The sequence below is a fragment of the Dendrobates tinctorius genome, unplaced genomic scaffold (assembly GCF_039654945.1).
Source record: "Dendrobates tinctorius isolate UK_male_01 unplaced genomic scaffold, ASM3965494v1 ptg000367l, whole genome shotgun sequence".
NCBI lineage: Eukaryota > Metazoa > Chordata > Amphibia > Anura > Dendrobatidae > Dendrobates > Dendrobates tinctorius.
Genome location: NW_027362033.1, coordinates 2,342,623 through 2,595,309, shown reverse-complemented (window position 1 = coordinate 2,595,309; position 252,687 = coordinate 2,342,623). Strand labels below are relative to the sequence as shown.

Genomic DNA, 252,687 nt, shown 5'->3' with positions numbered 1-252,687 from the left:
ATACCTGGATAAGAATGAAGTGATTAAACAGAGTCAGCATGGGTTTGTAACTAATAAGTCATGTCAGACTAACTTAATTTCCTTCTATGACGGTATCACTGATTGGGTGGATCAAGGAAATGCTGTAGATATAGTATATCTTGACTTCAGCAAAGCATTTGACAAAGTCTCTCATACAATCCTTATTGAAAAAATGATTAAGTATGGAATGGACAAGGCAACTGTTAGGTGGATTCATAACTGGCTTAGTGATCGGACCCAAAGAGTGGTCGTAAATGGCTGCACATCCAGTTGGAAGAATGTCTCAAGTGGGGTACCACAGGGCTCTGTCCTGGGCCCTGTATTGTTCAACATCTTTATCAACGATTTAGATGAAGGAATTGAGGGTAAACTGATTAAATTTGCTGATGACACAAAGCTAGGAGGGATAGCTAATACTAGAGAAGAGAGAGAGAGGATTCAAAAAGATTTAAATAAACTGGAGAAGTGGGCAGCAACTAACAGAATGGTTTTTAACAGGGAGAAATGCAAAGTACTACATCTGGGCAATAAAAATGGAAAAAGCATATATAGAATGGGAGGAATAGGGCTAAGTGACAGCACATGTGAAAAAGACTTGGGTATACTAATAGATCACAGACTGAATATGAGTCAACAGTGTGATGCAGCAGCAAAAAAGGCAAATGCAATTCTAGGATGTATTAACAGAAGCATACAGTCTAGATCACGTGAAGTCATTATTTCCCTCTACTCCTCTTTGGTCAGACCTCATCTGGAATATTGTGTCCAGTTTTGGGCACCACATTTTAAAAAAGACATCAACAAACTGGAGCAAGTTCAGAAAAGAGCGACCAGAATGGTGACCGGTCTGCAAACCCTGTCTTATGAGGAAAGGTTGCAGGATTTGGGAATGTTTAGTTTGCAAAAGAGAAGACTGAGAGGAGACTTAATAGCTGTCTACAAATATCTAAAGGGCTGTCACATTGTAGAAGGATCAACTTTATTCTCATTTGCACAAGGAAAGACTAGAAGCAATGGGATGAAACTGAATGGGAGGAGACACAGATTAGATATTAGAAAAAACTTTTTGACAGTTAGAGTGATCAATGAGTGGAACAGGCTGCCACGAGAAGTGGTGAGTTCTCCTTCAATGGAAGTCTTCAAACAGAGGCTGGACAGACATCTGACTGGGATGATTTAGCGAATCCTGCTTTGAGCAGGGGGTTGGACCAGATGGCCCAGGAGGTCCCTTCCAACTCTACGATTCTATGATTCTATGACTAAGGGTGAAAGATGGCTACAACCTAGGGCTGGCGCACTAAGGGAAATCATCAGAGACTTGTGTACCTTTGTTTGTTACGTATTGTGGTTAGTCATGTGCAAGTTCTGTGTCCAGTAATTACTCTATGTAATGCTGTTTGTAATGTAATAATGCTGTTCTTACTGTTTTGTTTGAAATGCTGTTGTAACGCTGCTGTGATACCATAATTTCCCTCGGGATCAATAAAGTGTATCATATCGTATATTGGTTTTGAGGCCTTATAAGTATCATTAATTTAAGTTATTTAAACTGTGGAAACCCCCCACTAGTGACCCCATTTTGGAAACTAGACGCCCCCAAGGCACTTATCTAGATGTGTGGTGAGCACTTTGAACCCCCAAGTACTTCATAGAGGTTTTTAATGCCTGGGCGTGAAAAGAAAAAAATCATATTTTTTCCACAAACATGATCTTTTAGTCCCCAATTTTTTTATTTTCCCAAGGGTAACATGAGAAAAAGTTGTTGTCCAATTTGTCCTGAGTACGCTGACACCCCATATGTGGGAGAAAACTACTGTATGGACACACGTCGGGGCTCGGAAGGGAAGTAGTGACGTTTTGGAATGCAGACTTTGATGGAATGGTCTGCGGGTGTCATGTGCGTTTGGAGAGCCCCTAATGTGCCTAAACTGTGGAAACCTCCCACAAGTGACCCCATTTTGGAAAGTAGACCCCCCCAAGGGGTCTTATTTAGATGTGTGGTCAGCACTTTGAACCCCCCAAGTGTTTCACAGAAGTTTATAACATAGAGCCATAAAAATAAAAAAAATTTTTTTCCACAAAAAATATATTTTTGCCCCCAATTTTTTTATTTTCCCAAGGGTAACAGGAGAAATTTGACCTCAAAAGTTGTTGTGCAATTTGTCCTGAGTACGCCGATACCCCATATGTGGGGGTAAACCACTGTTTGGGTGCATGGCAGAGCTTGGAAGGGAAGGAGCAGCATTTGACTTTTTCAACGCAGAATTGGCTGGAGTTGAGATCAGACGCCATGTTGCATTTGGAGAGCCCCTGATGTGCCCAAACAGTGGAAACCCCCAATTCTAACTCCAACCCGAACCCCAACACACCCCTAACCCTAATCTCAGCCCTAACCCTAACGGGAAAATGGAAATACATTTTTTTTAATTTTATTATTTTTCCCTAAGGGGGTGATAACGGGGGGTTTGATTTACTATTTATGGCGGTTTTTATGTTTGGCAGCTGTCACACGCTAAAAGACGCTTTTTATTGTAAAAAGTTTCTGCATCACCACATTTTGAGAGCTATAATTTTTCCATATTTTGACCCACCGAGTCATGTGAGGTCTTATTTTTTGCGGGACGAGTTGACGTTTTTATTGGTACAATTTTCGGGCACGTGACATTTTTTGATCGCTTTTTATTCCAATTTTTGGGACGCAGAATGAACAAAACCAGCAATTTCATGAATTTCTTTTGGGGGGTGCGTTTACACCGTTCCGCGTGCGGTAAAATTGATAAAGCGGTTTTATTCTTCGGGTCAATACGGTTACAGCGATACCTCATTTAGGTCTTTTTTTATGTTTTGTCGGTTTTATGCAATGAAAACAATTTTATATAAAAAATAATTATTTTTGCATCGCTTTATTCTGCGAGCTATGACTTTTTTATTTTTTCATTGCTGACGCTGTTCACTAAAGGGGTTAACTAGTGGGACAGTTTAATAGGGCGGGTTGTTACGGACGCGGCGATACTAAATATGTGTATGTTTAATTTTTTTTTTTTTTACAAAAAAATGAATTTACTAGGGTTTAGATTTTTTTTTCATTTAGGAATTATTTATAAATTATTTTTACACTTTTTTCTTACTTTACTACATTGTCCCAGGTGCGGACATCACTGTATAGTATCAGATCGCTGATCTGACAGTTTGCACAGCACTCTGTCAGATCAGCGATCTGACAGGCGCTGCACAGGCTTCCTCAGTGCCTGCTGTCAGTAGTCACTGAGGAAGCCGCCCCCCTGCAGGACCCCGCGGCCATATTGGATCCGGGGGCCTGCAGGGAGGGAGGAGACCCTCGGAGCAGTGAGAGCACATTGTGAAGTTCCCTGCGCAATGCTTCCCTATGCCCCCCATGTTTGATCGCAGTGTGCCAGGGGTTAATGTGTCACATAGTGCCGGGTGTCAGCTGTGATAAACAGCTGACACCAGGCCGCGATCAGCGGCGCCCCCCCCGGAGCGCCACTGATTGCTATGACGCACTATCCCGCTAAAGGGAATTAAATCCTAGGTCACATGGACGGAATAGTACGTCGGATGGCAGAAAGGGGTTAAGATGTATTTATTCTGGCACTTACAGTATTTGTTTTTTGCTTTTCTTTATTGCTGCATATAAATGTTGAACTCAATAAGTTGTAATTTGAAAAGAAAAAAAAAAGGAAGAAACTCAAAAACATAAAATCAGATGATTCAAGGTTTAAAAAAAATATATAAACTTGATAGGTCCCAAGTTGAATCCCTGTACAAATATAAACAAGAACACGAGTAACACGCACGCATTTTTTCACAGTTTTAAAACATACGTTTTTTTCGCAATTGCGCATCAAAATTTTGAATTTGATTTCTTCAAAACAAAATATAAAGAAACATAGTCATATGACATATCAAATGAAAGCCGGTACCGTTCTGAGAAAAATGATGCCTCTCCCACCTCTTTATCTTAATTCTAGCCAGAGATATGATAAAAAAAAAAAGCCATACTAGGCCAAAATTCGCACTTTTTCAAAGCTTTAGAAGTTTGTAAAAGATTAACTCATGAAGAAAAAAGTAAAAACTTTTCATTTGTAATTAACTAAAGTTGTACTTCATAAAAAAAAATCAAAAAAAAATCTAAAGACGTCAGGTAAAAAAAAAACATGGATTTTTGTGATAATTCACCGTAAAATCCTTTTCTCCGAGACGCTCATTGGGGGACACAGGTACTGTGGGTGTGTGCTACTGCTGGCTGGAGGCCGACACTAAGTGAAAAAAAGAGGTTAGCTCCTCCTCCGCCGTATACACCCTCGCCCCGATTGCGGGCGAAAACCAGTTTGGTGCAAAAGCAGTAGGAGATCAAACAAAAATCAGACATCAACCTTAATGCAGGTAACAACATGTCTAGAAAATAACCACCCTAATTTCATATAGAAAGCATATTAATTAAATAAACAGAAGCCAACTTGGCTATCAGGGTGGGTGCTGTGTCCCCCAATGAGCATCTCGGAGAAAAGGATTTTACGGTGAGTTATCACAAAAATCCATGTTTCTCTTTCGTCTCATTGGGGGACACAGGTACTGTGGGACGTCCTAAAGCAGTCCCTGGGTGGGAAGTTGACTCACCGATCCAAGCTACATGTACCTCTTGTCTAAAGGTGCGCCACCGCTGCTTGGAGAATCCTTCTACCCAGGCTCGCATCCGCCGAAGCCTGAGTGTGGACATTGTAATGTTTAGTAAACGTGTGCAGGCTTGACCAGGTTGCTGCCTTGCAAACCTGTTCCGCCGAAGCCTGGTGTCGAAGTGCCCAAGAGGCGCCCACTGCCCGAGTAGAGTGTGCTCTGATCCCTGCTGGAATCGGCGCGCCTCTGACGCGGTAGGACTCCTGAATATCCAAACAAATCCATCTGGCTATGGTCGATTTTGAGGCGAGTCCCTTCCTGCGACCCTTAGGGAGCACGAACAGCGCGACTGACGAAAGGGTGCCATCCGCGACACGTACCTCCTGAGAGCTCTCACTAGGTTCAACGTATGAAGAGCCTTCTCCACATGGTGCACCGGGGCTGGACAGAAAGAGGGCAAGACAATGTCCTCATTAATATGAAACGAGGAAACGACCTTTGGTAAAAAAGCAGGAGCTGGTCTAAGAACCACCTTATCTTTGTAAAAGGTCAGGAACGGGGCTCGGCAAGATAACGCTGCCAGCTCCGAGACCCTCCTGATTGATGTTATGGCTACCAGAAACACCACCTTCCAGGAAAGGTATGACAAAGAGACATCCTGTAGCGGCTCAATTGGAGCTTCCTGCAGAACACTTAGGACCAGGTTAAAGTCCCAGGCGTCCATAGTTGCCTTATAGGGAGGTACCAAGTAGGAGACCCCCTGGATGAAAGTCTTAAACTGCAAGTTGGTAGCAATCCTGCGATGAAAAAGGACGGATAAAGCCGATATCTGTCTCCTGAGAGAACTGGGGGCCAAGCCTGAGCCTAAACCAGACTGGAGAAAAGCCAAGATATTAGGGATGGACAATCTCAGTGGCGAACAACCGTTGCCCCGACACCATGCAAAGAAAACCTTCCAGGAGTGGTAGTAAACTCGTGCAAAGGTAGGCTTTCGGGCGCTAACCATCATAGCAACCACCTTGCGCCTGAACCCCGCCTGCGTCAGAATCCAGGATTCAACGGCCAAGCCGTCAATCACAGGGCCACTGAGTTCGGGTGGCAGATCGGCCCTTGAGAAAGTAGATCTGGGTGCTCTGGCATGTCGACGAGCAGCTGCACTAGATCTGTGTACCACGCCCGACGAGGCCAGTCTGGGGCCAGCAGAATCACTGGCACCCCTTCTGCCTTGATCTTCTTGATGACCCTCGGAAGTAGAGGCAGCGGGGGAAATAGGTATGGGAGGCTAAACTGATTCCATGGCAGAACCAGCGCATCCACTGCGATTGACTGTGGGTCCCGGGACCGCGCGACGAACACGGACACCTTGGCGTTCACCCTGGACGCCATCAGATCCACATCCGGTGTTCCCCACCGTTGTCAAATCTGCTGAAAAACCTCTGGGTGAAGTGACCATTCCCCGGACGCAAGCCCCTGCCGACTGAGGAAGTCTGCCGCCCAGTTTTCTACCCCAGGGATGTGGACCGCCGATATCAGCGAGCGGTTCCTCTCGGCCCAGCGAAGCACGTGCCCTACTTCGCGCATGGTTGCCCTGCTGCGGGTGCCCCCTGGTGATTTATGTAAGCCAACGCCGTGGCATTGTCCGACTGAATCCGGACGGGGACCCTGCTAGGTGATGGAATCGATGCAGAGTCAGCCGGATCGCCCGTATCTCCAACAAGTTGATCGGGAGGCGTGCCTCCTGCGGCGACCACCGTCCCTGGGTCGTGTAGTGGCGAAAAACCGCTCCCCAGCCGAGAAGGCTGGAGTCGGTTGTGACCACCAGCCACTGATCTGGGGGAAAGGGTTTCCCCTGAAGGGAGGAACTGATTGTCCACCACTCTAGTGACTGTCTGACCTGAGAGGACAACCGGCACCGATGATCGAGCGTGAATGGGTTCTTGTCCCAGGCTGACAAGAGGGCGTGCTGCAGGGGACGAAGATGAAACTGGGCAAACCGGATCGCTTCCATCGCTGCCACCATTTCCCCCAGAACCCTCATGCCGAAACGAATGATGTGAGGGACTGGTTAGCACAGTACTCGCACCCCCTGCCGGAGGGCTAGGGCCTTGTCTCGAGGGAGACTTACCAACCCTCGGCAAGTGTCAAAAGTCATCCCTAAAAAGGAAATTCTCTGAGCTGGAACAAGGGATGACTTCTTTACATTGACCAACCACCCTAAGCGGGCAAGAGTATCTAGCATAATGCTGACACTTTCCTCGCATGCCTGCCTTGAAGGGGCCTTGACCAAGAAGTCGTCTAAGTAGGGGAATACTAACATGCCCCGGGAGTGCAGGATGGCCATGGGGACTGCCATGACCTTTGTGAACACTCTGGGGGCAGAGGCTAGCCCGAAGGGCAGCGCTGCAAACTGAAAATGTAGACCGTTGATGACGAAGAGTAGAAACCTTTGATGCGGAGGGAAAATGGGGATATGTAGATAGGCGTCCTGGATATCGATAGAGGCCAAGTACTCTCCCTGCCCCATTGCCGATATGACTGGAGAAATTTAATCTGGAGAGGTCTGATCCTGATAAATCTGTTCAGGAGCTTTTTGGGGACTGCAAACAGGTTGGAATAGAAGCCCTGCGTCTTCTCGTTTTCCGGTACTGGAATGATAACTCCGTTGTGGCTTCTAGTAGAGCCTTTGCCCGGGTATCCACTTTGGGAAGACGGGAAAGAAAAAATCGTCTTGGGGGGTACCTGACAAATTCTTGTACCCTGTGGACACCAGCTCTCTCACCCATGTGACGACTGCAAAATTGAGCCAGGCGTGGTGAAACCGGAGTAGGCGGCCGCCTACCCTGCTGGTGCCGCCTGACAAGTGCCCCGAGTCATTTGGCTGAAGATCTTTGGGACCTGGATCCTCTCGACCTGGCCTGGTTAGTACGCATCCTCCCCAATGGGTTGGCTCTATATGAGACCTGTCGGTCCCTATTGTGATTGGGTCGCCCTGATGCGGCGGAATTAGCCGCTGTCGTCCACCCGGGGTTGCGAAAGGCCCGAAAACGCGCCTGCAACTGGTGACGAAACGGCGGTTTGGCCTTTTGCTGAGGAAGAAAGCCGCTCTTGCCTCCTGTGGAGTCGATGAGCTGATCTAACCTCACTCCGAACACGTGGCCACACTGGTATGGTAGCGCTGTGAAGGACTTTTTTGAGGCTGAATCGGCCCACCATGTCCTTAACCATAGCGCTCTCCTAATGGAGATTGCATTTGCGGCTGCAAGTGCCGTGCAGTTGGCCACATTTAAAGATGCATTAATCAAGTAGTCCCCGCCATGGCTATCTGATTTGGGATTTCTGATACTTCTGCTGGTAGGTCTAGGTCCTGCAAGGCTCTATTCAAAGTTTCTGACCAAGAAATCATGGCCTTGGCTACCCACGTTGCTGCGAACGAGGGAGAGAGCGCGGATCCTGATGCCCCAAACACTGAGCGAGCCAAGTTCTCTATGAGACGATCAGTGGGATGCTTAATAGAAGAACCACTAGGCACAGATAGTAAAGTTTTTGTAGCCAAGCGCGACACCGGTGGATCCACCGTTGGGGATTCCGTCTACTTTTTACGGAGATCCGGGGGAAAAGGGTACTTCGCCTCGAGTGCCCTCTGACCCGAGAACCGCCTGTCTGGCCGTTCTCTGTGTCTTTGTACTATGTCCTCAAATTAAGGGTGAGTTCAAAATACCCTATGGAGACGCTTGACACGCTTAAATGACACCTTATGGCCCGCAGCCAGAGTGGAATCATCCTCAATCCCCAGAGTCTGGTTGACGGCTTCTGAGACTGTCAACCGTTTCCTGACCACCTGGCGTATCTAGGTCAAGGGGTATATCGTAGTCCGAGCCTTGCTCGCTATCGACTGCTGGCGACAGGGAGCGAAAAGCAGAGCTCACAGATGCCGAGGCACCGGATGGACCTTGAGAAGCCGTGTGAGTTCATTTCCCATGCGCCTGCCTGGAGTGAGAGCGGCCCCTACAGGCCGGAGGCTCCTGAGGTAGGGGACCCCTCTAAGACAGGAGAGCCACTGTCCCTGCCCCTATCTGGGGCCCAAAGGGACTCGATGGCTCTCGTGACGCCATAGATTGCGACAGTGATAATGCCCACTTCGGGGGACTTGGTACACTGGGCTCGGTCGCAGGGGAGGGCTCCTGAGCACGTTCGGACTCGCAGGCTTCGCATACCTGCTTGGTCTGCGCCCGCGGAAAAGCCGACTGACAGGAGATGCCTGCAGCGTATAGGAACGTATGTCTTAGATTTTCCTGACATGTTGTACCTGTCAAGTCTCCGTGCTGACTATAAACCGCCGGGGGAGGGCACTCTTTGCTCCTGATAGGGTGGCCTCTCCGTGGGGCTGGGGGGCAGCACTTACCCCAGTCCTGTGTCCCCAGCGTGCGAGGCGTCGCTTTAACTTGCGCGCCAGTACTGCAGGCTGGCCCCCGGAAGAAAAAGGATTCTGGGGGCGGTTTTTTCTTTGCGGCCTAGTTCCAGCCTAAAGCCAGGACCTAAATTTCCTCCGGCGTCTGCCCAGGCCACGGGGGGGTGGGGCCACCATGACGCGATGCCGGGGGGCGGGGCCTTCGCGGTCTAGCGCCGGCTGAAGCCACGGCCTCGATTTATTCCCCCATCCGCCCTGGGGGGGGGCGAGTGGAACCGCCGGACCTCAAGAATCACGCCGGAACCGGATCCCCGGACGCTACAGGAGCCCTCCCTGCCATTCACCTCCGTACCTCAGGTAGAGGGGAGGGGGGCCCTATTCGATAAGGACGGTGCAGGCACCCTAGCTCCATCTAACCAATTGCAGGGGTGAGGAGAGGAACCGTCCGCCACCTTGCCTCCCGGAGTCCTGAGCATTGGTGGGGCAGCGGGGGCCGCACGGACTACGCGTGTGCCTCTGTGCAGCCTAGGGCTTCAATACCCTAGGGTGGACAGGGCTAAGTCCGGCATCATGTCCCACGGTGCGGGAGAGGATACATGGAGGGACACTCACACGTGCTCGCCCGTTGTTGGTTTGGGGAGATCGGACCCCTTCCATAAGGTCCGTTGCACGTATCTCCCCTCCGTGGTCTGACAATATCCCTCGTGGTGGGAGAGGATATGTGGAGGGACACTCGCACGTGCTCGTCCGTTGCTGGTTTGGGGAGATCGGACCCTTTCATAAGATCCGTCGCCCCTGTCTCATCTTCATTGTGAAAAAATGGAACATCCGGAAAAAAATCCCCGATGCGGGAGAGGATACGTGGAGGGACACTTGCGCGTGCTCGCCCCCGTTGCTGGTTGGGGAGATCGGACCCCTTCCATAAGGTCCATCGCCCCTATCTTATCTTCATGGGGAAAATGAAAAAAAAAATCAGTCTTGAGACAGACCGACGTGTGCCTCCAACAGACACTAAGCAAAAAACTGGTTTCCACCCGCAATCGGGGCGAGGGTGTATACGGTGGAGGAGCTAACCTTTTTCACTTAGTGTCAGCCTCCAGGCGGCAGTAGCATACACCCACAGTACCTGTGTCCCCCAATGAGATGAAGGAGAAATATTCATATTTGGATCACTTGATATGGAATGACCCAACAGCAGCAGGTGGAATCGTGATTCACCTGCGCTGTTAACATGTTAAATGCCGCTGTCAAGCTCTGACAGCGGCATTTAACATGCATGCGCAGGCAGTGCGTCATTACCTCCTCCCATCGGCGCCCGTGCGACATGACCGCGGGTCGCCGATGGGTTGGCATGACAACCTTGGGACTGCAGGAGATCCCTGTGGTTGTCATTGCTGGATAGCTATGAGCGCCGCCTGGTGGTCAGCGCTCATAGCAAGTGAGCATATCTGCTATATAGAGCGGGGCTATGTAGCACAGGTGATTGGATGATTGCAGCTTTTCACCTCCCATGGAAACTATTGAAGCAAGTAGAAAAAAAAAAAGTTTTTAAAAATATTTTAAAAATATAAAAATTTAAATCACCCGTTTCACCCCAGTCAAAATAAAAAAAATTTAAAAATACACATATTTGGTATCGCCGTGTTCAGAATCGCCCGATCTATCTAAAAAAAAAAAATCCAATTGGTAAATGGCGTAGTGAGAAAAAAGTCAAAACGCCAGAATCACATTTGGTTTGGTCGCCATGAAAATGCAGTAACGGGCGATGAAAAGATCACAATGGTGTCAATAACACCGTCGTCTCAGCAAACAACGCGCCGACCCGAACAATGGAGACGCTGCGGGGCTCGGAGAACGGAGACATTTTGGGTTTTTTTCTTTACAAAGTTTGGATAAAGAAGAGCCGGAAAAATGGACAGAAAAATGAATGAGATATGGGACCGGGAAGAGGGGGAGCGAAAAACGGGGAAGAAAGGCGGAAATACCCCCCGGCCCTCGAGGGGTTAACGACATAAACTAGAAGAGTGAAAACCATTTTCGCCAAAGTTCAGTTTTTTCATAAATAAACAGAAGTGAAAGAGAAGAAACGTCACCGGCACCAGAGGCCGATGTGTGAGGAGCCGGCGGAGACAGGCGCTAAACGGTTAACAACCGCGGCCAAACACCGGCACCCGTGACCCTCGGCTGCTCCCGGAGCTGCGCGGGGGGCGGGGTGACGTCCAGACGCATGACCGGAAGTGGTGGCGGCATACACTTCCGGGGCACGGCAGCTGTCACCATGGCGGCGCTCAGGCTGGTGGTGCAGGCAGGACAGGTATGGCGGGCGCTGTGTGCGCGGGGTGACAGCGGAGTCTTGTCGTTACAGAGACGCTTCCCCCGGTGCAGAGCTCCGCTCCTCAGATCCTTGTCCTCCGCGTCCCCCGCGCTGCACGGCCAGGTGAGGAGGAGGAGACACGGGAGAGGGAGGCGGGGCCTGGAGTCACGTGTCTGCTGTGGAGTCACATGACTGTGTTCTGCAGGGGGAGGCCGTGAAGTCGGAGGGGGCGTTCCATGTCACCATGATCCCAGGAGATGGAGTGGGGCCAGAGCTCATGCACTCCGTGAAGGAAGTGTTCAAGGTGAGCAGCCGCCTGCCGGGAACTCTGCGCGTTCTCCACGCCACTCCAGCTCTGCACGCTTTCTCCACGCCGCTCCAGCTCTGCACGCTTTCTCCACGCCGCTCCAGCTCTGCACGCTTTCTCCACGCCGCTCCAGCTCTGCACGCTTTCTCCACGCCGCTCCAGCTCTGCACGCTTTCTCCACGCCGCTCCAGCTCTGCACGCTTTCTCCACGCCGCTCCAGCTCTGCACGCTTTCTCCACGCCGCTCCAGCTCTGCACGCTTTCTCCACACCATCCCTTTCCATAGCAATCTCTCGCTCTTTCCATGGCGTCCAGCTCTGTGAACTCTCACTCACTCTCTGCATAGTGCCCCAGCTCTGCGCAATCGCTCTCTTTCCACGGCGCCCCAGTTCTGCACCATCTCTCTTGCTCTTTCCACGGCGCCCCAGCTCTGCACCTTCTCTCGCTCGCTGTCTTTCCATAGCGCCCCAGCTCTTCGCCTTCTCTCACTCGCTCTCTTTCCATAGCGCCCCAGCTCTTCGCCTTCTCTCACTCGCTCTCTTTCCACGGCGCCCCAGTTCTGCACCATCTCTCTCGCTCTCTTTCCATAGCGCCCCAGCTCTTCGCCTTCTCTCACTCGCTCTCTTTCCATAGCGCCCCAGCTCTTCGCCTTCTCTCACTCGCTCTCTTTCCACGGCGCCCCAGTTCTGCACCTTCTCTCGCTCGCTGTCTTTCCATAGCGCCCCAGCTCTGCACCTTCTCTCGCTCGCTGTCTTTCCATAGCGCCCCAGCTCTGCACCATCTCTCTCGCTCTCTTTCCATAGCGCCCCAGCTCTTCGCCTTCTCTCACTCGCTCTCTTTCCACGGCGCCCCAGTTCTGCACCATCTCTCTCGCTCTCTTTCCATAGCGCCCCAGCTCTGCACCTTCTCTCGCTCGCTGTCTTTCCATAGCGCCCCAGCTCTGCACCATCTCTCTCGCTCTCTTTCCATAGCGCCCCAGCTCTTCGCCTTCTCTCACTCGCTCTCTTTCCACGGCGCCCCAGTTCTGCACCATCTCTCTCGCTCTTTCCACGGCGCACCAGATCTTCGCCTTCTCTCGCTCGCTCTTTCCACGGCGCCCCAGCTCTGCGCCATCTCTCGCTCGCTGTCTTTCCATAGCGCCCCAGTTCTGCACCATCTCTCTCGCTCTTTCCACGGCGCCCCAGCTCTGCACCTTCTCTCGCTCGCTGTCTTTCCATAGCGCCCCAGCTCTGCACCATCTCTCTCGCTCTCTTTCCATAGCGCCCCAGCTCTTCGCCTTCTCTCACTCGCTCTCTTTCCACGGCGCCCCAGTTCTGCACCATCTCTCTCGCTCTTTCCACGGCGCCCCAGCTCTGCACCTTCTCTCGCTCGCTGTCTTTGCATAGCGCCCCAGCTCTGCACCATCTCTCTCGCTCTCTTTCCATAGCGCCCCAGCTCTTCGCCTTCTCTCACTCGCTCTCTTTCCACGGCGCCCCAGTTCTGCACCATCTCTCTCGCTCTTTCCACGGCGCACCAGATCTTCGCCTTCTCTCGCTCGCTCTTTCCACGGCGCCCCAGCTCTGCGCCATCTCTCTCGCTCTTTCCACGGCACACCAGATCTTCGCTTTCTCTCGCTCGCTCTTTCCAAGGCCACGCTGCGCTCTTTACTTCGTTGCCCAGTTCTGCGCTCTTCCCCTGTTTTCCGCCCCTCCTGTCTCTTCTCCCCTGGAGGCCCCCTCCGGCTTTGCTCCCAGCCTCACTCCTGTCTGTGTCCTGCAGGCGGCAGACGTCCCAGTGGAGTTTGATGAGTATCACCTGAGCGAGGTGCAGAACATGGCGTCTCCGGAGAAGCTGGACGAGGTTCTGGCCTCCATGCGCGCGAACAAGGTCGCCATTAAGGGTAATGAGATTGTCTGCGGTTAGGATCATCCAGAAGTGAAGTTTGCAGGACTAGGGGGCGGAAGGTGACTACGAGGGGGGGGTCAGTGGCTCTGTGCTGCCCCCTCCAGGGGCAATCTGTCCTCCTTCTTATGGACCCCGGGGGTCTCTTTAATATACGTTATTTCCCCTCTACAGGGAAGATCCACACTCCCATGGAGTATAAAGGAGAGCTGGCCTCTTACGAGATGAGGCTCAGGTATGTCTGGCCGGGGGAAAGGGAACTGCGTGCAGTGACGGTCCGGTGTGATAGGCACCGCTCTGCCACTAGGTGGCGCCTCTGTACTGCCTGGGAGGGGTGGGACTTACAGTGAGTGTCTGGACGGGATTCTAAGGTCTCTGCTCCCGGTCGTGGTGCGGGGGTCATCCTCCAGAGGGCACACTGACTTTGTCTCCCATCTCAGGAGGAAGCTGGATCTGTTTGCCAATGTGGTTCATGTGAGCAGTTTGCCCGGGTACAAGACGCGACACAACAACCTGGACCTGGTGATCATCCGGGAGCAGACGGAGGGCGAGTACAGCTCCCTGGAGCATGAGGTGGGTGACGAGAGGGCGGCGGGTGCAGAGCGGTGACCCAGTGCAGAGCACTGACCCCCATCATTCCCTGCAGAGCGTCAGCGGCGTCATCGAGTGTCTGAAGATCATAACTCGCGAGAACTCCAACAGGATCGCCAAGTTCGCCTTTGATTATGCCACTAAGAAAGGTCGTTCTAAGGTCACAGCTGTGCACAAGGCCAATATAATGTAAGTGGTGCCAGGAGGGTCTGCGGGGTCCGGAGGTGAGCCAGAGACCCGCTCTGTCATGCAAGCACAGCCTTAGTAATGGTGATGAAGCGTGCAGGCACAGTGGAGCAGTCAGTGATCAAACGTTACTGTGTGACTTGGAGAATATGCCACTGAACGTTCACACGGCCCCCAGCGTCTGTAACACCGGTGAACGAGTCCAAGGGCGCCACACTCGGTTCTCTGAGGCCAGCGAGAAGTAAGAGTGATCCTCTGTAGAAATCACAAAATCTTTCAGGGAGACACAGCGGGAGTCTAGTAATGAGTCCGACAGTCCCCGGGTTCATAGGTCGTACTGTAGCACCGGGTTCTCATAGCTGCACTGTAAAATCCTAAAATAGCGCTACCTGGCCGGCCCCCGTCACTTCTCCGGGCCATGATAGTCACCCGATAGACTACGCTACATGGGATACGATAGCTGCAGGGCATTATGGGCGCAGCCACGTCTCATCATTAGCGGTCTGTGAAGTGGCCCCTGGCATTTCTTCTTATTTTGCCATCCTATCAGATCAAAACTTGTTTGAATTTGTCGAGACCTGAAAATTTCAAGGAATTGTATTTAGTTGGTTCACAGCAGATCGATCTGCTCAGCTCTAATGGAAAGCAGAAGAGTGCCGTAGATGTGTGTGTGTGCCGTGTATAGAGAGCAGGAGAGAGCCGTAGATGTGTGTATGTGCCGTGTATAGAAGGCAGGCGAGATCCGTAGATGTGTGTATGTGCCGTGTATAGAGAGCAGGAGAGAGCCGTAGATGTGTGTATGTGCCGTGTATAGAAGGCAGGCGAGAGCCGTAGATGTGTGTATGTGCCGTGTATAGAAGGCAGGCGAGAGCCGTAGATGTGTGTATGTGCCGTGTATAGAGAGCAGGAGAGAGCCGTAGATGTGTGTATGTGCCGTGTATAGAGAGCAGGAGAGAGCCGTAGATGTGTGTGTGTGCCGTGTATAGAGAGCAGGAGAGAGCCGTAGATGTGTGTATGTGCCGTGTATAGAGAGCAGGAGAGAGCCGTAGATGTGTGTATGTGCCGTCTATAGAGAGCAGGAGAGAGCCGTAGATGTGTGTATGTGCCGTGTATAGAAGGCAGGCGAGAGCCGTAGATGTGTGTATGTGCCGTGTATAGAGAGCAGGAGAGAGCCGTAGATGTGTGTATGTGCCGTGTATAGAAGGCAGGCGAGAGCCGTAGATGTGTGTATGTGCCGTGTATAGAGAGCAGGAGAGAGCCGTAGATGTGTGTATGTGCCGTCTATAGAGAGCAGAAGAGTGCCATAGATGTGCGTATGTGCCGTGTATAGAGAGCAGGAGAGAGCCGTAGATGTGTGTATGTGCCGTGTATAGAAGGCAGGCGAGAGCCGTAGATGTGTGTATGTGCCGTGTATAGAGAGCAGGAGAGAGCCGTAGATGTGTGTATGTGCCGTCTATAGAGAGCAGAAGAGTGCCATAGATGTGCGTATGTGCCGTGTATAGAGAGCAGGAGAGAGCCGTAGATGTGTGTATGTGCCGTGTATAGAAGGCAGGAGAGAGCCGTAGATGTGTGTATGTGCCGTGTATAGAGAGCAGGAGAGAGCCGTAGATGTGTGTATGTGCCGTGTATAGAGAGCAGGAGAGAGCCGTAGATGTGTGTATGTGCCATGTATAGAGAGCAGGCGAGAGCCATAGATGTGTGTATGTGCCGTCTATAGAGAGCAGACGAGAGCCGTAGATGTGTGTATGTGCCGTGTATAGAGAGCAGGAGAGAGCCGTAGATGTGTGTATGTGCCCTGTATAGAGAGCAGGAGAGAGCCGTAGATGTGTGTATGTGCCGTCTATAGAAGGCAGGAGAGAGCCGTAGATGTGTGTATGTGCTGTGTATAGAGAGCAGGAGAGAGCCGTAGATGTGTGTATGTGCTGTGTATAGAGAGCAGGAGAGAGCCGTAGATGTGTGTGTGTGCCGTCTATAGAAGGCAGGAGAGAGCCGTAGATGTGTGTATGTGCTGTGTATTGAGAGCAGAAGAGAGCCGTAGATGTGTGTATGTGCCGTCTATAGAAGGCAGGAGAGAGCCGTAGATGTGTGTATGTGCCGTCTATAGAGAGCAGGAGAGAGCCGTAGATGTGTGTATGTGCCCTGTATAGAGAGCAGGCGAGAGCCGTAGATGTATGTGCCGTGTATAGAGAGCAGGAGAGAGCCGTAGATGTATGTGCCGTGTATAGAGAGCAGGAGAGAGCCGTAGATGTGTGTATGTGCCCTGTATAGAGAGCAGGCGAGAGCCGTAGATGTATGTGCCGTCTATAGAGACCAGGCGAGAGCAGTAGATGTGTGTATGTGCCCTGTATAGAGAGCAGGCGAGAGCCGTAGATGTGTGTATGTGCCGTCTATAGAAGGCAGAAGAGAGCCGTAGATGTGTGTATGTGCCGTCTATAGAAGGCAGAAGAGAGCCGTAGATGTGTGTATGTGCCGTGTATAGAGAGCAGGTGAGAGACGTAGATGTGCGCATTGCCGTCTATAGAAACCAGACAAGATCGGTGCATGTGCCGACTATAGAGAGCAAGCGAGGGCTGTATATGTGCGCATGTTTTAACTTGCCTATCTGCCGTTCTGCAGGAAATTGGGGGACGGCCTGTTCCTTCAGTGCTGTAAGGAGGTGGCGGAATTATATCCCAGGATCCAGTTTGAGACAATGATCATTGACAACTGCTGCATGCAGGTAAGCATGTAACTGGGGGACCACCGATCCTCCACGCATCCCTCCGTCCCTCTACACGTCGCTCCATGCTGGTGTGACGGAGAAAAGCCCCTGTGTTGCCCAGTGGAGTGAGAAGGCCTCTGGTGTGTGGGCAGGCTCTGAGGGCCTCTGCCTCCAGTGTGTGGGAGGCTCTGAGGGCCTCTGCCTCCGATGTGTATGAGGCTCTGAGGGGCTCGGCCTCCGGTGTGTGGGCAGGCTCTGAGGGCCTCTGCCTCCGGTGTGTGGGAGGCTCTGAGGGGCTCGGCCTCCGGTGTGTGGGCAGGCTCTGAGGGCCTCTGCCTCTGGTGTGTGGGCAGGCTCTGAGGGGCTCGGCCTCTGGTGTGTGGGCAGACTCTGAGGGGCTCGGCCTCTGGTGTGTGGGCAGGCTCTGAGGGGCTCGGCCTCTGGTGTGTGGGCAGGCTCTGAGGGGCTCGGCCTCTGGTGTGTGGGCAGGCTCTGAGGGGCTCGGCCTCTGGTGTGTGGGCAGGCTCTGAGGGGCTCGGCCTCTGGTGTGTGGGCAGACTGAGGGGCTCGGCCTCTGGTGTGTGGGCAGGCTCTGAGGGGCTCGGCCTCTGGTGTGTGGGCAGGCTCTGAGGGGCTCGGCCTCTGGTGTGTGGGCAGGCTCTGAGGGGCTCGGCCTCTGGTGTGTGGGCAGGCTCTGAGGGGCTCGGCCTCTGGTGTGTGGGCAGGCTCTGAGGGGCTCGGCCTCTGGTGTGTGGGCAGGCTCTGAGGGGCTCGGCCTCCGGTGTGTGGGCAGGCTCTGAGGGGCTCGGCCTCTGGTGTGTGGGCAGACTCTGAGGGGCTCGGCCTCTGGTGTGTGGGCAGGCTCTGAGGGGCTCGGCCTCTGGTGAGTGGGCAGGCTCTGAGGGGCTTGGCCTCTGGTGTGTGGGCAGGCTCTGAGGGGCTCGGCCTCCGGTGTGTGGGAAGGCTCTGAGGGGCTCGGCCTCCGGTGTGTGGGAAGGCTCTGAGGGGGCTCGGCCTCCGGTGTATGGGCTGGCTCTGAGGGGGCTCGGCCTCCGGTGTGTGGGCTGGCTCTGAGGGGGCTCGGCTTCCGGTGTGTGGGCAGGCTCTGAGGGGGCTCGGCCTCCGGTGTGTGGGCAGGCTCTGAGGGGGCTCGGCCTCCGGTGTGTGGGCAGGCTCTGAGGGGGCTCGGCCTCCGGTGTGTGGGCAGGCTCTGAGGGGGCTCGGCCTCCGGTGTGTGGGCAGGCTCTGAGGGGGCTCGGCCTCCGGTGTGTGGGCAGGCTCTGAGGGGGCACGGCCTCCGGTGTGTGGGCAGGCTCTCAGGGGGCTTGGCCTCCGGGGTTTGGCGGGCAGCTGGAGCTGCGGTGGTGGGTGGCCTGGGCTTACTTTAGCAGGCAGCTGTTTTGCGGTGTACAGTCACTCTCCTGCCTCTCCTTCCCGCAGCTGGTACAGAACCCTTACCAGTTCGATGTGCTCGTGATGCCAAACTTATATGGTAACATCATTGACAACCTGGCGGCAGGGCTGGTCGGTGGAGCCGGCGTGGTCCCGGGGGAGAGTTACAGTGCGGAGCACGCCGTGTTTGAGACAGTAAGTCTGACGTCTCGCCCCATTTTGACGTTCTGTATTGTTGTCTTTATTGACCCCTGCCTGCTTCTTTTTGCAGGGCGCCCGTCATCCTTTTGCCCAGGCTGTAGGCAGAAACATTGCCAATCCGACTGCCATGCTGCTGACCGCGACCAACATGCTGCGCCACCTCAAGTAAGTGACCTCTGTGTGCCAGGGGGTTATCGACCTTCGCAGCCTGGACGGGTCCTCAGTGTCACGTCTCTTCTCTTCCAGCCTCGAGCATCACTCCAATCTGATCTCCGATGCCGTGAAGAAGGTTATAAAGCAGGGAAAGGTGAGGAGCGAGGCGGCGTGTAACGCTACCTGACTCCATATAACGCGGAGTACTGACTCCTCCCTACAAACCACACCCACAATGCACTGCACTGACTCTGCCCTACAGCTCAGCCCCATAATGCACTGCACTGACTCCTCCCTACAAAGGATCCCCACAATGTACTGCATCGACTCTGCCCTGCAGCTCAGCCCCATAATGCACTGCACTGACTCTGCCCTACAGCTCAGCCCCATAATGCACTGCACTGACTCTGCCCTACAGCTCAGCCCCCATAATGCACTGCCCTGGCTCCACTCTACAGCTCAGCCCCCATAATGCACTGCACTGACTGCTCCCTACAAAGAATCCCCACAATGCACTGCATCGACTCTGCCCTGCAGCTCAGACCCATAATGCACAACACTGACTCTGCCCTGCAGCGCAGCCCCATAATGCACTGCACTGACTCTGCCTTACAGCTCAGCCCCATAATGCACTGCACTGACTCTGCCTTACAGCTCAGCCCCATAATGCACTGCACTGACTCTGCCCTACAGCTCAGCCCCATAATGCACTGCACTGACTCTGCCCTACAGCTCAGCCCCATAATGCACTGCACTGACTCTGCCCTACAGCTCAGCCCCATAATGCACTGCACTGACTGCCCTACAGCTCAGCCCCATAATGCACTGCACTGACTTCCCTGCAGCTTTGCCCCATAATGCACTGCACTGACTCTGCCCTACAGCTCAGCCCCCATAATGCACTGCACTGACTCCTCCCCTACAAAGAATCCCCACAATGGACTGCACCGACTCTGCCCTGCAGCTCAGACCCATAATGCACTACACTGACTCTGCCCTGCAGCTCAGCCCCATAATGCACTGCACTGACTCCGCCCTACAGCGCAGCCCCATAATGCACTGCACTGACTCCGCCCTGCAACTTAGCCCCATAATGCACTTCGCTGACTCCGCCCTACAGCTCAGCCCCATAATGCACTGTACTGACTCCACCCTACAGCTCAGCTCCATAATGCACTGCACCGACTCCGCCCTACAGCTCAGTCCCATAATGCACTGCACTGACTCCGCCCTACAGCACAGCCCCATAATGCACTGCACTGACTCCGCCCTACAGCACAGCCCCATAATGCACTGCACTGACTCCACCCTGCAACTTAGCCCCATAATGCACTGCACTGACTCCACCCTACAGCTACCCCCCCTTAATGCACTGCACTGACTTCGCCCTACAGCTGAGCCCCATAATGCACTGCACTGACTGCCCTACAGCTCAGTCCCATAATGCACTGCAGTGACTTGTCTCTACAGTTGTACTCCCATAATGCACTGCTCTTTTCTGGAAATATTATATCTCCCACATGTCCCCCAGTAGATATCCCTGTGCTTACAGTGAGCATGCAGGTGTTGTCAGAGCCTGCGAGGGGGGTCTGGTCAGCGTCTCAGCCTTATATGGAGGTCAATCGTCCTGATCTAGGGGCGGAGCTGCACTTATGTATAACACAAGCTACTAACAGTCTGCACGGGGTGCCGCACATCACTAGGGCCTTGTTTACCCACAGTGCTTTGCTGGTTCTGCTCAATAATGTTGTCGGCTGACCATCCCTGCAGTTAACCTTACTACTCGCCTCTGCTCCTGCCCCTTCTTTCCTTTTCGTCTCTGCTCCTGCCTGTCATGATCACGTGTGTCGGGACGCAGTTGATACCGCAAGGCGGACCCATAACACACATGACCCTGGATACACCGCCTCCAGTGGGGCGCATTTAAATAATAACACGTGCAGGTGGATACGCCGCCTCCACCTGGCGAATTTAGGTATTACACGTTATACATACAATAATCAAATAATAACGGGGAACCTGGGAAACTTTAACAATGGTGGGCCCTGCGATAGGGAATGGGGACATGGAGACCACCTAAGCTCCCCTGAGCCAGTGTCCCTGCACTCCTTACATTCCCTAAACAGGCTCCGCACCTGTCGCCGCACGCGTACCTTAACGCCCTTGCTCACCCTGACCCTAAACCCTCACTAGGGAATAGGTCGGTGCGGAGACTAATCCCACCACTGCACTAATAACACACATGAGGAAAGAGACAATACAGGGGAAACACCACTTAGCTTTTTGACAGTTAGAGTGATCAATGAGTGGAACAGGCTGCCACGAGAAGTGGTGAGTTCTCCTTCAATGGAAGTCTTCAAACAGAGGCTGGACAGACATCTGACTGGGATGATTTAGCGAATCCTGCTTTGAGCAGGGGGTTGGACCAGATGGCCCAGGAGGTCCCTTCCAACTCTACGATTCTATGATTCTACTCTCGCTGGTCACCTCCACACGACCAGGAGGGCGGCTTCTTCGATGGTATAGAAGATTTGGCGTAAACCCCGCGGACTATCACACCAGTCAGCCCACCACAGGGGCGTACCCCTTCACCTCGGGGAATACCAGGCAGCTCCGTGGGGCACCATTCCTCCCACCTGCCTGGGTGCGCCCGCCTGCATGAACCAGTCCTGCTCCCCAGCAGCGACTCTAGGGGGCTTTTAGCCAGACCGCAGCCGCCATTTTTTTTTTTTTTTTTGATTTTCTGGTTAGCTGAGCAGAAGCCCCAGACCCTGATAACTGCTGCTGCAGCGGCTCTAACACACCATGCCGCTCCCCACACCTCAGTGAGGCCCAGCAGCAATTACTCAGCGGTCTCCACATGGCCAAAGCTCACCAGAGAAAAAAAAAACTGTTTGGCCTGTGATAATGTCATGGTCACGTGTGTCGGGACGCAGATGATACCGCAAGGCGGACCCATAACACACATGACCCTGGATACACCGCCTCCAGCGGGGCGCATTTAAATAATAACACGTGCAGGTGGATACGCCGCCTCCACCTGGCGAATTTAGGTATTACACGTTATACATACAATAATCAAATAATAACGGGGGAACCTGGGAAACTTTAACAATGGTGGGCCCTGCGATAGGGAATGGGGACATGGAGACCACCTAAGCTCCCCTGAGCCAGTGTCCCTGCACTCCTTACATTCCCTAAACAGGCTCCGCACCTGTCGCCGCACGCGTACCTTAACGCCCTTGCTCACCCTGACCCTAAACCCTCACTAGGGAATGGGTCGGTGCGGAGACTAATCCCACCACTGCACTAATAACACACATGAGGAAAGAGACAATACAGGGGAAACACCACTTAGCTTTGCTCTGTTGCGTGCGCTCCTAGCAACAGAGCCCTCCACCTGAGTGCATCTTCTCCTCCACCCGGATCCATCACCATAACAGGATCCTTCACCTTAGTGCAGCCTTGGAGCAGAGTCCAACACCAGTTACAGCTGCTTAGAACCAGAGTCCCAAGGATGAGTTCAGCTGCTGACACGAAGTCGAGCATGCTTGAGTCCAGCTCAGCGGCCAAGTCCCACATGGTGAGTGCCACTCTCCATAGTCGCCACTCCACCAGCCAATGCAGACACTTCCCGCTGACACCATCACTGCGACTCCACCACGCCATGCGAGCCCTTCGTCCAGACACCATAGCTGCAACAAGTCCCCCCTGGCTAAGCTGCGCAGGACTCCTCACCAGCTCCATCCTTCATCCAGGCTCTCCAAAAACAGTGAACACAAACTCACAATATCACAGGCAGTGAGTGAACCCCCTGAGCACACCTTTATAGGGTGTCACACCTGATCCATAATTAAGTGCAAAAAACCCTAAAGTGCAATACCACTCACCACCACCGGGGACAGTCAAGACACCTTGGAACTTTCCAAAGTAAAAAAAGTTCACTTTGTGCTTTTAATACCGCCAGATCCAACACTGGATCATGACACTGCCCCTTCTTTCCTCTCGTCTCTGCTCCTGCCCCTTCTTTCCTCTCGTCTCTGCCACTGCCCCTGCTTTCCTCTCGTCTCTGCTCCTGCCCCTGCTTTCCTCTCGTCTCTGCCACTGCCCCTGCTTTCCTCTCGTCTCTGCCACTGCCCCTGCTTTCCTCTTGACTCTGCCACTGCCCCTGCTTTCCTCTCGACTCTGCCACTGCCCCTGCTTTCCTCTCGACTCTGCCACTGCCCCTGCTTTCCTCTCGACTCTGCCACTGCCCCTGCTTTCCTCTCGACTCTGCCACTGCCCCTGCTTTCCTCTCGACTCTGCTCCTGCCCCTGCTTTCCTCTCGACTCTGCTCCTGCCCCTGCTTTCCTCTCGACTCTGCTCCTGCCCCTGCTTTCCTCTCGACTCTGCTCCTGCCCCTGCTTTCCTCTCGACTCTGCTCCTGCCTCCTCTCACCTGCACCTCTGCCCTGTCTCTTGCTTACTCCGTACACTTGCGGTGGCATATTTTGGTGCTTCATAGAGCGAAAACAGATAAATTTATCTTTTCCATATGTCATAAAAGAAGCAAAGTGTGACAGAGTAAGGATATAGATTAGGTGGGGTAGACGATGTATAACTGCATTAGACAAAGTCTGAGGAAGACGACGCATTACTGTACAGGATGCCGGTGAAAACGACGCATTATGGTACAGGAGGTGGGGGGAAAGACTACGTCCGACTGTGGAGGAGGCGGGGGAAAGACTACGTCCGACTGTGGAGGAGGCGGGGGAAAGACTACGTCCGACTGTGGAGGAGGCGGGGGAAAGAATACGTCCGACTGTGGGGGAGGCGGGGGAAAGACTACGTCCGACTGTGGGGGAGGCGGGGGAAAGACTACGTCCGACTGTGGGGGAGGCGGGGGAAAGACTACGTCCGACTGTGCGGGAGGCGGGGGAAAGACTATGTCCGACTGTGCGGGAGGCGGGGGAAAGACTATGTCCGACTGTGCGGGAGGCGGGGGAAAGACTATGTCCGACTGTGCGGGAGGAGGGGGAAAGACTACGTCCGACTGTGCGGGTGGCGGGGGAAAGACTACGTCCGACTTTGTGGGAGGCGGGGGAAAGACTACGTCTGACTGTGCGGGAGGCGAGGGAAAGACTACGTCCCATTGGGCAGGAGGCGGGCCAATACGACTACATATAAAACTGCTCTGTACAAATAATTCCCGCTTGCTTTCTGCTTCACTTTCATCTTTCATATTTTTTTTTTCCATTTGCTATTTTTATTCTTTTCCTTTGTTGTTTGCTGCCACCTCATCTTCTAGGTCCGAACACGAGACATGGGAGGCTACTCCACCACCACCGACTTCATCAAGGCCGTAATAGACAATTTGCATGCTCGCCACGTGTACTAGACGCTGACCGTGTATTATAATATACGCCTGGCTCTTCCTCACCCTCCTCCTGTCATGTCTGCGGGGAATGAAATGTACATAATTATAGTTATTACCTTGCGCTCTTGGACGAGTATTAAACTTGCGGTGAGCTCAGAGTCACACGTGTACATTATTGTGCGAAACGTCTACAAACAGCAGTGAAGCTCCTGCGTCTCACGGTATAGCGGTATACTCCACCCTGTACAGACTGCTCCAGCTCTGATATAACCTCAGCGTACCACGGTATACACATTGTACAGACTTCTGTGTCTGTGATTGGCTGCAAGCTTATACCAAAGTTCATGCTAATAATTTGTCATATTGGTGCATATGACAATGCAAAGAGCAACAGCCATGGCCAAGAAGTAAAAGGTTTGTGTGCTGACCTCCGTGTCAAGGCAAAAGATACTTGCGAATGCTGTTAGCCTGCTCATGATGAAGAGCGCACTGTCCACTACCATCCTGAATGATGGGCCATCCACATGAAGAGCGCAGTGTCCGCTACCATCCTGAATGTTGGGCCGTCCATATGAAGAGCGCAGTGTCCACTACCATCCTGAATGGTGGGCCATCCACATGAAGAGCGCAGTGTCCACTACCATCCTGAATGATGGGCCGTCCATATGAAGAGTGCAGTGTCCACTACCATCCTGAATGGTGGGCCATCCACATGAAGAGCGCAGTGACCGCTACCATCCTGAATGATGGGCCGTCCACATGAAGAGCGCAGTGTCCACTGCCATCCTGAATGATGGGCCATCCACATGAAGAGCGCAGTGTCCACTGCCATCCTGAATGATGGGCCATCCACATGAAGAGCACAGTGTCCACTGGCATCCTGAATGATGGGCCGTCCATATGAAGAGCGCAGTGTCCACTACCATCCTGAATGATGGGCCGCCCACATGAAGAGCGCAGTGTCCACTACCATCCTGAATGATGGGCCATCCACATGAAGAGCGCAGTGTCCGCTACCATCCTGAATGATGGGCCATCCACATGAAGAGCGCAGTGTCCGCTACCATCCTAAATGATGGGCCATCCACATGAAGAGCGCAGTGTCCGCTACCATCCTGAATGATGGGCCATCCACATGAAGAGCGCAGTGTCCACTACCATCCTGAATGATGGGCCATCCACATGAAGAGCGCAGTGTCCGCTACCATCCTGAATGATGGGCCATCCACATGAAGAGCACAGTGTCCACTGGCATCCTGAATGATGGGCCGTCCATATGAAGAGCGCAGTGTCCACTACCATCCTGAATGATGGGCCGCCCACATGAAGAGCGCAGTGTCCACTACCATCCTGAATGATGGGCCATCCACATGAAGAGCGCAGTGTCCGCTACCATCCTGAATGATGGGCCATCCACATGAAGAGCGCAGTGTCCGCTACCATCCTAAATGATGGGCCATCCACATGAAGAGCGCAGTGTCCGCTACCATCCTGAATGATGGGCCATCCACATGAAGAGCGCAGTGTCCGCTACCATCCTGAATGATGGGCCATCCACATGAAGAGCGCAGTGTCCGCTACCATCCTGAATGATGGGCCATCCACATGAAGAGCGCAGTGTCCGCTACCATCCTGAATGATGGGCCATCCACATGAAGAGCGCAGTGTCCGCTACCATCCTGAATGATGGGCCATCCACATGAAGAGCGCAGTGTCCGCTACCATCCTGAATGATGGGCCATCCACGTGAATAGCGCAGTGTCCGCTACCATCCTGAATGATGGGCCATCCACATGAAGAGCGCAGTGTCCGCTACCATCCTGAATGATGGGCCATCCACATGAAGAGCGCAGTGTCCACTACCATCCTGAATGATGGGCCGCCCACATGAAGAGCGCAGTGTCCACTGCCATCCTGAATGATGGGCCGTCCACATGAAGAGAGCAGTGTCCGCTACTATCCTGACTGATGGGCCGCCCACATGAAGAGCGCAGTGTCCACTGCCATCCTGAATGATGGGCCGTCCACATGAAGAGCGCAGTGTCCTCTGTCATGCTGTGTTACAGGGAGGCCTGTCATCTGTAAGAGTATGTTGTCTTCTGTAGCCCTGAAGAATGGGGCTCCCTCCATCGCCCACCATCATCCTTCAGTGTCCTCTTTCATCCTGAAGAATGATGTGACCTCCAAGATGACGGAAGACCCTGCACTATTCGGGACAATGAAGACCGGTGTGTTCATGATCCAGAAATCCTCAACCCACCAGGACTCCTAGAGCTGAACTCCTGTACAATCTAAGTATCTGGGAGAGAAGAGTTCTAGTGCTGGAGATGATGAAGAACATGACGGCCAGTCCTGCCTTTATGGTAGAGCGACCAGACATGAGCCATTCTTCAGTAACCGTCATAACCGTGTACTGTTAAGATTATCAGAAGGATTTTCAGCCTATGTGACCACGTTCCGGATATAGCAACGCTTTGGAAGGAACTTATTTTTGCTGCGTCCAAAACGCTGTGCTCTATTGAATGCAAGTAAATCCGCATGTGTAGATTTACCGCGTTCAATACATTGTATTGATGTAATTTCTGTTGCGGTGACAAGCGTCTCCGCAATAGAAATTGACATGCTGCGGTCCTGAAAGAGGCGCCGCATGTCAGTTTCCGTGGGTGATTTTCAGGTGCAAAATCCCATCCACTATGCTGTAACATCAGCCCGCTGGAGGTTTGATGCTACATAAATACGCAGTGAACGTGCCCCAAGACCTTGAGTTGAGGAAATTGGTCTTGAAGGGCAAATGTAGCAGTTGGAGATGGCTAATCACCGCTTATCATCTGTTCTCTATTATCCCTATAAAAAAAACCCAGCAAGCTAGCAGTTGAAACTGAGAAAATAGTCAGAGCAAAGGAAAAGAGCAGCGTAGAGTACAGTGCAATGATGAAATGCTATAGACCACCAAATTCACGACCAGTCTGGTCTCCATCACGTATCAAAGGAGAGAACGTTACTGCACCGTACACCACCATGAGACCATCAACAAAGGAAAAATAGGAAAATGCCCACATTCGGGTGTGCTTAACGGCCAGCGTCACCCTCACCCAGAACATGTAAATCACTTGCTATTGATCTGTACAGGAGAAGTCCTAGAAGACTGGAGAAGCAAATGTATCTATCTTCTAAAAAAGGAAAGAAGATGGAGCCAGAAAATTACAGGCCAGTGAGCCTTACTTCTATACCAGGAGAGATCTGTGAACAAATTATTTAACAGCATGTATGTAAGTACTTGGATAAGAATACAATAAGTAACCAGAGCCAGCATGGGTTTGTAGCAAACAAGTCATGCCAGGCTAATCTAATTTCATAGAATCGTAGAGTTGGAAGGGACCTCCGGGGCCATCTGGTCCAACCCCCTGCTCAAAGCAGGATTCGCTAAATCATCCCAAACAGATGTCTGTCCAGCCTCTCTTTGAAGACTTCTATTGAAGGAGAACTCACCACCTCTCGTGGCAGCCTGTTCCACTCATTGATCACTTCTAGGATGGAAACACTGACTGGGTGGATCAGGGAAATGTGGTAAATATATTAAATGCTTTGCTGAAGTCGAGATAAACTAAAGTATCTCACACAATCCTTATTGAGAAAATTACCAAGTATAGGATTTATAAGACTACGGTTTAGGTGGATTCATAACTGGCTAAGTGATCATACTCAAAGACTGGAAATAAATGGTTGCATATCCAATTGGAAAAGTATTTCAAGTGGGGTACTACAAGGCTCTGTCCTGGCCCCAGTGTTGTTCAACATTTTTTATAAATTATCTAGATAAGGGACTGAAGGTAAACTGATCAAATTTGCAGACAATGCAGCGCTATGAGGGATAGCTAACACTAGAGAAGACATAGAATGGATTCAGAAGGATCTAGATAAGCTTGAACAAAGGGCAGCGATTAATAGAATGATATTTAACAGGGAGAAATGCAGATTCTACATCTGGACAAGAAAAACAAAGTACATCTACAGAATGGGAGAAATAGATCTAAGCAACAGCACGTGTTAAGAAGACTTGGGTATATTAATAGATCACAGACTGCACATGAGTAAACAGTGTGATGCAGCAGAAAAAAAGGCAAATACAGTTCTAGGATGTATTAAGAGCAGTATACAGTCTATATCACATGAAGTCATTATTGCCCTCTACTCCTCCTTGGTCAGGCCTCATCTGGAATATTGTGTCTTGTTCTGGGCACCACATTTTAAAAAAAACATTGAAAAACTGGAGCAAGTTCAGAGAAGAGCGACCAGGATGGTGAGCTGACTGCAAAGTGTGTCCTACGAGGAAAGGTTAAAGGATCTGGGAATGTTTAGCTGCAAAAAAGAAGACTAAGAGGAGACTTAATAGCCGTCTACAAATATCTGAAGGGCTGTCACAGTGTAGAGGGATCATTATTCTAATTTGCACGTGGAAACACGAGAAGCAATGGGATGAAACTGAAAACGAGAAGACATAGATTAGATATTAAGGAAAACAGGCTTCCATGAGAGATGGTGAGCTCTTCAATGGAAGTCTTCACATAGAGGCTGGACAGATATCTGTCTGAGATGGTTTAGTGACTCCTGAATTTAGCAGGGGGCTGGACACGACCCTTCCAACTCTTAACATTCTAGAATTTTATGTATGTCTGAGCTGTGGAGGCCATTGTGCAGTGCAGACCTTGGTCCGAGCTGTTAAAACATGAGGGGAATATACACAACATCAGGCAGCTGGGGAAGTGCCCTAATTAACAATGCTGGGAGGTGTTAAATAGAGTTGAGCGAATTTTTCCAAATTCGGTTCTGATTGTGATCGGCTGCGAATATTGTATTTGCCGAAAAAAGTCGAACATTATTTCAGTCAATGGAAGCAGAAATTACCAAATGTGTTCGGAATCAATCGTCAAACATAAATTTGGCACTAATAGAGTACCAATATGGCACGAACATCTCAAATTCACATTCGACTAATGATTCCGAACATATTCGCTCAACTCTAGTGTTAAATAGTGAGTGTATCTCTGCAGCATAATGCAGGCTGTAATGATGGCAGTTCCTTCGTTCTCAGCAGGTGTGAGTGTTGGTAAATTTCTGAGACCTGCTCACCTGTAATGAGCTATGGTATTTGACTGCCCCGGTGGTGGCACTACTGCCATCATCATTCTATGAGCTAATAGGGAGTAATCTGTGCTTATCAACCACTTCAGGAACGAAGGATAATGCAGAACCAAGACGTGGCGTGACCGCATCTGTGACGTCGGCTCCTCCCCTCTCATAGGTTGTGGACAATTCATTTTCCCAAGAGGCACATGAGAGGCTTTGACCGTTGTGGAGGCAGAGCTTAATTTTATTTTTTTATTCAATTTTTTTCACTTAATATTAGAAAGAATTATGTTGACTACTATTGTTAATACAGGTCGCTCTGGAGCTGATTGTATTCTGTGATCTTACCCCTTAACACAGTATGATGTTTCCACACAGCCCACCTTACACAGTATGATGTCCCCACACAGCCCACCTTACACATTATGATGTCCCCACACAGCCCTCCTTACACAGTATGATGTCCCCACACAGCCCACCTTACACAGTACGATGTCCCCACACAGCCCACCTTACACAGTATGATGTCCCCACACAGCCCTCCTTACACAATATGATGTCCCCACACAGCCCTCCTTACACAGTATGATGTTCCCACACAGCCCTCCTTACACAGTATGATGTCCCCACACAGCCCTCCTTACACAGTATGATGTCCCCACACAGCCCTCCTTACACAGTATGATGTCCCCATACAGCCCTCCTTACACAGTATGATGTCCCCACACAGCCCTCCTTACACAGTATGATGTCCCCACACAGCCTTCCTTACACAGTATGATGTCCCCACACAGCCTTCCTTACACAGTATGATGTCCCCACACAGCCCTCCTTACACAGTATGATGTCCCCATACAGCCCTCCTTACACAGTATGATGTCCCCACACAGCCCTCCTTACACAGTATGATGTCCCCACACAGCCCTCCTTACACAATATGATGTCCCCACACAGCTCCCCCCTTACACAGTATGATGTCCCCACATAGCCTTCCTTACACAGTATGATGTTTCCACACAGCCCTCCTTACACAATATGATGTCCCCACACAGCCCTCCTTCCACAGTATGATGTCCCCAAACAGCTTTCCTTACACAGTATGATGTCCCCACACAGCCCTCCTTACACAGTATGATGTTTCCACACAGCACTCCTTACACAATATGATGTCCCCACACAGCCCTCCTTACACAATATGATGTCCCCACACAGCCTTCCTTACACAATATGATGTCCCCACACAGCCTTCCTTACACAGTATTATGTCCCCACACAGCCCACCTTACACAGTATGATGTCACCACACAGCCCTCCTTACACAGTATGATGTTTCCACACAGCCCTCACACAGTATGATGTCCCCACACAGCCCTCCTTACACAGTATGATGTCCCCACACAGCCCTCCTTACACAGTATGATGTCCCCACGCTGCCCACCTTACACAGTATGATGTCCCCACGCAGCCCACCTTACACAGTATGATGTCCCCACACAGGCCTCCTTACACAGTATGATGTCCCCACACAGCCCTCCTTACACAGTATGATGTCCCCACACAGCCCTCCTTACACAGTATGATGTCCCCACACAGCCCACCTTACACAGTATGATGTCCCCACACAGCCCTCCTTACACAGTATGATGTTTCCACACAGCCCACCTTACACAGTATGATGTCCCTACACAACCCTCCTTACACAGTATGATGTCCCCACACAGCCCACCTTACACAGTATGATGTCCCCACACAGCCCACCTTACACAGTATGATGTCCCCACACAGCCCTCCTTACACAGTATGATGTTTCCACACAGCCCACCTTACACAGTATGATGTCCCCACACAGCCCTCCTTACACAGTATGATGTCCCCACACAGCCCACCTTACACAGTATGATGTCCCCACACAGCCCACCTTACACAGTATGATGTCCCCACACAGCTCCCCCTCCTTACACAGTATGATGTCCCTACACGGCTCCCCCTCCTTACACAGTATGATGTCTCCACACAGCCCTCCTTACACAGTATGATGCCCTCACACAGCTCCTCCTTACAAAGTATGATGCCCTCACACAGCCCCCCTTACACAGTATGATGCCCTCACACAGCCCTCCTTACACAGTATGATGTCCCTACACAGTATGATGTCCCCACACAGCCCTCCTTACACAGTATGATGTCCCCACACAGCCCTCCTTACACAGTATGATGTCCCCACACAGCCCACCTTACACAATATGATGTCCTCACACAGCCCCCTCCTTACACAGTATGATGCCCCCACACAGCCCTCCTTACACAGTATGATGTCCCCACACAGCCCCCTCCTTACACAGTATGATGCCCCCACACAGCCCACCTTACACAGTATGATGTCCCTACACAGCCCTCCTTACACAGTATGATGTCCCCATACAGCCCCCCTTTCACAGTATGATGTCCCCACGCAGCCCACCTTACACAGTATGATGTCCCCACGCAGCCCACCTTACACAGTATGATGTCCCCACACAGGCCTCCTTACACAGTATGATGTCCCCACACAGCCCTCCTTACACAGTATGATGTCCCCACACAGCCCTCCTTACACAGTATGATGTCCCCACACAGCCCTCCTTACACAGTATGATGTCCCCACACAGCCCACCTTACACAGTATGATGTCCCCACACAGCCCTCCTTACACAGTATGATGTTTCCACACAGCCCACCTTACACAGTATTATGTCCCTACACAACCCTCCTTACACAGTATGATGTCCCCACACAGCCCACCTTACACAGTATGATGTCCCCACACAGCCCACCTTACACAGTATGATGTCCCCACACAGCCCTCCTTACACAGTATGATGTTTCCACACAGCCCACCTTACACAGTATGATGTCCCCACACTGCCCTCCTTACACAGTATGATGTCCCCACACAGCCCACCTTACGCAGTGTGATGTCCCCACACAGCCCACCTTACACAGTATGATGTCCCCACACAGCTCCCCCTCCTTACACAGTATGATGTCCCTACACAGCTCCCCCTCCTTACACAGTATGATGTCTCCACACAGCCCTCCTTACACAGTATGATGCCCTCACACAGCTCCTCCTTACAAAGTATGATGCCCTCACACAGCCCCCCTTGCACAGTATGATGCCCTCACACAGCCCTCCTTACACAGTATGATGTCCCTACACAGTATGATGTCCCCACACAGCCCTCCTTACACAGTATGATGTCCCCACACAGCCCTCCTTACACAGTATGATGTCCCCACACAACCCACCTTACACAATATGATGTCCTCACACAGCCCCCTCCATACACAGTATGATGCCCCCACACAGCCCTCCTTACACAGTATGATGTCCCCACACAGCCCCCTCCTTACACAGTATGATGCCCCCACACAGCCTTCCTTACACAGTATGATGTCCCCACACAGCTCCCCCCTTACACAGTATGATGTCCCCACACAGCCCTCCTTACACAGTATGATGTCCCCACACAGCCCTCCTTACACATTATTATGTCCCCACACAGCCCTCCTTACACATTATTATGTCCCCACACAGCCCTCCTTACACAATATGATGTCCCCACACAGCCTTCCTTACACAGTATGATGTCCCCACACAGCCTTCCTTACACAGTATGATGTCCCCACACAGCCTTCCTTACACAGTATGATGTCCCCACACAGCACTCCTTACACAATATGATGTCCCCACACAGCCCTCCTTACACAGTATGATGTTTCCACACAGCCCTCCTTACACATTATTATGTCCCCACACAGCCCACCTTACACAGTATGATGTCCCCACACAGCCCACCTTACACAGTATGATGTTTCCACACAGCCCCCCTTTCACAGTATGATGTCCCTACACAGCCCTCCTTACACAGTATGATGTCCCCATACAGCCCTCCTTACACAGTATGATGTCCCCACACAGCCCTCCTTACACAGTATGATGTCCCCACACAGCCCTCCTTACACAATATGATGTCCCCACACAGCTCCCCCCTTACACAGTATGATGTCCCCACACAGCCCTCCTTACACAGTATGATGTCCCCATACAGCCCTCCTTACACAGTATGATGTCCCCACACAGCCCTCCTTACACAGTATGATGTCCCCACACAGCTCCCCCCTTACACAGTATGATGTCCCCACACAGCCTTCCTTACACAGTATGATGTTTCCACACAGCCCTCCTTACACAATATGATGTCCCCACACAGCCCTCCTTACACAATATGATGTCCCCACACAGCCTTCCTTACACAGTATGATGTCCCCACACAGCTTTCCTTACACAGTATGATGTCCCCACACAGCCCTCCTTACACAGTATGATGTTTCCACACAGCACTCCTTACACAATATGATGTCCCCACACAGCCCTCCTTACACAATATGATGTCCCCACACAGCCTTCCTTACACAATATGATGTCCCCACACAGCCTTCCTTACACAGTATTATGTCCCCACACAGCCCACCTTACACAGTATGATGTCACCACACAGCCCTCCTTACACAGTATGATGTTTCCACACAGCCCTCACACAGTATGATGTCCCCACACAGCCCTCCTTACACAGTATGATGTCCCCACACAGCCCTCCTTACACAGTATGATGTCCCCACGCAGCCCACCTTACACAGTATGATGTCCCCACGCAGCCCACCTTACACAGTATGATGTCCCCACACAGGCCTCCTTACACAGTATGATGTCCCCACACAGCCCTACTTACACAGTATGATGTCCCCACACAGCCCTCCTTACACAGTATGATGTCCCCACACAGCCCACCTTACACAGTATGATGTCCCCACACAGCCCTCCTTACACAGTATGATGTTTCCACACAGCCCACCTTACACAGTATGATGTCCCTACACAACCCTCCTTACACAGTATGATGTCCCCACACAGCCCACCTTACACAGTATGATGTCCCCACACAGCCCACCTTACACAGTATGATGTCCCCACACAGCCCTCCTTACACAGTATGATGTTTCCACACAGCCCACCTTACACAGTATGATGTCCCCACACAGCCCTCCTTACACAGTATGATGTCCCCACACAGCCCACCTTACACAGTATGATGTCCCCACACAGCCCACCTTACACAGTATGATGTCCCCACACAGCTCCCCCTCCTTACACAGTATGATGTCCCTACACAGCTCCCCCTCCTTACACAGTATGATGTCTCCACACAGCCCTCCTTACACAGTATGATGCCCTCACACAGCTCCTCCTTACAAAGTATGATGCCCTCACACAGCCCCCCTTACACAGTATGATGCCCTCACACAGCCCTCCTTACACAGTATGATGTCCCTACACAGTATGATGTCCCCACACAGCCCTCCTTACACAGTATGATGTCCCCACACAGCCCTCCTTACACTCTACCAGGGGAAGAGTCTTGAGGAGATCATTTGCATATTCCCAGTGCCTTCTGGGATAAGTGAAGAGTGTCCGCGAGCTCAACGATCACTGGGTTTTGGCCGTTGCAGCTGAAAAGAGGAAATCGGAAAACCAGGGGAAGAGTCTTGAGGAGATCATTTGCATATTCCCAGTGCCTTCTGGGATAAGTGAAGAGTCTCCGCGAGCTCAACGATCACTGGGTTTTGGCCGTTGCAGCTGAAAAGAAGAAATCGGAAAACCAGGGGAAGAGTCTTGAGGAGATCATTTGCATATTCCCAGTGCCTTCTGGGATAAGTGAAGAGTCTCCGCGAGCTCAACGATCACTGGGTTTTGGCCGTTGCAGCTGAAAAGAGGAAATCGGAAAACCAGGGGAAGAGTCTTGAGGAGATCATTTGCATATTCCCAGTGCCTTCTGGGATAAGTGAAGAGTCTCCGCGAGCTCAACGATCACTGGGTTTTGGCCGTTGCAGCTGAAAAGAGGAAATCGGAAAACCAGGGGAAGAGTCTTGAGGAGATCACTTGCATATTCCCAGTGCCTTCTGGGATAAGTGAAGAGTCTCCGCGAGCTCAACGATCACTGGGTTTTGGCCGTTGCAGCTGAAAAGAGGAAATTGGAAAAACCGCGCGCCGATAGGCGCGCGAAATTTGGCTCATCTTTCATCGTTTTTAAGAAATCTCAAGATGGAAGAGGCCAGGAGCCATTTGGTGAGCTGCATTTCTTGCTACATGTTCACAGATTTACCAGTGGAAAAGCCAAACTTCACATGCCACAAATGCAAGCTTGTGTCCCTGTTGGAGGAAAAGTTGCAAAATCTCGAAGAGAGGTTAGCTACGTTGAAGATCATTAAGGAAGGTGAAGAGTTCTTGGACAGAGCAGAATTATCTCTTCATGTTACAGAAAGAGAAGAAATTCGAAGTGCACCTGAAGAAACAGAGGAATGGAGACATGTGACCCAGAGAAGCAGGAGGATCAGGAGGCAGTCAGCACCCATACTGCTCAGGAACCAGTACCAGGCTCTCACGCAGGAAAACGATGAAGAAATACATCAGGATAAGACTTTGCCAACAAACAGCAACCTTGTACGCCTTCAGAGTCCTCCTGGATGGAGAAAGAAAAATGTTGTGAAGAAGAAACGGAGAGTGGTGGTCATGGGGGATTCCCTGCTGAGAGGAACAGAGGCCGCTATCTGCAGACCGGATATAACTACAAGAGAAATGTGCTGTCTTCCAGGTGCAAAAATTAAAGATGTGTCTGACAGGATATCAGGACTCTTCAGACCTACAGATGACTACCCATTCCTGCTACTACATGTGGGGACAAATGACACCGCAAGAAACGACCTGGAAATCATCTGCAGAGACTTTGAAGACTTAGGCAAGAAAGTGAAAGAACTGGGAGCGCAGGTGGTCTTCTCTTCCATCCTCCCAGTGGATGGCCATGGAACAAGGAGGTGGAATAAGATTCTGCAGGTGAACAACTGGCTACGTCGATGGTGCCGTCAGCAACGATTTGGATTTCTGGATCACGGAGTGAACTACTTATACGATGGACTACTTGCTAGAGATGGGGTGCACCTTACGAAGACTGGAAAGCATGTATTTGGAAGTCGCCTTGCTACACTTGTAAGGAGAGCTTTAAACTAGAACAACATGGGAAGGGAAGCAAAAGACCAGAAAAAGCCATACACCTGACAAATGCTATTGAGAACTCTGCTATTAGAAGTGGAAAGGAAGAACAAAGACGAAAGAATCTAATTACTAAAAATATTGGAGAAAGAGAAACCAATCACAAACTAAAATGTTTCTATACTAATGCACAAAGCATGGGCAACAAACAAGGAGAATTGGAACTACTAACACAGGAACAGAAATATGATGTAATTGGAATCACTGAAACTTGGTGGGACAATACACATGATTGGAATACAAGACTAGAAGGATACAACTTATTTGCAAGAAACAGACTTGATAAACGAGGAGGGGGTGTCGCATTGTATGTTCGAAACGCGTATATCTGCACAGAGATTGAAGCTTCAGAGACTGGGAGTTCTGTGGAAACTGTTTGGGTAAGAATACAAGGACAGAACAATGGAAAGGACACCATTGTAGGCATTTACTACAGGCCGCCTGTGCAAGCCGAAGATATAGATGAACTCTTTATGCATCAGATGGCCAAGTTCTCCAAAAAATATGACATAGTTGTCATGGGAGATTTCAACTATCCAGACATTTGTTGGGAATCTCTCTCAGGCAAAACTAACAGGTCAAGGAAATTCTTATCCTCTCTTGCTGACAACTTTATCTTCCAAAAGGTAAGGGAGAAAACAAGGGGAACTGCTACCTTGGATCTAATCCTTATAAACAGGGAGGAAATGGTTGAGGAGGTAAAAGTGGCTGGGACCCTAGGAGGTAGCGACCATGCTATTTTAGAATTTTGGATTACTAGAGGTGGAAGACCTGTGAAGACTCAGACGTCAAGGTTAGATTTCAGAAAGGCAGATTTTAAGGGATTCAGAAAGAGAATTGGAGGGATCCATTGGCTGGATATCCTTAAAGACAAAAATGTCCAGGAAGGATGGGAAATCTTGAAAAATGAAATTCTCAAAGCACAGTTGTTAACAATTCCGAAAAGAGGGAAGAATAGGAAGCATTTAAGGAAACCAGGATGGATGAACACAGAACTTAAGCACATGCTAAAAAGGAAGAAAAAAATGTTTATAAAATGGAAAGAGGGAGGCATATCTAAAGAAGAATATAATGCTGTCTGCAGAACCTGCAGGGCACAAATCAGATTAGCTAAAGCTGAAAATGAACTGAGGCTTGCAAGAGATGTCAAACGCAATAATAAAGGATTTTGGGGATATGTCAAAAGTAAAAGAAAAGTCAAAGATGCTATAGGATTTTTACAGGATGAAAATGATGAAATGGTAAGACAGGATGTTGAGAAGGCTGAACTTTTAAATTCCTATTTTGCATCTGTTTTCTCTCAGAAAGGAAATGCAACATCAACTGTTATTCACTGTCCTATTAAGGGAATAGAAGAATCCAGGATATCTATAAACAGAAAGATAGTGAGGAAACACTTAGCTAACCTAAATGAATTCAAGTCTCCAGGTCCAGATGAATTACACCCCAGAGTACTGAAGGAGATAGCAGAAGAAATTTTTGAACCCCTCTCCATAATCTTTGAAAATTCTTGGAGAACAGGAGAAGTGCCAGAAGACTGGAGAAGAGCAAATGTTGTTCCTATCTTCAAAAAGGGGAAGAAGGTGGACCCAGGCAACTATAGGCCGGTGAGTCTGACTTCTATACCAGGAAAGATCTTTGAACAAATTATTAAACAACATGTATGTCAATACCTGGATAAGAATGAAGTGATTAAACAGAGTCAGCATGGGTTTCTAACTAATAAGTCATGTCAGACTAACTTAATTTCCTTCTATGACGGTATCACTGATTGGGTGGATCAAGGAAATGCTGTAGATATAGTATATCTTGACTTCAGCAAAGCATTTGACAAAGTCTCTCATACAATCCTTATTGAAAAAATGACTAAGTATGGAATGGACAAGGCAACTGTTAGGTGGATTCATAACTGGCTTAGTGATCGGACCCAAAGAGTGGTCGTAAATGGCTGCACATCCAGTTGGAAGAATGTCTCAAGTGGGGTACCACAGGGCTCTGTCCTGGGCCCTGTATTGTTCAACATCTTTATCAACGATTTAGATGAAGGAATTGAGGGTAAACTGATTAAATTTGCTGATGACACAAAGCTAGGAGGGATAGCTAATACTAGAGAAGAGAGAGAGAGGATTCAAAAAGATTTAAATAAACTGGAGAAGTGGGCAGCAACTAACAGAATGGTTTTTAACAGGGAGAAATGCAAAGTACTACATCTGGGCAATAAAAATGAAAAAAGCATATATAGAATGGGAGGAATAGGGCTAAGTGACAGCACATGTGAAAAAGACTTGGGTATACTAATAGATCACAGACTGAATATGAGTCAACAGTGTGATGCAGCAGCAAAAAAGGCAAATGCAATTCTAGGATGTATTAACAGAAGCATACATTCTAGATCACGTGAAGTCATTATTTCCCTCTACTCCTCTTTGGTCAGACCTCATCTGGAATATTGTGTCCAGTTTTGGGCACCACATTTTAAAAAAGACATCAACAAACTGGAGCAAGTTCAGAAAAGAGCGACCAGAATGGTGACCGGTCTGCAAACCCTGTCTTATGAGGAAAGGTTGCAGGATTTGGGAATGTTTAGTTTGCAAAAGAGAAGACTGAGAGGAGACTTAATAGCTGTCTACAAATATCTAAAGGGCTGTCACATTGTAGAAGGATCAACTTTATTCTCATTTGCACAAGGAAAGACTAGAAGCAATGGGATGAAACTGAATGGGAAGAGACACAGATTAGATATTAGAAAAAACTTTTTGACAGTTAGAGTGATCAATGAGTGGAACAGGCTGCCACGAGAAGTGGTGAGTTCTCCTTCAATGGAAGTCTTCAAACAGAGGCTGGACAGACATCTGACTGGGATGATTTAGCGAATCCTGCTTTGAGCAGGGGGTTGGACCAGATGGCCCAGGAGGTCCCTTCCAACTCTACGATTCTATGATTCTATGATTCTATGATTCAGTATGATGTCCCCACACAGCCCACCTTACACAATATGATGTCCTCACACAGCCCCCTCCTTACACAGTATGATGCCCCCACACAGCCCTCCTTACACAGTATGATGTCCCCACACAGCCCCCTCCTTACACAGTATGATGCCCCCACACAGCCCTCCTTACACTGTATGATGTCCCCACACAGCTCCCTCCTTCCACAGTATGATGTCCCCACACAGCTCCCCCCTTACACAGTATGATGTCCCCACACAGCTCCCCCCTTACACAGTATGATGTCCCCACACAGCCTTCCTTACACAGTATGATGTCCTCACACAGTTCCCCCTCCTTACACAGTATGATGTCCTCACACAGTTCCCCCCCCTTACACAGTATGATGTCCTCACACAGCCCTCCTTCCTTACACAGTATGATGTCCCCACACAGCTCCCCCCTTACACAGTATGATGTCCCCACACAGCTCCCCCCTTACACAGTATGATGTCCCCACACAGCTCCCCCCTTACACAGTATGATGCCCTCACACTGCTCCCACCTTACACAGTATGATGTCCCCACACAGCCCACCTTACACAGTATGATGTCCCCACACAGCCCTCCTTACACAGTATGATGTCCCCATACAGCCCTCCTTACACAGTATGATGTCCCCACACAGCCCTCCTTACACAGTATGATGTCCCCACACAGCCCACCTTACACAGTATGATGTCCCCACACAGCCCTCCTTACACAGTATGATGTCCCCACACAGCTCGCCCCTTACACAGTATGATGTCCCCACACAGCTCCCCCCTTACACAGTATGATGTCCTCACACAGATCCCCCCCCTTACACAGTATGATGTCCTCACACAGCTCTCCCTCCTTACACAGTATGATGTCCCCACACAGCCCTCCTTACACAGTATGATGTCCTCACACAGTTCCCCCTCCTTACACAGTATGATGTCCTCACACAGTTCCCCCTCCTTACACAGTATGATGTCCTCACACAGTTCCCCCCTTACACAGTATGATGTCCTCACACAGCTCCCCCCTTACGCAGTATGATGTCCCCACACAGCTCCCCCCTTACACAGTATGATGTCCCCACACAGCCCACCTTACACAGTATGATGTCCCCACACAGCCCTCCTTACACAGTATGATGTCCTCACACAGCTCCCCCCTTACACAGTATGATGTCCTCACACAGCTCCCCCCTTACACAGTATGATGTCCTCACACAGCTCCCCCCTTACACAGTATGATGTCCCCACACAGCTCCCCCCTTACACAGTATGATGTCCTCACACAGCCCTCCCTCCTTACACAGTATGATGTCCTCACACAGCTCCCCCCTTACACAGTATGATGTCCCCACACAGCTCCCCCCTTACACAGTATGATGTCCCCACACAGCTCCCCCCTTACACAGTATGATGTCCCCACACAGCCCACCTTACACAGTATGATGTCCCCACACAGCCCTCCTTACACAGTATGATGTCCCCACACAGCTCCCCCCTTACACAGTATGATGTCCCCACACAGCCCTCCTTACACAGTATGATGTCCCCATGTCGGGGTCGTAAACGACAATAAATCCTCATTCACCAGTCATTCCAAATCATTGTGCGAGCGCAAAACATCTGGTACCAATTAAGAATGACTCAGACACGCAGCTGATTCAGTCTTAGCTAATGTCCCGCATCCACATCTGTCAGGAGCAGTACAACAACTGGCTTTATTTACAAATACACAATACTATATTGAGTGTTAGGGGAAGGCGTGCATTAGGCGAGGTTTATGCAGTATACATCTAGTGTCCAGTCTCTCTCTGATTCGTCAAAAAGTCTCCCGATGGTTACTTCTTCTTCACATTCCTGAGTTATCTTTTTTTAGGAGAAATGAAACTTAACTTAACTCTTTAGACACTGAATTTAAGTGAAAGTGAACACTGGCAGCCATCTTTAATAGTTACATTTGCATTAGCAAGCAATTAGGAAAAACTTATTGTTTCACAGTATAAAAGTATAAAAGTTATATAAGAAAATATATTTTCACCTTGACAATCCCCCCTAAACACTAAGTTTTTCCCTTAATGAAAGATCCTTCGAGACTGTCCATGCGATGGGAAAAGGGGAGGTGGATTTCTTCATCCAGACACCTCAGAAGCTCTCCCCTAGCGAGAGGCCTCCAGGCAGCTGAACCCTTCACTAACCTCACATGGAGTTCTCCCGCTGTCCCTAAACTAAGTCTCTTAACATCATCTGAGAATGGGGGGTTTTGTCTACTCTCTTGAGGGGAATATACTTAGGGATCTCCCCTAGATCAGTACCATCGTACTCTGGTGGGTCTACTTCTTGATTGAGGAAGGTGCCAGTCGGAGTTGCTTTGGCAATAACCTTTTTATACAAGGGAATAACACAACAAAGAGTTATCGATCCAATTACAAGGAGGGCAATTAGTACTATACAAGCTTGTTGAAGGAATCCCTTGAGTCCACCCAACCAGCCGGAAAAGAAAGATGTGTCTACTCCAGCATTAGTTTTCAATTCTGCTGCTAACCCAGTTATCTTTTTAAGGGCTATCATGGTTTTTCCATTCACTCCAGAGTTCTGAGGGATATAGGTACAACACTCCTCTCCCACCATCCCACAAACTCCTCCTTTCTCAGCTAATATCATATCAAGGGCTAGTCGATTTTGGAGTGTCATTCTAGTGTTAGGGCCCAATTCTTCAACTATACCTTGGAAGGCATCTTGGCTGAAATTGACAAACCTTTGTTCACTGTAATATATGTAATTGATCCATTCAACATTTTTATTAATCTGCACCTGTGGGATTATAGAAGCAAAGCCAGCATAGATCTGGTTCTGGGCTTTAAATTGGTCAGGCACCCCCCTTGGCACTCCAATAGCATCGATATATACTAGTGGATCTTCTTCATAACTCATATGGAGCTGATCGAGGCTTCTCCTTTTCCTGGTAGGTTCATCAGGTATCTTTGGATCCCAGGGTAGAATCTTGAACTGCATAGCTAGTTTAACAAGGGTGCATTGGCCTGTCCAGGCATTTGGCAACCTAGGACGGAGCTTACCATCTCCACATAACCAATAAATGTCATACATATATTGTGTATGTTTGATTAACAAGTCAGTATCTAGAGAACTATTCTCTTTGCAGAAACCTGTCTCGAAGATCCCTACTGGTGTACCTGTGGTGTCGTGGGAATTATAGCAGGTGTAATTGTCAGCTAATACAGTTACTTCTCCTGGGACCTTTAGTTTGGGTTCCTTATGAATTAGTGGGACGTAATCTGGGCAATCAGTGGGCTTCAAACCTTTCAACAAATTCATGACACAGGCAGTGGTGTTGTCATCAGGGAAAAGCAATGCATGTGTGTATAGGTGTGTATTCGCAGCAGCACAAGCAATACATCCTACAGAGATATTCTGGACTTTTACATTGTACCTCACCCATTCTAACCACAAATTTTTCCTTGGGGCTGTTTGTGTTTCTATGGAGAAAACCTCTTGCCAACTGAGACCTGGAATGGGGATCACTTCATTAACTACATTTTGCAAACGCTCACCTGGGCCTATTTTAGGTGTACTGGTAACGGGGGCCTTGGTTGGTCTGAAGCTAATACCCTGAAGCCGTATATGGCCTAAATACGCATAAGGTCCAGCACTAAATACATAATTATAATGCCTTCCTAGTACGAACGTCTGCAGATCAGCAGATTGAGGGCTTTCAAGATTTAGGAGAAGGGGGTGACAGCTTCTACCCCATTTACAGCCCCTAAATGGTTGCAGAAGGGCTGTTAGATGCATTCTCTCACGAAGACTCCTACCCGTCCCATCCTTGGGGAACATGGCTTCGCTAGGTTTATATCCCCAATCATTCCCCGTACTCCAGGCAGCATCTGTCCAATAATGACAATAATAACACACATATAGAACTGGATGATCCCCTCTACCACCCGTTCAGTCTCAAGGCACTTGACTACATCACAGAAATCAAATCGCCAGATATTCACCGGGGCTGTCAGGTTTACCCAGAGAATAAAGGGACCAGAATTCTTATTTACAATAGGGGCCGAAGAGGTAGGGGCGAGGATGGCCCCCAGTCCCAAGGTCAAAAACAACAGCAACATTTCCCTTCAGTCACTACTGTGACTAAACACTGGTTCGGTCTCTACAGTGTGAAGCATGAATCCAGGTGCTCTTTCCTTCAAGTTTTACTGCAGTGGGGGTGACCAGGATCACCGTGTGGGGTCCTTCAAATCTCGGCTGGAGACAATCTCTGCGCACAAACTTTTTCACATACACCAGGTCTCCTGGCACAAAGTCATGGACCACGTCACCTGTGGATTCTGGAAGAGAAGCAGAAACTGTAGAGTGGGTGTTAGACAGTTCCTTAGACAATGCAATCACAAATTGTACAACTTTATCATTTGTCTCAGACAACTGTTGTGGCCTAATGTCTCCTATTTTAGGTGGAGCACCAAAAAGAATCTCAAAGGGAGTCAGGCCGTGTTTTCCCTGTGGGGTGTGTCTGATATGGTATAGGACCACGGGGAGCAAATCTGGCCATGGGAGTGGGTGGTCCTGGCTCATTTTAAGCAACTGGGTCTTAATTGTGGAGTTCATTCTCTCAACTTTGGCTGAACTGGAGGGGTGATAGGGGGTGTGCAGACCCAAATCTGTCCCTAACATGTGCCACAATTCCTCGTAGACATTGGCAGTGAAGGCTGGGCCTTGATCTGATTCAACAACTTCGGGAATTCCAAATCTGCACGAAATTTCAGTGATGAGCTTCTTAGCTGTAGTTTTGGCAGTCATGTTGGTCACTGAGTAGGCTTCGGGCCATCCTGAGAACATATCCACAGCCACTAGGACGTACTCATACTTTCCTGACTTGGGCATCTGAATATGATCAACCTGGATTCTCTGCCAAGGGTAGTCTGGTTTGGCAAGATGCTGAAGTGGAACCTTGGCGGTGGCTGTTGGGTTACAGATGGCACAGACTGGGCAGGCTCTTGAGTAGGCTGTGACAGTGGTAGAGATTCCTGGGGCCCAGTAGAGCTTCTTGATACAGGCCAGAGCTTGGTTCTTTCCTCGATGAGTTGAACCATGAGCCCATGCTGCAACGGCTGGATACATTCTTTTGGGTAGACAGGGTTTCCCATCCACCTTATAGAGTCTAGGAAATTGGTATTGTCCGGCAGAACTACGATTCCCATGAATGGCTCCTGCAGCTTCCCACTGCTTCTTTTCTTCTTTAGAGATCAACTTTTGTTCTTCCCACAATCTCTCTTCAGGTGGTCGGGCTGGCTTCCAGACAGATCCGGTGGCAGGGTATTCCATTTCCATGTCTTCTATCAACTCCCTCTTCTTTCTTCGGGCTTCGGACTTCTCAAAGTCTCGTTCTTCTTCGGCTTGGGTAGCTTCTTTGGTTGCCTGTTCTCTTGTTTGTGCTCTGGTAAGCACAGGCATCACAGGTGTATCAGTGCCTTCCCAACAGGGTTTTTCTGGTGCTGTTTCTTCTTCTTCCCACTTTGCTGAGACATTCTTTATGGCAGCAGCTTTGGCAGCTTGATCTGCTAAATGGTTTCCTCTAGTCTCCTTCGAATTGACTTTCCCGTGAGCTTTGACCTTGATCACCGCAATTTGTACAGGTAGCTCCAATGCCTTCATCAGGGCTTTAATCCTTAGTGCATGTTTAACAGGGGTTCCTGTAGCCGTAATGAACCCTCGGGACTTCCACAGGAATCCAAAATCGTGACAGATTCCATAGCCGTATCTTGAGTCAGTGTAGACATTGGCCGTCTTCCCTTCTGCTAGATAACATGCTTGTTGTAGGGCCACAAGTTCGGCTTCTTGAGCCGAAAGGTGAGGTGGCAAGGCTTCAGCCAGAAGGACTTCTGTTTCAGTGGTGACCGCATATCCAGTGTGGAACTTGCCATAAGAGTCTGCAAATCGAGATCCATCAGTCCATAGTTGCAAATCAGGGTTGAGAAGTTCTTGAGTTACCACATTTTGTGGTGCAGAGGCTTCTTGTTCCAGTGCTTTTACACAGTCATGCGGGTCATCAGGTGACCTCCCGTCTGGTAAGTCCTTATACCCGTCAGGGAACTCCCCCCTAGAATGTGGAAGCAAAGTGGCTGGGTTGATGGTAGTACATTTCTGGAAGGTGATGTTGGAGGGCAGAAGTAGAGAGCACTGAAGTCTGAGATGTCTTTGGCTCGTTAGATGCTTAGGAGATGTTTGTTGGAGGACAGCAGAGAGATCATGTCCAGCTTGAATGACCAAGTCATGACCAAGTGCTATGTCAGCAGACTTATCCAGAAGAACATGGGCTGCATGCACAGCCTTGAGGCAGGAAGAGCAGTTCTGGCAACAGGGTCTAGCCTGGCTGAGTAGTAGGCCAGAGGACGGAAACGATCAGCATGTTTCTGTGCCAGCACACCAGAGGCATGTCCTTCAAATTCTGAAACAAAGAGATGAAACGGCTGAGTGTAGTCAGGGAGACCCAGAGCAGGGGCGCTGACAACAGCTTCCTTGAGAGCCAGGAAACAGTCCTTTTGCTGAGCATAGATATACGGATTTTCAGCATGATCCCAGTCCGGTCCTCCAGTCTTGAGGCAATCATACAAAGGTTGCATGAGTCTTGAAGCATCCGGAATCCACTGTCTGCAGTAGGTAATGAGTCCTAAGAAAGACTGCATAGCAGAGTATGTCTTTGGATAAGGGATATCCTCAATTGCATGTTTTCTGTCTTCGGTGAGGTGTCTCGAGCCTTGAGAGATGCAGTGTCCGAGGAAGACGACTTTCTCTTTGCACCACTGGACCTTGGCCTTTGAGACTTTGCAGTTGGCAGAATGAAGAAAAAGGAGCAAGGACTCAGAAGCAGCAAACAGATTCTCTTCAGTTCCACAGAGGAGTAGGTCATCAACATACTGGAGAAGCGTGACATGAAGATTCTGTAACACCCACGGATCCAGGGTCATCTTCATAGCATGAGTGAACTGGTTAGGGGAGTTCTGGGCACCCTGTGGTGTCCTGGTCCAGGTCAGCTGAGATCCTTGAAACGTGAAGGCAAATAAAAACTGTGAGTCTTCATGAAGCGGGACACTGAAGAAAGCATTAGCCAGGTCAATAACGGTGAAGAGTGTTGCTGAAGTAGGCACTTGAGAAAGCAAGGTGTTTGGGTTGGGTACCACAGGAGTTTCCAAGATGGTGGCTGAATTGACTGCTCTGAGGTCCTGTACAAGTCTGTACTTCGGAGGGTCTCCAGGAGCTGTCTTCTTCTTCACTGGAAACAGGGGTGTGTTACAGGGTGAAACACATCTGATTAGCACTCCAGAATGTAAGAGGGAGGTAATCTGAACTCCAAGGCTCCGCTCTTGGGCAGCCTTAAGCGGATACTGAGGTAGTCTGGGGTATGGGTGCCCAGGTTTGAGGTGGACTTTTACTGGAGGCACTTTGAGCAGACCCACATCCTCAGGTCCAGTTGACCACAGAGTGGTAGGTAGATTGGGCAAATCCGGGGAAGGTGTCGTTTGCAGAGTCATCATCATCAGAGGGAAAGCCTTAAGGACACAACGATCTTCAGTGCCTTGTTGTGAGGCAGGATCTTGTAATTGCAATTCCATCCCTTGATCACCGAAGATGATGGTAGCGTGAAGCCTTTGAAGGAGGTCAGCTCCTAGAAGGTTGACGGGGCAGGTTTCAGACACCAGAAATTTGGCAAAGACACCAGAGAATGGGCCAGCTGGGACGGGAACAGTGAGTGGTGAAGAGGTTTGTTGACCTTCAACCCCAATACATGTGAGGAAATCTGAAGACAGGGAGATTGTAGGAGGCAGCTGAGATGAAGAGATAACAGAGGTGGCCGCCCCAGTGTCCACTAAGAACTTGAGAGGTTGATTGTCCACTTCCAGGGTCACTGTACCACAAGACGAGGAAGTACAGGTGGCGGGAAAAGTGGGCACCGGTTGGCCTGAACTTCATGAGTGTGGAGGAGGAAGAGGTCTCTGAGGGTGCCCCCTGCGAGGACAACTTCTTCTCATATGACCAGGGCTGGCACACCCCCAACACAGAGGTCTCCCTTGGTCATCACGAACTGGTCTGTCCCTGTAGTTTTGGCCCTGGGACCCTCTCGGCCTCAAGCGTGGTGATCCATACCGATCCTGAGCCTGATACACCATAACAGGTACTTCTGAGGCTTCTGCCATATACATGGCTGGTTTCTTCTTGCCTTTGTCCTTCTGTGCTTCCTTCTCTGCTTCCTTTTCTGCTTCTTTTTCTTCCCTTTGAAGCATTTTCTGATAACTCTTCACAACAGTGAGGGCCTGTTTTAGGGGACCATCAGGTAATTCGGGACGAAGCTTCATGACCTTATCCTTCAGTGGATCTTCCAGACCATCAATAAAAGCACGGACCAACAAGGCTGCCTGCGTCTTCACATGAGTTGAATAACCCAAGTCTTCAAACTGCATAGTTAGTCTGGCAGCGTATTTCTCCACAGCTTCACCAGATTCTTGTTGTATATCCTGTATTGATCCTGCTTCGTCACAGAGACGATCCTGGGCCCACTTTGTGAGTTGAGCGATAAACTCCTTTCCAGACTTGAACTTGTTGAGAGGTCCTGCTTTAGTGGGGTCCAATTCCTTCATGATGGTGGGGAGAAAATATTCGGAGGCTTTGATTGAGGTGATGCCTGATAGATCAGACCATGTAGCCCCGTAGATGCTCCTAGTCTGTTCCAGTTTCCTTACATACTGCATGGGAAATTTGTCCGGGTCAGGTAACTTGTTAACAATAGCATCAATTTGTACCGGAGTGAAGGGTTTGTATTTCAGCTTCAGCCCTTCTTCTTCTTCGTCATGTGTCACTGCCTCATCCTTCGGGGCAGTTGGGGGTGCTGTGGGTATTACCTCATCCAGGGGCTTTATACCTGTGTGCATCAGTGGTATCATGTATTCAGCTACCAAGGGCATGATGCCCTCTAATCCGGATTCATGGTAACAGACGATCCTAACTTCTTGTAAATCGAGATCTGGGGTTGATTGGAGACAATTCTTGATGACTTCAACGTGTTCCTTCATACAGGGGCCCAGTGGGTATCCAAAGAGTCCTGAAGATATCAATGGTATAGCCAAAGTTCTACGAGGAAGTGTATCTCTCCCTAGCCGTCCTGCAAAGATAAGCACTGTCTGTAAGGCGGTCTGCAATATTGTACGGCAATGCTCGGGTGTCCTGTAATCATATATAGGGCCTGCAGTGTGTAACACTATATCACAGGGCAAATTCCCTCCCTGGGTGGACATAGCGTCTCCTGGATGCAAGGGGCCATAATTGGTAAGGTAGGCCTGACACTCTTGGGTTATGGCTGGGCCTCCCTTTTTAGCTATCTGTTGGGCCAAACCACCTCTATGCGACAGGGTAGAGTTAGCTGGGTTCACTATGGCTCCTACCTGGTGGGTAACTATGTCCCCATACCCCACTGAGAAAAGAACCTGGGAGCCCTGAGGTGTGATGTAATAGCGTGAATGACAGGGGAACCAGATTTCAGGGTCATGGGGCAACCTAGAGGATTTGTTGAGAGGGGTAGGTAGTGGGCTCCTTCCGGGCCGGGGGGATTCGAACGGACCTAATAGCAGTGGCGGGGCAGGGGGAATTGTAGCAACCTGATTGTCAGAATCTTCTGATCCCTCATCATCTCCGATAGCTTGGCGCCTCATACGCATTACGGACCGGAAAGCCGTACTGCCGGTCAGGGCATCAAGAGTGAAGGGACCTTGACCAGGTGTATTTACAAATATCACAGTGGGTTGCACCGGGAGACTAGGCCCAGAGGCCGGAACAGAAACAGGAACATTAGAGGTGGGAACAGCATCGGTCGGTGCCGGAGGTTTCTCAGGAAGTGGTGGTCCCTGATAGTACTCGCCGGAAAGTGTTACCAGCGGACATAGTGGCTGGGGAGGAATTCCGGGTGCACCAAGATGGCTGCCGGTGGAGGCGTGGCATGCCCCACTTCCGTCCATGGTCTGGGCGGAACCCCAAGGACGGCCCGCCCCACACACACGGCAGGTTTCCACCCAGGTTGGATTCTGCACGCCACAAACAGGACACACCCACGCTTCTGGAGAGCTCGTCTTGTCGCCATTATAGGGCGGTGGTTGGGACTGCATTTTCATCATCAGTGGCACGGCGGCCATTTTACAATCTATAAGATCACAGTTCAAAGGCATTTTATAACCAAACACAGGTTCCGCATTGTCTGATCCTCCTTCCCCATCAATCTCTTTCCATCCTTCATTCTTCAAGCCTCGCGCAACTCGCAGATGAGCTTGTGCTTGTTCTAACAATCCTTTATCTTTCAACATGCCTCGTTTGTTCTCTATGAGATTATGCCACATAGCCGGCTGTAATCTCCCTGACGAGGGCAATCCTACATGCTTATACAATCTCTCAACATTCTTGACTGCCTTCTTGCCTTCCCGTGACGCTACTATTGCCTTGACCTCCACAGCATCCTCATCTAACTTGTGGGGCACAGACTTCTTCTGCTTTAAGATACGCAGCATGACTCTTACAGAATACTATGGTTCTCTGCAGAAAAACCACTGGTAGCGATATCAACACTGATGTTCCACAGTACGGAGCCTCACGTTCGACGTACTAGGAAAAGAGCCTCGCGCTCAATACTTCCTTTCCCTAACCTTGAACAGCAGTGATTAACAGATTATCCTGCCACGATATTCCAACAGTCGGGAGGCGGTCTCCTAGTGAGAGCCCTCCACAGAAATACAGGTGGTCCCTTCTCGGGACGTCTTAATTACCTAGCTGGTACAATATCACAGAGGCTGCGTCTCCTATCCCTTCCTCTAGGTTGCCCCACAATCTGCAACTAGCTCAATTTATCACTCCACTTCACTACTAGACAATAGTCACGGGTAGGGTGGTTAAATGGAGTACAATGACCGGTGGAGGAGGTGTGGTGTACACGAGGACGCGCAGAATGCGACGTCTCTCAGTTGCTGGTTCAGAGCGTGGCACAGGATCGCACTCAGTCTCACCACTCGACCGGTCACCCCTCAGACCCAAGGAGACCACAGACAAACCAATAACGGCTGAGACACTAGCAAGTGTGACACATACAGTGTATATGATCTCACTTACCGTGTTTTGGAGGGTGATCAGTCCTCGAGGTCAGCCACTACAGGTATCATCCACAGACATCCAGGCATGGGTCCAGAGGAGCCTCGGATCACTGTCCACGCCCCACGTTGGGCGCCAAATTGTCGGGGTCGTAAACGACAATAAATCCTCATTCACCAGTCATTCCAAATCATTGTGCGAGCGCAAAACATCTGGTACCAATTAAGAATGACTCAGACACGCAGCTGATTCAGTCTTAGCTAATGTCCCGCATCCACACCTGTCAGGAGCAGTACAACAACTGGCTTTATTTACAAATACACAATACTATATTGAGTGTTAGGGGAAGGCGTGCATTAGGCGGGGTTTATGCAGTATACATCTAGTGTCCAGTCTCTCTCTGATTCGTCAAAAAGTCTCCCGATGGTTACTTCTTCTTCACATTCCTGAGTTATTTTTTTTTAGGAGAAATGAAACTTAACTCTTTAGACACTGAATTTAAGTGAAAGTGAACACTGGCAGCCATCTTTAATACAGTTACATTTGCATTAGCAAGCAATTAGGAAAACTTATTGTTTCACAGTATAAAAGTATAAAAGTTATATAAGAAAATATATTTTCACCTTGACACCCACACAGCTCCCCCCTTACATAGTATGATGTCCACACACAGCTCCTCCCTTACACAGTATGATGTCCTCACACAGTTCCCCCTCCTTACACAGTATGATGTCCCCACACAGCTCCCCCCTTACACAGTATGATGTCCCCACACAGCCCACCTTACACAGTATGATGTCCCCACACAGCCCTCCTTACACAGTATGATGTCCCCACACAGCCCACCTTACACAGTATGATGTCCCCACACAGCTCCCCCCTTACACAGTATGATGTCCCCACACAGCTCCCTCCTTACACAGTATGATGTCCCCACACAGCTCCCTTCTTACACAGTATGATGTCCCCACACAGCTCCCCCCTTACACAGTATGATGTCCCCACACAGCTCCCCCCTTACACAGTATGATGTCCCCACACAGCTCCCTCCTTACACATTATGATGTCCTCACACAGTTCCCCCTTCTTACACAGTATGATGTCCCCACATAGCCCCCCTTACACAGTATGATGTCCTCACACAGCTCCCCCCTTACACAGTATGATGTCCACACAGCCCTCCCTCCTTACACAGTATGATGTCCCCACACAGCTCCCCCCTTACACAATATGATGTCCCCACACAGCCCTCCTTACACAGTATGATGTCCCCACACAGCCCCCTCCTTACACAGTATGATGTCCACACAGCCCCCTCCTTACACAGTATGATGTCCCCACACAGCCCTCCTTACACAGTATGATGTCCTCACACAGCCCCCTCCTTACACAGTATGATGTCCCCACACAGCTCCCCCCTTCCACAGTATGATGTCCCAATACTGCCCCCTTACACAGTATGATGTCCCCACACAGCTCCCCCCTTACACAGTATGATGTCCACACAGCCCCCTCCTTACACAGTATGATGTCCACACACAGCCCTCCTTAAACAGTATGATGTCCCCACACAGCCCCCTCCTTACACAGTATGATGTCCACACAGCCCCCTCCTTACACAGTATGATGTCCCCACACAGCCCTCCTTACACAGTATGATGTCCTCACACAGCCCCCTCCTTACACAGTATGATGTCCCCACACAGCCCCCTCCTTACACAGTATGATGTCCACACAGCCCCCTCCTTACACAGTATGATGTCCCCACACAGCCCTCCTTACATAGTATGATGTCCCCACACAGCTCCCTCCTTTCACAGTATGATGCCCTCACACAGCTCCCCCCTTACACAGTATGATATCCCCACACAGCTCCCCCCTTACACAGTATGATGTCCCCACACAGCACCCCCCTTACATAGTATGATGTCCACACACAGCCCTCCTTAAACAGTATGATGTCCCCACACAGCCCCCTCCTTACACAGTATGATGTCCACACAGCCCCCTCCTTACACAGTATGATGTCCCCACACAGCCCTCCTTACACAGTATGATGTCCTCACACAGCCCCCTCCTTACACAGTATGATGTCCCCACACAGCCCCCTCCTTACACAGTATGATGTCCACACAGCCCCCTCCTTACACAGTATGATGTCCCCACACAGCCCTCCTTACATAGTATGATGTCCCCACACAGCTCCCTCCTTACACAGTATGATGCCCTCACACAGCTCCCCCCTTACACAGTATGATGTCCCCACACAGCTCCCCCCTTACACAGTATGATGTCCCCACACAGCACCCCCCTTACATAGTATGATGTCCACACACAGCTCCCCCCTTACACAGTATGATGTCCCCACACAGCTCCCCCCTTACACAGCATGATGTCCCCACACAGCTCCCCCCTTACACAGTATGATGTCCTCACACAGCACCCTCCTTACACAGTATGATGTCCCCACACAGCTCCCCCTCCTTACACAGTATGATGTCCTCACACAGTTCCCCCTCCTTACACAGTATGATGTCCTCACACAGTTCCCCCCCCCTTACACAGTATGATGTCCTCTCACAGCTCCCCCCTTACACAGTATGATGTCCCCACACAGCCCCCTCCTTACACAGTATGATGTCCTCACACAGTTCCCCCTCCTTACACAGTATGATGTCCCCACACAGCCCCCTCCTTACACAGTATGATGTCCCCACACAGCTCCCCCTCCTTACACAGTATGATGTCCTCACACAGCTCCCCCTCCTTACATAGTATGATGTCCCCACACAGCTCCCCCTCCTTACACAGTATGATGTCCCCACACAGCTCCCCCTCCTTACATAGTATGATGTCCCCACACAGCTCCCCCCTTACACAGTATGATGTCCCAATACTGCCCCCTTACACAGTATGATGTCCCCACACAGCTCCCCCCTTACACAGTATGATGTCCACACAGCCCCCTCCTTACACAGTATGATGTCCACACACAGCCCTCCTTAAACAGTATGATGTCCCCACACAGCCCCCTCCTTACACAGTATGATGTCCACACAGCCCCCTCCTTACACAGTATGATGTCCCCACACAGCCCTCCTTACACAGTATGATGTCCTCACACAGCCCCCTCCTTACACAGTATGATGTCCCCACACAGCCCCCTCCTTACACAGTATGATGTCCACACAGCCCCCTCCTTACACAGTATGATGTCCCCACACAGCCCTCCTTACATAGTATGATGTCCCCACACAGCTCCCTCCTTTCACAGTATGATGCCCTCACACAGCTCCCCCCTTACACAGTATGATGTCCCCACACAGCTCCCCCCTTACACAGTATGATGTCCCCACACAGCACCCCCCTTACATAGTATGATGTCCACACACAGCTCCCTCCTTACACAGTATGATGCCCTCACACAGCTCCCCCCTTACACAGTATGATGTCCCCACACAGCTCCCCCCTTACACAGTATGATGTCCCCACACAGCACCCCCCTTACATAGTATGATGTCCACACACAGCTCCCCCCTTACACAGTATGATGTCCCCACACAGCTCCCCCCTTACACAGCATGATGTCCCCACACAGCTCCCCCCTTACACAGTATGATGTCCCCACACAGCTCCCTCCTTACACAGTATGATGTCCCCACACAGCTCCCCCTCCTTACACAGTATGATGTCCTCACACAGTTCCCCCTCCTTACACAGTATGATGTCCTCACACAGTTCCCCCCCCCTTACACAGTATGATGTCCTCTCACAGCTCCCCCCTTACACAGTATGATGTCCCCACACAGCCCCCTCCTTACACAGTATGATGTCCTCACACAGTTCCCCCTCCTTACACAGTATGATGTCCCCACACAGCCCCCTCCTTACACAGTATGATGTCCCCACCCAGCTCCCCCTCCTTACACAGTATGATGTCCTCACACAGCTCCCCCTTACACAGTATGATGTCCCCACACAGCCCCCTCCTTACACAGTATGATGTCCCCACACAGCCTTCCTTACACAGTATGATGTCCCCACACAGCCTTCCTTACATAGTATGATGTCCACACACAGCTCCCCCCTTACACAGTATGATGTCCCCACACAGCTCCCCCCTTACACAGTATGATGTCCCCAAACAGCCCCCTCCTTACACAGTATGATGTCCCCACACAGCCTTCCTTACACAGTATGATGTCCCCACAAAGCCTTCCTTACATAGTATGATGTCCACACACAGCTCCCCCCTTACACAGTATGATGTCTCCACACAGCTCCCCCCTTACATAGTATGATGTCCCCACACAGCCCCCTCCTTACACAGTATGATGTCCCCACACAGCCCCCTCCTTACACAGTATGATGTCCCCACACAGCCCCCTCCTTACACAGTATGATGTCCCCACACAGCTCCCCCCTTACACAGTATGATGTCCCCACACAGCCCCCTCCTTACACAGTATGATGTCCCCACACAGCTCCCTCTCCTTACACAGTATGATGTCCTCACGCAGTTCCCCCCCCCTTACACAGTATGATGTCCACACACAGCTTCCCCCTTACACAGTATGATGTCCCCACACAGCTCTCCCCTTACACAGTATGATGTCCCCACACAGCCTTCCTTACACAGTATGATGTCCTCACACAGTTCCCCCTTCTTACACAGTATGATGTCCTCACACAGTTCCCCCCCCTTACACAGTATGATGTCCTCACACAGCTCCCCCCTTACACAGTATGATGTCCCCACACAGCTCCCTTCTTCCACAGTATGATGTCCCCACACAGCTCCCCCTCCTTACACAATATGATGTCCCCATACTGCCCCCTTACACAGTATGATGTCCTCACACAGTTCCCCCTCCTTACACAGTATGATGTCCTCACACAGCCCCCTCCTTGCACAGTATGATGTCCCCACACAGCTCCCCCCTTACACAGTATGATGTCCCCACACAGCTCCCCCCTTACACAGTATAATGTCCCCACACAGCACCCTCCTTACACAGTATGATGTCCCCACACAGCTCCCCCCTTAAACAGTATGATGTCCCCACACAGCTCCCCCCTTACACAGTATGATGTCCCCACACAGCTCCCTCCTTACACAGTATGATGTCCTCAAGAGTTCCCCCTCCTTACACAGTATGATGTCCTCACACAGTTCCCCCCTTACACAGTATGATGTCCTCACACAGTTCCCCCCTTACACAGTATGATGTCCTCACACAGCCCCCTCCTTGCACAGTATGATGTCCCCACACAGCTCCCCCCTTGCACAGTATGATGTCCTCACACAGCCCCCCTTACACAGTATGATGTCCCCACACAGCCCACCTTACACAGTATGATGTCCCCATACAGCCCTCCTTACACAGTATGATGTCCCCACACAGCTCCCCCCTTACACAGTATGATGTCCCCACACAGCCTTCCTTACACAGTATGATGTCCTCACACAGTTCCCCCTCCTTACACAGTTTGATGTCCTCACACAGCTCCCCCCTTAAACAGTATGATGTCCCCACACAGCCCTCCTTACACAGTATGATGTCCTCACACAGTTCCCCCCTTACACAGTATGATGTCCTCACACAGCCCCCTCCTTACACAGTATGATGTCCTCACACAGCTCCCCCCTTACACAGTATGATGTCCCCACACAGCTCCTCCTCCTTACACAGTATGATGCCCCCACACAGCTCCCCCTCCTTACACAGTATGATGTCCTCACACAGCTCCCCCCTTACACAGTATGATGTCCCCACACAGCTCCCCCCTTACACAGTATGATGTCCTCACACAGCCCCCCTTACACAGTATGATGTCCCCACACAGCCCTCCTTACACAGTATGATGTCCCCATACAGCCCTCCTTACACAGTATGATGTCCCCATACAGCCCTCCTTACACAGTATGATGTCCCCACACAGCCCTCCTTACACAGTATGATGTCCCCACACAGCCCTCCTTACACAATATGATGTCCCCACACAGCTCCCCCCTTACACAGTATGATGTCCCCACACAGCCCTCCTTACACAGTATGATGTCCCCATACAGCCCTCCTTACACAGTATGATGTCCCCACACAGCCCTCCTTACACAGTATGATGTCCCCACACAGCCCTCCTTACACAATATGATGTCCCCACACAGCTCCCCCCTTACACAGTATGATGTCCCCACATAGCCTTCCTTACACAGTATGATGTTTCCACACAGCCCTCCTTACACAATATGATGTCCCCACACAGCCTTCCTTACACAGTATGATGTCCCCACACAGCTTTCCTTACACAGTATGATGTCCCCACACAGCCCTCCTTACACAGTATGATGTTTCCACACAGCACTCCTTACACAATATGATGTCCCCACACAGCCCTCCTTACACAATATGATGTCCCCACACAGCCTTCCTTACACAATATGATGTCCCCACACAGCCTTCCTTACACAGTATTATGTCCCCACACAGCCCACCTTACACAGTATGATGTCACCACACAGCCCTCCTTACACAGTATGATGTTTCCACACAGCCCTCACACAGTATGATGTCCCCACACAGCCCTCCTTACACAGTATGATGTCCCCACACAGCCCTCCTTACACAGTATGATGTCCCCACGCAGCCCACCTTACACAGTATGATGTCCCCACGCAGCCCACCTTACACAGTATGATGTCCCCACACAGGCCTCCTTACACAGTATGATGTCCCCACACAGCCCTCCTTACCAGTATGATGTCCCCACACAGCCCTCCTTACACAGTATGATGTCCCCACACAGCCCACCTTACACAGTATAATGTCCCCACACAGCCCTCCTTACACAGTATGATGTTTCCACACAGCCCACCTTACACAGTATGATGTCCCTACACAACCCTCCTTACACAGTATGATGTCCCCACACAGCCCACCTTACACAGTATGATGTCCCCACACAGCCCACCTTACACAGTATGATGTCCCCACACAGCCCTCCTTACACAGTATGATGTTTCCACACAGCCCACCTTACACAGTATGATGTCCCCACACAGCCCTCCTTACACAGTATGATGTCCCCACACAGCCCACCTTACACAGTATGATGTCCCCACACAGCTCCCCCTCCTTACACAGTATGATGTCCCTACACAGCTCCCCCTCCTTACACAGTATGATGTCTCCACACAGCCCTCCTTACACAGTATGATGCCCTCACACAGCTCCTCCTTACAAAGTATGATGCCCTCACACAGCCCCCCTTACACAGTATGATGCCCTCACACAGCCCTCCTTACACAGTATGATGTCCCTACACAGTATGATGTTCCCACACAGCCCTCCTTACACAGTATGATGTCCCCACACAGCCCTCCTTACACAGTATGATGTCCCCACACAGCCCACCTTACACAATATGATGTCCTCACACAGCCCCCTCCTTACACAGTATGATGCCCCCACACAGCCCTCCTTACACAGTATGATGTCCCCACACAGCCCCCTCCTTACACAGTATGATGCCCCCACACAGCCTTCCTTACACAGTATGATGTCCCCACACAGCTCCCCCCTTACACAGTATGATGTCCCCACACAGCCCTCCTTACACAGTATGATGTCCCCACACAGCCCTCCTTACACATTATTATGTCCCCACACAGCCCTCCTTACACATTATTATGTCCCCACACAGCCCTCCTTACACAATATGATGTCCCCACACAGCCTTCCTTACACAGTATGATGTCCCCACACAGCCTTCCTTACACAGTATGATGTCCCCACACAGCACTCCTTACACAATATGATGTCCCCACACAGCCCTCCTTACACAGTATGATGTCCCCACACAGCTCCCCCCTTACACAGTATGATGTCCCCACACAGCCCTCCTTACACAGTATGATGTTTCCACACAGCCCTCCTTACTCATTATTATGTCCCCACACAGCCCACCTTACACAGTATGATGTCCCCACACAGCCCACCTTACACAGTATGATGTCCCCACACAGCCCTCCTTACACAGTATGATGTCCCCACACAGCCCTCCTTACACAATATGATGTCCCCACACAGCTCCCCCCTTACACAGTATGATGTCCCCACACAGCCCTCCTTACACAGTATGATGTCCCCATACAGCCCTCCTTACACAGTATGATGTCCCCACACAGCCCTCCTTACACAGTATGATGTCCCCACACAGCTCCCCCCTTACACAGTATGATGTCCCCACACAGCCTTCCTTACACAGTATGATGTTTCCACACAGCCCTCCTTACACAATATGATGTCTCCACACAGCCCTCCTTACACAATATGATGTCCCCACACAGCCTTTCTTACACAGTATGATGTCCCCACACAGCTTTCCTTACACAGTATGATGTCCCCACACAGCCCTCCTTACACAGTATGATGTTTCCACACAGCACTCCTTACACAATATGATGTCCCCACACAGCCCTCCTTACACAATATGATGTCCCCACACAGCCTTCCTTACACAATATGATGTCCCCACACAGCCTTCCTTACACAGTATTATGTCCCCACACAGCCCACCTTACACAGTATGATGTCACCACACAGCCCTCCTTACACAGTATGATGTTTCCACACAGCCCTCACACAGTATGATGTCCCCACACAGCCCTCCTTACACAGTATGATGTCCCCACACAGCCCTCCTTACACAGTATGATGTCCCCATGCAGCCCACCTTACACAGTATGATGTCCCCACGCAGCCCACCTTACACAGTATGATGTCCCCACACAGGCCTCCTTACACAGTATGATGTCCCCACACAGCCCTACTTACACAGTATGATGTCCCCACACAGCCCTCCTTACACAGTATGATGTCCCCACACAGCCCACCTTACACAGTATGATGTCCCCACACAGCCCTCCTTACACAGTATGATGTTTCCACACAGCCCACCTTACACAGTATGATGTCCCTACACAACCCTCCTTACACAGTATGATGTCCCCACACAGCCCACCTTACACAGTATGATGTCCCCACACAGCCCACCTTACACAGTATGATGTCCCCACACAGCCCTCCTTACACAGTATGATGTTTCCACACAGCCCACCTTACACAGTATGATGTCCCCACACAGCCCACCTTACACACTATGATGTCCCCACACAGCTCCCCCTCCTTACACAGTATGATGTCCCTACACAGCTCCCCCTCCTTACACAGTATGATGTCTCCACACAGCCCTCCTTACACAGTATGATGCCCTCACACAGCTCCTCCTTACAAAGTATGATGCCCTCACACAGCCCCTCTTACACAGTATGATGCCCTCACACAGCCCTCCTTACACAGTATGATGTCCCTACACAGTATGATGTCCCCACACAGCCCTCCTTACACAGTATGATGTCCCCACACAGCCCTCCTTACACAGTATGATGTCCCCACACAGCCCACCTTACACAATATGATGTCCTCACACAGCCCCCTCCTTACACAGTATGATGCCCCCACACAGCCCTCCTTACACAGTATGATGTCCCCACACAGCCCCCTCCTTACACAGTATGATGCCCCCACACAGCCCTCCTTACACTGTATGATGTCCCCACACAGCTCCCTCCTTCCACAGTATGATGTCCCCACACAGCTCCCCCCTTACACAGTATGATGTCCCCACACAGCTCCCCCCTTACACAATATGATGTCCCCACACAGCCTTCCTTACACAGTATGATGTCCCCACACAGCCTTCCTTACACAGTATGATGTCCCCACACAGCACTCCTTACACAATATGATGTCCCCACACAGCCCTCCTTACACAGTATGATGTCCCCACACAGCTCCCCCCTTACACAGCATGATGTCCCCACACAGCCCTCCTTACACAGTATGATGTTTCCACACAGCCCTCCTTACTCATTATTATGTCCCCACACAGCCCACCTTACACAGTATGATGTCCCCACACAGCCCACCTTACACAGTATGATGTCCCCACACAGCCCTCCTTACACAGTATGATGTCCCCACACAGCCCTCCTTACACAATATGATGTCCCCACACAGCTCCCCCCTTACACAGTATGATGTCCCCACACAGCCCTCCTTACACAGTATGATGTCCCCATACAGCCCTCCTTACACAGTATGATGTCCCCACACAGCCCTCCTTACACAGTATGATGTCCCCACACAGCTCCCCCCTTACACAGTATGATGTCCCCACACAGCCTTCCTTACACAGTATGATGTTTCCACACAGCCCTCCTTACACAATATGATGTCTCCACACAGCCCTCCTTACACAATATGATGTCCCCACACAGCCTTCCTTACACAGTATGATGTCCCCACACAGCTTTCCTTACACAGTATGATGTCCCCACACAGCCCTCCTTACACAGTATGATGTTTCCACACAGCACTCCTTACACAATATGATGTCCCCACACAGCCCTCCTTACACAATATGATGTCCCCACACAGCCTTCCTTACACAATATGATGTCCCCACACAGCCTTCCTTACACAGTATTATGTCCCCACACAGCCCACCTTACACAGTATGATGTCACCACACAGCCCTCCTTACACAGTATGATGTTTCCACACAGCCCTCACACAGTATGATGTCCCCACACAGTATGATGTCCCCACACAGCCCTCCTTACACAGTATGATGTCCCCACACAGCCCTCCTTACACAGTATGATGTCCCCACGCAGCCCACCTTACACAGTATGATGTCCCCACGCAGCCACCATACACAGTATGATGTCCCCACACAGGCCTCCTTACACAGTATGATGTCCCCACACAGCCCTACTTACACAGTATGATGTCCCCACACAGCCCTCCTTACACAGTATGATGTCCCCACACAGCCCACCTTACACAGTATGATGTCCCCACACAGCCCTCCTTACACAGTATGATGTTTCCACACAGCCCACCTTACACAGTATGATGTCCCTACACAACCCTCCTTACACAGTATGATGTCCCCACACAGCCCACCTTACACAGTATGATGTCCCCACACAGCCCACCTTACACAGTATGATGTCCCCACACAGCCCTCCTTACACAGTATGATGTTTCCACACAGCCCACCTTACACTGTATGATGTCCCCACACAGCCCTCCTTACACAGTATGATGTCCCCACACAGCCCACCTTACACAGTATGATGTCCCCACACAGCCCACCTTACACAGTATGATGTCCCCACACAGCTCCCCCTCCTTACACAGTATGATGTCCCTACACAGCTCCCCCTCCTTACACAGTATGATGTCTCCACACAGCCCTCCTTACACAGTATGATGCCCTCACACAGCTCCTCCTTACAAAGTATGATGCCCTCACACAGCCCCCCTTACACAGTATGATGCCCTCACACAGCCCTCCTTACACAGTATGATGTCCCTACACAGTATGATGTTCCCACACAGCCCTCCTTACACAGTATGATGTCCCCACACAGCCCTCTGTGACGAACAGCCCACCGCCGTTCGTCCACTTACGGGCGACACTAACGGGAGTCCCGCTGCCACCAAAACGCGACGGACAGCGGACCCTGTGTCACCACTATGTCACAGTCCCACCACTGACACGGGTGTATCAGCGGACGGAGGGGCGTGACACAATGCCGGCACACGGCTATCACAGGCGCAGTGGGGCTTATCTTAGTTATCCCAACACTGGCACCATGTGACCAAAAATATCCAGCAAGCTAATCTCGCTCTACAATTTGCCGCAGGGGGAGTTTAATTTGGATGCCCCACCACTGCTATCAATCTTCCAAGTACTGCGGGGATTTATGTATATCCCACTTTCTCAGTTCCACTTTGGAACTCGCAGCTCTCCGGCGCCCCCCTTACCCTCAGGTCAGTCAGGGAACTGCACCTAGGATAATTAGTCGCCGGACGGGCTGCCTGTTGTGAACCGGCCATTAGGCTTCTGCAGTAAGGGAATTATCAATGCTGTGGCTGAAGCCCCTTACTCAGCAATATAAGACCCTTCTAGACTGCCAGCAAGCCGTAATAGCCGTACACAACGCGCTGCCACCAGTCACGGTTACTTAATTCACCGTGTTAAATTAAGAGGGTCCGTGGCAAACCCCTTGAATTAGTAGCGATTATCTATCAAAGGCGTATAGTTCGAGTCTTAGAGCATGGAGACAGATCTAAATAATTTCATTTATTTTCCGAAAGAGGACAGTGATTACAGATAAAAGTTGCTATAAAATTGAGACATAAAATATGTACAGTACAGGTATAAAATAAAAGTGGAGAAAACAAAGAGATTACACTCACAGTTCCATATTGTTCCTTAGGCAGACCATGCGGCTTTAAGGGGGGAGGAGCCACACGTCTCCATTCATCTGGAGTTCTTGTCAGCACGGACTCTGCAGCTGTTCTGAGCTGGTTCTGCCAGGGAATGCCTTATAGACTTTCCTATGTGACATCACAGAGAGGTGCATTCTGGGTTGATCCCACCTCTCTTATCCAAGTTATGTTTTGGCTACAAAACTTAGATTAGCTATAACTTTATGGGAGAAGCTGGTATGGACTCATCAGTGGTATCATGTTTCCCAGCGTAATGAGCCCATCAAGAAAACATCAAACATCTATGCGATATGACCGTCCATTTGGGCGCAAATCATATCTCAGGTTCTGGACATCCGAGAGTTTTGCAACAGGCACCACAGCGAAGCTGGGTCTGCTCGGATCGCAGAAATATGATTTTTATATTTCTGCTGGGTATGGTTTTCGCGGGACAATCCCTTATTGTTTTATTCAAACTCCTGGTTTCAAACAAAGAGTTTAGTTCCCGCACTTTTTTTTCTCTTTCAGCTGAGAGAAGCCAAATGGTGTGAGGAAGATGGTCTAGCTAATTAACATTCCTGCTCTTCCAGAGGAAGTGGCAGGGTTGATAAAACCTGGGGGGAAGGAATTCCTATTACTGACAGTTTACAATGTCCTAGGATGGAGGATTTGTTAGCACATTGCAACAGAAAACATATCTTGCCGACATTGTACATCACACCCTCCTTACACAGTATGATGTCCCCACACAGCCCACCTTACACAATATGATGTCCTCACACAGCCCCCTCCTTACACAGTATGATGCCCCCACACAGCCCTCCTTACACAGTATGATGTCCCCACACAGCCCCCTCGTTACACAGTATGATGCCCCCACACAGCCCTCCTTACACTGTATGATGTCCCCACACAGCTCCCTCCTTCCACAGTATGATGTCCCCACACAGCTCCCCCCTTACACAGTATGATGTCCCCACACAGCTCCCCCCTTACACAGTATGATGTCCCCACACAGCCTTCCTTACACAGTATGATGTCCTCACACAGTTCCCCCTCCTTACACAGTATGATGTCCTCACACAGTTCCCCCCCCTTACACAGTATGATGTCCTCACACAGCCCTCCTTCCTTACACAGTATGATGTCCCCACACAGCTCCCCCCTTACACAGTATGATGTCCCCACACAGCTCCCCCCTTACACAGTATGATGCCCTCACACTGCTCCCACCTTACACAGTATGATGTCCCCACACAGCCCACCTTACACAGTATGATGTCCCCACACAGCCCTCCTTACACAGTATGATGTCCCCACACAGCCCTCCTTACACCGTATGATGTCCCCATACAGCCCTCCTTACACAGTATGATGTCCCCACACAGCCCTCCTTACACAGTATGATGTCCCCACACAGCCCACCTTACACAGTATGATGTCCCCACACAGCCCTCCTTACACAGTATGATGTCCCCACACAGCTCGCCCCTTACACAGTATGATGTCCCCACACAGCTCCCCCCTTACACAGTATGATGTCCTCACACAGATCCCCCCCCCTTACACAGTATGATGTCCTCACACAGCTCTCCCTCCTTACACAGTATGATGTCCCCACACAGCCCTCCTTACACAGTATGATGTCCTCACACAGTTCCCCCTCCTTACACAGTATGATGTCCTCACACACTTCCCCCTCCTTACACAGTATGATGTCCTCACACAGTTCCCCCCTTACACAGTATGATGTCCTCACACAGCTCCCCCCTTACACAGTATGATGTCCCCACACAGCCCTCCTTACACAGTATGATGTCCCCACACAGCCCTCCTTACACATTATTATGTCCCCACACAGCCCTCCTTACACAATATGATGTCCCCACACAGCCTTCCTTACACAGTATGATGTCCCCACACAGCCTTCCTTACACAGTATGATGTCCCCACACAGCACTCCTTACACAATATGATGTCCCCACACAGCCCTCCTTACACAGTATGATGTCCCCACACAGCTCCCCCCTTACACAGTATGATGTCCCCACACAGCCCTCCTTACACAGTATGATGTTTCCACACAGCCCTCCTTACTCATTATTATGTCCCCACACAGCCCACCTTACACAGTATGAGGTCCCCACACAGCCCACCTTACACAGTATGATGTCCCCACACAGCCCTCCTTACACAGTATGATGTCCCCACGCAGCCCTCCTTACACAATATGATGTCCCCACACAGCTCCCCCCTTACACAGTATGATGTCCCCACACAGCCCTCCTTACACAGTATGATGTCCCCATACAGCCCTCCTTACACAGTATGATGTCCCCACACAGCCCTCCTTACACAGTATGATGTCCCCACACAGCTCCCCCCTTACACAGTATGATGTCCCCACACAGCCTTCCTTACACAGTATGATGTTTCCACACAGCCTTCCTTACACAGTATGATGTCCCCACACAGCACTCCTTACACAATATGATGTCCCCACACAGCCCTCCTTACACAGTATGATGTCCCCACACAGCTCCCCCCTTACACAGTATGATGTCCCCACACAGCCCTCCTTACACAGTATGATGTTTCCACACAGCCCTCCTTACTCATTATTATGTCCCCACACAGCCCACCTTACACAGTATGATGTCCCCACACAGCCCACCTTACACAGTATGATGTCCCCACACAGCCCTCCTTACACAGTATGATGTCCCCACGCAGCCCTCCTTACACAATATGATGTCCCCACACAGCTCCCCCCTTACACAGTATGATGTCCCCACACAGCCCTCCTTACACAGTATGATGTCCCCATACAGCCCACCTTACACAGTATGATGTCCCCACACAGCCCTCCTTACACAGTATGATGTCCCCACACAGCTCCCCCCTTACACAGTATGATGTCCCCACACAGCCTTCCTTACACAGTATGATGTTTCCACACAGCCCTCCTTACACAATATGATGTCTCCACACAGCCCTCCTTACACAATATGATGTCCCCACACAGCCTTCCTTACACAGTATGATGTCCCCACACAGCTTTCCTTACACAGTATGATGTCCCCACACAGCCCTCCTTACACAGTATGATGTTTCCACACAGCACTCCTTACACAATATGATGTCCCCACACAGCCCTCCTTACACAATATGATGTCCCCACACAGCCTTCCTTACACAATATGATGTCCCCACACAGCCTTCCTTACACAGTATTATGTCCCCACACAGCCCACCTTACACAGTATGATGTCACCACACAGCCCTCCTTACACAGTATGATGTTTCCACACAGCCCTCACACAGTATGATGTCCCCACACAGCCCTCCTTACACAGTATGATGTCCCCACACAGCCCACCTTACACAGTATGATGTCCCCACGCAGCCCACCTTACACAGTATGATGTCCCCACGCAGCCCACCTTACACAGTATGATGTCCCCACACAGGCCTCCTTACACAGTATGATGTCCCCACACAGCCCTACTTACACAGTATGATGTCCCCACACAGCCCTCCTTACACAGTATGATGTCCCCACACAGCCCACCTTACACAGTATGATGTCCCCACACAGCCCTCCTTACACAGTATGATGTTTCCACACAGCCCACCTTACACAGTATGATGTCCCTACACAACCCTCCTTACACAGTATGATGTCCCCACACAGCCCACCTTACACAGTATGATGTCCCCACACAGCCCACCTTACACAGTATGATGTCCCCACACAGCCCTCCTTACACAGTATGATGTTTCCACACAGCCCACCTTACACAGTATGATGTCCCCACACAGCTCCCCCTCCTTACACAGTATGATGTCCCTACACAGCTCCCCCTCCTTACACAGTATGATGTCTCCACACAGCCCTCCTTACACAGTATGATGCCCTCACACAGCTCCTCCTTACAAAGTATGATGCCCTCACACAGCCCCCCTTACACAGTATGATGTCCCCACACAGCCCTCCTTACACAGTATGATGTCCCCACACAGCCCACCTTACACAGTATGATGTCCCCACACAGCCCACCTTACACAGTACGATGTCCCCACACAGCTCCCCCTCCTTACACAGTATGATGTCCCTACACAGCTCCCCCTCCTTACACAGTATGATGTCTCCACACAGCCCTCCTTACACAGTATGATGCCCTCACACAGCTCCTCCTTACAAAGTATGATGCCCTCACACAGCCCCCCTTACACAGTATGATGCCCTCACACAGCCCTCCTTACACAGTATGATGTCCCTACACAGTATGATGTCCCCACACAGCCCTCCTTACACAGTATGATGTCCTCACACAGCCCCCCTTACACAGTATGATGCCCTCACACAGCCCTCCTTACACAGTATGATGTCCCTACACAGTATGATGTCCCCACACAGCCCTCCTTACACAGTATGATGTCCCCACACAGCCCTCCTTACACAGTATGATGTCCCCACACAGCCCACCTTACACAATATGATGTCCTCACACAGCCCCCTCCTTACACAGTATGATGCCCCCACACAGCCCTCCTTACACAGTATGATGTCCCCACACAGCCCCCTCCTTACACAGTATGATGCCCCCACACAGCCCTCCTTACACTGTATGATGTCCCCACACAGCTCCCTCCTTCCACAGTATGATGTCCCCACACAGCTCCCCCCTTACACAGTATGATGTCCCCACACAGCTCCCCCCTTACACAGTATGATGTCCCCACACAGCCTTCCTTACACAGTATGATGTCCTCACACAGTTCCCCCTCCTTACACAGTATGATGTCCTCACACAGTTCCCCCCCCTTACACAGTATGATGTCCTCACACAGCCCTCCTTCCTTACACAGTATGATGTCCCCACACAGCTCCCCCCTTACACAGTATGATGTCCCCACACAGCTCCCCCCTTACACAGTATGATGTCCCCACACAGCTCCCCCCTTTCACAGTATGATGCCCTCACACTGCTCCCACCTTACACAGTATGATGTCCCCACACAGCCCACCTTACACAGTATGATGTCCCCACACAGCCCTCCTTACACAGTATGATGTCCCCACACAGCCCACCTTACACAGTATGATGTCCCCACACAGCTCCCCCTCCTTACACAGTATGATGTCCCTACACAGCTCCCCCTCCTTACACAGTATGATGTCTCCACACAGCCCTCCTTACACAGTATGATGCCCTCACACAGCTCCTCCTTACAAAGTATGATGCCCTCACACAGCCCCCCTTACACAGTATGATGCCCTCACACAGCCCTCCTTACACAGTATGATGTCCCTACACAGTATGATGTCCCCACACAGCCCTCCTTACACAGTATGATGTCCTCACACAGCCCCCCTTACACAGTATGATGCCCTCACACAGCCCTCCTTACACAGTATGATGTCCCTACACAGTATGATGTCCCCACACAGCCCTCCTTACACAGTATGATGTCCCCACACAGCCCTCCTTACACAGTATGATGTCCCCACACAGCCCACCTTACACAATATGATGTCCTCACACAGCCCCCTCCTTACACAGTATGATGCCCCCACACAGCCCTCCTTACACAGTATGATGTCCCCACACAGCCCCCTCCTTACACAGTATGATGCCCCCACACAGCCCTCCTTACACTGTATGATGTCCCCACACAGCTCCCTCCTTCCACAGTATGATGTCCCCACACAGCTCCCCCCTTACACAGTATGATGTCCCCACACAGCTCCCCCCTTACACAGTATGATGTCCCCACACAGCCTTCCTTACACAGTATGATGTCCTCACACAGTTCCCCCTCCTTACACAGTATGATGTCCTCACACAGTTCCCCCCCCTTACACAGTATGATGTCCTCACACAGCCCTCCTTCCTTACACAGTATGATGTCCCCACACAGCTCCCCCCTTACACAGTATGATGTCCCCACACAGCTCCCCCCTTACACAGTATGATGTCCCCACACAGCTCCCCCCTTTCACAGTATGATGCCCTCACACTGCTCCCACCTTACACAGTATGATGTCCCCACACAGCCCACCTTACACAGTATGATGTCCCCACACAGCCCTCCTTACACAGTATGATGTCCCCACACAGCCCTCCTTACACAGTATGATGTCCCCATACAGCCCTCCTTACACAGTATGATGTCCCCACACAGCCCTCCTTACACAGTATGATGTCCCCACACAGCCCACCTTACACAGTATGATGTCCCCACACAGCCCTCCTTACACAGTATGATGTCCCCACACAGCTCCCCCCTTACACAGTATGATGTCCTCACACAGATCCCCCCCCTTACACAGTATGATGTCCTCACACAGCTCTCCCTCCTTACACAGTATGATGTCCCCACACAGCCCTCCTTACACAGTATGATGTCCTCACACAGTTCCCCCTCCTTACACAGTATGATGTCCTCACACAGTTCCCCCTCCTTACACAGTATGATGTCCTCACACAGTTCCCCCCTTACACAGTATGATGTCCTCACACAGCTCCCCCCTTACACAGTATGATGTCCCCACACAGCTCCCCCCTTACACAGTATGATGTCCCCACACAGCCCACCTTACACAGTATGATGTCCCCACACAGCCCTCCTTACACAGTATGATGTCCTCACACAGCTCCCCCCTTACACAGTATGATGTCCTCACACAGCTCCCCCCTTACACAGTATGATGTCCTCACACAGCTCCCCCCTTACACAGTATGATGTCCCCACACAGCTCCCCCCTTACACAGTATGATGTCCTCACACAGCCCTCCCTCCTTACACAGTATGATGTCCTCACACAGCTCCCCCCTTACACAGTATGATGTCCCCACACAGCTCCCCCCTTACACAGTATGATGTCCCCACACAGCCCACCTTACACAGTATGATGTCCCCACACAGCCCTCCTTACACAGTATGATGTCCCCACACAGCTCCCCCCTTACATAGTATGATGTCCACACACAGCTCCCCCCTTACACAGTATGATGTCCTCACACAGTTCCCCCTCCTTACACAGTATGATGTCCCCACACAGCTCCCCCCTTACACAGTATGATGTCCCCACACAGCCCACCTTACACAGTATGATGTCCCCACACAGCCCTCCTTACACAGTATGATGTCCCCACTCAGCCCACCTTACACAGTATGATGTCCCCACACAGCTCCCCCCTTACACAGTATGATGTCCCCACACAGCTCCCTCCTTACACAGTATGATGTCCCCACACAGCTGCTCCCTTCTTACACAGTATGATGTCCCCACACAGCTCCCCCCTTACACAGTATGATGTCCCCACACAGCTCCCCCCTTACACAGTATGATGTCCCCACACAGCTCCCTCCTTACACATTATGATGTCCTCACACAGTTCCCCCTTCTTACACAGTATGATGTCCCCACATAGCCCCCCTTACACAGTATGATGTCCTCACACAGCTCCCCCCTTACACAGTATGATGTCCACACAGCCCTCCCTCCTTACACAGTATGATGTCCCCACACAGCTCCCCCCTTACACAATATGATGTCCCCACACAGCCCTCCTTACACAGTATGATGTCCCCACACAGCCCCCTCCTTACACAGTATGATGTCCACACAGCCCCCTCCTTACACAGTATGATGTCCCCACACAGCCCTCCTTACACAGTATGATGTCCTCACACAGCCCCCTCCTTACACAGTATGATGTCCCCACACAGCTCCCCCCTTCCACAGTATGATGTCCCAATACTGCCCCCTTACACAGCATGATGTCCCCACACAGCTCCCCCCTTACACAGTATGATGTCCACACAGCCCCCTCCTTACACAGTATGATGTCCACACACAGCCCTCCTTAAACAGTATGATGTCCCCACACAGCCCCCTCCTTACACAGTATGATGTCCACACAGCCCCCTCCTTACACAGTATGATGTCCCCACACAGCCCTCCTTACACAGTATGATGTCCTCACACAGCCCCCTCCTTACACAGTATGATGTCCCCACACAGCCCCCTCCTTACACAGTATGATGTCCACACAGCCCCCTCCTTACACAGTATGATGTCCCCACACAGCCCTCCTTACATAGTATGATGTCCCCACACAGCTCCCTCCTTACACAGTATGATGCCCTCACACAGCTCCCCCCTTACACAGTATGATGTCCCCACACAGCTCCCCCCTTACACAGTATGATGTCCCCACACAGCCCCCTCCTTACACAGTATGATGTCCCCACACAGCCCCCTCCTTACACAGTATGATGTCCACACAGCCCCCTCCTTACACAGTATGATGTCCCCACACAGCCCTCCTTACATAGTATGATGTCCCCACACAGCTCCCTCCTTCCACAGTATGATGTCCCCACACAGCCCCCTTACACAGTATGATGTCCCCACACAGCTCCCCCCCTTACACAGTATGATACCCTCACACAGCTCCCCCCTTACACAGTATGATAGTATGATGTCCCCACACAGCTCCCTCCTTCCACAGTATGATGTCCCCACACAGCCCTCCTTACATAGTATGATGTCCCCACACAGCTCCCTCCTTCCACAGTATGATGTCCCCACACAGCCCCCTTATACAGTATGATGTCTCCACACAGCCCTCCTTACACAGTATGATGTCTCCACACAGCCCTCCTTACACAGTATGATGTCCCCACACAGCCCCCCCCTTTCACAGTATGATGCCCTCACACAGCTCCCCCCTTACACAGTATGATGTCCCCACACAGCCCCCTCCTTACACAGTATGATGTCCCCATACTGCCCCCTTACACAGTATGATGTCCACACAGCCCTACTTACACAGTATGATGTCCCCACACAGCTCCCTCCTTACATAGTATGATGTCCACACACAGCCCTCCTTACACAGTATGATGTCCCCACACAGCTCCCTCCTTACATAGTATGATGTCCACACACAGCTCCCCCCTTACACAGTATGATGTCCCCACACAGCACCCCCCTTACATAGTATGATGTCCACACACAGCTCCCCCCTTACACAGTATGATGTCCCCACACAGCTCCCCCCTTACACAGTATGATGTCCCAACACAGCTCCCCCCTTACACAGTATGATGTCCCCACACAGCTCCCTCCTTACACAGTATGATGTCCCCACACAGCTCCCCCTCCTTACACAGTATGATGTCCTCACACAGTTCCCACTCCTTACACAGTATGATGTCCTCACACAGTTCCCCCCCCCTTACACAGTATGATGTCCTCTCACAGCTCCCCCCTTACACAGTATGATGTCCCCACACAGCCCCCTCCTTACACAGTATGATGTCCTCACACAGTTCCCCCTCCTTACACAGTATGATGTCCCCACACAGCCCCCTCCTTACACAGTATGATGTCCTCACACAGCTCCCCCCTTACACAGTATGATGTCCCCACACAGCCCCCTCCTTACACAGTATGATGTCCCCACACAGCTCCCCCTCCTTACACAGTATGATGTCCTCACACAGCTCCCCCCTTACACAGTATGATGTCCCCACACAGCCCCCTCCTTACACAGTATGATGTCCCCACACAGCCTTCCTTACACAGTATGATGTCCCCACACAGCCTTCCTTATATAGTATGATGTCCACACACAGCTCCCCCCTTACACAGTATGATGTCCCCACACAGCTCCCCCCTTACACAGTATGATGTCCCCACACAGCCCCCTCCTTACACAGTATGATGTCCCCACACAGCCTTCCTTACACAGTATGATGTCCCCACACAGCCTTCCTTACATAGTATGATGTCCACACACAGCTCCCCCCTTACACAGTATGATGTCCCCACACAGCTCCCCCCTTACATAGTATGATGTCCCCACACAGCCCCCTCCTTACACAGTATGATGTCCCCACACAGCCCCCTCCTTACACAGTATGATGTCCCCACACAGCCCCCTCCTTACATAGTATGATGTCCTCACACAGCTCCCCCCTTACACAGTATGATGTCCCCACACAGCCCCCTCCTTACACAGTATGATGTCCCCACACAGCTCCCCCTCCTTACACAGTATGATGTCCTCACACAGTTCCCCCTCCTTACACAGTATGATGTCCTCACACAGTTCCCCCCCCTTACACAGTATGATGTCCATACACAGCTTCCCCCTTACACAGTATGATGTCCCCACACAGCTCCCTCCTTACATAGTATGATGTCCACACACAGCCCTCCTTACACAGTATGATGTCCCCACACAGCTCCCTCCTTACATAGTATGATGTCCACACACAGCTCCCCCCTTACACAGTATGATGTCCCCACACAGCACCCCCCTTACATAGTATGATGTCCACACACAGCTCCCCCCTTACACAGTATGATGTCCCCACACAGCTCCCCCCTTACACAGTATGATGTCCCCACAAAGCTCCCCCCTTACACAGTATGATGTCCCCACACAGCTCCCTCCTTACACAGTATGATGTCCCCACACAGCTCCCCCTCCTTACACAGTATGATGTCCTCACACAGTTCCCCCTCCTTACACAGTATGATGTCCTCACACAGTTCCCCCCCCTTACACAGTATGATGTCCTCTCACAGCTCCCCCCTTACACAGTATGATGTCCCCACACAGCCCCCTCCTTACACAGTATGATGTCCTCACACAGTTCCCCCTCCTTACACAGTATGATGTCCCCACACAGCCCCCTCCTTACACAGTATGATGTCCTCACACAGCTCCCCCCTTACACAGTATGATGTCCCCACACAGCCCCCTCCTTACACAGTATGATGTCCCCACACAGCTCCCCCTCCTTACACAGTATGATGTCCTCACACAGCTCCCCCCTTACACAGTATGATGTCCCCACACAGCCCCCTCCTTACACAGTATGATGTCCCCACACAGCCTTCCTTACACAGTATGATGTCCCCACACAGCCTTCCTTACATAGTATGATGTCCACACACAGCTCCCCCCTTACACAGTATGATGTCCCCACACAGCTCCCCCCTTACACAGTATGATGTCCCCACACAGCCCCCTCCTTACACAGTATGATGTCCCCACACAGCCTTCCTTACACAGTATGATGTCCCCACACAACCTTCCTTACATAGTATGATGTCCACACACAGCTCCCCCCTTATACAGTATGATGTCCCCACACAGCTCCCCCCTTACATAGTATGATGTCCCCACACAGCCCCCTCCTTACACAGTATGATGTCCCCACACAGCCCCCTCCTTACACAGTATGATGTCCCCACACAGCCCCCTCCTTACACAGTATGATGTCCTCACACAGCTCCCCCCTTACACAGTATGATGTCCCCACACAGCCCCCTCCTTACACAGTATGATGTCCCCACACAGCTCCCCCTCCTTACACAGTATGATGTCCTCACACAGTTCCCCCTCCTTACACAGTATGATGTCCTCACACAGTTCCCCCCCCTTAAACAGTATGATGTCCACACACAGCTTCCCCCTTACACAGTATGATGTCCCCACACAGCTCTCCCCTTACACAGTATGATGTCCCCACACAGCCTTCCTTACACAGTATGATGTCCTCACACAGTTCCCCCTCCTTACACAGTATGATGTCCTCCCACAGTTCCCCCCGTTACACAGTATGATGTCCTCACACAGCTCCCCCCTTACACAGTATGATGTCCCCACACAGCTCCCTTCTTCCACAGTATGATGTCCCCACACAGCTCCCCCTCCTTACACAGTATGATGTCCCCATACTGCCCCCTTACACAGTATGATGTCCTCACACAGTTCCCCCTCCTTACACAGTATGATGTCCTCACACAGCCCCCTCCTTACACAGTATGATGTCCCCACACAGCTCCCCCCTTACACAGTATGATGTCCCCACACAGCTCCCCCCTTACACAGTATGATGTCCCCACACAGCACCCTCCTTACACAGTATGATGTCCCCACACAGCTCCCCCCTTACACAGTATGATGTCCCCACACAGCTCCCTCCTTACACAGTATGATGTCCTCACACAGTTCCCCCTCCTTACACAGTATGATGTCCTCACACAGTTCCCCCCTTACACAGTATGATGTCTTCACACAGTTCCCCCCTTACACAGTATGATGTCCTCACACAGCCCCCTCCTTACACAGTATGATGTCCCCACACAGCTCCCCCCTTACATAGTATGATGTCCTCACACAGCCCCCTCCTTACACAGTATGATGTCCCCACACAGCTCCCCCCTTACACAATATGATGTCCTCACACAGCCCCCCTTACACAGTATGATGTCCCCACACAGCCCACCTTACACAGTATGATGTCCCCATACAGCCCTCCTTACACAGTATGATGTCCCCACACAGCTCCCCCCTTACACAGTATGATGTCCCCACACAGCCTTCCTTACACAGTATGATGTCCTCACACAGTTCCCCCTCCTTACACAGTATGATGTCCTCACACAGCTCCCCCCTTAAACAGTATGATGTCCCCACACAGCCCTCCTTACACAGTATGATGTCCTCACACAGTTCCCCCCCTTACACAGTATGATGTCCTCACACAGCCCCCTCCTTACACAGTATGATGTCCTCACACAGCTCCCCCCTTACACAGTATGATGTCCCCACACAGCTCCTCCTCCTTACACAGTATGATGCCCCCACACAGCTCCCCCTCCTTACACAGTATGATGTCCTCACACAGCTCCCCCCTTACACAGTATGATGTCCCCACACAGCTCCCCCCTTACACAGTATGATGTCCTCACACAGCCCCCCTTACACAGTATGATTTCCCCACACAGCCCACCTTACACAGTATGATGTCCCCATACAGCCCTCCTTACACAGTATGATGTCCCCACACAGCTCCCCCCTTACACAGTATGATGTCCCCACACAGCCTTCCTTACACAGTATGATGTCCTCACACAGTTCCCCCTCCTTACACAGTATGATGTCCTCACACAGCCCCCTCCTTACACAGTATGATGTCCTCACACAGCCCTCCTTACACAGTATGATGTCCTCACACAGCCCTCCTTACACAGTATGATGTCCTCACACAGTTCCCCCCTTACACAGTATGATGTCCTCACACAGCCCCCTCCTTACACAGTATGATGCCCTCACACAGCTCCCCCCTTACACAGTATGATGTCCTCACACAGCCCCCTCCTTACACAGTATGATGCCCTCACACAGCTCCCCCCTTACACAGTATGATGTCCTCACACAGCCCCCTCCTTACACAGTATGATGTCCTCACACAGTTCCCCCTCCTTACACAGTATGATGTCCTCACACAGCCCTCCTTACACAGTATGATGTCCCCACACAGCCCTCCTTACACAGTATGATGTCCTCACACAGTTCCCCCCTTACACAGTATGATGTCCTCACACAGCCCCCTCCTTACACAGTATGATGCCCTCACACAGCTCCCCCTTCTTACACAGTATGATGTCCTCACACAGCCCCCTCCTTACACAGTATGATGCCCTCACACAGCTCCCCCCTTACACAGTATGATGTCCTCACACAGCCCCCTCCTTACACAGTATGATGCCCTCACACAGCTCCCCCCTTACACAGTATGATGTCCTCACACAGCTCCCCCCTTACACAGTATGATGTCCCCACACAGTTCCCCCTCCTTACACAGTATGATGTCCACACACAGCTCCCCCCTTACACAGTATGATGTCCCCACACAGCTCCCCCTCCTTACACAGTATGATGTCCTCACACAGTTCCCCCCTTACACAGTATGATGTCCTCACACAGCTCCCCCCTTACACAGTATGATGTCCACACACAGCTCCCCCCTTACACAGTATGATGTCCCCACACAGTATGATGTCCTCACACAGCCCTCCTTACACAGTATGATGTCCTCACACAGTTCCCCCCTTACACAGTATGATGTCCTCACACAGCTCCCCCTCCTTACACAGTATGATGTCCTCACACAGTTCCCCCTCCTTACACAGTATGATGTCCACACACAGCTCCCCCCTTACACAGTATGATGTCCCCACACAGTTCCCCCCCTTACACAGTATGATGTCCTCACACAGCTCCCCCTTACACAGTATGATGTCCCCACACAGTTCCCCCTCCTTACACAGTATGATGTCCACACACAGCTCCCTCCTTACACAGTATGATGTCCCCACACAGCTCCCCCTCCTTACACAGTATGATGTCCACACACAGTTCCCCCTCCTTACACAGTATGATGTCCACACACAGTTCCCCCTCCTTACACAGTATGATGTCCACACACAGCTCCCTCCTTACACAGTATGATGTCCCCACACAGCTCCCCCTCCTTACACAGTATGATGTCCACACACAGTTCCCCCTCCTTACACAGTATGATGTCCCCACACAGTTCCCCCCCTTACACAGTATGATGTCCTCACACAGCTCCCCCTTACACAGTATGATGTCCCCACACAGTTCCCCCTCCTTACACAGTATGATGTCCACACACAGCTCCCTCCTTACACAGTATGATGTCCACACACAGCTCCCTCCTTACACAGTATGATGTCCTCACACAGTTCCTCCCCCTTACACAGTATGATGTCCACACACAGCTCCCCCCTTACACAGTATGATGTCCCCACACAGTATGATGTCCTCACACAGCCCTCCTTACACAGTATGATGTCCTCACACAGTTCCCCCCTTACACAGTATGATGTCCTCACACAGCTCCCCCTCCTTACACAGTATGATGTCCTCACACAGTTCCCCCTCCTTACACAGTATGATGTCCACACACAGCTCCCCCCTTACACAGTATGATGTCCCCACACAGCTCCCCCTATTTACACAGTATGATGCCCCCACACAGCCCCCTCCTTACACAGTATGATGTCCCCACACAGCCCCCTCCTTACACAGTATGATGTCCCCACACAGCTCCCCCCTTACACAGTATGATGTCCCCACACAGCTCCCCCTCCTTACACAGTATGATGCCCCCACACAGCCCCCTCCTTACACAGCATGATGTCCCCACACAGCCCTCCTTACACAGTATGATGCCCCCACACAGCACTCCTTACACAGTATGATGTCCCCACACAGCTCCCCCCTTACACAGTATGATGTCCCCACACAGCCCCCTCCTTACACAGTATGATGTCCTCACACAGCTCCCCCCTTACACAGTATGATGTCCCCACACAGCTCCCCCTCCTTACACAGTATGATGTCCTCACACAGCTCCCCCCTTACACAGTATGATGTCCCCACACAGCTCCCCCTCCTTACACAGTATAATGTCCCCACACAGCCCCCTCCTTACACAGTATAATGTCCCCACACAGCTCCCCCTCCTTACACAGTATGATGTCCCCACACAGCCCCCTCCTTACACAGTATGATGTCCCCACACAGCTCCCCCCTTACACAGTATGATGTCCCCACACAGCCCCCTCCTTACACAGTATGATGTCCTCACACAGCTCCCCCCTTACACAGTATGATGTCCCCACACAGCTCCCCCTCCTTACACAGTATGATGTCCTCACACAGTTCCCCCTCCTTACACAGTATAATGTCCCCACACAGCCCCCTCCTTACACAGTATGATGTCCCCACACAGCTCCCCCCTTACACAGTATGATGTCCCCACACAGCTCCCCCCTTACACAGTATGATGTCCCCATACTGCCCCCTTACGTAATTTTATGCTCCCCCAAAGTACTGTCAATTAAAACCACCAAAGCTCCTCACCCCATTCCTCCGCTGCTCTGGTTTGTTCTGTGCACTGAAGCACGGTGTCGTGATGTCGTGACATCATCTAGCCTCTTTTGCTCTCAGACCCACGGCCTCAGTCATGGAAGAGCGAGCTGACCGCTCCCTATTTCATCATTATGTTCACCAGTGTCTGTACCCTGCGGATCCAGATATCCGTGAACATGAGAGACCGAGCGCGGGCGACCACATGGTGCGGGTCCCCACTGTATCTGACCCTCTGCCCCAACTTGCACCAAAACAGCCAAAGGGCTGCATTTTGCCCAGGTATGATGTCCGCACATAAACCAGGAGGCTCCGCAGGTGCCCAATGCTCGGGTAAGCACAAGGCCAGAAAGACTCACAAGCTTCAATGAAACTGATGTGGACGCAGCCGAGTGCTGGGAGCATTGCAGATCCTCTGACAAAGATGTCACCAGTCTCCTCACCACAACACTCACTGTGATGTCACCGTTCCTAGATCAGACCTATCGCAATGAAGACAAGGTGAAGTCCTGTAGTCACCGACACAAAGACCCACTCACATATTACTGACATGCACTTCACCATTCGAGGAGCGTATATCGGTGTGCACTATAACCCCACGAAGGTAAATACCATGTGACAGCTGCCCATCATTGGCTCCGGCAGGATCGTAACGCTGTCGTCCTGCTACTTATATGGAACGTTACTGACCTCCAGTGGTCAGTGTGAGGCACTGCATGCTGCCATCTTACCATGTAACTCACCCATCTGTAAAGATCCTTTTATTGCTTGCAGGTGCGTACAACAGATATGGGAGGATACGCCACATCCCTGGACTACACACATGCCGTGATCGCCAACCTCAACTCGTAGTGCGACCACAGATGCTTCCTTGCTGCCACAGTCCTATCCTGCTTCTGTTATGTATGACGTGTGCACGCCTCCAGTATACAGCCAGCTCTGTGTCACCATTGTGTAGTTTTCCCCCATCACTGCTGTGCAGCTTCTGGCTCCTACACTGCTCATGCACATCAGATAGAGCTGCAGGATTAGTGTAATGTAATGGACTGAAGGTACCGCTATGGGTACCACACAGGTATATACTGTATTGAAGGCACAACTTTAAGGCTGTGTTCACATGTTGCGTTTTATTTTTTCTGCAGTCAAAAGAGCAGGTTTTGCTTCATTTTTGTTGTGTGTTTTTTGCAGCGTTTTTGTCTGTACATTTGTCTCTTGTGAATCCTGATTAAGTTAAGTGAAAAAAAATATATATGATTCTACGCCATCAGGTTTAGCACACAAAAAAGCAGCAAAAACTGATACCTTTGGTTTTTTCAGCATTTTTTGCATCACCCATTGTTTTCAATGGGTGAAAAACGCTGAAAGAAGTGATATGCTGAATTCTGCAAAAAAACAAGGTTTTGCACAAAATGCTGAGGCCAAAAAATCCAAGCTGTATGCATGAGATTTCTAATATCTCATACACTTTGCTGGTACTGTAAAAACGCAGCTGAAAATTTGCATTAAAAAAAGTGAACATAGCCTAAGACAGGTGCATCCAAAATATAATTTACTGAATGTACCACTATAGGTACAGGCTGTGCAGAATATATTGTACCTGTATGGGCACACACCCAAAGAATATACCACATGGAGAGCACGATGGTGAGCAAAGGACATCTAAAATATATTATACCAAAGGCACCGCTATGGGCACGGGCTGTGCAGAATATATTTTGCCAGAATGGACACACATCCCATGAATATACCGCATTGAGAGCACAGTGGTGAGCAAAGGACATCTAAAATGTATTACACCAAAGGCACCGCTATGGGCACAGGCTGTGCAGAATATATAGTACTAGTATGGACACACACTCCATGAATATACCGCATTGAGAGCACTACTGTGAGCAAAGGACAGCTAAAATATATTGTACCAAAGGCACCGCTATGGGCACAGGCTGTGCAGCATATGTTGCACTGAAAGTACCGCTATGGGCAATGAAAACTAAAATTAGTATGTAAGAAAGAATCTCCTATGTGCAAAGTGTGATGCAGCTTTATCTGATGTGTATTATCTCTATAAATAAAGTCTTGTGTGACCCCTGCAGTGACCTGAAAAATGTAAATTCACATAATAATGTGAGAGAGCTTCCATCACTGCCTGTGTTGTGAGATTGGGTTTCATTGGTCTTCACCTACCCCAAGGCTGAATAGTTATCAAGTTTAAAGGGGAGGTAATTCTATTTCCAGTCTGTCCCTCAAGACAGCACACTGGAGGTTGTCTTCCTTGATCTTTGCAGGGCCAGGATCACAGATTACAAGGCTTCTCCACCCTCCAGTGTCTTTCAAATCACTACAGAAGGATGAATGCAAGCGGTCTATACCAGCCACTAGAAACTCATCTGCAAGATAAAACAAGGAAGGGGAAATAAGGGGGCTGTCCTGAGGGAGTATCTGGAAATCAAATTCCCCTTTTGCAGTCCATCCCTCAGGATAGCGCACAGGAGCAATACCAAATAGCACCAGGAAAAGGTACAGAAGCCCAATAGCAGTGATGGCGAACCTTTTAGTGACCGAGTGCCCAAACTGCAGTCCGAAACCCACTTATTTTTCGCAAAGTGTCAACACGGCAATTTAACCTGAATACTGAGGTTTTAGATTAGAAAGACAACTCGTACATTAGCGTGCTATAGAAACTATAGCAAAGATCTTGTAAGCGCTGCACTCCAAGCCTAAGATACCAGCCACCAATTGTAGTGAAGGTCTGTTGAGAATGGAGAGGATTTTTATTCAAAAGTAAAATTGCAAAGTTGCTTGTTTTTACAATCTCTGTAATTATAACCCTTTATCAAGATGAGAACAAACCCTTTAAAGGAAATCTGTCACCCACTTTTGGCGGGCAATTTAAATGAGGTCAGTCTGGTCCGATGGGCGGTTTTTCCGATCTTTGCCGCCTCCCCATCCTTGGCCGCCGTCCGCATTTTTTCATGAATAGGAGTAGATGTCCGCCATTTTTCACGCGTGGGCTAAGCATTCTTGGCTCGCGCACGCGCAGTATGCGTTGCCCACCTGCGGGCAAAGCCGAAAAGCCTGACTGCGCATGCGCCGGTTAACTAGGCCCCGGAACACAGCAAAATACTTCCGGGGCTTAGTTAATCGGCGCATGCGCAGTCAGGCTTTTCGGCTTTGCCCGCAGTTGGGCAAAGCATACTGCACGTGCGTGAGCCAAGAATGCTTAGCGCACGCGCGAAAAATGGCAGACATCTACTCCTATTCATGAAAAAACTGCGGAGGGCGGCCAAAGATGGGGAGGCAGTAAAGATCGGAAACACCACCCATCGGACCGGACCGACCTCATTTAAATTGCCTCCAAAAGTAGGTGACTGATTCCCTTTAAGGCAGGGATATCAAACTCAAATACACAGAGGACCAAAGTTAAAAGCTGCAGAAAGTTGCAGGCCGACTTTTATATTTGTTAAAATGTCTACAATTGAAGTTTTTCCTTATTAAATAAAACAAATATATAGTGGAATAATATAATATGTTATGTAACAGCAGTAAAAAGCAGATCGCTCAATGGCCTAATTTATATCTGTAATAACAAAGGATGAAAAAACCTTGAATAAAACAGATAATAGTGATGAGCGAGTATACTCATTGCTCGAGTGGCCTCCGAGTATTTGGGCGTGCTCGGAGATTTAGTTTCTGTCGATGCAGCTGCATGATGTGCGACTGCTGGACGGCCTGAATACATGTGAGGAATGCCTGTTTGTTAGGGAATCCCCACATGTACTCAGGCTGGCCAGCAGCATGCCAAAATACTCTGAGATCACCCAAGCATGCTCGGGGAAACCTGAGCAATGAGTATACTCGCTCATCACTAATAATAAAGTATGATGCAAACAAAAGTGCTTCCAAACACAGTATGATACCCCCACAGTGAACTCCTGCACACGCACAGTATAATGACCCTACTGTGCCCCCTCCCACAGTTCTCCCAACAAAGAATGGTGACCCCATCACAGTATGATTCTGTTACCTCCACACAGCCCTCCATACAGTATAACAGGCACATAAACTCCATACAGTACAATGGATCCACATAGATCTCCATAAAGTATAATGTCCTCCACATAGTCCTGCATAGTGCTCCATGCAGTGTAATGGCCCCATACGATGCTCTATACTATAAAATGGCCCCACACAGTGCTCGATACTGTATAATGGCCCCACACAGTGCTCGATACTGTATAATGGCCCCACACAATCCACTATACAGTGCAATGGCCCCACACGATGCTCCATACAGTATAATGGCCCAACGTGATGCTCCATACTGTATAATTGTCTGCATGGCTCCTTATCCCCATCTTGTCTGCATGGCTCCTTATCCCCATCCTTGTATGCATGGCTCCTTATCCCTATCCTTGTCTGCATGGCTCCTTATCCCCATCCTTGTCTGCATGGCTCCTTTTCCCTATCCTTGTATGCATGGCTCCTTATCCCCATCCTTGTATGAATGGCTCCTTATCCCTATCCTTGTCTGCATGGCTCTTTATCCCCATCCTTGTCTGCATGGCTCCTTATCCCTATCCTTGTCTGCATGGCTCCTTATCCCTATCCTTGTATGCATGGCTCCTTATCCCCATCCTTGTCTGCATGGCTCCTTATCCCCATCCTTGTCTGCATGGCTCCTTATCCCTATCCTTGTCTGCATGGCTCCTTATCCCTATCCTTGTATGCATGGCTCCTTATCCCCATCCTTGTCTGCATGGCTCCTTATCCCTATCCTTGTATGCATGGCTCCTTATCCCCATCCTTGTCTGCATGGCTCCTTATCCCTATCCTTGTCTGCATGGCTCCTTATCCCCATCCTTGTATACATGGCTCCTTATCCCCATCCTTGTCTGCATGGCTCCTTATCCCCATCCTTGTATACATGGCTCCTTATCCCTATCGTCTGCATGGCTCCTTATCCCCATGCTTGTGTACATGGCTCCTTATCCCCATGCTTGTATACATGGCTCCTTATCCTTGTCTGCATGGCTCCTTATCCCCATGCTTGTATACATGGCTCCTTATCCCCATGCTTGTCTGCATGGCTCCTTATCCCCATGCTTGTATACATGGCTCCTTATCCCCATCCTTGTATGCATGGCTCCTTATCTCCATCCTTGTCTGCATGGCTCCTTATTCCCATCCTTGTATGAATGGCTCCTTATCCCCATCCTTGTATGAATGGCTCCTTATCCCCATCCTTGTATGCATGGCTCCTTATCTCCATCCTTGTCTGTATGGCTCCTTATTCCCATCCTTGTATGAATGGCTCCTTATCCCCATCCTTGTATGAATGGCTCCTTATCCCCATCCTTGTATACATGGCTCCTTATCCCCATCCTTGTCTGCATGGCTCCTTATCCCCATCCTTGTATACATGGCTCCTTATCCCCATCCTTGTATACATGGCTCCTTATCCCTATCCTTGTCTGTATGGCTCCTTATTCCCATCCTTGTATGAATGGCCCCTTATCCCCATCCTTGTATGAATGGCTTCTTATCCCCATCCTTGTATACATGGCTCCTTATCCCTATCCTTGTCTGCATGGCTCCTTATCCCCATCCTTGTATACATGGCTCCTTATCCCTATCCTTGTCTGCATGGCTCCTTATCCCCATCCTTGTATACATGGCTCCTTATCCCTATCCTTGTCTGCGTGGCTCCTTATCCCTACTTACCTTCCCTGCGCACCCTCGCAGCATCTTGTTCCTGTGCCAGTAGCATCAGCGGCCGAGCGATCACGTGTCCCCCTTAATTCAGGTAATGAATATTCACCTCTCTCCAAGCCTATGGGAATGGAGAGGTGAATATTCATTACCTTAATGAGCGGGCACCTGTGATAGCCCGGCAGCTGCTGCTGTAACTGTCTCGCTATAAGAGAAGTGAATATTCACTGCCAGTGTAGTGAATATTCATTTCTCTTTAGCAGCGGGCACAGGCTTTAGCCGCAGCAGCTGGCTCCTGCCTCATGTGACCTGATGGGACAGTGCGCGTGCAGAGGAGAGTGGCCACAGTGCTAGTGATGAATGAGATGGCGAGGGGGCTGAGAAGAGTGGTGGCGGCACTAGTCCTATGGAGATGGCGCGCTTGCCCACCGGGAGGGTTCTGTGTGCCCCAGGTTCGCTGCCACTGCCCTATAGGATCAAAGTCCTGGGCAAGAACTAGGCTAAATAAAGTAACCGTTCTGTAAGATCAGAAGATAACAGATAATTGGAGCAATTTCCCAGGCACCTGAAACCCTATCATGAGTATCTCCAGATTCCCTGTTTAAGAACAATATGCCCAGTTTTGGATCCTGTAAGATGGCCGTCGGACAAGTCCTCGAGGAGAGATATGTATCACCAAGGTTGGTAGTCTCAGTGATGTAAGCCTGGTATTGCAGGCTCCAGCACATATAGTGCTGAGATAGTTAATAGGCCGTGTCCAGGGTGGCGTTTTTGAGCAGTCAGATGAGTGGGACTGGCAGCTCACATCACCACCCGATTTGTGGTACAGCAGTTAAAAAGGAGACCAGTTATCACATCCAGTGTGTGTGCAGACCTCCAGTGGTGTTTGTCTTTGCTAAAGTGCTGCACAATAACCTGAGCGGGCAAACCCGCATTACTGTATGGATCATATACTTTTCAGTTTGTACCGGAAAAGGCTGTTTTTGTTTTGTTATCCTGAGCGGTTTATGGAGTTTAATAAACCAGCCTGGACATTTACTGAAACCGCTTTCCGTGCCAATCTCCATCTGCTGCCGAGTAGAAGCCTTACATTTGGTCTAAAAGTGCAGACAAGAGTCCCAATAAGCACGGGCACGCATCCCGAGAGGCACGTGCGACTACCGTGACCGTGAGGAAACCACAAGTCTTCGGTAAAAGCGACTGCAGGAGTGAAAGCAGACAACATGGAAGAGCCTGCAAAGCAACTGATGCAGACTAATCTGCAGCAGCAGATTCACCATAGACAGCAGATGGAACTCCTAAGCCAAGACGATCCGTGACAGGGCAACAACCTCACCCCCAAGTCGGTGACAATTTACACATGAGGAAAATGGTAAGGAGAGACTTTCCAAGGATAACCCCGGGTGATTATGTTGAGGCGTTCTTCGCGGTGTTTGAAAGGTTCTTCCATCATATCTAATGAGGGAACCACACAGAAGGGCTATTATGACCTGACCTTGCAGGACGCAAAAGAGTATGCCAAGTTGAAAACAGATCTTGGCACCCTTAGGAGTGACTATGACTGTCGGGGTGCTATGGGTTCACCACTGGGCCTATTAAGGTAACAAACCTCCCTGGTTCCAAATGTTCATCCTACACCTTGTTCAAAAGTGGTTGCAACCTGAATCATCATCCCCAGTGCAGATGGTGGAGAGGGTCGTCATTGACGGGTTCATACACTCCCTTTGCGAGGCTGGTGCAGTCCTGGGTTTCCCAGGAAGCTCTCCGGAATGCTATTGACCTGTTGGAAAGGGGGGAAACAAGGGGTCTTTAAAGGGTTGTCTACTACTAGGACAAACCCTTCTTGATCAATATGGCGCCGATAAAATAAAAAGGCCTATACTCACCTCCCATGACAGTGCCGTTCCTGCAGTGTCGGCATTTGCAGTCACAGGGCTTGCATGCGGTTGTTGTGATGCCTGCGCCCAATCAATGCCCGGCGTACCTGTTGCCACCGTCGGACAAATTCAACATGAAGAGGAAGTCCGGGCAGCAGCTGATCTCAATTCGACAGAAGGCGGTGACAGTGACGCCAGCCCTGATTGAGCGCTGGTGTCTCAACAACAGTATGGGAGCCCCGGGAATGCTGACACCGCGGGAACGGCACCAGTGCGGGAGGTGAATGTAAACTATTATTTTATGGGGACCAGGCAAAGGGTACGATAAGCAGTTGTCCAAGTAGTGGACAACTTCTATAACATCTCCATACTGGAATTCCCAAAGGGGGCTAACACCCAAAAGAAGGCAACTAGAGCCACATCTGCGGGTGTCCAAGAGCCCAGGAAGCATCTGAGTTGCCAAAGTCTCCATCTAATACAGTGATTTCTTGGACGTGTAACTCCCCAGGGCACATAGCCTCATGTTGCTCCACGACAACAGAGCAAATGGACTGCAACGTAGATCGGCACTGCTCACATTTTACAAGGGGCCGCAGGCATGTTCATGTCATTGAACTGGTCAGTGACTGGTCTATTGGACTCAGGGAGTTTGGTAACCTTGGTAAGGACCACATGTCCTCCTCGGTTGGTTCCTGGGATGGTGGTGGGAGTCTAGTGTATCCATGGGGATGATAAATTTACCCTGTGGCCCGGGTGGTCGTAGACAAACTGGCACCCGGGCCCATGACGTTGGAGTCGTCCAAGACCTATTACACCCTATAATAATAGTGCAGGACTTTGCTTTACTCTGGGACTTGTGGGGTACAGCAGGGTTGCCTGGTTGCTTGGACAACAGCCAGGTTGCTCCTAAAGAAACCTCGTTGCAGGAGGCAGCTGATGGTTTTCCATTTTGTGTGCTTGTTGGCGTTGATTATGAGGCAACATTCCCGGAGGCCAATATCCCTGAGCTGGAGGTGTCCAGGGGAAACTTTGGAACTGCCCAACTCAGGGACTTAAAGGGGTTGTCCACTAATAGGACAGCCCATTCTTAAACTAAATGTTCTTCCTCGATAAAATAAAAAAGCATATACTCGCCTCCCATGCCGACTCCATTCCAGCGGTGTCGGCACTCACGCTCCCGGGGCTGTGATGCGGTGGAATGACACGTGATGCTTGGCACCCAATCAGCGATGGCGTCACTGTCTCTGCCTTCTGACAAACTGAACATGAAGGGGAAGTCCGGGCTCCAGCTGATTCATGACTTCATGTTCAGTACGTATGAAGGCGCAGACTCCAGCGCTTATTGGGTGCCGGCATCACGTGTCACAACACCGCATCACAGCCCCGGGGAGAGCGAGTGCCGACACAGCAGGAACGGAGCCAACACTGGTGGTATCGGCTTTATTATTTTATCGGGGCCGAACATTTAGTTTTAAGATGTCCTAGGAGTGGAAAACCCCTTTAGAGGGGTTGTTCGGTCCAAATCGATAATTCTGCAGTCACTGTGTGACTGCAGACTTATGAATCCCCACAGTACAGCTCTATGCACTGCGGGAATACTCCTGTTTGAAAGCCGCGACCGGAGGATATGTATGAGTTTAGGGTTGATCACAGTTGCCATCAAGCCCGAAGGTTAGTAATGGAGAATTATGAAAAAAGGACTCCAAAAATACATTTTTAACACATAATATTAAATCCCTAGGTCTTGCCTCACGATGTGCCCTTAGATACGACTCTAAATCAAATGAAAAAACTGGAGAAAACAAGCGTCCATAGATGTTTTATTAATAGAAGACACATATGTGAGCTACAGGACATGTATAGATAAATTAGATGGTCTAAGGGTTAATTAGCCTGAGACCATAAAGAAAGCAGACCAGCGGCCATGACTGATGAGAAGCCAATTGGAACAATAGTATCAGAGCAAGTATAGTGCCTATCACACATAAAGTGGGAGTAGTGTATGATCATATGCAAAAGATGTAAAAATATCAAAAAGTTAATCACAGCCTATTGCACTTTGCCCCTAAAAATAAGCTGCTGACATTGTGGTGGAGGACGCAGTCACAGCTGGCGTAAGATCGTCACAGTCAATGTAAAATGTATATAGTTGCTGCAAAATGAACCGTAGTGGCCCGTAATCATATTCACTGTAGCTGCGGGCGCCACCACATGGGTCAGAAAGTGTTATTCTTGGACATGCTAGTGTCCAAGGCGGTTGTACAGAAAACCTGCTCTGGATGTTGTGTTTGAAACAGATTGCAGTATGATAGTGTTGCAGTCTGTTCCATTCTGGATCCAGGTTTTCCAGGTGGCTGAAAGCCTCAGGTTTCTGTGATAGTGATGAAATTTCGTTGATATAACTCACTTTTATTTGTAAAAAAAAAATGGAAATTAGGTGAAAATTTGGAAAATTTTGCAATTTTCCAACTTTGAATTTTCAAACCCTTAAATCACAGAGATACGGCACACAAAAAACTTAATAAGTAACATTTCCCACATGTTTACTTTACATCAGCACAATTTTGGTTAGGAAGTTATAAGGGTTAAAAATTGACCAGCGATTTCTCATTCCTACAACACCATTTTATTTTTACGGGCCACATCACATTTGAAGTCACTTTGAGGGGTCTATATGACAGAAAATACCCAAAAGTGACACCATTCTAAAAACTGCACCCCTCAAGGTGCTCAAAACCACATTCAAGACGTTTATTAACCCTTCAGGGGCTTCACAGGAATTTTGGGAATGTTTAAAAAAAAAATAAAAAATGAACATTTAACTTTTTTTCACAAAAAATTTACTTCACATCCAATTTTTTTAAAAAATTTTCCCCAAGGGTAACAGGAGAAATTGAACTGCAAAAGTTATTGTGCAATTTGTCCTGAGTACGCTGATACCCCGTATGTGGGGGTAAACTACTGTTTGGGCGCATGGCAGAGCTCGGAAGGGAAGGAGTGCCAGATTTTACTGCTATGATTTGCAGGTGCCATGACCTGCTGGGAGAGCCCATGAGGTGTCAGAACAGCAGAGCCCCCCATAAGTGACCCCATTTTACAAACTACACCTCTCAGTGAATTCATCTAGGGGTGCAGTGATCATATTGACACCACGGGTGTGTGACAGAATTTTATACCATTGGGCAGCCATGTGGAGAGACTCGGGAGGAACGGAGCGCTATTTGCCTATTGAAGTGAATGGGTCTGGGCACATGTCAGAGTGTTTCCATGACCGTGTGTCCATGGGCAAAACATGTTGACATGTCCATTTTTTAATGTCAGCACGTGCATACACGTAACAAATGGCTGTCAACCATGTGACAGGCATTGGCGCCAGGGAAGAAGCGTTACAGTAAGCGCTGTTCCCCGGCGCCGGGTGCTGAACATGGCTCTCGTCACTCTCCCCTGCTCTGCCGGCAGTCGGTGCGAACAAGGGAGAATGATGAGTTAAGCCCCCGTCACACACAGTGAGATCGCAGCTGAGTCACAAGTTTTGCGACGCAACGACCTCAGCAGCGATCTCGCTACGTTTGATAGGTAGCAGCGACCAGGCCCCTGCTGAGAGATCGCTGGTCGTGTTGGAATGCCCTGGGTAGCATGCATCGGTATGTTTGACACCTTTTACTAACGACCTCGTCAGCGACTCAGAAGCAAAACACATGGCGTGACATTGTTACAAAGGTCGCTACGGATCGCCGGTGCGTCGTTGGGAAGATCTGACTGTTTGACAGCTCACCAGCGACCACATAGCGATGCAGCAACGATCCTTATCAGGTCGTATCGCTGTAATGTGTGACGGGGCTCTTACATTTAATTGATGAGACAGCAGGCGGCAGCTGATGGGACTATTACTCTCATCAGCCTACCCCTGCTGCTGAGCTGTGATGAGATCTCCACTAGCACCGTGAGCGCTCAGTGACCGGGGGTGACGTCATAGAGGCTACCTTCAGTCACTGGGCTCCGTTCCCAGCCGGGCTCCGGTGAGATCCCTGCTAGCACCATGAGCGCTCACTGCCGCTCAGCCCAGCCAGAAGCGGAGCCCAGTGACTGAAGGTAACCTCTATGACGTCACCCCTGGTCACGGACGCTGCGTTCCCAGCAGCTGTTCATTCACCAGTCGTTCTCAGCTGGGGCGGTCGCATCTTAGCACCGTCCAGGATAAAAAACTAATTATCCCCCAGACATGGATTATGGCGTGAGTCAGAACGACGGACAGGTATGGTACAGGAGATCGAGGGCTGCGCTGGAATTAGGCGATGAAGCAAGTAATTATTAAAGGAGTCTGTGTCATTTTTTCAATTCAAAGGACTTTATTCTTGGTGTCTGTTTTTACACAATGTGGCTATTGGATTAGTAATGGAGGGGTGTCTTATAGACGTCTCTCCATTACTAAGCCGTGGGCTTGATGTCACCTGATAATACAAAGGTGACATCAACCCCACAAATATGAACCCCACTTGTCACAGCTACAGGGCAAGTGTGACGAGCCGAGCAAAACGCCAGATTTGGTGCATCTAAGGCTACTTTCACACTAGCGCTTATTTGCGCTGCGTGCGCAGTCCAAACGCATACAAAATACACATTAAGCGTTTTGCATGCGTTTGCTTATTTTATGCGCATGCATTTTAACCAGTTTGTAGCCATGTGATTTTAAACGCTGGCGTGCGCATGTACGCACACGATGTGCCACGCTAAAAACCGCTAGTGTGAAACCAGCCTAATAATGTGGCATTGCTGAGCGGCTGCTATTTTTAGGCTGGTGTGGCCAATATTCATGGCTCCTACCAGCCCTTAGCTTTGAGCTTAAGGGTATGTGCACACGGTGCAGATTTTGCTGCGGCTCCGCAGGCATAAATGGGACTTCAAAACCGCAGTGCACATGCTGATTTTTCCACGGTTTTAAATCTGCAGCATGTCAATTCTTTCTGCGGATGCCGCAGCAGTTTGACACCTGTTCCATTGTCCAGGCATCAAACCGCAGGGGAAAACCGCTGGCAAATCCGCACTCAGCCTTGGGACCCCCTCTATTCTTGACAAGCCTTGCTGAAGTTTGCAGCCCCCAGCTGTGAGAATTGCCCGGCTGGTTATAGAAAATACAGGGGAAGCCATGCCGTTTTTTTCATTCATTCATTTAAAGCACAGGCGGTGGCTAATGACTACCCCCATCAGCCTCTCCTGCTGTTATTAGCAGCAGGGGTAGGCTGATGAGAGTAATAGTCCCATCAGCCGCTGCCTGCCATCTCTTATTCTCCCCGACTCACTCCGATCGCCGGTAGAGCAGGGGAGAATGAGTCGTGTTCAGCACCCGGCACCGGGGAACAGCGCTTACTGTAACGCTTCTTCCCTGGCGCCCATCCTTGTACTGATGCGGCACACACATCACGTGTGCCCCAAGTATTACACACACGGACATTGACATCTCTGGTACCGGAAATATCAGGATGTGTGAAGGAGGCATTATAGCGGGTTTTTGTATCAGGTTTTTATGTTTGGCAGCGGTCATACGCTTCTTATGGCAAAAAATAGTTTTTGCATCACCACATTCTGAGACTTTTTTCCATATTTTGGCCCACAGAGTCATGTGAGGTCTTGTTTTTTGCGGGACAAGATGATGTTTTTATTGGTACCATTTTCGGACACATGACATTTTTTGATCGCTTTCTATTCCGATTTTTGGGAGGCAGAATGAACAAAAACCAGGAATTGGTAAAATTGATAAAGCGGTTTTATTCTTCGGGTCAGTACGATTACTGCGATACCTCATTTATATCTTTTTGTGTTTTGGGGCTTTCATATAATAAAAACTATTTTAGAGAAAATATATAATTTTTGCATCGCTTTATTCTGCGAGCTATAACTTTTATTTTTCCGCTGAGGACGCTGTGTGGCGGCTCGTTTTCAGCGGTACCATGTTTATTTATATGTCTTTTTGCCCTTTTTGTTCGCCAGTATGAGAAAGCATTGTTTGCCTCTTTTTTACGGTGTTCACTGAAAGGGTTTAGTGGGACAGTTTTTATAGGTCGGGTCGTTACGGACGCAGCGATACCAAATGTCTACTTTTGTTTAGATTTTATTTCATGATAGAGTATATTGATTTTTTTTCTTACAAGTTTTTATTACTTTATTCCTCCTTTTACACTGTCCCACTATGGGACACTCACTTTTTGCAGGCCAATGGCTTCTGTAGCTTGCAGATGAAGCAGCGTCCCCGTGCCATGGAAGCGGTCAGTGCTGCACTGACACAGGGAGACTCGCCGATCATGTACTACACGCTGCGCACGATCAGTAAGTTTCCTAGCCCTGGATTGTCAGGACGACACCAACGATCGGGACCCCGTGTGGTCTCCGATTCAAAGGCAGAGGGGCGCATCCCCCATGTGCATTGCAGATCACGATGACGCTACATTCCATCCGTGGGCAGATAGGTCACATGGACAGAACATTCCGTCTGATATCAGAAAGGGGTTAAAGGGAGACCCCTCCAGATCGGAGGCCACAAGTGAGAGTATTCCATGTGGATTCAGCATAAACCTCTTTGGCACATCAAAATTGTCAGGCAAGCTGCACCTGAAGGTGCAGAGTAACTGACCATGAGGCATCTCGGGAGGGCCGATCTCTTTAGGAGAGCATCTCCCCTCTAAGGACAGGACACTGGTGGGTGAGGGCTTGGCCATCTGCCCTTGATGTAGGTGCCATGGCTTTGGTTGCCAGCGCCGCTCCATGCGTGTAGCCACCATGTGTCACCATCACACCTCTGACCGTTAACGAGACAGTCTGTAACTAACGAGAGCGACACAGGAGACCGCCGCGTCAGAAGATTATATACAAAGTTTAATGACGTGGTTCATGGTGTGAACAGATGGCGGACCCTCGTCACCGCCGCAGACACTGTACAGAAACGTAAAAATAGAACTCTGATATGTAGAGCAGGGCGCACAATGCCCCACCCACTCCATAGCTCCGCCCAGTCCATGGCTCCTCCCCTCAGCTGTCCTCCTCCCGTACTTTGGCTTTCTTTTTCTTGTGCTCGGAGGTTGGCGTCTCCTCGGAGATGGAGACTTTCTTCTTTTTGGCTGGAGTCTGCTCCTCCTCGATCCCGTTCTCAGAGACGTCTCCCTCAGACTTACGTTTCTTCTTTTTCTTCTTGCTTGGCTCTTCCTCCTGGAAGAAATGACGTGTGAGCCTGGCAGCGCCCGGTGGGACTTGTAGTGCCCCACTGCATACAGATCCCAGCCTTACCTCACTCTCCTGGACGGCAGCCTCGTCTTCCTCCTCGGCAGCAGCGGCCAGAGCCTCGAGTCGCCGCTTCTCGCGTCTTTTCTTCTTCCGTTCTTTCTTATCCAGCTTACGCTTGATCTCAGACACCACTTCAGAGGCCTGGAAGAGACGGAGGTCGGTGAGCCTCCCCGCCAACCAGAATCATCCCTGCCCCCATTGGCACTGGTCGGATCAGGCTCATTAAATCAGTATTTCCCTCCAGCAGTAGTCAGGAGAAGAAGCCTCATCACCTCCAACCATCAGACCTGCCCCGATGTGTCGGCCTCCCTCTCACCCCCGATGTGTCGGCCTCCCGCCATCCTCACGCCCCCCCCTTCCTCCCCCAATCCTGATGTACTGACCTCCTGTTGCGCCTCCTTCATCACCTCCAGATTCTTACGGGGGGCCTCCCCTGTCTCATAGAAGGCCAGCCGCTCCTCCACCTGCTCCCGCAGCTTATCTCCGAACACAGGCGTCGGGATTTCTGAAAGAAGACGACAACCGTGAGGAAAGAAATACCAAAGCTTATCCAGCCGAGGGGTTTACTCCAGTCCCACCCAGAGCTGCACCGAGCCGCTAATTATGCTCGGCCGTCCATGACACAAGGTGCAGCTTTGGATGGACTGGAGGACAAGGCTTCGCTCAGAGAAAGGATGTCAGCATTCACCGGAGTGATATCCTGTTGACGAAAAATATTGAACATCACAGCGAAGCCCGGAAGGCAGTCGGAGAGTGTGGGGCTCACCTGAGAAGCAGTCTATCCTGCGATACCAGGGGGGCCTCACCTGAGAAGCAGTCTATCCTGCGATACCAGGGGGGCCTCACCTGAGAAGCAGTCTATCCTGCGATACCAGGGGGGCCTCACCTGAGAAGCAGTCTATCCTGCGATACCAGGGGGGCCTCACCTGAGAAGCAGTGTATCCTGCGATACCAGGGGGGCCTCACCTGAGAAGCAGTGTATCCTGCGATACCAGGGGGGCCTCACCTGAGAAGCAGTGTATCCTGCGATACCAGGGGGGCCTCACCTGAGAAGCAGTGTATCCTGCGATACCAGGGGGGCCTCACCTGAGAAGCAGTGTATCCTGCGATACCAGGGGGGCCTCACCTGAGAAGCAGTCTATCCTGCGATACCAGGGGGGCCTCACCTGAGAAGCAGTCTATCCTGCGATACCAGGGGGGCCTCACCTGAGAAGCAGTCTATCCTGCGATACCAGGGGGGCCTCACCTGAGAAGCAGTCTATCCTGAGATACCGGGGGGCCTCACCTGAGAAGCAGTCTATCCTGCGATACCAGGGGGGCCTCACACCTGAGAAGCAGTCTATCCTGCGATACCAGGGGGGCCTCACACCTGAGAAGCAGTCTATCCTGCGATACCAGGGGGGCCTCACACCTGAGAAGCAGTGTATCCTGCGATACCAGGGGGGCCTCACACCTGAGAAGCAGTCTATCCTGCGATACAAGGGGGGCCTCACACCTGAGAAGCAGTCTATCCTGCGATACCGGGGGGGCCTCACCTGAGAAGCAGTGTATCCTGCGATACCGGGGGGGCCTCACCTGAGAAGCAGTGTATCCTGTGATATCGGGGGGGGGGGGCCTCACCTGAGAAGCAGTCTATCCGGGAGGCGATGGTGCACTTGTTGGCCAGGTAGCGGGAGATTCGCCCCTTGTTCTTGGCAGCCGCTCGCCCGATGAAGGTGGAGTGGAAGATCAGGCCGTATTTCGGGGTGTTGCCCCTCGTCTTTAAAGCCCTAAGAGGCGATTACTGAAATTTGGTAATTGTACGAAAACAACCCCCAGCATGCTCAGTCCATCCCCCTCTAGTCTACAGGATTCACCCACAGCCCTCATAGCTGACCTGAGCAACAAATGATGGGGGTGGTTGTTCAGACTACGGGGTGGCGGTCATCACTCACGCTGACGCATGTCAGACACCAACGCCCGTCACTGCCATCACCACAACCGCCCGGCAGCTGTACCTGAAGAGCGCCTTCTCTGCCCCCAGGATCTGCACCGTGGACGCCGGGTACTTGGCCAGATTCGTCAGACTTCCTGCATGAGAAATCAAGCGGGCACCGACCTGTGGAGAAGTGAGGAGTGTGAGGGTAGGACGGGGCAGAGCGCCACAGAGAAGTGGAGTGTGAGCGGAAGATGGGCCAGAGCGAAACAGAGGAAAAGTGGAGTGTGAGTGTAGGACAGGGCAGAGAGCCATGGAGGAGTGAGGGTAGGATGGGGCAGAGCGCCACAGAGAAGTGGAATGTGAAGGTAGGATGGTGCAGAGTGCCACGAAGTGGAGAGTTAGGGTAGGATGGGGCAGAGCGCCACAGAGAAGTGGAATGTGAAGGTAGAATGGGGTAGAGCGCCACAGAGAAGTGGAGAGTGAGGGTAGGATGGGGCAGAGCGCCACGGAGGAAAAGTGGAGTGTGAGGGTAGGATAGGGCAGAGAGCCATGGAGAAGTGAGAATGGGGCAGAGCGCCACAGAGAAGTGGAGTGTGAAGGTGGGATGGGGCAGAGCGCCACAGAGAAGTGGAATGTGAAGGTAGGATGGGGCAGAGCGCCACAGAGAAGTGGAGAGTGAGGGTAGGATGGGGCAGAGCGCCACAGAGAAGTGGAGAGTGAGGGTAGGATGGGGCAGAGCGCCACAGAGAAGTGGAGAGTGAGGGTAGGATGGGGCAGAGCGCCAAAGAGAAGTGGAGAGTGAGGGTAGGATGGGGCAGAGCGCCACAGAGAAGTGGAGAGTGAGGGTAGGATGGGGCAGAGCGCCACAGAGAAGTGGAGAGTGAGGGTAGGATGGGGCAGAGCGCCACAGAGAAGTGGAGCGTGAGGGTAGGATGGGGCAGAGCGCCACAGAGAAGTGGAGAGTGAGGGTAGGATGGGGCAGAGCGCCACGGAGGAAAAGTGGAGTGTGAGGGTAGGATAGGGCAGAGAACCATGGAGAAGTGAGGAGAATGGGGCAGAGCGCCACAGAGAAGTGGAGTGTGAGGGTAGGACAGGGCAGAGAACCATGGAGAAGTGAGGAGGATGGGGCAGAGCGCCACAGAGAAGTGGAGAGTGAGGGTAGGATGGGGCAGAGCGCCACAGAGAAGTGGAGTGTGAAGGTAGGATGGGGCAGAGCGCCACAGAGAAGTGAGGAGTGTGAGCAGAAGATGGGCCAGAGCGCCATGGAGGAAAAGTGGAGTGTGAGGGTAGGACAGGGCAGAGAACCATGGAGAAGTGAGGAGAATGGGGCAGAGCGCCACAGAGAAGTGGAGAGTGAGGGTAGGATGGGGCAGAGCGCCACAGAGAAGTGAGGAGTGTGAGCAGAAGATGGGCCAGAGCGCCATGGAGGAAAAGTGGAGTGTGAGGGTAGGATAGGGCAGAGAACCATGGAGAAGTGAGGAGGATGGGGCAGAGCGCCACAGAGAAGTGGAGCGTGAGGGAAAGATGGCCTAGAGCGCCAAAAAGGATAAGTGGAGTGAGGGTAGGATGGGGCAGAGCACTTCATAGGTGAGCTGTAAGCAGAGACACGGATCAGCAGTGTGGGGTTTCAGCACCAGTCTCAGTGGATTGACAGATCACTGACATCACTTCCGTGGGGTCTTCACCCTTACAGCGACACTCACCACTTCTCCGATGAGGGCGGACAGGCTGGGGGCCACCTGGTTCATCTTGGATCGCAGATATTCCTGCAGGCTCTTGCGATATTCAGACAGGGAGATGACGCGGCTGGAGAAGCTCTCGATGTTGATGAGGTCGATGGGGGAGATATCCATACCTGAGAAGACAACCCATTAGTGACCAACGCCCCGACACCACGTCACCCAGCCCCCACCACTAGCACCTACCCATGGAGGAGCGTGAGGCCTCCAGGATGGCCTGAGCCTTGGCGCTGTCCATGACGATCTCCTCCATGGCCTCCAGCTTCTCCTCACTCAGCTCCTTGCGGTTCCCAATGAACTTGGCGGTGCGGCAGTACGTGTAGTTGTCGGACACAATCTTTATCAGCTCCGGGAAGTGATATCCGTACCATTCCCTGTGGAGGAAGTGGAGTCAGCACACACTCCGGACACAGCAGAGCTGCAGCTTTGGATGTGACTAGAGGATGTATCCCCGATAACAGTACAGCGCCCGCACGCTGCGGCTTGTGGTGCAGACGGAGACGTTCATCTTCCTCCTCTTTCTATACAGACGGTGGAAGGAGCCGCCGCCTGTGGTAAGCATTGGGAGGTGCAGCCCGTACATCCCCAGCGTCACCCCGGCCTCACCTGACCCTCATGGAGAAGGTGTTGATATCCTTGTCCAGCTGGTCCAGGAGACTGATGGACTGGATGATCATGTTGTCCACCCGGTTGACATTGAACTTCACCTTGGCTCTGGAGTAACTGTGACCCAAACCGAGCTGAGCCTTAGAGGCCGACTGTGCGGTCAGACCCTTCACCAGGGAGTGGAAGTGAAGACGGATTCCTGCAGAGAGAAGCCATGGGTCATACAACTTCATAATGGGGAACGAGGGGGGTCCCAGGAGGTCAAACAGGAAAATGGGTCATACTACCTCAATGGGGAACGAGGGGGGTCGCAGGAGGTCAAACAGGAGAATGAGTCATACAATCTCACAGGTAAGGGCTGCAAAGAAGGGGCTCAGGAAATGAAATTTTATACCTCCTAACAGGGTAAGCGGGGGAGGGGGGGGGGGTCAGATAGGAGCAAGAATGGGCCATACCACCTCATGGCAGGAGGCCTGCACCGTCACCAGCCTCCTTTGGACATACAAGTAATCAAGAATCTTCCGCTCACCATCTCTTAATTGCTAATATGTCCGAAGGCGCCGACAGAGACCGTGGTGATGGGGTGCACAACTGCACGTGAGTCCCGATAAAAAGAGTGGCGACACCGCTGCATGGCACGGGAGGGTTGTCCTAATAGACGACAACCACTAAGGGCGTCAACCAGTTCTAACGGGTCACACTACGGGAAGAGGAGCATCGGAAGGGAACAAGAGGTGAGGAGGCAGAAGAATCGCAGGCAGCCAGTAATCTACAGTAATGGAAGATGCCATCGGTGCCCATGTGCAGTCATGTCTGGAGGTCACCATGCTCCTGCCTCACCCCGAATGATCTCGGCCACCACGCCGCCGGTCTGGCAAGTGATCTTCAGCTCCTCTGGGATGGCGGCTCCGATCTTGACATCCCCCACACCCAGCAGCGCCTTCTTCTTCTTCCCCGGCACGTTGGTCTCCAGGAAGAGTTTGAGATCCTCATGGAGGAGACCTGGAGGGACAAAGTAGAAACCTGTCACACAGTCCGGCGACGCCGCCAGTGCCGGGCCCCCAGCCCCCGCCACGCAGTCCGGCGACGCCGCCAGTGCCGGGCCCCCAGCCCCCGCCACGCAGTCCGGCAACGCCGCCAGTGCCGGGCCCCCAGCCCCCGCCACGCAGTCCGGCAACGCCGCCAGTGCCGGGCCCCCAGCCCCCGCAGTCCGGCAACGCCGCCAGTGCCGGGCCCCCAGCCCCCGCCACGCAGTCCGGCAATGCCGCCAGTGCCGGGCCCCCAACCCCCGCCACGCAGTCCGGCAACGCCGCCAGTGCCGGGCCCCCAACCCCCGCCACGCAGTCCGGCAACGCCGCCAGTGCCGGGCCCCCAACCCCCGCCACGCAGTCCGGCAACGCCGCCAGTGCCGGGCCCACAACACCCGCCACGCAGTCCGGCAACGCCGCCAGTACCGGACCCGCAGCCCCCACCACACAGTCCGGCGACGCCACCAGTGCTGGGCGCGCAGCCCCCGCCACATCACAGGTTGGTGAGGACGAGCTCAGTAACTTTCTGATGACATCACTGATCTCAGTGGATTGACAGATTGTTAGTGACATCATCGCCCGTCCATCGCTCCTCCCCCGCAGTTACCTTCAGAGATGGCGTTGATGTTCTCCAGCGCGCTCTGGGCGGATCTGAAGGGTGAGAAGGCCACCAGCTTCACGATGGTGTTGAACTTGCCCACGTTCAGAACTGACTCCTCCACCTGCGGCAGCAGCATGCCGATCTCCTCCACCTCCCGCACCGCGAACAGGGCGTAGCCCGCGGCATGCTCGAACAGCACATGGAGCAGAACCTGCAGGAGAGAAGCGTTAGCAAACAGCACCACGAGGCTGAGCTGCCAGAGTCTCAGGATTGGGGGGGCCTCCAGTATAAAGCACCACTGAGCTCAACGGCCGGGGGCTCCAGCATACGGCACCACTGAGCTCAGCGGCCGAGGGCTCAGGATGGGGGGCTCCAGTATACAGCACCACTGAGCTCAACGGCCGGGGGCTCCAGCATACGGCACCACTGAGCTCAGCGGCCGAGGGCTCAGGATGGGGGGCTCCGGTATACAGCACCACTGAGCTCAGCGGCCGGGCCCTCAGGATGGGGGGCTCCGGTATACAGCACCACTGAGCTCAGCGGCCGGGCCCTCAGGATGGGGGGCTCCGGTATACAGCACCACTGAGCTCAGCGGCCGGGGCCTCAGGATGGGGGGCTCCGGTATACAGCACCACTGAGCTCAGCGGCCGGGGCCTCAGGATGGGGGGCTCCGGTATACAGCACCACTGAGCTCAGCGGCCGGGCCCTCAGGATGGGGGGCTCCGGTATACAGCACCACTGAGCTCAGCGGCCGGGCCCTCAGGATGGGGGGCTCCGGTATACAGCACCACTGAGCTCAGCGGCCGGGCCCTCAGGATGGGGGGCTCCGGTATACAGCACCACTGAGCTCAGCGGCCGGGCCCTCAGGATGGGGGGCTCCGGTATACAGCACCACTGAGCTCAGCGGCCGGGCCCTCAGGATGGGGGGCTCCGGTATACAGCACCACTGAGCTCAGCGGCCGGGCCCTCAGGATGGGGGGCTCCGGTATACAGCACCACTGAGCTCAGCGGCCGGGCCCTCAGGATGGGGGGCTCCGGTATACAGCACCACTGAGCTCAGCGGCCGGGCCCTCAGGATGGGGGGCTCCGGTATACAGCACCACTGAGCTCAGCGGCCGGGCCCTCAGGATGGGGGGCTCCGGTATACAGCACCACTGAGCTCAGCGGCCGGGCCCTCAGGATGGGGGGCTTCGGTATACAGCACCACTGAGCTCAGCGGCCGGGCCCTCAGGATGGGGGGCTCCGGTATACAGCACCACTGAGCTCAGCGGCCGGGGCCTCAGGATGGGGGGCTCCGGTATACAGCACCACTGAGCTCAGCGGCCGGGCCCTCAGGATGGGGGGCTCCGGTATACAGCACCACTGAGCTCAGCGGCCGGGCCCTCAGGATGGGGGGCTCCGGTATACAGCACCACTGAGCTCAGCGGCCGGGCCCTCAGGATGGGGGGCTCCGGTATACAGCACCACTGAGCTCAGCGGCCGGGCCCTCAGGATGGGGGGCTTCGGTATACAGCACCACTGAGCTCAGCGGCCGGGCCCTCAGGATGGGGGGCTCCGGTATACAGCACCACTGAGCTCAGCGGCCGGGGCCTCAGGATGGGGGGCTCCGGTATACAGCACCACTGAGCTCAGCGGCCGGGCCCTCAGGATGGGGGGCTCCGGTATACAGCACCACTGAGCTCAGCGGCCGGGCCCTCAGGATGGGTGGCTCCGGTATACAGCACCACTGAGCTCAGCGGCCGGGCCCTCAGGATGGGGGGCTCCGGTATACAGCACCACTGAGCTCAGCGGCCGGGCCCTCAGGATGGGGGGCTCCGGTATACAGCACCACTGAGCTCAGCGGCCGGGGCCTCAGGATGGGGGGCTGCGGTATACAGCACCACTGAGCTCAGCGGCCGGGCCCTCAGGATGGGGGGCTCCGGTATACAGCACCACTGAGCTCAGCGGCCGGGCCCTCAGGATGGGGGGCTCCGGTATACAGCACCACTGAGCTCAGCGGCCGGGCCCTCAGGATGGGGGGCTCCGGTATACAGGCTCCCCGAGGTCAGACCTCTACTTGCCGGCAGTGGGCGCAGTATCTAGCTCCGCGGGCTGAGCCGCCACATGCCGCACGGTGACGGGACACGTGGTGCTGGGCACATGGCGCCTCCCCATACGCGGACACCAGACGCCGCAGTCCCAGCCCGCTCTCTCCATTATACTCCCCGCTCCCGCCTCTCCCGGGCCCCGCTCTCACCATCTTGCTCCTACCGCGCCGCCGCTCAGAAAGAGACTAAACCGCGCGACCAGCACATCCGGACCAAACGTTCTGAATCCCCGCCTCCCATACAGGAGCCAATCACAGAGGAGATAATATAGAATGAGTATAAGAGCAACCAATCACAACCCGGAATATGCCGTCGCTCTCCCACCACAGGAAGTCACGGGACAGAGCGGCCGGAAGAGGCGGCAGGCTACTGGACTCTATGGTTAGTGGAGGACCGCGGACCGAGCACGTGGAGGACACGTGATATCTATACCGACCTCACTGCTCCCCCTATATGTATATATACTAGCGGAAGAGCCCGGTGCTGCCCGAGCATAGTAACTATGTTTAGTTATAGCAAATTATAATTATCCTCCATCCCATAGTCCAGTGCCCATATACGCATCATACATATCCTTCATCCCATAGTCCCATGCCCATATAGAATCATAGAATCGTAGAGTTGGAAGGGACCTCCTGGGCCATCTGGTCCATCCCCCTGCTCAAAGCAGGAATCACTAAATCATCCCAGTTAGATGTCTGTCCAGCCTCTGTTTGAAGACTTCCATTGAAGGAGAACTCACCACTTCTCGTGGCAGCCTGTTCCACTCATTGATCACTCTAACTGTCAAAAAGTTTTTTCTAATATCTAATCTGTGTCTCCTCCCATTCAGTTTCATCCCATTGCTTCTAGTCTTTCCTTGTGCAAATGAGAATAAAGTTGATCCTTCTACAATGTGACAGCCCTTTAGATATTTGTAGACAGCTATTAAGTCTCCTCTCAGTCTTCTCTTTTGCAAACTAAACATTCCCAAATCCTGCAACCTTTCCTCATAAGACAGGGTTTGCAGACCGGTCACCATTCTGGTCGCTCTTTTCTGAACTTGCTCCAGTTTGTTGATGTCTTTTTTAAAATGTGGTGCCCAAAACTGGACACAATATTCCAGATGAGGTCTGACCAAAGAGGAGTAGAGGGAAATAATGACTTCACGTGATCTAGACTGTATGCTTCTGTTAATACATCCTAGAATTGCATTTGCCTTTTTTGCTGCTGCATCACACTGTTGACTCATATCCAGTCTGTGATCTATTAGTATACCCAAGTCTTTTTCACATGTGCTGTCACTTAGCCCTATTCCTCCCATTCTATATATGCTTTTTCCATTTTTATTGCCCAGATGTAGTACTTTGCATTTCTCCCTGTTAAAAACCATTCTGTTAGTTGCTGCCCACTTCTCCAGTTTATTTAAATCTTTTTGAATCCTCTCTCTCTCTTCTCTAGTATTAGCTATCCCTCCTAGCTTTGTGTCATCAGCAAATTTAATCAGTTTACCCTCAATTCCTTCATCTAAATCGTTGATAAAGATGTTGAACAATACAGGGCCCAGGACAGAGCCCTGTGGTACCCCACTTGAGACATTCTTCCAACTGGATGTGCAGCCATTTACGACCACTCTTTGGGTCCGATCACTAAGCCAGTTATGAATCCACCTAACAGTTGCCTTGTCCATTCCATACTTAATCATTTTTTCAATAAGGATTGTATGAGAGACTTTGTCAAATGCTTTGCTGAAGTCAAGATATACTATATCTACAGCATTTCCTTGATCCACCCAATCAGTGATACCGTCATAGAAGGAAATTAAGTTAGTCTGACATGACTTATTAGTTACAAACCCATGCTGACTCTGTTTAATCACTTCATTCTTATCCAGGTATTGACATACATGTTGTTTAATAATTTGTTCAAAGATCTTTCCTGGTATAGAAGTCAGACTCACCGGCCTATAGTTACCTGGGTCCACCTTCTTCCCCTTTTTGAAGATAGGAACAACATTTGCTCTTCTCCAGTCTTCTGGCACTTCTCCTGTTCTCCAAGAATTTTCAAAGATTATGGAGAGGGGTTCAAAAATTTCTTCTGCTATCTCCTTCAGTACTCTGGGGTGTAATTCATCTGGACCTGGAGACTTGAATTCATTTAGGCTAGCTAAGTGTTTCCTCACTATCTTTCTGTTTATAGATATCCTGGATTCTTCTATTCCCTTAATAGGACAGTGAATAACAGTTGATGTTACATTTCCTTTCTGAGAGAAAACAGATGCAAAATGAGAAGGCTGAACTTTTAAATTCCTAACATCCTGTCTTACCATTTCATCATTTTCATCCTGTAAAAATCCTATGGCATCTTTGACTTTTCTTTTACTTTTGACATATCCCCAAAATCCTTTATTATTGCTTTTGACATCTCTTGCAAGCCTCAATTCATTTTCAGCTTTAGCTTAGCTGATTTGTGCCCTGCAGGTTCTGCAGACAGCATTATATTCTTCTTTAGATATGCCTCCCTCTTTCCATTTTATAAACATTTTTTTCTTCCTTTTTAGCATGTGCTTAAGTTCTGTGGTCATCCATCCTGGTTTCCTTAAATGCTTCCTATTCTTCCCTCTTTTCGGAATTGTTAACAACTGTGCTTTGAGAATTTCATTTTTCAAGATTTCCCATCCTTCCTGGACATTTTTGTCTTTAAGGATATCCAGCCATTGGATCCCTCCAATTCTCTTTCTGAATCCCTTAAAATCTGCCTTTCTGAAATCTAACCTTGACGTCTGAGTCTTCACAGGTCTTCCGCCTCTAGTTATCCAAATTACTAAAATAGCATGGTCGCTACCTCCTAGGGTCCCAGCCACTTTTACCTCCTCAACCATTTCCTCCCTGTTTATAAGGATTAGATCCAAGGTAGCAGTTCCCCTTGTTCTCTCCCTTACCTTTTGGAAGTTAAAGTTGTCAGCAAGAGAGGATAAGAATTTCCTTGACCTGTTAGTTTTGCCTGAGAGAGATTCCCAACAAATGTCTGGATAGTTGAAATCTCCCATGACAACTATGTCATATTTTTTGGAGAACTTGGCCATTTGATGCATAAAGAGTTCATCCATATCTTCAGCTTGCACAGGCGGCCTGTAGTAAATGCCTACAATGGTGTCCTTTCCATTGTTCTGTCCTTGTATTCTTACCCAAACAGTTTCCACAGAACTCCCAGTCTCTGAAGCTTCAATCTCTGTGCAGATATACGCGTTTCTAACATACAATGCGACACCCCCTCCTCGTTTATCAAGTCTGTTTCTTGCAAATAAGTTGTATCCTTCTAGTCTTGTATTCCAATCGTGTATTGTCCCACCAAGTTTCAGTGATTCCAATGACATCATATTTCTTTTCCTGTGTTAGTAGTTCCAATTCTCCTTGTTTGTTGCCCATGCTTTGTGCATTAGTATAGAAACATTTTAGTTTGTGATTGGTTTCTCTTTCTCCAATATTTTTATTAATTAGATTCTTTCGTCTTTGTTCTTCCTTTCCACTTCTAATAGCAGAGTTCTCAATAGCATTTGTCAGGTGTATGGCTTTTTCTGGTCTTTTGCTTCCCTTCCCATGTTGTTCTAGTTTAAAGCTCTCCTTACAAGTGTAGCAAGGCGACTTCCAAATACATGCTTACCAGTCTTCGTAAGGTGCACCCCATCTCTAGCAAGTGGTCCATCGTATAAGTAGTTCACTCCGTGATCCAGAAATCCAAATCGTTGCTGACGGCACCATCGACGTAGCCAGTTGTTCACCTGCAGAATCTTATTCCACCTCCTTGTTCCATGGCCATCCACTGGGAGGATGGAAGAGAAGACCACCTGCGCTCCCAGTTCTTTCACTTTCTTGCCTAAGTCTTCAAAGTCTCTGCAGATGGTTTCCAGGTCGTTTCTTGCAGTGTCATTTGTCCCCACATGTAGTAGCAGGAATGGGTAGTCATCACACATCCTCCATCCCATAGTCCCGTCCCCATATACCCATCACACATCCTCCATCCCATAGTCCCATGCCCATATACCCATCATACATATCCTCCATCCCATAGTCCAGTGCCCATATACCCATCACACATCCTCCATCCCATAGTCCCGTGCTCATATACCCATCACACATCCTCCATCCCATAGTCCCATGCCCATATACCATCATACATATTCGCCATCCCATAGTCCTGTGCCCATATACCCATCACATATCCTCCATCCCATAGTCCAGTGCCCATATACCCATCACACATCCTCCATCCCATAGTCCCGTGCCCATATACCCATCATACATATCCACCATCCCATAGTCCCGTGCCCATATACCCATCACATATCCTCCATCCCATAGTCCAGTGCCCATATACCCATCATACATCCTCCATGCCATAGTCCAGTGCCCATATACCCATCCCATAGTCGAGTGCCCATATACCCATCACATATCCTCCATCCCATAGTCCTGTGCCCATATACCCATCACATATCCTCCATCCCATAGTCCAGTGCCCATATACCCATCACATATCCTCCATCCCATAGTCCAGTGCCCATATACCCATCATACATATCCTCCATCCCATAGTCCAGTGCCCATATACCCATCATACATATCCTCCATCCCATAGTCCAGTGCCCATATACCCATCATACATATCCTCCATCCCATAGTCCAGTGCCCATATACCCGTCATACATATCCTCCATCCCACAGTCCCGTGCCCATATACCTGTCATACATATTCGCCATCCCATAGTCCCGTGCCCATATACCCGTCACACATCCTCCATCCCACAGTCCCGGGCCCATATACCTGTCATACACATCCTCCATCCCCCAGTCCCATGCCCATATACCCATCATACATATCCACCATCCTATAGTCCCGTGCCCATATACCCATCATACATATTTGCCATCCCATAGTCCCGTGCCCATATACCCGTGATACATATCCTCCATCCCATAGTCCTGTGCCCATATACCCATCACACATCCTCTGTTATGAATGAGTCACCGTAGGAGGCAAAAGCAGAAATACAAGCTAAGGCCAGAAAACCAGAGAAGTTGGCAACTATCAGATTGCAGACCCCTGAACCTATCAACACAACTAGCAGTAGCCGTGGGGGGTTCCTACGATGCCCTAGACCCCTCGATCACAGCCGGAGAATTACATAGGCCTAAAGAAAGAAAGGGGAAATCTAAACTGCCCCAGAGCAGACCCCAAAGCAATAGGCAGCCCCCATCATATAATGACGGTGAAGCAAGATGAAAATACTAACACAGAAAGATAGATTGAGCAAAGACGGGGCCCAAAACTACCTAGATAGGAAAGGACAGGAAGGCTGCTGTCTGCAATCTGCCAAAACCCTATCAAAGACATAAGCCAACAAGCTGATATGAAAAAGGCCCTGAAGCAGCTAGGCTTAGAATCATAGAATCGTAGAGTTGGAAGGGACCTCCTGGGCCATCTGGTCCAACCCCCTGCTCAAAGTAGGATTCGCTAAATCATCCCAGTCAGATGTCTGTCCAGCCTCTGTTTGAAGACTTCCATTGAAGGAGAACTCACCACTTCTCGTGGCAGCCTGTTCCACTCATTGATCACTCTAACTGTCAAAAAGTTTTTTCTAATATCTAATCTGTGTCTCCTCCCATTCAGTTTCATCCCATTGCTTCTAGTCTTTCCTTGTGCAAATGAGAATAAAGTTGATCCTTCTACAATGTGACAGCCCTTTAGATATTTGTAGACAGCTATTAAGTCTCCTCTCAGTCTTCTCTTTTGCAAACTAAACATTCCCAAATCCTGCAACCTTTCCTCATAAGACAGGGTTTGCAGACCGGTCACCATTCTGGTCGCTCTTTTCTGAACTTGCTCCAGTTTGTTGATGTCTTTTTTAAAATGTGGTGCCCAAAACTGGACACAATATTCCAGATGAGGTCTGACCAAAGAGGAGTAGAGGGAAATAATGACTTCACGTGATCTAGACTGTATGCTTCTGTTAATACATCCTAGAATTGCATTTGCCTTTTTTGCTGCTGCATCACACTGTTGACTCATATTCAGTCTGTGATCTATTAGTATACCCAAGTCTTTTTCACATGTGCTGTCACTTAGCCCTATTCCTCCCATTCTGTATATGCTTTTTTCATTTTTATTGCCCAGATGTAGTACTTTGCATTTCTCCCTGTTAAAAACCATTCTGTTAGTTGCTGCCCACTTCTCCAGTTTATTTATATCTTTTTGAATCCTCTCTCTCTCTTCTCTAGTATTAGCTATCCCTCCTAGCTTTGTGTCATCAGCAAATTTAATCAGTTTACCCTCAATTCCTTCATCTAAATCATTGATAAAGATGTTGAACAATACAGGGCCCAGGACAGAGCCCTGTGGTACCCCACTTGAGACATTCTTCCAACTGGATGTGCAGCCATTTACGACCACTCTTTGGGTCCGATCACTAAGCCAGTTATGAATCCACCTAACAGTTGCCTTGTCCATTCCATACTTAGTCATTTTTTCAATAAGGATTGTATGAGAGACTTTGTCAAATGCTTTGCTGAAGTCAAGATATACTATATCTACAGCATTTCCTTGATCCACCCAATCAGTGATACCGTCATAGAAGGAAATTAAGTTAGTCTGACATGACTTATTAGTTACAAACCCATGCTGACTCTGCTTAATCACTTCATTCTTATCCAGGTATTGACATACATGTTGTTTAATAATTTGTTCAAAGATCTTTCCTGGTATAGAAGTCAGACTCACCGGCCTATAGTTGCCTGGGTCCACCTTCTTCCCCTTTTTGAAGATAGGAGCAACATTTGCTCTTCTCCAGTCCTCTGGCACTTCTCCTGTTCTCCAAGAATTTTCAAAGATTATGGAGAGGGGTTCAAAAATTTCTTCTGCTATCTCCTTCAGTACTCTGGGGTGTAATTCATCTGGACCTGGAGACTTGAATTCATTTAGGTTAGCTAAGTGTTTCCTCACTATCTTTCTGTTTATAGATATCCTGGATTCTTCTATTCCCTTAATAGGACTGTGAATAGCAGTTGATGTTACATTTCCTTTCTGAGAGAAAACAGATGCAAAATAGGAATTTAAAAGTTCAGCCTTCTCAACATCCTGTCTTACCATTTCATCATTTTCATCCTGTAAAAATCCTATAGCATCTTTGACTTTTCTTTTACTTTTGACATATCCCCAAAATCCTTTATTATTGCTTTTGACATCTCTTGCAAGCCTCAATTCATTTTCAGCTTTAGCTAATCTGATTTGTGCCCTGCAGGTTCTGCAGACAGCATTATATTCTTCTTTAGATATGCCTCCCTCTTTCCATTTTATAAACATCTTTTTTTTCTTTTTTAGCATGTGCTTAAGTTCTGTGTTCATCCATCCTGGTTTCCTTAAATGCTTCCTATTCTTCCCTCTTTTCGGAATTGTTAACAACTGTGCTTTGAGAATTTCATTTTTCAAGATTTCCCATCCCTCCTGGACATTTTTGTCTTTAAGGATATCCAGCCATTGGATCCCTCCAATTCTCTTTCTGAATCCCTTAAAATCTGCCTTTCTGAAATCTAGCCTTGACGTCAGAGTCTTCACAGGTCTTCCGCCTCTAGTTATCCAAAATTCTAAAATAGCATGGTCGCTACCTCCTAGGGTCCCAGCCACTTTTACCTCCTCAACCATTTCCTCCCTGTTTATAAGGATTAGATCCAAGGTAGCAGTTCCCCTTGTTTTCTCCCCTACCTTTTGGAAGATAAAGTTGTCAGCAAGAGAGGATAAGAATTTCCTTGACCTGTTAGTTTTGCCTGAGAGAGATTCCCAACAAATGTCTGGATAGTTGAAATCTCCCATGACAACTATGTCATATTTTTTGGAGAACTTGGCCATTTGATGCATAAAGAGTTCATCCATATCTTCAGGCCGCCTGTGCAAGCTGTAGTAAATGCCTACAATGGTGTCCTTTCCATTGTTCTGTCCTTGTATTCTTACCCAAACAGTTTCCACAGAACTCCCAGTCTCTGAAGCTTCAATCTCTGTGCAGATATACGTGTTTCTAACATACAATGTGACACCCCCTCCTCGTTTATCAAGTCTGTTTCTTGCAAATAAGTTGTATCCTTCTAGTCTTGTATTCCAATCATGTGTATTGTCCCACCAAGTTTCGGTGATTCCAATGACATCATATTTCTTTTCCTGTGTTAGTAGTTCCAATTCTCCTTGTTTGTTGCCCATGCTTTGTGCATTAGTATAGAAACATTTTAGTTTGTGATTGGTTTCTCTTTCTCCAATATTTTTATTAATTAGATTCTTTCGTCTTTGTTCTTCCTTTCCACTTCTAATAGCAGAGTTCTCAATAGCATTTGTCAGGTGTATGGCTTTTTCTGGTCTTTTGCTTCCCTTCCCATGTTGTTCTAGTTTAAAGCTCTCCTTACAAGTGTAGCAAGGCGACTTCCAAATACCTGCTTTCCAGTCTTCGTAAGGTGCACCCCATCTCTAGCAAGTAGTCCATCGTATAAGTAGTTCACTCCGTGATCCAGAAATCCAAATCGTTGCTGACAGCACCATCGACGTAGCCAGTTGTTCACCTGCAGAATCTTATTCCACCTCCTTGTTCCATGGCCATCCACTGGGAGGATGGAAGAGAAGACCACCTGCGCTCCCAGTTCTTTCACTTTCTTGCCTAAGTCTTCAAAGTCTCTGCAGATGGTTTCCAGGTCGTTTCTTGCGGTGTCATTTGTCCCCACATGTAGTAGCAGGAATGGGTAGTCATCTGTAGGTCTGAAGAGTCCTGATATCCTGTCAGACACATCTTTAATTTTTGCACCTGGAAGACAGCACATTTCTCTTGAAGTTATATCCGGTCTGCAGATAGCGGCCTCTGTTCCTCTCAACAGGGAATCCCCCATGACCACCACTCTCCGTTTTTTCTTCACAACATTATTCTTTCTCCATCCAGGAGGACTCTGAAGGCGTACAAGGTTGCTGTTTGTTGGCAAAGTCTTATCCTGATGTATTTCTTCATCGTTTTCCTGCGTGAGAGCCTGGTACTGGTTCCTGAGCAGTATGGGTGCTGACTGCCTCCTGATCCTCCTGCTTCTCTGGGTCACATGTCTCCATTCCTCTGTTTCTTCAGGTGCACTTCGAATTTCTTCTCTTCCTGTAACATGAAGAGATAATTCTGCTCTGTCCAAGAACTCTTCACCTTCCTTAATGGTCTTCAACGTAGCTAACCTCTCTTCGAGATTTTGCAACTTTTCCTCCAACAGGGACACAAGCTTGCATTTGTGGCATGTGAAGTTTGGCTTTTCCACTGGTAAATCTGTGAACATGTAGCAAGAAATGCAGCTCACCAAATGGCTCCTGGCCTCTTCCATCTTCCATCCGGCGCGCAGTTTTTCCGATTTCCTCTTTTCAGCTGCAACGGCCAAAACCCAGTGATCGTTGAGCTCGCGGAGACTCTTCACTTATCCCAGAAGGCACTGGGAATATGCAAATGATCTCCTCAAGACTCTTCCCCTGGCTTCAAAAACTAAATCAGCACTCAGGTATTTTCAGAAGACAGAGCTAAATGAATTCAGCACACCCCAGCAGGGAATGGCAGAAATCCAGAAAAACAAAGCAAAACAAAGTCAAAGCAACAAAGCAAAAGGCCGAGCAGCAAACTTAGCTTTAGAGGAGCAGGAATTCAGACTGGTCTCCAAGGATCCCACAGAGAAATCACCCGCAGGGCAGAAGGGCGTCGGCAGCCTTATATCCAGTCAGTAACTCCACTCAGCCAGTCATCATCATCAGCCTCAGGTGTTTGATAATCAGGCTCACTACCTTTCTTTACCAGAAGAGGGAGTTCCTCGGGCCTCAGTAATGAAGGGGAAAATGAACTCACAACAATCCTCCATCCCACAGTCCCGTGCCCATATACCCATCACACATCCTCCATCCCATAGTCCCGTGCCCATATACCCATCACACATCCTCCATCCCATAGTCCCATGCCCATATACCCATCACACATCCTCCATCCCATAGTCCTATGCCCATATACCCATCACACATCCTCCATCCCACAGTCCCGGGCCCATATACCCATCATACATATCCTCCATCCCATAGTCCCGTGCCCATATACCCATCATACATATCCTCCATCCCACAGTCCCGTGCCCATATACCCGTCATACATCCTCCATCCCATGCCCATATACCCATCACACATCCTCCATCCCATAGTCCTATGCCCATATACCCATCACACATCCTCCATCCCACAGTCCCGTGCCCATATACCCATCATACATATCCTCCATCCCATAGTCCCGTGCCCATATACACGTCATACATATCCTCCATCCCACAGTCCCATGCCCATATACCCATCATACATATCCTCCATCCCACAGTCCCGTGCCCATATACACGTCATACATATCCTCCATCTCATAGTCCCATGCCCATATACCCGTCATACATATACTCCATCCGACCGTCCCATGCCCATATACCTGTGACACATCCTCCATCCCACAGTCCCATGCCCATATACCCATCACACATCCTCCATCCCACAGTCCCGTGCCCATTTACCCATCACACATCCTCCATCCCACAGTCCCGTGCCCATATACCCGTCATACATCCTCCATCCCATAGTCCCATGCCCATATACCCGTCATACATATCCACCATCCCATAGTCCCATGCCCATATACCCATCACACATCCTCCATCCCATAGTCCCGTGCCCATATACCCATCATACATATCCTCCATCCCACAGTCCAGTGCCCATATACCCATCACACATCCTCCATCCCATAGTCCAGTACCCATATACCCATCACACATCCTCCATCCCATAGTCCAGTGCCCATATACCCATCACACATCCTCCATCCCATAGTCCAGTACCCATATACCCATCACACATCCTCCATCCCATAGTCCAGTGCCCATTTACCCATCATACATATCCTCCATCCCATAGTCCCATGTCCATCATACATATCCTCCATCCCATATACCCATCACACATCCTCCATCCCATAGTCCAGTACCCATATAGCCATCATACATATCCTCCATCCCATAGTCCCATGTCCATATACCCGTCATACATCCTCCATCCCATAGTCCCATGCCCATATACCCATCATACATATCCTCCATCCCATAGTCCCGTGCCCATATACCCATCACATATCCTCCATCCCATGGTCCAGTGGCCATATACCCGTCATACATCCTCCATCCCACAGTCCTGTGCCCATATACTCGTCATACATCATCCATCCCATAGTCCAGTGGCCATATACCCGTCACACATCCTCCATCCCATAGTCTCATGCCCATATACCCATCACAGATCCTCCATCCCATAGTCCCATGACCATATACCCATCATACATATCCTCCATCCCATAGTCCCGTGCCCATACACCCATCATACATATCCTCCATCCCATAGTCCCGTGCCCATATACCCATCACACATCCTCCATCCCATAGTCCCAGTGCCCATATACCCATCATACATATCCTCCATCCCATAGTCCCATGCCCATATACCTGTCACACATCCTCCATCCCACAGTCCCGTGCACATATACCCATCACACATCCTCCATCCCACAGTCCCGTGCCCATATACCCGTCATACATATCCTCCATCCCATAGTCCCATGCCCATATACCCATCACACATCCTCCATCCCACAGTCCCGTGCCCATATACCCGTCATACATATACTCCATCCGACCGTCCCATCCCATGCCCATATACCCGTGACACATCCTCCATCCCACAGTCCCATGCCCATATACCCATCACACATCCTCCATCCCACAGTCCCGTGCCCATATACCCGTCATACATCCTCCATCCCATAGTCCCATGCCCATATACCCGTCACACATCCTCCATCCCATAGTCCCATGCCCAAATACCCATCACACATCCTCTATCCCACAGTCCCATGCCCATATACCCGTCATACATCCTCCATCCCATAGTCCCATGCCCATATACCCATCATACATATGCTCCATCCCATAGTCCCATGCCCATATACCCATCACACATACTCCATCCCATAGTCCCTTGCCCATATACCCATCATACATATCCTCCATCCCACAGTCCAGTGCCCATATACCCATCACACATCCTCCATCCTATAGTCCAGTACTCATATACCCATCACACATCCTCCATCCCATAGTCCCATGTCCATATACCCGTCATACATCCTCCATCCCATAGTCCCGTGCCCATATGCCCATCATACATATCCTCCATCCCACAGTCCAGTGCCCATATACCCATCACACATCCTCCATCCCATAGTCCAGTACCCATATAGCCATCATACATATCCTCCATCCCATAGTCCCATGTCCATATACCCATCATACATCCTCCATCCCATAGTCCCGTGCCCATATACCCATCATACATATCCTCCATCCCATAGTCCCGTGCCCATATACCATCACATATCCTCCATCCCATGGTCCTGTGCCCATATACCCATCACATATCCTCCATCCCATAGTCCCGTGCCCATATACCCATCATACATCCTCCATCCCATAGTTCAGTGCCCATATACCCATCATACATCCTCCATCCCACAGTCCTGTGCCCATATACTCGTCATACATCATCCATCCCATAGTCCAGTGGCCATATACCCGTCATACATCCTCCATCCCATAGTCCAGTGCCCATATACCCATCACACATCCTCCATCCCACAGTCCCGTGCCCATATACCCGTCATACATCCTCCATCCCATAGTCCAGTGCCCATATACCGTCATATATCCTCCATCCCATACTCCAGTGCCCATATACCCTTCACACATCCTCCATCCCATAGTCCCATGCCCATATACCCATCATACATATCCTTCATCCCACAGTCCAGTGCCCATATACCCATCACACATCCTCCATCCTATAGTCCCGTGCCCATATACCCATCATACATATCCTCCATCCCACAGTCCAGTGCCCATATACCCATCACACATCCTCCATCCCATAGTCCAGTGCCCATATACCCATCATACATATCCGCCATCCCACAGTCCAGTGCCCATATACACGTCATACATCCTCCGTCCCATACCCATTATACATATCCTCCATCCCATAGTCCCGTGCCCATATACCCATCATACATATCCTCCATCCCATAGTCCCGTGCCCATATACCCATCATACATATCCTCCATCCCACAGTCCAGTGCCCATATACCCGTCATACATCCGTCCCATGCCCATATACTCGTCATACATCCTCCATCCCATAGTCCCATGCCCATATACCCATCACACATCCTCCATCCCATAGTCCAGTGCCCATATACCCATTATACATATCCACGATCCCTTAGGCCCGTGCCCATATACCCATCATACATATCGTCCATCCCATAGTCCAGTGCCCGTATACCCATCACACATCCATCCCATAGTCCAGTGCCCATATACCCATCATACATCCTCCATCCCATAGTCCCGTGCCCATATACCCATCATACATATCCTCCATCCCATAGTCCAGTGCCCATATACCCATCATACATCCTCCATCCCATAGTCCCGTGCCCATATACCCATCATACATATCCTCCATCCCACAGTCCAGTGCCCATATACCCGTCATACATCCTCCGTCCCATACCCATTATACATATCCTCCATCCCATAGTCCCGTGCCCATATACCCATCATACATATCCGCCATCCCATAGTCCCGTGCCCATATACCCATCATACATATCCTCATCCCATAGTCCCGTGCCCATACACATATCCTCCATCCCATAGTCAAGTGCCCATATACCCATCACACATCCTCCATCTCATAGTCCCGTGCCCATATACCCATCACACATCCTCCATCCCATAGTCAACTATTATGACATCATAGCGAGCAGAGGGGCTTGCAACCTATGATGACATCAGCGTCACCTTTGCAACCATTATGACATCATAATGAGAGGCGGGGCCTGGTCAACCACCTGCTTCGGGGACTGGAGGAGTATGCGGTGGCGTACTTGGACGACATCGCCATCTTCAGTTCCACCTGGGAGGAACACCTTCAGCACTTCCAGGAGGTGCTGAAGCGTCTTCACCAGGCAGGCCTGACTATCAAGCCGGGAAAGTGCCAGATGGGCATGAGCGAGGTCCACTGCCTGGGACACCGGGTAGGTGGGGGTTCCATGAGTCCGGAGCCAGAAAAGATGGACGCAATCGCGTCCTGGCCCACCCCCAGGACCAGGAAACAGGTGAAGTCCTTCTTGGGCACTGCAGGGTACTATAGGCGGCTCGTGCAGGACTATAGCGCACTTGAAAAACCCTTGACCGACCTCACCAAGCAGAGGCTACCCCAAACAGTCAACTGGACAGATGACTGTGAGGCGGCCTTCCAAGCTTTAAAAACAGCCCTGTGCAACTCTCCAGTGTTGAGAGCAGTCGACAGCAGTTGCCCGTTTCTGGTACAGACCGACGCCAGCGAGTTTGGCCTCGGTGCTGTGCTCAGCCAGTTCGACTCGGGGAACCAGGAGTACCCCGTGTTATACCTGAGCCGGAAACTTTTGCCGAGGGAAGTGGTATACTCCACCATCGAGAAGGAGTGTCTGGCCATGGTGTGGGCACTGCAACGTTTGCAGCCCTACCTGTACGGGAGCACCTTTACGGTTGTAACTGACCACAACCCTCTGAGCTGGTTGCACACAGTGTCCGGAACCAATGGAAGGGTGCTCCGCTGGAGCCTTTCCCTTCAACAGTATGACTTTACTGTACAACACAAAAAGGGCAGTGAACATGATAATGCCGATGGGTTGTCTCGCCGAGGCGAACCCGCTGAGGTGCGCATGGCCGATTACCGTCAGGTAATGCCTCCGTAGCGCCCTCTAAAATGTGGAGGTGTAATGTAAAATGTCTGTAAGGTATGACTTCTAGAATCTTCCCTTCCTCCACACACAGCTATCTGCCTGCAGCTGTGAAACCTGAAACTTCAGTGTGAGATTCTTCTCTCGTAGCCTTCTCCTCCCCCTCCCTGCACAGCAAAGTGGCAGGATTCCTTTTGTTCTCAAACATGCGGCCGAATGAATGAAAATTATGGGAAATATTAAACTAAGCTAGCACAGGGCCAGGTCGCGGCGGAAAAATGAAACGGACAATTCTGTGATCTGAGTGGACCCAGCTTCGCTACGGTAGCTCTTGCGAAGTTCTCGGACCTCCAGAAACTGAGATATGGATTGCTCCCAAACGGAGTGTCTTAATTACGGCATGTTTGATGTTGTCTTATTGGGTTTGATAAACTACAAACAATGATACCCTTGGTGAGTTTATACGAGCTTCCCTCGTTAAGATATGGTTATTATAAGTTTTTAGATAAATTGCAACTTAGAGAGAAGGGGGGTTGGACCTCACCAGACCGCCCATTTCATGAGGTCACAAACCCAAAGGGATTAGGTATTCCCTCCCAAAATTCAGTCAGTTTGAGCTACAGATTGCATGCTGACAAGACCTACCCGATGTCTTGGGATGTCTGGCTGCTGCCCATCCCCTGAGCCACATGGGATTGCCTAATACCAACTAAGCACATGTAAGTGTAATTTCTGTCTCTTCATCCATGTTATTTTTGTATATTTGCATTGTGCATATTTAATGTCTCAACTTTGTAACAACTTTTATCTGTGTAATCACTGCCCGCATTTTTGGGAATAAATGATAAAATTATCAGTTTGTCTCCATGCTCTAAGAAACGAACTATGCGCCTTTTTTAGATAATCGCTACTAATTTGGGGGTTTGCCACAGACCCTCTTAATTAACTCTTTGATTAAGTGAATTGTGGCTGGTGGCAGCGTGGTGTGTGCGGTTGGTTAGGCTAGCTGGAAGTACGGAAGGGTCTTGTATTGCTGAATGAGTGGTTGAGGCCAAAGCATTGATAATTCCCTTACTGCAGTAGTCTAATTGCCCGTGCACAACAAGCAGCCCATCTGGCAACCAATTATCGTAGGTGCAGTTCCCTGACTGACCTGAGGGTAAGGGGGGCGCCGGAGAGCTGCGAGTTCCAAAGTGGAACGGAGAAAGTGGGATATACATAAATCCCCGCAGTTCTTGGAAGGTTGTTAGCAGTGGTGGGGCATCCAAAACTCCCCCCTGCGGTAAATTGTAGAGCGAGATTAGCTTGCTGTTTATTTTTGTCACATGGTGCCAATGGCGGGATAACTAAGATAAGCCCCCACTGTGCCTGTGATAGCCGTGTGCCGCATCCCTTCGTCCGCTGATACACCAGGGTTGGTGGTGGGATCGCGACATATTGGTGGCACAGGGTGCGCTCGTCGTCACAATTTGGTGGCAGAGCGGTGGGATAATCCTAGAGCATTAGTGATTTGGTTTGAGCAATCATTCCTCTCACTAAAGACCTGCACGGTTCCTGCGGGAATCCTGCATCATAGGTTTTGGAGAACAGACTCAGTGGTTACTAGTCCTGAGACATTTTTGTGTACTTGCGAGTTTTCCCTCCCTTTTCTTCGTGTTTTTTTTTCCTATCTTTTATTTGGCAACCATGGCGGCCAAAGGAGAACCTTGGTACAAACAGCAGAAAAAGGAAGTTCTTGCTGGGTTATGCACGTACCGAGGCCTTGACGCCGCGAACAAAAACAGAGCCCAACTGATCGTGGCTCTGGTGCAGCTGGACAACAACCAGAGCCCAGCGGGCGCAGAAGCTGGCCCAAGTGACAATGGGGCTGCAGCAGAGGCTCCACTCCCAGGGCCGCCATCAGGGCATGACAGCCCTTACATGTGTATGGGGCCCGGTGATTAGGGGGGCCCGAGCACACTGGCAGCCTGGTCCGCGCTAGGGCCCCCCTAAATTTTATTCAGGTTTCTCCAGCTTAATTTATAATCAAAACCCAGCGCCTGCTGCCCCCCCCGCACCATAGTCCAGCCAGCGCCACAATCTCCCCCCTTCACAATGGTCCAGGCCAGCCACAGCGCTGACATCACACACTGCTCTGCGTCTGCTCCACTTCCTCATTCCCAGAGCAGAGGAGCTGCAGTGTACCACCACGTGGGACTGGGAGGCTGTGGGAGCAGTTGGACTTGCAGAAGATAGTGGACGGCGAGGCGCAGACCAACGGCAGGCAGAGCCATGAGGCAGGGTAAGTAGTCTGTGTCTCAGTCTGTCTCTCTCTGACGTCTCCGGTGGTGTGGGCCCGGGTTCATAATGGATGGGGTGGGAGTGGGGCTGTGGGGGACAAATCTCCAGCGTCCATAGGCATGCCGCATGTTGAATGAGTCCTACATGCCTGGTCCAGACACAGGAGAGGGCTCTGCAGCTGCTACCTGACTCGCACAGCTCTGCTACATGCCTGCCAGGCATGTTCCAGAGCTGTGTGTGTCAGGTAGCAGCTGCAGAGCCCTCTCCATAATGGGACAGGCATGTAGCAGAGCTGTGTTTGTCAGGTAGCAGCTGCAGAGCCCTCTCCATAATGTGACAGGCATGTAGCAGAGCTGTGTTTTTGTCAGGTAGCAGCTGCAGAGCCCTCTCTGTATAGGCCAGGCATGTAGCAGAACTGTGGGTCGGGTAGCAGCTGCAGAGCCCTCTCTGTATAGGCGAGGCATGTAGCAGAGCTGTGTGTCGGGTAGCAGCTGCAGAGCCCTCTCCATAATGGGACAGGCATGTAGCAGAGCTGTGTTTGTCAGGTAGCAGCTGCAGAGCCATCTCTGTATAGGCCAGGCATGTAGCAGAGCTGTGTGTGTCAGGTAGCAGCTGCATTGCCCTCTCCATAATGGGACAGGCATGTAGCAGAACTGTGTTTGTCAGGTAGCAGCTGCAGAGCCATCTCTGTATAGGCCAGGCATGTAGTAGGGTTGTGTGTGTCAAGTAGCAGCTGCAGAGCCCTCTCCATAATGGGACAGGCATGTTGCAGAGCTGTGTTTGTCAGTAGCAGCTGCAGAGCCCTCTCTGTATAGGCCAGGCATGTAGCAGAGCTGTGTGTGTCAGGTAGCAGCTGCATTGCCCTCTCCATAATGGGACAGGCATGTAGCAGAGCTGTGTTTGTCAGGTAGCAGCTGCAGAGCCCTCTCTGTATAGGCCAGGCTTGCCAGACTGTCTCCATCTGCAGCTCAGCCATTATCCTATCCTTTTAGCCAGCACAGACTGTGGCCAAAAGTATTGACACCCCTGCAATTCTGTCACATAATACTCAGTTTCTCCCTGAAAATGATTGGAAACACAAATTCTTTGGTATTATTATCTTCATTTAATTTGTCTTAGATGAAAAAAACACAAAAAGAATTGTCCTAAAGCCAAATTGGATATAATTCCACACCAAACATAAAAAAGAGGGTGGACAAAAGTATTGGCACTGTTGGAAAAATCATGTGATGCTTCTCTAATTTGTGTAATTAGCAGCACCTGTAACTTACCTGTGGCACCTAACAGGTGTTGGCAATAACTAAATCACACTTGCAGCCAGTTGACATGGATTAAAGTTGACTCAACCTCTGTCCTGTGTCCTTGTGTGTACCACATTGAGCATGGAGAAAAGAAAGAAGACCAAAGAACTGTCTGAGGACTTGAGAAACCAAATTGTGAGGAAGCATGAGCAATCTCAAGGCTACAAGTCCATCTCCAAAGACCTGAATGTTCCTGTGTCTACCGTGCGCAGTGTCATCAAGAAGTGTAAAGCCCATGGCACTGTGGCTAACCTCCCTAGATGTGGACGGAAAAGAAAAATTCACAAGAGATTTCAACGCAAGATTGTGCGGATGTTGGATAAAGAACCTCGACTAACATCCAAACAAGTTCAAGCTGCCCTGCAGTCTGACGGTACAACAGTGTCAACCTGTACTATCCGTCGGCGCCTGAATGAAAAGGGACTGTATGGTAGGAGACCCAGGAAGACTCCACTTCTTACCCCGAGACATAAAAAAGCCAGGCTGGAGATTGCCAAAACTTACCTGAAAAAGCCTAAAACGTTTTGGAAGAATGTTCTCTGGTCAGATGAGACAAAAGTAGAGCTTTTAGGGCAAAGGCATCAACATAGAGTTTACAGGAGAAACAAAGAGGCATTCAAAGAAAAGAACACGGTCCCTACAGTCAAACATGGTGGAGGTTCCCTGATGTTTTGGGGTTGCTTTGCTGCCTCTGGCACTGGACTGCTTGACCGTGTGCATGGCATTATGAAGTCAGAAGACTACCAACAAATTTTGCAGCATAATGTAGGGCCCAGTGTGAGAAAGCTGGGTCTCCCTCAGAGGTCATGGGTCTTCCAGCAGGACAATGACCCAAAACACACTTCAAAAAGCACTAGAAAATGGTTTGAGAGAAAGCACTGGAGACTTCTAAGGTGGCCAGCAATGAGTCCAGACCTGAATCCCATAGAACACCTGTGGAGAGATCTAAAAATGGCAGTTTGGAGAAGGCACCCTTCAAATATCAGGGACCTGGAGCAGTTTGCCAAAGAAGAATGGTCTAAAATTCCAGCAGAGCATTGTAAGAAACTCATTGATGGTTACAGGGCTGTGGAGTCGGAGTCGTGGAGTCGGAGTCGGTGCTCATTTTGGTGGAGTCGGAGTCGGAGTTGGAGTCGGTATAAAATGGAGCGACTCCGACTCCTAAAATATATAATAAGTTGGGTACAGTAATTCAATGCAGGATGTGCTGAATATTTTTTTATAGGAGTTTGGGAAAGTTATGAAATGTCCTATAAATGGCTGTTATATTCCTGATCTAAGGCTACATTCACACACAGCGTTTTTCCAGTGTTTTTTGAGGATACGTTTTTCAGCTGCAAAAGTTGATCATCTTTTTAAAAAACTGCATCACCTGAAAGGTTTTTGAGCTCATAGATAATGTTTTCAATAGCAAAAGCAGATTAGAAATCTGCTCTATCTATCCATTTATCCATATCTGTCTATCCATATCGTATCTGTACCAAAAAGAATGAAAACCGGGTAGTACACCAATATATATTCTGTTCTATCTAAAAATCTTGATTATTGGATCATAAAAATGATTAAATGTCTGAGGTTCACATTGTACTACAATAAATTTTTTACTTAAATATAAGCAATATGTGTGGGAGTCGGAGTCGTGGAGTCGGAGTCGGTGTAAGGGAAATTGAGGAGTCGGAGTCGCAGGTTTGGCTTACCGACTCCACAGCCCTGGATGGTTACCGGAAGCGGTTGGTCGCAGTTATTTTGGCTAAAGGTTGTGCAACCAAGTATTAGGCTGAGGGTGCCAATACTTTTGTCTGGCCCATTTTTGGAGTTTTGTGTAAAATGATCAATGTTTTGCTTTTTGCTTCATTCTCTTTTGTGTTTTTTCATTTAAGACAAATTAAATGAAGATAATACCAAAGAATTTGTGTTTGCAATCATTTTCAGGAAGAAACTATTATCTGACAGAATTGCAGGGGTGTCAATACTTTTGGCCATGACTGTATATACTGCACAGTACCGATCCTCCTGTATATATACACTGCACAGTACCACTCCTCCTGTATATATACACTGCACAGTACCACTCCTCCTGTATATACACTGTACAGTACCACTCCTCCTGTATGTATACACTGCACAGTACCACTCCTCCTGTATATATACACTGCACAGTACCACTCCTCCTGTATATACACTGTACAGTACCACTCCTCCTGTATATATACACTGCACAGTACCACTCCTCCTGTATATATACACTGCACAGTCCCGCTCCTCCTGTATATACACTGTACAGTACCACTCCTCCTGTATGTATACACTGCACAGTACCACTCCTCCTGTATATATATACTGGACAGTACCGCTCCTCCTGTATATATATACTGGACAGTACCACTCCTCCTGTATATATACACTGCACAGTACCACTCCTCCTGTATATATACACTGCACAGTACCGCTCCTCCTGTATATATACACTGCACAGTACCACTCCTCCTGTATATATACACTGCACAGTACCACTCCTCCTGTATATATACACTGCACAGTACCACTCCTCCTGTATATATACACTGCACAGTACAACTCCTCCTGTATATATATACTGGACAGTACCGCTCCTCCTGTATATACACTGCACAGTACCACTCATCCTGTATATATACACTGCACAGTACCGCTCCTCCTGTATATATACACTGCACAGTACCGCTCCTCCTGTATATATACACTGCACAGTACCACTCCTCCTGTATATATACACTGCACAGTACCGCACCTCCTGTATATATACACTGCACAGTACCGCTCCTGTGTGTATATATATATATATACACTGCACAGTACCACTTCTCCTGTATATATACACTGCACAGTACCACTCCTGTATATATACACTGCACAGTACCACTCCTCCTGTGTATATACACTGCACAGTACCGCTCCTCCTGTATATATACACTGCACAGTACCTCTCCTCCTGTATATATACACTGCACAGTACCACTCCTGTATATATACACTGCACAGTACCACTCCTGTATATATACACTGCACAGTACCACTCCTCCTGTATATATACACTGCACAGTACCACTCCTCCTGTATATATACACTGCACAGTACCGCTCCTCCTGTATATATACACTGCACAGTACCACTCCTCCTGTATATATACACTGCACAGTACCGCTCCTCCTGTATATATACACTGCACAGTACCGCTCCTCCTGTATATATACACTGCACAGTACCACTCCTGTATATATACACTGCACAGTACCACTCCTGTATATATACACTGCACAGTACCACTCCTCCTGTATATATACACTGCACAGTACCACTCCTCCTGTATATATACACTGCACAGTACCCCTCCTCCTGTATATATACACTGCACAGTACCACTCCTCCTGTATATATACACTGCACAGTACCACTCCTCCTGTATATATACACTGCACAGTACCACTCCTCCTGTATATATACACTGCACAGTACCACTCCTCCTGTATATATACACTGCACAGTACCACTCCTCCTGTATATATACACTGCACAGTACCACTCCTCCTGTATATATACACTGCACAGTACCGCTCCTCCTGTATATATACACTGCACAGTACCACTCCTCCTGTATATATACACTGCACAGTACCACTCCTCCTGTATATATACACTGCACAGTACCACTCCTCCTGTATATATACACTGCACAGTACCGCTCCTCCTGTATATATACACTGCACAGTACCACTCCTCCTGTATATATACACTGCACAGTACCACTCCTCCTGTATATATACACTGCACAGTACCGCTCCTCCTGTATATATACACTGCACAGTACCCCTCCTCCTGTATATATACACTGCACAGTACCACTCCTCCTGTATATATATACACGGCACAGTAACACTCCTCCTGTATATATACACTGCACAGTACCACTCCTCCTGTATATATACACTGCACAGTACCGCTCCTCCTGTATATATACACTGCACAGTACCACTCCTCCTGTATATATACACTGCACAGTACCACTCCTCCTGTATATATACACTGCACAGTACCCCTCCTCCTGTATATATACACTGCACAGTACCACTCCTCCTGTATATATACACTGCACAGTACCACTCCTCCTGTATATATACACTGCACAGTACCCCTCCTCCTGTATATATACACTGCACAGTACCCCTCCTCCTGTATATATACACTGCACAGTACCACTCCTCCTGTATATATATACACGGCACAGTAACACTCCTCCTGTATATATACACTGCACAGTACCCCTCCTCCTGTATATATACACTGCACAGTACCACTCCTCCTGTATATATATACACGGCACAGTACCACTCCTCCTGTATATATACACTGCACAGCACCACTCCTCCTGTATATATACACTGCACAGTACCGCTCCTCCTGTATATATACACTGCACAGTACCACTCCTCCTGTATATATACACTGCACAGTACCCCTCCTCCTGTATATATACACTGCACAGTACCACTCCTCCTGTATATATACACTGCACAGTACCCCTCCTCCTGTATATATACACTGCACAGTACCCCTCCTCCTGTATATATACACTGCACAGTACCCCTCCTCCTGTATATATACACTGCACAGTACCACTCCTCCTGTATATATACACTGCACAGTACCCCTCCTCCTGTATATATACACTGCACAGTACCACTCCTCCTGTATATATACACTGCACAGTACCACTCCTCCTGTATATATATACACGGCACAGTACCACTCCTCCTGTATATATACACTGCACAGCACCACTCCTCCTGTATATATACACTGCACAGTACCGCTCCTCCTGTATATATACACTGCACAGTAACACTCCTCCTGTATATATACACTGCACAGTACCCCTCCTCCTGTATATATACACTGCACAGTACCCCTCCTCCTGTATATATACACTGCACAGTACCACTCCTCCTGTATATATACACTGCACAGTACCACTCCTCCTGTATATATATACACGGCACAGTACCACTCCTCCTGTATATATACACTGCACAGCACCACTCCTCCTGTATATATACACTGCACAGTACCGCTCCTCCTGTATATATACACTGCACAGTAACACTCCTCCTGTATATATACACTGCACAGTACCCCTCCTCCTGTATATATACACTGCACAGTACCCCTCCTCCTGTATATATACACTGCACAGTACCACTCCTCCTGTATATATATACACGGCACAGTAACACTCCTCCTGTATATATGCACTGCACAGTACCACTCCTCCTGTATATATACACTGCACAGTACCGCTCCTCCTGTATATATACACTGCACAGTACCGCTCCTCCTGTATATATACACTGCACAGTACCACTCCTCCTGTATATATACACTGCACAGTACCACTCCTCCTGTATATATACACTGCACAGTACCCCTCCTCCTGTATATATACACTGCACAGTACCACTCCTCCTGTATATATACACTGCACAGTACCCCTCCTCCTGTATATATACACTGCACAGTACCACTCCTCCTGTATATATACACTGCACAGTACCACTCCTCCTGTATATATACACTGCACAGTACCCCTCCTCCTGTATATATACACTGCACAGTACCCCTCCTCCTGTATATATACACTGCACAGTACCCCTCCTCCTGTATATATACACTGCACAGTACCACTCCTCCTGTATATATACACTGCACAGTACCCCTCCTCCTGTATATATACACTGCACAGTACCACTCCTCCTGTATATATACACTGCACAGTACCACTCCTCCTGTATATATACACTGCACAGTACCCCTCCTCCTGTATATATACACTGCACAGTACCACTCCTCCTGTCTATATACACTGCACAGCACCACTCCTCCTGTATATATACACCGCACAGTACCGCTCCTCCTGTATATATACACTGCACAGTACCACTCCTGTATATATACACTGCACAGTACCACTCCTGTATATATACACTGCACAGTACCACTCCTGTATATATACACTGCACAGTACCGCTCCTCCTGTCCTCGGTATATGGGAGGTGTCGGTGACTCAGCAGGAAGTGCTGTAAAGTTGTTGGATGGGAAAGTATCAGAGGAGCAGAGACCTCCAGAGACCGCAGGCCACAGAGACAGGGATTTCAGAGTGTTGGGACGTGACTGCTGAGGTGAGACCGCTGCTGACTTTCCTCCTGTCATTCCCATGTTTTCAGGATGAGTCGGTGACGTGTGACTGCCCCCCCCACCACAGGGCTCTCAGAGCAGCCGGGGGCCCCATGGTGGTGAGTGACAGTGGGGCCCTGTATCTGTGTCTGCGATGTACTGAGATCACTGATCGTCTCTGGTGTCACCGCACAGAAGAAGACGAATCCTGACTAATAAGTCACAGCGTGATTTGTCTGGTTATATGGCCGCTCTTCTCCTCAGTGTGATATAGTAATATATATAGTAATATGGCCGCCCTTCTCCTCAGTGTGATATAGTAATATATATAGTAATATGGCCGCCCTTCTCCTCAGTGTGATATAGTAATATGGCCGCCCTTCTCCTCAGTGTGATATAGTAATATATATAGTAATATGGCCGCCCTTCTCCTCAGTGTGATATAGTAATATGGCCGCCCTTCTCCTCAGTGTGATATAGTAATATATATAGTAATATGGCCGCTCTTCTCCTCAGTGTGATATAGTAATATATATAGTAATATGGCCGCCCCTCTCCTCAGTGTGATATAGTAATATATATAGTAATATGGCCGCCCTTCTCCTCAGTGTGATATAGTAATATATATAGTAATATGGCCGCCCTTCTCCTCAGTGTGATATAGTAATATAGCCGCCCTTCTCCTCAGTGTGATATAGTAATATATATAGTAATATGGCCGCTCTTCTCCTCAGTGTGATATAGTAATATATATAGTAATATGGCCGCCCCTCTCCTCAGTGTGATATAGTAATATATATAGTAATATGGCCGCCCTTCTCCTCAGTGTGATATAGTAATATATATAGTAATATGGCCGCTCTTCTCCTCAGTGAGAGATAGTAATATATATAGTAATATGGCCGCCCTTCTCCTCAGAGTGATATAGTAATATATATAGTAATATGGCCGCTCTTCTCAGTGTGATATAGTAATTTGGCCGCTCTTCTCCTCAGTGTGATATAGTAATATATATAGTAATATGGTCGCCCTTCTCCTCAGTGTGATATAGTAATATATATAGTAATATGGCCGCCCTTCTCCTCAGTGTGATATAGTAATATATATAGTAATATGGCCGCCCTTCTCCTCAGTGTGATATAGTAATATATATATAGTAATATGGCCGCTCTTCTCCTCAGTGTGATATAGTAATATATATAGTAATATGGCCGCTCTTCTCCTCAGTGTGATATAGTAATATATATAGTAATATGGTCGCCCTTCTCCTCAGTGTGATATAGTAATATATATAGTAATATGGCCGCTCTTCTCCTCAGTGTGATATAGTAATATATATAGTAATATGGCCGCCCTTCTCCTCAGTGTGATATAGTAATATATATAGTAATATGGCCGCCCTTCTCCTCAGTGTGATATAGTAATATATATATAGTAATATGGCCGCTCTTCTCCTCAGTGTGATATAGTAATATATATAGTAATATGGCCGCTCTTCTCCTCAGTGTGATATAGTAATATATATAGTAATATGGCCGCCCTTCTCCTCAGTGTGATATAGTGATATATATAGTAATATGGCTGCCCTTCTCTGTGTGATATAGTAATATGGCCGCTCTTCTCAGTGTGATATAGTAATATATATAGTAATATGGCCGCCCTTCTCCTCAGTGTGATATAGTAATATATATAGTAATATGGCCGCCCCTCTCCTCAGTGCTATATAGTAATATATATAGTAATATGGCCGCTCTTCTCCTCAGTGTGATATAGTAATATATATAGTAATATGGCCGCCCTTCTCCTCAGTGTGATATAGTAATATATATATAGTAATATATATAGTAATATGGCCGCTCTTCTCAGTGTGATATAGTAATATATATAGTAATATGGCCTCCCTTCTCCTCAGTGTGATATAGTAATATATATAGTAATATGGCCGCCCTTCTCCTCAGTGTGATATAGTAATATATATAGTAATATGGCCGCTCTTCTCCTCAGTGTGATGTAGTAATATATATATAGTAATATGGCCGCCCTTCTCCTCAGTGTGATATAGTAATATGGCCGCTCTTCTCCTCAGTGTGATATAGTAATATATATATATATATATATATATATATATATATATATATATATAGTAATATGGCCGCCCTTCTCCTCAGTGTGATATAGTAATATATATAGTAATATGGCCGCTCTTCTCCTCAGTGTGATATAGTAATATATATAGTAATATGGCCGCCCTTCTCCTCAGTGGGATGTAGTAATATATCTAGTAATATGGCCACCCTTCTCCTCAGTGTGATATAGTAATATGGCCGCCCTTCTCAGTGTGATATAGTAATATATATAGTAATATGGCCGCTCTTCTCCTCAGTGGGATGTAGTAATATATATATTAATATGGCCGCTCTTCTCCTCAGTGTGATATAGTAATATATATAGTAATTTGGCCGCTCTTCTCCTCAGTGTGATATAGTAATATATATAGTAATATGGCCGCCCTTCTCCTCAGTGGGATGTAGTAATATATCTAGTAATATGGCCGCCCTTCTCCTCAGTGTGATATAGTAATATATATATAGTAATATAGCCGCCCTTCTCCTCAGTGTGATATAGTAATATGGCCGCCCTTCTCAGTGTGATATAGTAATATATATAGTAATATGGTCGCCCTTCTCCTCAGTGTGATATAGTAATATATATAGTAATATGGCCGCCCTTCTCCTCAGTGTGATATAGTAATATATATAGTAATATGGCCGCCCTTCTCTGTGTGATATAGTAATATGGCCGCTCTTCTCCTCAGTGTGATATAGTAATATATATAGTAATATGGCCGCTCTTCTCCTCAGTGTGATATAGTAATATATATAGTAATATGGTCGCCCTTCTCAGTGTGATATAGTAATATATATAGTAATATGGCCGCCCTTCTCCTCAGTGTGATATAGTGATATATATAGTAATATGGCTGCCCTTCTCTGTGTGATATAGTAATATGGCCGCTCTTCTCCTCAGTGTGATATAGTAATATATATAGTAATATGGCCGCCCTTCTCCTGAGTGTGATATAGTAATATATATAGTAATATGGCCGCCCCTCTCCTCAGTGCTATATAGTAATATATATAGTAATATGGCCGCTCTTCTCCTCAGTGTGATATAGTAATATATATAGTAATATGGCCGCCCTTCTCCTCAGTGTGATATAGTAATATATATAGTAATATGGCCACTCTTCTCAGTGTGATATAGTAATATATATAGTAATATGGCCTCCCTTCTCCTCAGTGTGATATAGTAATATATATAGTAATATGGCCACCCTTCTCCTCAGTGTGATATAGTAATATATATAGTAATATGGCCGCTCTTCTCCTCAGTGTGATGTAGTAATATATATATAGTAATATGGCCGCCCTTCTCCTCAGTGTGATATAGTAATATATAGTAATATGGCCGCTCTTCTCCTCAGTGTGATATAGTAATATATATATATATATATAGTAATATGGCCGCCCTTCTCCTCAGTGTGATATAGTAATATATATAGTAATATGGCCGCTCTTCTCCTCAGTGGGATGTAGTAATATATTTAGTAATATGGCCGCCCTTCTCAGTGTGATATAGTAATATATATAGTAATATGGCCGCTCTTCTCAGTGTGATATAGTAATATGGCCGCCCTTCTCCTCAGTGGGATGTAGTAATATATCTAGTAATATGGCCACCCTTCTCCTCAGTGTGATATAGTAATATGGCCGCCCTTCTCAGTGTGATATAGTAATATATATAGTAATATGGCCGCTCTTCTCCTCAGTGGGATGTAGTAATATATATATTAATATGGCCGCTCTTCTCCTCAGTGTGATATAGTAATATATATAGTAATTTGGCCGCTCTTCTCCTCAGTGTGATATAGTAATATATATAGTAATATGGCCGCCCTTCTCCTCAGTGGGATGTAGTAATATATCTAGTAATATGGCCGCCCTTCTCCTCAGTGTGATATAGTAATATATATAGTAATATGGCCGCCCTTCTCAGTGTGATATAGTAATATATATAGTAATATGGCCGCCCTTCTCCTGAGTGTGATATAGTAATATATATAGTAATATGGCCGCCCTTCTCCTCAGTGTGATATAGTGATATATATAGTAATATGGCTGCCCTTCTTCTCAGTGTGATATAGTAATATATATAGTAATATGGCCGCTCTTCTCCTCAGTGTGATATAGTAATATATATATAGTAATATGGCCGCCCTTCTCCTGAGTGTGATATAGTAATATATAGTAATATGGCCGCCCTTCTCCTCAGTGTGATATAGTAATATATATAGTAATATGGCCGCTCTTCTCCTCAGTGTGATGTAGTAATATATATATAGTAATATGGCCGCCCTTCTCCTCAGTGTGATATAGTAATAGATATAGTAATATGGCCGCCCTTCTCCTCAGTGTGATATAATAATATATATAGTAATATGGCCGCCCTTTTCCTCAGTGTGATGTAGTAATATATATGGTAATATGGCCTCCCTTCTCCTCAGTGTGATATAGTAATATATATAGTAATATGGCCGCCCTTCTCCTCAGTGTGATATAGTAATATGGCCGCTCTTCTCCTCAGTGTGATGTAGTAATATATATATAGTAATATGGCCGCCCTTCTCCTCAGTGTGATATAGTAATATATATAGTAATATGGCCGCTCTTCTCCTCAGTGGGATGTAGTAATATATCTAGTAATATGGCCGCCCTTCTCCTCAGTGTGATGTAGTAATATATATAGTAATATGGCTGCTCTTCTCCTCAGTGTGATATAGTAATATATATAGTAATATGGCCGCCCTTCTCCTCAGTGGGATGTAGTAATATATCTAGTAATATGGCCGCCCTTCTCCTCAGTGTGATATAGTAATATATATAGTAATATGGCCGCCCTTCTCAGTGTGATATAGTAATATGGCCGCTCTTCTCCTCAGTGGGATGTAGTAATATATCTAGTAATATGGCCGCCCTTCTCCTCAGTGTGATATAGTAATATATATATAGTAATATGGCCGCTCTTCTCCTCAGTGTGATATAGTAATATATATAGTAATATGGCCGCCCTTCTCCTCAGTGTGATATAGTAATATATATAGTAATATGGCCGCCCTTCTCAATGTGATATAGTAATATATATAGTAATATGGCCGCCCTTCTCCTCAGTGTGATATAGTAATATATATAGTAATATGGCCGCTCTTCTCCTCAGTGTGATATAGTAATATATATAGTAATATGGCCGCCCTTCTCCTCAGTGTGATATAGTAATATATATAGTAATATGGCCGCCCTTCTCAATGTGATATAGTAATATATATAGTAATATGGCCGCCCTTCTCCTCAGTGTGATATAGTAATATATATAGTAATATGGCCGCCCTTCTCCTCAGTGTGATATAGTAATATATATAGTAATATGGCCGCCCTTCTCCTCAGTGGGATGTAGTAATATATCTAGTAATATGGCCGCCCTTCTCCTCAGTGTGATATAGTAATATATATAGTAATATGGCCGCCCTTCTCAATGTGATATAGTAATATATATAGTAATATGGCCGCTCTTCTCCTCAGTGGGATGTAGTAATATATCTAGTAATATGGCCGCCCTTCTCCTCAGTGTGATATAGTAATATATATATAGTAATATGGCCGCCCTTCTCCTCAGTGTGATATAGTAATATATATAGTAATATGGCCGCCCTTCTCAGTGTGATATAGTAATATATATAGTAATATGGCTGCTCTTCTCCTCAGTGTGATATAGTAATATATATAGTAATATGGCCGCCCTTCTCAGTGTGATATAGTAATATATATATTAATATGGCCGCTCTTCTCCTCAGTGTGATATAGTAATATATATAGTAATATGGCCGCCCTTCTCAGTGTGATATAGTAATATATATATAGTAATATGGCCGCTCTTCTCCTCAGAGTCTTGAGGAGATCATTTGCATATTCCCAGTGCCTTCTGGGGTAAGTGAAGAGTCTCCGCGAGCTCAACGATCACTGGGTTTTGGCCGTTGCAGCTGAAAAGAGGAAATCGGAAAAACCGCGCGCCGATAGGCGCGCGAATTTTGGCTCATCTTTCATCGTTTTTAAGAAATCTCAAGATGGAAGAGGCCAGGAGCCATTTGGTGAGCTGCATTTCTTGCTACATGTTCACAGATTTACCAGTGGAAAAGCCAAACTTCACATGCCACAAATGCAAGCTTGTGTCCCTGTTGGAGGAAAAGTTGCAAAATCTCGAAGAGAGGTTAGCTACGTTGAAGATCATTAAGGAAGGTGAAGAGTTCTTGGACAGAGCAGAATTATCTCTTCATGTTACAGAAAGAGAAGAAATTCGAAGTGCACCTGAAGAAACAGAGGAATGGAGACATGTGACCCAGAGAAGCAGGAGGATCAGGAGGCAGTCAGCACCCATACTGCTCAGAAACCAGTACCAGGCTCTCACGCAGGAAAACAATGAAGAAATACATCAGGATAAGACTTTGCCAACAAACCGCAACCTTGTACGCCTTCAGAGTCCTCCTGAGTGGAGAAAGAAAAATGTTGTGAAGAAGAAACGGAGAGTGGTGGTCATGGGGGATTCCCTGCTGAGAGGAACAGAGGCCGCTATCTGCAGACCGGATATAACTTCAAGAGAAATGTGCTGTCTTCCAGGTGCAAAAATTAAAGATGTGTCTGACAGGATATCAGGACTCTTCAGACCTACAGATGACTACCCATTCCTGCTACTACATGTGGGGACAAATGACACCGCAAGAAACGACCTGGAAACCATCTGCAGAGACTTTGAAGACTTAGGCAAGAAAGTGAAAGAACTGGGAGCGCAGGTGGTCTTCTCTTCCATCCTCCCAGTGGATGGCCATGGAACAAGGAGGTGGAATAAGATTCTGCAGGGGAACAACTGGCTACGTCGATGGTGCCGTCAGCAACGATTTGGATTTCTGGATCACGGAGTGAACTACTTATACGATGGACTACTTGCTAGAGATGGGGTGCACCTTACGAAGACTGGAAAGCAGGTATTTGGAAGTCGCCTTGCTACACTTGTAAGGAGAGCTTTAAACTAGAACAACATGGGAAGGGAAGCAAAAGACCAGAAAAAGCCATACACCTGACAAATGCTATTGAGAACTCTGCTATTAGAAGTGGAAAGGAAGAACAAAGACGAAAGAATCTAATTAATAAAAATATTGGAGAAAGAGAAACCAATCACAAACTAAAATGTTTCTATACTAATGCACAAAGCATGGGCAACAAACAAGGAGAATTGGAACTACTAACACAGGAAAAGAAATATGATGTCATTGGAATCACTGAAACTTGGTGGGACAATACACATGATTGGAATACAAGACTAGAAGGATACAACTTATTTGCAAGAAACAGACTTGATAAACGAGGAGGGGGTGTTGCATTGTATGTTAGAAACGCGTATATCTGCACAGAGATTGAAGCTTCAGAGACTGGGAGTTCTGTGGAAACTGTTTGGGTAAGAATACAAGGACAGAACAATGGAAAGGACACCATTGTAGGCATTTACTACAGGCCGCCTGTGCAAGCTGAAGACAAGGATGAACTCTTTATGCATCAAATGGCCAAGTTCTCCAAAAAATATGACATAGTTGTCATGGGAGATTTCAACTATCCAGACATTTGTTGGGAATCTCTCTCAGGCAAAACTAACAGGTCAAGGAAATTCTTATCCTCTCTTGCTGACAACTTTATCTTCCAAAAGGTAGGGGAGAAAACAAGGGGAACTGCTACCTTGGATCTAATCCTTATAAACAGGGAGGAAATGGTTGAGGAGGTAAAAGTGGCTGGAACCCTAGGAGATAGCGACCATGCTATTTTAGAATTTTGGATAACTAAAGGAGGAAGACCTGTGAAGACTCAGACGTCAAGGTTAGATTTCAGAAAGGCAGATTTTAAGGGATTCAGAAAGATAATTGGAGGGATCCAATGGCTGGATATCCTTAAAGACAAAAATGTCCAGGAAGGATGGGAAATCTTGAAAAATGAAATTCTCAAAGCACAGTTGTTAACAATTCCGAAAAGAGGGAAAAATAGGAAGCATTTAAGGAAACCAGGATGGGTGAACACAGAACTAAAGCACATGCTAAAAAGGAAGAAAAAAATGTTTATAAAATGGAAAGAGGGAGGCATATCTAAAGAAGAATATAATGCTGTCTGCAGAACCTGCAGGGCACAAATCAGATTATCTAAAGCTGACAATGAATTGAGGCTTGCAAGAGATGTCAAAAGCAATAATAAAGGATTTTGGGGATATGTCAAAAGTAAAAGAAAAGTCAAAGATGCTATAGGATTTTTACAGGATGAAAATGATGAAATGGTAAGACAGGATGTTGAGAAGGCTGAACTTTTAAATTCCTATTTTGCATCTGTTTTCTCTCAGAAAGGAAATGTAACACCAACTGTTATTCACTGTCCTATTAAGGGAATAGAAGAATCCAGGATATCTATAAACAGAAAGATAGTGAGGAAACACTTAGCTAACCTAAATGAATTCAAGTCTCCAGGTCCAGATGAATTACACCCCAGAGTACTGAAGGAGATAGCAGAAGAAATTTTTGAACCCCTCTCCATAATCTTTGAAAATTCTTGGAGAACAGGAGAAGTGCCAGAAGACTGGAGAAGAGCAAATGTTGTTCCTATCTTCAAAAAGGGGAAGAAGGTGAACCCAGGCAACTATAGGCCGGTGAGTCTGACTTCTATACCAGGAAAGATCTTTGAACAAATTATTAAACAACATGTATGTCAATACCTGGATAAGAATGAAGTGATTAAACAGAGTCAGCATGGGTTTGTAACTAATAAGTCATGTCAGACTAACTTAATTTCCTTCTATGACGGTATCACTGATTGGGTGGATCAAGGAAATGCTGTAGATATAATATATCTTGACTTCAAAGCATTTGACAAAGTCTCTCATACAATCCTTATTGAAAAAATGACTAAGTATGGAATGGACAAGGCAACTGTTAGGTGGATTCATAACTGGCTTAGTGATCGGACCCAAAGAGTGGTCGTAAATGGCTGCACATCCAGTTGGAAGAATGTCTCAAGTGGGGTACCACAGGGCTCTGTCCTGGGCCCTGTATTGTTCAACATCTTTATCAACGATTTAGATGAAGGAATTGAGGGTAAACTGATTAAATTTGCTGATGACACAAAGCTAGGAGGGATAGCTAATACTAGAGAAGAGAGAGAGAGGATTCAAAAAGATTTAAATAAACTGGAGAAGTGGGCAGCAACTAACAGAATGGTTTTTAACAGGGAGAAATGCAAAGTACTACATCTGGGCAATAAAAATGAAAAAAGCATATATAGAATGGGAGGAATAGGGCTAAGTGACAGCACATGTGAAAAAGACTTGGGTATACTAATAGATCACAGACTGAATATGAGTCAACAGTGTGATGCAGCAGCAAAAAAGGCAAATGCAATTCTAGGATGTATTAACAGAAGCATACAGTCTAGATCACGTGAAGTCATTATTTCCCTCTACTCCTCTTTGGTCAGACCTCATCTGGAATATTGTGTCCAGTTTTGGGCACCACATTTTAAAAAAGACATCAACAAACTGGAGCAAGTTCAGAAAAGAGCGACCAGAATGGTGACCGGTCTGCAAACCCTGTCTTATGAGGAAAGGTTGCAGGATTTGGGAATGTTTAGTTTGCAAAAGAGAAGACTGAGAGGAGACTTAATAGCTGTCTACAAATATCTAAAGGGCTGTCACATTGTAGAAGGATCAACTTTATTCTCATTTGCACAAGGAAAGACTAGAAGCAATGGGATGAAACTGAATGGGAGGAGACACAGATTAGATATTAGAAAAACCTTTTTGACAGTTAGAGTGATCAATGAGTGGAACAGGCTGCCACGAGAAGTTGTGAGTTCTCCTTCAATGGAAGTCTTCAAACAGAGGCTGGACAGACATCTGACTGGGATGATTTAGCGAATCCTGCTTTGAGCAGGGGGTTGGACCAGATGGCCCAGGAGGTCCCTTCCAACTCTACGATTCTATGATTCTATGATAGTAATATGGCCGCCCTTCTCCTCAGTGTGATATAGTAATATGGCCGCTCTTCTCCTCAGTGTGATATAGTGATATATATAGTAATATGGCCGCTCTTCTCCTCAGTGTGATATAGTAATATATATATAGTAATATGGCCGCTCTTCTCCTCAGTGTGATATAGTGATATATATAGTAATATGGCCGCTCTTCTCCTCAGTGTGATATAGTAATATATATAGTAATATGGCCGCCCTTCTCCTCAGTGTGATATAGTGATATATATAGTAATATGGCCGCTCTTCTCCTCAGTGTGATATAGTAATATATATATAGTAATATGGCCGCCCTTCTCCTGAGTGTGATATAGTAATATATATAGTAATGTGGCCTCTCTTCTCCTCAGTGTGATATAGTAATATATATAGTAATATGGCCGCTCTTCTCCTCAGTGTGATATAGTAATTTATATAGTAATATGGCCGCCCTTCTCCTCAGTGTGATATAGTAATATATAAACAGTAATATGGCCGCCCTTCTCCTCAGTGTGATATAGTAATATATATAGTAATATGGCCGCCCTTCTCCTCAGTGTGATATAGTAATATATATAGTAATATGGCCGCCCTTCTCCTCAGTGTGATATAGTAATATATATAGTAATATGGCCGCCCTTCTCCTCAGTGTGATATAGTAATATATAGTAATATGGCCGCTCTTCTCAGTGTGATATAGTAATATATATATAGTAATATGGCCGCCCTTCTCCTCAGTGTGATATAGTAATATATATAGTAATATGGCCGTTCTTCTCCTCAGTGGGATGTAGTAATATATCTAGTAATATGGCCGCTCTTCTCCTCAGTGTGATATAGTAATATGGCCGCTTTTCTCCTCAGTGTGATATAGTAATATATATAGTAATATGGCCGCCCTTCTCCTCAGTGTGATATAGTAATATGGCCGCCCTTCTCCTCAGTGTGATATAGTAATTTATATAGTAATATGGCCGCTCTTCTCCTCAGTGAGAGATAGTAATATATATAGTAATATGGCCGCTCTTCTCCTCAGTGTGATGTAGTAATATATATATAGTAATATGGCCGCCCTTCTCCTCAGTGTGATATAGTAATATATATAGTAATATGGCCGCTCTTCTCCGCAGTGTGATATAGTAATATATATATCGTAATATGGCCGCCCTTCTCAGTGTGATATAGTAATATGGCCGCCCTTCTCCTCAGTGTGATATAGTAATATATATAGTAATATGGCCGCTCTTCTCAGTGTGATATAGTAATATATATAGTAATATGGCCGCTCTTCTCCTCAGTGTGATGTAGTAATATATATATAGTAATATGGCCGCCCTTCTCCTCATTGTGATATAGTAATATATATAGTAATATTGCCGCTCTTCTCCGCAGTGTGATATAGTAATATATATATCGGAATATGGCCGCCCTTCTCCTCAGTGTGATATAGTAATGTATATAGTAATATGGCCGCCCTTCTCCTCAGTGTGATATAGTAATATGGCCACCCTTCTCCTCAGTGGGATGTAGTAATATATCTAGTAATATGGCCGCCCTTCTCCTCAGTGTGATATAGTAATATGGCCGCCCTTCTCAGTGTGATATAGTAATATATATATATTGTAATATGGCCGCTCTTCTCCTCAGTGGGATGTAGTAATATATATAGTAATATGGCCGTCCTTCTCCTCAGTGCGATATAGTAATATATATATAGTAATATGGCCGCTCTTCTCCTCAGTGTGATATAGTAATATATATAGTAATATGGCCGCCCTTTTCAGTGTGATATAGTAATATATATATATATTGTAATATGGCCGCTCTTCTCAGTGGGATGTAGTAATATATATAGTGATATGGCCGCTCTTCTCCTCAGTGTGATATAGTAATATGGCCGTCCTTCTCCTCAGTGCGATATAGTAATATATATATAGTAATATGGCCGCTCTTCTCCTCAGTGTGATATAGTAATATATATAGTAATATGGCCGCCCTTTTCAGTGTGATATAGTAATATATATATATATTGTAATATGGCCGCTCTTCTCAGTGGGATGTAGTAATATATATAGTAATATGGCCGCTCTTCTCCTCAGTGTGATATAGTAATATAAATAGTAATATGGCCGCCTTTTCCTCAGTGTGATATAGTAATATATATAGTAATATGGCCGCCCTTCTCAGTGTGATATGGTAATATATATAGTAATATGGCCGCTCTTCTCCTCAGTGTAATATAGTAATATATATAGTAATATGGCCGCTCTTCTCCTCAGTGTGATATAGTAATATAAATAGTAATATGGCCGCCCTTCTCCTCAGTGTGATATAGTAATATATATAGTAATATGGCCGCCCTTCTCCTCAGTGTGATATGGTAATATATATAGTAATATGGCCGCTCTTCTCCTCAGTGTGATGTAGTAATATATATATATATATAGTAATATGGCCGCCCTTCTCCTCAGTGTGATATAGTAATATGGCCGCTCTTCTCCGCAGTGTGATATAGTAATATATATATCGTAATATGGCCGCCCTTCTCCTCAGTGTGATATAGTAATATATATAGTAATATGGCCTCTCTTCTCCTCAGTGTGATATAGTAATATATATAGTAATATGGCCGCACTTCTCCTCAGTGTGTTGTAGTAATATATATATAGTAATATGGCCGCCCTTCTCCTCAGTGTGATATAGTAATATATATAGTAATATGGCCGCTCTTCTCCGCAGTGTGATATAGTAATATATATATCGTAATATGGCCGCTCTTCTCCACAGTGTGATATAGTAATATATATATCGTAATATGGCCGCCCTTCTCCTCAGTGTGATATAGTAATATGTATAGTAATATGGCCACCCTTCTCCTCAGTGGGATGTAGTAATATATATAGTAATATGGCCGCCCTTCTCAGTGTGATATAGTAATATATATATATTGTAATATGGCCGCTCTTCTCCTCAGTGGGATGTAGTAATATATATAGTAATATGGCCGCTCTTCTCCTCAGTGTGATATAGTAATATATATAGTAATATGGCCGCCCTTCTCCTCAGTGTGATATAGTAATATATATATAGTAATATGGCCGCTCTTCTCCTCAGTTTAATATAGTAATATATATAGTAATATGGCTGTCCTTCTCATCAGTGCGATATAGTAATATATATATAGTAATATGGCCGCTCTTCTCCTCAGTGTGATATAGTAATATATATAGTAATATGGCCACCCTTCTCAGTGTGATATAGTAATATATATATATATATATATATATATATTGTAATATGGCCGCTCTTCTCCTCAGTGGGATGTAGTAATATATATAGTAATATGGCCGCCCTTCTCCTCAGTGTGATATAGTAATATATATAGTAATATGGCCGTTCTTCTCCTCATTGTGATATAGTAATATATATATATATTGTAATATGGCCGCCCTTCTCCTCAGCGTGATATAGTAATATATATAGTAATATGGCCGCTCTTCTCCTCAGTGTAATATAGTAATATATATAGTAATATGGCCGTCCTTCTCAGTGCGATATAGTAATATGGCCGCTCTTCTCAGTGTGATATAGTAATATATATAGTAATATGGCCGCCCTTCTCCTCAGTGTGATATAGTAATATATATAGTAATATGGCCGCTCTTCTCCTCAGTGTGATATAGTAATATATATAGTAATATGGCCGCTCTTCTCCTCAGTGTAATATAGTAATATATATAGTAATATGGCCGTCCTTCTCAGTGCGATATAGTAATATATATAGTAATATGGCCGCTCTTCTCCTCAGTGTGATGTAGTAATATATATAGTAATATGGCCGCCCTTCTCCTCAGTGTGATATAGTAATATGGCCGCTCTTCTCCTCAGTGTGATATAGTAATATAAATAGTAATATGGCCGCCCTTCTCCTCAGTGTGATATAGTAATATATATAGTAATATGGCCGCCCTTCTCCTGTGTGATATAGTAATATGGCCGCCCTTCTCCTCAGTGTGATATAGTAATATATATAGCAATATGGCCGCCCTTCTCATTATTGTGATATAGTAATATATATAGTAATATGGCCGCCCCTCTCCTCAGTGTGATATAGTAATATATATAGTAATATGGCCACCCTTCTCCTCAGTGTGATATAGTTATAATATATATAATAATAATAATAATCTTTATTTTTATATAGCGCTAACATATTCCGCAGCGCTTTACATTTTGCACGCATCACCACTGTCCCCAATGGGGCTCAAAATCTAAATTCCCTATTAGTATGTCTTTAGAATGTGGGAGGAAACCGGAATGCCCGGAGGAAACCCACGCAAACACGGGGAGAACATACAAACTCCTTGCAGATGTTGTCCTTGGTGGGATTCGAACCCAGGACCCCAGCGCTGCAAGGCTGCAGCGCTAACCACTGAGCCACCGTATAGAAATATGGCCGCTCTTCTCCTCAGTGTGATATAGTAATATATATAGCAACATGGCCGCCCTTCTCCTCAGTGTGATATAGTAATATGGCCGCCCTTCTCCTCAGTGTGATATAGTAATTTATATAGTAATATGGCCGCTCTTCTCCTCAGTGAGAGATAGTAATATATATAGTAATATGGCCGCTCTTCTCCTCAGTATGATATAGTAATATATATATATAGTAATATGGCCGCTCTTCTCCTCAGTGTGATATAGTAATATATATACTAACATGGCCGCCCTTCTCCTCAGTGTGATATAGTAATATGGCCGCCCTTCTCCTCAGTGTGATATAGTAATATGGCCGCCCTTCTCCTCAGTGTGATATAGTAATATGGTCGCCCTTCTCCTCAGTGTGATATAGTAATATATATAGTAATATGGCCGCCCTTCTCAGTGTGATATAGTAATATATATAGTAATATGGCCGCCCTTCTCCTCAGTGTGATATAGTAATATATATAGTAATATGGCCACCCTTCTCAGTGTGATATAGTAATATATATATAGTAATAAGGCCGCCCTTCTCCTCAGTGTGATATATTAATATATATAGTAATATGGCCGCTCTCCTCCTCAGTGTGATATAGTAATATATATAGTAATATGGCCCCTCTTCTCCTCAGTGTGATATAGTAATATATATATATATATTGTAATATGGCCGCTCTTCTCATTGGGATGTAGTAATATATATAGTAATATGGCCGCCCTTCTCCTCAGTGTGATATAGTAATATATATAGTAATATGGCCGCTCTTCTCCTCAGTGTAATATAGTAATATATATAGTAATATGGCCGTCCTTCTCAGTGCGATATAGTAATATATATAGTAATATGGCCGCTCTTCTCCTCAGTGTGATATAGTAATATGGCCGCCCTTCTCCTCAGTGTGATATAGTAATATATATAGTAATATGGCCGCTCTTCGCCTCAGTGTGATATAGTAATATGGCCGCCCTTCTCCTCAGTGTGATATAGTAATATATATAGTAATATGGCCGCCCTTCTCCTGTGTGATATATTAATATGGCCGCCCTTCTCCTCAGTGTGATATAGTAATATATATAGCAATATGGCCGCCCTTCTCATTATTGTGATATAGTAATATATATATAGAAATATGGCCGCTCTTCTCCTCAGTGTGATTTAATAATATATATATAGTAACATGGCCGCCCTTCTCAGTGTGATATAGTAATATGGCCGCCCTTCTCAGTGTGATATAGTAATTTATATAGTAATATGGCCGCTCTTCTCCTCAGTGAGAGATAGTAATATATATAGTAATATGGCCGCTCTTCTCCTCAGTGTGATATAGTAATATATATATAGTAATATGGTCGCTCTTCTCCTCAGTGTGATATAGTAATATATATAGTAACATGGCCGCCCTTCTCCTCAGTGTGATATAGTAATATGGCCGCCCTTCTCCTCAGTGTGATATAGTAATATGGCCGCCCTTCTCCTCAGTGTGATATAGTAATATGGTCGCCCTTCTCCTCAGTGTGATATAGTAATATATATAGTAATATGGCCGCCCTTCTCAGTGTGATATAGTAATATATATATACTAATATGGCCACTCTTCTCAGTGTGATATAGTAATATATATAGTAATATGGCCACCCTTCTCCTCAGTGTGATATAGTAATATATAGTAATAAGGCCGCCCTTCTCCTCAGTGTGATATAGTAATATATATAGTAATATGGCCGCTCTTCTCCTCATTGTGATTTAGTAATATATATAGTAATATGGCCGCTCTTCTCCTCAGTGTGATATAGTAATATATAGAGTAATATGGCCACCCTTCTCCTCAGTGTGATATAGTAATATATAGTAATAAGGCCGCCCTTCTCCTCAGTGTGATATAGTAATATATATAGTAATATGGCCGCCCTTCTCCTCAGTGTGATATAGCAATATGTATTATGGCCGCCCTTCTCCTCAGTGTGATATAGTAATATGGCCGCCCTTCTCCTCAGTGTGATATAGTAATATATTTAGTAATATGGCCGCCCTTCTCCTCAGTGTGATAAAGTAATATATATATATATGGTAATATGACCGCCCTTCTCGTCAGTGTGATATAGTAATATGGCCGCCCTTCTCCTCAGTGTGATATAGTAATATGGCCGCCCTTCTCCTTAGTGGGATATAGTAATATATATATATATATATATATATATATATATATATATATATATATATATAGTAATATGGCCGCCCTTCTCCTCAGTGTGATGTAGTAATATATATAGTAATATGGCTGCTCTTCTCCTCAGTGTGATATAGTAATATATATAGTAATATGGCCGCCCTTCTCCTCAGTGGGATGTAGTAATATATCTAGTAATATGGCCGCCCTTCTCCTCAGTGTGATATAGTAATATATATAGTAATATGGCCGCCCTTCTCAGTGTGATATAGTAATATGGCCGCTCTTCTCCTCAGTGGGATGTAGTAATATATCTAGTAATATGGCCGCCCTTCTCCTCAGTGTGATATAGTAATATATATATAGTAATATGGCCGCTCTTCTCCTCAGTGTGATATAGTAATATATATAGTAATATGGCCGCCCTTCTCCTCAGTGTGATATAGTAATATATATAGTAATATGGCCGCCCTTCTCAATGTGATATAGTAATATATATAGTAATATGGCCGCCCTTCTCCTCAGTGTGATATAGTAATATATATAGTAATATGGCCGCTCTTCTCCTCAGTGTGATATAGTAATATATATAGTAATATGGCCGCCCTTCTCCTCAGTGTGATATAGTAATATATATAGTAATATGGCCGCCCTTCTCAATGTGATATAGTAATATATATAGTAATATGGCCGCCCTTCTCCTCAGTGTGATATAGTAATATATATAGTAATATGGCCGCCCTTCTCCTCAGTGTGATATAGTAATATATATAGTAATATGGCCGCCCTTCTCCTCAGTGGGATGTAGTAATATATCTAGTAATATGGCCGCCCTTCTCCTCAGTGTGATATAGTAATATATATAGTAATATGGCCGCCCTTCTCAATGTGATATAGTAATATATATAGTAATATGGCCGCTCTTCTCCTCAGTGGGATGTAGTAATATATCTAGTAATATGGCCGCCCTTCTCAATGTGATATAGTAATATATATAGTAATATGGCCTCCCTTCTCCTCAGTGTGATATAGTAATATATATATAGTAATATGGCCGCCCTTCTCCTCAGTGTGATATAGTAATATATATAGTAATATGGCCGCCCTTCTCAGTGTGATATAGTAATATATATAGTAATATGGCTGCTCTTCTCCTCAGTGTGATATAGTAATATATATAGTAATATGGCCGCCCTTCTCAGTGTGATATAGTAATATATATATTAATATGGCCGCTCTTCTCCTCAGTGTGATATAGTAATATATATAGTAATATGGCCGCCCTTCTCAGTGTGATATAGTAATATATATATAGTAATATGGCCGCCCTTCTCAGTGTGATATAGTAATATATATAGTAATATGGCCGCCCTTCTCAGTGTGATATAGTAATATATATATAGTAATATGGCCGCCCTTCTCAGTGTGATATAGTAATATATATAGTAATATGGCCGCTCTTCTCCTCAGAGTCTTGAGGAGATCATTTGCATATTCCCAGTGTCTTCTGGGATAAGTGAAGAGTCTCCGCGAGCTCTACGATCACTGGGTTTTGGCCGTTGCAGCTGAAAAGAGGAAATCGGAAAAACCGCGCGCCGATAGGCGCGCGAATTTTGGCTCATCTTTCATCGTTTTTAAGAAATCTCAAGATGGAAGAGGCCAGGAGCCATTTGGTGAGCTGCATTTCTTGCTACATGTTCACAGATTTACCAGTGGAAAAGCCAAACTTCACATGCCACAAATGCAAGCTTGTGTCCCTGTTGGAGGAAAAGTTGCAAAATCTCGAAGAGAGGTTAGCTACGTTGAAGATCATTAAGGAAGGGGAAGAGTTCTTGGACAGAGCAGAATTATCTCTTCTTGCTACAGAAAGAGAAGAAATTCGAAGTGCACCTGAAGAAACAGAGGAATGGAGACATGTGACCCAGAGAAGCAGGAGGATCAGGAGGCAGTCAGCACCCATACTGCTCAGAAACCAGTACCAGGCTCTCACGCAGGAAAACGATGAAGAAATACATCAGGATAAGACTTTGCCAACAAACAGCAACCTTGTACGCCTTCAGAGTCCTCCTGAGTGGAGAAAGAAAAATGTTGTGAAGAAGAAACGGAGAGTGGTGGTCATGGGGGATTCCCTGCTGAGAGGAACAGAGGCCGCTATCTGCAGACCGGATATAACTTCAAGAGAAATGTGCTGTCTTCCAGGTGCAAAAATTAAAGATGTGTCTGACAGGATATCAGGACTCTTCAGACCTACAGATGACTACCCATTCCTGCTACTACATGTGGGGACAAATGACACCGCAAGAAACGACCTGGAAACCATCTGCAGAGACTTTGAAGACTTAGGCAAGAAAGTGAAAGAACTGGGAGCGCAGGTGGTCTTCTCTTCCATCCTCCCAGTGGATGGCCATGGAACAAGGAGGTGGAATAAGATTCTGCAGGGGAACAACTGGCTACGTCGATGGTGCCGTCAGCAACGATTTGGATTTCTGGATCACGGAGTGAACTACTTATACGATGGACTACTTGCTAGAGATGGGGTGCACCTTACGAAGACTGGTAAGCATGTATTTGGAAGTCGCCTTGCTACACTTGTAAGGAGAGCTTTAAACTAGAACAACATGGGAAGGGAAGCAAAAGACCAGAAAAAGCCATACACCTGACAAATGCTATTGAGAACTCTGCTATTAGAAGTGGAAAGGAAGAACAAAGACGAAAGAATCTAATTAATAAAAATATTGGAGAAAGAGAAACCAATCACAAACTAAAATGTTTCTATACTAATGCACAAAGCATGGGCAACAAACAAGGAGAATTGGAACTACTAACACAGGAAAAGAAATATGATGTCATTGGAATCACTGAAACTTGGTGGGACAATACACATGATTGGAATACAAGACTAGAAGGATACAACTTATTTGCAAGAAACAGACTTGATAAACGAGGAGGGGGTGTTGCATTGTATGTTAGAAACGCGTATATCTGCACAGAGATTGAAGCTTCAGAGACTGGGAGTTCTGTGGAAACTGTTTGGGTAAGAATACAAGGACAGAACAATGGAAAGGACACCATTGTAGGCATTTACTACAGGCCGCCTGTGCAAGCTGAAGACAAGGATGAACTCTTTATGCATCAAATGGCCAAGTTCTCCAAAAAATATGACATAGTTGTCATGGGAGATTTCAACTATCCAGACATTTGTTGGGAATCTCTCTCAGGCAAAACTAACAGGTCAAGGAAATTCTTATCCTCTCTTGCTGACAACTTTATCTTCCAAAAGGTAGGGGAGAAAACAAGGGGAACTGCTACCTTGGATCTAATCCTTATAAACAGGGAGGAAATGGTTGAGGAGGTAAAAGTGGCTGGAACCCTAGGAGATAGCGACCATGCTATTTTAGAATTTTGGATAACTAGAGGAGGAAGACCTGTGAAGACTCAGACGTCAAGGTTAGATTTCAGAAAGGCAGATTTTAAGGGATTCAGAAAGATAATTGGAGGGATCCAATGGCTGGATATCCTTAAAGACAAAAATGTCCAGGAAGGATGGGAAATCTTGAAAAATGAAATTCTCAAAGCACAGTTGTTAACAATTCCGAAAAGAGGGAAAAATAGGAAGCATTTAAGGAAACCAGGATGGGTGAACACAGAACTAAAGCACATGCTAAAAAGGAAGAAAAAAATGTTTATAAAATGGAAAGAGGGAGGCATATCTAAAGAAGAATATAATGCTGTCTGCAGAACCTGCAGGGCACAAATCAGATTATCTAAAGCTGACAATGAATTGAGGCTTGCAAGAGATGTCAAAAGCAATAATAAAGGATTTTGGGGATATGTCAAAAGTAAAAGAAAAGTCAAAGATGCTATAGGATTTTTACAGGATGAAAATGATGAAATGGTAAGACAGGATGTTGAGAAGGCTGAACTTTTAAATTCCTATTTTGCATCTGTTTTCTCTCAGAAAGGAAATGTAACACCAACTGTTATTCACTGTCCTATTAAGGGAATAGAAGAATCCAGGATATCTATAAACAGAAAGATAGTGAGGAAACACTTAGCTAACCTAAATGAATTCAAGTCTCCAGGTCCAGATGAATTACACCCCAGAGTACTGAAGGAGATAGCAGAAGAAATTTTTGAACCCCTCTCCATAATCTTTGAAAATTCTTGGAGAACAGGAGAAGTGCCAGAAGACTGGAGAAGAGCAAATGTTGTTCCTATCTTCAAAAAGGGGAAGAAGGTGAACCCAGGCAACTATAGGCCGGTGAGTCTGACTTCTATACCAGGAAAGATCTTTGAACAAATTATTAAACAACATGTATGTCAATATCTGGATAAGAATGAAGTGATTAAACAGAGTCAGCATGGGTTTGTAACTAATAAGTCATGTCAGACTAACTTAATTTCCTTCTATGACGGTATCACTGATTGGGTGGATCAAGGAAATGCTGTAGATATAATATATCTTGACTTCAAAGCATTTGACAAAGTCTCTCATACAATCCTTATTGAAAAAATGACTAAGTATGGAATGGACAAGGCAACTGTTAGGTGGATTCATAACTGGCTTAGTGATCGGACCCAAAGAGTGGTCGTAAATGGCTGCACATCCAGTTGGAAGAATGTCTCAAGTGGGGTACCACAGGGCTCTGTCCTGGGCCCTGTATTGTTCAACATCTTTATCAACGATTTAGATGAAGGAATTGAGGGTAAACTGATTAAATTTGCTGATGACACAAAGCTAGGAGGGATAGCTAATACTAGAGAAGAGAGAGAGAGGATTCAAAAAGATTTAAATAAACTGGAGAAGTGGGCAGCAACTAACAGAATGGTTTTTAACAGGGAGAAATGCAAAGTACTACATCTGGGCAATAAAAATGAAAAAAGCATATATAGAATGGGAGGAATAGGGCTAAGTGACAGCACATGTGAAAAAGACTTGGGTATACTAATAGATCACAGACTGAATATGAGTCAACAGTGTGATGCAGCAGCAAAAAAGGCAAATGCAATTCTAGGATGTATTAACAGAAGCATACAGTCTAGATCACGTGAAGTCATTATTTCCCTCTACTCCTCTTTGGTCAGACCTCATCTGGAATATTGTGTCCAGTTTTGGGCACCACATTTTAAAAAAGACATCAACAAACTGGAGCAAGTTCAGAAAAGAGCGACCAGAATGGTGACCGGTCTGTAAACCCTGTCTTATGAGGAAAGGTTGCAGGATTTGGGAATGTTTAGTTTGCAAAAGAGAAGACTGAGAGGAGACTTAATAGCTGTCTACAAATATCTAAAGGGCTGTCACATTGTAGAAGGATCAACTTTATTCTCATTTGCACAAGGAAAGACTAGAAGCAATGGGATGAAACTGAATGGGAGGAGACACAGATTAGATATTAGAAAAACCTTTTTGACAGTTAGAGTGATCAATGAGTGGAACAGGCTGCCACGAGAAGTTGTGAGTTCTCCTTCAATGGAAGTCTTCAAACAGAGGCTGGACAGACATCTGACTGGGATGATTTAGCGAATCCTGCTTTGAGCAGGGGGTTGGACCAGATGGCCCAGGAGGTCCCTTCCAACTCTACGATTCTATGATTCTATGATAGTAATATGGCCGCCCTTCTCCTCAGTGTGATATAGTAATATGGCCGCTCTTCTCCTCAGTGTGATATAGTGATATATATAGTAATATGGCCGCTCTTCTCCTCAGTGTGATATAGTAATATATATATAGTAATATGGCCGCTCTTCTCCTCAGTGTGATATAGTGATATATATAGTAATATGGCCGCTCTTCTCCTCAGTGTGATATAGTAATATATATAGTAATATGGCCGCCCTTCTCCTCAGTGTGATATAGTGATATATATAGTAATATGGCCGCTCTTCTCCTCAGTGTGATATAGTAATATATATATAGTAATATGGCCGCCCTTCTCCTGAGTGTGATATAGTAATATATATAGTAATGTGGCCTCTCTTCTCCTCAGTGTGATATAGTAATATATATAGTAATATGGCCGCTCTTCTCCTCAGTGTGATATAGTAATTTATATAGTAATATGGCCGCCCTTCTCCTCAGTGTGATATAGTAATATATAAACAGTAATATGGCCGCCCTTCTCCTCAGTGTGATATAGTAATATATATAGTAATATGGCCGCCCTTCTCCTCAGTGTGATATAGTAATATATATAGTAATATGGCCGCCCTTCTCCTCAGTGTGATATAGTAATATATATAGTAATATGGCCGCCCTTCTCCTCAGTGTGATATAGTAATATATAGTAATATGGCCGCTCTTCTCAGTGTGATATAGTAATATATATATAGTAATATGGCCGCCCTTCTCCTCAGTGTGATATAGTAATATATATAGTAATATGGCCGTTCTTCTCCTCAGTGGGATGTAGTAATATATCTAGTAATATGGCCGCTCTTCTCCTCAGTGTGATATAGTAATATGGCCGCTTTTCTCCTCAGTGTGATATAGTAATATATATAGTAATATGGCCGCCCTTCTCCTCAGTGTGATATAGTAATATGGCCGCCCTTCTCCTCAGTGTGATATAGTAATTTATATAGTAATATGGCCGCTCTTCTCCTCAGTGAGAGATAGTAATATATATAGTAATATGGCCGCTCTTCTCCTCAGTGTGATGTAGTAATATATATATAGTAATATGGCCGCCCTTCTCCTCAGTGTGATATAGTAATATATATAGTAATATGGCCGCTCTTCTCCGCAGTGTGATATAGTAATATATATATCGTAATATGGCCGCCCTTCTCAGTGTGATATAGTAATATGGCCGCCCTTCTCCTCAGTGTGATATAGTAATATATATAGTAATATGGCCGCTCTTCTCAGTGTGATATAGTAATATATATAGTAATATGGCCGCTCTTCTCCTCAGTGTGATGTAGTAATATATATATAGTAATATGGCCGCCCTTCTCCTCATTGTGATATAGTAATATATATAGTAATATTGCCGCTCTTCTCCGCAGTGTGATATAGTAATATATATATCGGAATATGGCCGCCCTTCTCCTCAGTGTGATATAGTAATGTATATAGTAATATGGCCGCCCTTCTCCTCAGTGTGATATAGTAATATGGCCACCCTTCTCCTCAGTGGGATGTAGTAATATATCTAGTAATATGGCCGCCCTTCTCCTCAGTGTGATATAGTAATATGGCCGCCCTTCTCAGTGTGATATAGTAATATATATATATTGTAATATGGCCGCTCTTCTCCTCAGTGGGATGTTGTAATATATATAGTAATATGGCCGTCCTTCTCCTCAGTGCGATATAGTAATATATATATAGTAATATGGCCGCTCTTCTCCTCAGTGTGATATAGTAATATATATAGTAATATGGCCGCCCTTTTCAGTGTGATATAGTAATATATATATATATTGTAATATGGCCGCTCTTCTCAGTGGGATGTAGTAATATATATAGTGATATGGCCGCTCTTCTCCTCAGTGTGATATAGTAATATGGCCGCCCTTCTCCTCAGTGTGATATAGTAATATATATAGTAATATGGCCGCTCTTCTCCTCAGTGTGATATAGTAATATAAATAGTAATATGGCCGCCTTTTCCTCAGTGTGATATAGTAATATATATAGTAATATGGCCGCCCTTCTCAGTGTGATATGGTAATATATATAGTAATATGGCCGCTCTTCTCCTCAGTGTAATATAGTAATATATATAGTAATATGGCCGCTCTTCTCCTCAGTGTGATATAGTAATATAAATAGTAATATGGCCGCCCTTCTCCTCAGTGTGATATAGTAATATATATAGTAATATGGCCGCCCTTCTCCTCAGTGTGATATGGTAATATATATAGTAATATGGCCGCTCTTCTCCTCAGTGTGATGTAGTAATATATATATATATATAGTAATATGGCCGCCCTTCTCCTCAGTGTGATATAGTAATATGGCCGCTCTTCTCCGCAGTGTGATATAGTAATATATATATCGTAATATGGCCGCCCTTCTCCTCAGTGTGATATAGTAATATATATAGTAATATGGCCTCTCTTCTCCTCAGTGTGATATAGTAATATATATAGTAATATGGCCGCACTTCTCCTCAGTGTGTTGTAGTAATATATATATAGTAATATGGCCGCCCTTCTCCTCAGTGTGATATAGTAATATATATAGTAATATGGCCGCTCTTCTCCGCAGTGTGATATAGTAATATATATATCGTAATATGGCCGCTCTTCTCCACAGTGTGATATAGTAATATATATATCGTAATATGGCCGCCCTTCTCCTCAGTGTGATATAGTAATATGTATAGTAATATGGCCACCCTTCTCCTCAGTGGGATGTAGTAATATATATAGTAATATGGCCGCCCTTCTCAGTGTGATATAGTAATATATATATATTGTAATATGGCCGCTCTTCTCCTCAGTGGGATGTAGTAATATATATAGTAATATGGCCGCTCTTCTCCTCAGTGTGATATAGTAATATATATAGTAATATGGCCGCCCTTCTCCTCAGTGTGATATAGTAATATATATATAGTAATATGGCCGCTCTTCTCCTCAGTTTAATATAGTAATATATATAGTAATATGGCTGTCCTTCTCATCAGTGCGATATAGTAATATATATATAGTAATATGGCCGCTCTTCTCCTCAGTGTGATATAGTAATATATATAGTAATATGGCCACCCTTCTCAGTGTGATATAGTAATATATATATATATATATATATATATTGTAATATGGCCGCTCTTCTCCTCAGTGGGATGTAGTAATATATATAGTAATATGGCCGCCCTTCTCCTCAGTGTGATATAGTAATATATATAGTAATATGGCCGCTCTTCTCCTCATTGTGATATAGTAATATATATATATATTGTAATATGGCCGCCCTTCTCCTCAGCGTGATATAGTAATATATATAGTAATATGGCCGCTCTTCTCCTCAGTGTAATATAGTAATATATATAGTAATATGGCCGTCCTTCTCAGTGCGATATAGTAATATGGCCGCTCTTCTCAGTGTGATATAGTAATATATATAGTAATATGGCCGCCCTTCTCCTCAGTGTGATATAGTAATATATATAGTAATATGGCCGCTCTTCTCCTCAGTGTGATATAGTAATATATATAGTAATATGGCCGCTCTTCTCCTCAGTGTAATATAGTAATATATATAGTAATATGGCCGTCCTTCTCAGTGCGATATAGTAATATATATAGTAATATGGCCGCTCTTCTCCTCAGTGTGATGTAGTAATATATATAGTAATATGGCCGCCCTTCTCCTCAGTGTGATATAGTAATATGGCCGCTCTTCTCCTCAGTGTGATATAGTAATATAAATAGTAATATGGCCGCCCTTCTCCTCAGTGTGATATAGTAATATATATAGTAATATGGCCGCCCTTCTCCTGTGTGATATAGTAATATGGCCGCCCTTCTCCTCAGTGTGATATAGTAATATATATAGCAATATGGCCGCCCTTCTCATTATTGTGATATAGTAATATATATAGTAATATGGCCGCCCCTCTCCTCAGTGTGATATAGTAATATATATAGTAATATGGCCGCCCTTCTCCTCAGTGTGATATAGTAATATATATTGTAATATGGCCGCCCTTCTCCTCAGTGTGATATAGTTATAATATATATAATAATAATAATAATCTTTATTTTTATATAGCGCTAACATATTCCGCAGCGCTTTACATTTTGCACGCATCACCACTGTCCCCAATGGGGCTCAAAATCTAAATTCCCTATTAGTATGTCTTTAGAATGTGGGAGGAAACCGGAATGCCCGGAGGAAACCCACGCAAACACGGGGAGAACATACAAACTCCTTGCAGATGTTGTCCTTGGTGGGATTCGAACCCAGGACCCCAGCGCTGCAAGGCTGCAGCGCTAACCACTGAGCCACCGTATAGAAATATGGCCGCTCTTCTCCTCAGTGTGATATAGTAATATATATAGCAACATGGCCGCCCTTCTCCTCAGTGTGATATAGTAATATGGCCGCCCTTCTCCTCAGTGTGATATAGTAATTTATATAGTAATATGGCCGCTCTTCTCCTCAGTGAGAGATAGTAATATATATAGTAATATGGCCGCTCTTCTCCTCAGTATGATATAGTAATATATATATATAGTAATATGGCCGCTCTTCTCCTCAGTGTGATATAGTAATATATATACTAACATGGCCGCCCTTCTCCTCAGTGTGATATAGTAATATGGCCGCCCTTCTCCTCAGTGTGATATAGTAATATGGCCGCCCTTCTCCTCAGTGTGATATAGTAATATGGTCGCCCTTCTCCTCAGTGTGATATAGTAATATATATAGTAATATGGCCGCCCTTCTCAGTGTGATATAGTAATATATATAGTAATATGGCCGCCCTTCTCCTCAGTGTGATATAGTAATATATATAGTAATATGGCCACCCTTCTCAGTGTGATATAGTAATATATATATAGTAATAAGGCCGCCCTTCTCCTCAGTGTGATATATTAATATATATAGTAATATGGCCGCTCTCCTCCTCAGTGTGATATAGTAATATATATAGTAATATGGCCCCTCTTCTCCTCAGTGTGATATAGTAATATATATATATATATTGTAATATGGCCGCTCTTCTCATTGGGATGTAGTAATATATATAGTAATATGGCCGCCCTTCTCCTCAGTGTGATATAGTAATATATATAGTAATATGGCCGCTCTTCTCCTCAGTGTAATATAGTAATATATATAGTAATATGGCCGTCCTTCTCAGTGCGATATAGTAATATATATAGTAATATGGCCGCTCTTCTCCTCAGTGTGATATAGTAATATGGCCGCCCTTCTCCTCAGTGTGATATAGTAATATATATAGTAATATGGCCGCTCTTCGCCTCAGTGTGATATAGTAATATGGCCGCCCTTCTCCTCAGTGTGATATAGTAATATATATAGTAATATGGCCGCCCTTCTCCTGTGTGATATATTAATATGGCCGCCCTTCTCCTCAGTGTGATATAGTAATATATATAGCAATATGGCCGCCCTTCTCATTATTGTGATATAGTAATATATATATAGAAATATGGCCGCTCTTCTCCTCAGTGTGATTTAATAATATATATATAGTAACATGGCCGCCCTTCTCAGTGTGATATAGTAATATGGCCGCCCTTCTCAGTGTGATATAGTAATTTATATAGTAATATGGCCGCTCTTCTCCTCAGTGAGAGATAGTAATATATATAGTAATATGGCCGCTCTTCTCCTCAGTGTGATATAGTAATATATATATAGTAATATGGTCGCTCTTCTCCTCAGTGTGATATAGTAATATATATAGTAACATGGCCGCCCTTCTCCTCAGTGTGATATAGTAATATGGCCGCCCTTCTCCTCAGTGTGATATAGTAATATGGCCGCCCTTCTCCTCAGTGTGATATAGTAATATGGTCGCCCTTCTCCTCAGTGTGATATAGTAATATATATAGTAATATGGCCGCCCTTCTCAGTGTGATATAGTAATATATATATACTAATATGGCCACTCTTCTCAGTGTGATATAGTAATATATATAGTAATATGGCCACCCTTCTCCTCAGTGTGATATAGTAATATATAGTAATAAGGCCGCCCTTCTCCTCAGTGTGATATAGTAATATATATAGTAATATGGCCGCTCTTCTCCTCATTGTGATTTAGTAATATATATAGTAATATGGCCGCTCTTCTCCTCAGTGTGATATAGTAATATATAGAGTAATATGGCCACCCTTCTCCTCAGTGTGATATAGTAATATATAGTAATAAGGCCGCCCTTCTCCTCAGTGTGATATAGTAATATATATAGTAATATGGCCGCCCTTCTCCTCAGTGTGATATAGCAATATGTATTATGGCCGCCCTTCTCCTCAGTGTGATATAGTAATATGGCCGCCCTTCTCCTCAGTGTGATATAGTAATATATTTAGTAATATGGCCGCCCTTCTCCTCAGTGTGATAAAGTAATATATATATATATGGTAATATGACCGCCCTTCTCGTCAGTGTGATATAGTAATATGGCCGCCCTTCTCCTCAGTGTGATATAGTAATATGGCCGCCCTTCTCCTTAGTGGGATATAGTAATATATATATATATATATATATATATATATATATATATATATATATATATATATATATATATATATATAGTAATATGGCCGCCCTTCTCAGTGTGGTATAGTAATATATATAGTAATATGGCCGCCCTTCTCCTCAGTGGGATATAGTAATATATATATAGTAATATGGCCTCCCTTCTCCTCAGTGTGATATAGTAATATATATATAGTAATATGGCCTCCCTTCTCAGTGTGATATAGTAATATATATAGTAATATGGCCTCCCTTCTCCTCAGTGAGATATAGTAATATGGCCTCCCTTCTCCTCAGTGTGATATAGTAATATATATAGTAATATGGCCGCCCTTCTCCTCAGTGTGATATAGTAATATATATAGTAATATGGCCTCCCTTCTCCTCAGTGTGATATAGTAATATATATATATAGTAATATGGCCTCCCTTCTCAGTGTGATATAGTAATATATATAGCAATATGTCCTCCCTTCTCCTCAGTGTGATATAGAAATATGGCCTCCCTTCTCCTCAGTGTGATATAGTAATATATTTAGTAATATGGCCTCCCTTCTCCTCAGTGTGATATAGTAATATGGCCTCCCTTCTCCTCAGTGTGATATAGTAATATGGCCGCCCTTCTCCTCAGTGGGATATAGTAATATATATAGCAATATGGCCGTTCTTCTCCTCAGTGTGATATAGTAATATGGCCGCTCTTCTCCTCTGTGTGATATAGTAATATATATATAGTAATATGGCCGCCCTTCTCCTCAGTGTGATATATTAATATATATAGTAATATGGCCGATCTTCTCCTCAGTGTCATATAGTAATATGTATAGTAATATGGCCGTCCTTCTCCTCAGTGTGATATAATAATATATATATAGTAATATGGCCGCCCTTCTCAGTTGTGATATAGTAATATATATATATATATATATATATATATATATATAGTGTAATATGGCCGCCCTTCTCCTCAGTGTGATATAGTAATATATATAGTAATATGGCCGTCCTCCTCAGTGTGATATAGTAATATATATATATAGTAATATGGCGGCCCTTCTCCTCAGTGTGATATAGTAATATATATAGTAATATGGCTGCCCTTCTCCTCAGTGGTGATATAGTAATATATATATAGTAATATGGCCGCCCTTCTCCTCAGTGTGATATAGTAATATGGCCGCCCTTCTCCGCAGTGTGATATAGTAATATATATATATATATATATATATATATATATATATACATAGTAATATGGCCTCCCTTCTCTTCAGTGTGATATAGTAATATATATAGTAATATGGCCGCCCTTCTCCGCAGTGTGATATAGTAATATGGCCGCCCTTCTCCTCAGTGTGATATAGTAATATATATAGTAATATGGCCGCCCATCTCCTCCGTGTGATATAGTAATATATATATATATATATATAGTAATATGGCCGCTCTTCTCAGTGTGATATTTCTAATATATATAGTAATATGGCCGCCCTTCTCCTCAGTGTGATATATTAATATATATAGTAATATGGCCGCTCTTCTCCTCAGTGTAATATAGTAATATATATAGTAATATGGCCGTCCTTCTCAGTGCGATATAGTAATATATATAGTAATATGGCCGCTCTTCTCCTCAGTGTGATATAGTAATATATATAGTAATATGGCCGCCCTTCTCCTCAGTGTGATATAGTAATATATATAGTAATATGGCCGCTCTTCGCCTCAGTGTGATATAGTAATATGGCCGCCCTTCTCCTCAGTGTGATATAGTAATATATATAGTAATATGGCCGCCCTTCTCCTGTGTGATATATTAATATGGCCGCCCTTCTCCTCAGTGTGTTATAGTAATATATATAGCAATATGGCCGCCCTTCTCATTATTGTGATATAGTAATATATATATAGAAATATGGCCGCTCTTCTCCTCAGTGTGATTTAATAATATATATATAGTAACATGGCCGCCCTTCTCAGTGTGATATAGTAATATGGCCGCCCTTCTCAGTGTGATATAGTAATTTATATAGTAATATGGCCGCTCTTCTCCTCAGTGAGAGATAGTAATATATATAGTAATATGGCCGCTCTTCTCCTCAGTGTGATATAGTAATATAAATATAGTAATATGGTCGCTCTTCTCCTCAGTGTGATATAGTAATATATATAGTAACATGGCCGCCCTTCTCCTCAGTGTGATATAGTAATATGGCCGCCCTTCTCCTCAGTGTGATATAGTAATATGGCCGCCCTTCTCCTCAGTGTGATATAGTAATATGGTCGCCCTTCTCCTCAGTGTGATATAGTAATATATATAGTAATATGGCCGCCCTTCTCAGTGTGATATAGTAATATATATATACTAATATGGCCACTCTTCTCAGTGTGATATAGTAATATATATAGTAATATGGCCACCCTTCTCCTCAGTGTGATATAGTAATATATAGTAATAAGGCCGCCCTTCTCCTCAGTGTGATATAGTAATATATATAGTAATATGGCCGCTCTTCTCCTCATTGTGATTTAGTAATATATATAGTAATATGGCCGCTCTTCTCCTCAGTGTGATATAGTAATATATAGAGTAATATGGCCACCCTTCTCCTCAGTGTGATATAGTAATATATAGTAATAAGGCCGCCCTTCTCCTCAGTGTGATATAGTAATATATATAGTAATATGGCCGCCCTTCTCAGTGTGATATAGCAATATGTATTATGGCCGCCCTTCTCCTCAGTGTGATATAGTAATATGGCCGCCCTTCTCCTCAGTGTGATATAGTAATATATTTAGTAATATGGCCGCCCTTCTCCTCAGTGTGATAAAGTAATATATATATATATGGTAATATGACCGCCCTTCTCGTCAGTGTGATATAGTAATATGGCCGCCCTTCTCCTCAGTGTGATATAGTAATATGGCCGCCCTTCTCCTTAGTGGGATATAGTAATATATATATATATATATATAGTAATATGGCCGCCCTTCTCAGTGTGGTATAGTAATATATATAGTAATATGGCCGCCCTTCTCCTCAGTGGGATATAGTAATATATATATAGTAATATGGCCTCCCTTCTCCTCAGTGTGATATAGTAATATATATATAGTAATATGGCCTCCCTTCTCAGTGTGATATAGTAATATATATAGTAATATGGCCTCCCTTCTCCTCAGTGAGATATAGTAATATGGCCTCCCTTCTCCTCAGTGTGATATAGTAATATATATAGTAATATGGCCGCCCTTCTCCTCAGTGTGATATAGTAATATATATAGTAATATGGCCTCCCTTCTCCTCAGTGTGATATAGTAATATATATATAGTAATATGGCCTCCCTTCTCAGTGTGATATAGTAATATATATAGCAATATGGCCTCCCTTCTCCTCAGTGTGATATAGAAATATGGCCTCCCTTCTCCTCAGTGTGATATAGTAATATATTTAGTAATATGGCCTCCCTTCTCCTCAGTGTGATATAGTAATATGGCCTCCCTTCTCCTCAGTGTGATATAGTAATATGGCCGCCCTTCTCCTCAGTGGGATATAGTAATATATATAGCAATATGGCCGTTCTTCTCCTCAGTGTGATATAGTAATATGGCCGCTCTTCTCCTCTGTGTGATATAGTAATATATATATAGTAATATGGCCGCCCTTCTCCTCAGTGTGATATATTAATATATATAGTAATATGGCCGATCTTCTCCTCAGTGTCATATAGTAATATGTATAGTAATATGGCCGTCCTTCTCCTCAGTGTGATATAATAATATATATATAGTAATATGGCCGCCCTTCTCAGTTGTGATATAGTAATATATATATATATATATATATATATATATATATATATAGTGTAATATGGCCGCCCTTCTCCTCAGTGTGATATAGTAATATATATAGTAATATGGCCGTCCTTCTCCTCAGTGTGATATAGTAATATATATATATAGTAGTATGGCGGCCCTTCTCCTCAGTGTGATATAGTAATATATATAGTAATATGGCTGCCCTTCTCCTCAGTGGTGATATAGTAATATATATATAGTAATATGGCCGCCCTTCTCCTCAGTGTGATATAGTAATATGGCCGCCCTTCTCCGCAGTGTGATATAGTAATATATATATATATATAGTAATATGGCCTCCCTTCTCTTCAGTGTGATATAGTAATATATATAGTAATATGGCCGCCCTTCTCCGCAGTGTGATATAGTAATATGGCCGCCCTTCTCCTCAGTGTGATATAGTAATATATATAGTAATATGGCCGCCCATCTCCTCAGTGTGATATAGTAATATATATATATATATAGTAATATGGCCGCTCTTCTCAGTGTGATATTTCTAATATATATAGTAATATGGCCGCCCTTCTCAGTGTGATTTAGTAATATGGCCGCCCTTCTCATCAGTGTGATATAGTAATATGGCCACTCTTCTCCTCAGTGTGATATAGTAATATATATAGTAATATGGCCGCCCTTCTCCTCAGTGTGATATAGTAATATATATAGTAATATGGCCACTCTTCTCCTCAGTGTGATATAGTAATATATATAGTAATATGGCCGCCCTTCTCCTCAGTGTGATATAGTAATATATATAGTAATATGGCCACCCTTCTCCTCAGTGTGATATAGTAATATATATAGTAATAAGGCCGCCCTTCTCCTCAGTGGGATGTAGTAATATATATAGTAATATGGCCGCCCTTCTTCTCAGTGTGATATAGTAATATATATAGTAATATGGCCGATCTTCTCCGCAGTGTGATATAGTAATATATATATATATAGTCATATGGCCGCCCTTCTCCTCAGTGTGATATAGTAATATATATAGTAATATGGCCGCCCCTCTCCTCAGTGTGATATAGTAATATATATAGTAATATGGCCGCCCTTCTCCTCAGTGTGGTATAGTAATATGGCGGCCTTTCTCCTCAGTGGTGATATAGTAATATAAATAGTAATATGGCCGCCCTTCTCCTCAGTGGGATGTAGTAATATATATATAGTAATATGGCCGCCCTTCTCAGTGTGATATAGTAATATGGCCGCCGTTATCCTCAGTGTGATATAGTAATATGGCCGCCTTTCTCCTCAGTGTAGTATATTAATATGGCTATCCTTCTCCTCAGTGTGATATAGTAATATATATATATATAGTAATATGGCCACCCTTCTTCTCAGTGTGATATAGTAATATATACAGTATAGTAATATGGCCGCCCTTCTCCTTAGTGTGATTTAGTAATAGAATCATAGAATGGTAGAGTTTGAAAGGACCTCCTGGGCCATCTGGTCCAACCCCCTGCTCAAAGCAGGATTCGCTAAATCATCCCAGTTAGATGTCTGTCCAGCCTCTGTTTGAAGACTTCCATTGAAGGGGAACTCACCACTTCTCGTGGCAGCCTGTTCCACTCATTGATCACTCTAACTGTCAAAAAGTTTTTTCTAATATCTAATCTGTGTCTCCTCCCATTCAGCTTCATCCCATTGCTTCTAGTCTTTCCTTGTGCAAATGAGAATAAAGTTGATCCTTCTACAATGTGACAGCCCTTTAGATATTTGTAGACAGCTATTAAGTCTCCTCTCAGTCTTCTCTTTTGCAAACTAAACATTCCCAAATCCTGCAACCTTTCCTCATAAGACAGGGTTTGCAGACCGGTCACCATTCTGGTCGCTCTTTTCTGAACTTGCTCCAGTTTGTTGATGTCTTTTTTAAAATGTGGTGCCCAAAATTGGACACAATATTCCAGATGAGGTCTGACCAAAGAGGAGTAGAGGGAAATAATGACTTCACGTGATCTAGACTGTATGCTTCTGTTAATACATCCTAGAATTGCATTTGCCTTTTTTGCTGCTGCATCACACTGTTGACTCATATTCAGTCTGTGATCTATTAGTATACCCAAGTCTTTTTCACATGTGCTGTCACTTAGCCCTATTCCTCCTATTCTATATATGCTTTTTTCATTTTTATTGCCCAGATGTAGTACTTTGTATTTCTCCCTGTTAAAAACCATTCTGTTAGTTGCTGCCCACGTCTCCAGTTTATTTAAATCTTTATGAATCCTCTCTCTCTCTTCTCTAGTATTAGCTATCCCTCCTAGCTTTGTGTCATCATATAATATATATAGTAATATGGCCGCTCTTCTCCTCAGTGTGATATAGTAATATGGTCGCCCTTCTCCTCAGTGGGATGTAGTAATATATATAGTAATATGGCCGCCCTTCTTCTCAGTGTGATATAGTAATATATATAGTAATATGGCCGCCCTTCTCCTCAGTGTGATATAGTAATATATATAGTAATATGGCCTCCCTTCTCAGTGTGATATAGTAATATGGCTGCCCTTATCCTCAGTGTGATATAGTAATATGGCCGCCTTTCTCCTCAGTGTGATATAGTAATATATATATATAGTAATATGGCCACCCTTCTCCTCAGTGTGATATAGTTATATATAATAGTAATATGGCCGCCCTTCTCCTCAGTGTGATATAGTAATATATATAGTAATATGGCCGATCTTCTCCGCAGTGTGATATAGTAATATATATAGTCATATGGCCGCCCTTCTCCTCAGTGTGATATAGTAATATATATAGTAATATGGCCGCCCTTCTCCTCAGTGTGATATAGTAATATATATAGTAATATGGCCGCCCTTCTCCTCAGTGTGGTATAGTAATATGGCGGCCTTTCTCCTCAGTGGTGATATAGTAATATAAATAGTAATATGGCCGCCCTTCTCCTCAGTGGGATGTAGCAATATATATATAGTAATATGGCCGCCCTTCTCAGTGTGATATAGTAATATGGCCGCCGTTATCCTCAGTGTGATATAGTAATATGGCCGCCTTTCTCCTCAGTGTAGTATATTAATATGGCTATCCTTCTCCTCAGTGTGATATAGTAATATATATATATATAGTAATATGGCCACCCTTCTTCTCAGTGTGATATAGTAATATATACAGTATAGTAATATGGCCGCCCTTCTCCTTAGTGTGATTTAGTAATATATATAGTAATATGGCCGCTCTTCTCCTCAGTGTGATATAGTAATATGGTCGCCCTTATCCTCAGTGTGATATAGTAATATGGCCGCTCTTCTCCTCAGTGTGATATAGTAATACGGTCGCTCTTCTCCTCAGTGTGATATAGTAATATATATATATATATGAATATTGCCACCCTTCTCCTCAGTGTGATATAGTAATACATATAGTAATATGGCCGCCCTTTTCCTCAGTGGGATATAGTAATATATATATAATATGGCTGCCCTTATCCTCAGTGTGATATAGTAATATGGTCGCTCTTCTCCTCAGTGTGATATAGTAATATATATATAATATATATATAGTAATATTGCCACCCTTCTCCTCAGTGTGATATATTAATATGGCCGCCCTTATCCTCAGTGTGATATTGTAATATGGTCGCTCTTCTCCTCAGTGTGATATAGTAATATATATATATATATATATATATATATATAGTAATATGGCCTCCCTTCTCCTCAGTGTGATATAGTAATATGTCCGCCCTTCTCCTCTGTGTGATATAGTAATATATATATATAGTAATATGGCCGCCCTTCTCCTCAGTGTGATATAGTTATATATATAGTAATATGGCCGCCCTTCTCCTTAGTGTGATATAGTTATATATATAGTAATATGGCCGCCCTTTTCCTCAGTGTGATATAGTAATATATATAGTAATATGGCCGCCCTTCTCCTCAGTGTGATATAGTAATATATATAGTAATATGGTGGCCCTTCTCCTTAGTGTGATATAGTTATATATATAGTAATATGGCCGCCCTTTTCCTCAGTGTGATATAGTAATATATATAGTAATATGGCCGCCCTTCTCCTCAGTGTGATATAGTAATATGGTGGCCCTTCTCCTTAGTGTGATATAGTTATATATATATAGTAATATGGCCGCCCTTTTCCTCAGTGTGATATAGTAATATATATAGTAATATGGCCGCCCTTTTCCTCAGTGTGATATAGTAATATATATAGTAATATGGTGGCCCTTCTCCTCAGTGTGATATAGTAATATATATAGTAATATGGCCGCCCTTCTCCTCAGTGTGATATAGTAATATATATAGTAATATGGCCGCCCTTCTCCTTAGTGTGATATAGATATATATATAGTAATATGGCCGCCCTTTTCCTCAGTGTGATATAGTAATATATATAGTAATATGGCCGCCCTTCTCCTCAGTGTGATATAGTAATATATATAGTAATATGGCCGCCCTTCTCCTCAGTGTGACATAGTAATATATATATAATATGGCCGCCCTTATCCTCAGTGTGATATAGTAATATGGTCGCTCTTCTCCTCAGTGTGATATAGTAATATATATAGTAATATGGCCGCCCTTCTCCTCAGTGTGATATAGTAATATATATATAGTTATATGGCCGCCCTTCTCCTTAGTGTGATATAGTAATATATATATAATTATATGGCCGCCCTTCTCAGTGTGATATAGTAATATATATATAATATGGCCGCCCTTCTCCTCAGTGTGACATAGTAATATATATATAATATGGCCGCCCTTATCCTCAGTGTGATATAGTAATATGGTCGCTCTTCTCCTCAGTGTGATATAGTAATATATATATATAGTAATATGGCCGCCCTTCTCCTCAGTGGGATATAGTAATATATATATAGTTATATGGCCGCCCTTCTCCTTAGTGTGATATAGTAATACATATAGTAATATGGCCGCCCTTCTCCTCAGTGGGATATAGTAATATATATATAGTTATATGGCCGCCCTTCTCAGTGTGATATAGTAATATGGCCGCCCTTCTCCTCAGTGTGATATAGTAATATATATAGCAATATGGCCGCTCTTCTCCTCAGTGTTATATAGTAATATATATAGTAATATGGCCGCTTTTCTCTGTGTGATATAGTAATATATATATAGTAATATGGCCGCCCTTCTCCTCAGTGTGATATAGTAATATATATAGTAATATGTCCGCTCTTCTCCTCAGTGTCATATAGTAATATGTATAGTAATATGGCCGTCCTTCTCCTCAGTGTGATATAGTAATTTATATATAGTAATATGGCCGCCCTTCTCAGTTGTGATATAGTAATATATATATATATATAGTAATATGGCCGCCCTTCTCAGTTGTGATATAGTAATATATATATATTAGTATGGCCGCCCTTCTCCTCAGTGTGATATAGTAATATATATAGTAATATGGCCATCCTTCTCCTCAGTGTGATATAGTAATATATGTAGTAATATGGCCGCCCTTCTCCTCAGTGGTGATATAGTAATATATGTAGTAATATGGCCGCCCTTCTCCTCAGTGTGATATAGTAATATATGTAGTAATATGGCCGCCCTTCTCCTCAGTGGTGATATAGTAATATATATATAGTAATATGGCCGCCCTTCTCCTCAGTGTGATATAGTAATATGGCCGCCCTTCTCCGCAGTGTGATATAGTAATATATATATATAGTAATATGGCCGCCCTTCTCTTCAGTGTGATATAGTAATATATATAGTAATATGGCCGCCCTTCTCCGCAGTATGATATAGTAATATATATAGTAATATGGCCGCCCTTCTCAGTGTGATATAGTAATATAGTAATATGGCCGCCCTTCTCCTCAGTGTGATATAGTAATATGGCCGCTCTTCTCCTGGTATTTTTCCCTCCTCATTTAAGCATGCCATCATACATCCACTACTTAAAAAACCATCCCTCGACCAAAATTGTGCCGCTAACTATAGACCTGTCTCTAATCTTCCCTTCATCTCTAAACTCCTGGAACGCCTGGTCCACTCCCGTCTTATCCGCTATCTCTCAGAAAACTCTGTTCTCGACCCTCTCCAATCCGGTTTCCGCTCTTTACACTCCACTGAAACTGCCCTCACTAAAGTCTCTAATGATCTGCTAACAGCTAAATCAAATGGTCATTACTCCATGCTAATTCTCTTGGATCTCTCTGCAGCATTCGACACTGTGGATCATCAGCTCCTCCTCACTATGCTCCGTTCCATTGGCCTCAAGGACACCGTTCTCTCCTGGTTCTCCTCCTATCTCTCCGACCGCTCCTTTACTGTTTCTTTTGCCGGTTCCTCCTCCTCTCACCTTCCTCTTACTGTTGGGGTTCCTCAAGGATCGGTTCTAGGCCCCCTCCTCTTCTCCTTGTACACTGCCCCTATTGGTCAAACAATCAGTAGATTTGGTTTCCAGTACCATCTCTATGCTGATGACACCCAATTATACGCTTCTTCTCCTGACATCACGCCAGCCTTTCTAGAAAACACTGGCGATTGTCTAAACGCTGTGTCTAATATCATGTCCTCACTATATCTGAAACTGAACCTATCAAAGACTGAACTCCTTGTATTTCCTCCCGCTACTAATGTACCTACACCCGACATTGCCATTTCCGTCTGTGGTTCCACTATTACTCCCCAGCAACATGCCCGCTGTCTTGGGGTCATACTTGATTCCGAGCTTTCCTTTGCCCCCCACATTCGATCACTGGCTCGCTCTTGTCATCTGCACCTCAAAAACATTTCTAGAATTCGACCTTTTCTTACTTTTGACTCTGCAAAAACTCTTACTGTTTCTCTTATTCATTCTCGTCTCGACTATTGTAACTCTCTTCTAATCGGTCTCCCTCTTACAAAACTCTCCCCTCTCCAATCTGTCTTGAATGCTGCAGCCAGGATCATATTCCTCACCAATCGTTACACCGATGCCTCTACCTTGTGCCAGTCATTACACTGGCTACCCATCCACTCCAGAATTCAGTATAAACTTATTACCCTCACCCACAAAGCCCTCCATGGCTCAGCACCACCCTACATCTCCTCCCTTGTTTCAGTATACCACCCTACCCGCGCCCTCCGTTCTGCTGATGACCTGAGGTTAGTATCCTCAATAGTCAGAACCTCCCACTCCCGTCTCCAAGACTTTACACGTGCCGCGCCAATTCTTTGGAATGCACTTCCCAGGTCAATACGATTAGTCCCCAGTCCCCACAATTTTAAGCGTGTCCTGAAAACGCATTTATTCAGACTGGCCTATCGCCTCAACACATTAACCTAACCTATCCCTGTGTGGCAGAGCCAAAAATTTTACCATAACCAGGTTCCCAGCATCATGTTCCCACATGCTTTATGCATCCATTAGCCCTCTGTGTCTGTACTGTTACACACTTAACATTATGGCTGGTCCATACAATCAGGGCAACTGTTACCACCCACCTTTCGTGTCTACCTCTTTCCTCATAGACTGTAAGCTTGCGAGCAGGGCCCTCACTCCTCTTGGTATTTGTTATAATCTACTGTATGTGATTATTGTTATGCTGTAATGTCTATTGTCTGTACAAATCCCCTCTGAAATGTAAAGTGCTGCGGAATATGTCGGCACTATAAAAATAAAATTTATTATTATATTATTATTATTATTCTCCTCAGTGTGATATAGTAATATATATAGTAATATGGCCGCCCTTCTCCTCAGTGTGATATAGTAATATATATAGTAATATGGCCGCCCTTCTCCTCAGTGTGATATAGTAATATGGCCGCCCTTCTCCTCAGTGGCATGTAGTAATATATATAGTAATATGGCCACCCTTCTCCTCAGTGTGATATAGTTATATATATAGTAATATGGCCGCCGTTATCCTCAGTGTGATATAGTAATATGGCCGCCTTTCTCCTCAGTGTAGTATATTAATATGGCCATCCTTCTCCTCAGTGTGATATAGTAATATATATAGTAATATGGCCACCCTTCTCCTCAGTGTGATATAGTAATATATATAGTAATATGGCCGCCCTTCTCCTTAGTGTGATTTAGTAATATATATAGTAATATGGCCGCTCTTCTCCTCAGTGTGATATAGTAATATGGTCGCTCTTCTCCTCAGTGTGATATAGTAATATATATATATATATATATATATATATATATATATATATATATATATAGTAATATTGCCACCCTTCTCCCCAGTGTGATATAGTAATACATATAGTAATATGGCCGCCCTTCTCCTCAGTGTGACATAGTAATATATATATAATATGGCTGCCCTTATCCTCAGTGTGATATAGTAATATGGTCGCTCTTCTCCTCAGTGTGATATATTAATATGGCCGCCCTTATCCTCAGTGTGATATTGTAATATGGTCGCTCTTCTCCTCAGTGTGATATAGTAATGTGTATATATATATATATATATCTATATAGTAATATGGCCACCCTTTTCCTCAGTGTGATATAGTTATATAGTAATATGGCCGCCCTTCTCCTCAGTGTGACATAGTAATATATATATAATATGGCCGCCCTTATCCTCAGTGTGATATAGTAATATGGTCGCTCTTCTCCTCAGTGTGATATAGTAATATATATATAGTTATATGGCCGCCCTTCTCCTTAGTGTGATATAGTAATATGGCCGCCCTTCTCCTCAGTGGGATATAGTAATATATATATAGTTATATGGCCGCCCTTCTCCTCAGTGTGATATAGTAATACATATAGTAATATGGCCGCCCTTCTCCTCAGTGTGATACTGTAATATATATAGTAATATGGCTGCCCTTCTCCTCAGTGTGATATTGTAATATATATATATATATAGTTAGTAATATGGCGGCTCTTCTCCTCAGTGTGATATAGTAATATATATAGTAATATGGCCGCTCTTCGCCTCAGTGTGATATAGTAATATATATAGTAATATGGCCGCCCTTTTCCTCAGTGTGCTGTAGTAATATATATAGTAATATGGCCACCCTTCTCCTCAGTGTGATATAGTAATATGGCGGCCTTTCTCCTCAGTGTGATATAGTAATATGGCCGCCCTACTCCTCAGTGTGATATAGTAATATGGCCGCCCTACTCCTCAGTGTGATATAGTAATATGGCCACCCTACTCCTCAGTGTGATATAGTAATATGGCCGCCCTACTCCTCTGTGTGATATAGTAATATGGCTGCCCTTCTCCTCAGTGTGATATAGTAATATGGCCGCCCTTCTCCTCAGTGTGATATAGTAATATGGCCGCCCTTCTCCTCAGTGTGATATAGTAATATATATAGTAATATGGCCGCCCTTCTCCTCAGTGTGATATAGTAATATATATAGTAATATGGCTGCCCCTCTCCTCAGTGTGATATAGTAATATATATAGTAATATGGCCGCCCTTCTCCTCAGTGTGATATAGTAATATATATAGTAATATGGCCGCTCTTCTCCTCGGTGTGATATAGTAATATATATAGTAATATGGCCGCCCTTCTCCTCAGTGGGATATAGTAATATATATAGTAATATGGCCGCTCTTCTCCTCGGTGTGATATAGTAATATATATAGTAATATGGCCGCCCTTCTCCTCAGTGTGATATAATAATATATATAGTAATATGGCCTCTCTTCTCCTCAGTGTGATATAGTAATATATATAGTAATATGGCCGCCCTTCTCCTCAGTGTGATATAGTAATATGGCCGCCCTTCTCCTCAGTGTGATATAGTAATATATATAGTAATATGGCCGCTCTTCTCCTCAGTGTGATATAGTAATATATATATAGTAATATGGCCGCCCTTCTCCTCAGTGGTGATATAGTAATATATATAGTAATATGGCCGCCCTTCTTCTCAGTGTGATATAGTAATATATATAGTAATATGGCCGCCCTTCTCCTCAGTGTGATATAGTAATATATATAGTAATATGGCCGCCCTTCTCCTCAGTGTGATATAGTAATATATATAGTAATATGGCCGCTCTTCTCCTCAGTGTGATATAGTAATATATATAGTAATATGGCGGCCCTTCTTCTCAGTGTGATATAGTAATATATATAGTAATATGGCCGCCCTTCTCCTCAGTGTGATATAGTAATATATATAGTAATATGGCCGCCCTTCTCCTCAGTGTGATATAGTAATATATATAGTAATATGGCCGCTCTTCTCCTCAGTGTGATATAGTAATATATATATAGTAATGTGGCCCCCCTTCTCCTCAGTGGTGATATAGTAATATATAGTAATATGGCCGCCCTTCTTCTCAGTGTGATATAGTAATATATATATAGTAATATGGCCGCCCTTCTCCTCAGTGTGATATAGTAATATGGCTGCCCTTCTCCTCAGTGTGATATAGTAATATATATAGTAATATGGCCGCTCTTCTCCTCAGTGTGATATAGTAATATATATATAGTAATATGGCCGCTCTTCTCCTCAGTGTGATATAGCAATATATATATAGTAATATGGTCGCCCTTCTCCTCAGTGTGATATAGTAATATATATAGTAATATGGCCGCCCTTCTCCTCAGTGTGATATAGTAATATGGCCGCCCTTCTTCTCAGTGTGATATAGTAATATATATAGTAATATGGCCGCCCTTCTCCTCAGTGTGATATAGTAATATATATAGTAATATGGCCGCCCTTCTCCTCAGTGTGATATAGTAATATATATAGTAATATGGCCGTCCTTCTCCTCAGTGTGATATAGTAATATGGCCTCCCTTCTCAGTGACGATATAATACCTCTGAGCACTGGGCATCTTGTACTTCAGTATTTTGCTCATTAGTGGTCGGGCTCAGCCTACTCACCTCGGCTGTGTCTCTGAGCACTGAACACTTTGTACTTCTGTGTCTTGCTCAGTGGTGGCCAGGCTCAGCCTCCTCACCTCGGCCGTGTCTCTGAGCTCTGAACACCTTGTACTTCTGTGTCTTTCTCAGTGGTGGCCTGGCTCAGCCGCCTCTCCTCATGTCTCTGAGCACCTTGTACTTCTGTATTTTCCTCAGTGGTGGTCGGGCTCAGCCTCCTCACCTCGGCCGTGTCTCTGAACACCTAGCACTTCTTTATTTTCCTCAGTAGTGGTCGGGCTCAGCCTCCTCACCTCGGCCATGTCTCTGAGCACCTTGTACTTCTGTGTCTTGCTCAGTGGTGGTCTGGCTCAGCCTCCTCACCTCGGCCGTGTCTCTGAGCACCTTGTACTTCTGTGTCTTGCTCAGTGGTGGTCGGGCTCAGCCTCCTCACCTCGGCCGTGTCTCTGAGCACCTTGTACTTCTGTGTCTTGCTCAGTGGTGGTCGGGCTCAGCCTCCTCACCTCGGCCGTGTCTCTGATCTACGTCCTCTGTAGACCGGGAACAATTTGGGACGTCTCAGAGTCGGGAAGTTTCTTTTGGCCATTTTGCCTGAGAAGGATGAGCTGCTAATAATTCAGTACATCCTGATAAAAGGTGGGGCATCCTGAGGCCACACCCTTCATTACACGTGTATACATCATCTGATCTGGTTCATCCAATCAGCATTAAGTGTTATACAAGAGGAGGCAGAAAATCTGCATAAAATGATGATTAGGTGACATCTGCACACGGGCATAAATAGACATCATAGCTGACGTTCTACTGTAGCCCCATCAAAAATATTAGGTGGGGTCACAGAAGAGCAATCTCACAACTTTGCAGCCCTTACAAAGTAACTTTCTTTGTTTCAAAGCCCCTAGATTCCCCTTTCATTTTCACCATAAAATATAATGCCAACAAGTGCCTCCCAAACACAATATGGTACCTCCATTGTGAGTTCCTCCATAGTACCCTCCAAACGTACAGTATGATGACCCTACTGTTACCCCCTTAACCCACCCAGCAAAGTTTGGTGACGCCATCACAGTGTAATGCCCCTACTGTGATCCCCACACATCCCTCCATACAGTATAATGGCCCCAACACAACTCTCCACACGGTTTAATGGCTTCCATTAGTCCCCACACAGTATTAATGACCCCACACTAACCTTCAGACTCCATAATTGCTTGCATGCAATATAATGGCCACCACATAGCCCAGCAAACACTATATTGACCCCTAAATAACTTTGCAAACAGTATGAAACCCCCCACATAGCCTTACAAACAGTATAAAAGCCCCCACATAGGCTTACAAACAATATAATGGGCCCCACTTTACCTTCCATATAATATAATGGGCCCCACATAGTCCTACAAATAGTATAATGGGCCCCATTTTGCCTTCCATATAGTATAATGTGCTCCACACTGGCTTCCAGATAATATAATGGGTCTCCACATTGCATTCATGCAGTATAATGGGCCCCACTTTACCTTCCATATAATATAATGGGCTCCACTTTTCCTTCCATATACTGTAGTATAATGGGCTCCACTTTGCCTTCCATATAGTATAATGTGCCCCACACTGCCTTCCAGACAATATAATGGGCTCCACATTGCCTTCAATGTAGTATAATTGGGCCCACATTGCATTCCATACAGTATAATGGGCACCACTTTACCTTCCATATAATATAATGGGCTCCACTTTTCCTTCCATATAGTATAATGGGCACCACCTGGCCTCCCATATAGTATAATGGCCCACACATAGCTTTCCATATAGTATAATAGACCCCACTATGTTTTATTGATTTAAATTAATACTCACCTCTCCCAGTTCCCCTGCTGCTCCTGTCTCTGCAGTGTGTGTGTTCTGAAGACCTTCCATGCTCATCACAGTGGGTGCAATGTAGTGACATCATTACACCCGCTGCACTGAGATACTGAGAGCTCAGACGTAGTGTCATCAAACAGTGTGGGAAGGCTAAGTGCAACAAGAAGGGATGAGTGGAGGGAAGCGCAGACTCTAGGGAAAGGGTGAGTGGAGACCCCTATATCTGCATATCTGATAACACCCTATCTGCCCTACGTCCCTAAATTGGTTCCTCATCTATCGCTGAGCAGGAAACCTAAGCCCTGTATATCCCTAGAGCTAGGCCCTGGAGGGGATGAACACTGGTCAGTCCCCATTGATAACTAACGACAACAAGGTAGACATAGCTCCAAGTCTTCACAAGGGAAAAATGTGAATATCACCAGCGACTCTCGGCAGCAGAATGGGGATTTATAAACAACCAGGTCCAGGTGTGTCAAGTAGAGCCGGAGGGAGATTGCCGCTGGGTCCAAGAAGGATTAAGAAGGCGTCTGCAAAGCCAATCACAGAGGCCTTCTTCAGCCAGATGCAGAGCTACAATCTGTAGCATCTGACACACCCGTAACATGTAGAGGGAGAATGATGGAGAAGGGAATGGACGGCCACCTTTTTCCAGCATTGCTTTCAACTGTATCAGCATCCAGGATGCCGGTACAGTTAAAAGTGCGATACCGGGAGGTTTTGGGCCCGGTGTCAGCTGCGGTATGACGTCTTCCCCACTCATAGGCCCCATAGTGGCCATGTTGTCTGCCGCCATTGGCGATACACCACTATGCGCACTGCTGAGAATTCTGCACATAGTGTAATTTTGGGCCCTGTAGTGGTGTGTGTTAGGGCCCTAGTCCTCGGTATTATGAGATATACGTACGGGTGTTACTGTCTCAAAGGTGATGTGCAGCCACTTTGTTGCCACAGGCCCCTCCAGGATGTCACCAGGCAGCGTTGTGGAGACTCTCACATCCCTGTGCCTGCAGAACATTGCAGAGAACATGCAAAGCGTCTGGATGGCGGACTATACGGACAAGAACATGGAGGAGTACAACTTCCTATATATCGAGGGGCCCTTCAACCAGCTGGGTGAGTAAAGGGTGCACCCTACAAATCTGTCTCATCTGAGGGTCGTCCCGCACTTATCCAACGTACCTGCTGGGGTAGATGTATAGAATTTGATGACCCACTTTAGACAGGGTGGCCGGGAGCTCATTATCACACCTAAACGCCTTGTCCATATCCCTGCAGGATTAGCTATACTAGGTTAGATACATGGTCTCCAGGCCCCTGTAGAGGTGGAGTGACCCTTTATGTGCTCTGTCCTCCACAGCCGGACCCCTGGTGCAGCAACTGATACAGATCCTTGGAGACTCGCATAAATTGACTAAGGCTGGACTCCATCTGCTTCTCCATCCTCACCTGACTGAGCTGAGCCTGCGCCCTTGTGCCAGCCTAGTCAATAAAGCCATGGTCCAACTCGTGACTGTCCGCTGTAAGGTGAGTGTAATCACCCTCTGCTACATAACACTCCTATCCTCCTTCTCCTCAGCCTATAACCCTCCGGCTCCCTAGCTTTGACCCTCATGTCCTCCTGCTCCTCCCCTTGTGACCCTTGTGTCTTCTGCTTCCAAACTGTGACCCCTGTTGTCCTTCTCCTCTGCAGCCTGTGAGCTTTCTGTTCTCCTCCTCTTCAGCCTTTTCACCCTCCTTTCCTCCTGCTTCCCAGCCAGCAACCTTCCTGTCCTACTACTCTCCAGCTTTTCTGCACCCCCTCTTATCCTTCTGCTCCCCAGCTGGGACCCTTCTGACCTCCTCCCCAACCTGTGACTCTCCTATTGTCCTCCTGCTACCGTGCCTGTGATCACCCTCCTGCTCCCAGCCTTTGACCCTCCTATCTTCATGCTTCCCAACTTGTGACTGTCCTGCTGTCCTCTTTTTCCCCAGCTCATGACTCTTTTATCCTGCTGCTCTCCAGCCTGTGACCCTCCTGCTCCCTAGTCTCTGACCCTCATCCTGTTCTCTTCCTCCCAGGTCTGTGACCGATCTGCACTCCCCAGCCTGTGTCCCTCTCGCTAGCAAGTCTGTGATATTACTGGTTCCTAGACTGTGACCCACCTGTTCCCCAACCTTTGACCCTTCTGCTCCCTGTCCCCACCTGTGACCCTCTTGTCCTACTCATCCCCAGCCTGTGACCCTCCTTCTCTCTGTCCCTACCTGCTACTCTCCTGTCCTCCTCATCCCCAGCCTCTGACCCGCCTACCCTGTCCAAGCCTGTGACCTTCCTGTCCTCATCTCTATCCTATTGCCCTCCCTGGCCATGACCAATCTTCCTCTTCTATTTACTGACACGTGTTCTTTGTTCCTCACAGTTCCTGACCTCTCTGGACTTGCACTCCTGTAACCGGGTCCCTGCAGCCTCCCTGGCCTTGCTGGTGGAGCGCTTGCCTCGCCTCCAGAAGCTCTACCTCGCAGATACTCAGAGCGATTCACTCGTCTTGGCCGCTATTGGCAGCTTTTGTCAGAGACTCCGTGAGTTGGACTTATCACGATGTAAGAAGATTTCCGCATCCTCCCTGCTGACCTTGGTGTATGATGCAAGGACCGGACGGTTCTGCTGCCAGGCATTGCGAGTGCTGCTCCTGCAGGATGTAATGCCACAGGGAAACCTTGAGCAGTGGGTCTATGCTATATGTTTTGTATTATTGGCCCTTCCCTACCTTGAGCAGTTTGCCAACCCTTCTATGGCCGACGCCATGCGTCTTCTGTACCTCAGGAAGTTGAACCCTTCTAATTTCCCCCCAGAAAACTTTCCCTCATTGTCTGAGGTGGCCAAAACCAGACTCGCCAGAGTGGACAAAAAAGTGAACACGAGGACTGTGGCAGAAGACACCAAACTATGCCTTAAAAAGCTTGAAGACCTTGATGAGGATGACGCGTGTACACTGGGATCTTTGTGCCAAGGACTCGAAGAAGTGGGCATCTCCCTCAGTAACCAAACCGAAGGGTCATGGAGTCTTGTCCAGTGGCCAAATCTCACCCGCCTGATTCTGCATTGCCCTGAATGTCCCCAGAGGAGGTTGGAGGAGGTCCTGACCACAATCCATCCCATCAGTAAGAACTTGCGCCTCCTGTCTTTGCAGAATCTGCTCTGGTGCCATGAGGAGTCCTTGTCCACCCTGGTAACCTGGTGCCCAAATCTGCAGAGCTTCCAGAGTCACCTCACTGTGCCCCGTCATACTGCATCACGCAATGGCCCTGAGCTTCCTCCGTGGCCAGTTGACCCTCTTTTGTTACCCCACCTGCACACCTTCAGCCTGCTCCTGGAGGGAGAGGAAGTTTTGCATCCCACCTTTCTGCATAAACTTGGGGGATTCTTGGTATCGCTTTTAAAGGGTTGCCCTAAATTGGAGTCTTTATCACTCTGTAGGATCCCTGCTCCTCTTGATGGGGTGTTTGAGGCAGTGTATGGGTCACATCAGCCTGAGCCTCTCCAGAAACTGCGGGAGGTGTCACTGTGCAGCAGTAACATCACCCAATGGGGGGTTTCTCTAATACTGAGGGCCAAAAATGACCTAAAGACTCTGGACTTGTCTCATTGTAAGGACGTGACGTGCAGAGACCATCACAAGCTGCAGGAGAGGGCGCGGCAGGACAAGCGGAGCGTGAGCATCACATGGCAGTGACGGGCACTGTATGGCCATAATGCATGGCCTGAGGTGACCTCACAAAGGCAGTAACATCATCGCTGTTACCTACCAGACAACATACTGCTCCTTAATGTCTGCTGTGGCGATAGTCAAACCTCCGTGATGTCACAAGGTCCTGAGGAAGCTCGAAGACCTTGATGAGGGTGACAGGTCTACACTGCAACCCTAATAATGAATTTATAGAGGTTGTACAAGCTGAGAAAAACATGGCTGCTTAATGGGCTGAGCTGTAATACCGGCCATCACCTGGGTGTGAGAGGGGCTCTTTATCTGGAAGTAGGAGCCATATTTTTCTAATTGTTTACTATGTTCCTTGCCTTTCCACTGTACACATTCACATGGAAGGGGAGCTCCTGAGGGTCCCATTAGTTACCGGTTGTGCTCTTCCAGTCCTTACTGCCTGCATGGGAGATATTTTTGGGCAGAGTCTACGTCATGGTATGTTTGGAGTCCCTGCTCTCTAGAATGTAAGCTCTCATGGTTCAGACTCTCAGTGGTGTCCTTATGTCTGTTATCTAGTTCTCGTGTCCGGTCTCTACGATCCTCCTTTGTAGATCGTACACGCTGGTGGCTCAGGATTTCAATAATTTGTGGAGTTATTTCTGATCACTTTATAAATTACACATTTTTATTGATCTTTCATGATATTTGGGGGGGCTCTCTGGCGTCGTACTACACAGTTCTCACCCCTTTGTGAGGTATCTGTCCCATCGGTGGAAAGGTCAGTGACTCGGGCCTCGTCTTCTCTACAGTTCATGGAGAATCTCGGGGTTTTCGCTTATCTTACTCCAAGAGACTTTCATCATTTCTCCAGCTGACTATTGAGATTAGTCGCTAACTCGCAGGCCTCCCATAGTTTCTTGTTGATGGCCGGATCTCGAGTCTTTTCCGAGGGCAGCCCAATGGTGCAGTCACTCTCGATGTACTTTCCATTCAGCCCCTCGGCCTCCTCTGATACGCAGCAGTAAATGGTGCTGGTGGCCCCCTCGTCCGCCGACTGCAAACAAGAGAAGGGTGAGAAGAATAACATGAATGGGTGGGAATGATGGAAGAAATGTGATGGAGGAAGGCAGGAGTGGAGAACAGTGAGGACAGGAAGTAGGTAGTAAGGAGGAAGAGGACATGAGGAGAAAGGAAGATGTAAGGACATACAGGGGCTTCTCACAAAATGAGAATATCATCAAAAACTGAATTTATTTCAGTTCTTCAATACAAGCAGTGACCTCCTCTATTCTCTAGAGTCATTACACACAGAGTGATCTATGTCACGGGTTTATTTCTGGTAATGTTGATGATTATGGCTTACAGCCAATGAAAACCCAAAAGTCATTATCTCAGTAAATTAGAATACTTTATAACACCAGCTTGAAAAATGATTGTAAAATCTGAAATGTTGTCCTCCTGAAATGTATGATCAGTAAATGCACTCAGTACTTGGTCGGGCTCCTTCTGCATCAATTCCTGCATCAATGCGGCGTGGCATGGAGGCGATCAGCCTGAAGCACTGCTGAGGGGTTATGGAAGCCCAGGTCGCTTTGATAGCAGCCTTCAGCTCGTCTGCATTATTGAGTCTGGTGTCTCTCATCTTCCTCTTGACAATACTCCATAGATTCTCTATGGGGTTAAGGTCAGGCGAGTTTGCTGCCAATCAAGCACAGTGATACTGTTGTGTGTACACCAGGTATTGGTACTTTTGGCAGTGTGGACAGGGGCCAAGTCCTGCTGGAGAATGACATTTCCATCTCCATAAAACTTGTCGGCAGAGGGAAGCATGAAGAGCTCTAAAATGTCCTGGTAGACGGCTGCGCTGACTTTGGTCTTGACAAACACAGTGGACCTACACCAGCAGATGACATGGTGCCCCAAACCATCACTGATTGTGGAGACTTCACACTAGACCTCCAGCAGCTTGGATTGTGGCCTCCACTCTTTCCACAATCAGTGATGGTTTGGGGAGCCATGTCATCTGCTGGTGTAGGTCCATTGTGTTTGTCAAGACCAAAGTCAGCACAGCCGTCTACCAGGACATGTTAGAGCTCTTCATGCTTCCCTCTGCCGACAAGTTTTATGGAGATGGAAATGTCATTCTCCAGCAGGACTCGGCCCCTGTCCACACTGCCAAAAGTACCAATACCTGGTGTACACACAACAGTATCACTGGGCTTGATTGGCAGCAAACTCACCTGACCTTAACGCCATAGAGAATCTATGGAGTATTGTCAAGAGGAAGATGAGACACCAGACCCCACAATGCAGACAAGCTGAAGGCTGCTATCAAAGCAACCTGGGCTTCCATAACCCCTCAGCAGTGCCACAGGCTGATCGCCTCCATGCCACGCCGCATTGATGCAGGAATTGATGCAGAAGGAGCCCGACCAAGTACTGAGGGCATTTACTGATCATATATTTCAGGAGGACGACATTCCGGATTTTACAATCATTTTTCAGGCTGGTGTTATAAAGTATTCTAATTTACTGAGATAATGACTTTTGGGTTCTCATTGGCTGTAAGCCATAATCATCAACATTACCAGAAATAAACCCGTGACATAGATCACTCTGTGTGTAATGACTCTATAGAATATAGGAGGTCACTGCTTGTATTGAAGAACTGAAATAAATTCACTTTTGATGATATTCTAATTTAGTGAGATGGACCTCTACAAGGGTCGGACATTAAGGAGGAAGAGATGATGGAAGAGGAAGGATATGAAGATAAAAGGTCAAGACATAAGGAGGAAGGGATAGTGTAATGGCGGGGGCATGAAGATATAAGGGTAGGGAGGAGCAGCACAAAAGGAGGAAGGTAAGTGAAAGAGATGAGACATGTAGATATATAGGGACATGGGAAATGGAAGAAGAAGGCCAGCTGGGGGGTAGAATGGAAAGCGGGGCACAAACCTGAGCCCTAATTTATGGTGGCGCTTACTGATGATGACACAAGATGTGATCACGTTCTCACCTTAAAGAAGAACCAGCCAATAACATTGAAGGTGAATTTTATCAAGAAGTGATAATGTCTGACCGCACCAGTCATCACAATCCCGGGGCTGACACTGTTCACTGTCACTCCTGAGGGTATAAAGATGACAATGTGAAATGATGTTCTTCACGCTGCTCCTCATCTGCCATGTCGCCATATAGTGCCACCATCATGGCAGTCATTCACACGGAGACTCCGCATGAGATCTATGTAATTTGAGGGACATCAAAACTACATTGTGGAATGGGGATGATGACATGTTGCTGATGACCGGGCACTTGAGTACATCAGAGGTCCGATACCTTGGCGCTCTCTGCCTGCTCTCTCTCTTACCTGTTCCTTCCAGCCTGTTGGCGAACTCCTTAGCACAGATGGTGTTCATTAGCTTGGTGCAGTTGTAGGTGACGTTCAAGTAGTACTTCTCCATGTTCTTGCCCCACAGGTTGCTGGTGTCGATCTTACCTTGTCCATGCATAAATGAGGACAGGAAAACAATGCGGCTTGGTGCCGTTCGCTTCAGGAGGTCTGAAGAGACAGAGAATTATGGCCACCATATACCCAAAGCCCAAACACATGTGCCTCTGAGACACCGTGTCTTCTTACAAGGGAGACGCGACACTTGTGCCATACGGTGCCTGGTGAGAGATCGCCTACAATTCAACACTATTATCACTGATTTTTATCAGCCGATTCTTATGGTGAAATACGACCTCGACGTTGATAGACATTGTCTCTCCAGTCACTCGGGTTCATATGTCACCATGGCGGTGTATGGGCGAGATATGTAAAATGAGCCACAGGGAGAAGTTGTACAGGTGGGAGGTACATACCCAACAACAGGTGGGTCAGCAGGAACGGGCCCAGGAGGTTTGTGGCAAATGAGGCTTCTAGTCCCTCAGGTGTTATGGCATACGGCAGTCCTAAGAGAACACAGCATAATGTTCATTTTGGCTCCATAACCCTCAAAATGTATCATAGAGAACCTGAGTGCCACGTGAGTCAGCACGCGACGCCAGTGCATCATGTATGCCGCAGCATAGGTCGGGAGCATCATGTATGACGGTGCATCGGTCGGGAGCATCATGTATTTCGGCGCATAGGTCGGGAGCATCATGTATGACGGTGCATAGGTCGGGAGCATCATGTATGACGGTGCATAGGTCGGGAGCATCGTGTATGACGGTGCATAGGTCAGGAGCATCATGTATGACGGCACATAGGTCGGGAGCATCATGTATGACGGTGCATAGGTCGGGAGCATCATGTATGACGGTGCATAGGTCGGGAGCATCATGTATGACGGTGCATAGGTCGGGAGCATCATGTATGACGGTGCATAGGTCGGGAGCATCATGTATGACGGTGCATAGGTCGGGAGCATCGTGTATGATGGTGCATAGGTCGGGAGCATCGTGTATGTCGGCACATAGGTCGGGAGCATCATGTATGACGGTGCATCGGTCGGGAGCATCGTGTATGACGGTGCATAGGTCGGGAGCATCGTGTATGTCGGCACATAGGTCGGGAGCATCGTGTATGATGGTGCATAGGTCGGGAGCATCGTGTATGACGGTGCATAGGTCGGGAGCATCGTGTATGTCGGCACATAGGTCGGGAGCATCATGTATGACGGTGCATCGGTCGGGAGCATCATGTATGACGGTGCATAGGTCGGGAGCATCATGTATGACGGTGCATAGGTCGGGAGCATCATGTATGACGGCGCATAGGTCGGGAGCATCATGTATGTCGGCGCATAGGTCGGGAGCATCTTGTATGACGGTGCATAGGTCGGGAGCATCGTGTATGACGGCGCATAGGTCGGGAGCATCGTGTATGTCGGCGCATAGGTCGGGAGCATCTTGTATGACGGTGCATCGGTCGGGAGCATCATGTATGACGGCGCATAGGTCGGGAGCATCATGTATGACGGTGCATTGGTCGGGAGCATCATGTATGACGGTGCATAGGTCGGGAGCATCATGTGTGTCGGCGCATAGGTCGGGAGCATCGTGTATGACGGTGCATTGGTCGGGAGCATCATGTATGACGGCGCATAGGTCGGGAGCATCGTGTATGACGGTGCATAGGTCGGGAGCATCGTGTATGTCGGCGCATAGGTCGGGAGCATCGTGTATGACGGCGCATAGGTCGGGAGCATCATGTATGACGGTGCATAGGTCGGGAGCATCATGTGTGTCGGCGCATAAGTCGGAAGCATCAAGTATGTCAGCGCATCAGTCCAGAGCATCATGTGTGTAGGCACATAGGTAGGAAGCATCAAGTATGTAGGTGCATAGGCCCAGTGCATCCTGTATGTAGGCTAATAGGACCAAAGCATCATGTGTGTAGGCACATAGGTCCAGTGCATCATGTATGTAGGCGCGTAGGTCTTGAGCATCATGTGCGTAGGCACACAAGACCGAAGCATCATGTATGTAGGCACATAGGGCCGGAGCATTATGTATGTAGGCGAATAGGACCGAAGCATCATGTACAGTATGTAGGCACATAGGTCCAGTGCATCATGTATGTAACGCATAGGACTGGAGCATCATGTATGTAGGCGCACAGGACCGGAGCATTACGTATGTCGGCGCACAGCACCTGAAGCCCCGGCGTTGTTGACCAGGATATCCAGTCTCCTCTCCTCCTTTAGGGTCCTTTCAGTGAAGGCTCGGACAGACGCCATGCTACTGGTGTCCAGGATACTGAGGATGACATTCTTGTTTCCCGTCTTCCTCTTTATCTCATCCAGGGCTTCCTGTCCTCGCTCACGGCTACGACATGCCAGGATCACACGGGCGTTCCTTCTGGCAAAGTCCAAGGCCACATGTTTCCCAATACCTGAAAGGAGGAAAATGAGAGCTGGGAGCTGCAGACGAGCGGCATCCATACAACCACCAGCCATGTAACAGTCACTAAAATAAGGGGCACCAGGATCCAGTGTCATATCCCCTCCAATATCGACCATAAAATTAAAATATCCTGCTCTCATACAGACCTCAGAGATGACGATAATGAGATGATTGCTGACCCCGCCCACTTATGAGATGACTGTTGACCTCACCTACTTATAGTAATGAGATGCCTGCTGACCCCACCCTCTAATAATGAGATGGCTGCAAACCCTGCCCTCTTATAATGCGATGACTATTAACCCGGTCTCATAATGAAATGACTGCTGACCCGCCTACTAATGACAATGAGATTACTGCCGACCTCACCCTTGGATATTGCGATGGCTGCTGAACCCACCCTCTTATGAGATAACTTAAGACCCCGCCCTCTGATGATAATGAGATGACTGCTGACCCTGCACTCTAATGATAATGAGATGACTGTTGATCCCGCCCTCTAAAGATGAGATGACTCTGCTGATCTCGCCTCCTAATGATAATGAGATGACTCTGCTGACTCTTTCCTCTAATGATATTGAGATGACTCTGCTGACTCCGCCTTCGAATGATAATGAGATGACTCTCCCGGCCCACCCTCTTATGATAAAGAGATGATGCTACTGACCCTGCCCTCTAATGATAGTGAGGTGACTCTGCTGAGCTCGCCCTCTAATGATAATGAGATAACTGCTGATCTTGACCCCTAATGATAATGAGATGACTCTGCTGACTCTTCCCTCTAATGATAATGAGATGACTCTGCTGACTCTTCCCTCTAATGACTTTGATGACCTCGCTCTCTAATGTTGAGATGACTGCTGACCCCGCTAATGATGAGATTACTCTATTGACCCCGTCCTCTAATGATAATGAGATGACTCTGCTGACTCCACCCTCTTATGATAATGAGATTACACTGCTGACCCTGCCTTCTCATGATAATGAGATGACTCTGCTGACCCCACCCTCTGATTATGAGATACCTCTGTTGACCCCGCCCTCTATCAGGAGATGATATGAGATGACTACTGACCCCACCCTCTAATGATAATGTGATGACTCTGCTGACCTCACCCTCTAATGATAATGAGATCATTGTTGACCCCACCCTCTGATGATAATGAGATGACTCTGCTGACCCTGCCTTGTGATAAGATGACTGCTGAGCTCGCCCTCTGATGATAATGAGATGACTCTGCTGACCCTGCCTTGTGATAATGAGATGACTGCTGAATGATATAAGTCGGTTGACCCTGCCCTCTAATGATAATGAGATGATTCTGCTGACCTTGCCCTCTGATAATGAGATCATTGCTGACCCCGCCCTCTGATAATGAGATGACACTGCTGACCCCACCCTCTGATATGAGATTGTTCTGCTGACCCCACCCTCTGATGATAATGAGATGACCCTGCTCTCTGATGAGATGACTCTGCTGAACCGCTCTGATAAGATGGCTCTGCTGAACCCCCGTCTTATGAGATGATTCTTCTAACTCTGTCTTCTAATGATAATAAGATCACTGCTGACCCCACCCTCTGATGATGAGATGACTCTGCTGACCCTGCTCTCTAATGATAAGGAGATGACTCTGCAGAACACGCCCTCTGATGATGAGATGACTCTGCTGACCCCAACCTCTGGTGATGGGGGCGGCATAGTGGCTCAGTGGTTAGCACTGCAGCCTTGCAGCTATGGGGTCCTGGGTTCAAATACCATCAAGGACAACATCTGCAAGGTGTTTGTATGTTCTCCCTGTCGTTGCGTGGGTTTCCTCCCACATTCCAAAGACATACTGAAGTTAGATTGTGAGCCCTATTGGGGACAGTGCCACTAATGTCTGTACAGCACTGTGGAATTAATGGCGCTATATAAATGAGTAAAATAAAAAAAACTGCTGACCCTGCCCTCTCATGATAATGAGAGGACTCTGTTGACCCTGCCCTCTGATGTTAATGAGATGACTGCTGACCTCGCCCTCCTATAATAAGATGACTCTGCTGACCCTTCTGTGTATGATGCAGTACATTTAGTATTGTCTTTGCCCATTATTCCTGGTTGTGATGGGCAGTGATTTGTTTCCCACCATATGTCTGCATGAGGTGAAGTGTCTGCAGGAAACTCCGTGCAGCCCTTTCTTGGTGTAGGTCCGGGAGAGGCGCAGGGTGTCCTCTCAGCATGGTGCTTGCAGACAGAGGAAGGATGAGATTTTCACTTTGTTCTGCAGGAATCGGTAGTTCCTTCCAGGGGTGTTGTCCACTCTTATGCTATGCGCACACGTATGCGGAAAATTTCTGCATTAAAACCAGATTCCTTCCCAGAAAACGTGAGGTTTTTTTCCCCGCGTTTTTTGCGCAAAAACCACGCGTTTTTTATGTGTTTTTTTCAGCGCATCCCCAGACACATAGAAAATAGCTACAAATGCGGAATTTTCTGCAAAATTAATGAGCATGCTGTGTTTTTTACCGCAAAGCGTTTTTTTTGCGGTAAAAAACGCATACATCTGCACAAAAAGTGCATAATTCATTAAAATGAATGGTAAGCTTTTAAGTGTTTTTGACGCGGTTTATTTGGTAAAAACGCGAAAAAAACACGTGTGAACACAGCCTTACTCCTCACTCACCTAGGATTGTTTAAGCTGATACATTATAACGAGTCCCTCAGCTGTGTTAGGTAACTGGTCTTTGTGACCACACCTGGAACCAGAAACGTCATGTAACTTGATGGGATGGAGCAGACTACATCATGGAGCAGGGGAATGTGTTTGCCCCGCTCTCCTCACGACTGTACCACCCGATCCAGTGAATTTGGGCACAAGGGGTACTGGTCCTGTGGATGGGCCAGGGGTCAGTGTCTGGATTTAGTGTTGTACACATTGAATCTAGCAATCGGCCGTTATCTGTCTCTGGCCTTGATTTTTTGGAGGACTAGTGGCCTCTCCTTACTGGGCCTCTCTTATCTTTACTGTGATGGCCTCGCCCTCTGGGGTCACTGAACTCTGCTCAATATGTCAGGTAATGACAATACAAGGCCAGGTAAGAAAATGTGTAGCAGTGAGCTGATCAGAGTAGAGGCCATGATGAGGACATGTATCAGTCACTGCAAAGTATAGCTGCACCATCCACCCTCTCCTCACTGGTCACCAGGTCATACCACCATTCTCACTGAACACTGGGCAAACATACCCTCCTCATTGAACACTGGGCCATACAAACCCCTCCTGACTGGACTCTGCGCCATTCCACCCCCTTCTCACTGGTCACCAGGCCATGCTACCCCCTACTCTCTAAACACTTGACTACACCACCCCCTCTTCTCTGATCACCAGGCCATACACACCCCCTTACTTGTTAACAGACCATACACCCACCTCTCTGGTCACCAGGCCATACCAACCTGTACTCACTGAACACCAGGCCATACAATTCTCTCCTCATTGAACGCCGCCTCCTCAGTGGTCACCACTCCCTCCTCACTAGAACAAGAGCCAATCCACCCTCTCCTCACAGCACACAGGGCCATACCACCCTCTCCTCACAGCACACAGGACCATACCACACTCTCCTCACAGCACACAGGACCATACCACCCTCTCCTCACAGCACACAAGACCATACCACCCTCTCCTCACTAGAACAAGAGCCAATCCACCCTCTCCTCACAGCACACAGGGCCATACCACCCTCTCCTCACAGCACACAGGACCATACCACCCTCTCCTCACTGAACACAGGATCATACTACTGAACTCACTGAACACAGGATCATATCACTCTCTTCTCTCAGCACACAGGACCATACCACTCTCTCCTCACTGAACACCGGAACATACCAGCATCTCCTTACTGAACACCGGGTCATATCACCCCTTCCTCACTGAACATCGGGTCATACCACTCTGCTCACTGAATTATCGGGCCATACCACTCTCCTCACTGAACACAGGGTCATACTACTCTCCTCACTGAATACAGGATCATACCACTCCTCACTGAACACAGGGCCATACCACTCTCCTCACTGAACACAGGGCCATACCACTCTCTTCACTGAACACAGGGTCATACCACTCTCTTCACTGAACACAGGACCATACCACTCTCCTCACTGAACACAGGGTCATACCACTCTCTTCACTGAACACAGGATCATACCACTCTCTCCTCACTGAACACAGGGCCATACCGCTCTCTCCTCACTGAACACAGGATCATACCACTCCTCACTGAACACAGGGCCATACCGCTCTCTCCTCACTGAACACAGGGCCATACCGCTCTCTCCTCACTGAACACAGGGCCATACCGCTCTCTCCTCACTGAACACAGGGCCATACCGCTCTCTCCTCACTGAACACAGGGCCATACCGCTCTCTCCTCACTGAACACAAGGCCATACCGCTCTCTCCTCACTGAACACAGGGCCATACCTCTCTCTCCTCACTGAACACAGGGCCATACCGCTCTCTCCTCACTGAACACAGGGCCATACCGCTCTCTCCTCACTGAACACAGGGCCATACCACTCTCTCCTCACTGAATATAGGGCCATACCGCTCTATCCTCACTGAACACAGGGCCATACCTCTCTCTCCTCACTGAACACAGGGCCATACCGCTCTCTCCTCACTGAACACAGGGCCATACCGCTCTCTCCTCACTGAACACAGGGCCATACCGCTCTCTCCTCACTGAACACAGGGCCATACCGCTCTCTCCTCACTGAATATAGGGCCATACCGCTCTATCCTCACTGAACACAGGGCCATACCACTCTCTTCACTGAACACAGGGCCATACCACTCTCTTCACTGAACACAGGGCCATACCACTCCCATCCCTCGACCAAAACTGTGCCACTAACTATACACCTGTCTCTAATCTTCCTTTCATCTCTAAACTCCTGGAACGCCTGGTCCACTCCCGTCTTATCCGCTATCTCTCTGATAACTCTCTTCTCGACCCTCTCCAATCCGGCTTCCGCTCCTTACACTCTACTGAAACTGCCCTCACTAAAGTCTGTAATGATCTACTAACAGCTAAATCTAATGGTCATTACTCCATGCTAATTCTCTTGGATCTCTCTGCAGCATTCGACACTGGATCATCAGCTCCTCCTCACTATGCTCCGTTCCATTGGCCTCAAGGACACGATGTGTCTAATATCGTGTCCTCACTATATCAGAAACTGAACCTGTCAAAGACTGAACTCCTTGTGTTTCCTCCCTCTACTAATGTACCTATACCCGACATTGCCATTTCCATGTGTGGCTCCACTATTACTCCCCAGCAACATGCCCGCTGTCTTGGGGTCATACTTGATTCCGAGCTTTCCTTTGCCCCCCACATTCGATCACTGGCGCGCTCTTGTCATCTGCACCTCAAAAACATTTCTAGAATTCGACCTTTTCTTACTTTTGAGTCTGCAAAAACTCTTACTGTTTCTCTTATTCATTCTCGTCTCGACTATTGTAACTCTCTTCTAATCGGTCTCCCTCTTCCCATCTCTCCCCTCTCCAATCTGTCTTGAATGCTGCAGTCAGGATCATATTCCTCGCCAATCGTTACACCGATGCCTCTACCTTGTGCCAGTCATTACACTGGCTACCCATCCACTCCAGAATCCAGTACAAACGTATTACCCTCACCCACAAAGCTTTTCATGGCTCAGCACCACCCTTCATCTCCTCCCTTGTTTCAGTATACCACCCTACCCGCGCCCTCCGTTCTGCTGATGACCTGAGGTTAGCATCCTCAATAATCAGAACCTCCCACTCCCGTCTCCAAGACTTTACATGTGCTGTGCCAATTCTTTGGAATGCACTTCGCAGGTCAATACGATTAGTCCCCAATCCCCACAATTTTAAGCGTGCCGTGAAAACGCATTTATTCAGACTGGCCTATCGCCTCAACATATTAACCTAATCTATCCCTGTGTGGCACAGTCAAAAGTTTTACCATAACCAGATTTCCCGCATCATGTTCCCACATGCTTTATGCATCCATTAGCCCTCTGCCTCTGTACTGTTACACACTTAACATTATGGCTGGTCCATACAATCAGGGCAACTGTTACCACCCACCTTTCATGTCTCCCTCTTTCCTCATAGACTGTAAGCTTGCGAGCAGGGCCCTCATTCCTCTTGGTATCTGTTATGATCAATGTGATTATTTTTATGCTGCAATGTCTATTGTCTGTTCAAATCCCCTCCGAAATTTAAAGTGCTGCGGAATATGTCGGCGCTATAGAAATAACATTTATTATCATAATATTATATATTATTCACTGAACACAGGGCCATACCACTGTGTCCTCACTGAACACAGGGTCATACCGCCCTCCTCACTGAACACAGGATCATACTACTCTCCTCACTGAACACAGGGTCATATCGCTCTCTCCTCACTGAACACAGGGCCATACCATTCTCTCCTCACTGAACACAGGATCAAACTACTCTCCTCACTGAACACAGGGTCATATCGCTCTCTCCTCACTGAACACAGGGCCATACCATTTTCTCCTCACTGAACACAGGATCATACTACTCTCCTCACTGAGCACAGGGTCATACCGCTCTCTCCTCACTGAACACAGGGTCATACCGCTGTCTCCTCACTGAACACAGGGCCATACCACTCTACTCACTGAACACAGGGCCATACTGCTCTCTCCTCACTGAGCACAGGACCATACCACTCTCTCACTGAACACAGGATCATACCACTCTCCTCACTGAACACAGGGTCATACCGCTCTCTCCTCACTGAACACAGGATCATACCACTCTCTTCACTGAACACAGGGCCATACCACTCTCTCCTCACTGAACACAGGGCCATACTGCTCTCTCCTCACTGAACACAGGGCCATACCACTCTCTCCTCACTGAACACAGGGCCATACCACTCTCTCCTCACTGAACACAGGTTCATACCACTGTCTCCTCACTGAACACAGGATCATACTACTCTACTCACTGAACACAGGGTCATACCGCTCTCTCCTCACTGGACACAGGGCCATACCACTCTCTTCACTGAACACAGGGTCATACCGCTCTCTCCTCACTGAACACAGGGTCATACCGCTCTCTCCTCACTGAACACAGGGTCATACCGCTGTCTCCTCACTGAACACAGGGTCATACCGCTGTCTCCTCACTGAACACAGGGCCATACCAATCTACTCACTGAACACAGGGCCATACTGCTCTCACCTCACTGAACACAGGACCATACCACTCTCTCCTCACTGAACACAGGATCATACTACTCTACTCACAACACAGGGTCATACCACTGTCTCCTCACTGAACACAGGGTCATACCGCTGTCTCCTCACTGAACACAGGGCCATACCACTCTCTCCTCACTGAACACAGGATCATACTACTCTACTCACTGAACACAGGGTCATACCGCTGTCTCCTCACTGAACACAGGGTCATACCGCTGTCTCCTCACTGAACACAGGGCCATACCACTCTACTCACTGAACACAGGGCCATACTGATCTCTCCTCACTGAACACAGGACCATACCACTCTCCTCACTGAACACAGGGTCATACCGCTCTCTCCTCACTGAACACAGGATCATACCACTCTCTCCTCACTGAACACAGGGCCATACCGCTCTCTCCTCACTGAACACAGGATCATACCACTCTCTTCACTGAACACAGGGCCATACCACTCTCTCCTCACTGAATACAGGGCCATACCGCTCTCTCCTCACTGAACACAGGTTCATACCACTCTCTCCTCACTGAACACAGGTTCATACCGCTCTCTCCTCACTGAACACAGGTTCATACCGCTTTCTCCTCACTGAACACAGGATCATACCACTCTCTCCTCACTGAACACAGGGCCATACCGCTCTCTCCTCACTGAACACAGGTTCATACCACTCTCTCCTCACTGAACACAGGATCATACTACTCTACTCACTGAACACAGGGTCATACCGCTGTCTCTTCACTGAACACAGGGTCATACCGCTGTCTCCTCACTGAACACAGGGCCATACCAATCTACTCACTGAACACAGGGCCATACTGCTCTCTCCTCACTGAACACAGGACCATACCACTCTCTCCTCACTGAACACAGGATCATACTACTCTACTCACAACACAGGGTCATACCGCTGTCTCCTCACTGAACACAGGGTCATACCACTCTCTCCTCACTGAACACAGGATCATACTACTCTACTCACTGAACACAGGGTCATACCGCTGTCTCCTCACTGAACACAGGGTCATACTGCTGTCTCCTCACTGAACACAGGGCCATACCACTCTACTCACTGAACACAGGGCCATACTGCTCTCTCCTCACTGAACACAGGACCATACCACTCTCCTCACTGAACACAGGGTCATACCGCTCTCTCCTCACTGAACACAGGGCCATACCACTCTCTCCTCACTGAACACAGGGCCATACTGCTCTCTCCTCACTGAACACAGGTTCATACCACTCTCTCCTCACTGAACACAGGTTCATACCACTCTCTCCTCACTGAACACAGGTTCATACCACGCTCTCCTCACTGAACACAGGATCATACCGCTCTCTCCTCACTGAACACAGGATCATACCGCTCTCTCCTCACTGAACACAGGTTCATACCGCTCTCTCCTCACTGAACACAGGATCATACCGCTCTCTCCTCACTGAACACAGGTTCATACCGCTCTCTCCTCACTGAACACAGGTTCATACCACTCTCTCCTCACTGAACACAGGATCATACCGCTCTCTCCTCACTGAACACAGGATCATACCGCTCTCTCCTCACTGAACAGAGGGCCATACCGCTCTCTCCTCACTGAACACAGGTTCATACCGCTCTCCTCACTGAACACAGGATCATACCGCTCTCTCCTCACTGAACAGAGGGCCATACCGCTCTCTCCTCACTGAACACAGGATCATACCGCTCTCTCCTCACTGAACACAGGTTCATACCGCTCTCCTCACTGAACACAGGATCATACCGCTCTCTCCTCACTGAACAGAGGGCCATACTGCTCTCTCCTCACTGAACACAGGTGTCTGAGGGAGAGGTGGGAAGAGCCTTATGGGCTTTACATGGAAATCTGTATGTAGGAGCATAGATGAGTTTCGAAGAAGGGACAGTGGAGTCGAGAGGAGGACAAATGAGTCTCAAAAACAGTCTGGAGCTAAAGCTGATGCAAACATTAATCTGCAACCCCTCAACACCTGCAATTGTCGTTTTGCCTCTAAACTATCTCACTGAACTTTGTTCATCATTTTCTGCACTTCAGGAATTTTTCTCTTTTATGACTGGAGTAAAGTATTTAGTCTGGTATTTATAGGACCTGAAAAGTTACAATGAATAAGAAATGTCATATACTGTACATAAGCCAGTCACCTATACACTATATGGAGAAAAATGGATGTGGGGGGTACATACTTTCTCCATATTAATGTCTATGGATGTAGATGAGGACAGTGAAGCCCCTGGAGGTGGATGTGGAGGGCACATACTTTCTCCATATTAATGTCTATGGATGTAGATGAGGACAGTGAAGCCCTCGGAGGTGGATGTGGGGGGCACATACTTTCCTCCATATTAATGTCTATGGATGTAGATGAGGACAGTGAAGCCCCCGGAGGTGGATGTGGGGGGCACATACTTTCTCCATATTAATGTCTATGGATGTAGATGAGGACAGTGAAGCCCCCGGAGGTGGATGTGGGGGGCACATACTTTCCTCCATATTAATGTCTATGGATGTAGATGAGGACAGAGAAGCCCCCGGAGGTGGATGTGGGGGGCACATACTTTCTCCATATTAATGTCTATGGATGTAGATGAGGACAGTGAAGCCCCCGGAGGTGGATGTGGGGGGCACATACTTTCTCCATATTAATGTCTATGGATGTAGATGAGGACAGTGAAGCCCCCGGAGGTGGATGTGGGGGGCACATACTTTCTCCATATTAATGTCTATGGATGTAGATGAGGACAGTGAAGCCCCCAGAGGTGGATGTGGGGGGCACATACTTTCTCCATATTAATGTCTATGGATGTAGATGAGGACAGAGAAGCCCCCGGAGGTGGGTGTGGGGGGCACATACTTTATCCATATTAATGTCTATGGATGTAGATAAGGACAGAGAAGCCCCCGGAGGTGGATGTGGGGGGCACATACTTTCTCCATATTAATGTCTATGGATGTAGATGAGGACAGTGAAGCCCCCGGAGGTGGATGTGGGGGGCACATACTTTCTCCATATTAATGTCTATGGATGTAGATGAGGACAGTGAAGCCCCCGGAGGTGGATGTGGGGGGCACATACTTTCTCCATATTAATGTCTATGGATGTAGATGAGGACAGAGAAGCCCCCGGAGGTGGATGTGGGGGGCACATACTTTCTCCATATTAATGTCTATGGATGTAGATGAGGACAGTGAAGCCCGCGGAGGTGGATGTGGGGGCCATACAATTCTCTCCTCATTGAACACCGCCTCCTCAGTGGTCACCACTCCCTCCTCACTAGACCAAGAGCCAATCCACCCTCTCCTCACAGCACACAGGGCCATACCAACCTCTCCTCACTGAACACAGGGCCATACCACCCTCTCCTCACAGCACACAGGATCATACTACTCTACTCACTGAACACAGGACCATATCACTCTCTTCTCTCAGAACACAGGACCATACCACTCTCTCCTCACTGAACACCGGAACATACCACCATCTCCTTACTGAACACCGGGTCATATCACCCCTTCCTCACTGAACATCGGGTCATACCACTCTGCTCACTGAACACAGGGCCATACCACTCTATTCACTGAACACAGGGCCATACCACTCTCTTCACTGAACACAGGGCCATACCACTCTCTTCACTGAACACAGGGCCATACCACTCTCTTCACTGAACACAGGACCATACCACTCTCTTCACTGAGCACAGGCCATACCACTCTCTTCACTGAGCACAGGGCCATACCACTCTCTTCACTGAACACAGGGCCATACCACTCTCTTCACTGAACACAGGGCCATACCACTCTCTTCACTGAACACAGGGCCATACCACTCTCTTCACTGAACACAGGATCATACCACTCTCTCCTCACTGAACACAGGGCCATACCACTCTCTTCACTGAACACAGGGCCATACCACTCTGCTCACTGAATTATCGGGCCATACCACTCTGCTCACTGAATTATCGGGCCATTACACTCTGCTCACTGAACACAGGGCGATACCACTCTGCTCCCTGAACACAGGGCCATACCACTCTGCTCACTGAACACAGGATCATACCACTCTCTCCTCACTGAACACAGGGCCATACCACTCTCTCCTCACTGAACACAGGGCCATACCACTCTCTCCTCACTGAGAACAGGATCATACCACTCTCTCTTCACTGAACACAGGGTCATACCACTCTCCTCACTGAACACAGGGCCATACCACTCTTCTCACTGGAGGAGACAGTAGGGTTTTGAAGGTGAAGACAGTAAAATTTGCAAGAGAAAAGCATTTTTTTGGGAGAGGACAAAAGAGTCTGGAGGAGGACAGAGGAGTCTGGGGTATGATTACATTAGAATTTCTTGGGGGGGCAGTGAATTCTGGTAAAGCAGAGGGGTGTGGAGGAGGATAGAGGAGTCTGCGGAGGGGTACACAGGAATTTGGTGTGGGGAAAGTAGAGTCTGGTAGAGAGGATTAAAAGATCTGATGGATAGACTAAAAGGAGCCTCGAGGAAAGGACAGGGTTATCTAAAAAGCACATACTTTATCCATATTAATATCTATGGATGTAGATGAGGACAGTGAAGCCCCCGGAGGTGGATGTGGGGGGCACATACTTTCTCCATATTAATATCTATGGATGTAGATGAGGACAGTGAAGCCCCCGGAGCTGGATGTGGGGGCACATACTTTCCTCCATATTAATGTCTATGGATGTAGATGAGGACAGTGAACCCCGGAGGTGGATGTGGGGGGCACATACTTTCTCCATATTAATGTCTATGGATGTAGATGAGGACAGAGAAGCCCCCGGAGGTGGATGTGGGGGGCACATACTTTCTCCATATTAATGTCTATGGATGTAGATGAGGACAGTGAAGCCCCCGGAGGTGGATGTGGGGGGCACATACTTTCCTCCATATTAATGTCTATGGATGTAGATGAGGACAGTGAAGCCCCCGGAGGTGGATGTGGGGGGCACATACTTTCTCCATATTAATGTCTATGGATGTAGATGAGGACAGTGAAGCCCCCGGAGGTGGATGTGGGGGGCACATACTTTCCTCCATATTAATGTCTATGGATGTAGATGAGGACAGTGAAGCCCCCGGAGGTGGATGTGGGGGGCACATACTTTCTCCATGTTAATGTCTATGGATGTAGATGAGGACAGTGAAGCCCCCGGAGGTGGATGTGGGGGGCACATACTTTCTCCATATTAATGTCTATGGATGTAGATGAGGACAGTGAAGCCCCCGGAGGTGGATGTGGGGGGCAAATACTTTCCTCCATATTAATGTCTATGGATGTAGATGAGGACAGTGAAGCCCCCGGAGATGGATGTGGGGGGCACATACTTTCCTCCATATTAATGTCTATGGATGTAGATGAGGACAGTGAAGCCCCCGGAGGTGGATGTGGGGGGCACATACTTTCCTCCATATTAATGTCTATGGATGTAGATGAGGACAGTGAAGCCCCCGGAGGTGGATGTGGGGGGCACATACTTTCTCCATATTAATGTCTATGGATGTAGATGAGGACAGTGAAGCCCCCGGAGGTGGATGTGGGGGGCACATACTTTCCTCCATATTAATGTCTATGGATGTAGATGAGGACAGTGAAGCCCCCGGAGGTGGATGTGGGGGGCACATACTTTCCTCCATATTAATGTCTATGGATGTAGATGAGGACAGTGAAGCCCCCGGAGATGGATGTGGGGGCACATACTTTCTCCATATTAATGTCTATGGATGTAGATGAGGACAGTGAAGCCCCCGGAGGTGGATGTGGGGGGCACATACTTTCTCCATATTAATGTCTATAGATGTAGATGAGGACAATGAAGCCCCCGGAGTTGGATGTGGGGGGCACATACTTTCTCCATATTAATGTCTATGGATGTAGATGAGGACAGTGAAGCCCCCGGAGATGGATGTGGGGGGCACATACTTTCCTCCATATTAATGTCTATGGATGTAGATGAGGACAGTGAAGCCCCCGGAGGTGGATGTGGGGGGCACATACTTTCTCCATATTAATGTCTATGGATGTAGATGAGGACAGTGAAGCCCCCGGAGGTGGATGTGGGGGGCACATACTTTCTCCATATTAATGTCTATGGATGTAGATGAGGACAGTGAAGCCCCCGGAGGTGGATGTGGGGGGCACATACTTTCCTCCATATTAATGTCTATGGATGTAGATGAGGACAGTGAAGCCCCCGGAGGTGGATGTGGGGGGCACATACTTTCCTCCATATTAATGTCTATGGATGTAGATGAGGACAGTGAAGCCCCCGGAGGTGGATGTGGGGGGCACATACTTTCTCCATATTAATGTCTATGGATGTAGATGAGGACAGTGAAGCCCCCGGAGGTGGATGTGGGGGCACATACTTTCCTCCATATTAATGTCTATGGATGTAGATGTGGACAGTGAAGCCCCCGGAGATGGATGTGGGGGGCACATACTTTCTCCATATTAATGTCTATGGATGTAGATGTGGACAGTGAAGCCCCCGGAGATGGATGTGGGGTGCACATACTTTCTCCATATTAATGTCTATGGATGTAGATGAGGACAGTGAAGCCCCCGGAGGTGGATGTGGGGGGCACATACTTTCCTCCATATTAATGTCTATGGATGTAGATGAGGACAGTGAAGCCCCCGGAGATGGATGTGGGGTGCACATACTTTCTCCATATTAATGTCTATGGATGTAGATGAGGACAGTGAAGCCCCCGGAGGTGGATGTGGGGGGCACATACTTTCTCCATATTAATGTCTATAGATGTAGATGAGGACAGTGAAGCCCCCGGAGTTGGATGTGGGGGGCACATACTTTCTCCATATTAATGTCTATGGATGTAGATGAGGACAGTGATGCCCCCGGAGGTGGATGTGGGGGGCACATACTTTCTCCATATTAATGTCTATGGATGTAGATGAGGACAGTGATGCCCCCGGAGTTGGATGTGGGGGGCACATACTTTCTCCATATTAATGTCTATGGATGTAGATGAGGACAGTGAAGCCCCCGGAGGTGGATGTGGGGGGCACATACTTTCTCCATATTAATGTCTATAGATGTAGATGAGGACAGTGAAGCCCCCGGAGGTGGATGTGGGGGGCACATACTTTCTCCATATTAATGTCTATAGATGTAGATGAGGACAGTGAAGCCCCCGGAGTTGGATGTGGGGGGCACATACTTTCTCCATATTAATGTCTATGGATGTAGATGAGGACAGTGATGCCCCCGGAGGTGGATGTGGGGGGCACATACTTTCTCCATATTAATGTCTATGGATGTAGATGAGGACAGTGATGCCCCCGGAGTTGGATGTGGGGGGCACATACTTTCTCCATATTAATGTCTATGGATGTAGATGAGGACAGTGAAGCCCCCGGAGGTGGATGTGGGGGGCACATACTTTCTCCATATTAATGTCTATAGATGTAGATGAGGACAGTGAAGCCAACGGAGTTGGATGTGGGGGGCACATACTTTCCTCCATATTAATGTCTATAGATGTAGATGAGGACAGTGAAGCCCCCGGAGGTGGATGTGGGGGGCACATACTTTCTCCATATTAATGTCTATGGATGTAGATGAGGACAGAGAAGCCCCCGGCGTTGGATGTGGGGGGCACATACTTTCTCCATATTAATGTCTATGGATGTAGATGAGGACAGTGATGCCCCCGGAGGTGGATGTGGGGGGCACATACTTTCTCCATATTAATGTCTATGGATGTAGATGAGGACAGTGATGCCCCCGGAGGTGGATGTGGGGGGCACATACTTTCTCCATATTAATGTCTATGGATGTAGATGAGGACAGTGATGCCCCCGGAGTTGGATGTGGGGGGCACATACTTTCTCCATATTAATGTCTATGGATGTAGATGAGGACAGTGAAGCCCCCGGAGGTGGATGTGGGGGGCACATACTTTCTCCATATTAATGTCTATAGATGTAGATGAGGACAGTGAAGCCCCCGGAGGTGGATGTGGGGGGCACATACTTTCTCCATATTAATGTCTATAGATGTAGATGAGGACAGTGAAGCCCCCGGAGTTGGATGTGGGGGGCACATACTTTCTCCATATTAATGTCTATGGATGTAGATGAGGACAGTGATGCCCCCGGAGGTGGATGTGGGGGGCACATACTTTCTCCATATTAATGTCTATGGATGTAGATGAGGACAGTGATGCCCCCGGAGTTGGATGTGGGGGGCACATACTTTCTCCATATTAATGTCTATGGATGTAGATGAGGACAGTGAAGCCCCCGGAGGTGGATGTGGGGGGCACATACTTTCTCCATATTAATGTCTATAGATGTAGATGAGGACAGTGAAGCCCCCGGAGGTGGATGTGGGGGGCACATACTTTCTCCATATTAATGTCTATAGATGTAGATGAGGACAGTGAAGCCCCCGGAGTTGGATGTGGGGGGCACATACTTTCTCCATATTAATGTCTATGGATGTAGATGAGGACAGTGATGCCCCCGGAGGTGGATGTGGGGGGCACATACTTTCTCCATATTAATGTCTATGGATGTAGATGAGGACAGTGATGCCCCCGGAGTTGGATGTGGGGGGCACATACTTTCTCCATATTAATGTCTATGGATGTAGATGAGGACAGTGAAGCCCCCGGAGGTGGATGTGGGGGGCACATACTTTCTCCATATTAATGTCTATAGATGTAGATGAGGACAGTGAAGCCAACGGAGTTGGATGTGGGGGGCACATACTTTCCTCCATATTAATGTCTATAGATGTAGATGAGGACAGTGAAGCCCCCGGAGGTGGATGTGGGGGGCACATACTTTCTCCATATTAATGTCTATGGATGTAGATGAGGACAGAGAAGCCCCCGGCGTTGGATGTGGGGGGCACATACTTTCTCCATATTAATGTCTATGGATGTAGATGAGGACAGTGATGCCCCCGGAGGTGGATGTGGGGGGCACATACTTTCTCCATATTAATGTCTATGGATGTAGATGAGGACAGTGAAGCCCCCGGAGGTGGATGTGGGGGGCACATACTTTCTCCATATTAATGTCTATAGATGTAGATGAGGACAGTGAAGCCAACGTAGTTGGATGTGGGGGGCACATACTTTCCTCCATATTAATGTCTATAGATGTAGATGAGGACAGTGAAGCCCCCGGAGTTGGATGTGGGGGGCACATACTTTCTCCATATTAATGTCTATGGATGTAGATGAGAACAGAGAAGCCCCCGGAGGTGGATGTGGGGGGCACATACTTTCTCCATATTAATGTCTATAGATGTAGATGAGGACAGAGAAGCCCCCGGAGTTGGATGTGGGGGGCACATACTTTCTCCATATTAATGTCTATGGATGTAGATGAGGACAGAGAAGCCCCCGGAGGTGGATGTGGGGGGCACATACTTTCTCCATATTAATGTCTATAGATGTAGATGAGGACAGAGAAGCCCCCGGAGTTGGATGTGGGGGGCACATACTTTCCTCCATATTAATGTCTATAGATGTAGATGAGGACAGTGAAGCCCCCGGAGTTGGATGTGGGGGGCACATACTTTCTCCATATTAATGTCTATGGATGTAGATGAGGACAGAGAAGCCCCCGGAGGTGGATGTGGGGGGCACATACTTTCTCCATATTAATGTCTATGGATGTAGATGAGGACAGAGAAGCCCCCGGAGTTGGATGTGGGGGGCACATACTTTCTCCATATTAATGTCTATAGATGTAGATGAGGACAGAGAAGCCCCCGGAGGTGGATGTGGGGGGCACATACTTTCTCTATATTAATGTCTATGGATGTAGATGAGGACAGTGAAGCCCCCGGAGGTGGATGTGGGGGGCACATACTTTCTCCATATTAATGTCTATGGATGTAGATGAGGACAGTGAAGCCCCGGGAGGTGGGTGTGGGGGGCACACACTTTCTCCATATTAATGTCTATGGATGTAGATGAGGACAGTGAAGCCCCCGGAGGTGGATGTGGGGGGCACATACTTTCTCCATATTAATGTCTATAGATGTAGATGAGGACAGTGAAGCCAACGTAGTTGGATGTGGGGGGCACATACTTTCTCCATATTAATGTCTATGGATGTAGATGAGGACAGAGAAGCCCCCGGCGTTGGATGTGGGGGGCACATACTTTCTCCATATTAATGTCTATAGATGTAGATGAGGACAGAGAAGCCCCCGGAGGTGGATGTGGGGGGCACATACTTTCCTCCATATTAATGTCTATAGATGTAGATGAGGACAGTGAAGCCCCCGGAGTTGGATGTGGGGGGCACATACTTTCTCCATATTAATGTCTATGGATGTAGATGAGGACAGAGAAGCCCCCGGCGTTGGATGTGGGGGGCACATACTTTCTCCATATTAATGTCTATAGATGTAGATGAGGACAGAGAAGCCCCCGGAGGTGGATGTGGGGGGCACATACTTTCTCCATATTAATGTCTATGGATGTAGATGAGGACAGAGAAGCCCCCGGAGTTGGATGTGGGGGGCACATACTTTCTCCATATTAATGTCTATAGATGTAGATGAGGACAGAGAAGCCCCCGGAGGTGGATGTGGGGGGCACATACTTTCTCCATATTAATGTCTATGGATGTAGATGAGGACAGTGAAGCCCCCGGAGGTGGATGTGGGGGGCACATACTTTCTCCATATTAATGTCTATAGATGTAGATGAGGACAGTGAAGCCAACGTAGTTGGATGTGGGGGGCACATACTTTCCTCCATATTAATGTCTATAGATGTAGATGAGGACAGAGAAGCCCCCGGAGTTGGATGTGGGGGGCACATACTTTCTCCATATTAATGTCTATGGATGTAGATGAGGACAGAGAAGCCCCCGGCGTTGGATGTGGGGGGCACATACTTTCTCCATATTAATGTCTATAGATGTAGATGAGGACAGAGAAGCCCCCGGAGGTGGATGTGGGGGGCACATACTTTCTCCATATTAATGTCTATGGATGTAGATGAGGACAGTGAAGCCCCCGGAGTTGGATGTGGGGGGCACATACTTTCTCCATATTAATGTCTATGGATGTAGATGAGGACAGTGATGCCCCCGGAGGTGGATGTGGGGGGCACATACTTTCTCCATATTAATGTCTATGGATGTAGATGAGGACAGTGAAGCCCCCGGAGGTGGATGTGGGGGGCACATATTTTCCTCCATATTAATGTCTATGGATGTAGATGTGGACAGTGAAGCCCCCGGAGATGGATGTGGGGGGCACATACTTTCTCCATATTAATGTCTATGGATGTAGATGAGGACAGTGAAGCCCCCGGAGATGGATGTGGGGGGCACATACTTTCCTCCATATTAATGTCTATGGATGTAGATGAGGACAGTGAAGCCCCCGGAGATGGATGTGGGGGGCACATACTTTCTCCATATTAATGTCTATGGATGTAGATGAGGACAGTGAAGCCCCCGGAGATGGATGTGGGGGGCACATACTTTCTCCATATTAATGTCTATGGATGTAGATGAGGACAGTGAAGCCCCCGGAGATGGATGTGGGGGGCACATACTTTCCTCCATATTAATGTCTATGGATGTAGATGAGGACAGTGAAGCCCCCGGAGGTGGATGTGGGGGGCACATACTTTCTCCATATTAATGTCTATGGATGTAGATGAGGACAGTGAAGCCCCCGGAGTTGGATGTGGGGGGCACATACTTTCTCCATATTAATGTCTATGGATGTAGATACAAATATCTAAAGGGCTGTCACATTGTAGAAGCATCAACTTTATTCTCATTTGCACAAGGAAAGACTAGAAGCAATGGGATGAAACTGAATGGGAGGAGACACAGATTAGATATTAGAAAAAACTTTTTGACAGTGAGGGTGTGTGCAGACTCTGCGGAATCCGCTGCGGATTATCTGCGGTTTAGCCTGCGGTTTGGTCCTGCGGATTCACAATCTCTACATTGGTGGAGGTAGGAACCCGCTGCGGATTCCGCAGAAAGAATTGACATGTCAATTCTTTCTGCGGTTTCAAAACCGCAACAAATCCGCGCGGATTTTTCCGCAACGTCTACACAGCGTTTTTTTTTTACCATTCATTTGAATGGTACTGTACACCACAGCTAAAACTCCTGCGGGTCCGCAGTGGCCAAAACCGCAGCGTGTGCACGTACCCTGAGAGTGATCAGTGAGTGGAACAGGCTGCCACGAGAAGTGGTGAGTTCTCCTTCAATGGAAGTCTTCAAACAGAGGCTGGACAGACATCTGTCTGGGATGATTTAGCGAATCCTGCTTTGAGCAGGGGGTTGGACCAGATGGCCCAGGAGGTCCCTTCCAACTCTACCACTCTATGATTCTATGACAGTGAAGCCCCCGGAGGTGGATGTGCGGGGTACATATTTTCTCCATATTAATGTCTATGGATGTAGATGAGGACAGTGAAGCCCCCGGAGGTGGATGTGGGGGGCACATACTTTCCTCCATATTAATGTCTATGGATGTAGATGAGGACAGTGAAGCCCCCGGAGGTGGATGTGGGGGGCACATACTTTCCTCCATATTAATGTCTATGGATGTAGATGAGGACAGTGAAGCCCCCGGAGGTGGATGTGGGGGGCACATACTTTCTCCATATTAATGTCTATGGATGTAGATGAGGACAGTGAAGCCCCCGGAGGTGGATGTGGGGGCACATACAATTCTCTCCTCATTGAACACCACTCCCTCCTCACTAGACCAAGAGCCAATCCACTCTCTCCTCACAGCACACAGGACCATACCACTCTCTCCTCACTGAACACAGGATCATACCACTCCTCACTGAACACAGGGCCATACCACTCTCTTCACTGAACACAGTGTCATACCACTCTGCTCACTGAATTATCGGGCCATACCACTCTCTCTTCACTGAACACAGGGCCATACCACTCTCTTCACTGAACACAGGGCCATACCACTCTCCTCACTGAACACAGGACCATACCACTCTCCTCACTGAACACAGGGCCATACCACTCTCTCTTCACTGAACACAGGGCCAAACCACTCTCTTCACTGAACACAGGGCCATACCACTCTCTTCACTGAACACAGGGCCATACCACTCTCCTCACTGAACACAGGGCCATACCACTCTCCTCACTGAACACAGGGCCATACCACTCTCTCTTCACTGAACACAGGGCCATACCGTTCTCTCCTCACTGAACACAGGGCCATACCGTTCTCTCCTCACTGAACACAGGGCCATACCGTTCTCTCCTCACTGAACACAGGGCCATACCGTTCTCTCCTCACTGAACACAGGGCCATACCGTTCTCTCCTCACTGAACACAGGGCCATACCGTTCTCTCCTCACTGAACACAGGGCCATACCGTTCTCTCCTCACTGAACACAGGGCCATACCACTCTCTCCTCACTGAACACAGGGCCATACCGCTCTCTCCTCACTGAACACAGGGCCATACCGCTCTCTCCTCACTGAACACAGGGCCATACCTCTCTATCCTCACTGAACACAGGGCCATACCACTCTCTCCTCACTGAACACAGGGCCATACCACTCTCTCCTCACTGAACACAGGGCCATACCGTTCTCACTGAACACAGGATCATACCGCTCTCTCCTCACTGAACACAGGGCCATACCGCTCTCTCCTCACTGAACACAGGGCCATACCGCTCTCTCCTCACTGAACACAGGGCCATACCGCTCTCTCCTCACTGAACACAGGGCCATACCACTCTCTCCTCACTGAACACAGGGCCATACTGCTCTCTCCTCACTGAACACAGGGCCATACCACTCTCCTCACTGAACACAGGGCCATACCACTCTTCTCACTGGAGGAGACAGTAGGGTTTTGAAGGTGAAGACAGTAAAGTTTGCAAGAGAAAAGCATTTTTTTGGGAGAGGACAAAAGAGTCTGGAGGAGGACAGAGGAGTCTGGGGTATGATTACATTAGAATTTGTTGGGGGGGGCAGTGAATTCTGGTAAAGCAGAGGGGTGTGGAGGAGGATAGAGGAGTCTGCAGAGGGGTACACAGGAATTTGGTGTGGGGAAAGTAGAGTCTGGTAGAGAGGATTAAAAGATCTGATGGATAGAATAAAAGGAGCCTCGAGGAAAGGACAGGGTTATCTAAAAAGCACATACTTTATCCATATTAATGTCTATGGATGTAGATGAGGACAGAGAAGCCCCCGGAGGTGGATGTGGGGGGCACATACTTTCTCCATATTAATGTCTATGGATGTAGATGAGGACAGAGAAGCCCCCGGAGGTGGATGTGGGGGGCACATACTTTCTCCATATTAATGTCTATGGATGTAGATGAGGACAGTGAAGCCCCCGGAGGTGGATGTGGGGGGCACATACTTTCCTCCATATTAATGTCTATGGATGTAGATGAGGACAGTGAAGCCCCCGGAGGTGGATGTGGGGGGCACATACTTTCTCCATATTAATGTCTATGGATGTAGATGAGGACAGTGAAACCCCCGGAGGTGGATGTGGGGGGCACATACTTTCTCCATATTAATGTCTATGGATGTAGATGAGGACAGTGAAGCCCCCGGAGGTGGATGTGGGGGGCACATACTTTTCTCCATATTAATGTCTATGGATGTAGATGAGGACAGAGAAGCCCTCGGAGGTGGATGTGGGGGGCACATACTTTCTCTATATTAATGTCTATGGATGTAGATGAGGACAGAGAAGCCCTCGGAGGTGGATGTGGGGGGCACATACTTCCTCCATATTAATGTCTATGGATGTAGATGAGGACAGTGAAGCCCCGGAGGTGGATGTGGGGTTACATACTTTCCTCCATATTAATGTCTATGGATGTAGATGAGGACAGTGAAGCCCCCGGAGGTGGATGTGGGGGGCACATACTTTCTCCATATTAATGTCTATGGATGTAGATGAGGACAGTGAAGCCCCTGGAGGTGGATGTGGGGGGCACATACTTTCTCCATATTAATGTCTATGGATGTAGATGAGGACAGAGAATCAAATTATAATGATTATATTTCACATCATATATTCAACACTACAGATTTGAAACACAAATTAACTAAACGATTACCCAAGTATTGATAGTATTTTATTGTCAACTCATTCAAGGTTTTTGGTTTTTCCTTTCGGTGCAAAGATGAACAGATTTTTGGCAGTTCCAGCTCTTGAACAGACCACGTAAAGTTGACCATGAGAAAAGCATGGAGATTGCAAATCGATCCTTACTACTTTCAAGGACTGTCCCTGAGCATTGTTAATGAACATTGCAAATAGCAGTTGAACTGAAAACTGGAGGCGTTTAAAATCAAAAGGCAAATCAGATGGAATGAGTGGAATTCTTGGAATGAAAATGTCCTCTCCTTTGGCACATCTTGTTTCTGACCTGTGTATCTAATCCTATCCTGTGTGATACTGACTGCTGAGCCGTGTATCTAATCCTATCCTGTGTGATACTGACTGCTGAGCCGTGTATCTAATCCTATCCTGTGTGATACTGACTGCTAAGCCGTGTATCTAATCCTATCCTATGTGATACTGATTTCTGAGCCGTGTATCTAATCCTCTCCTGTGTGATACTGACTGCTGAGCCGTGTATCTAATCCTATCCTGTGTGATACTGACTGCTGAGCCATGTATCTAATCCTGTGTGATACTGATTGCTGAGCCGTGTATCTAATCCTATCCTGTGTGATACTGACTGCTGAGCCGTGTATCTAATCCTATTGTATGATACTGAGTGCTGAGCCGTGTATCTAATCCTATCCTGTGTGATACTGACTGCTGAGCCGTGTATCTAATCCTCTTGTATGATACTGAGTGCTGAGCCATGTATCTAATCCTATCCTGTGTGATACTGTCTGCTGAGCCGTGTAACTAATCCTATCCTGTGTGATACTGCTGAGCCATGTATCTAATCCTCTCCTGTGTGATACTGTCTGCTGAGCTGTGTATCTAATCCTATCCTGTGTGATACTGACTGCTAAGCCGTGTATCTAATCTTATCCTGTGTGATACTGACTGCTGAGCCGTGTATCTAATCCTATCCTGTGTGATACTGACTGCTGAGCCGTGTATCTAATCCTATTTTTGATACTGACTGCTGAGCTGTGTATCTAATCCTTTCCTGTGTGATACTGACTGCTGAGCCGTATATCTAATCCTATCCTGTGTGATACTGTCTGCTGAGCCGTGTATCTAATCCTATCCTGTGTGATACTGACTGCTGAGCCGTGTATCTAATCCTATCCTGTGTGATACTGACTGCTGAGCCGTGTATCTAATCCTTTCCTGTGTTGTACTGACTGCTCAGCCGTGTATCTAATCCTATCCTGTGTGATACTGACTGCTGAGCAGTGTATCTAATCCTATCCTGTGTGATACTGACTGCTGAGCTGTGTATCTAATCCTATCCTGTGTGATACTGTCTGCTGAGCCGTGTATCTAATCCTATCCTGTGTGATACTGACTGCTCAGCCGTGTACCTAATCCTATTCTGTGTGATACTGTCTGCTGAGCCGTGTATCTAATCCTATCCTGTGTGATACTGACTGCTGAGCTGTGTATCTAATCCTATCCTGTGTGATACTGTCTGCTGAGCCGTGTATCTAATCCTATCCTGTGTGATACTGTCTGCTCAGCCGTGTATCTAATCCTATCCTGTGTGATACTGACTGCTGAGCCGTGTATCTAATCCTATCCTGTGTGATACTGACTGCTGAGCCGTGTATCTAATCCTATCCTGTGTGATACTGACTGCTGAGCCGTGTATCTAATCCTATCCTGTGTGATACTGACTGCTGAGCCATGTATCTAATCCTCTCCTGTGTGATACTGTCTGCTGAGCTGTGTATCTAATCCTATCCTGTGTGATACTGACTGCTAAGCCGTGTATCTAATCTTATCCTGTGTGATACTGACTGCTGAGCCGTGTATCTAATCCTATCCGTGTGATACTGACTGCTGAGCCGTGTATCTAATCCTATTATTTTTGATACTGACTGCTGAGCTGTGTATCTAATCCTATCCTGTGTGATACTGTCTGCTGAGCCGTGTATCTAATCCTATCCTGTGTGATACTGACTGCTCAGCCGTGTACCTAATCCTATTCTGTGTGATACTGTCTGCTGAGCCGTGTATCTAATCCTATCCTGTGTGATACTGACTGCTGAGCTGTGTATCTAATCCTATCCTGTGTGATACTGTCTGCTGAGCCGTGTATCTAATCCTATCCTGTGTGATACTGTCTGCTCAGCCGTGTATCTAATCCTATCCTGTGTGATACTGACTGCTGAGCCGTGTATCTAATCCTATCCTGTGTGATACTGACTGCTGAGCCGTGTATCTAATCCTATCCTGTGTGATACTGACTGCTGAGCCGTGTATCTAATCCTGTCCTGTGTGATACTGACTGCTGAGCCGTGTATCTAATCCTCTCCTGTGTGATACTGACTGCTGAGCCGTGTATCTAATCCTCTCCTGTGTGGTACTGACTGCTGAGCCGTGTATCTAATCCTATCCTGTGTGATACTGGGCTCCCCCTGCAGTCTGTGTCAGAGGGTGGTCTGTGTTGGCACGGTAATAAATTGTGTTATTTCCAGCTTTACAGAAGGACGATAACACCATAGAAATGATAAGAATAATCGGCCAAATTGTTTGGTGAACTGGAACTCGTGAGGTTAAAATTTCGCCTCACAACATAGCTTAGGACGCTCTCGGGGTCCAGACGTGTGACTGTGCAAAATTTTGTGGCTGTAGCTGCGGCGGTGCGGATGCCAATCCCGGACACACACACATTGAGCTTTATATATTAGATGACAGCGGGACAGTAGTGAACAGAAGCCGGCACAGAAACCCAACAGAGCATCTTGGCTTTTGAGACCCAACGATCGGCCACCTCATCATCAACAGATTAAAAAGTAAAATAGACAAAATTAATCAATAACATCAGAAATCCCTACAAGAAAAGCAGAGACAGAAATTTCAAAGCAACACCGAAGACCATGTTAACAACCGGGTCTACAGATGGACCGGCTCCTCCACTACAAGAACATGGCGACACAGTCAAGGACCACGACAACATTGTGGCTCCTTCAGCTCAGGAAGCAAAACCTCAACAGGACAAAACAGACCACGTTTTTTTACCAAGAGCCGCAGGACACCAACATGCAGACCCACCCAAAGATCCAGGAGACAGAATGACCACGTGCTCCCGGGTAAGCCACCAAACCTGTAGGAATATTTCCAGCTTTACCCTCTCCACTGCTGATCCGACTGTTCTATAGAAGGGATTATGCTACTGTCCACCACCCAACTGGGACACGATACAGGTGGAAATAGACCTCCAGTGACTTTATCGCAGCATTCACCTCAAGGCGCACTTTGGTATGTGTAATGAGACCTCAGTGAGCCGGGCACCTCCGCCTCTGGGTTCCTCTGTCCCTGAGCTTTCCATTTCTTCTATGGGTTTACACAATCCTACTACATTAAATCCACCACACACCAATCATATCACCGAAACCTTGATCAGTCTCATTGACAGGGATATAAAAGAACAAATCCACCTATAGAAATTGGGTCTTTTTCCTACACACCAAAACTTGTACTTCAGAGAAAAGCGTGCTCTAGAATCCCTCAGAAACAACAAACAAATCATCATTAAACCGGCAGTGGTCATGGACCACACACAATCAAGTAGATGTAACAAAATTATCCCCCAAAACCCAACCTGTTACATCAGAACTAAAATACAACATATACTGTGATCTCAAGAATGCCTCTTTCCTAACCAATCCGCATCCTGTGACACCAGTCTTCTAAATCTTATCAAAGATGCATAAATCCCTCACAAAACCCCCTGGCAGCCCCATCGTGGCTTCCACAGATTCTACCCTGTTGCCTTTATCTGTGTACCTTCCCTTCACAAAACACGAGATCATTCCTACTGGATGCAGGCCGCTTTCTGCAAATTGTCAGAAACCTAATCAGTTCTCCTCCTGACAGTCTCCTTCTAACATTGGACGCAAATATCCTCTACACATCTATTCACCACAAAAACAGGATTGAAGCCATGATTGGCATGCTATCCCAGTCCAACATGAACAATAATGCTGTCGAGCTTTGTCTGGACCTTCTCAAACTAATTTTGCATGACAACTTCTTTCCCTTTGGTGACACATATTCCATCCAAACATGCGGGACCGCAATGGGCTCCAACGTAACTCCAGCATATGACAATGCATACATGAGCCTCTTTGAGGTTCACCATGTATACACCAATGATCTTTTCAAACACCATTCCATAAGCTGGCACAGGTACATCAACGACATCTTCTGTATCTGGCACGGCACACCAAACACCTTAGAGTCATTTTTCTCCTACCCTATTTCCATCAGACCAGAACTCCAATTTACTCTCAACTTGAATGCAAATAGAATATCATTCCTGGACACAATGGTCACTAAGGGTCCCACAGAGATCCTCTCACAGACCTGTTCTCCAAACCTACTGACTGCAACAGCTTATTACACTACTCCAGCTGGCATCCCGAATACACTAAAAACAGTCTCCCTCGCTCCCAATTCCAGTCTACCACATCCAGTGTATGCTGCTGGAGAAATAGCGCCATAGGGTCTTATCCGAGAAACAAATGATTGAAATGATAGTATTGTCTGTCCAAACGCACTGCCAGTGACACGGTCTCATGCAGGGACAACGGGAAGGTACTATGAACCATCATGCCTCGTATCTAGCTAGAGAGACCCTGACAGAATTGACTATGGAGATTTGGGTCATTCCAGGAGGTTTCCACTGCCCAGCGTCTGAACTGAGAGCAGTAGTCCTCAACACTACGATTTCCCTGAGTCAACCTGCGGATTATTAAGCAACAGCAACATTATCAGGGTTGTCATAAATGAGCCCCAGAGCAGAGAAAAAAGTGTCAACTGAGGAAAGCACTGGAGAACAAAGAAGATCTAATGCCAAAGCCTGCGGATCTCCACAGAACAATACCCACCGACTCTCCCATCCCGATGAGACAACGGAGACGAAAATACAACTTGCACGAAGAAAGATGGAAAACTTACTTTGGTCCCCGTCGAAACAATACGGTAAATTTACGTTGACAAATGAGTAAACAGAAACTAAACACCCAGAGAAAAGCTTTATCTGCTGTGGCAAGATGGACAGAGAGAAGATGACCCCAAAGCACAGGCTCAAGAGTTCGACCCCGGACTCCTGACAGTTGATGGTTATAGGGTGCGATTGATTGTAGTTTATTCCACAATATTAATTTTAGGGAGCCAACAACAATTTTGTCTGGCAAATTTTGCTTTTTGTGAAGTTATGTCCAATTTACTATTTTATCTCTGTTTTTCTGTGTGTTGTTCCAGTACACACACAGGAATAAACGTGTATCTAAATTGGTCATTCACCATCAGGTTCTTCAGTTCCTCAAAGGTGGTGACCGATAGTCCCTGGACCCACTGCTCAAAGTTGGTTCTGAGCCGTCCACCACATGACTATAGCTGTCGTGAGGGCCATGTTGGAGGGTCCATAACTTTTTTCGGTGTATCTCAGGAATCAGCTGGTACTTCATTAAAATGACCTGTTTCATGACCTCATAGTCTCCATCTTGATGTCAAGGGAGAGAGGCGAAAACCACCAAAGCTTTGCCTCGTAGTCCTGGGGTTAAATATTGTGCCCACTGATAATTAGGCAAGTGGTACTGGCTCCAGGACTTTTCAAACCCCTGCAAAAATGTGTACAGATCTGCATCTTTGTCAATAGCATGAAAATGCTGAGGAAGGGGCCTAAATGTGGAAACAATACTGGACTCACTGTTCAGTAAGGTGGATGGCTCCTTCTGGAGTCAGGCTAACGTCAGCTTGTGCTCTCGGTCTGCTTGTCGTTGTCCTTGCAACGGCCATGCAAGTTTTTAATGACAGGAATGATTGCTCAATCCCACCACTAATGCTCTGTAATATCCCTAAGCTTGCCTCAATTTGTCAAGGGAAACGCAACTCCACTGCCTCAAATCGTCAGGACAATTACGCAATTAGCTGACGAGTGATGGACGAGACCGTGGCAGCTTCCAACACAAGGTCGGTTAATGGGGAAACCAACAGTGAGCATATTGTATGCACACCTCCGATTACAAGCCATGGAATATGTGTATACACCTCCTGTACGGTCACTGATGTAATGCCTGCTGCAGCGCAGTAGCACATAACCTCCACCAGGGGTGCGGGTGAAGGAAAAACAGGTACACTCACAGTGAAACCACAGAGCAGCAGGCAGGAGCCACTAGGTGGCAGAAGAGTAGTCCGAAAAGCCAGGTCAGCAACAGAGAGGGAACAAAGTACCAGAGGTCACAGCAATACATATGGTTAGAAAAAAGCCAGAGAATCAGCAACAAACAGAAGCAGATAAAACAAAAGACAGAAGCAGGTCAGGATGCAAGCCAAGTCAAAACCAGAGAGTCAGCACACTAAAGGGAAAAGCTGAGTAAGGACGGGAATAGGGGAACACAGACACGGGATCAGATAGCAAACATAGCAGGAGCAATCAGAGTCAGCTACAGCAGCCTTAGACAGGAACTATAACTGACATCGCCTGCAAGAAGCAGCGGTGATAAATAGAAAACCTGAACCCAGACAGGCTGAGAAAGAGACATGACCAGACCGGGAAAAAGGGAAAAACAGGACTTCAACCCTGGTCTGGATCATGACAACTGACAGCAATAACAAAAGAACTACTCGCTGCCACCACAAGTCACTTATACAGGCTGATTGGATACCCATTACAGGTAGTGTATGGCTTCAAGGGTGCGGTTTACAGAGCAAGAGGAACAGAACTTGAGACATCGGATAGAGCGACAGAAGATGCCAAAAGATCACGGCATCTGATTCCACAAACCCCTGCATGTATTAACTCTGCTTCACTTTCCCTTTAGCAGTGCAGGTCTTCCTTGCTCTCACTCCTGGAGCTGTCCATCCTGAATTGTCTCAGCTGTTCTGTGTTGGCCACTCCACTCAGTTATATAAGCTCACCTCTTGCGCTAGGGAATAGCTGATGATAGTTCACAACTCCCTGGTTTGGTGGTGAAGGGGAGTTCTGAATTAGTTGCAGTCAGTTTGTGTTGTTTGAGGAGATATCTGCGTGGATTTGGTATTGTGTGTTATCCTAATCCTCTACCTATTTGGTTTGCCCCTCCTACCGTTCCCTTGATTTCCACTCAGTTATTTTATGAGTGTATTTGTTTGTTGTTTTCTTTCAGCCCTCTCTATTTCTCTTTCCTGTTAGGCTCAGGTCACGCAGTCGGGAGGGGGTTGTGTAGAGCTACATACTGTTACCTTTTTGTCACTAACAGCCCTCTGTTGCTCTCCAGCATCAGGACAATTATGCAATTAACCCAATGATTAACGGAAGAGGCATTGGGTTTTTATCAGCACAAGTTAAACTCACAAACCGCCCCTCTGGTGACTCATAACCGGGCTGGACTTCAGAGAACTATAGGATGTGTCTCAGTCTTTAGAAACTATGTATTGTATGTATTGTATGTATGTATTGTTCAACATCTTTATCAATGATTTAGATGAAGGAATTGAGGGTAAACTGATTAAATTTGCTGATGACACAAAGCTAGGAGGGATAGCTAATACTAGAGAAGAGAGAGAGAGAGGATTCAAAAATATATAAATAAACTGGGGCAATGGGCAGCAACTAACAGAATGGTTTTTAACAGGGAGAAATGCAAAGTACTACATCTGGGCAATAAAAATGAAAAAAGCAGATACAGAATGGGAGGAATAGGGCTAAGCAACAGCACATGTGAAAAAGACTTGGGTATACTAATAGATCACAGACTGAATATGAGTCAACAGTGTGATGCAGCAGCAAAAAAGGCAAATGCAATTCTAGGATGTATTAACAGAAGCATAGTCTAGATCACGTGAAGTCATTATTTCCCTCTACTCCTCTTTGGTCAGACCTCATCTGGAATATTGTGTCCAGTTTTGGGCACCACATTTTAAAAAAGACATCAACAAACTGGAGCAAGTTCAGAAAAGAGCGACCAGAATGGTGACCGGTCTGCAAACCCTGTCTTATGAGGAAAGGTTGCAGGATTTGGGAGAGTTTAGTTTGCAAAAGAGAAGACTGAGAGGAGACTTAATAGCTGTCTACAAATATCTAAAGGGCTGTTACATTGTAGAAGGATCAACTTTATTCTCATTTGCACAAGGGAAGACTAGAAGCAATGGGATGAAACTGAATGGGAGGAGACACAGATTAGATATTAGAAAAAACTTTATGACAGAGTGATCAATGAGTGGAACAGGCTGCCACGAGAAGTGGTGAGTTCTCCTTCAATGGAAGTCTTCAAACAGAGGCTGGACAGACATCTGACTGGGATGATTTAGCAAATCCTGCTTTGAGCAGGGGGTTGAACCAGATGGCCCAGGAAGTCCCTTCCAACTTTATGATTCTATGATTCTACAGAGGAGTCTGATGGAAGAGTACAGAGGAGGCTGGAGGAGGAGTACAGAGGAGTCTGATGGAAGAGTACATAGGAGGCTGGAGGAGGGGTACAGAGGAGTCTGATGGAAGAGTACATAGGAGACTGGAGGAGTACAGAGGAGTCTGATGGAAGAGTACATAGGAGGCTGGAGGAGTACAGATGAGTCTGATGGAAGAGTAAATAGGAGGCTGGAGGAGTACAGAGGAGTCTGATGGTAGAGTACATAGGAGACTGGAGGAGTACAGAGGAGTCTGATGGAAGAGTACATAGGAGGCTGGTGGAGGGGTACAGAGGATTCTGATGGAAGAGTACATAGGAGGCTGGAGGAGGGTACAGAGGAGTCTGATGGAAGAGTACATAGGAGGCTGGAGGTGAGGTAAGTCTGATGGAAGAGTACATCCTGAAGGTCCTCCAGATTCTTTGTACCTCTCCTCCAGATTCTTGTCTACCCTCCTCCAGAATCTTTGTACCTGTCCTCCAGATTCTTCTGTACCTCTCCTCCAGATTCTTCATACCTCTCCTCCAGATCTTCAGTACCTCTCTTCCTGATTCTTCTGTACCTCTCCTCCAGATTCTTTGTACCTCTCCTCCAGATCTTCACTACCTTTCTTCCAGATTCTTCTGTACCTCTCCTCCAGATTCTTCTGTACCTCTCCTCCAGATTCTTCTGTACCTCTCCTCCAGATTCTTCTGTACCTCTCCTCCAGATTCCTCTGTACCTCTCCTCCAGGTTCTTCTGTACCTCTCCTCCAGATTCTTCTGCACCTCTCCTCCAGATTCTTCTGCACCTCTCCTCCAGATTCTTCTGCACCTCTCCTCCAGATTCTTCTGCACCTCTCCTCCAGATTCTTCCGTACCTCTCCTCCAGATACTTTGTGACCTCTCCTCCAGATTCTTCTGTACCTCTCCTCCAGATTCTTCTGTTTCCTCTCCTCCAGATTCTTCTGTACCTCTCTAGATTCTTGTTTCCTCTCCTCCAGATTCTTCTGTACCTCTCCTCCAGATTCTTTGTACCTCTCCTCCAGATCTTCACTACCTTTCTTCCAGATTCTTCTGTACCTCTCCTCCAGATTCTTCTGTACCTCTCCTCCAGATTCTTCTGTACCTCTCCTCCAGATTCTTCTGTACCTCTCCTCCAGATTCCTCTGTACCTCTCCTCCAGGTTCTTCTGTACCTCTCCTCCAGATTCTTCTGCACCTCTCCTCCAGATTCTTCTGCACCTCTCCTCCAGATTCTTCTGCACCTCTCCTCCAGATTCTTCTGCACCTCTCCTCCAGATTCTTCCGTACCTCTCCTCCAGATACTTTGTGACCTCTCCTCCAGATTCTTCTGTACCTCTCCTCCAGATTCTTCTGTTTCCTCTCCTCCAGATTCTTCTGTACCTCTCTAGATTCTTGTTTCCTCTCCTCCAGATTCTTCTGTACCTCTCCTCTAGATTCTTCTGTTTCCTCTCCTCCAGATTCTTCTGTTTCCTCTCCTCCAGATTCTTCTGTACCTCTTCTCCAGATTCTTCTGTACCTCTTCTTCAGATTCTTCTGTACCTCTCCTCCAGATTCTTCTGTACCTCTCCTCCAGATTCTTCTGTTTCCTCTCCTCCAGATTCTTCTGTACCTCTCCTCCAGATTCTTCTGTACCTCTCCTCCAGATTCTTCTGTACCTCTCCTCCAGATTCTTCTGTACCTCTCCTCCAGATTCTTCTGTACCTCTCCTCCAGATTCTTCTGTACCTCTCCTCCAGATTCCTCTGTACCTCTCCTCCAGATTCTTCTGTACCTCTCCTCCAGATACTTCGTGACCTCTCCTCCAGATACTTCGTGACCTCTCCTCCAGATACTTCGTGACCTCTCCTCCAGATTCTTCTGTACCTCTCCTCCAGATTCTTCTGTACCCTCCTCCAGATTCTTCTGTACCTCTCTGCCAGATTCTTCTGTACCCTCTTCCAGATTCTTTGTACCTCTCCTCCAGATCTTCTGTACCTCTCCTCCAGATTCTTCTGTACCTCTCCTCCAGATTCTTTGTACCTCTCCTCCAGATCTTCTGTACCTCTCCTCCAGATTCTTGTCTACCCTCCTCCAGATTCTTCTGTACATCTCCTCCAGATTCTTTGTACCTCTCCTCCAGATCTTCTGTACCTCTCCTCCAGATTCTTCTGTACCTCTCCTCCAGATTCTTCTGTACCTCTCCTCCACATACTTCATGACCTCTCCTCCAGATACTTCGTGACCTCTCCTCCAGATTCTTCTGTACCTCTCCTCCAGATTCTTCTGTACCCTCCTCCAGATTCTTCTGTACCTCTCTGCCAGATTCTTCTGTACCTCTCCTCCAGATCTTCTGTACCTCTCCTCCAGATTCTTCTGTACCTCTCCTCCAGATTCTTTGTACCTCTCCTCCAGATCTTCTGTACCTCTCCTCCAGATTCTTGTCTACCCTCCTCCAGATTCTTCTGTACATCTCCTCCAGATTCTTTGTACCTCTCCTCCAGATCTTCTGTACCTCTCCTCCAGATTCTTCTGTACCTCTCCTCCAGATTCTTCTGTACCTCTCCTCCAGATTCTTGTTTCCTCTCCTCCAGATTCTTTGTACCTCTCCCCCAGATTCTTCTGTTTCCTCTCCTCCAGATTCTTCTGTTTCCTCTCCTCCAGATTCTTCTGTACACTCCTCAAGATTCTTCTGTACCTCTCCTCCAGATTCTTCTGCACATCTCCTCTAGATTCTTCTGTTTCCTCTCCTCCAGATTTTTCTGTACCTCTCCTCCAGATTCTCCTGTACCTCTCCTCCAGATTCTCCTGTACCTCTCCTCCAGATTCTCCTGTACCTCTCCTCCAGATTCTCCTGTACCTCTCCTCCAGATTCTTCTGTACCTCTCCTCCAGATTCTTCTGTACCTCTCCCCCAGATTCTTCTCTACCCTCCTCCAGATTCTTCTGTACCTCTCCTCCAGATTCTTCTGTACCTCTCCTCCAGATTCTTCTGTACCTGTCCTCTAGATTCTTCTGCTTCCTCTCCTCCAGATTCTTCTGTACCTCACCTCCAGATTCTTCTGTACCTCTTCTCCAGATTCTTCTGTACCTCTTCTTCAGATTCTTCTGTACCTCTTCTCCAGATTCTTCTGTACCTCTTCTCCAGATTCTTCTGTACCTCTTCTTCAGATTCTTCTGTACCTCTCCTCCAGATTCTTCTGTACCCTTCCTCCAGATTCTTCTGTACCTCTCCTCCAGATTCTTCTGTACCTCTCCTCCAGATTCTTCTGTACCTCTCCTCCAGATTCTTCTGTACCTCTCCTCCAGATTCTTCTGTACCTCACCTCCAGTTTCTTCTGTACCTCTCCTCCAGATTCTTCTGTACCTCTCCTCCAGATTCTTCTGTACCTCTCCTCCAGATTCTTCTGTACCTCTCCAGATTCTTCTGTACCTCTCCTCCAGATTCTTCTGTACCTCTCCCCCAGATTCTTCTCTACCCTCCTCCAGATTCTTCTGTACCTGTCCTCTAGATTCTTCTGTTTCCTCTCCTCCAGATTCTTCTGTACCTCTCTTCCAGATTCTTCTGTACCTCTCCTCCAGATTCTTCTGTACCTGTCCTCTAGATTCTTCTGCTTCCTCTCCTCCAGATTCTTCTGTACCTCTCCTCCAGATTCTTCTGTACCTCTCCCCCAGATTCTTCTCTACCCTCCTCCAGATTCTTCTGTACCTGTCCTCTACATTCTTCTGTTTCCTCTCCTCCAGATTCTTCTGTACCTCTCCTCCAGATTCTTCTGTACCTCACCTCCAGATTCTTCTGTACCTCTCCTCCAGATTCTTCTGTACCCTCCTCCAGATTCATTGCGGTAAGTATTAAGGGATGTACTCATCCAATGCAATGATGTAGGCCCATCCCGATGTGTCCCCCAGGAAAATAGATCAGGGTTCATCAGGGGATGAGGAGGCTTGTAAATGGGAAGCTGCTACAATGAGCAGCATCCCATAGTGACCGCTTCCGGCAGGTGGCAGCCTTCTATCCTAAGCAATCACTATTTTCCTGGGGAGTAGAGAAAAATAATGCAAATTTATTAATAGACAGATAAACTCACAATAGACGAGGCACGCCACTAATGGTCCCGTCTGACTGTAGTGTGTCACAGTGTAATGTCCAGTACAGGTAACAGGTGGCAATGACTGGAAATTCCACCCCAAGGTCTGGTTTTGTACTTGTTAATGATGCCGTAGTCTAAGGCTCGGAACAACAAAGAAGGAAATGTAACGGAAAATATGTCCGTGGGGTCGGAAGGCGATGTAGCCTAGAACCTTTTGTTATTCAGTCATATAAAGGCCATAAAACCGCACTCCCACCCTATAGAATCTTATGAAGTCCTTATTATTCTAGAGGGAGGTTTCATCAAATGTAAGGTTACTTGGGACCCCCCGGAGAGGAGGACAACCGCAAAATATCTCTCTTGGCGAGCTCAAAGAAAAAATATTTTTATGGCGGGGACCAAGGAAAATGAAGGAGAAAACATCGATTTATTTTTGTATGGGAGGAGACTCCTACCTGGTCCACCTTCATTCTTGTGGAGGGCCAAGGAGGTCCCGGAGGGCCGGTCTCTCCTCATTCCCCACATTGTTGGCCATTTCAGGTTTGTGATGGAGAACCTGTAAGACTACCACCAAGACAAACGTATCCAGGGCCTTAGAGGTGAGAAGGTGAGAGCCGCCTGAAGGACAGAAATGTCGGCAGCAGATAAAGAATCTTCGTAGAGGTTGATTGCTTTGAGGGGCCCTGAAGTGGCAGCTTCTTATAGGCTTATTGTGGCCCTTTTGGAGGGAGTGCTGGTTTTCTGGGGACGCCCAGATTAGGGGGTCAGTTTGTTACACTTTGTGCAATTATTATATATACATAAGGATTTTTTCTACATTTGTGTTTTTTGTAATTGACATTACACTGTGATACACTATAGTCGTACGCGACCATTAGTGACGTGCCTTGTGTTTTGTTTTTATTATGCGTTTTTCTGTCTATGAATAAATTTGCATTATTTCTCCCTATGGTCTTGGGTGTGCGCCTAATATGCGTGGTCTTTGTCCTTTCTTTGATTCTCGCCTTTTCTTGTGCATTGTGTAGCACCCCTTGTTTCTTGTAGGTTCAGCTCTTTTTAGGCCCGTTAGTGGTGCTCCCTGCTTCCCTTCATTTATTATTCTCCTGGGGGGACACATCGGGATGGGCCTACATCATTGCATTGGATGAGTACATCCCTTATTACTTACCGCAATCTTTTCATCACTAGCGTGACTCGTATGGATTCATTTTTTGCATTGCCTGTATCTATCTGAAATAAAGGGGTTTCTTCTATTGTCCATTTCATATTTATGTTTCATAAAGGCCGTGCCTAGGATTTAGGCATTTTATGAATATCTTATATGCTAAAAAGGTTCTTCTTGTCACGGTCACGTGTGTCTGGACGCAGAGAGTACCGCAAGGCGAACCCATGTGACGCACGTGACCCTGGATGCACCGCCTCCAGTGGGGCGAATTTAAATAATAAACACGTGCAGCTGGATACACCGCCTCCAACTGGCGAATTTAGGTATTACACGTATATACAAGTCTGGAAACCCCGCCTCCAGTAAGGCGAATTTAAACAATAAGGGAAACCTGGGAAATATTAACAATGGTGGGCCCTGCCATAGGGAATAGGGAAGTGGAGACCTCCTGAGCTCCCCTGAGCCAGTGTCCCTGCACTCTTAACGTTCCCTATGCCGGTTCCGCACCGGGCGACGCACAGGAACCTAAAAACCCTAGCTCGCCCTGACCTAAACCCTCACTAGGGAATTGGTCGGTGCGGAAACTAATCCCACCACTGCACTAAACACACATGAGGAAAGATGACAAAACAGGGGGAACACCACTTAGATTTGCGCTGTTGCGTATGCTCCTAGCAACAGAGCCCACCACGTGTGTGCATCTTCTCCTCCACCCGGATCCATCACCATAACCGGATCCTTCACCATAGTGCAGCCTTGGAGCAGAGTCCACCACCAGTTGCAGCTGCTCAGTAACAGAGTCCCAAAGATGAGTCCAGCTCCTGCCCAAAAAGTCCAGCATGCTTGAGTCCAGCTCTCAGCAACCAAGTCCCGCATGCTGAGTGCAACTCTCTCCATAGTCGTCACTCCACCAAGCCATGCAAGCACTTCCTGCCAACACCATAAACTGTGACTCCACCACGCCATGCCAGCCCTTCTTGCAGACCACATAGCTGCCACTCGTCCCCTCTGGCTGGGATGCGCAGGAATCATGTTCAGCTCCTTCCTCACCCAGGCTTCCTTGTGAATGACTAACACACAATCAAAATCACCAACAGTGAATGATACACCTGAAACTCATTTATAGAGCATTCACACCTGTTACCTAATCACATGCTCTTAACCAAAGAACTAAAGTGCGCTACGCTCACCACCACCGGGGCAACTTAGAATGAACGACACCACGTGTAATAATTCTAATGGCCACCGGGGGCAATCAATCCACTTTGGCACCAAGCCAAAGGAAAAAAAGTTCACTTTGTCCATTTAAACTGTTAGATCCACCTTGGATCATGACACTTCTCAAGTGTTGGTGACGCTGCTATTTTATGGGTCGGTTCCCATGTTTTGGTTCACTATTGGTGCCATCTGACTACAGAAAACATCAGTACCTTTATTTAGTATTACTTTCTGCTATAAACATTGTTCTGTCACCGACATTTAATTCAGAGTCCCTGATTATCTGCTTGTTGAATGTTTTCAGTGTTTTCTGGCTCCATCTAGTGACCAGAGTCATAACCGCAGTGTTATTGTGTGTTTACTTTCATTTTCCCATTTCCCTCCATTGCAATGCATTCTGGTAAGCTTTGCAAGGGATTATGGTTAGTCCAGCCTCCATTTTCCGTCCAGTTCTCCATTTTCCCTCAGCCTGCATCCTGGATGCATCTCATTTCTCTTCTCCCCTTGTGACAGCATCGCTGGTATGTAATCACACGTCCTGTATCTAATTTCTGCCCCATATTAGCCTGAGGTTTTTCCCTGCTCAGCTAGTAGTGCAGATGTTGAGTTATAATGTATACATGTATTCCAATGTACCCCGTACTGACTGCGTGTATATATGTATTGTAGTTTGGGTAGTTTGGGCATTATGGGCAGCACGGTGGCTCAGTGGTTAGCGCTGCAGCCTTGCAGCGCTGGAGTCCTGGGTTCGAATCCCACCTAGGACAACATCTGCAAGGAGTTTGTATGTTCTCCCCGTGTTTGCGTGGGTTTCCTCCGGGCACTCCGGTTTCCTCCCACACTCCAAAGACATACTGATAGGGAATTTAGATTGTGAGCCCCATCGGGGACAGTGATGAAAATGTGTGCAAACTGTAAAGCGCTGCGGAATATGTTAGCGCTATATAAAAATAAAGATTATTATTATTAGTTTCACTGCGCCAATATACCACCATGTTCAATAAAGCACAGATACAACCTACAGTCTCCTTATTGGACCCAGGTATAGCGGTTTAGCTGCCTGTATAAGCTACATGAATTCTGCTTCATTTAATGAGGACAGAACAAACGTATATGGTCTCTTATTGACTGATGCCATAGAGAGTATACTACAGCGAGAACCCCTGTCTATATGGTCTCCCCAAAGAGATATAGGCCGTTAGATTGCACTATTATTGTTACTGGTGTTGGTTTTCTGTTAGTTTTTCCATCAGGGTCATAAGGGAGAGTCGGCCTTGAGTGGGGGCGCCGTGTCGAACTTAGGGTGCCGACCTCCGCGGTAAGGTGGGCAGAGTTATTTCCCCCTTAAAGAATCTTTACGATCAAGGATAAGACTGTTTACTATAGCCCTCTGATCCTGATATATGGGTAATTTTATCTTTAACGAATAGAAGTTATATTTTAGGGGTTAATTTTCTTTTTTGGTTATGATGGTCAAAGTCCCAAATGATGGAGACAAATTGGAGGCTGTAGTAAGACAAGGCTGTGTGCTCGCCCGACCCTGTTCACTGTATAATTTTGTGCCTTTAGCAACGGAGAAGACAAAATCTACGTCAGGTAAACGATCGACTGCAAACTAATCCACCCCAGACGCCTGAAGGCCGTCACAAAGGTGCATGAGACTGTCATCCGTGACTTCTTGTTTGCTGATGGCTGTGTACTCAGCGCCAGCAAAGAGCAGCAGATGATGAAGTCTGATATGGAGCCGTTTTCACAAGCTTGCAACAACTTTGTGTTTTTATCAATACTAGAAAGTCAGAAGTTATGAACATTACCAACCGGCTCCAAGAAAACCAAACCAGCAGCCATGCATCATGGTGAAGGCGCTCAACATCAAAGCAGCGGACAACTTCACCTACCTGGGCAGCACACTCTCCACGTAGTGACCATAGACGCTGAGGTCAAAAACACAATTGCCAAAGCCAGTGATGGCTTCGGGAATCTCATTAAGAAAGTCTGGGAGGGGACTCAGCCTTACCATCAAGCTAGAGGTCTACACCGTGGTGGTCCTTATCACAGCCTTACTACAAAGCTGGAGGTCTACAGCGTGGTGGTCCTTATCACAGCCTTACTACCAAGCTGGAGGTCTACAGCGTGGTGGTCCTTATCACAGTCTTACTACCAAGCTGGAGGTCTACAGCGTGGTGGTCCTTATCACAGTCTTACTACCAAGCTGGAGGTCTACAGCGTGGTGGTCCTTACCACAGCCTTACTACCAAGCTGGAGGGCTACAGCGTGGTGGTCCTTACCACAGCCTTACTACCAAGCTGGAGGGCTACAGCGTGGTGGTTCTTATCACAGTCTTACTACCAAGCTGGAGGTCTACAGCATGGTGTTCTTTACCACAGCCTTACTACCAAGCTGGAGGTCTACACCGTGGTGGTCCTTATCACAGTCTTACTACCAAGCTGGAGGTCTACAGTGTGGTGGTCCTTACCACAGCCTTACTACCAAGCTGGAGGTCTACACCGTGGTGGTCCTTATCACAGTCTTACTACCAAGCTGGAGGTCTACAGCGTGGTGGTCCTTATCACAGTCTTACTACCAAGCTGGAGGTCTACAGCGTGGTGGTCCTTACCACAGCCTTACTACCAAGCTGGAGGTCTACAGCGTGGTGGTCCTTACCACATCCTTACTACCAAGCTGAAGGTCTACAGCATAGCGGTCCTTACCACAGCCTTACCACCAAGCTGGAGGTCTACACTGTGGTGGTCCTTATCACAGCCTTACCATCAAGCTAGAGGTCTACACCGTGGTGGTCCTTATCACAGCCTTACCACCAAGCTGGAGGTCTACACTGTGGTGGTCCTTACCACAGCCTTACCATCAAGCTAGAGGTCTACACCGTGGTGGTCCTTATCACAGCCTTACTACAAAGCTGGAGGTCTACAGCGTGGTGGTCCTTATCACAGCCTTACTACAAAGCTGGAGGTCTACAGCGTGGTGGTCCTTATCACAGCCTTACTACCAAGCTGGAGGTCTACAGCGTGGTGGTCCTTATCACAGTCTTACTACCAAGCTGGAGGTCTACAGCGTGGTGGTCCTTACCACAGCCTTACTACCAAGCTGGAGGGCTACAGCGTGGTGGTCCTTACCACAGCCTTACTACCAAGCTGGAGGTCTACAGCGTGGTGGTCCTTATCACAGTCTTACTACCAAGCTGGAGGTCTACAGCATGGTGTTCTTTACCACAGCCTTACTACCAAGCTGGAGGTCTACACCGTGGTGGTCCTTATCACAGTCTTACTACCAAGCTGGAGGTCTACAGTGTGGTGGTCCTTACCACAGCCTTACTACCAAGCTGGAGGTCTACACCGTGGTGGTCCTTATCACAGTCTTACTACCAAGCTGGAGGTCTACAGCGTGGTGGTCCTTATCACAGTCTTACTACCAAGCTGGAGGTCTACAGCGTGGTGGTCCTTACCACAGCCTTACTACCAAGCTGGAGGTCTACAGCGTGGTGGTCCTTACCACATCCTTACTACCAAGCTGAAGGTCTACAGCATAGCGGTCCTTACCACAGCCTTACCACCAAGCTGGAGGTCTACACTGTGGTGGTCCTTATCACAGTCTTACTACCAAGCTGTCGTTCTACAGCGTGGTGGTCCTATCACAGTCTTACTACCATGCTGGAGGTCTACAGCGTGGTGGTCCTTACCACAGCCTTACTGCCAAGCTGGAGGTCTACAGCGTGGTGGTCCTTATCACAGTCTTACTACCAAGCTGGAGGTCTACAGCGTGGTGGTCCTTACCACAGCCTTACTGCCAAGCTGGAGGTCTACAGCGTGGTGGTCCTTATCACAGTCTTACTACCAAGCTGGAGGTCTACAGCGTGGTGGTCCTTACCACAGCCTTACTGCCAAGCTGGAGGTCTACAGCGTGGTGGTCCTTATCACAGTCTTACTACCAAGCTGGAGGTCTACAGCGTGGTGGTCCTTATCACAGTCTTACTACCAAGCTGGAGGTCTACAGCGTGGTGGTCCTTACCACAGCCTTACTGCCAAGCTGGAGGTCTACAGCGTGGTGGTCCTTATCACAGTCTTACTACCAAGCTGGAGGTCTACAGCGTGGTGGTCCTTATCACAGCCTTTCTACCAAGCTGAAGGTCTACAGCGTGGCGGTCATTACTTCAGCCTTACCAGCAAGCTGAAGGTCTACAGCGCGGTGGTCCTTACCACAGCGTTACCACCAAATTGAAGGTCTACAGCGCGGTAGTTCTTACCACACTTCCCTATGCCAGCGAGAACTGGACTGTCTACAGCTGGCATGCCAAACAGCTCAATTACTTTCACCTGAGCTGACACTGTAGACTTCTCCACATCAGGTGGCAAGACAATGTTTCACAACAATCCTGGAACAAGCTGGGCTCTGCAGCGTTTACACTAATGTAAGAGCAGCGAGTCTATGGATTCTTTACTGTAAGAGCAGCTAGTCTATGGATTCTTTACTGTAAGAGCAGCTAGTCTATGGATTCTTTACTGTAAGAGTAGCTAGTCTATGGATTCTTTACTGTAAGAGCAGTGAGACTATGGATTCTTTACTGTAAGAGCAGCGAGTCTAAGGATTATTTATTGTAAGAGCAGTGAGACTATGGAGTCTACTGTAAGAGTAGAGAGACTATGGCTTCTTTACTATAAGAGCAGCGAGACTATGGATTCTTTACTGTAAAAGCAGCGTGTCTATGGATTCTTTACTGTAAGAGCAGTGAGACTATGGATTCTTTACTGTAAGAGCAGCGAGTCTAAGGATTATTTATTGTAAGAGCAGTGAGACTATGGAGTCTACTGTAAGAGTAGAGAGACTATGGCTTCTTTACTATAAGAGCAGCGAGACTATGGATTCTTTACTGTAAAAGCAGCGTGCCTATGGATTCTTTACTGTAAGAGCAGCGTGTCTATGGATTCTTTACTGTAAGAGCAGCGAGACTATGGATTATTTACTGTAAGAGCAATGAGACTATGGATTCAATACTGTAATAGCAGCGAGTCTATGGATTCTCTACTGTAAGAGCAGCTAGTCTATGGATTCTTTACTGTAAGAGCAGTGAGACTATGGATTCTTTACTGTAAGAGCAGCTAGTCTATGGATTCTTTACTGTAAGAGCAGTGAGACTATGGATTCTTTACTGTAAGAGCAGCGAGTCTAAGGATTATTTATTGTAAGAGCAGTGAGACTATGGAGTCTACTGTAAGAGTAGAGAGACTATGGCTTCTTTACTATAAGAGCAGCGAGACTATGGATTCTTTACTGTAAGAGCAGCGTGTCTATGGATTCTTTACTGTAAGAGCAGCGTGTCTATGGATTCTTTACTGTAAGAGAGCGAGACTATGGATTATTTACTGTAAGAGCAATGAGACTATGGATTCAATACTGTAAGAGCAGTGAGACTATGGCTTCTTTTCTATAAGAGCAGCGAGACTATGGATTATTTACTGTAAGAGCAGCGTGTCTATGGATTCTTTACTGTAAGAGCAGTGAGACTGTGAATTCTTTACTGTAAGAGCAGCGAGTCTATGGATTATTTACTGTAAGAGCAGCGTGTCTATGGATTCTTTACTGTAAGAGAGCGAGACTATGGATTATTTACTGTAAGAGCAATGAGACTATGGATTCAATACTGTAAGAGCAGTGAGACTATGGCTTCTTTTCTATAAGAGCAGCGAGACTATGGATTATTTACTGTAAGAGCAGCGTGTCTATGGATTCTTTACTGTAAGAGCAGTGAGACTGTGAATTCTTTACTGTAAGAGCAGAGAGACTACGGATTCTTTACTGTAAGAGCAGTGAGACTGTGAATTCTTTACTGTAAGAGCAGCGTGTCTATGGATTCTTTACTGTAAGAGCAGCGTGTCTATGGATTCTTTACTGTAAGAGAGCGAGACTATGGATTATTTACTGTAAGAGCAATGAGACTATGGATTCAATACTGTAAGAGCAGTGAGACTATGGCTTCTTTTCTATAAGAGCAGCGAGACTATGGATTCTTTACTGTAAGAGCAGAGAGACTACGGATTCTTTACTGTAAGAGCAGTAATATTATGGAACTCTAACATATGATGTTATAATGGGCAATTCACTAAAGTACAAGGCGTCCTAGACTTCTTTCTTGATAATATTCCAGGTTTTGGGCATCAGATTCTGAGGTGGACGCTGATCCCGGGAACTCGTCTAATCGCCATATGTGGAGCTGGGAAGGAATTTTGCCCTAATAAGGCACAATTACATCGGCCTCATGGGGATTTGTCCTCTTCTGGGTCAACATGGTAGGCTCTAGGTTGAGCTCAATGAACTCATGCCTACCTACAACCTTATCAACTATGAAGCCAGCAGCCAGAGGATTCTTGTCAGGATGTGGACTGAGGAGTACGAAAGTCATGAACCCCTAATGGCCGCAGATACACCTTTTAATGGTGGCTGTTAAGGGTACTTATCCCTCAACACCACTTTTTAGCGGAGCTGAGAAATAAGAGCGTATCACCCACAGCCTTGGAAAGTCTGTGGAGTCTCGGCTACTGGGGGTAGTGAAGACCCTGGAGAACATATTCAGGGCCAGTTTTTATGGTCTCCTGTCACATGATCGACGTTATTCACCGAGTAACAGTGATCACGGAAAAAAGTCCGGTTTTCAATTAATTTCTGATATGATCTAGAACATCAAAGAGAGAAGTGGGGCCCCCAAGCCGGTACCACTGCAATCCCCGGACCCTCCACGTCATCTTACTGGAAGAAAATAGCGAGCGCATGCGCAGTGCGCGCGCCTACATCTGCAGACTGGTGCCCGTCGGGTTGGGGCTAGGATCGTGTTAGGGTGTGTGCACACGTTGCAGTTTTCCCCTGTGGTTTGACACCTGGTAATGGAGCAGGTGTAAAACCGCTGCGGAATCCGCACAAAGAAGTGACATGCTGCGGACTAGAAACCGCAGCAAATCTGCGCGGATAAACCCACAGCATGGGCACAGAGGTTTTTGTTTTTCATTGATTATAATGGTACTGTACACCAAGACCGCGGCGGATCCACAGCAGAACCCGCAGCGTGTGCACACAGCCCTAGGAAGTCACTCGAGCAGCCATGGCAGTCAGTGAAGACCCGAGCGCCAGACGCCATATTCAGTACGACGAGCTAATATCACCACATTCTGTGTCGCACCTGTGGGTTCAAACTGCTCCCTCTACCCCTGTACAAAATCCTCGAGGGGTGCGGCTTCCAAAATGGGGTCACGTGTGGGGGGGGTTTCCACTGTTTAGGCACATCAGGGGCTCTGCAACCGCGACATTGATTCCAGCCAACTTTGTGTTCAAAAAGTCAGATGGCGCTCCTGCCCTGCCGTGCGCCCTGTGTTTTACGGGGTATCGCTGTACTCAGGAGAAACTGCACAACAAATTCTGTGGTCCGTTTTCTCCGGATACCCGTGGGAAAATGAAAAAGTTTGGGTCTAAAGTAAATTCTTTGTGAAAAAAGTTAAATGTGAATTTTTTCCTTCCACGTTGCTTTAGTTCTCGTGAAGCCCCTGAAGGGTTAATAATCTTCTTGAATGTGGTGTTGAGCACCTTGAGGGGTGCAGTATTTAGAATGGGGTCACTTTTGGGTATTTTCTATCATATACACCCCTCAGAGTCACAATGTCAGGCGGTCCCTAAAAAAATGGTGTAAAAATGAGAAATCGCCGCTCAACCCTTATAACGTCCATCGTGTGACCGATCGCATCATCGTGTGACAGATCGCATCATCGTGTGACCGATCGCATCATCGTGTGACAGATCGCATCATCGTGTGACCGATCGCATCATCGTGTGACAGATCGCATCATCGTGTGACCGATCGCATCATCGTGTGACCGATCGCATCATCGTGTGACAGATCGCATCATCGTGTGACCGATCGCATCATCGTGTGACCGATCGCATCATCGTGTGACCGATCGCATCATCGTGTGACCGATCGCATCATCGTGTGACAGATCGCATCATCGTGTGACAGATCGCATCATCGTGTGACAGATCGCATCATCGTGTGACCGATCGCTGCGAAATCAGGGCATGAAAACCCAAAGTTATAGGAATGAAATGTCACCGCTGAGATGGAGGACAATATGTCAGGAGGACCAGCGTCAGAATCAGCGGGAGGCGACGGGCGGTCACCAGATACTGATGATGGAGGCGACGGGCGGTCACCAGATACTGATGATGGAGGCGACGGGCGGTCACCAGATACTGATGATGGAGGCGACGGGCGGTCACCAGATACTGATGATGGAGGCGACGGGCGGTCACCAGATACTGATGATGGAGGAGACGGGCGGTCACCAGATACTGATGATGGAGGAGACGGGCGGTCACCAGATACTGATGATGGAGGCGACGGGCGGTCACCAGATACTGAGGATGGAGGGGACGGGCGGTCACCAGATACTGATGATGGAGGCGACGGGCGGTCACCAGATACTGATGATGGAGGCGACGGGCGGTCACCAGATACTGATGATGGAGGCGACGGGCGGTCACCAGATACTGATGATGGAGGAGACGGGCGGTCACCAGATAGTGATGATGGAGGGGACGGGCGGTCACCAGATACTGATGATGGAGGCGACGGGCGGTCACCAGATACTGAGGATGGAGGGGACGGGCGGTCACCAGATACTGATGATGGAGGCGACGGGCGGTCACCAGATACTGATGATGGAGGCGACGGGCGGTCACCAGATACTGAGGATGGAGGCGACGGGCGGTCACCAGATACTGATGATGGAGGGGACGGGCGGTCACCAGATACTGATGATGGAGGCGACGGGCGGTCACCAGATACTGATGATGGATGAGACGGGCAGTCACCAGATATTGATGATGGAGGCGACGGGCGGTCACCAGATACTGATGATGGAGGAGACGGGCGGTCACCAGATACTGATGATGGTGGTGACGGGCGGTCACCAGATACTGATGATGGTGGTGACGGGCGGTCACCAGATACTGATGAAGGAGGGGACGGGCGGTCACCAGATATTGATGAAGGAGGGGACGGGCGATCACCAGATACTGATGATGGAGGAGACGGGCGGTCACCAGATACTGATGATGGTGGTGACGGGCGGTCACCAGATACTGATGAAGGAGGGGACGGGCGGTCACCAGATATTGATGAAGGAGGGGACGGGCGATCACCAGATACTGATGATGGAGGCGACGGGCGGTCACCAGAAACTGATGATGGAGGAGACGGGCGGTCACCAGATACTGATGATGGAGGGGACGGGCGGTCACCAGATACTGATGATGGAGGGGACGGGCGGTCACCAGATACTGATGATGGAGGCGACGGGCGGTCACCAGATACTGATGATGGAGGAGACGGGCGGTCACCAGATACTGATGATGGAGGGGACGGGGGGTCACCAGATACTGATGAAGGAGGGGACGGGCGGTCACCAGATATTGATGATGGAGGGGACGGGCGGTCACCAGATACTGATGATGGAGGTGATGGGCGGTCACCAGATACTGATGATGGAGGAGACGGGCGGTCACCAGATACTGATGATGGAGGGGACGGGCGGTCACCAGATACTGATGATGGAGGGGACGGGCGGTCACCAGATACTGATGATGGAGGCGACGGGCGGTCACCAGATACTGATGATGGAGGGGACGGGCGGTCACCAGATACTGATGATGGAGGCGACGGGCGGTCACCAGATACTGATGATGGAGGAGACGGGCGGTCACCAGATACTGATGATGGAGGGGACGGGCGGTCACCAGATACTGATGATGGAGGGGACGGGCGGTCACCAGATACTGATGATGGAGGGGACGGGCGGTCACCAGATACTGATGATGGAGGGGACGGGCGGTCACCAGATACTGATGATGGAGGCGACGGGCGGTCACCAGATACTGATGATGGAGGAGACGGGCGGTCACCAGATACTGATGATGGAGGGGATGGGGGTCACCAGATACTGATGAAGGAGGGGACGGGCGGTCACCAGATATTGATGATGGAGGAGACGGGCGGTCACCAGATACTGATGATGGAGGGGACGGGCGGTCACCAGATACTGATGATGGAGGGGACGGGCGGTCACCAGATACTGATGATGGAGGCGACGGGCGGTCACCAGATACTGATGATGGAGGCGACGGGCGGTCACCAGATACTGATGATGGAGGGGACGGGCGGTCACCAGATACTGATGATGGAGGGGACGGGCGGTCACCAGATACTGATGATGGAGGCGACGGGCGGTCACCAGATACTGATGATGGAGGAGACGGGCGGTCACCAGATACTGATGATGGAGGGGATGGGGGTCACCAGATACTGATGATGGAGGGGACGGGCGGTCACCAGATATTGATGATGGAGGGGACGGGCGGTCACCAGATACTGATGATGGAGGGGACGGGCGGTCACCAGATACTGATGATGGAGGTGACGGGCGGTCACCAGATACTGATGATGGAGGGGACGGGCGGTCACCAGATACTGATGATGGAGGGGACGGGCGGTCACCAGATACTGATGATGGAGGGGACGGGCGGTCACCAGATATTGATGATGGAGGAGACGGGCGGTCACCAGATACTGATGATGGAGGGGACGGGCGGTCACCAGATACTGATGATGGAGGAGACGGGCGGTCACCAGATACTGATGAAGGAGGGGACGGGCGGTCACCAGATACTGATGATGGAGGGGACGGGCGGTCACCAGATACTGATGATGGAGGGGACGGGCGGTCACCAGATACTGATGATGGAGGGGACGGGCGGTCACCAGATATTGATGATGGAGGAGACGGGCGGTCACCAGATACTGATGATGGAGGGTACGGGCGGTCACCAGATACTGATGATGGAGGGGACGGGCTGTCACCAGATACTGATGATGGAGGGGACGGGCGGTCACCAGATACTGATGATGGAGGAGACGGGCGGTCACCAGATACTGATGATGGAGGAGACGGGCGGTCACCAGATACTGATGATGGAGGGGACGGGCGGTCACCAGATACTGATGATGGAGGGGACGGGCGGTCACCAGATACTGATGATGGAGGGGACGGGCGGTCACCAGATACTGATGATGGAGGGGACGGGCGGTCACCAGATACTGATGATGGAGGGGACGGGCGGTCACCAGATACTGATGGGATTTCCATTTCTGTCACTTTGTTGCTTATGATAAACTATTAACCCTTCGGACTCCGCAGCACTCTTCCCGCACAGTACTGTACGTGTGGCCACTTATTACTCACCGGTGTTCGCTCCAGTCACGATGGCGGTTTTCCCGGTCAGGTCAGCGCGGCATTTCCGTGGCTCCCAGCTTCCTTTCCTCTGTAGGCGCAGCACCACGGCCAGGACCACGGAGCACAGGAACCAGGCAGGGTGACTGAGGACTGACAGCAGCTCCATGACTGGCAGCGACGGAGTGCTGGGACCGGTGCCTGCTCTGCACTCTGCACCTGCGGAGCCGCTGGGTCCTAGAGCCGGCTGCTTCATTGTGGGCAGAGCTGCCTGTAATCTGGACTGTGGGAAGTAAATAGTTTCCCCCACCAGTAATAGCAAGGTCCAAGGCTGATTACAGGGCAGCAGTAACCCTCTCCTCTCCGGAGCGCTGCTGCACGCGCACAGACCGCAGCCATCATCAGCGGTGTCCTGTGACGGAAAAACCGCAGAGACTAGAAAACCTCTGCTTGCTGTCAGTGAATGAGAACCCGCTCAGTGCTCAGCACTAGTGATGAGCGAGGATACTCGTTGCTCGGGTGGTCTCCGAGGATTTTGGCGTGCTCGGAGATTTGGTTTCCGCCGCCGTAGCCGCAGCACTCGCGACTGCTGGCCGGCCTGAATACACGTGTGGGGTTTCCCTAACAGGCAGGCGTTCAACACGTGTATTCAGGCCAAAATCCTCGGAGACCACCCGAGCAACGAGTATCCTCGCTCATCACTAGTCTCTGTACAGGGCGAGTGCAGGTCTGAGCTGAGGGTTTGTTACAATGGTATCAGCTGTACACAATCCATCCACGGCCCCAATCTCCGCACTATGGCCACCTTGTATCTATCTGACTGCTAGGGGCCCTAAGATCAGCACATCTATCACTGACAGTGATGTCATCTGTTAGGGGGTGTGGTGTCAGTGATGTCATCTGTTAGTGGGTGTGGTGTCAGTGATGTCATCTGTTAGTGGGTGTGGTGACGGTGATGTCCTCTGTTAGTGGGTGTGGTGACGGTGATGTCATCTGTTAGTGGGTGTGGTGTCAGTGATGTCATCTATTAGTGGGTGTGGTGTCAGTGATGTCCTCTGTTAGTGGGTGTGGTGTCAGTGATGTCATCTGTTAGTGGGTGTGGTGACGGTGATGTCCTCTGTTAGTGGGTGTGGTGTCAGTGATGTCATCTATTAGTGGGTGTGGTGTCAGTGATGTCCTCTGTTAGTGGGTGTGGTGTCAATGATGTCATCTGTTAGTGGGTGTGGTGTCAATGATGTCATGTTAGTGGGTGTGGTGTCAGTGATGTCATCTGTTAGTGGGTGTGGTGTCAGTGATGTCATGTTAGTGGGTGTGGTGTCAGTGATGTCATCTGTTAGTGGGTGTGGTGTCAGTGATGTCCTCTGTTAGTGGGTGTGGTGTCAATGATGTCATCTGTTAGTGGGTGTGGTGTCAATGATGTCATCTGTTAGTGGGTGTGGTGTCAGTGATGTCATCTGTTAGTGGGTGTGGTGTCAGTGATGTCATGTTAGTGGGTGTGGTGTCAGTGATGTCATCTGTTAGTGGGTGTGGTGTCAGTGATGTCCTCTGTTAGTGGGTGTGGTGTCAGTGATGTAATCTGTTAGTGGGTGTGGTGTCAGTGATGTCATCTGTTAGTGGGTGTGGTGTCAATGATGTCATGTTAGTGGGTGTGGTGTCAGTGATGTCATCTGTTAGTGGGTGTGGTGTCAGTGATGTCATGTTAGTGGGTGTGGTGTCAGTGATGTCATCTGTTAGTGGGTGTGGTGTCAGTGATGTCCTCTGTTAGTGGGTGTGGTGTCAATGATGTCATCTGTTAGTGGGTGTGGTGTCAGTGATGTCATCTGTTAGTGGGTGTGGTGTCGGTGATGTCCTCTGTTAGTGGGTGTGGTGTCAGTGATGTCATCTGTTAGTGGGTGTGGTGTCAGTGATGTCATCTGTTAGTGGGTGTGGTGTCAGTGATGTCATCTGTTAGTGGGTGTGGTGTCAGTGATGTCATCTGTTAGTGGGTGTGTTGTCAGTGATGTCATCTATTAGTGGGTGTGGTGTCAGTGATGTCATCTGTTAGTGGGTGTGGTGTCAATGATGTCATGTTAGTGGGTGTGGTGTCAGTGATGTCATCTGTTAGTGGGTGTGGTGTCAGTGATGTCATGTTAGTGGGTGTGGTGTCAGTGATGTCATCTGTTAGTGGGTGTGGTGTCAGTGATGTCCTCTGTTAGTGGGTGTGGTGTCAGTGATGTCATCTGTTAGTGGGTGTGGCGTCGGTGATGTCCTCTGTTAGTGGGTGTGGTGTCAGTGATGTCATCTGTTAGTGGGTGTGGTGTCAGTGATGTCATCTGTTAGTGGGTGTGGTGTCAGTGATATCATCTGTTAGTGGGTGTGGTGACAGTGATGTCATCTGTTAGTGGGTGTGGTGTCAGTGATGTCATCTGTTAGTGGGTGTGGTGTCAGTGATGTCATCTGTTAGTGGGTGTGGTGTCAGTGATGTCATCTATTAGTGGGTGTGGTGTCAGTGATGTCATCTGTTAGTGGGTGTGGTGTCAATGATGTCATGTTAGTGGGTGTGGTGTCAGTGATGTCATCTGTTAGTGGGTGTGGTGTCAGTGATGTCATCTGTTAGTGGGTGTGGTGTCAGTGATGTCATCTGTTAGTGGGTGTGGTGTCAGTGATGTCATCTGTTAGTGGGTGTGGTGTCAGTGATATCATGTTAGTGGGTGTGGTGTCAGTGATGTCATCTGTTAGTGGGTGTGGTGTCAGTGATGTCCTCTGTTAGTGGGTGTGGTGTCAGTGATGTCATCTGTTAGTGGGTGTGGCGTCGGTGATGTCCTCTGTTAGTGGGTGTGGTGTCGGTGATGTCATCTGTTAGTGGGTGTGGTGTCAGTGATGTCATATGTTAGTGGGTGTGGTGTCAGTGATATCATCTGTTAGTGGGTGTGGTGTCAGTGATGTCATGTTAGTGGGTGTGGTGTCAGTGATGTCATCTATTAGTGGGTGTGGTGTCAGTGATGTCATCTGTTAGTGGGTGTGGTGTCAATGATGTCATGTTAGTGGGTGTGGTGTCAGTGATGTCATCTGTTAGTGGGTGTGGTGTCAGTGATGTCATGTTAGTGGGTGTGGTGTCAGTGATGTCATCTGTTAGTGGGTGTGGTGTCAGTGATGTCCTCTGTTAGTGGGTGTGGTGTCAGTGATGTCATCTGTTAGTGGGTGTGGCGTCGGTGATGTCCTCTGTTAGTGGGTGTGGTGTCAGTGATGTCATCTGTTAGTGGGTGTGGTGTCAGTGATGTCATGTTAGTGGGTGTGGTGTCAGTGATGTCATCTGTTAGTGGGTGTGGCGTCGGTGATGTCCTCTGTTAGTGGGTGTGGTGTCAGTGATGTCATCTATTAGTGGGTGTGGTGTCAGTGATGTCATCTGTTAGTGGGTGTGGTGTCAGTGATGTCATGTTAGTGGGTGTGGTGTCAGTGATGTCATCTGTTAGTGGGTGTGGCGTCGGTGATGTCCTCTGTTAGTGGGTGTGGTGTCAGTGATGTCATGTTAGTGGGTGTGGTGTCAGTGATGTCATCTGTGAGTGGGTGTGGTGTCAGTGATGTCATCTGTGAGTGGGTGTGGTGTCGGTGATGTCATCTGTTAGTGGGTGTGGTGTCAGTGATGTCATCTGTTAGTGGGTGTGGTGTCGGTGATGTCATCTGTGAGTGGGTGTGGTGTCAGTGATGTCATCTGTTAGTGGGTGTGGTGTCAGTGATGTCATGTTAGTGGGTGTGGTGTCAGTGATGTCATCTGTTAGTGGGTGTGGTGTCGGTGATGTCATCTGTTAGTGGGTGTGGTGTCGGTGATGTCATCTGTTAGTGGGTGTGGTGTCGGTGATGTCATGTTAGTGGGTGTGGTGTCAGTGATGTCATCTGTGAGTGGGTGTGGTGTCGGTGATGTCATCTGTTAGTGGGTGTGGTGTCAGTGATGTCATCTGTGAGTGGGTGTGGTGTCGGTGATGTCATGTTAGTGGGTGTGGTGTCAGTGATGTCATCTGTTAGTGGGTGTGGTGTCGGTGATGTCATCTGTTAGTGGGTGTGGTGTCAGTGATGTCCTCTGTTAGTGGGTGTGGTGTCAGTGATGTCCTCTGTTAGTGGGTGTGGTGTCAGTGATGTCATGTTAGTGGGTGTGGTGTCAGTGATGTCATCTGTGAGTGGGTGTGGTGTCAGTGATGTCATCTGTGAGTGGGTGTGGTGTCAGTGATGTCATCTGTGAGTGGGTGTGGTGTCAGTGATGTCATCTGTTAGTGGGTGTGGTGTCAGTGATGTCATCTGTTAGTGGGTGTGGTGTCGGTGATGTCATCTGTTAGTGGGTGTGGTGTCGGTGATGTCATCTGTTAGTGGGTGTGGTGTCGGTGATGTCCTCTGTTAGTGGGTGTGGTGTCAGTGATGTCATGTTAGTGGGTGTGGTGTCAGTGATGTCATCTGTGAGTGGGTGTGGTGTCAGTGATGTCATCTGTGAGTGGGTGTGGTGTCAGTGATGTCATCTGTGAGTGGGTGTGGTGTCGGTGATGTCATGTTAGTGGGTGTGGTGTCAGTGATGTCATCTGTTAGTGGGTGTGGTGTCGGTGATGTCATCTGTGAGTGGGTGTGGTGTCAGTGATGTCATCTGTTAGTGGGTGTGGTGTCAGTGATGTCATGTTAGTGGGTGTGGTGTCAGTGATGTCATCTGTTAGTGGGTGTGGTGTCGGTGATGTCATCTGTTAGTGGGTGTGGTGTCAGTGATGTCATCTGTTAGTGGGTGTGGTGTCAGTGATGTCATGTTAGTGGGTGTGGTGTCAGTGATGTCATCTGTGAGTGGGTGTGGTGTCGGTGATGTCATCTGTTAGTGGGTGTGGTGTCAGTGATGTCATCTGTGAGTGGGTGTGGTGTCGGTGATGTCATGTTAGTGGGTGTGGTGTCAGTGATGTCATCTGTTAGTGGGTGTGGTGTCGGTGATGTCATCTGTTAGTGGGTGTGGTGTCAGTGATGTCCTCTGTTAGTGGGTGTGGTGTCAGTAAAGTCATGTTAGTGGGTGTGGTGTCAGTGATGTCATCTGTGAGTGGGTGTGGTGTCGGTGATGTCATCTGTTAGTGGGTGTGGTGTCAGTGATGTCATCTGTGAGTGGGTGTGGTGTCGGTGATGTCATGTTAGTGGGTGTGGTGTCAGTGATGTCATCTGTTAGTGGGTGTGGTGTCGGTGATGTCATCTGTTAGTGGGTGTGGTGTCAGTGATGTCATCTGTTAGTGGGTGTGGTGTCAGTGATGTCATGTTAGTGGGTGTGGTGTCAATGATGTCATCTGTTAGTGGGTGTGGTGTCAGTGATGTCATCTGTTAGTGGGTGTGGTGTCAGTGATGTCATGTTAGTGGGTGTGGTGTCAATGATGTCATCTGTTAGTGGGTGTGGTGTCAGTGATGTCATCTGTGAGTGGGTGTGGTGTCGGTGATGTCATGTTAGTGGGTGTGGTGTCAGTGATGTCATCTGTGAGTGGGTGTGGTGTCGGTGATGTCATCTGTTAGTGGGTGTGGTGTCAGTGATGTCATCTGTGAGTGGGTGTGGTGTCGGTGATGTCATGTTAGTGGGTGTGGTGTCGGTGATGTCATCTGTTAGTGGGTGTGGTGTCGGTGATGTCATCTGTTAGTGGGTGTGGTGTCGGTGATGTCATCTGTTAGTGGGTGTGGTGTCGGTGATGTCATGTTAGTGGGTGTGGTGTCAATGATGTCATCTGTTAGTGGGTGTGGTGTCAGTGATGTCATCTGTTAGTGGGTGTGGTGTCAGTGATGTCATGTTAGTGGGTGTGGTGTCAGTGATGTCATCTGTTAGTGGGTGTGGTGTCAGTGATGTCATCTGTTAGTGGGTGTGGTGTCAGTGATGTCATCTGTTAGTGGGTGTGGTGTCAGTGATGTCATGTTAGTGGGTGTGGTGTCAGTGATGTCATCTGTTAGTGGGTGTGGTGTCAGTGATGTCATGTTAGTGGGTGTGGTGTAAGTGATGTCATGTTAGTGGGTGTGGTGTCAGTGATGTCATGTTAGTGGGTGTGGTGTCAGTGATGTCATGTTAGTGGGTGTGGTGTCAATGATGTCATCTGTTAGTGGGTGTGGTGTCAGTGATGTCATCTGTTAGTGGGTGTGGTGTCGGTGATGTCATCTGTTAGTGGGTGTGGTGTCGGTGATGTCATCTGTTAGTGGGTGTGGTGTCAGTGATGTCATCTGTTAGTGGGTGTGGTGTCAGTGATGTCATCTGTTAGCGGGTGTGGTGTCAGTGATGTCATCTGTTAGCGGGTGTGGTGTCAGTGATGTCATCTGTTAGTGGGTGTGGTGTCAGTGATGTCATCTGTTAGTGGGTGTGGTGTCGGTGATGTCATCTGTTAGTGGGTGTGGTGTCGGTGATGTCATCTGTTAGTGGGTGTGGTGTCGGTGATGTCATCTGTTAGTGGGTGTGGTGTCGGTGATGTCATCTGTTAGTGGGTGTGGTGTCAGTGATATCATCTGTTAGTGGGTGTGGTGTCAGTGATGTCCTCTGTTAGTGGGTGTGGTGTCAGTGATGTCATCTGTTAGTGAGTGTGGTGTCAATGATGTCCTCTGTTAGTGGGTGTGGTGTCAGTGATGTCATCTGTTAGTGGGTGTGGTGTCAATGATGTCATCTGTTAGTGGGTGTGGCGTCAGTGATGGTATGTTAGTGGGTGTGGTGACGGTGATGTCATCTGTTAGTGGGTGTGGTGTCAGTGATGTCATCTGTTAGTGGGTGTGGTGTCAGTGATGTCATCTGTTAGTGGGTGTGGCGTCAGTGATGGTATCTGTTAATGGGTGTGGTGTCAGTGATGTCATCTGTTAGTGGGTGTGGTGTCAGTGATGTCATCTGTTAGTGGGTGTGGTGTCAGTGATGTCATCTGTTAGTGGGTGTGGCGTCAGTGATGGAATCTGTTAGTGGGTGTGGTGACGGTGATGTCATGTTAGTGGGTGTGGTCAGTGATGTCCTCTGTTAGTGAGTGTGGTGTCAGTGATGTCCTCTGTTAGTGGGTGTGGTGTCAGTGATGTCCTCTGTTAGTGGGTGTGGTGACGGTGATGTCCTCTGTTAGTGGGTGTGGTGTTGGTGATGTCATGTTAGTGGGTGTGGTGTCAGTGATGTAATCTGTTAGTGGGTGTGGTGTCAGTGATGTCATCTGTTAGTGGGTGTGGTGTCAGTGATGTCCTCTGTTAGTGGGTGTGGTGTCAGTGATGTCATCTGTTAGTGGGTGTGGTGTCAGTGATGTCCTCTGTTAGTGGGTGTGGTGACGGTGATGTCCTCTGTTAGTGGGTGTGGTGTCGGTGATGTCATCTGTTAGTGGGTGTGGTGTCAGTGATGTCATCTGTTAGTGGGTGTGGTGTCAGTGATGTCATCTGTTAGTGGGTGTGGTGTCGGTGATGTCCTCTGTTAGTGGGTGTGGTGTCAGTGATGTCATCTGTTAGTGGGTGTGGTGTCAGTGATGTCCTCTGTTAGTGGGTGTGGCGTCAGTGATGTCATCTGTTAGTGGGTGTGGTGTCGGTGATGTCATCTGTTAGTGGGTGTGGTGTCGGTGATGTCATGTGTTAGTGGGTGTGGTGTCGGTGATGTCATCTGTTAGTGGGTGTGGTGTCAGTGATGTCCCATTAGTGGGTGTGGCGTCAGTGATGTCATCTGTTAGTGGGTGTGGCGTCAGTGATGTCATCTGTTAGTGGGTGTGGTGTCAGTGATGTCATCTGTTAGTGGGTGTGGTGTCAGTGATGTCATCTGTTAGTGGGTGTGGTGTCAGTGATGTCATCTGTTAGTGGGTGTGGTGTCAGTGATGTCCTCTGTTAGTGGGTGTGGTGTCAGTGATGTCATCTGTTAGTGGGTGTGGTGTCAGTGATGTCATCTGTTAGTGGGTGTGGTGTCAGTGATGTCCTCTGTTAGTGGGTGTGGTGTCAGTGATGCCCCATTAGTGGGTGTGGTGTCAGTGATGTCATCTGTTAGTGGGTGTGGTGTCGGTGATGTCATCTGTTAGTGGGTGTGGTGTCAGTGATGTCATCTGTTAGTGGGTGTGGTGTCAGTGATGTCCTCTGTTAGTTGGTGTGGTGTCAGTGATGTCATCTGTTAGTGGGTGTGGTGTCAGTGATGTCATCTGTTAGTGGGTGTGGTGTCAGTGATGTCATCTGTTAGTGGGTGTGGTGTCAGTGATGTCATCTGTTAGTGGGTGTGGTGTCAGTGATGTCATCTGTTAGTGGGTGTGGTGTCAGTGATGTCCTCTGTTAGTGGGTGTGGTGTCAGTGATGTCATCTGTTAGTGGGTGTGGTGTCAGTGATATCATCTGTTAGTGGGTGTGGTGTCAGTGATGTCCTCTGTTAGTGGGTGTGGTGTCAGTGATGTCTTCTGTTAGTGGGTGTGGTGTCAGTGATGTCCTCTGTTAGTGGGTGTGTTGTCAGTGATGTCATCTATTAGTGGGTGTGGTGTCAGTGATGTCATCTGTTAGTGGGTGTGGTGTCAATGATGTCATGTTAGTGGGTGTGGTGTCAGTGATGTCATCTGTTAGTGGGTGTGGTGTCAGTGATGTCATGTTAGTGGGTGTGGTGTCAGTGATGTCATCTGTTAGTGGGTGTGGTGTCAGTGATGTCCTCTGTTAGTGGGTGTGGTGTCAGTGATGTCATCTGTTAGTGGGTGTGGCGTCGGTGATGTCCTCTGTTAGTGGGTGTGGTGTCAGTGATGTCATCTGTTAGTGGGTGTGGTGTCAGTGATGTCATCTGTTAGTGGGTGTGGTGTCAGTGATATCATCTGTTAGTGGGTGTGGTGACAGTGATGTCATCTGTTAGTGGGTGTGGTGTCAGTGATGTCATCTGTTAGTGGGTGTGGTGTCAGTGATGTCATCTGTTAGTGGGTGTGGTGTCAGTGATGTCATCTATTAGTGGGTGTGGTGTCAGTGATGTCATCTGTTAGTGGGTGTGGTGTCAATGATGTCATGTTAGTGGGTGTGGTGTCAGTGATGTCATCTGTTAGTGGGTGTGGTGTCAGTGATGTCATCTGTTAGTGGGTGTGGTGTCAGTGATGTCATCTGTTAGTGGGTGTGGTGTCAGTGATATCATGTTAGTGGGTGTGGTGTCAGTGATGTCATCTGTTAGTGGGTGTGGTGTCAGTGATGTCCTCTGTTAGTGGGTGTGGTGTCAGTGATGTCATCTGTTAGTGGGTGTGGCGTCGGTGATGTCCTCTGTTAGTGGGTGTGGTGTCGGTGATGTCATCTGTTAGTGGGTGTGGTGTCAGTGATGTCATATGTTAGTGGGTGTGGTGTCAGTGATATCATCTGTTAGTGGGTGTGGTGTCAGTGATGTCATGTTAGTGGGTGTGGTGTCAGTGATGTCATCTATTAGTGGGTGTGGTGTCAGTGATGTCATCTGTTAGTGGGTGTGGTGTCAATGATGTCATGTTAGTGGGTGTGGTGTCAGTGATGTCATCTGTTAGTGGGTGTGGTGTCAGTGATGTCATGTTAGTGGGTGTGGTGTCAGTGATGTCATCTGTTAGTGGGTGTGGTGTCAGTGATGTCCTCTGTTAGTGGGTGTGGTGTCAGTGATGTCATCTGTTAGTGGGTGTGGCGTCGGTGATGTCCTCTGTTAGTGGGTGTGGTGTCAGTGATGTCATCTGTTAGTGGGTGTGGTGTCAGTGATGTCATGTTAGTGGGTGTGGTGTCAGTGATGTCATCTGTTAGTGGGTGTGGCGTCGGTGATGTCCTCTGTTAGTGGGTGTGGTGTCAGTGATGTCATCTATTAGTGGGTGTGGTGTCAGTGATGTCATCTGTTAGTGGGTGTGGTGTCAGTGATGTCATGTTAGTGGGTGTGGTGTCAGTGATGTCATCTGTTAGTGGGTGTGGCGTCGGTGATGTCCTCTGTTAGTGGGTGTGGTGTCAGTGATGTCATGTTAGTGGGTGTGGTGTCAGTGATGTCATCTGTGAGTGGGTGTGGTGTCAGTGATGTCATCTGTGAGTGGGTGTGGTGTCGGTGATGTCATCTGTTAGTGGGTGTGGTGTCAGTGATGTCATCTGTTAGTGGGTGTGGTGTCGGTGATGTCATCTGTGAGTGGGTGTGGTGTCAGTGATGTCATCTGTTAGTGGGTGTGGTGTCAGTGATGTCATGTTAGTGGGTGTGGTGTCAGTGATGTCATCTGTTAGTGGGTGTGGTGTCGGTGATGTCATCTGTTAGTGGGTGTGGTGTCGGTGATGTCATCTGTTAGTGGGTGTGGTGTCAGTGATGTCATGTTAGTGGGTGTGGTGTCAGTGATGTCATCTGTGAGTGGGTGTGGTGTCGGTGATGTCATCTGTTAGTGGGTGTGGTGTCAGTGATGTCATCTGTGAGTGGGTGTGGTGTCGGTGATGTCATGTTAGTGGGTGTGGTGTCAGTGATGTCATCTGTTAGTGGGTGTGGTGTCGGTGATGTCATCTGTTAGTGGGTGTGGTGTCAGTGATGTCCTCTGTTAGTGGGTGTGGTGTCAGTGATGTCCTCTGTTAGTGGGTGTGGTGTCAGTGATGTCATGTTAGTGGGTGTGGTGTCAGTGATGTCATCTGTGAGTGGGTGTGGTGTCAGTGATGTCATCTGTGAGTGGGTGTGGTGTCAGTGATGTCATCTGTGAGTGGGTGTGGTGTCAGTGATGTCATCTGTTAGTGGGTGTGGTGTCAGTGATGTCATCTGTTAGTGGGTGTGGTGTCGGTGATGTCATCTGTTAGTGGGTGTGGTGTCGGTGATGTCATCTGTTAGTGGGTGTGGTGTCAGTGATGTCCTCTGTTAGTGGGTGTGGTGTCAGTGATGTCATGTTAGTGGGTGTGGTGTCAGTGATGTCATCTGTGAGTGGGTGTGGTGTCAGTGATGTCATCTGTGAGTGGGTGTGGTGTCAGTGATGTCATCTGTGAGTGGGTGTGGTGTCGGTGATGTCATGTTAGTGGGTGTGGTGTCAGTGATGTCATCTGTTAGTGGGTGTGGTGTCGGTGATGTCATCTGTGAGTGGGTGTGGTGTCAGTGATGTCATCTGTTAGTGGGTGTGGTGTCAGTGATGTCATGTTAGTGGGTGTGGTGTCAGTGATGTCATCTGTTAGTGGGTGTGGTGTCGGTGATGTCATCTGTTAGTGGGTGTGGTGTCAGTGATGTCATCTGTTAGTGGGTGTGGTGTCAGTGATGTCATGTTAGTGGGTGTGGTGTCAGTGATGTCATCTGTGAGTGGGTGTGGTGTCGGTGATGTCATCTGTTAGTGGGTGTGGTGTCAGTGATGTCATCTGTGAGTGGGTGTGGTGTCGGTGATGTCATGTTAGTGGGTGTGGTGTCAGTGATGTCATCTGTTAGTGGGTGTGGTGTCGGTGATGTCATCTGTTAGTGGGTGTGGTGTCAGTGATGTCCTCTGTTAGTGGGTGTGGTGTCAGTGAAGTCATGTTAGTGGGTGTGGTGTCAGTGATGTCATCTGTGAGTGGGTGTGGTGTCGGTGATGTCATCTGTTAGTGGGTGTGGTGTCAGTGATGTCATCTGTGAGTGGGTGTGGTGTCGGTGATGTCATGTTAGTGGGTGTGGTGTCAGTGATGTCATCTGTTAGTGGGTGTGGTGTCGGTGATGTCATCTGTTAGTGGGTGTGGTGTCAGTGATGTCATCTGTTAGTGGGTGTGGTGTCAGTGATGTCATGTTAGTGGGTGTGGTGTCAATGATGTCATCTGTTAGTGGGTGTGGTGTCAGTGATGTCATCTGTTAGTGGGTGTGGTGTCAGTGATGTCATGTTAGTGGGTGTGGTGTCAATGATGTCATCTGTTAGTGGGTGTGGTGTCAGTGATGTCATCTGTGAGTGGGTGTGGTGTCGGTGATGTCATGTTAGTGGGTGTGGTGTCAGTGATGTCATCTGTGAGTGGGTGTGGTGTCGGTGATGTCATCTGTTAGTGGGTGTGGTGTCAGTGATGTCATCTGTGAGTGGGTGTGGTGTCGGTGATGTCATATTAGTGGGTGTGGTGTCGGTGATGTCATCTGTTAGTGGGTGTGGTGTCGGTGATGTCATCTGTTAGTGGGTGTGGTGTCGGTGATGTCATCTGTTAGTGGGTGTGGTGTCGGTGATGTCATGTTAGTGGGTGTGGTGTCAATGATGTCATCTGTTAGTGGGTGTGGTGTCAGTGATGTCATCTGTTAGTGGGTGTGGTGTCAGTGATGTCATGTTAGTGGGTGTGGTGTCAGTGATGTCATCTGTTAGTGGGTGTGGTGTCAGTGATGTCATCTGTTAGTGGGTGTGGTGTCAGTGATGTCATCTGTTAGTGGGTGTGGTGTCAGTGATGTCATGTTAGTGGGTGTGGTGTCAGTGATGTCATCTGTTAGTGGGTGTGGTGTCAGTGATGTCATGTTAGTGGGTGTGGTGTAAGTGATGTCATGTTAGTGGGTGTGGTGTCAGTGATGTCATGTTAGTGGGTGTGGTGTCAGTGATGTCATGTTAGTGGGTGTGGTGTCAATGATGTCATCTGTTAGTGGGTGTGGTGTCAGTGATGTCATCTGTTAGTGGGTGTGGTGTCGGTGATGTCATCTGTTAGTGGGTGTGGTGTCGGTGATGTCATCTGTTAGTGGGTGTGGTGTCAGTGATGTCATCTGTTAGTGGGTGTGGTGTCAGTGATGTCATCTGTTAGCGGGTGTGGTGTCAGTGATGTCATCTGTTAGCGGGTGTGGTGTCAGTGATGTCATCTGTTAGTGGGTGTGGTGTCAGTGATGTCATCTGTTAGTGGGTGTGGTGTCGGTGATGTCATCTGTTAGTGGGTGTGGTGTCGGTGATGTCATCTGTTAGTGGGTGTGGTGTCGGTGATGTCATCTGTTAGTGGGTGTGGTGTCGGTGATGTCATCTGTTAGTGGGTGTGGTGTCAGTGATATCATCTGTTAGTGGGTGTGGTGTCAGTGATGTCCTCTGTTAGTGGGTGTGGTGTCAGTGATGTCATCTGTTAGTGAGTGTGGTGTCAATGATGTCCTCTGTTAGTGGGTGTGGTGTCAGTGATGTCATCTGTTAGTGGGTGTGGTGTCAATGATGTCATCTGTTAGTGGGTGTGGCGTCAGTGATGGTATGTTAGTGGGTGTGGTGACGGTGATGTCATCTGTTAGTGGGTGTGGTGTCAGTGATGTCATCTGTTAGTGGGTGTGGTGTCAGTGATGTAATCTGTTAGTGGGTGTGGTGTCAGTGATGTCCTCTGTTAGTTGGTGTGGTGTCAGTGATGTAATCTGTTAGTGGGTGTGGTGTCAGTGATGTCATCTGTTAGTGGGTGTGGTGTCAGTGATGTCATCTGTTAGTGGGTGTGGTGTCAGTGATGTCATCTGTTAGTGGGTGTGGTGTCAGTGATGTCATCTGTTAGTGGGTGTGGTGTCAGTGATGTCATCTGTTAGTGGGTGTGGTGTCAGTAATGTCCTCTGTTAGTGGGTGTGGTGTCAGTCATGTCCTCTGTTAGTGGGTGTGGTGTCAGTGATGTCATCTGTTAGTGGGTGTGGCGTCGGTGATGTCCTCTGTTAGTGGGTGTGGTGTCAGTGATGTCATCTGTTAGTGGGTGTGGTGTCAGTGATGTCATCTGTTAGTGGGTGTGGTGTCAGTGATGTCATCTGTTAGTGGGTGTGGTGTCAGTGATGTCATCTGTTAGTGGGTGTGGTGTCAGTAATGTCCTCTGTTAGTGGGTGTGGTGTCAGTCATGTCCTCTGTTAGTGGGTGTGGTGTCAGTGATGTAATCTGTTAGTGGGTGTGGTGTCAGTGATGTCCTCTGTTAGTTGGTGTGGTGTCAGTCATGTCCTCTGTTAGTGGGTGTGGTGTCAGTGATGTCATCTGTTAGTGGGTGTGGTGTCAGTAATGTCCTCTGTTAGTGGGTGTGGTGTCAGTCATGTCCTCTGTTAGTGGGTGTGGTGTCAGTGATGTCATCTGTTAGTGGGTGTGGTGTCAGTGATGTCATCTGTTAGTGGGTGTGGTGTCAGTGATGTCATCTGTTAGTGGGTGTGGTGTCAGTGATGTCATCTGTTAGTGGGTGTGGTGTCAGTGATGTCATCTGTTAGTGGGTGTGGTGTCAGTAATGTCCTCTGTTAGTGGGTGTGGTGTCAGTCATGTCCTCTGTTAGTGGGTGTGGTGTCAGTGATGTAATCTGTTAGTGGGTGTGGTGTCAGTGATGTCCTCTGTTAGTTGGTGTGGTGTCAGTGATGTAATCTGTTAGTGGGTGTGGTGTCAGTGATGTCATCTGTTAGTGGGTGTGGTGTCAGTGATGTCATCTGTTAGTGGGTGTGGTGTCAGTAATGTCCTCTGTTAGTGGGTGTGGTGTCAGTCATGTCCTCTGTTAGTGGGTGTGGTGTCAGTGATATCATCTGTTAGTGGGTGTGGCGTCGGTGATGTCCTCTGTTAGTGGGTGTGGTGTCAGTGATGTCCTCTGTTAGTGGGTGTGGTGTCAGTGATGTCCTCTGTTAGTGGGTGTGGTGTCAGTGATGTCATCTGTTAGTGGGTGTGGTGTCAGTAATGTCCTCTGTTAGTGGGTGTGGTGTCAGTCATGTCCTCTGTTAGTGGGTGTGGTGTCAGTGATGTCCTCTGTTAGTGGGTGTGGTGTCAGTGATGTCCTCTGTTAGTGGGTGTGGTGTCAGTGATGTCATCTGTTAGTGGGTGTGGTGTCAGTGATGTCATCTGTTAGTGGGTGTGGTGTCAGTGATGTCATCTGTTAGTGGGTGTGGAGTCAGGGATGTCATCTGTTAGTGGGTGTGGTGTCAGTGATGTCATCTGTTAGTGGGTGTGGTGTCAGTGATGTCATCTGTTAGTGGGTGTGGTGTCAGTGATGTCCTCTGTTAGTTGGTGTGGTGTCAGTGATGTAATCTGTTAGTGGGTGTGGTGTCAGTGATGTCATCTGTTAGTGGGTGTGGTGTCAGTGATGTCATCTGTTAGTGGGTGTGGTGTCAGTGATGTCATCTGTTAGTGGGTGTGGTGTCAGTGATGTCATCTGTTAGTGGGTGTGGTGTCAGTGATGTCATCTGTTAGTAGGTGTGGTGTCAGTGATGTCATCTGTTAGTGGGTGTGGTGTCAGTGATGTCATCTGTTAGTGGGTGTGGTGTCGGTGATGGTATCTGTTAGTGGGTGTGGTGACGGTGTTGTCATCTGTTAGAGGGTGTGGTGTCGGTGATGTCATCTGTTAGTGGGTGTGGTGTCGGTGATGTAATCTGTTAGTGGGTGTGGTGTCAGTGATGTCATCTGTTAGTGGGTGTGGTGTCAGTGATGTCCTCTGTTAGTGGGTGTGGTGTCAGTGATGTCCTCTGTTAGTGGGTGTGGTGTCAGTGATGTCATCTGTTAGTGGGTGTGGTGTCAGGGATGTCATGTTAGTGGGTGTGGAGTCAGGGATGTCATCTGTTAGTGGGTGTGGTGTCAGTGATGTCATGTTAGTGGGTGTGGTGTCAGTGATGTCATGTTAGTGGGTGTGGTGTCAGTGATGTCATCTGTTAGTGGGTGTGGTGTCAATGATGTCCTCTGTTAGGGGGTGTGGTGTCAGTGATGTCCTGTTTGTGGGTGTGGTGACAGTGATGTCATCTGTTAGTGGGTGTGGTGTCATCTGTTAGTGGGGTGTGGTGTCAGTGATGTCCTGTTTGTGGGTGTGATGTCATCTGTTAGTGGGTGTGGTGTCATTGATGTCCTCTGTTAGGGGGTGTGGCGACAGTGATGTCATCTGTTAGTGGGTGTGGTGACAGTGATGTCATCTGTTAGTGGGTGTGGTGTCAGTGATGTAATCTGTTAGGGGGTGTGGTGACAGTGATGTCATCTGTTAGGGGGTGTGGTGATGGTGATGTCATCTGTTAGTGGGTGTGGTGTCAGTGATGTAATCTGTTAGTGGGTATGGTGTCAGTGATGTCATCTGTTAGTGGGTGTGGTGACAGTGATGTCATGTTAGTGGTTGTGGTGACGGTGATGTCATGTTAGTGGGTGTGGTGTCAGTGATGTCCTCTGTTAGTGGGTGTGGTGTCAGTGATGTCCTCTGTTAATGGGTGTGGTGACAGTGGTGCTGTAACAATAGAATAGTGAGAGCAGCTCTGGAGGTGACTGGAGGATAGAGCACGCCCAGGAAGAGGAGGAGCATCTGTGCTGAGCATCTGCAGGCTAGGGCCTTGCTAAGCTCCTGGGAAGGGAGGTTTTTTCCTGCAAGGACTTTCCATCTGCCCCCTTCCCAGGAAAGAGGACTTTCCCTGGGACTGAGCGCCGGGGCTGTGCCCCTGGCTCCCACCCTCCGGCAAGCCAGCTGGGGGTGGGGGGCCTCAGCACCATCCGGAGGCCAGGGTGCAGCCAGCCAGTCCCAGGGAGATGGGGAAGAGACGGAGCCAGGAGAGAGGGGGTCGCAGGACCCAGGAGCCCCGGGACACCGGGCCCCCCGAAGCTGGTACCGTGGCGGCTCCTCCTCCCGGAGGAGTGGCGGCCCAGAGCAGAGGTGCAGTGGCAGAGCCCCCCAACATCTGGGGCTCCAGAGCTGAGGGAGAGCCATCCACCATCTACGCCTCCCGCATCCATGCGCACCTCTGCGAATATGAGGAGGCCGCCAAACAGCTGAGAAAACTCCGGGAGGAGTTAAGGGGAGCACGAGCGGTGGCTAAGAACCGGCTCCCCGCCTCGAGACGAGCTGAGGTCTCCGCCACGGTGGAGAGGCTGAAGGGGGCTATCAGGGCCTTGGAGGAGATACGGGCGGCTATCCTGAGTGGGAGCGGCCCCTTTGCAGAGAAACTGAAAAACGATGACCGGTTTAGAGCCATGACCGGAGGGTCTCCTGGGGGGTCGGGAGGCCCCTGCCAGGTGGAGGACCAAGAGGAGGAGGATGGTGGAACATCTACGCCTGCCCCACCTGAAGGCCTGGTGAGCAACAACACCCAGGTAACATGCAGCGGGGTGGCCCCTGAGCAAGTGGCTCTCCCACCGGACTCCAGTTACTCGGAGGAAAGTGGGGGCGAGGGGGAGGCTGGTGGGAGTGGGGACAGTAGTAGTGAGGGGGGCTGCCTCGTCCTACAACAGGTGAGGCAGATCGAGTCCCCAGAGCGGTTTGGCACACTGCTCTTTGGGGATGAGGTCTGCCCTGAGGACGAGGCAACCGGAAAGAGGAAAAAGAAAAAAAACAAGCGCAAGCCAAAAAACACCGTGGCTGACAAACTTATGTTTGTCCCTCTTTCCGGGGTCCCTCTGTCCCGCTGTATGGAACCCGCTGCCCACCCCGGCTCGGGCCCTGTGGTGGGTCCGCAGCGGGGGCGCGGGCAGAGTGATGTGTGCCTGGACCTTACCGTCACATCTGGTGGTGGCGGTGAGGGTTCAGGCAGCGACATGGAGGTCGGTGCTGGTGCCAGTGGTGTAACAGCCGCTGGCGGTATTGGCAGTAGTGGTGTCCGGGCTCAGTCCCCGGTGGCAGGGGGGGCTGGCCTGGCGCTCAGCACGGGTACAGCCAGGACCGCACCTCCGGCGGTGAGTGCTGGGGTCTCTGGATCCCCCACGCACGGGTCCGTTAAGTCTGGTCCACTTATGGGGGTCCAGAGACCTAGAAAGGGCGTGGAGGCTGCTGTGAAGCAGCAGCTAAAAAAATGCAAGGGGCTGGTAGCTCCTCTGACGGCGCCCGTGGCAAGAGCGGGGTCCCCGGCGCGTAGACCCAAAAAGGGGTCCGTGCTGGGGGCACCGCCGCCGCTGGGCGATGAGGGGGAGTGGCCAGCCCTGCCAACATCAAGTGGTGGGTTCAGGGGCGCAGTGACAGTCCGTGAGGGGGGCGTGGCCTCCCCGAGTGTTGCCCAGCCTGCAAAGGCTGCGGCATGCGGGGGGGGCGTGTCCTCCTCGGCCGCTGTCCCGCCCGCTGTGCCCGCGTCACCTGGGGGGGGCGTGGCCTCGCAAGGGGTCACTGCTCTGCCCGGGGTGGCTGCGGCCGGCGGGGGGGGCGTGGCCTTGGCGGGCCCACTGCCTCCTGTCCCGCCTACCCCCTCAAGCAGCATAGTGCCCCCAAAAGTCGGTAGGGAGTTGTCGGGGTCCCCAGCCCGCTTACCTCCATCTGGTGGTGCGGGGGCTCTGGCGCTCCTTGGGAAGCCGGCGGGGGCGAACAGCAGAGGGCAGGGTGCGGTGGCAGTGGCTGTCCCTGTCCTCAGTGCAAAGACACCGCAAAAAGAAAAAAAAGTGGAGCCAGAGAACCCAGGAGCTGCTGCTGCTCCCAGGCTCGGGCAGGGCGTACTGAGTGCGCTCTGCTCGGAGGTATTTAAAGGGGCAGCGGCACTCCTGGACAAGAGTTGGAGCAGTGCCAGCAGCTCCAAGGAGCAGAGCACTGGCCAGTCAGGGCCCCCAGCAGGCAGGCAGGGGTACTGCAACACCAAGTCTGCTAATGTAAATAGTGGTCTATCTGGAAGTGAGAGTGGGAGTGAGATAGGAGATATTTTTGAAGAGCTGTTTGAGGACATAAATGGTGATGTGAGTGATATGGATGAGGGAGTGAGTGCGAGTGTGAATGTGGCAGTAAATGCTGGAGTGAGTGCCGGAGCGAGTGGAAATAATAAAAGAGTGAACGGGAGAGTGAATGAGGGTGCTGGCACAAGTGGTGGTAGTGGTGGGAGGGCTGGCCCGTCTGCCCCCCCAGCCGCGAGGCCCCAACGTAATTATGCGGGGGTCGCGGCTGGGGGTCGGGGTGGTTCCGGGGGGGTCTCCTCGCCTCCGGGCTCCGGGGACGGCGGTTTGCACCGCCGTTTCCTGGAGGCCCTCCAAAGGGGAGAAAGATCGATCATGGTAGAGGGGAGGACAGTGGACCTATCTTTCTGGATAGAGAGACATGGCCTAGCAGCCTTCCAAAATCAAAGGGAGGGAGGGACTGTTTGGTCTCTCCCCACAGCCGGGCAGGGGCCGCCAAGAAGGAATGTGGTCCGTCTTAGGTGGGGGGGCAGTGAAGCTTGTCCACCTAGGAGCAAGGTGGTGGAGCTCCTCCTTAAGATGGGCTTCGGGGCGAATGACATCTTTGCCCTGATACACCCTTCGGCGTCCCGCTTCTTCGACGTCAGCTTCGTGCGGCCAGAGGGGCTTGAGCTCTTCTGGTCAAACTACGAGCTGGTGCGAGAAGAGCCCGGATGGCGAGACTTCGTGGCTCAAGCGGTGTCTCGCCAAAATTCCGTCAAGCGAGTGACCGTGGTTACATGTAACGAGTCACTCGCAGGCGTGGACATCATGACGTGGCTTTCCCGTTACGGGGAGGTCACCGAGGTCCCAAAAAAGAACAGGGACGAGTTTGGCATCTGGTCGGGGGGCTGGACCTTCATGGTCAAATTGAAGGTTTCCGGCGGCACGGTCACCCACATCCCTTCCTCGGCGTTCCTGGGAAGGGACAGGATCCTGGTCTTCTACCAGGGGCAACCGAAGGTCTGCCACAAGTGCGGCGACCCCACTCACTTCAGCGCCAACTGCAAGGTGCAGAAGTGCGCGTTGTGTGGTGGGGTAGGTCACCTGGCTGCCTTGTGCAAAGACATTCGGTGCCACCTGTGTGGTGACCTGGGTCACCCTCTCAGCCGCTGCCCTCGCTCTTTCTCTAATGCCGCCACAGGCCCGGTGGGGGGAGACCGCGGGGGGGCAACCCCCGGTGGCGCTGCTTCTGCTGTGGCAGGTGGTGGCGAAGGGGGAAGGGCTGAGGGGCCAGTGAGGAAGGGCAATGCTGCAAGGGGCCCCGCGTACCAGCGGAGGCAGGAAAAACGCCAGGGAGGTAAGGGACAGGTGGAGCCTCGGGCAACCGGGGTGATGCCTGCTCCTCCCTCCAGGCCCGTGGCCAAAGCCTCTGAGGCCCTGGGGGAGAGTGCGGTGAGTGAGGAGATCAGGAGGATGGAGAGAGAGGAGAAAGCGGCTGACTCGGACAATTCCTCTCAGTATGAAAGTGTTGATGAGGATGTCCAAGAGCAGCCTACAGCACCAGGTGGCAAAACCAGGCGTGCCAAGCGCAAAGCGGTGGGGAGGAAGGCTGACAAGCCTTCAAAGTCCCCCCCGCCCCCGACCACAAGGGTGCATACGGAAGGGCCCGCTGACCCCCCTCTGATCAGACTCTCCAACCGGTTCAGCGCCCTCGGGGGTTCAGATGATGAACCGCAAGACGAGGGTACTGGGCCGGGGGTAACACCGGAGGGTCCTTCGGGGGATGGCGGAGTCCGTCCCTCAGGGGGCATTGCTCCTCCTGAGGGGGGGACAGACCTGGAACCCGGGGGCGAGGACACCGGGGGGGGTGGGATGGACACGTCGGGAGCTTCCCTGAAAAGGAAGGTGTCTGACCCCTCCCCAGGAGGAGGTAATAGCGGGGTAGGGAAGAAATTGGCCATCCAACTCGATCACCCATGATGGCTGAACTCGCCCCGTTGACGCTGGCGTCTATTAATGTCGCCAGCATTAAGTCAGATGCGGCTCGCTTCACGGCCTTTGATTTTTTCTCCCGGATTGAGGCAGAAATTTTATTCTTGCAAGAGACCAGACTAACAGACATGGGGGCCATCTATAAAGCACGGAGGGAGTGGAGGTGCGGGCCCTCATACTGGTCTCTTGCGGCCGAGCCGTATAGCGGGGTGGCAGTCCTTTTTAAGACTGCAGCAGTTGAATGCCGACGGGTTACTGAGTTGGAAATGGGGAGGTGCCTGATCCTAGATGTCTTCATGAGGGGACAAGAGCTCCGGCTCATCAACATCTACGGCCCGCAGTCCAAGTGGGACCGCAAATGTCTCTTCCTGAGGATCAAGCCCTTTCTTTTTACGAGCCGACAGGTGGTCTTCGGTGGGGACTTCAACACCATTACGAGGTCCCGTGACCGGGGGGGTCCCGGAGATCGCCTGGCTTATGATAGCGTCGCGTTGAATAGCATAGCCAGTGAAGCTCGCCTGGTGGATGCCCACATCCGGCACACCCCAGGTCACGGAGGTTTCACCTACCATAGGGGTAACTGTAGGTCTAGAATAGACAGGTTTTTTTTGAAGGAGGACGCCATCTTTTCTGCTGTGTCCGCCGTTGAGGTGGAGTTCTCCGATCACTGTCTAATTTTCTTTTCTCTGAATGTTGCAGAGACTCCTCGGATGGGAAGAGGGCTGTGGAAGCTCAATTCGTCCCTGCTGGAAGAAGCGGAGGTGAGACAATCCTTCGAGGATTTTCTTCAGAGCCAGGTACCGCTGTTGGATCTCTGTAGTAGTAAGTCAGAGTGGTGGGAGATCTTCAAAAAGCGGGTGGCGGGGTTCTTCCGTCAGCTCTCGAGCCTCAGGAGTCTGAACAGGCACCGCTTGTACCGGGCTCTGGGGAGGAAACTCGAGCAGCTTGTCTCGACTGGAGGTGACCGAGAGGAAATCTCCAGAGTGAAATCTTTGCTCAAGAGGTGTCAGTATGATAGGCACACATCCTTGGTTTTTGAGAGGGACTTCGGGAAGTACCGCTCGCCCGACCCTTACAGAAACTGTAAGATGTCAGTGAATTGTAAGATGGTGACAGGACTGATCGACAGTACGGGGTCCCAGAACAGATCCAAATCAGGGATCCTGGAGGTAGTCAGATCCTTCTACTCACACCTCTTGGAAAAGAAGGATCTGGATCGGGACAGGATGTCGGCTTTCCTGGCTGAAGCCATCCCTGAGCCAGGGGGTGACCCCTCTCTTGGTGTTTTGGCAGAAGAAATCAGGGAAGAGGAAGTGAGACTGGCCATTGATGGGCTTCGGCTCAAGAAATCGCCAGGTCCGGATGGCTTAACATCTGAGTTCTATAAGACTTTTAGGGACTCCTTGGTCCCCCTCTTGACAGGGGTCTTTAATGAGTGTCTCTCCTCGGGCACTCTTCCCGGCTCAATGAGGAAGTCAGCCCTCATTATTCTGTCAAAGGGTAAGGATCCGTCCCGAATCGAGAACTGGCGTCCCATAGCGCTTCTCGATACGGACCGGAAGGTTCTGGCCAAGGTGCTGTTTAATCGGCTGGTGAAGTTTGCACCCCGGCTCCTTTCAGGGGCCCAGCATTGCTCTGTTCCAGGCCGCAGTACTTTTAGTGCTGTGCTCGGTGTCCGAGAGGCAGTGGAGCAGGGTAGGGCAGGTCACTGGAAGGGGTACTTGCTGTCATTAGATCAAGCGAAAGCCTTTGACCGGGTCAACCACGAGTACCTCTGGTCCGTCCTTTTGAGGTATGGTCTGCCTGGGAGGTTTGTAAAATGGTTAGAGATCTTCTACCAAGGGGCTGAGACTTTTCCGCTGGTTAACGGTTGGTCAGGTCGTCCTTTTGAGGTGGGTTCTGGGGTCCGTCAGGGCTGTCCGCTGAGCCCGCTTTTATACGTGTTCGCGATCGATCCCTTCTTAAGGAGGGTAGATCGTGGACCGTTGGCGGGAGTCGGGATGGACCGGGCGGGCTCTGGCTCCTCTCTGAGGGTGGTGGCGTACGCCGATGATGTTTCCCTGTTCGTATCCTCGAGAGGGGAGGCGGACTGGGTCATGTCGGAGGTAGTGCGCTACTCGGAGGCATCCGGGTCCATGATCAACCGGGATAAGTGTGAAAGTCTCTGGCTGGGAGGGGGAGATCCTAGTTTTGATCTCCCGGACACCCTTCCAGGGCCCCAGGCCACCGCCAAAATTCTAGGCATCGAATTTGGCCCCGGGGACTACCCCCAGCAAAATTGGGAGGGCAGACTTAAGATCGCCGCCCAAAAGGTGGACCAATGGAAGGGTTGGTCTTTAACCCTGAGGGAAAGGGTTGCCCTGGCTAAAGGCTATCTGCTACCTTTATTGATATACCTGGGCAGTGTGTGCATCTTGCCGGAACCTCTCTGGACGCGGGTCTATAGCCTGTTCTTCCAATTGTTATGGGGGAATAGGCTTAACCTAATCAAGAGGGAGGTTA

General features: G+C 48.0%; 4 protein-coding genes and 3 non-coding genes across 9 annotated transcripts; 2 read left to right on the top strand and 5 right to left on the bottom strand.

The window, feature by feature from the left end:
- Positions 1-11,299: 11,299 nt before the first annotated feature.
- Positions 11,300-80,749, top strand: IDH3B (isocitrate dehydrogenase (NAD(+)) 3 non-catalytic subunit beta). 2 transcript variants are annotated; one of them, XM_073562813.1, is made up of 11 exons: positions 11,300-11,501; positions 11,584-11,682; positions 13,443-13,563; positions 13,740-13,800; positions 14,006-14,138; positions 14,212-14,345; positions 16,959-17,061; positions 18,484-18,630; positions 18,707-18,801; positions 18,883-18,943; positions 24,076-24,302. In XM_073562813.1, the coding sequence occupies exons 1-11, from the start codon at positions 11,343-11,345 to the stop codon at positions 24,163-24,165; spliced, it is 1,203 nt and encodes a 400-aa protein (XP_073418914.1). In that variant the 5' UTR covers positions 11,300-11,342; the 3' UTR covers positions 24,166-24,302. The 2 variants fall into 2 exon arrangements, with proteins under 2 accessions (XP_073418914.1, XP_073418915.1); XM_073562814.1 differs by lacking the exon at positions 24,076-24,302 and adding an exon at positions 79,432-80,749 and having other exon boundaries at positions 11,301-11,501.
- Positions 80,750-93,092: 12,343 nt separating this feature from the next.
- NOP56 (NOP56 ribonucleoprotein) lies at positions 93,093-101,782 on the bottom strand. The gene is made up of 11 exons (XM_073562811.1): positions 101,647-101,782; positions 99,417-99,621; positions 98,622-98,783; positions 97,782-97,980; positions 97,362-97,549; positions 97,140-97,291; positions 95,516-95,616; positions 95,139-95,287; positions 93,902-94,023; positions 93,522-93,659; positions 93,093-93,443 (listed from the first exon to the last, which is right to left on the bottom strand). Exons 1-11 carry the CDS (start codon positions 101,647-101,649, stop codon positions 93,267-93,269), a joined length of 1,596 nt encoding a protein of 531 aa, XP_073418912.1. The 5' UTR covers positions 101,650-101,782; the 3' UTR covers positions 93,093-93,266.
- Positions 93,729-93,795, bottom strand: LOC141075723 (small nucleolar RNA SNORD57). Its single transcript, XR_012227329.1, has one exon. It is a non-coding gene; the product is annotated as a small nucleolar RNA SNORD57 (small nucleolar RNA).
- Positions 94,178-94,250, bottom strand: LOC141075724 (small nucleolar RNA SNORD56). Its single transcript, XR_012227330.1, has one exon. It is a non-coding gene; the product is annotated as a small nucleolar RNA SNORD56 (small nucleolar RNA).
- On the bottom strand, positions 97,617-97,746 carry LOC141075725 (small nucleolar RNA SNORA51). The gene has a single exon (XR_012227331.1). It is a non-coding gene; the product is annotated as a small nucleolar RNA SNORA51 (small nucleolar RNA).
- On the top strand, positions 101,731-176,083 carry LOC141075690 (uncharacterized). Of its 2 annotated transcripts, none has more exons than XM_073562808.1 (4): positions 101,731-101,878; positions 172,670-172,831; positions 173,076-173,242; positions 174,115-176,083. In XM_073562808.1, exons 1-4 carry the CDS (start codon positions 101,770-101,772, stop codon positions 175,426-175,428), a joined length of 1,752 nt encoding a protein of 583 aa, XP_073418909.1. In that variant the 5' UTR covers positions 101,731-101,769; the 3' UTR covers positions 175,429-176,083. The 2 variants fall into 2 exon arrangements, with proteins under 2 accessions (XP_073418909.1, XP_073418910.1); XM_073562809.1 differs by lacking the exon at positions 101,731-101,878 and adding an exon at positions 126,043-126,182.
- On the bottom strand, positions 176,059-230,166 carry LOC141075692 (retinol dehydrogenase 12-like). Its single transcript, XM_073562812.1, has 6 exons — positions 229,908-230,166; positions 181,043-181,282; positions 179,266-179,355; positions 178,769-178,960; positions 178,415-178,524; positions 176,059-176,449 (listed from the first exon to the last, which is right to left on the bottom strand). Exons 1-6 carry the CDS (start codon positions 230,149-230,151, stop codon positions 176,255-176,257), a joined length of 1,071 nt encoding a protein of 356 aa, XP_073418913.1. The 5' UTR covers positions 230,152-230,166; the 3' UTR covers positions 176,059-176,254.
- Between the last annotated feature and the right edge of the window lie 22,521 nt (positions 230,167-252,687).

Excerpts from the sequence above, each read along its gene's own strand:
- IDH3B (XM_073562813.1), top strand. The coding sequence starts at position 11,343 with ATGGCGGCGCTCAGGCTGGTGGTGCAGGCAGGACAGGTATGGCGGGCG. Across the intron at positions 13,801-14,005 it reads TCTTACGAGATGAGGCTCAG|GAGGAAGCTGGATCTGTTTG; the intron begins GTATGTCTGGCC and ends CTCCCATCTCAG. Across the intron at positions 18,944-24,075 it reads AGGTTATAAAGCAGGGAAAG|GTCCGAACACGAGACATGGG; the intron begins GTGAGGAGCGAG and ends CTCATCTTCTAG.
- NOP56 (XM_073562811.1), bottom strand. Across the intron at positions 97,981-98,621 it reads GGTGGCCGAGATCATTCGGG|GAATCCGTCTTCACTTCCAC; the intron begins GTGAGGCAGGAG and ends TTCTCTCTGCAG. Across the intron at positions 93,660-93,901 it reads TGAAGGAGGCGCAACAGGAG|GCCTCTGAAGTGGTGTCTGA; the intron begins GTCAGTACATCA and ends CGTCTCTTCCAG.
- LOC141075690 (XM_073562808.1), top strand. The coding sequence starts at position 101,770 with ATGAGTATAAGAGCAACCAATCACAACCCGGAATATGCCGTCGCTCTC. Across the intron at positions 172,832-173,075 it reads GGGGCCCTTCAACCAGCTGG|CCGGACCCCTGGTGCAGCAA; the intron begins GTGAGTAAAGGG and ends TGTCCTCCACAG. Across the intron at positions 173,243-174,114 it reads TCGTGACTGTCCGCTGTAAG|TTCCTGACCTCTCTGGACTT; the intron begins GTGAGTGTAATC and ends TGTTCCTCACAG.
- LOC141075692 (XM_073562812.1), bottom strand. The coding sequence starts at position 230,151 with ATGAAGCAGCCGGCTCTAGGACCCAGCGGCTCCGCAGGTGCAGAGTGC. Across the intron at positions 178,961-179,265 it reads GCTGACCCACCTGTTGTTGG|ACCTCCTGAAGCGAACGGCA; the intron begins GTATGTACCTCC and ends CTGTCTCTTCAG. Across the intron at positions 176,450-178,414 it reads TTGGCTGGTTCTTCTTTAAG|TCGGCGGACGAGGGGGCCAC; the intron begins GTGAGAACGTGA and ends TCTTGTTTGCAG.